This window comes from Acomys minous, assembly GCF_964271855.1.
Source record: "Acomys minous genome assembly, chromosome: 13".
NCBI lineage: Eukaryota > Metazoa > Chordata > Mammalia > Rodentia > Muridae > Acomys > Acomys minous.
This window is the reverse complement of record NC_140495.1, coordinates 89,634,882-89,899,881: the sequence shown is the minus strand read 5'-3', so window position 1 is coordinate 89,899,881 and position 265,000 is coordinate 89,634,882. Positions and strand designations below refer to the sequence as shown.

The window sequence follows — 265,000 nt, the reverse complement described above, 5'->3', positions numbered from 1 at the left end:
TGTTAGCTGGCAGGGGATTTTCACTGTGTTACTCTCTTTCCACGGCCCCACCCCCCACCCCACCACTGCCGACACCCAGGATCTTCATTCCTCCACCCTTTGCAGATGGCCTAGTCTCCACCGGGACTTTATGGGCATGAGAAATTTTGAACAATAAATAATGCCATGGCTATCTTTTTCCCAGGTGCCCTAGAGCACAATTCTAGAGCAGTGACTGTCAACCTATGGGCCATGACCCCTAGGGAGTCAGATGACCCTTTCACAGGGGTCACCTAACCATCAGAAACATCAGATATTTACATTACAATTCATAAAAGCAGCAAAATTACAGTTATGAAGTAGTAATAAAAATAATTTTATGGTGGGGGGGGGTCACCGCAACATGAGGAGTTATATTAAAAGGTCTCAGCATTAGGAAGGTTGAGAACCACTGGTCTGGAGTCTGGAGAGAGGACCAAATTTTGCATGATCCAAGACTGAGGGCTTCCTTGACTCTTTCATCTTCCGATAGTGCGTGCAGATGGCTCATCCATTTCCCACTGGAAACCATACTTGGCTCTGAGACACCCTGCATAGGACTTGATCAAATGCAAGGACTGCATTTTGCAGACACACATGTATAGAAAAAGCAAGGTTTTTTTTTTTGTTTTGTTTTGTTTTTGTTTTTTGCAGAGCTTTCCAGGCTGCAAAGGAAGCTACAAAGCTAGTCTTGTCAAAGCCCAGGCATCAAGGCAATCTACCCAAGGCAAGACTGGTTACATGTCTCCTCTGTCCCATACATGTTTTTGAAAGGCCGTTATGAGAAGGTGGTGGCCAGCTCTTCCCCAAGGTTCCATAGATTAGATTAAGGAAAATGACTTGGGTTGGAAAGAGCAGGGGTTGAGGCTCTTGGCAACCATGCCATTCCCAACAGACAAAGATGCTAAGAGTCCTTTGCACAAAGCCTCTGCAACGGCACAGCAGTTCCCTGGCTTGAAATGACTGTGTGAGCTCCTTAGCGGAAGGGAAGGGATAAACCTCAGAGGTCCTATCCCCTTCCATGACTTCATGAGCACATAGTTAGGATAGCTATTTGGTTATACAGTCTACACACTGAGAAAGCCATCTTCTAAATGAGAGGGGCACAGGTAAGGGACACCCACTTACTGTTATAATCCTTTGAGGTCTGGAAAAAAATCTCTCAGTGGTTGCATACAAACAGCAAGTGTGAAGACCACTTACTAGATCACCAGAACATAGTTTTGATGGAGATGGTGGCTTGCTTATAATCCCAGTCCCTGGTGGGCAGTGACAAGGGAATCCCTAGAGCAAAATGGCTAGCCAGGCTAGCTATATTGCAAGCTCCAGGATCAATTAAGAGACTCTGTCTCGATATATAAGGAGAAAAGCAACTGAGAAAGACTCCTGACAAGAGCCTTGGGTCTATGTGTACATGCTCACACACACACACACACACACATTTGTGCACACACACACACACACACTATCACACAATATCTATCTCTGTCGGTATCATGTATATGTGTATAAAGCATTCCAGGTCATAGGTGGAGGTTACTGCAGTCCTTAGCCTGAGAAAGCTGTAGCCTATACCAGCCCTATCCGGATAGCTTATTTCCAGCCCAATGGCACATGCCTGCGACCCACCAAGTGTCATGAAAAGTGCCAAGAACCCAACACTGACCCTTACGTTCATTCCCCATTTCCCCCCTGTGTAACATGGCACTTCCCACGGGGCACTTAATCACTAGGTATTTTTACTTCTCTCTCATGGCTTTCACCACTGAGTAGGATGTCAACTGTGGTTCTCATAGTAGGACTTCATCCTTAGAGAAAGTTCTTTTGATTTTTACTTCACTGATAGGGTTTTTAAGTGTGTGTGTGTGTGTGTGTGTGTGTGTGTGTGTGTGTGTGTGTGTGTGTGTACATGTGTATGCAGTTACCAACAGTGACCAGATGGGACCCTTGGAGCTGGAGTTAGAGGCATTGGTGAGATGTCTGATGTCAGCCCTGGGATCTGAGTTGGGACCCTCTGATAGGACACTATATGCTCTTAACTGCTGAGCCATCTCCAGCCCCATGTAGAGTTTGGATCACGTATGAACAGTGGATGCTTTCTACACATCCACCTGCCTCTGCCTCCCTAGTGCTAGGATTAAAGAAGTGCGCCACCATGTATTTACATTTTTAAATATTTATTTATTGAGCATGCCATAGGGCATGCGTGTAGGTCAGAGGGCAGGTTTGGAGGTGGTTCTCTCCTTCCACCATGTGGTACCCAGGGATGAAACTCAGGTTATCAGGGGCACAAGCAAGTACCTTGGCTCTCTGGGCCATCTTACCAGCCTGATTTAGCAATCCTTTAATACTTCACCTGTAGCCTGGTGAAGTGACACACACTTAATCCCAGCACTAGGGAAGGAGAGACAAAAGAAGCTCTGTGAGTTCAAGGCCAGCCTGGTCTATATAGTTCCAGGGTATCCAGGGCTACATAGTGAAACCCTGTCTCAAAAACAACAACAACAACAAATTTTGAATGTGATATAAGATGATGATGCACACTTTTTGGAGAGAATAGCACTGTGGTCATTTCCTCCTTTTTTTTTTTTTTTTTTTTTTTTGACAATTTCATACAGGTATAGAATGTAATGTGATCATATGCACTGCCCTCTACAACTCCCCCCTTATACCATGTCTCCATGTGTGTATGTGTGTGTGTGTGTGTGTGTGTGTGTTCATATCTTGTACAGTAGCCACAGCTGCTCTGTGTTTGTGATTTCAATAGCCATGCCCAGAGGACAGCATTCCGCACCACTCCGAGTCTCCGTTCTTCAGCACTAATAATCTTTCCACTTCCTCCCCCATGAGGTTCTGCTGGCCTCAGAAGTAGTGACATTTGTGTCCGGTGAGGCTACTGTCAGAGACAGACTTCCCACGGGAGCACCCACATCCTTGAAGCACGGTTCTTCTTCTTCTCTGGGTGCCAGCCCTTACAGTGGGAGCCACTGCCATTCACTTGGGAAATGTAAAAGATATAACTAAATCACAGAGTCCCAGGGACCCAGTGGCAGCACTCAGTTGGTCAATGGAGCAGAGGGCAAAGCGAGGATCGGAAATGGCCTGACTCCAATGACACTGGCTAATTAATCATGGTGTCCCCAGAAGAGAATTGGAAGTCTACAAAATTCTCATCTCACCTGTACAGGCAGAAACACTCCAATGCTAATGCACAGAAACTACCTTCACGCACAGCAACAGAGAGCCATGGCCCCTCGGCAGCTCCAGGACTTGGCCTGGTTTCCAGACACAGAGCTTCTTCAGTGAAAAGAGGGCCAAGCCTTGCCGAGGAAGGACCACGTTGGTACATTACCAACACGTTTTGCTGTTAATCATTCTCCCATCCTTCCCCAAGGGGACCTCAGCCTTGAACACTGCAGGGGAAATCCCGGCACAATAATCAGACCTTTGGGGGCCTTACTGGCTGCTGGCTGCTTTGCATTGGTGTTGATCCTGTGTGATTCCAAACAACATTGTGTCCCTTCAGCTAAAGTAGAAGCTTTTGAGGGGTCAGGTGTATTAGCCAAGGGCTGACACTGACGGGTCCTGGATTTGTCTTGTGGTTATTTCCCCAGTTCAGAATGTATATATGTGCTCCAGTGTTAACAAGACTCCTGTGGAGCAAAATTTCTTGCAGGGAGTTGGAGGAGGTATAGGCTAAACCATCCATCCCAGCTCCCTCCACCCGGGAAACAGTGAGCCGAGAACAACAGCTTGCCCCTTAGAGAGGCCGCAGAGATGAGTGTACCATCAAGGACTTGAAAGATGCACCACATCTTCTTTAACTCTCACCTTTGACCTGTGTAGGAGGTGGACAGTTGGTTATTGCAGGCACAACCAAGCGGTGACTCCAGTTACATCTGCTGTACCAGATGAGGCACAGCATCTGCTTGAGGCTAATACACTCCTGACATTTGATGTGCAGCTGTTCCATCTGGCAAGCGGCGCTTCCTGCAAATGTGTTGGTAAGAACCATGGGAAGCAATTTGCTTCCATCTGGCAGCTCCAGCAACACACCTTTACAGCAGCTCCCCCTCCCTCGGGGCTATATTAACTCTCCAGCCCTGAGCCATAACTGAGGTCATGGGGATCTTGATCACCCATCTCTTCCACAAGGTATCAATCACACTGGTCCAGTCCACTGATGCTATTGTGCCAACTGGACCATGAACAGGTGGTAGCAGCCATTTTCAACTTGGTAAAGTATTGGCATGTCAGAGGATGGTGGAATAAAATACAACTAAGATACCCTATTAGGTATCCCAAGAGTCCAGTGGTACAGGACATGGAGAGACAGCCAGCCCTTCTGAGGTTGCACCTGTCTCCCCATACCCCAACTGCTAAGAAAGAAGTGCAATGCTTCATTGGCCTGTAGACTGTGGAGGCTGTGCTATTCCAGCCGTATTCCAAGGACTTGGAAAGCCACTGGGTTTGAGTGAGGCCTAGAACCGGTCCGGGATGCTGCGCACACTGGCCTGCTCCTTGCCTTATAGGATCCAGGAAGCCTGGGAGACTCAGGTTCTTCGTGGCAGGTAGGGATGCTGTTTGGAGTCTTTGCAGGCACCTAGAGGTCAATCAGCAGAGACCCATGGGTTTTGGAGTATCTGCAGATGACAGTCTCCTTTGGGAGAGACCTGTTGACCCACTTCTGGTCCTCAGCACTTGCTCATTAGCCATCGAGTTACCATGTATGCCAGCTAGTTTTTGCTAAGTTGACACAAACTAGGGGCATCTGGGAAGAAGAGACCTTGACCGAGAAAAGGATTCGATCAGATTGACTGATAGGCAAGTCTGTGGGGTATTTTCTTTTTCTTTTTCTTTTCTCTTCTTCTTCTTCTTCTTCTTCTTCTTCTCCTCCTCCTCCTCCTCCTCCTCCTCCTTCTCCTCCTCCTCCTCCTTCTCCTTCTCCTTCTCTTTCTCCTCTTTCTCCTCTTCCTCCTCCTCCTCATCCTTCTTCTGATTAATGACTTATCTGGAAGGGTAGGTACATCATCACCATCTTTAGGTGCTACCATTCCTGAGTAGGTTCTTGCAGGGAGTTTAGGGCTGGATGGTCCAACAAGATAAGTACACCATGAGGGAGCCAGTAAGCCATGTTCCTTCATGGCCTCTGTATCAGTTCCTGCCTCTAGGTTCCTGCCTTCAGTTCCTTCCCTGGCTCTTCTCAATGATGGGCTGTGGCATGGAAGTATAAGCCAAATGAATCTTTAGTCATCGAAGTTGCTTTTGGTCAGAATGTTTTATCACAGAAATAGAAAGCGAACTGGAGCACCGTGTAACCTGAATGGCCCACTGTGAGCTAGGTATTATCCGACCCATCAAGACAGTAAGTGGGGCATACACACCAGTAATCCATGAGCAAACGCGAGTGGCAAGAACCTAACTGGGCCTGAGCAGATCCTTAAGGCACAAGGAAGTTACGTGAAGAAGTGGCTCAGATAGCCCTGGTCCTGCTACAATGCCACCAGGACACTAGCATGCACCTGTGGCCTCATGGCAACCAGTTGACAGAAGGAGAAGACCATGTCTGTCTTAAAGATGGTTCTGAGTGTTGTGCAAACACAGTTGGGAAGTGGACACTTGTAGCATTAGAGCCCCCTTCCCCCCCCCCCGACCTCAGGGGACATCTCAAAAGAGATCAGTGAAGGTAAATTTTCACAGTGGGCAGCACTTGAGGCAGCTTGCCGGGTTCTACATTCTGCTTGGAAGGAGAATGCCCAGGTGTGAGTGACTCTATGTTGGCAACATGGGCTGCAGCGTGACTGATTTTCCTCCACGGTCAGGGACTTGGAAGGAACACAGTTGGAAAGCTGATGGCAAAGAATGGGGCTAGAACTCTCCCAGTGGGCGAGTGTCCTGAGTAAAGACAGAGATGCCCCCAGGATGGCTTGCTCCATCCCAAGTCTGCCAGAACATCGTGGGCCAGTTCCTCTCACTTTGGATTGGTCCATTCTTTCTAGACTTCTGGTCTCATCTCTCAAGAGGATTTGAGAACTAACTGCAGGTGATCATGTAGGGACTTAAGCACAAAAAAAAAAAAATCTTTAACTTGCCAAATGTATAAAAGAAACCTTGCAACAACAAAGCCTTTTTTTCTCTCTCTCCCCGCCCGTGTGTGTGTGTGTGTGTGTGTGTGTGTGTGTGTGTGTGTGTGTGTGTGTGTGTGTGTGTATCTAGGAGAGGAGGTGACACTTGCACAGAAAAACCTTTGTAACTGAGTGGGTAGGATGGCCTACTCAACTTCCCCTCCTCATGGGCTGCTCAGCGGCCCTATGAACAATGTATTCCCAGTGAAAGGATGGAGGGGGCCCCACCCTATCGGCAACATGACTTCCGCTCACCAAAGCTGACCGGGCTACAGCTGCTGCTGAGCACCAGCCACAGAGATCAACACCAAGTCTCACCATCCCCTGGGAGGACCGACCAGTGGCCTGGTGGCAGGTTGACTACATTGAGCCACTTCTTCATGGAAGGGGCAACACCGTGACCTCCCTGGAGTTGACAGTTACTCTGGTTATGGGTTCGCCTTTCATGCAGGTAGTGTTTCGCCTAAAGTGCCATCCGTGGACCAGCGGAATGCCTTTTGCACAGTCGTGGGAGACCACACAACACAGCTTCTGACCGAGGAACTCACTTCATGCACAGAGAGGTAAGAGAGTGGGTCCGTGCTCTGGGTCCACCGGTCTCCGCTTCAAGCCTGAAGCATCTGGTTTGATAGAACAACGGAACGGACTTTAAAAGACACAGATACAATTAGGTGGCAACAACCTGGAAGGCTGGAAGGCTGGGCTAGGGTCCTCCAGAAAGTAATTATGCTCTCAACTAGAGTCTGATATGTGGTACCCTCTCTCCCACAACCAGGAATGGCAGAACGCACATCTTTCCTGTTGACCTAAGTTTTCACAACCCATTTCTGCACTTTCTTTCTCTGCTGGCTCAGAACTCTTGTTTCTGAAGTCAGGAGGTTGCGGGGGGGGGGGGGGGAGTGCTTCTGCCAGGAGACACAGCACCAGCACCCTTCACACTTCAAGGGTCACGTGCCCGACGTCTCTGTGGTCTCTTCAAATGCCTTCAATGGGCCATCTAACCATTCAGACGGCTCCCACTCATAGTGGTGGCTATCTCGGGAACTGTTTTCTCACCCTCATCTGCATGGCACACAGTTAGCAACTGAGCCCATTGACGGTCACACTGCCGGCTTTGGGCACAGGCATGTGCCCTCACGAGTGACTTGTTTCTTACCTGCTCCGGTAGAAGGTGAGACACAGGGCTGGGGATGTTTTTGAGCCTTGTATAGGTTAGGGCGGTGTATTCCTTCCCACTTCCCCCTCCCCTGGTAGGCCATAGGGCCGAGCACCATTGAAATTCCGGTCCCAAACCTCAGCCAGGCCCTGAACATATGTTTCATCCTCAAAGGAACAATGGAGCCTCTGAGCTTAATTAAGACCCCACAAAAAGCCATTGGCCGGGCAAGCCTCATTCTCTGCCATCAGTTGCTTTCTCGCCCACCCCACCCCCACCCTTCTGTCTCTGCCTAGTCCTCTGAGGGAGGACTGGATGAAAGGCTGCCTCTGCCACCTCCCGGCCCTTCTTTCCCCACAGCCTGATTTCCAGTGGACGCACGCACGCAAAACACAGCTCTTTCTTAAAGAATGTGAACTTCATCCTCGAGCCACTTACGACCGGCCACAGCTTGGGAACACCGATTCGGGCTGCCCCGAAGAACATGTTTCAAGTTTTTACAGTTATAGAGCAACAACAACAACAACAACACAGTTATAGATCAAGGAATTTTCTAAATAGATTGGTGGAAACATCAGGGGGTTAACAATGAGGTGAGGCGATCTCTGTTACAGATTTCAATGTTGAGGCCGGGTGTGGTGGCACACGTCTTTAATCCCAGCACTCGGCAGGCAGAGGCAGGCTGATCGCTGTGAGTTCGAGGCCAGCCTGGTCTACAAAGCAAATCCAGGACAGCCAGGGCTACATAGACAAACCCTGTCTCGAAAAAACAAAAACAACAAACAAACAAACAAACAAATGGATTTCCAGGCTGCTTTATGACATTCCTAGATTTTGGGTGGGGGGGAGCTAGTAGCTTGGAAATATCTTCCTGAAAGTTCTACCTGACATCTGCAAGGATATTGGGGGCAGACACAGAGATGGACCACGAGTGTGAGCTTGCCCAAGATAATTTGGATCTGTGTCTGTAACGTTCCAACTCCATACAGTCACTAAAGTTGAATGACACAGTCAGACCTGTGGAGTCTTTAATATAGATCTGATGTGACTCTCCCCTGTTCCCCTCCCCCCACTGTTCACATCTCTGTCCATTCTTTTTAGTCCTGGAGTAGGAAAGGGGGCCATTGTAGTTCCAGGGGCCAGTCAGGCCTAAGCTCCTGGCCTAGCTACAGAAGCAAGCATCCAAGGAGGGCCTGGGATCTTCCTGGCCCTCAGTCATAATGGCTCTGAAACTCCAGCGAGGTTGGAGGGTGAGGGTTCATCCAAGCCCTAACATAACCTGGACTCGGGTGATAAAGTGTGATAAAAAGGGGGCTGCACTGACTCTAGGGTGCTCTTCCAATGGTCCTGAGTTCAATTCCCAGCAACCATGTGGTGGCTCATAACTATCTATAATGAAATCTGGTGCCCTCTTCTGGCCTGTAGGCAGAACACTGTATGCATAATAAATAAATAAATGAATAAAAGAAAGATTTTGTGTGGAAGAAATGCACAAACTTGAACTTATTTAACAAAACTCCTGTCCTGCTTATAGCATGCTGGGAGCTACCAATCCTCACACGAGGTCACATTGTGCCAGTTTTATAGAGCGCTAACCAGACAAAGAGTAAGGAAACCATACAAGGTCAAACATCAAATTGGTAGATCGGGGTACAGTGGGGTGGAGGGGATGTACATGCAAATCTAAGCTCCCTGGCCCCAGAAGCACTTCCCATAAACTGACTCCTTCCCTTCTCCTGCGTCTTCCTCCTTGCCTACTCGGGTTAATTACAATAACACAGGTTGTTACGGAGGGAATGCCCATGGACTACTAAGTGGGCCAAGAGATTGAACCCTGCCAGCCCCATGTGGCCCTGCCTGCCAGTCACATGTAAGTTTCTTGCTAGTGCCATCCCGCCTTCTTGCCTAGAGCTCGCCACTACATATTTTTTGTAAAAATTTCTTTGGTTTAAAAACAAAACAAAACAAAGCCAGGCACAGTGGTGCACACCTGTAATCCCAGAACTCAGGGAGATAAAGGCAGGTGGATCTCTGTAAGTTTGAGGCCAGCCTGGTCTACAAAGTGAGCCCAGGACAGCCAAGGCTACACAGAAAAACTGTCTGGAAAAACCAAAACCAAAACCAAACCAAACCAAACCAAAAACCACAAAAGCTTTTATTAGACTTGGGCAGCTGGCTCAGTGGTTAAGAACACGTGCTGCTCTTGTAGAGGACCAGAGTTCAGTTCTCAGCACCCTCATTGGGCAATTCACAAATGCCTGGAGCTCTAGCTCTGGGGAATCTGGTGCCCTCTTCTGGCCTTTAAAAGCAACTGCACACACACACACGCGCACACACACACACTTATGAATAGATAAAACAAATCTTTTAAAAAGATGTTTTAAGTATATGCTGCATTTTGAATATAGGATGTCCCACAGGTGCATGCTGTGAAAACTTGGTCCCAGGTGGTGCTCCCTTGGGAAACAAGAGCCAATTAGAGAAAGTTGGTCTCTGCACGCATTCCTTTGATGGCTGTATCGATTTCCCAGTCACCTCTTTGCCTCTCAGCTTCCTGTCTGCTTATGAGGTGAAAACAGCTCCCCTACCCCACACACTTCCGTCACCACGGTCTTCTTGCCAAGTGGGTACGTTTAACTATAGCCCCAACTCTCCAGTCTTCGTTACTGATCAATATTCCACCCCGTTACTGCAGTACAATTTCCTTACCTGTTTTACTTTGATGGGCATTTAAATTGCTTTCCAGTCCCCAGTATGGAAAAAAAAAACCTGTATACAGTGGCACACATGGCCTTCACTCCTGAGTTCTGTGTCACAAAGAACGCAGGTACTCACTGTCGTGGTTTGAGTGTGACACGTCCCCCAAAGGCTCAAGAATTCAAACCCTGGTCCCCAGCTGGCCTTGCTGTTTTGAGAGGTTATGCACCCTTTAAGAGATGGGACCTAGTTAGAGGAAGTGGGTAACTTGGGGGTGGGATTTAAGGGTTTTACCCCAGCCCCACTTCCTGTCCCTGATTCTTTGTTTTCTGGTTGGAGCCTTATAAGAAACAGCAGCTGCATGCTCTGGTCACAAAGATGGAGTCCCAGCCACCATGAGGCAGAAATAAGACCTTTCTCTCTGAATTTGCCTCCTTCCATTATATTACCACAGGGGTGCAAGAAGGAACAAATCCACTCACAATTTCTATGCAGTTCCTATCGGTTTTCCAGAGTGGTGTGGATTGACTCACACAGCCACCAGCAGCATATAGGGACACTCTTTCCTGCCCAGCATCACCAGGATGTGGTACTGTCACACTTTCTACTCTTAGTCTGTCTGATGACTCGTAATGTCCCAATTTGTTACATTGAGCACAGTTTTAAATTATACCACTAACTTAGATTTCTTTTATAATATACCCGATGAAACATTTTGCCTATTTTTTAACTTGGTTGCTTATATCATCTATTGGCAGGTCAAGTGTACGCTTTCTATTTTCCAGATATCAAATCTGTTTTTGTTGGCTATCTGTTGTATTTTCATTTCTGTGATAAAATACTCTGGCTAAAAAATATGCTGGTCTGTGGTGTCGCACACCATTAATCCCAGCACATGGGTGGCAGAGGCAGGGGGATCTCTGTGAGTTCAAGGCTAGCCGGATCCACACAGAGAGAGTTCTGGGACTTTCAGGGCTACATGGAGAAACTTTGTCTCAGGAAAACAAACAAACTTAGGGTTATAGGAAAGGATTTATTTGGCTTACAGTTCCAGATTGCAGTCCAGGAGAAGTCAGTGCAGGAATGTAAGCAGTAATCACACCACATCCAATCTAGAGCAGACAGAAACCAATGCACCCAGTGCTGCCTGCTTACTTCCTCAGCTTACTCTTACACAGCTCAGAGTCCAGCCTAGGGATTGATGCTGCCCACAGTGGGCTTGGCAGACATATACCCAGGCCAACTAGATCTAAATAATTCCTTGGTGAGACTCACTTTCTGCATGATTCTAGGTTGTGGTAAGATGACAGTTAAAGGTAATCATTCCAATCAGGCAGTGGTGGCACAGGGTCTTAATCCCAGCATTCAGAAGACAGCTCTCCATGAGTTCAAGCCTTGTCTGGGACAGCCAGGGCTGCACAAAGAGAAAACCTGTCTCTAACTACCACCTCCCCTTCCAAAAACAAAACAAAACAAAACAAAACACCCTAACTAACTACCACACTATCTATATTGCAAAACTTTTCTTTGTACAATGTTTGCTTCTTGCTTCTTTCTTTTTTTTTTTTTTTTTTTTTTTTAGTTTTTCGAGACAGGGTCCCTCTGTATTAGCCTTGGCAGTCCTGGACTCACTTTGTAGACCAGGCTGGCCTCAAACTCACAGCAAGCCACCTGCCTCTGCCTCCCAAGTGCTGGGATGAAAGGCATGCACCACCACGCCTGGCTGCTTCTTTCTTTTATTTTTCCTCCTCCTCTTCCTCCTCCTCTTCCTCCTCCTCTTCCTCCTCCTCCTCCTCCTCCTCCTCCTCCTCCTCCTTCTTCTTCTTCTTCTTCTTCTTCTTCTTCTTCTTCACAGGGTTTCTCTGTGTTAGCCTTGGGTGTCCTGGACTCACTTTGTAGACCAGGCTGGCCTCGAACTCACAGAGATCCACCTGCCTCTGCCTCCTGAGTGCTGGGATTAAAGGCATGCACCACCACGCCTGGCTGTTCCGATGCTATTTACCATTGCCATGTGAAGGGTGCCTCAACCACAGTGTCTTAGGTTCTGTAAGTCAAAGCTTGAAAACCAGCATCCTGCAAGATAGGGTGGGTGCACTTTCCCCTGTACTTCTATTAAATACAACAAACATCCCTGGACATCAAGTGTAAAATGAAAACATGACTTTGAAAATTGGAATGGAGCAGGAAGACTAGGGCCCTTGGGTCCTGGGGAACGACAGCCCTTGGCTAAGAGAACACTCTGGTTTCTCTTTACAGTCTGATCTCAGATTAAGATCTGATGATTGTCATGACCTTGAAGCAGGCAATCTTTCAGAGAGTAAAAGCCACCAGGAAGTCTTCTCCTCTCTCAGCTAGAATGCAGGGAAAAGCTACTTAGCAAGACCGAACTCTTAGATGAAGGTGTCTAAGCCAGACACCATGGGATGAGTCCGTGGTGCCTGTGACGGCGAGGTGCTCAGCCTAGATTTCCACCCTACAAGGCTGCAATGCTCAGCATTAAAAAAAAAATTATTTACTTATTTGTATGTATACAGTTTTCTGCCTGCGTGTACACCTGCAGGCCAGAAGAGGGCGTCACAGATGTCTGTGAGCCACCATGTGGTTGCTGGGAATTGAACTCAGGACCTCTGGAAGAGCAGCAAGCCACCTCTCCAGCCCAATACTCAGCATTCTTATCAGAACAGTGTTAGAGGGTTGTAAAGGGGTGAGTTCTTCCCTTCCTCCACGTGGACTCCAGGGACCCAGCTCAAATAATCAGACACTTAGTCATCTCCCCGTCCTGTCCATCTCTTCCCTTCCCTCCCCTCCCCTCTCTTGCCTTTCTCTGCCTTCCCAGACTGTCGACCCTTCCTTTCTCCCCACGTCCAGACTCACTATGAAGCCAACCAACAATTAATCTTATTACTCTGCCTCAAACACCCCGCTGAGGAAAGCCCGCTGCAAATTGATTAAGCCTGCCCTGTGATTCATGCCTCTTAGTCCCCAAGGAGCTTGTTGCTCCTGAAGGGCAGGGCTGGGCCCTCCTCAAGGGCAGAGTCACCTGGGCAGATTTGTACCTGTGGGCTCAGCTTGTGCCTACATCTCTTCTCCAACGAGATATCCCGGGGCTTCCCCATCACGTATTCTTCCACACTCCCAGGCTACTCCCCATTCCACTCCTTCTCAGCCCCTTCATCTCTTCCTCTCTTTTTCCTTCTCCTCCTTACATCCTCCTTCCCTCCCCCCTCCACTACCCCACCCGCCACCATTCCTCAGCTGCAGTTCCCCCGGCAGCCGGCAGAGGGGGCCCTCGTGTCGGGCCTCGCCCCTGCGGCGCGCGCTTCCTGTAAGGTCAGGTGGGAGGAAGCAGCCACCCGTGGACGCCGAGGCCAGCGAACCATACGCTCAGGTGGGTGTTCGCGCGCGTCCCGGGTCCACGTCCCTCCCCACCGCTGCGGGGACCGGAGCCACGCCTGGCCGAGATGCTGAGGCGGCAGCGCGGGAGGACAAAGCACGGGACGCCGCGCGGAACCGCGACTCTGCGGGTCCACGCCGCGTTCCTCTCCGGGCCCAGCCTGCCTCGGGGTCCCGGCGCTTGGAGCGTTCAGATGAGCACGGAGGCGCCCCTCGGGTGACAGTGCCTGGGCCACTGTCACACTTGGGGGCTGCAGAGCTGGGGTCCCTCGGAGCCGCAGCTGCAGCTCCCACCCCTGTGGCAGAAGCATTGGGCCTCGTCCTTTAGCATTGGTGCTCCCTGGAGCTCCAGTGGGGAGGTGTGCCCACTGCTGCGGAGGTCCGCCCTTCCCAGCTTGGTGGCCCCTGGTTCTGCCACCCAGGACTTAAAGGAGGGGGTGGGGGGTAGGGAGTCCTGGATATATCCTTAGCGCTTGCACTTTTGCCAGTGCTTGAGAACCGCACCCCAAGCCCCTCGATTTTTATGTTTCTTTCTTTTTTTCTTAGTTAGCATACAAAATACTGCCCTTCCTCTTGTTTGTTTTGTTGAGGCATGGTTTCACGAACCAGAGGCTGGCTCTAAACTTCAGACTGCCCTTTAACCTCTGACTCTCCAGCCTCTGCCTCCTGGTATGCTGGTGGTTGATTACAGGTGTACACCACTTGGCCAGGAGGCCCTTTGGGACTCTCCTTCCTTCCTTCCCTCCCTCTCCCTCCCCTCCCTCTTACCTCCCTTGCATTACTTTTTACCTCTTTTATGTTAATTAGATAAGCACCTGCTAAGGGTGGGTCACAGTGTGACCACCAGTGAAAAAAAAATGCCCCCTCTCACTTATCTGAAGCAGGTTCTTTGAGGTCAGGGGAAAGATTGGTCCTCAGACAGAGATCAGTAAGGACTACTGGTGAGACACCGACCTGAGCAAACACTTGTACATTCATTGCAGGTCCCCCCCCCCCCAAAGGAATCGCAGCTCCCAGGAGGATGGTGAGGATCTTGGCCAATGGGGAAATCGTTCAGGACGATGACCCCCGAGTGAGAACCACCACCCAACAGAGGAGTAGCACCCCTCGGCAGGTAGGCGTTTCCTCACGCTGGCTTCCTACCCTCTAGAGCAGTGGCTCCCAACAGTCCTGACACCGCCACCACCCTGTGCTGCGATCCTCATGTCCTGGTGACCCCCAACCATAAAATTATTTTCCTTGCTACTCCATAACTGTAATTCTGCAACTGTTACGAATCACAGGCGACCCCATGTGAAAGGGTCATTTGATCCCCCGAAGAGGTCACTAGAGAACCGTGAGAGTCTAGGAGAGTGAGAAAGGACTTACTGTCTGGCTCCTGCCTTCTGGAGAGACGCCTCCCTTAGACCTCAAACCTATGGGGCTCGCTCTCTCTTGGTGAGGTTTGCAGATGCTACTGGAGCCAGCATCTCAAGAATTTGGGATGGAGACGAGCCCATACATAATAGAGGAGATGAGTGGTTGGCTTCAGACTGTTTTATGGAGAGGATGCCAGACCTAAGGGTACCCACTGTGCCTGCATCACCCCTCTCCTCTCTATCCTGGCCACTTTCCCAGGCATGGTGAGGGGAACACATGCATCCTTAAGGAAACATGGAGGAGGGGCTTGTGGGGGGGCGGGGGGCGCAGCCTGGAGTCTCCTGGGTGGTGCCTTAAGGAAGCTACCTCTGGACTCACTTGTCTGTCTTCACCTTCCAGGGCTTTCTCAACAGAGGTCATGGTGCACCTCCCGGGGGCCCTGGACCCCGGCAGCAGCAGCAGGCAGGTGCCGGGCTGGGTGCCGCCCAGTCCCCCTTCAGTGACCTGAACCGGCAGTTGGTGAACATGGGCTTTCCCCAGTGGCGTCTTGGGAACCACGTGGTGGAGCCTGTGACCTCCATCCTCCTGCTTTTCCTGCTCATGATGCTCGGGGTCCGGGGCCTCCTGCTAGTGGGCCTGGTCTACCTGGTGTCCCACCTGAGCCAGCGGTGACCTCTGGCGGGGAGGGGTAACTCATGAGGGTGGGAGTTTTCAGTAGGATTGGCTGCACAAGGGGGGAGGGAGCCTGGGTGTGCTTGGAAGGTGTGATTGGGCAGGAGACCCTGAGTGTGGATTTCTCTGGGCCGCCACTGTGGAGAAATAGAGTGCTGTGGTTTTCTTGGAGTGGTTTCAGGGGCATGGGGCCTCCACCAAAGAGCACAAGGCAGGGTAAGAAAGGCTTAGTATGGTGTACTCTCCCAGAACACAAGTCCCTACCAGGAGCCAGCCTGGGGCTCGGAGCAGCTGGGAGTTGCCCAGTGATTTATAGCATTCCTTTGTTTGTAATGGTGTCTTATTTATGTTTCTTGGTGACATTTTGTTTCCTTCTTCTTCTTCTTTTTTTTCTTTCTTTCTTTCTTTTTTTTTTTTCCTCCCGAGACAGGGTCTCACTGTGTAGCCTTAGCTGGCCACTATGTAGACCAGGCTGGCCTTGAACTCACAGAGATCCGCCTGCCTCTGCCTCCCCGAGTGCTGGGACTGAAGGTGCATGCCACCACGCCCAGCTATTGTGATATTTTCAATGAATAAATTCGAGTTCCTTTTAAGGCACCGTCTGGAAGACTAAGGACTCTGGTGGGGACGGTTGGTTTGGGGGAGGACGTGGCGGGGGGGGGGGCTTTGATCTTGGTGAGTTTTAGGGTTTTCTCAGTAGGATGGTGGGCTGGAAGGTGAGGTGTAGGCCTGGACTCCTTGGCCTAGCACTGAGAATAAAGCCTGAAGACCTGGCCTGCCTTGCTACCAGGTCCTTGGGGGTGGCTGTGGTGGAGGACAGGCCAGAGATGCTTCCCCTCCCTTCCCTTGGCTGTACTCTCGTGCAGAGGGTGGCCTCCACCCACAGCAGATTCCCCTGGGGCCTCCTGTCAGGGCAGCCCTCCTTTACCAAAGGTTTCCCGATTCTTCATTTCTGACCTGATGGGAGGGGACACAGGGACATTCTTGGTGGAGGAGACAGACCTGTCAGCTGCTTGGGATCTCAGCTGTTCACAGTGATGGCTGGAGCCACGGTGGGTCTGCCCTCTCACCTCTCCATCCACAGCACACTCCCTGCCCTGCATCCCGCATCCCGCATCCCGCCCCCCCCCCCAGCCTCCTTGTCCATTCCCCTGGGGCTTCGTGTCCACTTTCAGATCTGTGGGACTTGCTTCACACATGAAATGCCTTGAGGGATGTGACTCAGAGTCCTTGTTCAGCTCAGCGGAGCTTTACAGGTGAAAGGGGCTTTGTGGGAATGTACCCTCCCTTGCTAAAATTCAGTTCCCTTTCCGAGAGTCCACACCCTGTGAGGAGAACCCAGCGCCCCACCTCATCAAAGGCAAGCAAGCAGGCTTTCAGGTCCAGATGAGGGGGAACCCAGACTGTCACTTTCTGCAGGATGCTGGAGGCCCGAGGAGCTGGCAGCAGCAGCAGACTGACTGCAATTGAGGACACAAGGCAGAGGGTATTGGGGATGGAGGTGTCCTGGGCTCACTGACGTGGCCCTGCTTGCTTCTCCAGCGACCGGTCTGAAAGTGCTAAGACAGTGTGACCCAACCCAGGCACCCTGTCTCTGGAAGGGTGTGTTGTGTGACCTGCTGCCATAGAGCCCAGGCTGGTCTTGAGTTTGCAGGGCTCTTTTTTGAGCCTCCCGAGTAGCAGGGATTAAAGGCATGTGATGCCATACAGTGATGATGATGATGGTGAGGATGATGACGACGGTGATGTTTGGTATTTTTGGTGGTACTGGGGATTGAACCCAGGGCCTTACACTTGCTAGGCACACCCTCTGCTGCCGAGCCACATCCACAGTCTTCTTGAGTTTCTATTTCATTCACTTTTCATAAGCTGTCCACTCTGGCTTTGAACTCAGTAGTGCAGGCAGGCCTTGAACTTGTGAGCCACCTGCCTCAGCCTCTCCAGGAACTAGGATCACAAGTTCATACCACAAGGCCCACTTTCTTATAATTTACAATATGAGCAAGCATGGGTATTTGAATTTTTAGTTTTTATATATCACAGTAAGTGAAACACATTTCACGTCTCTAGTTCTTTTCTTGGACACCTGTCCCGGGCACATTTTATAGTAAGGAACTTCATTCCATAGGATTTGGGGATGGGCTGAGTTGTGGCCACCTTTAGCCTCAAGTAGTGCTGTGGGGTACTATCTACTTAGACCTCAAAAAGAGCCCTAGCCCGGAGGTGGGCGTAGGTCACCATGGAAATGCCTACTTCCAGGCCTGTAACTCAGTGGAGGGTTTAAACTTGATGCTGGGCTCTGAGCTTCACAAATGTTCTGGAAACTTCTGCATGTGAGCAAAAGCTGAGGGACACCTTCAGGACCGTACTCTGCGTGATTTGACCAGCTCTTAGCACAGTGGTTCTCAATCTGTGGGTTGCGACCCTTTTAGGGGTCAAACAACTATTTCATATGGGTCATGATGTAGCAGGCATCCTGCACATCAGATACTTAAAATTCATAACAGCAAAATCACTGTTATGAAGTAGCAATTAAAATAACTTTATGATGGATGGAGGCGGTCACCACAACATGGGGAACTATATTAAAGGGTCACACACAGCCTTATTGGCTGAGAGGCTGCAGTCTCACCTTCACCAGTAGGGATCTTTACCTGAAGGTCTCCCGTTGCTCCCTGTGGACCCCTCCACCACTAATTAATGTGACAGGGAGGGACATAGATTTTTTGCAAAAGCCCATTTCAATTGTGAAGCTCAAATGTGTTGGCCTGGCCTGTTTTTGCCAACAATAGAGCTTAGTAGATGGTCGTTACCCAGTTTGGCACAGCCAGTGCCTATGCCCCCTTCCTCTGCCACCGTGTTTTGATGAGCATCAGGGTTGAAATGAAGGGAAGTCATGAGGTGTAAAACAACAACAACAACAAAGCAGAACAACAACAACAACAAAACCTAAAAAACAAAACAGCGTTTAGGTCTGAGCCCACCTGGGAGAGCCACAGGCTTGGCCTGTAGACCTCTGTTTTGAAAAATTGTGTCATAGCGCCACCTGGTGGAAGTCTGGACAGAAGCATGGGCCCCCTTCCAGGGAGATTCCTGGTGACAAGCACCCACAGTTTTATTCTAATCCACATTTACTGCGGCTTCCCCTGCTCTGAGTCCTGTGCCAGGGAGAGTTTAAAACCTCCGTCATTTCCTTTTTCACAAGCGGGATGCAGGCTCAGAAGAGGAAGTGTGACCAGACACCAAGAAGCTGTCGTTCTGGGAGGTGACAGGTGTACGGTCACCTCTCTAGCTGTCAGTACACTGAAGCAAGGAGCCAGAAGGTGGGGTGCCTGGGGTCCACTAGAGGAGGGTGCATCATGGCCTCTCTTTGTGGCATTTCACGACCTTGGTTATTTCTAGCCCATGTTTCTGCTGTCACATGAGGTGACCCAGTGGGGGTAAGAGGTACTTGGTCCCTTTCTAGAACTGTGTGCTGCGTAGTGGGGTTGGCTAAATCCAGCCCAGAACATCCAGGAATTTCCTGCCAGCCCCTCTCGCACCCTTCCAGCTTTGCTTAGGGAAAGGTAACCTGGGGTTCCTTTTAGTCAATGTGACATGCGTGACGTGACTGTCATTTTTCACATGGCACCAGTGGCTTAGTGCTTATCTTTTTCATGAGGCTAGTCAAAAAGATCTCCTGATTGCTAGTTTTGCACCTTTGGCAAGCTGTGTCTTGCTTGCCCTGTCTGAACGGAGGAAAATGAATCTCCCATAGCTGTTGCTGGGCCCAGTGAGAAGTATGTAAGTAGACGTGTGGCATGGTGGCACAGACTAGTGGTTTAAATCTGACCACTGCCTAGGTACACCTGGTGTGAAAGCTGTTGACTGTGTCAAGAATATGTAGAGTGCAAATTGCTCTTGAAATTTTAAAAAAAGATTTATTTATTTGTTATGTTTATAATGTTTTGCCTGTGTGTACACCTCCACACCAGAAGATCTCAGTATAGGTGGTTGTGAGCCACCATGTGGTTGCTGGGAATTGAACTCAGGACCTTTGGAAGAGCAGCCAGTGCTCTTAGCCTCTGTTGCTCTTGAAATTTTGATAGGAAAAAAAAAAGTCTGATTCTGGTTACTACCTGTCAATGTATTGCTGTTAAATTATTGCCCTGGGGCTGGAGAGATGCCTTAGGCAGGCAGTTGCTTTAAAAGCATGAGGTGCTGGGTGTGACTCCCAGAACCTTTCCTCTCCAGCGTGCACACAAAGCCAGACATGGTGGTACATGTTTGTAATCCTGTGCTGGGAGGCAGAGACAGGCAAGACCCCCCCCCCCCCCCGGGGCACACTGGCTAGCCAACTTAGCCTCCTTGACAAGTTCCAGACGTGTGAGAACCTGACTCAAAAACCAAATGTGGATGGCATGTTGAGGAAGGTCATTTGAGGTTGTTCTCTGCCTCACTGTGCGCGCGCGCGCACACACACACACACACACACACACACACACACACACACACACACACATCACAGCGTACTCACAAACACGCACAAAGACATTTGCCTGTGTTAAAAAAGAGGCCTCTTGCAGCCTGGAGCTGATGGTTTTTCTTATGAACCATCTTGTTCTGAGAAAGTGGCTAAAATCTAGAAACTGTCATCAAGGGACCCGGAGGAGCATAGGGGAGCTCGGAGGACTGCTGGCCTTGAGGGGTTCTGGTGAGGAGGCTGGGTCTGCTGCCCTTGAACCCTTCTCCTAGGCCTGCCCTTCACTGCTGATACATCTGCTGTCTCTCCTACAGCTGTGTCTGCAGACAGCCCTCAGGATCCTTCCCAGCTGCTCACCCCACATTCATCTCTAACTTGACTTATTCAGCAATTCTTCTGACTCAAGGGAATACAACCCAAACCTGCCGAGGACTCCTCCCACCCAAGTTCCTCCTGGCTGGTGAGGAGCTGGCGTGCTCCTTACTAACTCTAGGCATGTGGCTCAGAGCCCAGGACAAAGAAGCAACTGAATGACTAGAGTTCTTAAAACAGGATAAACGTCCCCTCGGTTTCATAAAAGCCGAGTGGACCATGCAGTTATCAGGGGTGATGGGCCTTCTCACCCATCAGCTTTGCCTTATAGTCCAGAATAGCCGCAAGACCACCAGCCATCATGCCCCTATTACCAGGAGGAAGGCAGAAAGGCACAGATAACCTCCAACCACTCGGATCCATTCTTTCCTGGTCACATGCTCCTTCGGCAGCGTTGCTGTGAGTCTGTGAGTTTGATGTCCGTCTGTCTCCTGACTCCCTTTTAGACCAGAAGCTCCACAGGGTATAGCATCTAAGCCCCCTTCTCCTTCATTCTAGCCCCACTGTCTACTACAGTGTTCTGTATATGCTCAGTGCGCCATGGAATAACGGGTGGAGGGAACACCCAGGGTTGCGCTGCACACATGCTCCTGACAGGGCAAGAAGTCAGAGACTCTTCTAGGCTGAGTCCGTGGTGCTGGGTGTGTTGCTATGGACCAGGCTGATAGGATGGATTGCCAGCGGAGGTGGGGGAGTGCCTTTGGCAGGCCCATTTCAAGGTGTGCCCATGAGAAATTACGTCATGCAGCAGATCTAGTGTAAGGCGTATTGGTGGAGGAGAGAGTGAAAGGTGTCTAGGAGAGAGAGGGAACAGGAGAGAGAGAGAGAGAGAGAGAGAGAGAGAGAGAGAGAGAGAGAGAGAGAGAGAGAGAAAAGAAGAAGAAGAAGAAGAAGAAAGGAGGAGGAGGAAAAAGAGGAGGAGGAGAAGCCAGAGATGGGGGAGAGAGAGATTCGGGAGATGGCAGAGAGACACAAGGACAGAAAGATGCCTGGAGTGGCAGGAGGCCCTCTTATCCGAAGAGCATCTGGTGCACTGGGCAGAAGTAGCTGCTAGTCCCTGGTAGCAGGCCAGTGGGGGCAACTGTTTGCTTACAGAGGCTTCATCCCAAAAAGATGGGAGTCTGTGGCCCTGTTTAATGTCCAAAAGACTGAGAAGCAAACCTGGCTGTGCTTAGTAAGTGGCATGGTGGGGCAGTGAGGTTGTCATGCCAAGTGGGGAAGCTGGGCCCTGAACTTGCCTGTCCAGACTAAGATCTACCATCCCCTCTGGCCTTCCTGTGTCAAGCACTGGTTCCCTGGATAGCTAGCCTCAGAAAGGGCCAGCATCCCTGCATTCTGAGTCTCTGATCGCTGTGGAGACCTCCCTGTGTCAAGAGGTGATGAGGCCAGTACCCAACAGGATGAGCTCTGGTCCCCAGCTTTCCTCCTCTGATGTATGTCTAGGAGCCTTGATCCCTGAGCAGAGAAGGGCAGGCTGGATGCAGTGGACTGTGGCCAGGACTCAGATTGCAGAGGCTCCTGCCTCTTGGCTATTGGAAGGTGGTGGGGCTCTCCTGCACCAGGTTGCCTTAAGTCACACACATGCTGAGGGATGCTGTGTTTCCAGATGCTCTCTCTCTGGACAAGCTGTGTTCTGTGTCTCATTTTATCACAGAGCTAGCTCATTTGGTCCCCAGGATGCCAGAGGGTGATGGGAGACTGGTCCTAGTCTCATACCTGCTTGAAGATTTGTCTGAAACAGCTGGGACTGATCAATTCAGCCGCCTTGCTTCCATGGGCCACCAGCAGGTGGTGCTAAACATCCAATTACTATTTAACTCCCAGAAAAAAGGACCAGCCAACCTGTGTAATTTGGGCCAGAGGCAGGCTTTGGGGGATGAGCTTATACCTTGTGTGTTAGTATCCAGGTTCAAAGGGGGACCTGAGGGTCCCAGATACGGCTGTTTTGATTCCAAATCCTTCTGACTTTACCATTAGGGCATCAGGGGGCAGCACTAGAGTATTTGTCATGTTTAGTGGCCTAGAGAGATGGAATACAGCAATAGGGACAATATGGCGGCACCTGGCTATAATTGCCCATCCTTCTTCTGGGCTCCAGGCCGGCCTTTTCATCTCTTTCATCCCAGCTTCTGGCACATTCCCTCACTCCTCACACAGCTTCAGAGAGATTGCCTAGGGCTTGGACCTTCCTCTCCTCCCTCCTCTTTCCTCCCCTTTCTCCCATCTCTTCCTGCCCTTTCCCTCACTCTCTTCCCTTTCCTCCTTTTCCCACACCTTTCTTTACTCTAGTCCCCAGCCCATATCTCTAGGGACCCTGTAGGTCTAGCTCTACTCCACCCCCCCCCCCAATACCTCATCTGCAGTGTGGCAAACCAATACCAATGGGTTTCTAGGATGTGGTTTCCATAGCGACCGTGCATCTCCTGCCTCCTGGTGTTTGGCCCTGGGCAGGTTGCCGTGGAGACTCTCACCTCATTGAGGAATGATTTGTGACACTGACTTTTTTTTTCTCCCTCTCTTCTTCTATATTTCAACACCTTCTTAGGGACCCTGGAGCCCAGATGGCTCTTTCTCAATCACAGTAAACCTGGACACCTCTCCCAAAGGAATTCCCCAGCCATGATGTCCCCAATGTGGTTCGTTAACACAAGGCTCCCCTGGTAATGTCTCCCCTTTTACAGTGTTACTGTAGTTTTAGGCTCAGAGCTTGCACATTGGCAGCCCTAACAAGCTAGGCATAGCCACCCATCCTCCATAGACCGATTACAGAGAGAGGCACAAATGAAAAAGCGAGGAAAGAGATGTACGCAATATAGCCATGCTGAAAGGAAACAGATAAAGAGGCCCTATGACCCCTGCCCCAAGTCCACACTTGGAGTAATAACATGATGTTTCAGTTTAAACAGAGCACTAGAAAGAAGTGTGTATAGCTGAGTGGTCCTGGCCTGGGTGTGTGGTCCTCCCCATCACTGGCCCACGTTCATTCTTGCTCCGGCCTCTTCTGCAGGATGGGCTGACAAGACTGCTTCTGGGAGTTTCTCCTCTGGCTACACCATGCTTCATCCTTTTCCTTCTGCTGGCATGAAGCTCCCGGGGAAGGTCTTATTTCTTGGTTCAGTGGTTTGAATAATCCACTAGCCAAGGGAAGAGCACCATCTCTCTTCACAGTATCTGTTCTGCCAGGGTTTGTGCAACACTGTGCATGAAGCACCTTTAATGGCTGCCCAGGTGGGTGGCCACAGAGCAAGTGGGTCAAAGCGAACCCTCTGCCTTCCTCTCTACCCATGATGTTCTTAGACTCAGTGCACGAAGCCCTCAGATGCAGCCATCTGGAGAGTGTCTGTCCGCAGCCATTTTCTTGGGGAGCCAGGGTGGCTTTGGAGAGAAAGTGGGCATAGGGAAGAGAGGGACGCAACCCCAGCCGAAGGAGAGGTACTAGGAAAGGGGACCCTGTGAGCTGGAGGGACTAGGGGAGCCCAAAGGGAGAGGTGGGGGTGCAAGAAGGCTAAGTCCTGGCCGGTGGGCCCTCAAGGCTAGTGTCTTTTATAAATCACCCCTCAGTGCAAACCTAAACCAGACCTCCTCTCTCCCTGCCAAGCGGGGGAATGTGTTTGTGGACATGAAAACGTATTAAGCGCATGGCAGCCCCCTGTCCCCCAAGTTGAAGCCATTACTATAATGAATGAAGGCAGGAGACTCATTAAAGATTCCTTTCTCCCTCGCCTGCCAGATAGATCAGCCAAGGGGAGAGGGAGCATGTGCCACTGCAGACAGAAGGAGGGGGCTCAGAGAGAGGTGAGGGCGCCCCCTCCCAGAGGCATTGGCTGAACAGCTAAACACAAAGGGCTTTAGTAGGAGGGGCTGGAGGGGAGGGCTGGTAGGGAGGGCCAGGAGGGATTGCCGGACTCCCAGAGACCTGTGGTCCATTTCCCTTCCTGCTTTATATAGCGCGAGGGTCTCCGTCACCATGGAAACAGGCCTGCAGGCTAGGAAGGGATATTAGCGCTGGCTCTTGAGTTCGTAGTGAACATGTGACACACTGGGGTCCTGTCCCCTCTCCCCTCAGATTTCCAGGTGTGCCAGGTCAATGTAGACCACCTAAAGTCTACACAGGGCGGACGCTGCAGGGTGAGGACTTCTGGCTGTCCACTCCAGGATTCCAGCCTGAAGCCAGTTCACAGAGAGCCACCCCCAGCCTGAGGACCAGCCAGAAAGGGTGCTCATCAGCCGAGCCACACGGAGGGAGGCTGGGGACTCAGTGAAGGCAGAGAAATGGTTTAGCCTTCAAGCAACTTCCATCTTGCTTTGCTTTGATACATGGGTGATTGCTCCTCCCTCCCTCCCTCCCTCCCTCCCTCCCTTCCTCCCCTCTTCCTTTCTCCTTCCTCATTTTCTTTCTCATTCCTTCAGCCAACCCACTTCACTTTATATTTGTAAGAGTCATTTGTGTACTGTGCTGTGTTTCCTGAGCGATATTTCCCAGGCCTCCCCACTGCTTGGCACACGTGTCACTCATCTCTCTATGTGTTTGACTGAGGAAAACCACCTGACAAGGAGGACATGTTAACTTAGCTTATGGTATCAGCCATGGCTACTTGCCTTGTTGATTTGGGCCTGTGGCAGGAAAAGAACAAGCTGTGATCAGGAGCCAGGCCTCATGGTGGCTGGTAAGTAGGAAGACAGTCAGGGAGGGGGAGCGTCCCGATATCCCCTTCAAGGGCGTGTCCCCATTGACCCAACTTCCTTCCAGTAGGCCCCAACTCCTGAAGGTTTTCTAGGTGGATGACTAAAACCCTTAGCACTTGGGCCTTTGGGGGACACTCCATGCCCCAGCTTTGGATGGAGTGTGATATGCCCACTTTTTCATTAACACTTTTTCCCACCCTCCTGCCCTTAGAAAAAAGAAGCCCACCACCAGGTTCCCCTGAAGTTCAAATCCTAAGGGCGTGGCTCCTGCTGCCCTACGTCAGCTTTCTCAGTGACCAGACTGGCCAGACAGTACGCGGGGCCCAGAGCAGCCTCAAAGGAGCCACTCTGCTCAGCGCCGCAGTTTTTACCAGCCACCTGAGTTAGGGCAGGATTACGCAGCTGGCTTGTGCGACAGAGGTCTGTGGTGTGGCCCCATTACAGATCCTGTGCACATGGGACTTAGGACTCACTCTGTTGTGCGTATCTTCAGGTCCTGCTCGATGGGTCAGTAGAAGCTGGGGAGCCTTGCATACTCAGGAATCCTGGGACAGGCGTGGTGAGGGGGTACAGCTCGGGGAAGGGGCTACAGACCTCCTTGGAACTCCAGGTACCCCAGACATCAGATAAAGACGGCAACAGAAGAAATAATGAGGTTTGGCCAAACAACTAGCTGCCTCTGGGGTCTGGAGACCCCAAGGCCTCCTGGAACAGAGTGTGATGGGCTCCTGGCTTCCCTGGGACTCTTCCAGCAGGAAGAACCTTACACACACACACACACACACACACACACACACACACACACTCACTCACTCACTCACACTGGCCAAGGCTACTTTTAGCTCCAGCGTTGAATGCTATGACATAACAGTGACAACTCTATGAGGTGCAAGGTTTCCTGTGGTCGTTCCGTATCTCAGGGATGTGGGTGCAGTGAACTGAGAGAGACGCCATATATGTCTCCCTGGCCGGAGGGGAGTGGGGGCATCTGGAGGATGTTGTCCACGTCTGTTCTTGGCTCCCGCAGGAAGTGAAGCAGCAAGGCGCCTAGAACCCATTTCCTGGAGTCCGGTCTCTTGCCCTGAGTCTGTAGGGAGAGTTAATGTGCCAAGCTTCCCAAATTAGAATTCACGGGAGGACAAGAATACATGTATATTTCAGAACTAGCCGGAAGTTGTTAAGGCCTCTTTGGGTAGAAGGACATCCGTTTTCTGATCTTTGTCCAAAATCTCTCTCTTGCCCAGCAGATACAGATCGAAGGCCTCTTAAGGCCAGGCTCTGAGGAAAACCCAAAGACTCTGAGAACTTGGGGGACCCAGGGGACCCAAGATGTGATCCAACTTTCCATCAAATTCACCCTCTAGTTGGCAGACAAACATATCAACTCCCACTAGACCATAGTTCAGATGGTATAGGGACAGGTCTCCCGGGAACTCCAGCCCACCCTGGGACAGAGTGTCAGGGACCACAAGGCACGCTTCTTAGCAGAACCCTGTTGTTTACTGTCCAGCTTTCACACTGGTGACATGGTGGCCTTGACCCCACCTTCAGGTAGTCATGGACACTTCCACTTAAGCCACCTGCATAATCCGTCCCTTATCCACAGCCAGTGGACATGCTGTCCAGGTAGAGTGACCTGAGCCTTCTCTGCTTTGATTGGGAGAATCTCTTTCTCTTCCCTCTCTCTCTTCCTCCTCCTCTCTTCCCTTCCCTTCCCACTCCTCCTCTCTTCCTTTTTCTCTCGCCCCTTCTATCTTTCTCCCTCTGTCCCTTTCTCTTTCTCTTCTCCTCCCTTCCTTTCTGAGAAGTATAGAGTCAGGGGAGATTCTAGAAGCCACCTTGGGACATCGTTGTAAATAAGCTACAGATAATGAAAGGCAGAGAGAGAGAGAGAGAGAGAGAGAGAGAGAGAGAGAGAGAGAGAGGGAATCCTTGGTGACATTTTGACTGGGTCAGACCAATCCTGATGGGAATTGTATGGTCCTTTCTGTTCATCCCATCTTGTTTCTTTTTTTCTTTAATGTTCTGCTTGCGTTATCACTGTTACTATTTCTAACACACAGCCATAACCCAAGCAGGCTCTCTCTTTCCTCGAGCTAGGTCACAAGTCCACATTTGAAACAGTCTTCAAATAAATTTTGGGAGGGGGGGGTCTCATGTAGTGAAGGCTGGCCTTGAATTTTCTAGGTAACTGAGAACAACCTTGAACTTCTGACCCTGCTGTCTCCCCATCTCAGGTACCGGAATTACAGGCATGACTCACCATGCCTGCCTTATGCTGTCCCCAACCCGGGATGTCCTGCGTGCTAGGCAAGTACTCTACTTGCTTGCTGTCTCTCATGATGACACTGCCCCGAGAAAGACACAAGGGCTAGGGAGCTGGCTCTGTGGGTAAAAGTACTTGCCTACTCAAGTGTAAGGGCCTGTGCTAAAAATCCCTGGAGCCCACCTAAAAGCTAGGTTTGTAGCACATGCATTTGTCATCCCAGAGCTCCTGCAGGGAGTTGAGAGGCAGAGGGAGGTGAACACCAGTAAGAAGACCCTTCACACAAGTTGGAAGGTGAGGACCAACATTGAAGGTACTGATTTCATACGCAGATGCACTGACATGCCGCATTCTCATCCATGAACACACACACACACACACACACACACACACACACACACACACACACACACACACACACCAACTCAGGGCTCAGGAGATCCAGTGGACACGCAGGCAGAGGGCTTCACAACCCGGTGAGCAAAAAGTAGCAAGTGGAAGCTATAGCTGCCTCTCCAGAGTGACATAGTAGTCACATACATGGACATGGCTCCCGATGAACTGTGAGAGTGACCAAAGGCCCCTGATTATTCAGAGCTGCCAGATGGTGACTACATCACACCTAGGAAGCTGGCCATACTGGCTCCAGGGCAGCACGACAGAAGCTTAAATGCACAGCAGGGGATGATGGAGTCCCGAGAGCCCAGGCTCCTTTGTCCAATGGGGGTGTGTGTTAGTCACTTTGTTGTTGTTGTTGCTGCTGACTGAAAGCAACTTACAGAAAGAAAGGGCTATTTTGGCTCACGGTTGGAGGGGACATTCCACCATGGTGGCAAGACCACTGTGGCTGTGACAGAAGGAGAGACAGATACTGGTCACATTGTATCCAGGCAAATAGGTGTCTCCTCAACACTCTCTCAGCTCACTTCCTTCCTGTTTCTTTTTTCTTCCTGCCTGCTTTCCTTCTTTGTTTTGTTTTGTTTTGTTTTCTTTTCTTTCTTTCTTTCTTTCTTTCTTCTCTTTTTTTTTTTTTTTTGAGACAGGGTTTCTCTCTGTAACATCCCTGGCCACCCTGCGACTTGCTTTGTGTATCAGGCTGACCACGAATCCACAGTGATCCACCTGCCTCCGCCTCCTGAGTACAGGGACTACAGGTGTGCTCCACCACACCCAGTTCTCCTTGCTTCTTTTGATTGCACCTGGGACCTCCCTCCCCAGCTCAGGAGGTGGTACCACCTGTGTTCAGGGAAGCTCTTCCCACCTCAATTTATCCTTTCTGGAAAAGGCCTCATAGACACACCCAGAGATGTGTTTCCATGGTGATTCTAAGTCCCCCGTCAAGTCTAATGAAGACCAGTCGCCTCAATATAAGTGGCTGAGTACAGTGCTAGGCCTGCCAGGGAGTTAGGGGGTCTCTTTATACTGCCCCTCCAATGTCCAACTGCCCTAGTGCCACCAGGAAGACAACTGTTGGAAAAGCAGGCTGACTCCTGGTCCCCTCCCACACCCAGCATCCTTACCCTACCCGCCCCGCAGGATACACAGCTGGAGCAGTCAAGCTGACAACAGGCTCCAAGAACACACAGCTTTGGTGGCCAAAGGCTCAGCCTTGTCAACACCGTGGCCTAACCAGGGGACCACACTCCCTGGAGTGCTGGCAGGAAAGACTACCAGAGTGGTGACAGGAACTGGGGGACACACATGCACGAGTGAGCCTGGAGGTGTGTGTGAGAAAGAGCCTTTGCTCCCCAATATTCCCCCAGGCAGAGCCAGGAAGGGGTGGAGAAGGGAAAAAGGTGGGGGAGGGCCCAGTGTGTGGTCCCTCAGTTTTTTCAGGCATCCCTCTACAGTGGGGGAGATGGGGCTTTCAAGCCACTGGTGAGATCTAAGCTGTGGATCCTTGGGACTTATTTTGTCCCAGTTATCACTCTGGGCAAAGATACCATTTTAATGGGGGGGGGCAGAATGTGGAAGGAAGAAGGAGGAGAGAAGATATGTCCATCTTACTCCTTTGCACTGGACCCAGAGCTTGGCTGGCAGCCAGAGAGAGAGAGGGGGAGAGTTATAGTCTTTGCCCCCACAATGTGGAGATTACAAACACCAGACCCAGTTTTTCTGCAAGAGCTCTGGGAATCTGAACTCAGGTCCTCATGCTTGCAAGCCCCTTACCTATTGGCCCACGTCTCTCTGCACACTGGCTTAGTGCCAGGCACATCCAGAGGACACATCCAATGGACACACACATTGGCCTGTGCGTCTCCCTCGGTGATTGTGAGCTACCCACAGCAGGAGTGGCTGAATGTCCTACTGGGTCTGTCTCAGCCTTCTTCCTAGGGACTGACTCTTAGCTGATCCTTTCCTTTGAGGCCCTCGTACTCAGCCACATTGAAGAACGGCAAACAAGTCTGGTTCCAAGAGGCTCCCAGCCAATGTATGACCTTGGAGTGCTTGCTTTTTTTTTTTTTTTTAAACACAAAAATATACAATTTGAGTTTTCATCATGGAAACAATTGTGCTGCTAGGACTTCCAGGCGGGCCCCGTCTTGGCTAGTTCCTAGTTTCAACTGCCTCTCAAGAGGCAAAACACAATTACTCCAGGAAACAATGGCCCGCGTTATATTTAAGACCCATGTGCCCCTTACCTTCCCACCTGAGCCCTCACCTTCCTGTCTCTGGGTCTGGGGCTCTCAGGGTCATCCATCTGCCAGGCCCTTACCAGGACCTCACTGTCTCCAGTGGCCGGCAGCATCAAGGGCCCCAGGAAGCCAGACAAACCCCTTCTAAGCTAGAAACAGTTTCCCTTCTCCACCCTCCCTGGGTCTGCTGAGCATCTGCTGGCCCCCGTGAGTCAAGTATTTTTGAGTGAGCGATGGAAAGTCAGAGTCACTTAGTGGGACCAGGGTCTCTGGATTGGAGGTGTCCAAAGGAAAGCTGTCAGAGGCTTTCAGGCCCTCTCCCCACTCCCGGTTCTGTCAGCTCACCAGCGACAGCCATCGTCCTGTGTAGCTGAGCTTCCTAGCAATTGACTAGGGCAGAACTCCTTCTTGCCAGGCTTGGTACCAAAATAGGTGACTGAGGTCCTTTCTGTTGTGAGCTAGACATTGGGCTGCCTCTTCGCCCCAGCTCAGGTCCCTGTAGGAGTCACCACTGACTAGAAGAGACAGAGAACAGCCACATCGAGACAAGTCATATGTGGGGACAGAGAAGAGAGGGCATATGGCCAGTGGCCGAAACTTGTCATCAGGGGATACCCAAGGATGACAGAGCCTCCCTTTCTGCCGTTCACAGAACCACTGTCTTGTCCTTTTTTTGCCCTTTTCTAGGCCCAACTTTACCCTCTTTTCCAAGATACTGTGAGCCTCAGAGAAAGGGGTGACACCCTTATGCAGACACCATGAGACATCCCACAGCACTTCCTCTTGGAAGACAAAAGGCCACGGTGAATCTGGAAACACTGGGGTGGAGTCCTTTATGAACCAGTCTGGACTTTGGCCATTCCTCTGCCCTCCAGTATCTTGTACGTAACTCTCAAGTCCTTGGTAGCCTCCTGCTGAAAGGCTATCATCCTGTCTGCTTGCTTTTGGCTTTTGGTTGTTTTGGTTGTTTGAGGCAGGGCCTCACTATGCTGCTCTGGCTGGCTTGGAACTCACCAGGACCGCCTCGCATGCCTCTCTAGTACTGCATGTACCGCCATCCAGACTGCCATCCTGATTTTAATGGCTATGTTAACAGATTATCGGACAACGGATTCTGTCCGTTTGTTTTTGCTTTTGAAATAGGGTCTCTCTCTGTAGCCCAGGCTGGCATCCAACTCACCATCTTCCCCTTCAGGTCTTCTGAGAGCTGAGATTACAAGTGTGTGCTGCCACGCCGAGCTAAAGGGGGGGACTTCCTTTGCATCTTAAGTTTTATTTCAGGGTAGGGGGCCCTGGGACACAGTTTCAGATTGTGAGTCTGGACTGTGTTTGTGGTCATGTGACTGAATGTGTGTGTGTGTGTGGGGGGGTGTCATGATAAATTTGGCAAAGGTACAAGCTTTCTGAACATGTTCACCACAGTTAATTAATCTAAAATCAATGCAAAACGAACTCACGGTGCTTCTGGCAGGGCCCACCCACGCTGCATCCTGCAGCTTCACGGAAGCCTTGGCTCTGAGTGCACAGCATGCGCCTTTGCACCGCACATGGAGTACACTACACAACACTAATGGACGGTGCCTTGAAACACCCTGGCTCGGACTCTAGGCTATTGTATGTTACAAAGAGCAGTGCTTTTTTTTTTTTTTAAACTATGGCTGACGAGGTGGCTCAGTGGGGAATGCACCTGATGGACAAGCTTGATGACCTGAGTCTCACCCCTGGAATCCATGTGAAGGTGGTGAAGAGAACCAAATCCATACAGTTGTCTTCTACCTTCCCAAACACACTGCACATGCCCTCTTATGATAATAATAATAATAATAATAATAATAATAATAATAATAATAATAATAAATCAAAATTTAGATATGGAAAACAAAGACTCAATGTTTTTCCGGCCATCATTCCTCAGGACGCCTCAAGTCAGTGTGTTTTTGGATTGCAGTGTGTTAAAATGTTTGTGTGTGTGTGTTTGTTTGTTTGTTTTTTCAAGACAGGTTTTCTCTGGGTAGACTTGGCTGTCCCAAACTCACTTCGAAGACCAGGCTGGCCTTGAACTCACAGTGATCTGCCTGCCTCTGCCTCCCGAGTGCTGGGATTAAAGGCATTATCAGCAGATGTTTGGATGATTTGTATTATATACTTCTTACCGTGCCCCGGCTGTGTTAAAATGTTTTATTTTACAAATTGCTGTTTGAGTTGCTGACAAGTTTCATTTTAAAAAAATCATTATGGGCTTGGAGAGTTGACTCAGCGGTTAAGAGCTCTTATTGCTCTTGGAGAAGCCCAGGGTTCAATTCCTAGCACCCACGTGGTAGCTCATCTGTAACTCCATTCCCAGGGGGATCTAATGCCCTCCTCTGACCTCCGCACACTCCAGGCACACATGTTGTGCCCATCCATGCAGGCAAAACACAGATTGCCATACAATATTAAACTTAATTAAATGAATTTTGGCTTGAGATAAAAGCAGATTTTCAATCATTTCTGAAGGTACTCTAAAAATACTTCTGTCATTTTATACATTGCAGTCATACGATCTGTCAGAGTCAGTATTGAGAGCTACTAGAGTCAAAATATCAATCAAGTCTGAGAAACAGTGAGGGTCCCCTGTGGTCCTGCAAAATCAAATATTTAGCCAGGAATTAATTCTTGACGTGAAAACCAACAAGCACATCTCTATGTGAATTTTCTTTAATCTTCAATAAATATTAAAATCATATGAATATTGAAGAATCATTTAAAAACATTTTTTGTAATTAATTATCAGCAAATGTTTGATTGATTTGTATTATATATTTCTTACCTACATGTTTTATTTGCATTCTATACTAGATGCCCAGGATCCTGGAAAAGTCTTGGATGATAGGAATCATGAGTGGAAAAAGTTTAAGATGCCCTGGTGTGTGTGGAGGTCGGCGGACCGGACCCACCAGGTTAGGCGAGGGTCTACAGATGGCATCTCTCAGCCTGGTGTTCCCCTGAAGTTTAGCCACCATTGGGATCCTCTGGCCTTTGTACCCCAGGTCAGGAAATAGATGGAGGGGAGGGAAAAGCCACAACTATTGGCATGGGGAAGAGAAGGACCAGACTCAAAGGAGGGAAGGAGACCCAGAGATACCAGCAGCTCAGCTGAGAGCTCTGACTCCAGCTGACTGCGCCCCATAGCTCTGAGCACCAGGAGACTCCCTGAGCCCTTCAGGAAGCATTAACCATGTCTCATGGTTCACACGTGTAATCCTAAGCCTGGGAGGGTGGGGCGGGAGGATCACAAGTCAAGACCAGCCTGGGCAGAAAGTTCTAGATCAGCCTGAGCTACTTAGGGAGACTGTGTTCAGGGCTTGGAGCCCTGGAATGGCTCCAAGCAAACACACCAGGCCAGAGATCCAAACCTCTAAAGAGCCCACCCTCAGGCAGCACCGCGATCCATGGTTACTCCTGCTTCTAGGGAGGAGCAGAGCCTCCACGTCTGTGTGATACCATCTGGGCAGCGAGAGACTCAGTTGGGCTCAGCTGGTGCCAAGCTCCCACGGGCTCCTCGTTGCTTCCCACCTGCTTTAACAGTTCACCCTGGGGCTTCTGGGCGCCCTTGAATCATGGGGCTTTGCAGACATAATCCAGGAGAGCAAAGTGTGGTGTTTTGTTTGTTTTTGTTTTTTTGTTTTGGTGGGGGGAAGAATCTTCTTCTTTTTTAACCAGAAGAGAGGGTTAAGAATTTAAGAAGGCCAAATCATGTGACCCACTGGGAGCTCAGAACCATGCCATCGGGGAGGATGCTTCACTGGGGCCTTGGCATGCCCAGCCTGCCTCAGGAGCCCTGCCGAGGAACCTTGGAGTATCACTCGAGCGGCTCAGGGACACTTGTAGATGCCAGGTGGACAGGCTTGGGTGGAAGCGTGCACTTGGGTTCTGCCCGTCCTCTCTCAGCAGTCCCCGCTGCACAGGCCCTGGATAGCACTCCACTGTCACTCTGACCTTTACTCCTCTCAAGCTGCCCCTGTGTCTGGTACCTAAGCCATTTCTCTCCCGTGTACATTTCCAGCTTCCACAAGGGGTGGCCTTCCTGGCTTTCCTTGTCACTCTGTGAGCCTGCAGCAGGTGGCCAAGGCCTTCCTGAGCTCCACCACAGGCCATGGGGGCCAGGAGGAGCTGATGTTTGCTTCAGATCACTGGGAGCCAGGAGAACAGGGACTCTTCTAATAAGATGCCAGGAGGCAGGAGAGGATCCGACCAGCATGGTAAGAGAAGATTCTTGATGTTAGACAAAGCATTGCTGGGGCTGAGCACATAGCTAAGTCTGGTAGAGTGCTTGCCTAGCGTGCACAGAGCCCTGGGTCCCATCTCCAGTAGGGCATAAACTGGATATAATGGTGCATGCCTGCAATCCCAGAGCTTGAGAAGTGGAGGCAGGAGTTCAATTTAGTTCAAAGTCATCCTCTGCTACCTGTTGAGTTTGAGGCTAGCCTGGGCTACATGAGATCCTGTCTCAAACAAATAAAAGAACAAACAAACAAACAAACAAAAAAACCTAAACCAAACCAACAGCAACAACCCCCAAAACAACAACAACAACAACAACAACAACAACAACACATACACAGGGCTATTAAGTGCACAGTCCCAGGAGAATGTTTCCGGCTGGTCTTCACAGCTTCGTTTTGTATATCAAAGGCCCAGAGTGATGGAGCTACTGACAGTTTCTTTACCTACTTTCTGTACGTGGAGCACCTGCCAGCCATTTTCCAACTCACTCACATTATGGATACTAAAAAGGATGACCCAGAAAGGACAGGTGACTCCTCCAGGGTCACAGCTAAAAGATACTGACTCATTTGAAGGTGCTTCGGACGAGGAGAGGACCCACTGGGAAGTCTCCACCCCAGAGCAGTTAGTTACAGTCCTGCACACTTGGAGATTAAAGGTAACCGGGTCTGGAAGGGTGGGTGGACAACCAACAACACAGGACCACCAGACTAGGTAGATGGTGCAAGGGAGAGAGGCGAGAGAGCATGAGGGGTTGTAGGGAGGCTTTGGGGGTGTGTGTGGGATGTCAAGATGGTAACTCCGGCTGGTGGTTGGTACTGCTGGTCAGTTCAGACCAGAAGGCAAGAAGGAGCTATTGTGAGCTCTGAAGTGAGGGCAGACGAGAGCTGTGTTGGATACTGGATCAAGCAACAAGGATTCAAGAGAAAGAAAGAGACTATAGAGAGCCAGGCGTGGTGGCACATACCTTTAATCCCAGCACTTGGGAGACAGAGGCAGGCAGATCGCTGTGAGTTCGAGGCCAGCCTGGTCTACAAAGTGACTCCAGGACAGCCAAGGCTACACAGAGAAACCCTGTCTCCAAAAACCTAAAGAGTGAGGGGTTGGGGGTGGGGGGAGACTGACTATAGAGAAAAAGAGGCCAAGAAGAGGTTAGGCCAGAAAAAAAATAAACTAGGAAGAAACAGGACAGTGAGGAGGCTCAGGGAGCAGACACTCCGATAAGTGGTCATTGCTACCATCCACGCACACTGATTTTCACCAACCTGCTGTGCACACATTCTCTCATTCCGTTTAATCCTATGAAGTGATTGATCATGGCCAGTCCTGATGGCCAAGCCCTTTTCAGTGCCAGATACTCCATACATGTCTCTCACAGCCCTGTCAACAACCACAGAGGGTAGGTTTTTAGCATCCTTTCCTGTCTGCCATCATGCTGGAGACTCAGAGAAGTTTAGGAACACACCCAAGATGGCAGAACAGATCCACCACATGGGCTTGACACATGGCTCTCAGATGAGGCCCACTGAGCATCTTAGGGACCTCCATTCCATTCCGGCACCACACTCTGCTCCTTGCCTTGCCTCACATGAGCCTGGACCATTGGATGCCATTGAATGTTCTCACTCTACCTCAGACTCTGAGCTGGTCCCTGTGTCCTGTGGACCCCTCTTGGAGGCAACTGTTCCAGATGCCTGAAGTGGGTTGGAGGGCAGGCAGGCCTGAGAGGAGACACACTTCTGATCAGCATCAGCGCTCCTAATGTGAGGGACAGGGACACTGTCCAAGGTTTCAGGCTTATATGGGAAAAAAGGCCCAAGGATATAAGACATGTGATAGGCAAGGCAGAGGCCGCACAGCACAGCTGGTCAAAGGAGGAGTGGGTGGAAGCGACAGCCTGGGCCTCATCCAGGACGAGTCAGGGTCGTATTGTTACCTGGAATATGTGTGCTCGAGGTATTGGCCCACATGGCCAGGTAGGCTCCAGAAAGGAGGTACTCTCTGGCCTTTCCATAGACTCTTCTGGCTTTAGGATGGGGAGTCTGGAAATGCCAGGGACCAGCAGCAGGTAGGTAGACCCCAGACGTCTTCTCAGCTCTTAGGGTGCTGGCCAAGTAGACAAGGCACACCTAGCCAGATGTAGGTCCCCACAAACATCTGCTAACTCTCTGCTAGCACAACAGAGGCAGACTGAACCCAAGGAGGAAACTCAGAGAGAAAAATGCCTTGAGTGGCAAACTTCAGGAGACATAAGAAGCCATTCAGGAACCTGTCCTAAGGAATATGTAGCTCTTATTAGCATCTCCAAAATGTCCCAGAGGTCAAACCGAGACTCTTTAGAAAGCCAGAGTGATTGGAGTCAGCCTTTGTTATCCTTCCTCTTTACACAAGATCTGGCTTTGAACCTGCTGGGTTTTTTGTTTTGTTTTGTTTTGTTTTATGTACATTATATATACATATATATGTATACATGAAATCTTAGGTAGTTCAGACTGGTTTCAAACTCTGTATGTAGCTGAGGATGACCTTGAACTCTTGATTTTCTTACCTCTGCCTCTGTGATTACAGTCATGCACCACCATGCCCGGTTTATACTATGCTTTAGTTAGCAATTGGTATTTCAATTTGAGAATCTACGTAAAAACTCAGTTTGCTATCTCACCCCCTCCTCGTCCCCAGCTGGAAGGCCTGACAACACAAGGCTAGTGCTCAGTGTCAGATGCCACTCTGAACTCCGCTGTCCCTCAGAGTCCCTTCTCTCCCCTGGCCCTATCACCCGAGAGTCTGTGACTGGAACTAGAGTTTGACAGGGAGGAGTGTCTCCTGAGGAACATGGACTTGCAGAGGGGAAGGGATAAGGGGGTGTGTGCACACCTGAGACAGACACAGGGACAGAGACAGAGACACAGAAAGATGACTGGGGGGTGAGACAGAGGGATCTGTACTTCTGTGGGCCCTAGGGACCTCACCTTCTGAGAATGAGTCTCCTGTCACCTGTTCTAGGACAGGAATGGTGTGGCCTGGGAAGGACAAGGACAAAGCCTTTTTATCGGAGTAACAACTGTCCCCAATGCACTGAATAAGTAACTCTAGTCAAGGAGGGGAGGGCAGATCTTCCTCAGCTGTCCGCTGGCAGATGGCAGCTTCAGTCTCCAGGTCCAGGGTAAGAGGGGAACCCTATCAGGAGCAAAGGGAAAGTTTCCTGAGACCCCCACCCCCAACCCCCCATAGAGAAGAAGACTAAATGGCAACCCCAGCTTCCCACGCTGGTCCCCTTGTTGCCATGTGCTGGCCCCCTGGCAAAGCCAGCACCACTGAGTTTCCTACAGCCGTGGGAAGCTAAGCCTGAGTTTGACTATGAAAAGTGAGCTTGGGGCTGGAGAGATGGCTCAGAGGTTAAGAGCACTGACTGTTCTTCCAGAGGTCCTGAGTTCAGTTCCCAGCAACCACAAGGTGGTTCAAAGTCATCTGTAATGTGATCTAATACCCTCTTCTGGCCTGTAGGTGTACTTGCAGGTAGAGCATTGTATACATAATAAATAATTTTTTAAAATCAAAAAGAAAAAAAGAAAAAGAAATAAAGAAAAGAGAGCTCCCCTGAGGTTGACAGGGACCTGTCCTCTGAGATCAGCAGCCCAGTGGTTTCTGAGAGCTGCAGAGAAGCTCTTGGTGGCTGTGGTAGAGATGTTTGTATCGTCCCATGTGTCAGGAGCAGCTCTGTGGCCTTGAGTCAGGAAGGACATTCGTGACAGGCTCCATGCTGGCAGCTGCGATGGAGGACCCCCTGATACTACCCAGTCTAGTGCATGAACGCAGGAAAGTTCATGCAACCCCAGAACAGTCTCTCCCTGGGCTGCGTGGCCAGTTTCAGAGGAGATTACCACCCGGGGAAGCCAATATTTGCTTTATTGATCACTGGCCCTGAACCAGGCAGGAAGTCTCTGTCAATCCAACACCTGCACCTTAAGAAAAACAGCACACTGGTACCTGTAGGCTGAGCCCTGAGGCAGGAGAGACTCTGGGGCCTTCAGAGGACTGAGACCTGAGCATCTGAAGGGGTCCGCAGGCTTTGGCTCTGAGGCCCACACATTGCCTGGATGGATCCTAAAAGAGACAGAAACAATGTGGAGCATCTAGTTAGGGTGCTTCTAGGCAAGGCATCACGGGAATGCTTATGTTGCCGCACAGCTCCGTGAGATGCCATCTGTTCCTTGCAATTTGGAGAAGCATCTGACATTGTCTCGCTCTGTGGTCCCTTCCTGTCCCGATCCTTCAAACAGCCAAGCTCCTTGGTGCTTGTGCCCCAGGGAGAGAATATGGCTGAAAGAGGACATAGAAGGAGCCTATTCCTCACTCTTTGTTTACCATAGGGGAAGCGATGCATATTGAAAAGAAGGAAATAACAAACAGTCAACAACAACGAACCATCCTAAGTCAGGGGAGCGCATCCTCCAGCCAGCTAGAAAACCCCTTAGCTGTGGAAGGGAAGGGGGAAGGGCCAGGAGCCCACATGTGGTCTGTTCTGGGAGAGGAGGGCACTGTGCCTCCCTTCCCAGGATGCAGCAAGGCGGGGGGGGGGGGGGAGGGCAGGGGGGGCAGGCTTATTCATGCTAACAAGGCCAAGGCTTAAAGAGCCCAGTAGTGGTCAAATGAGAATGGCCCTCATAGGCTCACATATGTGAACGCTAGGTCCTCCCCAGCTGGTGAACTGTTTGGGAAGGATTAGGAGGTGTGGCCTTGATGGAGGAGGTGTGTCACGGGGGGAGGGCTTTAAGGTGTCCAGAGAATCATGCCTTTCTCGATGTGCTCTCTATGCCAACTGCTTGTGTATCAAGAATGTGAAAATTAAATTCAGAAGTGTAATTTCTTTAAAATACACTACTTTTACTTTTGTCCATGTTTTTACATTTATGTATATCCTGTCCAGTGTCTGTAGTCCCTGAGAGGCGTGCCATGAGAGCTGTCAAAGTGGTGGCCCCTCTTTCCCGTGCCCAACCTGCTGACACCAGATACCACCACAGGAGCTGTCAAAATGGCAACATCTCTCAAGATGGCAGCAACAATATCTCCTCAGCCTGCTGCCATCATGAAATACTGCCACAGAAGCTGTCCATGGTGGCTGCACCTTCTTTCCTGCCTCAGCCTGCAGCAATCATGAGTTGCCACTGCAGTAGCTGTCCACAGTGGTGGCATCTCCTCTCCAGCCTCCCTAAGCAGTTCTGTGGTGATGATACCTCAGCCCAAATCACCTGTGGCTGGGAAGGTCTTCCCATCCTAACCCAGGAGCCCTATGCAGGGAAAAGGGGGTGGAAAAAACCACCAATCCATGAACAAGAAAACCCACCAATCCCTGCACACCCCAAGCTCAGGACTTGAAATCCCACCAATCCTCACTCCGGAAATCTCTGCCCTGAAAAGCTCCGCCCCCTAAGAAATCCTATATAAACCCTGCCTCCTGTTCAGTTCCCTGCTGTCCTGTCATGGGAGCAGGGACAGCCAACTCTGGATTTCTCCCTCCATACCCTGGACCCTCCCAATAAATCTCTTTTATGAGATTTGCTGCCTGGTGTACTCTCTCTTCAGAAAGAAGCCAAGAAGCAATGAAGGGAAGAAAGGAAGAAACCAAGAAGTGGATCAAGGCGGAGGCTCCTGAGCTCCTCAGCTCAGCTGGGGACACCCTCCCTCCCCTGGGAGCTGCAGTGCCTCTGCTGAGGAGGCCTCCCTCTCAGAGCTGTGTGGTTCCTGGGCTCCAGAGTCCCAGGATGGATACCCTTCCATCTGAGCAGGAGCGCCAACAGCTCCCACCTTGTAGATGTGCAAACTGTGGTTTATGGTCATTGTGGTGACATCCCATAGCTTGTAAACTGTAGCTCTCAGCCTTGAGCCCAGGTAGTCTGTTCCCAAACCTGCTCTCAGAGAACCTTTTCGTGAATTTCTTCAGCATGTCTGTCCCTCCATTGTCTCCCATTACTAAATTCCCTTACCTTAGTAGCACTGAGAACGGGCCTGGATAGAGGGGCTGAGTAAACACGCTGGTAGGCTAATACTGAAGCAAAGCCTCCCCACCCCCATGACTGTTCAGAGCTCCTCCTTTTCTGTGAGCCTGCAGGCTATGGGAAAACCTTTGTAGCCAGGCCTCCTCTCCAGAAAGCAGGTATATCACCCACCAGCCCCGGGCAGCCTCCAAGTCTACCAGACTCAGGCGCTGGCTGCATTTCCAGCCACCCCAAGACTCCCAGGCCTGACAAGGCCCTTGGCTTCCTGGCAGGGAGCATATGCAGAAAGCCCTCCAATCCGAGAGATGGGGCCTCTAAAGTCCAGTTATGAGGTGTCACCATATCTCAAACAACTGCTTCTTTATTGCGTAATCACACACCAGAACTCTGTCTGTTTTTGGGCAGCGGCTGATGGAAAAACGGGGGATTTTCCGTGTATTTATTATGTGAAAGATAACATATGGGGGACATACACAGTGGTATGTAATTAGACATAAAACAAGCCAGACTAGAGGAACTGCCAAAAACCTACGACATGATAATGACAGTGCTTTGAGTGGTGTCGTTTATTTTACAATCTATCATTGCAGCGGACTGCCCCGGTCACCTGCTGAACAAGAACAGGCCATGTAAACATAGAGCTGGAAGCTCATTTGGAGATGGCTGGCCAGGCACCGTCTTTGATTAGTTCCTGTAGCTTTTCCAAGGTAAAGAAAGCTTCGCCCCGAAGCCTTGGCTGCAGAGGAACTGGACAGAATGTGGTGGGGACAATGTCTATCTAGGCATGGAGAGATTGTCAGCATGTCCCCTGGCCTCCCTGCTGGATTTGTCTTTCCTATCTTTCCAGATGCGGAGCAATGGGGTGGCTTCCACATGTGGCAAAGTTGCTTTGCCATCTTCCCAGCCCGCTGGGATGCTCTGTGTCTCGTGTCCCCACAGCCCAGAATAAGGAAGACCCACATGGCAAGTCTAGGTGGGTAGCTGGTGACTCTGATGAAGAGATGGTCCTGCTGTCCTGGCCCTTCCATGATGACCCTGTGACAAATGGGAGCTGTATAGCAAACGCGGGCCGGGGAGATGGCTTGGTGGGCAAAGCACCTGCTGTGTTAACATGAAGATCTGAGTTCGGATCCCCAGAACCTGTGTTAAAGCCTGGCCTAGTGCACATGTCTGTAATGTCAACACTAGGGGTCAGAGGAGACAGATGAATGCTTGGTGATCACTGGCAAGTCAGTCCAGCCAATCACTGAGTTCCAAATTCAGTGAGAGACCTTGTCTCAAACAATAAGATGGAGGGGGCTGAAGCGATGGCTACTCTTCCAGAGAATCCTGGTTCAATTCCCAGCACCCACATGGCAGATCACAGCTGTCTGTAACTCCAGTTCAAGGAGATCTGATGCCCTCATAGAGACATATGTGCAGGCAAAACACCAACGCATGTGAAGTACAAATAAATGTTTTTAAAAAGTAAGATGGAGTGCCGGGCATGGTGGTGCATGCTTTTAATCCCAGCACTTGGGAGGCAGAGGCAGATGGATCACTGTGAGCTCAAGGCCAGCCTGGTCCTTGCAAGTCCAGGACAGGACAGCCAAGTCTACACAGAGAAACCCTGTCTTGAAAAACCAAACAAAAAACAAAGTAAGATGGAGACAAAGAAAGGAAGACACTGTACATTGACTACTGAAAGCCAACCCCCCACATCTCTGGTATGTGTGTGTACTTGTATGGGTGAACTTGTATACACACACACACACACACACACACACACACACACACACACACACACCCCACAAATGGAAATCTCCAAAGAGGAATCTAGTTACCTAGGAAAGGCAGAGAGCGGCAACAGAAAGACACATGCATAGTAAGCTACATACATTTTGTAAGGGGTCAAGGCAAGGGAAATCCTTTCAGGGTGAAACAAGGAAGGTGATCTGGGCTATGTCAATCAATCGTCCCTGGCTGCAAGGACCAATAAAGCAGGTGGCATTCTTGCCAAGCTTGGACAGGCAGCTACTGATCAGATGTCCTGGCAGAAGTTTTAGCGGCAGCTCTCGGTAGCCTTTGTTCATGGCTGTGATCCTGACAATCTTGGGGAACGTATCTTGTCACCAGGTATCTGTGCATGTGATACCCCCTCCCAACAGCCTTGCAGCTTTATTCTTTTGTAAGGCCTTGACACCGGCGACTCTGAGCTCATGCCGATAATTGTCCCACCTGCTCTGCTTGTCACTCATCAGCATGCCGTATTTCAAGCCTCCAGATTAAAAACATGCGAAGCCAATCACTACGCTAGTTCATTTTTAGATGAACTTTGAAGGTCCGCCACGTGCACGCCAAGCATTTAGTAGGCTCCAAAGGCCCCCCTCCCTCCCACACATACCCCGTGCCCTTCCTAAATGATGGTTGCCCACAATTTGTCAGTCTTTCCCCAACTACGTTCCCAACATTTGTCCCGAGCTCCCCCCTTTTCCTCGGCCACTGCCATGATTCAGGCTCAGTGTACCACATTACCCTTCTAGTCTGGGCTGGGCAGTTGGTGCTGCTCGTCTCCCTACCCCACCTTCCTCTGCACTTCCTCAGACTCTAGTGTCTCACCGTGGATACAGTTAGTCAGTTCTGGCATCACAATGGCTAGGAGGGAAAATCGAGGGTCTTCTGGGTCATGTTTATGGCAGCCGTTGTACTCCCAAGATCTCCAGCTCCTGGGAGGTGGGGTGTCTTCCTCTCTCGCTGGCTACTGTGATGGGAGTAGGATTCTGACCCTTCTTCATTGTTGTGAGTCTCTTGGGGGTACTTTCTACCACTCAATGGGTCCTTTCTCCTCTCCATAACCATGAGGTTTATTTGTCCATCGATTGAGCCTCAGGTCAAACTCTTTCCTGCTGGAACTCTGCGTTACTCCCCAGGGCACACCCCACCCTGTGTTTCTCCGGGGACACTCGCCTCCCACCATCTCTTGGGTTTTTGAGACAGGGTCTCACTTTGTAGCCCAGGCTGACCTGGAATTCACTACGTAGCCCCAGCTGGCCTCAAACGTGTCAAATCTCCTGCCTCAGCTTTTCCAAGTGCTAGACAACAGGCGTGAGCACCTCGCCTCACAGGCATGGAAGTCCCACCATCTTCCTTCAGAGTGATGAGAGCTGTCGTAGCTAAGGTTCCTAGTGCTGTGATAAACCACCCAGACCAAAAGCAACTTGGGGAGGAAAGAATTTATTTAGTTTACACTTACATATCACAGCCCATCACTGAAAGAAGTCAGGGCAAGAACTGACACAGAGGCCACAGAGGGGCGCTGCCTACTGACTTGCTCAGCCTGCTTTTTTTTTTTTTAAACTCAGGACCATCAGCCCAGGTGTGGCACCACCCACACTGAATTGGGCCCTCCTACAACACTCATTAATCAATAAAACACACTACAAACTTGCCTGAAGGTAGATCTTATGGGGGGAGGTAGATCTTGGGGGGGGGACGTAGGGGAGAGGAGGCATTTTCACAATTGAGGATCGCTGCTGTCAAGTTGACATCAAACTAGCCAGCACAGGGGCATTTCAGCTCTTGCCTACTTCCCTCAGATTTTTCTTACCTCCTTTTCTCTTCTCCCTCAAAACTACCTCTGTTGTTCCCTCTTCCCAAGCCTTCTACCCCCTCCTTTGAAGGCTTTGCTGAGATATCACCTCGTGCATAAAGCTCCCTTCTTCTCTTTCCAGCTGGACACCGGAGCCCTTGGGGGATGTTCCGTTTCTCTGTGGGTCACTGACAGATCCCCCAGCCTGCATCAGGATAGCTCATAAACAAGCGCGTCCTCCCTCTAGACTGTAAATTCTGACGCTGTGTCTTTCATCTTGCTGTGGATTGTTCAGAGGGTCATTAAACGTTCGTGCTCCGAGGACAGCCTGCCTGGCTTCAGGACCTGGATCTGCTGCTTTCTGATCCCTTGCACTTGGTCCATCCCCTTAGCTCTGTGAGCCACCCTGCTCATCTGTAAGGTGAGGGGGAGGGTGGACATGAACATCTGTCTGGTAGGATTGTCGGAGGATGACATGAGTTAACACATTGGAAACACCCAGAAGGGGAGCGGCAGGCAGATGTGAAGCCATTGTAAATGTCTCATCGTCCCTCCTCCTTCTGCTCCGCCTCCTCCTTATGCCCTGCCTCCTCCTTATGCCCCGCCTTCTCCTTATGCCCCGCCTCCTCTTTATGCCCCGCCTCCTTTATCTTACTCTTTTAAAGACAGGTCTCGTGGATCCCAAGCTGGCCTCAAACTCACTATATAGCCGAAGGTGACCTTGATCTGATCCTCCTGCCTCCACCTTCCCATTGCTGAAATTGCAGACATACGCCAGCTTATGCTGTGCCAGGGACAGAACCTGAACCCCTTTGAAGTGGAAGACTCGGTTGTGTCCTGTCTGGAAGCTGCCTAGTTAGAGGGCATGTGATGTTTTGCTGGGAGCAGACACATGGGAGGGCGCTTGATGGTGGCAAGGAGTATAAAAAGAGCCATGGACAGTGGGGCGAGGCTTTTGGCATTTCTACGCTGTGCAACACTTCACTGGTCTTTGCTGGTCTTCACTTTGCAGAGAGAAACGGTCCAGACAACATCTCATGGTACTCGGCTGATTCTGGCCTCTTCCTCAAACTTGTGCCAGTTCGGCAGAGTCTTGCAGCTTCTGCTGGATTGTGCCATCTCTACGGATTTGTGTGGCTGCTTGGTGTTGGCTATTGGACTACACTGCTGATATCCTGACAACACAGAGTGGAATTGGCCCAAGGAACTATGTCTAAACAGCTTCACAACCCCTTTTTCCTATTAATATTCTTTCTCTCTTTCTCAGGTTGGTGGGGTAGAAGTGAGGTTGAAATGTTTAAGAACCCTAAATAAAGTAGGTTCTGAAAAATCTAAGCTTACACTCTTTTCTCTTATTATTCTAAGAATTTATTCTATCGCGTGCCAGCAGAGATCAGGGAAAGCAGATAGAAAGACAAGTCAGTGCCTTCAGGATGGGAAAGGTCATTGGAACGGCTTTCCTAGATGGCCATGGCCATTTCAAGGACACAGCTTTTTCATAAAATAACATAGGTAAACTGAGGCCTAGTGCCACACCTGCGGGTGGCTGGAACTGGGCTCAAACTCCGCTTTTAAATTGTAACTGTTTTTCAGAATAATGTTTCCAGACTTCTATTCTCCAAGAAGAGGTGGCATCCCTGAGTCAGACCTGGAAGCCAGGATCCTGAACAAGGGCAGACCCACGCACGTCTGGGACCTGACCAACCATCTCCATCCTTTTTTTTTTTTTTTGAGTCAGGGATTCTCTGTGTAGCCTTGGCTGTCCTAGACTCGCTTTGTAGACCAGGTTGGCGTCGAACTTGCATCAATCCACCTGTCTCTGCTGGGATTAAAGACGTGCACCACCACACCCACCTAACAGTCTCCATCCTTTAGGAGAACCTTAGGTCTGTGTTTAGATATTTGACAGTCAGAACACCAGGGTCTCTTGGTACCTGCCTGGCCATGAGAGGGGCATTGGTACAAGCCCTCTTCCCTTTCGCTTCAGAAGTTCCAACATCTGAGTGCTGGAAGGCCTTGCCACTCTTATCCACATGGAGATAAGAGAGGTCAGAATGAAGCAAATACGGTTAAAAAAAATAACTACTGCATCAACTCCCCCAACCTCCGATACCCTCAGGGGCTAGGGAAGACAATGAGTGTTTCTAAAAGAATGTAAAGTGACACTGTTAGTACTAAAACATGACCCCCCCCCCAAAGCAGCTTACTTCTCCCATGGAGCACATTGAACAACTGTGGTGATAATACTAGCCATACTGACTGGCCCATCAGTCGGGGGTGGGGGGCACACTGCAGGTCTTTGGGACAGGACTACAGCTGCTCAGCTATGGTGGGATCTCCTGTCCTGCCACCTGCCAGCCTTCTGAGCATTTGCAAGGATCCAGCGAGGCCCCAGAACACTTCTGGTTCAGAGCAGTTCCTCAGGAATCTTTTGTATCTGTGCCCAGAACAAGAAAACCAGCCCAACAGGCACGTGGAGGAATGAAGCCCGGGTTGGAGGGAAGAAGAAGAAGAAGAAGAAGAAGAAGAAGAAGAAGAAGAAGAAGAAGAAGAAGAAGAAGAAGAAGAAGAAGAAGAAGAAGAAGAAGAAGAAGGTTGAGGTTTATGAAAGTCTGTAGGCTTGTCCCGGCATCCCTGAGCTGAGCTGAGCTCTGAGCCTTGGTGGGCTAGCCTGGGACCCTTTCACTGTGCAGCTCTGTGCCCCCATGACTTCCTACTCATTCCTCAAAGCAAATGACTCAAGAGCGTGGGTCCCAAGTGTCCCTGGCGTGCAGACACAAGCGCTAGGGTAGTTTGGGAAGAAAGAAGAGAATGATGGGTAGAGATAGCAATGATTAAAAAGGTGCTAGGGTGCAAGAAGTTTCCAGAAGGTTAGTAGGGCACCAGTGGAGCCTCTTATGCCATCCCCTCTGCAGGTAAGATCGACTGGCTCTGGATAAAATGCAAGCACACAGGTGGGGACTGCATCCTGTGCCTGTGCCCATCATCCAAGCCTCGCACAGGACTGACTTCCTGTTACAGACTTCCCACCATCCAAGCCTCGCACAGGACTGACTGACTGACTTCCTGTTACAGACTTCCCACCATCCAAGCCTCGGAGTGGCTTCCTGTTATGGAGTTTGGGTTTAGGGAAACACCTCATCACTTGGCCAGCTCAGGGCAGAAGGGTCCAGAAAGTTCAGTCAAATATTCAAGATGTTTGGTTTTTTTTTTTCTTAAAACAACACCCAGAAAAGTATGAAAGAACTTCCCTGTTTAACTAGTGAGACATCCAAGCAAGGAGGGTGGAGAGCCTTGGGAAAGTTAGACCCTGTTACATTCAGTTAGATTTCATGAAAACGTCTGCAAAATCAATCAGAAACACAGTCAGTCGGTTCGTTTCAAGGCCCTGGGTGTCTAGACAGAGGTTAAAGCTTCACGTGGATTGAGGTGGGTAGTTGGAAGTTTGGCGGATCCAAACCCCGGCAGCATTTCAGTCTGAAGTCAGGACCAATCCGGAGTTCAGCGGGGTGAGTCCAGGAGGTAGAGTCAACTCATGGGAGTCATCGTCATGTCAACCTGACTGGTTGGCGTAAATAGGAACAACACCACCCAGGTGTGGGCCTGAAGTTGTGAAAGGCAGGTAAAGGCAGAAGATTGCCTGGCTCTGTGCTATGCCCTGGGGAGCCAAGGTAGAAACTGAATGGTACTTGCCTGAAAGCTTTTGGTTGAATCAACAGTGAAAATGACAAAGCCAGATAGAGTGATATTCCCAGACAAGACCCTGCTATTGCCTCAAGGAGACCCCCAAATGCCACTTTATTGACCCTCTATGGCCCCCCCAGGCATGGCTGAGTCATCAGACCTCATAAAAGCTACCCCCAACCCCAAGCCCAGCCAATGGGCACCAAGCTAATATGTCCTCACTTAAGAAAACAGTGGCAGGGTGCACACACGTAGCACACGCTTGTCCCCGTACGGCCTGCCTGTCTGTTCTCCCACGCTCCTTCCCCTCTTTGGCCAGAGCCAAATAGGTAAAGCCAAGAGCTGGCTGGCGCCCCGGCTCATGGAGGCGTAGCTGGGCTCTGACCCAGTGCCTCAAACAGGTTCCATATGGCTCTCCCGGCTGCCCTTCACTGCCTTTCCCACCTGGGCTGTTTCTGAGATTAACTTCTTTTCCTGATTGTCAGCAAACAGCCATAGGGAGGGGTTGCTGACTGCCTTGGGGCCTGAGTTGTGTGGAATTCTCATCACTAGGCTGGCCAAAGAGGGACCCATTTCCTGGGTAGTTGAGAGAGGGGACACATGGTCTGAACATAAGAGAGATGCTACCTGCTCCTCCAGCACCATTACAACACTGTCTGGTGTGAGCATCAGGCCCCGAGACTCCAGGTGGGAAAGGGCAGTGAACTGGGGCTCCCTGATTCTCACTGACACCCAGATTTCCTTCTGTAGCTAAGATAGGTGTGTACTGGGAAAATAGCAGCCTCAATCCATGAGTGGGACCCTAAGGCAGCCACCCTGCTGAGCCTGGCGCCCACCCTTTGAGGGCCAGGATGCTTAGCTAGATGGAGCATTGGGGACATTGGGTCTGCAGTCCTGGTGGCCATGACTGGACTTTGACCTTGGCTGAAGCATCCTCTTCCTGGCCTTGCCTCTCCCCTCTGAGGTTCTGACTTAAAGGTCTGATTGTGACCCAGGAGTCAGTGTTGGGTAAACACATCAGCCATCCAAAGATGCGTTTGGGAAGTAAAGACTCTTTGGGTCTGCGCCAGTTCTTCTCATCCTTAGCAGGGGCCCTGGCTGGGCCTGGACCCTTAGCTTCTTTGCCTATAAACCAGGCACAGAACCTGTCCTGGGTGCACAGGACACCCTCCATCACGTGCCCTTCCATCTCTGAACTTTTCAGCCCTCCCCCTTTCCCACCCCTCCAAGTCTACTTCACAGACTGGTCCAGAGGCAGCTGATCCTTCCTGAGCTCTTGGCTGAGCCACGTCCTGGTCTTAATTCTCATCCCTTCTCCATCCTGTCACCCACCCTTGCCCAGGAGCTGTCCCCCCCCCCCCCAAGGCTGGGGCCCTGAGCATCTGAACAGCCTCCCCTGGCCTCTCCTCCTGCCCAACTTACCACATTGCTGGCCCTGCTTCGGGAAGCTATGCTCTCGCCTGGGAAGATCAAAGCAGAAACCCCCCGCTTTGTTTGCAGTGATGGTATCTGACTGCGGCAGGTGGTGGCTTAGAATCTCAGCCCTGGATGGCCCTCCCTCCGGGATCTCTCTGGCCATCTCATTTTCCTCAGGGAGAACGCAATCCAGATCTCCCCGGGCCCCCATCATCCCATCTGCAGTGTCCCCATGGGCAAAGGGAGAAGGAGGACGGCTAAGCCATGCCAGCCTTCCTTCTCCTCCCAAGCTGTGGGCAGAGAAAGGGAAAGTGCCCTTGCAGATAGAGGGCCAAGGGCTCACAGAGCTTTGCTTGCATGTCTGTAGCTTTGCAGTCAGAACTTTGGGGGCCCCTCCTTCCCACCGCTGAGAGGCTGTAGTTTCATGGGCACCAGGAAGCAAGATTTGTTTGGGGAGATGGCTTGGTAGGTAAAAGGTACTTGCCACCAAGGCTGTTGAGTTGAGTTTGAACCCCCAGAACCCATATAGGAGAAAGAGAGAACTGGTTTCCGAAGGTTAGTTATCCTCTGATCTCCCTCTCCACATGCACGCATGCACATGCGCATGAATAGACTAGCCACAAACAGAATATACTAGACTACTAGTAAGGAGGTGTTGGTATTTCACGTAGGGTGACTACTTTCAGAGTAGGGTGTGATGAGCAGGTCTGTGTTAGAAACTCAGACCACCCCACAGCCAGGCTTTCAGCCTGCCCTCCTACAGACATCAGTGGAGGAGCAGCTGCTGGCATTTCCTTGATTTCTCAAGTCCTCTGGGATCTACTCAAGGGTCAGTTCCTGGAAATACCACACAGTTTCCCAGATTGGCCCTCCAGGCTCAGCTGACTCACAGTGGCATGGCAGCCGTTTCCTGCCAGAGCTCAGCTGAGTCACCCTCTTCTTGTCGCAGGGGCAGGATGAGGGGAAGGAAGGGGGGGACGTCAGGGTAAACTTGTCTGCATCCAGGTGAAACCCGTCAGAAGGGGACACGGTACAAATTGACCTCCCTGAGACGAGGTCTCCGGCCCCTCTGTGGCTCTGCGCTGTCCGATTCGACCCAAGCTGCACACCAGCCTTGACTGGTGATGGGCTGTATGCTGCAACCTCAGCTACGGAACACTGTTTTGTGTTCCTGCCTCAGGACCTTTGAACAAGCTCCATGTAACTGTTCTTCCCTAACTTTACTAATTAAGACTCTTCTCAAACTTAAAAGCCCAGTCTTCTGTTACTCTCTCTGAGAAGGCTTCCGGGCCTTGCCCACCCCCTTTAAACTAGGTTGGGATATGTGCCCGGGTTCCTCTCTCTCTCTCTCTCTCTCTCTCTCTCTCTCTCTCTCTCTCTCTCTCTCTCTCTCATGAGCATGCAGGCACACATCTCCTTCAGGGACCTTAGCACAGTTACAACCAATATTTCTATCATTTAGTGTCCATCAATTCTCCTGGAATATGGTGTTAGCCGTGTCTGCAACCGCTGCCCGATGACGGGTCCTAGCAGGTAATCCTAGATATTTGTTCACTGATGCACGGACTGTGTGGTCCAGTCACTGGTGAAGCTCCAGGGTAGCAGAATGTCATTTCCTGTGTGGAAGCCTTTCTAGCAGAATTAGCCAGGGCTAAATGAAGGAGCCTCTGGGAGCAGAGAACCTCCTGTCCCTGGAGGAATCCAAGCTGAGGCTAACTGGCTAGGTGATGGGAAAATACTGAAAGAGGAAGGGTGGGGACCGGGACAAACTGGAGCACACAGGGCAGGTTAAGCAGGGCCAGCCTGGGCCTTAGAGGAAAGAGAGCCCCAGCCCATCTTCATCTTTTGATCTTTCAGAACAGCTGGAAATGTGGGGATCATATGAACTATGATGTCAAGTGTGATCCACCTAAGAGCCACACCCAGAGCCTGCACGTCACCACCTGGCCTGGTTCTTAAGATTCTGGGGGGGGGGGTAGCCACTTCCCCTCATCTCAAGGCTCTTTCAGCCTGCCTTTCCCTCTCAGGTTCTACCTGGGTCCCGATGTCTAAGACTTAGACTTAGTGTCCTTGGGGAGTCCCACACACCCACCCCCTGCCAAGGGTACTATTGGTCACTGGTGACCCATCCAGCCATCTCTTGATAAGGGCACCACTGGCTGCTGGTGGCACATGCATCCATCCCCTACAGGGGACACTTGGGCTGCCAGTGGTTGCATCTGAGGATTTGAGGGTTTCTGGCTTGCTTATGGATCAGGAACCACACCGTGCCTATAGCTCAGAATATTGTCCAGCCCCATGACTATTGGCTAGTGAGGCTGGTGCTTCTAAGAGCCATGGACTTCCACCATGCTGGGATCTTTGTTTTTGTTGTTGTTTTGTTGTTATTGTTTTGTTTTTTTGTTTTTGTTTTTGAGACAGAGTTTCTTTGTGTAACAGCCCTGGCTCTCCTGAACTCATTTTGGAGACCAGGCTGGCCTCGAATTCACAGAGATTCTCCTGCCTCTGCCTCCAGAGTGCTAGGATTAAAGGCTTAAGCCACCATGCCTGGCTCCCTACTGGGATTCTTAAACCAAGTATTGAGATGTGGCCAACTGACCCTGGCCAGCTGCATGATACCCCCCCCCCCCTTTGGAGTTACAAACTTCCACTGGTTGTCTATGAAATCCCCTATAGAAATCCCCTATAGGATCATATGCATATATAAACTCAATGATGCTGTGTTGATGCCAAAGGGCTGGCTGTTTGTGACAGAAATGTTTGCGACATCTTTCTGCCCCAGTGATGTTTTTTGTTAACTTAGTGTGGGTGTCTGTTCTAACTTTGCAGCCATCCACAGAAAGTGAATACACACACATTGAAGGGATAATATTTATATCTCATTTTTACACAACCACAGTTTTTTTTTTTTTAAACTAAAGGGGTATACGTTAGGCACCACAAGGCTTTGAAAACCTTGGCCTCATACTGGACATCATCACCTCATCTCCTGTACTACGATGGTTTGCACATGGTGTTTATTTTTGTTACTCTCCAAACTCAAGCGCCACAAAGCTGTGACGATGAAGGAAATAATATTGCGTGTCCCGTGCTCAAAGGCAGTGCTGCCTAGATCTAGCAGTTCCCTGAGATCTGACAGTGTCCAAAGGTCCCATAAAATTTATTCCTGTAGCTCAAAGGCTAAGGGCACTGGCTGCTCTTGCAATGGACCCAGGTTTGGTTCCCAGACTCTCAGAATGTACGTGGTGACTCACCCCCACCTGCAACTCCAGTTCCAGGGGGTTCAACACCCTCTTCTGGCCTCTACTGGCATTGCAGGCACATGGCGCACATGCTTGCATGCATGCATACATGCAAGCATGAACCCATACATGGAAGACAGAAATAAATAAGCCTTTGAAATTTCCAACCTTTGCAGTTGTTGGGATGACGGGGCCACAGAGCCGAACTACGAACATTTGCACTGAGTCTAGCTTATTGAACTTATTTACGGAAGCCTGGGTACGATGTTATTTACAGGAACATGGATGACTCTAGGGCAGTGATATCACCCCAGCATGGGTGACAACTTATTTAATCACATCCTGGGAGCTCCTCGCCTGACTTGTAGGCAGCCCCCCAGCAAACAGCATCCTCCCACCTACCAATCGTTTATCACATCTAAACCCTTGACTTGTGAATGTGTCCTCCTGGCCAAGCAACTGCCATCTTGGGGAGTTCAGTGGGGGCACCTGTGCAAAAGAATTAAACCAGATGGGCTCGTTGACTGTTTGCACATCCTCACAGAGGGGTCAGGGGGAGCATGAGACCCTCACCTGAGTATCCAGCTGCTCCCCACCATCTGCTACATGCCTTAGTTGCATTGGCCTCGCCCCACTGTCTAAAGGCTTTCCGGGTGTGGCCTGTTGGAGGAGCAGTGCCCACATGTGTAGTGGATGTACACATGTACACATGTACACATGCTTTTTTTTCCCATCCCAAGTGTGGGATATGTAATGGATGTAAACATGGCTTTGTTTTGATCCCAGGTGTGGGATGGAGAACAGACTTGTGAGAGAACAGGTGATATTTATCCAGCAGTAGACAAACCACCTCATGCGAGGGCTTTGATTTTGCCAGCTGAAACACAACTTAGTACAGACTCTGAAAGGAGATAGATTTATGAGCCCAAAGCAGGAGGTGGAAGCTCTTTGGGTCTGGTGTTGTTTGGCTGTTCATCGCGCCGCTTTGAGATGCTCCGAGAGAGAGAACCGCTCCAGAGAACGCTTCGGGGCTCCGGGCTCCAGCTGCTGTTCCAGGTTCCAGCAGCAACTTTGGTTGAATTGCTGGTCTACTGAGATCCTGCCGACTATGCCAGAGGAATCGCTCCCAGGAACTGAGTCCAAAAAGGTCCACTTCTCCTGTTCGCATTAACCTCTTTTCTCTCCTATCTAAGGTAGGTGGGTTGGAAGGGAAGTGTAAGCATTAAAGAACCTCAAAGTAGGTTTGGAAAAGGTCAAAGCCTACACACATGCCTCTTAGTAGCCCCTCACCTATGCTCTATAAGGAAGCCCAATAAACTCACTGGCTTTCCAGGGTGAATTTTAGCAACGGTTTGGGAAGAGGCCTCTTGATTCTTATAACTTCCTGGGTGTCCTGGTCTGGGAAACCCCCCTTTCTCAGAGTTTCAGTCAGAAGGAAAAAGAGTCACACAAGAGAGGTTCTTAGGGACTGAGCCATGACTTCTAGCTTTGTGTGTTGGGCATTCAAAAACTGTCTTTACGTTTATCTATTTATTATGTGCATTTGGGGTGTGGCAGGGGAGGTGCCTGCATGCTACCGTGTATGTGTAGGGGATCCGAGGACAATTCACAGAAGCCATTTTCATCCTGCCATGTGGGTCCAGGGACAGAACTCAGGTCATCAGCCTTAGCAGCAAGTCCCTTTACCTGCTGAGCTATCTCACCAGTCCCAGTGTGCCGGGTCATTTTTGCCGTGAGTTCACAGTCTTGGCTCTGGGCATCCCAGGAGCCCCTCCTGGGAAGGCTGCCTCCAGGGATGCAGTGTACTGATATGGGAGTCAGGGCAGAACCCCTGCCCCAGACTTAATCCATTTTTAATCTCAGTTTCCCTAAAGTACCTGTGGGCTCCTTTGGTGTTGTCCATACAGGTGTTTCCCCTTGGGCCAGCGACATCTTTGGATTTCAGCTCCTACTTGCCCTTTCCTTTGAAACGTTGCCATGAAGTTAGGCAAACGCAGAAGTGTGTCTTCAAGCCTACTTATAACTCATCCTGGATCTAGATTTTTTTTTGTGTGTGTGTGTGTGTGTGTGTGTGTGTGTGTGTGTGTGTGTGTGTGTTGGTGCTAAGAACAGAACCTGAGACCCCATACATGCCAGTCACAGGTTCTGACCCTAAGCCACACCCTCTGGGTTGGTATCTCCTTCCTTAGCAGGGTAACTGCAGATACCTACTTGGTTGCAATGTTGGAGACAGAAGTCCTAGGGGCTGATCTGAGTATCTGTCTCCTTTCCCCTAGCCTCACATGGACCCGTCCTTTACTTCTCTCACATTCTTTTTGTTCAATCACACCTGTAATCCCAACGGCAGGGAGGCAGAGGCAGGAGGATCGAAGTTAAAGGTTATTGCCAGCCGCATGGCAAGGTTTGAGGTTAACCAGAGAAACATGAGAGAGAAACACTGGAGAGAGATGGATGGATGGACGGAGGGATGGATGGATGGACAGACAGACAAATGGATGGATGGAGAAGAGAAGGAAAGAGAGAGAGGAAGAAAAATGCAGCAACATCAAACAAATACAGCATCTTTTAAACCGCTGGCCTTCTTTAAAAGCCCCTTTCTCTACCTTCTGCCCTCCCTCCCTGCTTGCACCTGCTGGCTCAGTTCCTGGCATTTAGGACCGCTGTTGTAGGCAGCCCTTGGTAAAGGAAATCTCCCCCTCCCCGACACCAGTTTACCTTACAATGTGGATCTCTATGGGCCCAATGACACTGTGGGCCTGACACAGATGGGACTGTGGAAAAGGGTGGCAAAGACAGGGGTGGGGGCCGTTGGCACCGAATGAGCAGGTGCAGCCAGGGCCAGCCACCCTGATGACAGTCCTGCTCTCAATCCCCGGAACAAGCCTCACTTGTTATAAAAAACAAAACAAAACAACCCATCTCTTTTAGTGCCCAGTTAATACATCTTGAAAGTCATGTGACTCCAGGAGGGTCCAGGCGGCCACTGACTGCTCCGTGTGTTTGGTCAGGCTGCTTGCCAGACTGTGCCTGTCAGACATGAGCCCCTATCCCTGTGTCTGTTGCAGTAAATCACTCACGTGTTCGCCATGAGAGGGCGAAGAGGTCGGATGTCAGGCAAAGGGCTGCCTAGTGGACAACATCCCATTCTTCTTCCTTCACAGACAGGCAGCCTGTGAGGATGAACAGTATTTTGGGGGGAGGGGCGGGAGGAGGTCAGTTTTCATGTCTCTGTCCCCTCAACATGGTTTGGAGGTACAAAGATCCTGGAAGGTTACTCCCCTCCTACCCCCCACCTCCCCACACAAATCCTCACATTGGGGAATCTGAGACCCACTAATTTGCACTCTGCGGAGCTGCTTGCATGTGGCTTTGCATCTCACTTTTTCTCCAAGCTCTCCCTTTCCACGGGGGTTGGGGTGGGCGTGGGGGGCGTGTTTGGGGTTGTGTTTTGCCGCAAAGGAGCGACAGGGGCAGAACTCCAAGCCGGGAAATGAGGGTCGTACTTCTTCCACACGGCAACGCTTTGTGATCTTGTTCCAGCAATTTCGGGCCTCGGGCCTCTGTGTTTTGGCCAGGAGCTGAAGTACTCCTGTGTTGGGCTGTCTGCTCAGCCCAGATTTCCCAGAGGGCTCGGAGTTTCCACTGGCCTGGAAGGTTTTCTTCCTCTCATCTCATCTGAGTGGAAGAGGCAGTTGGGAGTCCCTACTCCAGCCCTCTTTGGGACCCCTGAGCCAGAGCCGAGGATGGTGGGAATGAGGTGCTAAGGCAGGGCCTTGACTAGATGTTTCCCCAAGGCCAGCACATCTGGTCTCCATTTCCCTCTGTGGCAGGCGTGGCTGAGCAGAGCCTTTCTCTATGGTTCTTGAGTGAACAGTCCAAAGGCCAGGTTCAGGCCTCTCTTGTCCTTGGTCAACCGTGGCTTTCTCCCAAGACCCTCACCCACCCTTCTTCGGGGTGGGGGGTGGGGTATCCCTAGTTGGCAGGTGAGTCTTGCATCAGAGCAAGCAAGGGAACGTAGGATACGGCTGGGGAAGGAAGAGGGGTCCTCAGGAGTTGGGAAAGTTAAATCCCTGTAGAAAAAGAATCAGACAGCACCAGGGAGCCAAGGTTGTTGCCTTCCTGGGCTGTGGGGATGCTGAAGGGCCACAGGAAGAGGTGCTCAGAGGTCTCAGGGTCCCCTTCATCTCCAGGGCGGACCGGAGTGGAAGCTCCTCATCCTGGTCCTGTTTTCTTACTGCCACTCTGACCCTTTCGCAGAGTAGAGTCCTGTGGGGGTTGGGTGAGACTTCTGGGGTCACAGGCTACTTTAAGAGACAAACTTGTACTTGGTGACTGGGGGATCCCCTAGGACCTCCTGCTAGGGGCAGCACACTATGGTAGGTAACACTGGCTCTGGGGTCTCCCAGGCCTGGGTTGAATGACGGCCCTATAAACTCATGGGTCACGGAACTGCTCTGAGCCAGTTTATTGTGCAGCGTGGAGGTGGGATAAGAACACAGACCTGGATAAACACAGGCCAAACACTCAGCCTGGCATACAGGAAGCCATTAGTAAATGCTGCGGACAGCTATTACCCATTTATTAACCCCTTTAAGTCCCCCACTTCCACTCGTCTTTGTATCCATTTATTCACTCATCCATTCTTCCTCTCATTCATTCTTTCATCTTTTTATCCTCCCATCTATCCACTCATTTTTCTACCCTCTTCCTTCCTTCCTTCCTTCCTTCCTTTCTTTTTTTTTTTGAGACAGGGTTTCTCTGTGTAGCCCTGGCTGTCCCAAACTCACTTTGTAGACCAGGCTGGCCTCGAACTCATCAATCTGCCTGCCTCTGCCTCCCGAGTGCTGGGATTAAAGGCATGTGCCACCACGCCCAGCTCCTCCCTTTCTTCTTTAACCACTCCTTCCTCCCATCTATCCATCCTTCCTTCCCCCCTTCCTTCCATTTATCCCCCACCCTCCCTCGTTCCATCCCTCCACCCTTCCTTCTCTTCAATCCTTTCTTCCATCTTTCTTTCCTTCCTTGCGTCCATTTATCCCCTCCTCCTCCATCCCTCCATCCCTCAGGGCGTTATCCTCCATCCCTCCATCCCTCAGGGCGTTATCCTCCATCCCTCCATCCCTCAGGGCGTTATCCTCCATCCCTCCATCCCTCCATCCCTCAGGGCGTTATCCTCCATCCCTCCATCCCTCAGGGCGTTATCCTCCATCCCTCCATCCCTCAGGGCGTTATCCTCCATCCCTCCATCCCTCCATCCCTCAGGGCGTTATCCTCCATCCCTCCATCCCTCCATCCCTCAGGGCGTTATCCTCCATCCCTCCATCCCTCCATCCCTCAGGGCATTGTCCTCCATCCCGCTCTTCCTTCCTTCCCCACAGCCTGTGTGCTGGAGGGATCACGGAGTTTGTCCAACTGGCTCCGTAGCTCTCCTAGGTGGGAAGCTCGTCAGTTGTGCTGACCCTGTGCCGTCCCTCAGATGTCCGTCCTGCTTCCTGGTCACACTGATCAGGTGGCCCTTAGACCGCCCCCCCTCTCCAGAAACATTCGCTAAGTATCTCGTTGCAGAGAAACCTGAGGCTGAAAGAGCGACTTCCTTAGTTCAGTGACCTTTGATAGAATAAAGACTAGAGCCCCTCCCCCTCCCCTCCCTCCGCCTCCATGAGTGTGATATTTGGGATGAGTGTATGACCAGGGCGGTAGATGGCTACTGACAGCCCTTCCTCCCCCTCCCCTGCCAGCTCCCGCACGAGCCTGTCAGGACCTGGATTTATTCCTCTCCACCAGCTTTCTACCCTTTATTTCTTGTTTTATTTATGTCCCTTGCCTTTTATCCCCTGCCTGGTGGGCCTACAGGGACCATTATGTAGCTATGGCTGTGTCCACATCTATCTCTGGCCCAGGGGACTGAGCCCCAGCCGGCTCTCATTACTTATTCTCTGGGTCTCCAGGGGCCCAGTGCAGCTGTCCCTGTGCATGGCCAGCCTGGGCGACATTCTCTTCAGACAAGACTATTGTGAGGGGGACATGGAGGATCGGGTCAGATAGGCCATTGGTGGCTTGTTTGGGGACCAGGATGAAGGTGACCTTTCAGGAATTAGTTGGGAGAGAAGAGGCAGCAGGCTGTCAAGACCTCACAGTCCTGGTCTGGACTGGGCCAGCGACCCTGGACTTGTTGCTCTTCACCCATAAGACAAGGCAGAGTGGCCCACAGTTGCTTCCAGGACTCTTGGGAGTATAACAAGTGCTTCCCCAATTAGTCTCTGTCTCTGTCTCTGTCTCTGTCTGTCTGTCTGTCTGTCTGTCTGTCTGTATCTCTCTCTCTCTCTCTCTCTCTCTCTCTCTCTCTCTCTCTCTCTCTCTCCCCTCTCTCTCTCCCTCCCTCCCTGTCTATGTGTCTCTGTTTTTCTCTGTCTCTCTCATGTTTTGTGTGTGTGTGTGTGTGTGTGTGTGTGTGTGTGTGTGTGTGTATGCACACTCATGTGCGCATGCATGCACCCACATGTGCATGTGGAAGTTCTTCCTCTGCCTTCCTCCACCTTGATTTTCAAGACAACGTATCTCACTTTTACCTGGAGGCCAGCAGCGCAGCTAGACTGCCTGGCCAGAGCACCCTAGAGATCCTCCTGTCTGCTTTCCCAGCCATGGGCTTATGGGAGCACATTGCCATACCTTTACGTGGGGTCTGGGTGGGGGTTGGCGGGGTGTGTTTCTAAACTCAGGTCCTCATGCTTATGCAGCAAGCTGCGACTGAACACTCCTCCTTCCCTTCACTCCCATCAAATTGCCTTCTTTATAAACTAATGGTGTGGGGGCTGGAGAGATGGCTCAGAGGTTAAGAACACTGACTGCTCTTCCAGAGGTCCTGAGTTCAATTCCCAGCAACCACATGGTGCCTCACAACCATCTATAATGTAACCTACTACCCTCTTCTGGCCTGCAAGCATACATGGCAGGGCACTGCATACATAATAAATAAATATTTAAAAAAAAAAAACAACTAATGGTGCTCCTAAGAAAGGCAGGGCATAGCTCCATGGCTGAAGCATGAGACATTTTGAAAGAGCAGAGGGGAATGGTAGTGCATTAACTGGCAGTCCCTAAAAGACGCATCCACATCCAGACTCCCAGAGCTGTGTCCGTGACCTCATTAGGAACAAGGACCTTGGCATATAGAGCTGAGTTAGGGAATCTAAGATGAAGTGAGGTCATCCTGAGTTTAGGGAGGGTCCCCAGACTCCCATGACAAGTAAAAGACACGCTACTGGGGACAGGGAAGGCGGACTGGGTCACACAGTCCCACATCAGATGCTGTTGCCCCGAGGCCTTTGGAGGTAGCTCGTTCCTGCTGGATCCTGATTTCAGCCCCTTGGTTTGCTTTGAGCCTCAGCAAGCAAGCTCTTTGTTCTGGTCCCTGGAGGACAACTCGGAGAGCAGCTATGTATGTTTCTCTGCTATAGGACCTGTCAGCGCCATTGGTAGCTACTAAGCTGAGGCAGCCCTGGGGTGCAGGGGGAGGGGGGGGAGCACAGAGCCAGGGATCGCCTCTTAGGACCTGTGCCTTGAAAAGTATATTAGCATATGGGGGGGCTGAGTCATGACTTGTGGGGAAAGTAGGGGGGCGGTTAGGGGTGCCCAGTCTGGCCTTTCTAGCAATAGGGTGGTAGAGTTGAGTCACGGGGCCTGCCCTGTCAGCTGTGGCCAAGAGACTGGCCCATAGGCAGGGAAGTTATCAGGCAGCACGGCCGCTTCCAGTGGGATTTGGAAGCTAGAATACTGCAGGGAGGGGACTTCTGGAGGGACCCGTCCCCAAGCCCAGCCCACCTTTCCATTCTGCAAGAAGGACTTTTCCCCCAAATCTTCCCCGTATTCACTAGCCTCTCCATTCTCAAGGCCAGGCCGTGCTGGTGTCCTCTGAGCCAGGAATTTACTACCATTACGGCAGTGACTGTAACCACCGTTTGTTGAGGTGTTGTCATTGCATTGATGGTGTTTCCCAAGTGCTTTATACTCATTAACTTTTTTTGTTTGTTTGTTTGTTTGTTTTGGTTTTTTGAGACAGGGTTTCTCTGTGTAGCCTTTACTGTCCTGGACTCACTTTGTAGACCAGGCTGGCCTCAAACTCACAGCGATCCACCTGCCTCTGCCTCCTGAGTGCTGGGATTAAAGGCATGCGCCACCAAGCCCGGCATTAATTAACTTTTTCTCACATTCCTGCCAACCCATTTTGCAGACCAGGAAAGAGAGGTCAAGTTGCTTCTCCAAAGTCACTCAGCTAGAAAGTGGGAGATGCAGGACTCGAACCTGGGATGCCTGCGTTCTCAACCATGGTGTTACGCCATCTTCCCCCACTTGCAGAGACTCTGAGGACGTTCCACACCAGATGTGGAAAAGTAACTCTGGCGGTGGAGCATCCATTCGTCTGTCCTCTTCCTCCTTACACTCTTTCCTACACATATTTTTTTTCCTCTACATACATTGTTTCAGAGCTCGTAGTTAGGACGTTTTGTTGCTTAGGAATCTTCAGTGGGGGACTTGGCTCCCTGGAAACCCACAGCTCTGGGCTGGAGGTGTGATTAGGTTGGTAGAGCGCTTGCTTAGCAGGCAGAAGACACTGGGTTCCAGTGTAACCCAGCTGTGATGCTAGCACCTGATGGCTGAAGGCAGGATGATCAGAGGTTTAAGATCATCCTCAGCTACACAGAGGTTAGAGGTCAGTCTTGGCTAGATGAGACACTCACTCCAGAAAATAAACAGTGCTAGCTAAAGAGCAAATGCTGTTCTTTCAGAGGGCCCAAGTTCAATTCCCAGCACCCACACTGGGCAGTTTCCAGCCACCTATAACTCATTCTTCCTAATGCTGCGACCCTTTAATACACTTCCTCATGTGGTTCTCAATCTTTTTAATGCTTTGACCCTTTAATAAAGTTCCTCATGTTGTAGTGACCCCCGACCATAAAATTATTTTCATTGCTACTTCATAACTGTAATTTTGCTGCCGTTAGAATCATAATGTAAGTATCTGTGTTTTCCGGTGGTTTTGGTGACCCCTGAAAAAGGGTTTTTTGAGCCCCAAAGGGGTTGAGATCCACTGGCCCAATGTCTGACTTCTGAGGCAACCTGCGCATACACATAACTAAAAAGAGTTTTAAAAAATCTTTAAAATGAGGAAATAAATAAGCAAAAAACAAAAAAGAAACCAAAAAAAACAAAACAAAACAAAACAAGCCAGAAAGTAAGCCTGGTCTGTCTGAGGTTCCCAGCTCCCTAAGAGGTCCTCCCTCTACCTCTGCAAGAGGGTCTCCTGCTTATGGCTCCTTTTGAAGTGTCTTCCTCTTGCTGCCCTCAGCACCCACCTGCCTCCCTGCCTTGGGCCTTCCCCTCCCCAAAAAGCTGCCTCATCCCCTTTATACTCCTATCCCCAAGGCTACTAAAGCCCTACTTCCCCCAATAGGCCTGCAGAGCCCAGCACCCCTCAGCTACCTCTCTTCCATGGCCTCAGAGCAATCCTTGTGGTGTTCTGCAATACTTGGCTATTGTGTAGCGGCTGGTTTGGACCCGCCTCCCAGCAGCCAAGTTAAAAACCAAACTCCACACTTGATCTTAGCAGATAATCCATGCTACATACCTGTCAGCGTTCAAGGCAAGCATTTTACAGAAGTCGGGGGGGGGGGTGCTGTGAATCACATAGATACCTTGTTTGAGTGCAGCTCCAGACTCTAGCGGCCTGGAGTGGAACCGAGGTCACATTTATAGCCCGGTCCCAGAGGTTTCGGGTATTTCTGTTACGTGATCACACCTGGGTACCAAGGCCAATCACGTGGCAGAGCTTCGAGGGCCTGAGTGCAACAGCAGGCCTAGGCCACAGCGTCTCATTTCACTGAAATCGGGCTTACAAAATTGCCCGCCATTCCCTCTCACCTCCCCGCCCCTAACGCCGACCCCCCCCCTCCCCCGCCCCGCAACAGATGGGCCGTCAAGACAGAGCACCAGGCAGGCTTCCCTTACCTGAACAGGTGAGCCCTTATGTGACTGAAGATACTTAGTATAGTTAGTCCTCATAGGGCAGGCTCCTGGTTCCAGATGCAAGAGTACAGCTATATTCGAATACCAAAGCGTTATGGCCTTTATAAGTGGGTGTCCATCCTCTGTCAGGCACTTTGAGGCTATCGAGGAAGGGTACCCAGCCTGCAAAGCCCCCAGCCCAAGACCTCTGTAAGCCCACTAACACCACCCACTCCGGGGGCACAAGGCAGCTCACAGCTTAGGAAAGTCCAGGAGCGATTCTGCTATGGGCCCCTGCCTCTCACCACCAGCCCAGCTGGGTGCTAGCTGGCAAGGACTTCCAACTCGAGCACCCAGGAAATGCTGTGGTTAGAAGGCCCAGGGCGCCCTCTGCTGGACCCTGGAGCTATATCACCGCTGAGTCCCCAGAGAGAAGGGGGTCAGGGAGGAGAGCAAGTGTATTCCCTGCTTCTAAACGTGCTGGGAATGGAGGATACGGAGGAAGGCTAAGCCAGGGAAGCCCGACCCACATCTCCTTTCTGTTTCCAGATTCCACAGTCCATAGATCTGAAATCCAGGTCGGACGAGAGGTCACAGGTTGAGGGTTTACAGGTGAACTGCGCTACGGGGAAGCTCTTCCTCACTCCTTCCCTCCCTCTCCCTCCCCTCCGCTACCTCCTTCTTTTCTCTTGTCTCTCAGCATCAGCACCAGCATTGACCCACAGTGGCTCATGCTTGGAGGTTGGCAGCCTGAAGCCTGGCTTTTGCTGTGTCCCCAAGAGGCTCCTGCTTTGAGCAGTACAGCTCCATACTCTGAATTTCCGTGTCATGCATAACGAACCCAGGTCCCCCGTGGGTCTAGTTTAGCCTCTGTGGTCGTGGGACTTAAAGAATAGAGTCTGGACCACGACCAGGGCCATTTTTAAAAGGCATTCACTTTACATCCCAACTGTAGCCCCTCCCTTGTCTCCCCCCGTTCTCATCCACCCTTTCTCTTCCCCCCTTCCCCCACCCCTGTACCCTAGTCCTCAGAAAGGGAAGCCCTCCTCCCCTGCCATCTGACCCCAGCCTATCAAGTCTCATCAGGACTGCCTGCATCCTCTTCCTCTGTGGCCTGGCAAGGCTGCCCCACCAGTGGGGAAGTGATCAATGACAGAGACAGCCTCTGTGCCCCATGTTAGGGTACCCACATGGAGACTGAGCTGCCTATCGACTACATCTGAGCAGGGGGTCTAAGTCCTCTCCATGCAGGCATCAGTCTCTGTAGCGTCCCCCCACCCCCTCACACCCCTGTCCAGTTTTGTTGGCTCCGTTGGTCTCCTTGTGGCGCTCCTGTCCCCTCCAGGTCCTTCTGTCCCCCAACTCTCCTGAACAGGATCATTATTACAGAGGCAGGAGTCAGCTTGTGTCTAGGGCCAGTCACCAGGTAAGCACCAGGGACAGGTACCGCTCAGTCAAGATCACAACCATGCAATTCAGCAAGCACAGGAGGCCTGTGGTAGGAGAGGAAGACAGGGGGAAAAAAGAGCCTGTCCCCCATCCATCCATCCATCCATCCATCCATCCACCCACCCATCCATCCATCCATCCATCCATCCACCCACCCACCCATCCATCCCTCTCAAGTCCAGCAAGATGGCTGCCCTATGCCTTTGGGACACCTACAAGGTCAAGGTCAGTTGTCAGGGCATCCAAACCAGTGCCATGGGTTTGCCTTGTTATGGTCATTCTAGGGTACAGAACCCCAATGTATGAGTATTGATTTCTTAGTTTAAAAAAAAAAAGACCAGATCAAGATTGGTAGAGTGCTTGGGAGGTGTGCCTGGTACTCTGGGTTTGACCCCAGCCAAGGGTGGTAAGACATGTATCTACTCCCAGCATTCGCAGGTAGATACAGGAAGAGCAAGAGTTTGAGGCCAGCCTGGGCTACATGAGACTGCATGGAAAGAGGAGGAGGAAGAAGAGGAAGCCAATGACTTGAGAGTACCTAGGAGGAGGGACTCAGCAGTTCCCAGGGTGGGGGGAGGGGAGGGGGTTAGCATGTAAGCAGCTGATTCTACCGTAGACAGGTGTGAAAGAAACCTGAAGTCAGAGGGTAGGTTTCTCGGGCCTCTGGGAGGTGGCTGGCAAACCCATCTAGAATTGCATGGGGTTGGTGCAACTCTGATTTTCTGTGCTTCCCATCAGGGCCACAGCCAAACCAAATCAACCAAATGAACACAAATCACCCCAAGACATGACTAGGGAACATGAACCCCACGTGTCTAAAATGTCCCTGCTGAACCCAATTTGGCATCAATATTATGAAATGTGAATACAAGACAATGGACCTCTCTGTCACCCTCAAACGCCGACTTGCTTTCTGCCAGCTAAGCTTACACTTTCTAGAATGTTCTATGAATAGAACACTGCAGTATGTACTTTGACTGTGTGTGTGTATGTGTGATTTTTTTCAGCTTAATGACCCCTTTAAAAAGTGTGTGCACGCACATGTGTGTAAAGATGCGCATGCCCATGTATATGCATTTGGAAGCTGGAGGCCAAGGTCAAGGGTCTTCCTCGGCCACTCTCCACTTTAGTAGTTTAGGCAGTCTCCTACTGAATTCTGGGCTCCATGTTTCAGCTAGACTGGCCAAATCTCTTTGAGTCCCTAGGATCTTTCCATTTCCAGAGCTGAAGTCACACTCTTTGCAGCCACATGGATCTCTCACATGGATACTGAGGATCCAAGCTCAGGTTCCGTGCCTGCAAAGACAGCACTTTACCCACAGAGTCACCTCCCCAGGCCTGGCCTAATGATCCTGATAATCTTCATGCATTGTTGGCATCCATGGTTAGTCAGTTCTTATTGGTAAGTGGGGGTCCCATTTACATACCCAGGGCGTTTGCTGCTATGACTGCTCAGGAGGATCTACTTTTGGGGACAGAAGCTTTCACTTTTCCAGAATAAATGTCTAGGTGTAAAATGAAAACTATACACTGTTCTCAGAAGTGGCCTACAGTCTAGCCTCTCACAAGAGCTCCAGAAGCTGTAGCTAGCCTTCTTGAGCCAGCTTTAGTTGACACAGGGGTTGTGCTTTGATTTGCATTTTCCTGATGACAAATGATGCTGAGCATCTTCTCATGGCCTTGTTTGTTTATGCTTAGCCTTGGTCAGGTGCCTGCTCAGTTTTATTCTTACCTATTTGAAAACTTGGACTGTTTTCTTCTTATTTTGACTTAAAAGTTTCCCTCCCCCCTCCTGTATTTTGTGTTTTTATTTTTAATTATGTGTGTGTCGGGGAAGGGGGGGGAGGTGTTGTACATATCAATTCAATGCCCACAGAAGCCAGAAGAGAGAGGTAAGTTCCTCTGCAGCTGGTGTTGCCAGCAATTGTGATTCGCGTGATGACAGCTCAGGGCAGGGAACTCAGGTCCTCTGCAAGGGCAGCATTTGCTCTGGACTCATTTGCTATGGGGTCTTTTGTTGACTGCTGTGTAAAAAGCTAGCTGATCTTTCACCTTCTGTGGGATTCTCCCACCTCTGCCTCCCATGGTGCAGTGAGAGTGTGGGATTATAGATGCAAGGGGCCAATATCCAACTTTACCTGGGTGCTGGGGATTCGAACTCAGGCTCTTATGCTTGTGTGGCAGATGCCTTACCCACTGAGCCTCACCCCCCAGCCTGAGATCCCTTGTGTAGAATTGACCCAAAGCCTTTGATGGATAAATACACATTGCAAACACTCTTTTGTACATAGTTTACATTTCTGTTTTTATTCCCTGTCTCTGTCTGTTGAAGAAGAACAAACTTTACATTTGTATTTGTTTATTTCTTTTTGTTTTTTTTTTTTTTCAAGACAGGGTTTCTCTCTGTAGCCCTTACAGTCCTAAGACTCACTCTGTAGACTAGGCTGGCCTTGAACTCCTCAGACATCCGCTTGCCTCTGCCTCCAGAGGGCTGGGATTAAAGGTGTGCTGGCTCAAACTTTTAAAATTTTGATGAAGTCTGATATAATTATTTTTTATATGTGTGTGATTTCTTTTGCTCTATATTTACCCCCCCCCCCACAAACCCAAGATCACTAAGATTTCTCCTGTCAGTTTTGTAAACTGAATGCTTATCTTTAAGCCCATGAGCCTTAGAGAAATTCCGTATAAGATCCAGGTTAAGCAGTCAGGTTGTCTTCTTGTTTCCCCCCTCCTCCCTTCCTCCCTTCTCACCTCCTTCCTTGCCCCCTTGCTTGCATATGGGCATCTAATTGCTTCAGTAGCCATTTGCTGAACAGATCATCCCTAGCTCATTGTCTGGCATGCCTCTCGAGAATCAATTGAGCATGCACGTGTGGAGCTGCGTTTGGAAGCCTTATTGCTTTCCACTGAACTACTTGCCTTGATTACAATTCCATACTGGTTTATTATAGCTTTATAGTAAGTTGTGAAGTCAGTTGGAAAGGCCTTTCTATTTCAAAAATTAGCCTGGCTATTCTAGTCTTTTGTGATTTTATAAAATGTTAGAATCCATTTTTAATTATTTTTAAAATTTAAAAAAATTAATTATTATTACTCTGATTCTGTGAAACACACACACACACACACACACACACACACACACACACACACACACACACACACACACCCCAATGTGCATGTGGAGTTCAGAGGACAACTTTGTGGAGTCAGGGCTCTCCCTCCACCTGTACATGGGTTCTAAGCATCAGGCCACCAGACTTGGGTAGTGAGCACCATGGCTCACTGAGCCATTTCTCTGGCTCCATTTGTAATTTTCTAACCAAAACACCAGATGAGATTTTGCTTGGACTTTCATAGACTTTCTATTTCAGCTGAGACCTGGCATGTTCAGGTAGTACAACAATTGGTGAATCCATACTCCAGTCTTGGGGAAGACCCTGTTCTCATGATGTTGAGTTTTCCAATCCAGGCAGGAGCATGGAAAAATCTCTCTGTTATTTTAATCCTTTATTCTCTTTGATCAATGTTCTGTTATTCTCTTCTCTTCTTCTTCTTCTTCTTCTTCTTCTTCTTCTTCTTCTTCTTCTTCTTCTTTCTCTCTCTCTCTCTCTCTTTTGGGTTTTCGAGACAGAGTTTCTGTGTAGCCTTGGCTGTCCTGGACTTGCATGTAGACCAGGCTGGCCTCGAACTCACAGGTAGATCCACCTGTCTCTACCTCCTGAGTGCTGGGATTAAAGGCATGCACCACCACGCCCAGCTGTTCTGTGTTTTTCTGTGGAGAAGCCTGACCGATCTTTTTGTCAGACTTATCCCAGATGCTTTCTGTTTCTCACATTTTTGCAAATGGCAGTGTTTTTGTTTCAGTTTTTGAAATGACTGCCTGGATGAAGATCCCACTTATTTCTGCATCCTAATGTCGAATTCTATAATCTCCTAGCTCAGGAATTCTAGGGGCTTCTCGGTGATTCTACAGGATCTTGTGTTATCCACAAATAAAGTGTTGCCCCTCCCTTACCACTCGGGATCCATTCAATTTCATTTTCTTGTCTTATTACTCTGTCTTCAATGCCAGAGACTGCCAATAGGAATAGGAAGGGAGGAATTTCTTGTTTCCTCCCTGTCACAGGAAGAAGGCTGTCAATCTCTCTGTCTTTGGCTTGTATTTACCTAGGTGAGTCAGGACAGAGTGTCCATGGAAGAAGGGGGCAGTATATCCTGTAGGCGTAGGCTTCCTCCTTCTAGTACTTTCAGGGGAGCCTCAGGAAGGCTTCTAACTGTCTTGAGGGAAGCAAAGGTCAGTTCCCACTGTGCTGGGTACAGCACTCAGCTCGCCAGGCCATTGACTTGTTCTGAGAGAATCCCTGTGGTCCCTCTGCTCCTCTCGGCCACCAGAGGCAGCTTTCTCCCCTCCTTCCCTTCTGTCCCCCTGCAGAAACCTGAATGGAAGGAGACAGGAAAGAAGAGGGCTCACGTTGCTCATAGCTCAGGTTACTTCACCACAGCGTCCTCATTCAAAAATAAACCTGAGAGGGATGAGGAGAGGGGTGACAGGGACAGGAGGGAGCTGGACTCTGCCCTGCTTCCAGGCTGTATTTTTAGAGCTGGTATTTGGGCTTGGCTAGGGGACAAGGGGCTGGAAAATGTGAGGCATTTCCTCTTCCTGTCAACTGAGACACCGTGTGTGTGTGTGTGTGTGTGTGTGTGTGTGTGTGTGTGTGTGTAGCGCCCTGCCACCTTCCCATTTAGCACCTCCAGAATAACAAACAACACACATTTCCTCTATGCCTGCTCCACCCCCACACCTCTGCATGAACCATGCACCCTGGTCAGGCCTATCTCAACTCAGGACACTCTCCGCTCCTTCCCCAGGCTGTCAACTCTCTGGTTCTGCCAGAAGGAGGAGTCCCTGGCTTCCTTGTACTGACTTGATGCCATCCTAGGGCTAGGCAGGTCAGCAGACACGGGTAGGACTGGCCTCCACAGCCTCTGGGTGGGTGGGACATTTTAGGATTCAGAGTAGACCCAACAGGCCAATTTGTTCGCTCATGTATCCATGGCCAGCTAGCTAGCTGTGTGTGGTGTGGGAAATGCTTAACCCCTCTGTGCCCCAGCATCCCCAAGACCTCATGATAATAAAGACATGATAATGGCACCTGCTCCCTGAATGGGTTTGGGGGGGCGGAGATTTCCATTATTTCCTGTAGACACACTCCTACTTAACAGAGTACTCAGCAGGAAGAAGGTGCCACACAAGCCAACCGTTTCTGTTTGTGAGTGAGCTCCGGGCCAACCCTGGCGGGCTAAGATGGTGAAGTTAGACTGACTCCAGCTGCTTGCTCATTTGGAGACCTTTATTCTACCCTTGAGAGCTGTCAGTTCTCCACCCGTGCCTTGGGAGCAGGGCTGAAGAATCCCCTTTACTTGCGGTAAGGCGAGGACGTGAACTACTTTTGTGTAGCTGTGGCCAAAATACTTGCAAAAAAAAAAACAAGTAGAGGAAAGAACCATGTTAGCCTACGATTTCAGAGTTGTTGCTCCGTCAGGCTGGGGAGGGCATGGTGGAGCAGAGTGGCTTCTCACATGGTCACAGCATGATGGACAGGAAACAGGACCCAGGAAGAAGGACCATGGCATACTATAGCTCCCAGTAATCAACTTCTTCCACTGAGGCCCCACCTCCTGCCCTTCGCCACATCACAATAATGCCATCAGATAAGGCTCCATCAAGGAATAAACACACTGGTCAGGTCAGAGCCCTCAGGATTGGCACACACACAAGCAGAAGTACACCAACGCTCAGACAATTCTTGTTTGTTTGTTTTGAGATGAAGTCTCTCTATTACATAGCTCTGACTGTCCAGAGACTTGCTATGTAGATCAGGATGGCCTTGAACTCACAGAAATCCACTTGCCTCTATCTCTCAAGTGCTGAGATTAAAGGCAAGTGCCACCCTGCTCACCCAAGACAAGTCTTAATACTGTCAGACTGACAATGGAAGTTAACTGTTGGTATGAGTAAGCGAAGACCAGAGATCACTGATGTCATGGGTAATTTGTAGGCCTCTGGCTGTTTTGGTTTCTTCTTTGTAAAGTGACTTCACTCCTCAGGGTCTTGGTTTCTTGATTTGTGAAATGAGAGGAAGGGCTCACGTAATGAAATAGTATCCTTCCTTAGATGGAAAGATGTTCTGACCCATGTTACCACATGGAGTGACCTCGGGGACATTGTGCTAACTGAAATAAGCCAGGGACAGAAAGAGCAGAGTCATCCAGGATGCTGTACCATCCCACTTACCAACAACTAAAGTTTAGAAAGAACATGAGTGGAGCAAGGGGGAAGCCATTGGCTGGGGAGGAGCCTGAGAAGTTATCTAACCACACCAGAGATGTGCTTTCACAAGATGGGAAAATGGTAGAGGTAGTTGGTGGCAAGAGATGCTATGAGGGTTAGCTTTAACTGTCCCCTTGGTGCAAGAATTGCCCAGAAAGAAAGTCTCAGTGAGGGATTCTCTATGGTGGGTTGCCTGGGGGGATACGTATGTATGTAGAATTATCTTAATTAGGTTAGCTGATGTGGGAAGACCCAGCCCACTGGGGGTGGCACCATTCCCTAGGCAGGGGTCCTGAACTGGATAAGAGTGGAGAAATCAAGGCGAGCTTAAGCAAGCATGTGAGCAAGCATGCACGTGAGCAAGCATGCACGTGAGCGAGCAAGCATGCATTGTCCTCTGCTCGTGACTCATGCTTAAGCCCTTGCCCTGATTTCTCCAACGGTGATGAAGTGTCATTTGGAATTGTACGCTGAAATAAACTCCCTTCTCCTCTAAATTGCTTTTTGTCACGGCAACAGAATTGAAACTAGAACACATGCATGCTATGAATATACAAGGCACACACTTAAAAAAAACAGTGAGGCTGGTAGACTGGTGAAATGTGGAGCATTTCGCCACAATGAAAAGATAGGGGGAGGGGCATGGGGGAGGGGGCATGAGGGAGGGGGCTGCAGAGATGGTTCAGTGGGTAAGAGTGCTTGCTGTATAAGCACAAGGCCCTAAACTCAGACCTCATCACGTGTGTGTGTGTGTGTGTGTGTGTGTGTGTGTATGGCATAGCCACAGCCACCCCTGTAACCTCATCACTATAGGGAAGGGGGAGGCAGGAAGGTCACTGGGGCATGCTCACCACCAGCCTAGCTCCAGGCTCAGTGAGAGACCCTGCCTCAAAAGAATACAATGGAGAGCGATAGTCCAAGATCCCTGATGTCCTCCTTTGGCCTCTGCGTGCGCATGTGCATCACACACATACACCACATACATTTTCTCTCCTACATACATGCAAAACATATTGGGGTGGTGCGAGGGGGGCAATTAAAGTAGATAACGACTTATTTCTGCACCAGTATCCCTTCCGAAGGCTGGACTGTCTGTCTCTCCCTTCTTCCTGCTTTCTCTCTCAATACAGTTATCACAGCTCCCTCTTCTCCCCTCCCCTCCCTCTTCCGATCCTCCCCCTCCTCCCTCTTCTCCTTCCCTCCTCCCTCTTCTCCTTCCCTCCTCCCTCTTCTCCTTCCCTCCTCCCTTTCTCTCCATCCTCCCTATCCTCTTCTCTGTTCCCTCCCTCTCTTCCTCCCCTCTTCTCTCTTCTCCTTACCTTCTTCTTTTGCAAAATGTTGAGGATGGAGCCCAGGGCCCTGCTCACGCCAGGCAAGTGCTCCACCTCTGAACTACATACACTGGCCCTTGCCATGTCTTCTGAAAGAACTATTGGCTGTTGGGTTTAAGTGTATTTAGTTGTTATTGATAATGTGGGTGATATGTGTGGATGGTACAGGGTGCACGGCATGTGACAATGAAAGGACAATTACAGTTGCTTCTTTCTTTTCATCTTCACTTGGAATCCAGAGATTAAATTCAGATCACCAGGCTTTCTGGACAACTTTACCTGCTGAGCCACCTTGCCAGCCCTATTTATGTGTTTGGGGATGTGCATGCAGTAACACACATGTGATGTCAGAGACAATTTGCAAGAGTCGGTACTCTCGACCCTCGTGTGTGTCAAACTCGGGCGTCGGGCTTGGAAGCAAGCACCTCCACCTAGCACAGGGAGCCATCTCACACAGCTGCCCCTCCCCCCTTTGAGACAGGGTTTTTCATAGCTCAGGCTAGTTTCAAACTTTCTCGGTGTGGTGTAGCCAAGGATGGCTTTGAACTCCTGATCCTCCTGCAGAAGCAACAGCTCTGTATCGTTGGTGTTCTGGTATGGTCCCACACACCCGCAACCCCAGCTACTCAGGAGGGGTTTCAAGTCTGAGGCCAGGCTTGGCAATTTAGGAAGACCTTGTCTCAAAAAAAAAAATAAATAAATAAAGGACGTAGTCCAGAGGTACACCAGTCCCATCATAAAAGATCAATGCTAAGCAGACCCAGTTCCCAGTGGAGAGCCGGGGAATGGGTACTTGGTGGTGGTGAGCAGGTGGGGGCTCTTCCCTGCTCACCAGTTTAGGGGGTCCCTGCTAGCCTGGTCCATGTCTGCATGAATGCAGGATCCAGGACCGAGACAGAAAAACATGACCTTCCCAAGAACACACAGGGGCATGCCAGGACCAGACCTCAAGCCTCCTCAGCCCCTGTCCCCGGGGGGGGGGGGGGCTCAGGTCCACAGATTCCCCATGCATCCTGTTGCCTTACCACTGCCCATGCAGGCTTTCCTCACCGCTGACTTCTTACAAGGTAGCTAGCTGATTCTCCGTTTTGCATGGCCCCGGGGCCAGCCCACAAGAGACAGTACCTTCCACAGAAGCCAAGGCCTCCTCCTCTTTCCCATGTGGGGAACCCCAGGCAGGATGCCTGCCTCAGAGAAGGTGGGGCCACGCTTGAGGCAATCGCAGATGTTCACAGTCTAAGCCCCTACCCTGCTCCTGGGGAGGCCGGAAAGGGGTGTTCACAAACTGCCCAAACATCTGGACAGGGAAGAAAGCCAATAGGCACCATGCAGATGTTTTCAAAGCTCAGTGCTGGGTTTCGGGCCGAGATCAAACAGCTGGGTGAAGGGGCAATGCTCATGTTAAAGTCTGTTATGCAGACTGGCATTGGCTCAAAACAAAGTGAGGTGTAGCCCCCACCTGGCTGGCCTACCTTGTTTCAAACAGTCCCCCCTTATGCCAGGTGCTTGTTTGCTTTTCCTCATAGTATCTCATTTAACTCAGACAATAACCCTACAGGGGTAGATTCCATTGCTGTCCTCATGCTGAGGCTTGGGGGAGGAAGGGGCACGCCTTTGGCCCAGCCTCACCCAAAGAGCTACAGTATCAAGCTTAGATGGAAGCTCATGTAGGCTGTCCTTATACAGAGCTTCCCTGTCCCATTAGTAACCGCCCCCCCCAGAAGGTGTTTAGGGAACCCCAGAACCTCTTCACCCAACATCCTATACCCATGATAGCCATTGCATAGAGAGGACAATGGGTTCCTGGGGATAGGCTATTTCCTGGGTTGGGCTTAAGGAGGGGACACAGTGGGGAGCTAAGTCAGGCCCCATCCAGGCTGGTGGGTAGCTGGCCACATACCAGTACTCCGAAGGCTTCCGAGTTCCCCATGGCTGGCTGGCTGTGGCCAGCAGGGCTATTTATTTTTCTGTCCCTAAGCCTTTAAGTCATTTGTTGACACAGAGAAGACAAGAAGCTGGGTCTGGAGTTCTTGGCCAGACCTTCCTCCCCTAGCCCGGGCCTCAAAGGCAGAGACACAGACCCTGACAAATGCTCATGGTAGGAAACAGGGGACAGCTCTGGGGTCTAGAATCACAGAGCATTGTGTGTGAGTGAGTGTGTGTGTGTGAGTGAGTGTGTGTGTGTGTGTGTGTGTGTGTGTGTGTGTGTGTGCGCGACAGAGAGAGAGAGAGAGAGAGAGAGACAGAGAGAGACAGAGAGAGAGACAGAGAGCGAGAGAGAGAGAGAGAGAGAGAGAGAGAGAGAGAGAGAGAGAGAGAGAGAGAGAGAGAGAGATGCTGGCTGTGTCTAGTTCACTGTCTCCCTTACTTCAGGGAAATCTTCAGACCTGCAGGCCTGGGTGAAATGGGGGCATCCCCAGAGCTGCACATAAGCATCCAGCTTCCTTCCTAGGGCCCCTTTCTCCAGTGTGTTCCAGTGGCATCTTCTCTCTCCCTCTTCGCCCCAACTAAAGCATACCTCCCCACAACCACCACCACTACCACCGTTGAGATGGCAACCATTTATATCATATGGCGAATGCTCTGCAGCCAGCTTCTAGCCCTGCCAGGAAAGAGGCCCAGCCTCTTCTCAGAGACCACAACGGGAAGGTGATGCAGGCCACATGAGGGCCAGCAATGGGAGTGGGCATGCTCCCTGGCCTCTGAGCATCCCAGGGTACACATTTTGCTTGCCTTACTTAGCCCCAAAAAATGTGTGCCAGGCAGGAGATAGGAATTTGCTGGGTATAGGCCGCAAAGCTGAAGAGCACAGTCCACTCTGTAGCTGCAGTAGCTGGGGGCAAGGAGAGATCTCAGGCTGTGTACCGAGTCATTTCCAGAGCCTGCAGCCTCCCAACCAGCAACATGTCAAGAGACAGTGACTCTGTTTCCAGAGGGAAACTGAGGTACCCTTAGCCACTATCCTACTTCTGTAAAGAGATACCATGGCCACGGCAACTCTTAGGAAAGCATTTAACTGGGGCTGGCTCACAGTTTCGGAGGTTTAGTCCATTGCTGGCATGGCGGGAAGCGTGGTGGCTAAGAGTTCTACATCCGGATCCGGATCCGCAGGTAGCAGGAAGAGAGAGACACTAGGCCTGGCTTGGGCCATTGAAACCTCGAAGCCCACCCCCAGTGGCACATTTCCTCCAATAAGACCACACCTATTTCAGCAGGCCACACCTCCTAATCCTTAGAAATAGTGTCTGCCATTCCCTGCTGACCAAGCATTCAAAACTATGTGCCTATGAGGGCTGTTTTTTTTTTTTTTTTTTTTTTTTTTTTTTTTTTTTTTTTTGAGACAGGGTTCTCTGTGTAGCCTTGGCTGTGCTAGACTTGCTTTGTAGACCAGGCTGGCCTCAAAATCAGGGCGATCCACCTGCCTCTGCCTCCCGAGTGCTGGGGTGCTGGGATTAAAGGTGTGCGCCACCATGCCCCGCCCCGGCAAGGGGCTGCTCTTATTCAAACCACCACAGGTATCAAGCATGAGGGAGAAATGTTCCACCCAGGCTTGGAGTACCCCCTCCCCTGCTGTGAATACAGTTCTTGGTGGGACATCAGAAAGGGCTCCTGACTGAGGGTTGGGGGTGGGTCTCCCAGCCTTTCTACCACCTGGGATGGGACCTCAGCAGTGCTCTTTCTTACCTCTGGGTTGTTCTGTATCAAGTGAGGTAAGACTGACAGGTTGCCATGGAGGGCCTTCTGCAAGGCTCCACATAGCGGGTTCGCTTAAGGTTGTGCCTTCTCTGACCTCCCCTGAGCCCCTGGGTGGGTTGTACCTCAGACTAGTGATGTGTCATAGTTGCCCCCACACTTCTGGTGGCAGAGGATGAAAAGTATCTCCCTGAACAGTGCTTCTAGACCCTCATTTTAGAGGAATCTTGTCACCCTGTCTTTGTTGCCACAGCCATGGTGGGTCAGTATGCATCTATAGCCCTGGGTCCCAGAGGAGGCATAGGCATTCGGGGCCCAGGTTCTGTCCTTCAAAGAATATTGAGCATTAGTGTGTGTGTGTGTGTGTGTGTGTGTGTGTGTGTGTGTGTGTGTGTGTGTGCACGCGCCTGTGCCTGTATATGTATGTGTATGTGTCTCTATGTATGTGTGTATGTATCTGTATGTATGCATTTATGTGTATGTGTTATACATGTGTATACATGTATGATAAAATGTATCTATGTATATGTATGAATGTATGTATGTATGCATATATGCATGTGTATGTGCTCCTGTGCCTGTATATGTGTATATGTGTGTCTATGCATGTGTGTATATATCTGTATGTATGCATGTATGCATGTGTGTATGCATGTGTGTGTATGATAAAATGTGTCCATGTATATGTGTGTATGTATGTATGTATGTGTGTGTGTGAGATTGGGTATGTGTGTGTGTGTGTATGCCTAATTTCTAGGGATAACAGCTGTGTTGTGTCTTCTCCCCACAGCCCTGACCAGTCAGGCTCAGTCCAGCTTGCTCCACAGGGTCCTGGAGGGCAGGCTTATTACAGAGCTGCTGGCTGATGCCCATTTGGATAGGGCCTGAAGGAGCAAGTGGGGAGACCAGACCCTAGATGGCCCTAGATCGTGGAGGGCGCTGCATGAAGGCAGCCTGACTGCATCCTTGAGCAGCGCCCTGATGGGAATTTCCCAGGAAACCCTGCAGACAGGTGGCCTCTGAGACCCAGGGCTGCGTCTGTTCTGCTTGGTGCCCCTAGGCAGGATATGTTCTCTTTGCATATGAGTTTCTTCTTGAGAAAGTTTTAAAAATCATTTTTTTACGAAGTTTGTTATGTAGCTTAAGCTCGTGTTCAACTCACAATCCCCCTGCCTCAGCCTCTTTTTGAATGCTGAGATTGCAGGTGTGTACCACCATGCCAGGGTGAAAAAAAAAATTCTTGTTTTCCTCATCTTCCATCCTCCCACTTCAAAAAAAAAGGGGAGGGAGGGATTGAGAGAGCAGGCCCCCTCTCCCTGTTCTCCAACTTTGCCAGGAGCAAGCAGTTGAGTGTCACAGATGCTGCTGGATAAATGGAGAGTCTCCAACCCCAGTCACACACCATGCATGACCTCCAGACTTGTATACACACACACACACACACACACACACACACACACACACACACACACGTTCACACACACACACATGTTCACACATGCGTACACACTGGTCAGCTTCTGCTCATACCTATTTAGTTCCAAGAAGTCAATCAGAATTTCTAATCTTTGAGATCAGAGAAGAGGCACTGATATCATGTACCACATGCTAGGGAACCCTCAGGAGGGTGCAGTTATCTGCACCAGGTGGCTGAGCTCATGGTAACTCAGATACAATAGAAGTTGTAGTCCTTGGGGATGGAGAGATGGCTCAGTGGTTAAGTGGACCCCAGTTCCAGGGGTCCAGCGCCCTCTTCTGGCCCCTCGGGCACTGCATGCACATGGCACACATACATACACACATTCACATATTCATAAAATAAAACTAATCTTTTTCAAAGCTGTGGCCTTGTGGCTCTACTAATCAGCACATTTGTAAAACCCTAATTTATTCTTATTGTTTTGGATATTGAGACAGAGTCTCATGGGGCCCAGATGGTCTCATCAAACTTTTCTTTTTGCCTTCCTCACCCTAAATGCTGGGCTTACAGGTGTGTACCATTACACTCAGCCCTGAGTTCACTCTGTTTGCTTGCTTGTTTGCTTGCTTGTTTGCTGTGGAATCGATCTCACCAGGCTCAAAATCACAGAGATTCACCTGCCTCTGCTTCCTGAGGGCTGGGATTAAATGTGTGTGCCAACACTCCCAGCCTCTAAGTACACATTTTAAGGATGTTGCCAGCATCGTGTCCCAACTCACCCCTGCTTGACAGAAGTTCCTTCCCCTCCCCCAGTGCAGTCATAGCTAAAGTGTGGAAGGAGTGGGAGGGAAACCGCACTGTAGCTGGTTTGGGGGAGGGGATTACGCCCCTGGTGCCTCTCCCAGTTTTCCCTGTCACTGAGTGTTTCTCCCGAGAAAGCAGAGACCAAGCTGGGGACAAGCGAGGGGCTGAGACTGAGGAGGTGTCTGTAAGTAGCAGGACCTTCCGAGTGAACAGCCTGGCTCTAGCTGGAGTGACTGTGCATTCAACAGCCCTTGGGGACAAGCCAGCAGAACAGCTGTGGCATTAGAGCTGGGCTGAACCCCTGCCCTGGACCTCAGGCGGGCTGGCATGCTTTGGGCTTCCTCTCTGGCCACCAGCCCCTGCCATGGAAGCCACTCTTAGTAGGACAGCTGATGCCAGGCCTTCAGGGTGAGAGGGCTGGTCAGGAGGCCAGCCAACTGCCCCTCAGCTCCCTCTGCGGTTGTCCTATAGCATCTGTGATGCTCACACCTGTCCCAGGCACGCCTTGGGGACAGTGGTTGGTGGGAGCCGCCTCTCTTCCACAGAACAACGTGATTTGAAGTGGTTACTAGGGCTAGAGGGACTGTCCCTGATGTAAAGAAAGGGCCCAGCCCTGCCAGGACGATCTGAGATCTCCGGGAGTAAGATCCAACCCCAACAAAACTACTCTGGCCACTCTTGGGGGCCCCTTGTTAGCGAGAATGTGACTAAGTCTGGGGACAAGTGAAGGTAGGCAGCTGGCATGTGGGAAGGCTTGCCAAGTCCATCTTCTTACTAACTCTGGACTCGCAACAATCACAGCTAATTCTTAGGCCACTCGCCATCAGCCAGCCACTCGGTACGGTAATCCTCAGAGTCCTGTGTGATGGTGGCAGCGTACTAGCTCCACTTCACAGAAAAGGTAGACAAGGCCCAGAGACGTCAAGGACCTTGCCTGATAGCACACAGCCTGGGGTCCTGCCGAGTTCTTCAGACTTGCTATGAAGCATTTCTGCAAACCGCTCTGTGTGTGCTCCTATGGTGGCTCTGTTATCTGCTTAGGACCCCCCTGAGTCTCAACTGGGCTCCGCAAATTCTTCCTGGGTGGAACAGAAGCCCATGCCAGCCTCCTGCCCCTCGGCTCCTTCTGCGGTTATTTTATAGAATCTGAGATGCCCACCCCTGTCCCCAAGCACGCCTTGGGGCAGAGACAGGTGGGAGGGAGCCTTTGCTCTTCCGCAGAACAACTTGGTTTGGGGTGGCTGCTGGGAATAGAGAGGGACTGTCTCTGATGCAAGGAAGGGCCTTATCTCCGCCAGAACTATTTAAGATCTCTGGGAGGTTAGCATCCAGACCCCTGCATTTGTGTGCTCAGGCACATGTGTGTGCAGACACCCATGCGCATGGAAGTCACAGGACAACCTTGAGAGTCATTCATTAGGAGCCAGTGAGCCACAGGGATCTGCCTGTCCCTATGTCTTCAGAGCACGAGTTTAAGTGTGGATGTCACCACACCCAGTTTATTCTGTTTATTTCTACTTAGGTTCTAGGGATTAAACTCAGAGACTGACTGAGCCATCCACCCGGCCCCAGGCTATTTGGAACAGTCTGACAACGAACATACTCCTTTCTGCCCCCACCCCAACCTTAGGTCATAGCTCTTAAAGCCAATGTGTCTCTGGGGACCACAGCAATACCCTTCCTACGAAAGGCTGCCTGCTGCTGCCTCCAGAGTTAATCGTTGGACCCAAACAGCTGAGTCCGTGCAATGTGAGAGGGGTAGATGCTTGCCAGAGGTTTACAGAAAGAGCCAGAGGTCACTCTGGGTTGGCTTGTGTCGGCCTCGATGGCCATCACTCTGAATAGCTACTGTGCTGTCCCAGGTTGACACCCTCACAGTCCGAGGAGATTAATTGGTGGCTGGAAGCTTCAGAGGCTAGGACCGGTTTGCCATGCAAGGAGGGGGTGCAGGAAAAGCCAGCATGCCACTCTAAGGACTGGCTAGCACTGGAGGCCAAGAAACGTGGCTACTCTCAACTAAAGGAGATGTTAGGCCTGGGTGAACCCCACTTCCATTGATGTGTGGGGTGGATCTATGTAGGAGCGGAGACAAAGGAGCTCCTGAAGTTATCCCCAGAAGTGTGTGTTACATTGCATGGCTGTAGTTTGCAGAGTGGACAGGGTGCTTCTCTCTAGCCTACACTCCCTTTCTTAGAAGTGACATGCCACTCTGCTCCCCTAATCCACCTTGACCCCCACTTCTTCTGGGGGAAAAAGGAATAGAAAGCAGAGGCTCTCAAGTGCCACCTGCTCTTCCTACTCCGGCCCATTAAACAATGGGGTCAGAGAGAGAAGGGGAGGGCAGGAAGAAAGACCCATTTCCCAAAAAATGCGGACCTTAGGCCTTGAACCTTAGCAGCTGGCTGGAGCTGGAGGCCTCTTTCCCAGATTGTTTATGTAGATTTCCTTGTAAACACAAAGGATGAAAAAACAAATCCCAAAATATTTAAAAAATAAATGAATGAAGAGAGAAGCAGCAGTGGGTGGTATGGATGTGGCCTGGTGCAGATGGACAGCTGGAGGCCCTACCCCAGGGATGAAGAGCAGAAGAGAGAGGCTGAGGTGTGACCCCTCCCACCTCCCAGAAGACTCTCTTCAGCCCTCTCCTCCTCCTTGTTACAGTCCTCAGTTGTTCCCGGGATGACTTCTATAGTCCAGTAACCTCCAACTGTTGTGAAAAAAGCCAAGGCATTGTTCGGGAATTGGTTCAGCTCTGCTTCTCTTTCTTTACCATTGCCTACTACAGACATCACTAATCAATCATAGAGATTTCCTTCTCTGGATTCAGCTTCTTAACATGCTAAGGTCCTTGGCATTTTAATCTGTCTTTCCTGCTCAGAGAATGGTACCGATTGCTAAGAAGAATAGAAGTCCTGTGGAGAAATGCCCTTGAACTTGGTGTGTCCAGATTGAGGCTGGCTCCGCCCCATTGACTGCTGGGAAGTGTTCTCTAAAAACATCTTGAACTTTCTGTTTCAGGATTGTTTGGGCCAGAATGGGCCCTGAAGTTGGTTTCTTTAGGGGTGGGGGTGGGGTAAGGAGAGATGGGTCGTGATCTATGCAAAGAAGAAAGGATCTGCTTCCCTCCTGCCCAGGGCCAGGTGGTGTGCCACAATATTGTCCCTTCTCCACATTAGGAGAAGGGCCTGCCATCTTGTAGCCTTTATGGATGCCACCCTCAAGGTTTGGGAAAGCATCTCTGTGAGGGGGTCCAGTGTACAACCTTGGCTTCCTCACCCTGATGCTGGAGAACATTGGTGACCAGTTTCTCCCTAAGCCCAGGCTGCCTGAGGCTTTGGCCTTCAGAATCATGTTTAGAATGGGGAGGAAGGCAGATCAACACTACGTACACTGGGCATGATAATCCCTGCATTCAGGAATTCGAGGCAGAGAGGTCAGAAGTGCAAGGTCATTCTTGGCTCAAACGTAGCAAGTCTGAGGTCAGCTTGGCTGTCTCTAATAAATAAATAAGTAATCCTTGGACCAGTGAGAATGGGGGAGGACAGGAGGGTGTGTGTGTGTGGGGGGGAATAAATAGGAACCAAGGCACAATGGTATATGTATTTAAAAATTGAAGGCTGGGCGTGGTGGCACATGCCTTTAATCCCAGTATTCGGGAGGCAGAGGTAGGCAGATCACTGTGAATTTGAGGCCAGCTTGGTCTACAAAGCAAGTCCAGGACAGCCAAGGCTACATAGAGAAACTCTGTCTTGAAAAACAACAACAACAAAAATAAATAAATAAAATAAAAATATGAAATAAAAGAAAGGTCATGGCTGCTCCTAGGTATGGTGGAGGAAAAGGTTTATTGTAGATATGAGGGAAAGCATGGAACAGGGCAGAGATGGAGACATCTAGGAGAGTCCAGAGTGAACATCACCCTGAGCCTGGCGTGTGAGGAGACGGAGAGGGAGAGGAAAGACCAAGAGACCAAGAGGCCAAAAGGGTTAAAGGGTAAAAGGATTGGTGTAGCCAAAATGTCTGGATTATATAGGGAGGAGCAGCTGGGGGAAGGGCAGCCCAGTCGTGGGCTGGAGATTCAAGGGAGAGGGCAGGGTATTCCAGCAAGAAGGATGCTGTAACGGGTAGGAGCTGAGGGTTGCTGGGAGAACCTGGTAGCCAGGGTTCACTTTGATAAGTTAAATAGGCACCTCAGCCATTTGCTCTGGGTTTGATGGAGGGCTCTACAATTCCACATCTGCTCATTCTCCTGTGGAGATTAGCTAGCACTAGTTAGTGGGCACCCACAACTTGATGTGTGCAAGAGAGGCTGCCCTTCTTGACGTGTCTCTCCCCAACTCCTTCCTTCCCCTTTGCTGCTAGGACTCAACACCTTTACTGTTCTTTGCTCTTTCCTATCTCATGCAGAATTACTGAGCACCCACCTGGTACCAGGTGTCATGCCAGGCACTACAAGAGCATTAGGGAAAAAGACGTGCTGTGCCCCAGAACAGGGATAAACCCTCCATGGCACCTGTACTCTCTCTCCCTACTCCTACACCCACTGCAGACATCATCAATCCATCACTGCACTTTTAACACTGAGCCCACATTTCCAGTCACCTGCTACTGGGAGGGACTCCCCCTGTTCCCCATAGGCGTGAAAGACGCATATCATATAGCATGTTGACGTGGAGTGTCTTCTTCCTAAGCAGGCGAAGCAAGCGGAGCTTCAAATAGGCGATCAGATCATGAAACTGTGGGGAAAGTTACATGCAGGGACTGGGCCCGTCCCTCCCGGTAGGACACACAGCCTGGCACATGAGCCGTAAGTACTTGCTGGATCAGTGAACAACTGGTCTCAGTCTCAGCTACACAGTCATCAGCTGGGGCAGGAGGCCAGGAGTACGTCAGTGCAGGCTTGCAGGCCTGGGAGGCTGAGCTCAGACAGACAACAAGCTCTTCCTTCCTCAGCCAGAGCCTCCTGGGGTCAAGTTCATTAGTGCAAGTGGGCGGGGCCCACCTGATGCCTTCTTCCCATGCACTGGAGGCTCAGTGGACCCCCGACAGTGGGAAGCCTGGGACATTGAGGGACCTGAGGCTGCTCCCAGAATGTGACAACACCTATTGGTGACAGAAGAAAAGAGGCCAGAGAGGCGGCGGCCCGCCAGCCCTATCTGGCTGTATTCCTGGGGCTGAGTGTTTCCGCTTCCAAGGCAGACAGGTGAGGATCAGGGAGGTGACTTCCCTTGAGGGGAAACAGAGTCTGGACTTGGCGGACTCGCTCTGTGTGTTTATGAATTAGAATCCCACCTGGGAGTCTGGGTGAGCAGAATTGTCATCACCCTCTTCCAGCCTGGAGCTGATGTGAACCACATATGACTCCGGGGGAAAACGCTGGCCCAGAGAGGTTAAGTGACTCACCTTAGGTCACACAGCTTTTGAAGACTTTGCACATTCATTCTTTTATGGAGAGAAGCTTAGGGTGACATAGGTCTGAAGTCCCCCAGATGGCTGCCCCTGGGGAACTCTGGGTAAATGTCTAGGCCTTGGGAATCAGGCTGTCCCATTCCCTGTTAAGATACTGACTTTAGTCACCTGACTTCACCTTCTGGAGCCTCCCCTCATTTGAAAGTGGGGTATACTATGCCCTTCAAGAGCCTCTGTCACTAATATGTTGATATTCACTCTGTGCCACTGAGGCACAGAAGTGAAAACCTTACCCCATCATTCAGGTGAGTAAATAATAAAAAACAATGTATCTATAGAAGAAACTAACTCTGGGGTAGGTTGAAAACTAGGGTATTGAGGGATGAGTCAGTGTTTGCTGGGGAGACACAGTGCACTGGAGGAGCATCTGGAGGGGACAGCCTTGGGGTGACTCCCTGCAGGGGTGTGTGCACATACACATGTGCCTGAAACCTCTGTCAACTGCTGCTCCCTCTAGGGCAGTGGTTCCCAACCTTCCTAATGCTGCAACCCTTTAATATAGTTCCCTGTGTTGTGGTGACCCCCCCTCACCCCCCCACCAGCCATAACATTATTTCATAGCTACTTCAAAACACTAATTTTGCTACTGTTTTGAGTTGTACTGTAAATATCTAGTATGCAGGAGATCTGATACATGACCCTTGTGCAGTGTCATTCAGAAAACCCCCAACGGGGTCACAACCCACAGGTTGAGAACTGCTGCTCGAAGCATGCGTGGTAGAGCCACGCTAACTCTCTCTCTCTCTCCTCTCCATCCAGTCCAGGGCCTGGCCTTTGAAATGGCGCTGGCCACATTCTGAGTGGGTCTTCCCACCTCAGGTCGCCCAAATAAAAATATCCCTCACAGGTCAGCCAGATGCTCCCAAATCCTCCTTGTAACTTTGTTCCAGGTGATTCTAGATGGCATCACATTTGTACTCTAGGCAGAGAAAGGAGGGAACAGGCTTTCCCTTCACAGAGCACTCACTTCTTCGCCAAAGAAGGCCCCGCCCACAGAAACCCTCTCAGCCCATTAGTGACAGCTGGGCCTTCTGACAGCATCAGAACACTCTGCTGTAGAAGTGGTCCTTTAGACAATCAAGATTTGTTCTGTGGGGAGAGGGGAGGGGTACTGTGGGGGGGGTCTTCTCTCCCCATTCCTTGAGTATCGGTTTCTATTGACAGGAAAGAAAGGGGGTACACCTGGCTATGTCAGGGCGAGTCAAGAGTGACAGCTTCTGCTGCACACTCAGTTTAAATGGCAGAGGAAACACACTCATTTGTACAATATCTGTTAGGGTAGAAACCACAGGTAGAGGTCGCTGTGGAGGGGACAGGTGGCATAAGGGATGAGGTAGGGACATACTTGGGTGAGGAACACAAAAGCCTTTGGCTTTGACTTGTGATTTCTTTATTTCTCAAGTAGTCCAGGTTGGCCTCAAACCACCCTCAAACTGTGTAACTGGGGGTGACCTTGAACTATTTATTTTCCTGCCTCCACCTTCTGAGTGTGTGCTATGCAGACACTGTATCTACTTAGCCACAACCCCAGTGTTAATTCCTTCATATTTTAAAACAGACCGGGTGCCCCTGTGTCACTTGTATAATGAAAGGTTGTGTTTCAAAGATTGTCGTGGTCTGAATAAGAACGGTCCCTATAGGCTGATATATTTAAATGCTTAGTCGCCAGGGAGTGGAACTGTTTGAAAGGATTAGAAGGATTAGGAGGTGTGGCCTTGTTGGAGGAAGTGTGTCACTGTGGGAGGGCTTTGAGGTTTCAAAAGCCTGTGCCAGGCCCAGGCTTGCTCTCTCTGCCTACAGAACATGATGCAGCTCTTAGCTACTGTTTCACTGACTGGCTGCGTGCTGCCAGGCTCCTGGCCATGAAGATAATGGCCAAATAAACCTCTAAAACTCTAAGCAAGAAAACACATTTTTTAAAAAAAGGAAAAAGAAAGAAACTCTAAGCAAGCCCCATTTGAATATTTTCTTTCTTAAGAGTTGCCTTGATCTTGGTGTCTCTTCACAGCAATAGAACAGTAAGACAAAAGCCATTTTGGTGATCAGCTCTCTCATGCCCACATTGGGTCCAGGCCAATACTACAGCGACTAAGACCCTGGTGGCAGGGCGGGGTGGGGGTTGGAGAGAAAGGAGGACAGTTCCCAAGGGACTCCAAGGAAGAAGTCATGAAGCCTGATTGCCAGCCATAAACCATCATCAGCCTTGGCAGACAGGAAGTCAACCCACTGGTCTGCCAAGGTTTCCATGCATGTTTTTCAGGCCCCCCCGCCCCTTGCTCTTTAGACAGGAACTGCAGGCCTCCATTAAAAGTGAAAGCATCCAGAGATGCTGCTGGAGCCGTCCAAGTTCCATGATGCTCTGGGGCACAGGGTGGCTGGATCTGGAGAGACTAGCTTCCAAGGCTCAGCGGGCAGTAGGGCTGATGATGCGCATGACTACCAGGAAGAGTGTAGCAGACCCATGCTAGGAGGGTGGAGTGAAGAGTCCACTCACTGAGCCACACAACCACACAAAATATGCTATTGCCTGTCACAAGTCAAGACATGGAAGCCCAGGGGTGAGACTTGCCCAGGCAACTGAGCTACATACAGCCCCTAGCCCTACCTGGTTGAATATGAGTTATAAATAGTGCCATTTTTTGTTGTTGTTGTTGGTGGTGGTGGTGGTTGTTCGAGACAGGGTTTCTCTGTGTAGCCTTGGCTGTCCTGAACTCACTTTGTAGACCAGGCCGGCCTCGAACTCACAGCGATCTGCCTGCTTCTGCCTCCTAAATGCTGGGATTAAAGGTCCTAGCCTGGGTAACTTAATGAGATCCTGTGAGAAGGTAAAGTGGATAAGGGGTGGGATGGCTCGGAGATAGAGTGCTTGCCTAGCAGGAGAAAGACTCTATGCTCAATTCCTAGAACTGAAAAAATAAATAAATTATAATTATATACATAAAAAAAAGTGCCTTGAATCCTTAAGGCCTCCCAGGCCATTTTTTCTCTCCGGAGGTAAGCTTGGGATTTCACGGTTGTCTGTTAGAGTTCCAGAAAACAACTGGCAGTGGCCCTAAGTGCCAAAGGGCCTGGAGAATGGTCGAGGGAGAAGAGGGAGGGGGAGGGGAGGGGAGTAAGGGGGAGGTTACAACAGATGTGAGCTGGGAGGGAAGTCAACTTTCATAATTTGTGCATATTGAATTCAAATTTCTCATTGACTTTAATAGTTCTATTAGCAATGGATGCCTCTGGAAGGAAGCTCGCCGTTCCAAGATGTCATGAAATGACTTTTCTTTTTTTTCCTTCCCCCCCACCCCCCAGAGCTAAGTTGTATATTTAAAGGGAAGATATTTTCCAGCATCGTAATAGCAATAGTCAAAATAAGTCTGCGGGCGTAAACAGTTAGTACAAGTGAGTTCCCAACTTTGGCCCCGTGTGGTTTCAAAACACCCGGAGGCTGCTTGCTTGCTTGGTTGAGCAGAATATGGAAGTCCTAACCCGCTTTCCTCAACTGTCTACACGGCAGAGGGGGCTGCCTGCCCCGGTGGCGTGAGTGACATCCGAGAGCACACTGGTAGCTCTCTAAGCATAGTTGTCAGTTAGACACAGTTAGAACAGGTAGGCTGTGTTCGGGGAGGGAGGAATATGGAGAGGGAGCAACAGGGCTGGGAGACAGACAGACGGACACGGACACTGGAAATGAGCACCCATGGAAGCTGTTTTTGCTGGGAGGATTCAGCGAGAGGGATCCCGTGGGATATTCTAGAAGACGTCTTGCTTAGATGGTTTTATTTGGAACCTGAATCAAGGGGGAACAGTAAAATTCAAACACAGCCCGATTCGTTGTGTTTCTATTTTGGCAGTGCGGGTGCGTGCACGTCTATAAACAAGAGGACTGGATAAGGAAGCTGGCGTTGTTGGGAAAGAATCTTCTGGCCCCTAGTAGACTCAGCTCAGAGGAAGTCCCTCCGAGACTCAGGATGCCAGGAAGGGGGTTGGGGGGCACACGCCACACCTGTATACCAGAACCACCTACCCAGGAGTGCAGAAAGGTGCAGAAGAGAGATGGGAGCCCTGGCTATGGCCGTTGTTATTCCAAGGCTTAGACCCACCACACCTCTCTCTCTCTGTTTCTTTTGTACCCCACCCCACCTGGCTCTGTCACCCTCAATTTCCCTCACCTTCTCTCCTTCACTCTCCTCTGCTTCCAGCAGGCAGAGGCGGGGGTGTATCCGGACCCGGCTGTCTCCTTGGCTCTTGTTTCTGTGCTCTGGTGGGTGCTCAGGCCTGGGGTAGCAGGCTATGGAGGAAGTGTGAAGATGGAAAATGTTTTTTTTTTCCCCTACACTTCAGAATATTGGCCTCCTCTGCAGGCAGCTAAGATTTTCCCCCTCAGACGATGTACTCTGAGTTGCTCTGGGGTCTCCACTTAATGCGAGAGTGGGGCTCAGGTGAGGCATTGGAGGTGAAGAGTAGACCTGTCTCCCCATAAAGCCAGGGTGTAGGATCAAGGGATACCCCAGAAGGAAGAGAAAGAGTTGTTTTGCGTTTGGAGTAACTGAGCACAGAATTAATTAATAAATGAGTCAATTTTGAGGAATTCTTAGGAAGCTCTGGCAGAGCAGGAAGCTGCTGGAGGAAGGAGTGAAGGGGAGACTCTGGGGGACAGGGGAAAGGGCAAGACTGGTCCAGAGATGGGGAGAGATGAGGACGACTCCAGGAGGAAGTTGTGTGGGGGCATATGGACATCCAGGTTTTAGGAAACCCATAGCACCCTAGAAGTAACCCAGAAGATCCTGGATTTAAATTTCAATGGCTTTTTTTGGGGGGGGGGCAGGATCTCATGTAGCCCAGGAGGTCCTCTACTTAATAATAGCTAAAGATGACTTTAAGTTGCTGGTGTCCTCCTGCCTGCACCTCCCCAGTGCTGGAATCACCCATGTGCATCATGTCTGACTCTAAAGCAATGGTTCTCAACCTGTGGGTCTCGACCCCTCTGGGGTAGCATATTGTACATATCTGATATTTACGTTATAGTTCAGAGCAGTAAGAAAACAGTGATGAAGTAGTGACTAAATAATTTTACATTTGGGGGGTGGGTCACCACAAATTAAAAGGTCACAGCATTATGAGGGTTGAGAAGCACTGCTCTCCAGGGTCAGGGTTAAAGGGAAGATGCAAGGACCCCTCCTCGGGGTCTCTGTCTGCTGTGGATGCTGAGCAGTCTCTGTCACCTGTGCTTGCCTCCACTTCCGGCATTTCTTGTGAGCTTTATGCTTCCTGCCTTCCAGATGCTCTAGGTTGGTCGGAGCCTCCCGTATCATGAAGAAGGGCACCCTATATGAAACCACCAAGGCAGGGCTCTTGGAGAACTGATGGGTTGCTTGGCCTTTCCTGTGACCCTCTCCTGGGTTCAAAGTAGCTAGCCTGGGCTCTCCTGAATGAAAGTAGTGGTCCCCAGCCACTGTGCCATTGAGAGGGTCAGTGAGAGGCCATCAGGTGCTGGGAGACATGCCCTTGAAGAGGATGGTTAGACCCTAGCTCCCTCTCTTCCACCATGGGATAAGTGGCTCTGCCACATGCCCCTTCCATGGTGAGCTACCTTAGCATAGGCCTAAGAGCGAAAGGCCGGCTGTTCTCCACAACCAGAAACCAAAGGAACCGTTTTCTCTTCTAAAGTTCATCAACTCCAGCTATGTGTTATAGTGACAGAGAATTAACTGACCCCCACCTGCCTACCTGTCTACAGGCTGTCTCCCTATCCACTCATTGGTCTATTTACCTATCAATATAGTTATCATCCATCTACCTGCCTCTATCACTTAGCTACCCACCTATTCCCGTCAATCCATCCATCCATTTATCATCTACTTGCCCGTCACCTACCTATCCATTTATCTATTCAACCTCGGTCTATCATCTATCTACCCAACTCTGTACCCACCATCTCTCTACCTTGCCATCCATTTGTCTGTCTTACAAAGCTGGCATAGAGAGGACGAAGGGCTTTTGCTTAACAAAAGAACGTAAACTGAACCTCAGGTCTTCATTCTCTGTGGAACTTGGTTCTTCCATCTCTACCTCCCAAGTGCTAGAATTACAGGCATGCGCAGCCATGCCTGGTTCGTGGAGTCCTGGGACTTTGTGCACGCCAGGCGAGCATTCTACTGACAAAGCCACATCTCCAAGCTTTGACTTCCCACTTTGTGTGGGCAGACTTTCCCAGAGTAGCTCATCTGTTTCCTTGCTTTTATTTAGTGGTTGGTCACCAGAGCTTGGAAGGCTCTCTGGGGGGAAGCAAGCCTGTGATGGATTGACAGAATCCAGGGATGAGCAGAGGGAACGCAGGCAGACTAGTGGAGAAAAGATGGCCTTGGGCCTGCTTTTCACCTTAAGTTCTTCCTCCCTTGTCTGGTCTTTGGAGACATCACAACAAGATGGAGGGGGGGTGGTGTCCTGTTGACTTCAGAGGCTCTCCTACTTAGGTCTTCTGTGGTAGTAGCCATGGCTTGTAGAGAGCTTGCTGTCAAACAGCTGTTTAACACAGGTTTGCATGCGGGGCACCACTATCACTCATTTGAATCTCAGGTCCAGGGAATTGGGTGAGTTCAAAGGTCACTCAGCAGCATGTGACTCGGGTCTGTATGGTGGAACAGTACACACCTGTCACCTTACCATCTGCTGCCGACTGTCAGGATTCATGTTGGTGTCCCCTGAGAGGACGTTGGGCCAGGACTACCCACCTGTACTATAAAGCAAGACAGAGCAGGGCTTAGTGAGGAAACTGAGGACCTGTGGTAGTTCCTTGTGCAAGCAAAGGGCACAGACAGGACACAGGTTCATCTGTCCCACATGCCAAGTCTGAGCCATTTAGCATAGACTCCCAATTTCCTGGGATTGCCTAGAGGAAGTGAAAATTAGCCTAGCCAGCTGCCCAGTCCCCAGAGAGACCCCCCCCAACCCAATTTCAGCCCAGTGACTCCCTCAAGTAGAAGTCATTCATTCCAGAGCTTATTTGGTTGATCTAGGAGGCTCCGGGCCAGGACCCAGCCGCCTCTATTGCCAGTCGCCTGACTCCAGGATATGGCCCCACACAGACCACCAGGGCCTGCCCAGCTTCCACCATGACTATGGACACGGCTGCCACCCCAGTTATCCACTTTATCTGGCTGGCCTGGCGCCCGACCGGCTTCCTCCTGGTCTTGGATGCACTGACCGGAAAGGGATAGGGCATGTCATAGCTTGGGGCATATCTGAGGCAGGGCTAGGAAGCCCAGCCTTCGCTTTCTGTCCCCTTTCTCCCCTCCACCACTGCCAGCACCCCCGTCCGCCTGCAATTGGACCCAGATGCCAGAAACTATCATGCTTGAATGGCTGACAGGAGCACACATGGGCAGAGTGAAAAACTCACCCATTACAGCTTCATTACCGTCACCCTCAGAGACTGGCAGGCTGACAGGAAGACTTGGGGGCCGGGTGTCTGGTGCTGTGTGTGTAGTGAATTGTTTGCATGGAGCAGCCTTGAGCGGCATACTCGTGCCTGATGGCTGCTGGGCTTGGGCCAAGGGGTTTACGAGAGCTGCTGAGGTGGGGGACACGGGACGGGAGGGGGGGCGGGGAGCAGTAAAAGACAGGAGTTCCTCTGCTTCCCCAGCCTTGCTTCCTTCATGATAAACTTCGGATCCCAGGTCTCGGTCTAGACAGTAATACTGCCAGCTGTGTGACTTCAGGCAAGGCATAGAGCATCTCTGAGCATCTTTTCCTGCATGCAGAAAGAAGGTTGACAAGAAAAAGAATGCCGCCTTTTCAGAGTTTTGGTGCAGCTAAGGGTATTTTGGGGAGGGGTGTGGGAAATAACCTAAGTGTCTGAGGGATTCACAAGGCAGACCCACAGTCTCAAACTCACTTTTGTACAATACTCCAAAGCCCAGAAAAGTGAAACAGTGTCGTTCATTTGTCAGAATCAACACGAGACCCTATTGTATTAATTTAGCCTTGTCATCGCCGTGACAATTCCTGTACTTCCTGAAGATATCTCAGCACTCAGGGGACTGCACGGTGCTGCCCAGATCGTGCTAGGGGACAGTGTATTTCTGAATACGGCACGACACAAGCTCACACTTCAGGAAGAGCCAGCTGTAAGGAGGCAAGAGAGGGAGCCGGGCTCTGACCCTGGGGGTGAAGGGATTGTTCTAGAAGGTGAAGAAGAAACATGTCTGGGGCTATGGGAGACTTGAGGCTGTTCTCAAACGTCTCCTCACTTTGCTTCTGGTTGGGACCCAGCCATCCCTTGGCTGACAGGCTCTGAGCTCAGTGCCTCTAGGAGACCATGGAGTGTGGAAAGGGCTGGCCTGGCCAAGGCGCTCTCCTCAGCGCAGACTGGAAGTGGATGACCCTTCCACCCCACTCCACCCCACTCCCCACTCCCGGTGTATTTGCATGGTGATTGTCACCTTCTCAATTTCCTACCTCCCTAGCTGACTGAGCCTTGTTTTGTCTCTCTGAGATTCTGTCCTCCCAGATCGGTGCAGCCCTGCCCTGTTGCTCCCTGTGACTGACTCTGCGTTGCCTTACCTGTCAGATGGGCCTTGGCTCTTGGAAGCGACTCATTGAGACAAGCCAAATTGAGGTCAGGGAGATCTACGGCAGTTGGGCTGGAGGACCCTGTGGAAATATCAGGCAGCCATTCTGGGTCACAGCATCTGGTCTGGGGAGGGCTCGGGATGATGCTGGCTCATCTCTTCAGATCCCACCTACCCACACACTGCCCTCAAAACCTGAAAGATGCAAGTTCTCAGCTTTCTGCCTAGGGGATATGCAAACACAGTCTCAACAAAAAGAAAGGGCAAGCCATGTCATGGTGGCATAGCTGGTAAGAGACCCTGCTGCCAAGGCTGAGAGCCTGACTCAGGCTTAAAAAAAAAAAAAAGCCGAATGCCATGGTGTACCTCTAAGACCTGAAAGGAGGCCTGGAGCCTGGAGCCTGCAGCTCAGCAGAGAGGCGGGACGGCTCAAGGGTTAAAGGCACTTACCGCTAGGCCTGCTGACCTGAGTTCAATTCCTGGATCCAAAAAGTGAAAAAAGAAAACTGACTCCTGAAAGTTGTCCTCTGACCCCTACACGTCTCCATCTCCACTAAAATTAATTAATTAATTAATAAACACCCCTCCTCCTTACACACACATACACAAAGCACACACGTACAGTGTGACCAGGGAAGAGTCCACTCCACATCCTGTGCTCCGAACCCTCGTCTCTCCTTGGGGTTAACCACGTTTACAGCGGGCATGCAGCTTAGGGGCCTATGTTTCTTGCCGTTTATTTACACACTTGTGTCATCGGCTCTGTTTCAGGCAGTCTGTGGACATACCTCACAGAGTGTTCTACAGCTTGCCTTTTTTTTTTCCCCCCTTGCTTACCATATGTCCTGGAGACTTTCCCATCTCAGTTCTCAGAAGTGTGTCTCCTTCACTCTGGCTGCACCTCCAGCCACCCGTGCATCCAGGGGCTTACCAGGGCTTACCGAGCCACGCCCCCCGGGAACATATGTGTGAGCCATCATCCTGTGGCTGTGAACGGTCTGTACGCTTGTAAGTCGTAAGCTGTGCCTGCGAGGGACTGAGAAGTGGGTGCAGCTGTGTCCAGGGCGATGAGATTTAAAAATGTTTTCCGGCTTTGGCCAAGTCAATCTCTGAAATCGACTGAAACCTCAAAAGACCAGAGTCTGATCAACAGTCAGGTGCCCCAGGGATTTCCTGGTGGGGAATCCCAAGTTGACAGAGACCCAGCCTCCCAGACAGGTTTGTTTAGCTGTTGGAATGAGCTGTGTGGGGAACACGAGCTGGTTGTGTATAGGTCAGAGATGGCTTTGGTAGAGTTTGACCATGGTGGCACAAAGCAGAGAGTGTGAGTTTGAGCCGTGGTTCCACAAGCCCATGAACTATATGAGCTCTTTCGATGTATGTTTTGTTGTTGTTGTTGTTGTTGTTTTTTGAGACAGGGTTTCTCTGTGTAGCCTCAGCTGTCCTGGACTCACTTTGTAAACTCAGGCTGGCCTCGAACTCACAGCGATCCGCCTGCCTCTGCTTTTTTTTCAGTCTGGGAAACGGGCATGACAATGATCGCTCAGACACAGAGGGATCTCAGGGCTTCAGCCTTTCATCCGGTCCCTGCAGTGAGCGAGAGGGATATGGACCCTGACTCTTTAAAAAGTAAACAATTGTTTTAAGCTGGGAGTAGTGGTGCGAGCCTTTAATCTGAATTTGAGGCTAGCCTGGTCTACAGAGTGAGTTCCAGGGCAGGTAGAGATACATAGTGAGAGTCCCTGCCCTACCCCCACCCCCACCCCAACACACAGACAATGTTTTGCCATGAGACATAAGCAGAGGTCAGAGGTCAACTTTGTGGACTTGGTTCTTCCACCTTTATACCAGTTCTTAGAGGCAGCCTGAGGCCAAGCACTCAAAGGGCCGTCTCTCCCGCCTGGAACGGACTCTCTTGTCACAATCCCAGATGTGACCATCCGGAATATGGAGCTAGTGACAGTGAATGCTTCAGTTGTGTCTCCAGAGGATCCCTTTTCCTCGCAGCCCTTCCCTGTGCCAGCCATCAGCCCTGCAGGCTCAGGCACCATGGAGGCTGCCTGGGGCCTCACAGTAGTCATGGAGGTGGGTGCTAGAGGATGGGGGATGGCGCGACGAGGCAGGACCTGCATGTCCAGCTTTGCTGCTGGAAACATGGATGGACATAGATGGATAAACACCAGTAAACAGAGGTAGGGAGTCTGACAAACAGGGGGCCCTGCCAACACAGCTTCCCTGAGACAAACACAGCAGAGCCTAAGAGACCAGGCGGGGAGGGGGGCAGGCGGGGCTGACCAATATGGGTGGGGTGGAGGCAACAAAACCAGGCAGAGCCGAGGACTAAAAGAGGGTGTTTAGAAGGTATTTCTTGTACAGGAATTGGAGGCATTCTGGACAGACTGGCTGCAGGAGCCTCAAACATGACCCTGATCTGTCAACTGTGAAAAGAAAATCTTCCTTTTTTTTTTCCCCCCAGGCTTTGGTTTGAGCATCTACTAAACAGGTCTTCTGTGGGGATTGGGCTAGAGGGTTCTGTGTAAAATGCCTCCCATGCCGACCCCTCTGGGAACGCCTGTGATACTGAAATCGCTGCTGGGCTCTCATCTTGAACCCGAAGCTCCACAGCCGCCATCCTTAATCTCTCCAAAGTGCTGACACTTAACAGTTTATAAACTATATTTCCTGTCAGCTTCCTTGTCCGTTTCTGCCCTAGAGCCTAAGGGACTGGTGGAGCTGACATCTGAATCTCACTTTACATGAAGACCCTGAGGCTTATTTAGAGAGCACGTGAGTCCCTGGCCTGAGGAGTGGCACCACGCCTGGGGACAGGAGGAGACTAATCCCCACAACCCCTGAACTGAAGGCCATACTGTTGTCACATGACTCAGACTGGATCACTTAGGATCTGCACACTCACCAGGCAGCCACTGTGGAGCCCTGCCGGAACCCTGCGGGTCAGGCCTTTGGCCCACGGGGTCTCCTTGTGCCCTCAGAGGCAGGCACTTCTGTGATGCTCACTGTACAGATAGGAGGTAAGGCTTAGAAAGGCTGTGTTACTGAGCAGTGTCACACAGCCTTTGAGCAGCACAGTTGGGCCTCCTCAGACCCCATAAGCATCCCTTTCCTGCCCTTTGCTCCTGCCTGGAAAGAGGCCCTCATGTCTCACGGATACCTGTGAGCGTCACCTACCGTATTCATCTCATTTCAGCGCATCCTTGAGGCTTGCTCCCCGGCCATCGCCGTCAAAAAGACCTCTCTGGCTCCTGCTGGCCTCTCCCAGGCAGCCATTCTTCTCTTTAGCTCCCATTGCCTAGGACCTGCCCATCTGAGGATGATGAGTTACACTTGGAAGAGAGGGTGTGCATGGGTGTTTCTCCTTTAGGCCTTGCCTTTCCAGTGCCTTTTCCTAAATATGCCCACATAATTTCTACCTAGGCTTTCTTTTTCTTTGCTTCCCTTGTTTTTCTTTTTCTTCGTGTAGCCCAGGCTAGCCCCCAACTCATTGTCTAACTCAAAGATGACCTTGAACTCCCCCACCCTGCTTGCCACCATGCTTGGCTTATGCAAAAATGCTAAGGATTAAACCAGAGTCTCCACATGCATGCTACTCAAGGTCTCTACGGATTGGGCCACATCTTCTGGCACCTGTGTAAGTTCCTTCAGGAACAGTGATTGGTAGATGTGGGGAAGCAGAAGGTCCCTGGGCAAAGTGTGTTTGCTGCAGGTGAGCGCTGCGAACAGTAGACTCAATCTACCTGGGGAAAACCAGACTCTCTCTATTGTGTATGTGCTATGGAGGGAGGGAGGGAGGGATGGGAGAGAGAGAGAGAGAGAGAGAGAGAGAGAGAGAGAGAGAGAGAGAGAGAGAGAGAGAGAAAGAGAGAAGGAGGGAGGTGCGTACTGTGAGCAGTAAACTCAAATCTAATTGAGGAACACCAGAGTCCATATATTGAGTGTGTGGAGGGAGGGAGGGACAGAGAGAGGAAAAAAAGGAGCTGGCTTCTGGCCCCCTCTGCTCACATAGCCCTGTTCTCTACTCATCTGGCAGAGGGGAAAGGATGCTGCCATCCCCTGACCCCCAGTGGCCTGGGGCTGTAGTCACTGGGGTCCCTGGTGGCCGGGCTTGCTGCCTGTAGGCAGCCCACACAGCTGCTGTGCATAGCAGTCAGACTGCCCAGGAGCTCCCCAGGGTAGAGAGAACGGTCCAGAACAGCTTGGAGTCATTAGACGCTCTACGCTGAGTGCTTTTGGTGACAGCTGAGTTTCAGACCCAGAGGCTCTTCCCCTGCCTTAGCTTCTTCTCTCCTCCCCTCCCTATTTCTCTGGTGACTTCCCCCATCCCTGTGAAAGGGACAGGAATGAATGTCCTTTAGGCCCCTGGCATGGCTCCCTCGCAGCCACAATGTGAAGCCAGGCACTTGGAAGACAATGAAAGGGAAGCTGAATTCCGCTGTTGCAACTGCTGGGCAACTTCAGACAAACCACATAACCTCTCTGGGTGTCTGTCTGTTTTGCTTGTCAGCAGGGGCTCCAGGGCCTCCTGCTCTTTTGCTTTTGAGCGCATATTGCACTGAGCATGGCTGAGAGACACGGGTGTGGGAAAGCAGACGCTAAGCAAAGCTGCAGCACATGTAGTGGGAGTGGGCAGCCCCCACGGGTCAGCCTGGAGGATGCTGGAACACAGGACTAAGTCATTCTGCAGCAGGCAGAGAACATGCTCACCCCTTCACTGGTGGGGAAACTGAGGCCTGGAGACTAACCAAGGAAGCTGGAGTTAGAAGCCGCTCTTTCTCTGGCCCCAACTTGCCCTTTGAATCTAGTCACAGAAGCACTGACTTTAAACCTGTCCCCACAGCCTTAGGAGGGGAGCCTTGTGGGCTATAGGCTACAGTGAGATGCGAACGGCGGCTGAAGATACCAGAGTCTGCTTTAACAGCAGAAACAGTAAGAGGCAATCTATGCCTTGAAGACATAGATGAAGTGAGACACTTTTAGGAACCTCTGTCATTCCTGTAGCCAGAAACAAGGCTGGAGAGTTTAATCTCAGCTCACAGTTTCCGGGAGATTTCAGCTCACCGCAGAGAGACCATGTAGAGCGCTGGAAGTGTGTGGTGGTGGCTTCTCCTATGGTGGTGCACTGGGAGCAGAGTCTGTAGTCAGAACCAAGAACAGATTAACCTTCAAAAGCCCGCCCAGATGGACCTCTTCCATCATCCAAGCCTCACAGCAGGCAAAAGAGGGCCACACTGGGAAGCAAAGGCGCCTCAGATTCTAGTGGAGTCCCTTGCAGTGAGGCTGCAGGACAGCCCAGAAAAGGATGTTTCAAGCCTCGTGGCAGTGTGAACTGGTGTGACTGGAAAAGGGGACAGGCCAGGGGGTTACTTCCCCCATGCTCTCCTTTCGTAAGCCTTGCTGGGAAGGCACTGGAACAGGCAGTGAAGTCCCTGTCTGCGCCAAGTGCAAACCTCTCCAGGAGGAGACATTCCCACACAGGAAGGAAAAGGGACCAGCTTGAGTTCGAATCCCAGCTGGAACATTCTTTGCATTTCCACAGGATATTACACTATACAACATCCTTAAGCCTTGGTTTTCCTACTGTAGATCAACACCTGTTAGCCAGCCCTATGGGCGTGACTCGAAACAGTTCACGGGATGCTCTGGAGCCAGTGAACGCAGATGTGTGCATGTGTGTGTGTGTATGTGTGTGTGTGTGTGTGTGTGTGTGTGTATGCATGCACGCACATGTGCATGTGCACACGAGTAAATGCATGAAAGCCCATGTTTATCCATATATGTGATATGGCTGGCTCAGCCGGAGGAAGGAAATAACCTTGACAGAGGCAGCTGGAAAGGGAAGGCAGCAGGTAGCAAGGTGTCTGCAGTCTCCCTCACTCCTGTGGCAGAGCTGGCCACCACTCAACACTTCTTGGCTAGAGGCTCCTGGGGGTCCCGACTTGGCCCAGCTCAGCCAGACAGGCTTTGGCAAAGACTCGGCTTGTTCCTCTGAGCAATGCCTTTCTCCTAGCCAAGGTTGGCAAGAAGTGGCCAGAGGAGCTGAGTGAGTGGAGAAACTTCTTGGCTGTGCCACTGGCTGCCCTCTGTGCTTAGGTCTCTCCCTCTTGGCCTGTGGGTACCTTATGTCACTCCCTCAGCTCTGTTTAGCTGGGCTCTTGGGGATAGGACAGGGCGGGGGGGGGGGGTGTTGGGGATGGTGCAGCGGGGCAGGCTAGTCCCAGCTGCTCTGTACTTTCCTGAGCTGAAGGTCCATAGTGAGAGCAAGTATGTCATCTGTTCTTCACGCAAAGGCCTGAGTTGCGGGAGGGGCGTCAGTGGTCTAGCCCCAGCACCATGACCAGGGAGGCTTCCCCTCTAAGGATGGGTTAGACTGCACCATCACCATGCTGGATAGGATTCCTTCCAGGCATCCTAAGTTGGTCCAGCCTGCAGCCTGGAGATGCCTGACCATGGAAACTTACAGGAAGCCAAGTTTGGGGCCGGGGATGAGGGAACCAGAGGACAACTTCCATTTCTCCTTGGGGCATAGTAGAGAAGTTATAAGAGCTAGCTCTGGGGCCAGATAATCCTACTTCAAACCACAGCTCCACCCTGACAAGCTGTGTGTCTGTAGGCAGGTTACTGAGCCTTGCTGGGACCCAGCTCCCTTATTTATAAAATGGTCAGCATCCACCCCAGATATTGCTTCAAGGCTGCACCAAGCTGACACGTGCAGGAAACTGAGAGTTCATCCTTACGCCGAGGGGCTGGGTCGATAGCAACTGTTATTCTTGTCCTATATGAAGAAGGAGCCACCCCAGTCCCAGCCTCATTATCAGACTTGGAGGTGCATCTAAAACTGGTCTTTCAATGGGACCACTCATCAGAATAGAAAAGTGAAGCCCAGAAGATGGGAAGGTCACGTGGGTTGCTATGAACTACAAGGTCAATGTCTCCAGCTGGTTTCTGACCCCTCTTTCTACCAGGTTTCCTGATGTGGTGGCCTCAGAGAAGCATCTTCATCCTTAGGCTCCTGGTGCAGCTGGGAGACTGATGGGCAGCTCCTAGCAAGCATAGGCAGCTGCTTCCACCGAAATCCTAGGGAGGGTAGCAGCTTGGCCATGTCTTCCCCAGCCCCAGAGGCAGGAGCAGCCCCTCCACCTCTCCTTTCTCAGCCTCCCTCTGCCTGTCTCCATGGTGTCCACATGTCACATCTGAGACTCTGGAGACAGCCACAATCCTCCAGGACCTGAAAGTGAGTTCTCTTTCTGAGGCCAGTTTCTGTAGCTTGGGGCTCAAGGCTTGCGTAGGGTGGGAGCGTTCACCACTAAATATTTGGCACAGAGGGAGACACCGGGACAGACAGAACATCCCTGCTGTGCCTGGAGCCTTGCCTTCTTGTTGCTGCCTCTCCCCGGCTATGGTTTCAGCCCCAGGAGATGACACAGAAGCAGCACGTGCAATGGAGAAGGAAGCAGATGGAACAACTAGCCTCAGTTTGACGTGGAGTGGGAAAGTCCGCGGGAGAGAGGTAAGAAGCCGGCCAGCTCTGAGTACCAAAATAACCCAGGTCAGAGTCCTCGCTTTTGCCATCTGTCTGGCCCAGGCTGGCCTTGAACTCTCTGTGTATCCGATGATCTTGAACTTATGATCCTCTTGCCTTCCAAGTGCTGGGATTGTTGGCATGTACCACCAAGCCTGGTTTATGTGGCGCCTCGTGCATGTTGGGTAAACATTGAGCTCCATCCCAGCCCTGTCACAGATTCCTATGTGGCTCTTGGTAACCTGCAGCCGCATTCTGGCACGGTTTTCCCCTGTCATGCCTCCCAGGGCTCTTACTATTTGTACTGGCTGGTTTTGTGTATCAACTTGACACTCATCAGAGAGGAAGCAGCCTCAGTTGAGGAAATGCCTCCATGAGATCCAGCCGTTAGGGCATTTTCTCAATCAGTAATCAAAGGGGGATGGCTCAGTGCATTGTGGGTGGCACCACCCCTAGGCTGGTGGTCCTGGGTTCTATAAGAAAGCAGGCTGAGCAAGCTATGAGGAGCAAGCCAGTAAGCAGCACCCCTCCATGGCCTCTGCATCAGTTCCTGCCTCCAAGATCTTGCCCTGTTTGAGTTACTGACCTGATTTCCTTCAATAATGAACAGCAATATGAAAGTGTGAGCCAAAGAAACCCTTTTCTCCCCAAACTTGCTTTTTGGCCATAGTGTTTCATTGCAGCAATAGAAGCCCTAAGCAAAGCATTGTTCTGGCAGCCTAGTATTCATGTAGGACGTCTACCAAGAAGACTCAACTGACTCAGCTAAGTACTCCACAGGTACCACACTCTACTCAGTACTGGTTTTCAGGCAGGATGGATGTGTCAGTTGCCACATACTGCTGCATAAATAACCCTGATCCCAGTGGCCTAACACAGCAAAGAAGTTGCCTGAAGCTCAGCTGGGCGATTTTGCTTTTAGCCTGCTCACTACATGGGATGCACTGTCCCCAGAGCCATCATGTCATTCACTATCCCAGGACCAGGGCTAACTGGGACACGCTCCTTTCATGGCATACAGCAAGCCCTGTAGCAGCACACGAAGCTCCGCCGTAAACCATTGGCCAAGCAAATCGTGCAAGCAGGCAGAAAAACACCACCCTTGGTGGCGGGTGGGGGTGGGGGTGGGGGCGGGGGCGGGGCATGGCAGGACTAAGAGTCAGAGGGCAGCATCCTTGCACTGTTAGCTTGGCTGATAACAGGTCCACAGGAGGGCTGGAGAGATGGTCAAGTGCTGGGTGTGCCAAAGTGAGGATCTGAGTTGGGCTCTCTAGGGAACACATATAACCCTGGCACTTGGAAGCAGAGACAGAGGAGTCCCAGGGCTTTCTGGCTAATTAGCCTAGCCCAATCAGAGAGCTCCGTGTTCAGTGAGAGTCTCTGAGGAAGATGTCCAATGTCAACTCTACTCACATATGCACCCAACACTTATGTCCACACATGTACATGAACACACACACACACACCAAGATTAGAAACGCTCCACGGCAAAGAGAAATGGTCAGTTAAAAGAGCGACTCTTTAATGATGGACTCTTTAAAGAGTGGTACCTGGGCAGGGACCATATACCAAGATACCCTTATCCATCCTCCCCGTTTCATGGCTGCCATGACCCATCCTGATTCTTGTGGTCTGGGAAGGCTTTTCCAGCAGCATCTTGGAGGCAGGTTGTGTTCTTGTCACCCATTCTGTCTTCCTAAGCACAACTCCTTGCTTCTGGAAACACGATAGGCCTTCCGAGAAAGCGCTATGGAAACCTCCCCACAAACACTCAGCCTTCCCCCATCCTGCTAATTAAAGCCACAGCTGCCAGACCCAAACCAAAAAAGAAAAATTAAAGAAATGAGATCTTATTATTTTTAAGTTAATCCACTTACTGTGAAGGGCTAGCCACTGAGCACGTCACATCGGCAGTCTGTAGGGGATGTGTTGACTACTATTCAGGTAGTAGTTCACCATGGAGAAGGAGACAGGTCAGTCTCCATGTCTGCCTTTGGAGAGCTGCAGACAGACACAGGCCATGGCCGGAAAGCAGAGGAGAGGAAGATGGAGTGTGATGGAGAAGCAGGTAGCCATCGCGGAGCACAGGGATGGGAACTGAAGAGGAGCAGGGACCTTTGAGGAGCTCAGATCCTGAAGGAGTAACTAAGCTGGGCCTGGGAGAGAGCCGCGGGGGAGGCACTCTGGCAGCAGGCGAGGCCATGCCTCAGACTCAAAGAGACAGCAGGAAGGACAGAGATCCAAAGTCCATGTGGTAGGGGCAGACCCAACAGATGGGAAAGAGCAAGAGTGGATGTGGGATCAGGGAGCAAGGGTGAGCCCAGGTGACCTGTGTGAACTTTGATGGGGATTTGCGCCTTTCCCATGAATGATGGAAATGCCGGAAGGTTCTATGCAGCTGAGTGGGCTTCGATGATGTCATCACTTATGAAGGCTGCCTGTAGAGTCTGGGATTGACAAGCAGAATTCGGGGGAGGGCATGTGGGATCTGCTCCGAAGCTCTGATTAGCGACTGGGATGCCCACATGCACTGGATAGCTGTTGAGATTGGATAGAATGCATTCCAGAACTACAGCTTAGGCTTACAAGATGATGGTGTCCCTTACCTACTAAGACTGAGAATTTTGGAGCCGGCAACTCCGGCAGGAAATGTTTGAGTTGGAGGGATGTATGGGCCTGGGGACCAGTGGGACTAACTTTTCAGTGGCCAACAGGCAGGCGGCCTGGAACACGTCTAGGTAAAGTGGTTCTCAACCTGTGGGTCCCAGCCTCTCTTCAGGGGCTCAACTACCCTTTCACAGGGGTCCCCTAAGACCCTCAGGAAATACAGATACGTACATTATGATTCGGAACAGTAGCAAAGTTACAGTTATGAAGTAGCAATGAAATAATGTTATGGTTGGGGTCACCACGGAATGAGGAACTGTGTTAAAGGGTCACAGCATCAGGAAGGTTGAGGACCACTGAGCTAGGTTGGAGATGAAGGTCGGAGATAGCAGCTTTAGAAGCCACACTTGTAATCCCAGCATTCAGGAGATGGAGTCAAGAGAATGAGGAGTTCAAGGTCATCCTTGGCTGTGTATTGAGTTTGAGGACAGCCTGGGCTATCTGAGACCCCATTTAAAAAAAAAAAAAGAAAGAAAGAAAGAAAGAAAGAAAGAAAAGAAAAGAAAAAAAAAGAAAAAAATGATGCTAACAAGAATGGCATTGACCTTTTTCACTTATCATATTGGAGGTGGTTGTTAAACTTTGTTGCCGTGTCAATGTCATCCAAGACCCGGATCTGGGCTGTTTTTTATTTGTTAGGAACTGTAAGGGAATTGTGGGCAACTAAACCAACAGCCTTGCACATTGCATGTGCCAGGCAGTGCTCTACCGCTGAGCTGGTAGCCACAGCCCGGCATATATCTTCTGCACTGCCACCTCCACTCCTCTGTGTGCATGTGCTCTGCAAGATGGGGGAAGGCAGGCTAAGTACCTGGAGGATGTGAACTCCGGGGGAGGAAGTTAGAAAACAATTCGTTAATAGATGTAATGCCTCCTTTGGCTATGTTTGGCAAGACATACAAAAAGGGATTAGACTCATAAAAGAATTGGCTGGTTAACAAGGGGGAGTGGGAGGAAATTAAATACCCACTAATTAGTACTTGTGGGGTTGGATGAGGCAGGGAACTCTTAACCCTGAAGGGAACAAGGCAAAATTGAGAAACGTCTGCAGGAAGAAAGGCTGGTTGACATCTGCCCAGTGTGGACCTTCTGCTTCAGGTCCTGATGGCGTCACAGATACTGGACCAGCCTCCAACCCCCACAAATGAGCAGAAAGCAGGATTGTACATATGAAACATCTGTTTCCAGACACCGGGTGACCGGAATCAGGCAGTGTTCCCTCAGAAAATGAAAACAGTAAGATAAACTCTGTGAGACTATTGGGGCTCTCTGAGATGAAGTGCACGCTGTGCTCCAGGGTGGAAAGCCACAAAGGATTTCAAGGTGCTAGGAGGCCAAGATCCGGGCTCAGAGAAGTGACGTGGCTGGGATTTGAATAGCACAAATTCCCAAATAGCACAAACCTGGGCGACTGGAGCCATGCAGAGAAAGAGCTTCAACAACAACCCAGGATTCCTTCTGAGTCACCGACTCAATGAGGTTGGCATGTGTGGGATGAGGGTTCCTGTCTATAGGGATCAAAGAACTAGTCATGATCAAGGAGTTGCAAACTGAACAATGTTCTGATATGTATGCTCAAGTTAGGACAGCCAGAGTAGAGAGAGGCCTTGGAAAACATGGGAGACGTTCAGGGGAAATTGGCTGGCTGATGGGAGCCACATGGCACCTGACAACTGTCTGCAACTCCAAGATCTGACACCCTCACACAGACACATATGCAGGAAAACCACCAATGCATGTAAAAATAAATGAATTATTTTTTCAAAAACTAATTATTCACTGTATTTATTTTATTTTATTTTTTGGACACAGGATCTCTTTACACAACCCTGGGTGTTCAGGAGCTCACTATGTAGACTAGACTGGTCTTGAACTCACAGATATCAGCCTGCCTCCGCCTCCCCAGAGCTGGGATCATCTCTATCTGAGTGGAAACTTTCGACAGGCCAGGCTTCAGCAGAGTTAGTCCTGGAATCCCTAGAACGAAGGCTACCCTAGGCCCATCCTAACAAGGTGTAAAGCAAGCCTTGGGAGGACCAGGCTGACCTCCGAGGGAACTGCTACAGTAAAACTCAATACTCAGCCGGGCGTGGTGGCGCACGCCTTTAACCCCAGCGCTCAGGAGGCAGAGGCAGGTGGAGCGCTGTGAGATCGAGGCCAGCCTGGTCTACAAAGTGAGTCCAGGACAGGCAAGACTAACATAGAAAAAATGAAAGAAAGAAAGAAAGAGAAAAAGAGAAATAGAAAGAAACCTCAATACTCTTTCATATAATAAAACAAATAATTTGTTTTTTAAAAAACCCTTAGCACTCAATAGCATAATATTCTGACTATGAGAAAATGTACCCAGGTTCTGAAGAGATGGCTTTGCAGTTGAGAACACTGACTGTACTTCCAGAGGACCAGGGTTCAATTCCCAGTACCCACACGACACATAAAATAAAATTTAAAAGACAGAAACTGGCGGGGCATGGTAGTGCGTGCCTTTAATCCCAACATTCAGGAGGCAGAGGCAGGTGGATGGATCTCTGTGAGTTGGAGGCCAGCCTGGTCTACAAAATGAGTCCAGCCAGGGCTGTTACACAGAGAAACTCTGTCTCAAAAGAATAACAACAAAACAGAAACTGTACCCAATACCCACAACCCAAGAGAAAAGCTAGAAACAGACCCTAAGGTGACAGACAGATGGCATGATGGTTAGTTTTAAGCTGTCAGCTTGACACAATGTAGAATCACCAGAGAAGGGAGTCTTAAGGAGGAATCATCTGGTGTGGGTTGGCCTCTGAGCCTGACTGTGAGGATTTTCTTGTCTAAGGGGGGGGAGGCCCACCTGAATATGGACAGATCATTTGGGTCCTGGACTGTATAAATCGGGAAAAGTCGAGTTGGGCACTGACAGGCATGGATTCTTTGCTCTCTGTCCCTGATTGTGGATGTGATGTGACCAAGTCCCCCAGGTTTCTGCTGTGACTTCCTTGTAAATGGACTGTAATGTGCGACTGTGAGCCAAAGACATACCCTTTCTCTCCTCCTTTCTTTCTTTCTGTCGGGGTGTTTTATCACAACAGAAATGCCACCAGAACATATGCAATGTGTAGGTAAGGTCCCTCAAACAGAAAATAGGTCCAAGAGTTTAAAAAAAAAACCACAAGGTGCGAGTGGTGGAACACATCTACAACCTCAGCACTGGAGAGGCAGAGGCAGGAGGATAGCCGAAAGTTCAAGGCCAAGGCCAAGGCTGGGGGCTACACAGCAAGGCTCTATCTCCAAAAACAAGTAAAGATCATAAAATAGGACAATGGTAAAGAACTAAATGAAATGTACTAAAAACAAAATCAGAGAGAACAAAGAAATATAGTAGCTGAAATAAAGATTTCCCATGTGGGCTAAACAGCCAGTTTGATGGGCAGGAAAGGATTGGTGAGTGTTCAAGCAAACTGAAGGGCTGAAAAACTAGTTCGAGAAAGACTAACAAAAGACTCAGTGAACACTGGGCAAACGGACTGCGATACACACAGAGTCCAGAGAAGAGAGTGGGGAGGGGTGGGTGGGAGGCAAATATTTGAAAATCAATGGCCAATCATTTTCCAAATGTATTTCAATTTTTAAAAACATACAAAGAAAATCACTAGGAGGCACATTGTAATCAAGTTTCTAAAGACCCATGATGATAGGAAAAACATTGTTTTAATTAAATGCAACAGGAGAAAGCTCTGAACCCTGTGGTCAGGATCAAATTGATGGTGTGGCTGTCATGTACGTTGCTAGAGACTCTAGGTGAACTGACTGAGCGACATTTTCTCTCCTGCTTTGCTTTTTGTAATAGGGTCTTGCACCTGTATCCCAGGCTGGCCCTCAGTGTAGAGCTTTCCCTGCCTCTGCCTCCCAAGAGCGCTCTTTACAGCCAGCACACGTGGCTCATGGTGGATCTCGTTCCAGTGTCTATTGTATATTATGTTTCCAGCTAGCATCTGAGCCAGTGGCCCTCACATACCAATCTGACAGGCATAACCCACCTGCATGAACTCCTGCTGCAGCTTAAAGGGCATGGGACCTACAGGAGGCAAGAGAGCCACCAGAAACTTTGTGTGTGCCCAAAAGCCTGTAGATAAGATCACCTTGTCTGTACGTGCTTTAAAAAGTTAGGCTTTCTAGCTGGGTGTGGCAGTGCTTTATCGGCTGAGCTGTCTCCAAGTCCTCGCCCTTTCCAAAGTCTACAGGCTAAGACGAACACTTAGCACCTGTGAAGGCCAAGGTTGTCAAACATGACAGGATTTACTATCACCTGTGATCTCATTTACCTACCTTTCTGGGTGGGTATGTGAGGGGGTTTCTCAGTTGGTGTTACTGAGAAAGGAAGACCCAGCTTAGATGTGGCAGCAGCATCACTCCAGTTGGGACCCCAGCTGAGTGAGAAAGAGAAAATGAGCTGCAGGCCAGCATTCATCTGATTCCTGACTGGATACAATGTGGCCTGCGCCTTACACTGTGGTTGCGGTGTAAGACTGTAACCTCCAACTGTGGGAGAAAAATAAACCCTTCCTTCATTAAGAAGCCTTTATCAGGTGTTTTTGTCACAACAATGAGAAAAGTAACTAATACAGTGTTCAAGGAGGGTGTGTTTTCCCATGCTCCCCTGTGATGGGGACAAAGAGGACCACAGAGGAAAAAGTTTGGGCTACCTAAAATGGCCAATGTTACATGGTGTAGTTTGTTTTCTATTGCTGTGACAAACATCACAGCCAAAAGCAACTTGGGGAGGAAAGAGTCACAGTCTGTCACTGGGGGACGTCAGAATAGGAACTCAAGGTAGGAACTGAAAGAGAAGCCATGGAGGAACTCTGCTTGCTGGCTTGATCTCTGCTCTCTTCCTTATACAGCCAGGACCACTTGCCTAGTGAGGGTGCCAAGCTTTCCCATATCCACCACCAATGAAAATAATCTCCCACAGGCCAATCTGATCAAGGAAATTCTTCAACTGAGGTCCCCTCTTTGTAGGTGACTCTCAAGTTGGCAAAGGAAACTAACCGTTTCTCTGAGTATTATGCTTTTCAGGATGACATTTAAGAACTGGAAGGCAAAGGGGGGGAGTTTATTCCTGGTTTCTTCTTTTTTGTTTTGTTTTGGGGGGGTGTTTTAATTTTTCTTTCTTTCTTTTTTTCTTCTGAGACAGGGTTTCTCTGTGTAGCCTTAGCTGTCCTGGACTCACTTTGTAGCCCAGGCTGGCCTCAAACTCACAGCGATCCACCTGCCTCTGCCTCTCGAGTGCTGGGATTAAAGGCGTGAGCCACCACTGCCCAGCTCTTTTTCTTTAATTAGGGAGAAAACTCTTTCCCCTAACACCTATCAGCCGATTGTTGGCTCTATCAGGTGAGAACCTAGCTGCAAGGAAAGCTAGTCAAGAATCATGTAGCTGGTATTTTTATCATCAGTTATGGGAATTCGATTTTTCCCAGCGAGAGAAAGGAGAGATTGGGATGATGACTTTTGACTAGGCACCCCACAGTGCTTAATTTACCCCATAAACACCACATGTGAGAAATGAGGTGATCTAGAGAGTAATCCTGGGGTATCATTTCATGAAGCCTTATGTATGGGTCCAAGAAAAGGGAGTCTAATCTGTCTCTCAGCACCAAGTGGCACCAAACTTGGCAGTTTCAGGGAACAAACATTTCTTCTCTCACAATTTCTGAGGGTCAGAACATTGGGAACAGTTTGTCCAGATGATCTTATTTCAAGATGTCAGTCAACTGGCCTCCAGTCATCTCAGGAAATCTCACTAGTGCGGATATTGACTGGGCTTCTTGGCTCTTCCCTGACTGGTGGCTAGATCCTCAATTCTTTACTGGCTGGTGACTGTAGTCCTCAGTTCTCCCATTGGCCATTGGCTGAGGGCCTCAGTTCTTCACTGGCTATTGCCTGGGGACCTTGAGTCTTCATTGACTCACTGGCTAATGGCTAGTGTCCTCAAGTCCTCACTGGATAGTGGGTGGTGGACTCTGTTCCTTGTCAAGTGAATCTCCTCACGGGCAGCATGCACATCCATGGTATATAGCTGTAGGTTTCCCCTAGAATGAGCGACTGGGAGGGAGAACGAAAGAACGACCAAGATGAAGACTTCTCCATCTTCTATCATCCGATCTTGGAGGTGACATGCCATCACACACACACACCCCATATTTGTTATTCACATTCTCTCACCCTGGGCACAGCACGGAAGATGACCATGTAACCTGAGCCCCCACGAGGTGGGCATCTTTGAGGGCCATTGTTGAAACAAGACCTCATAGAAGTCAGAAAGGTAAATGAAGTCCCATGTGAACCTAGAGAGCCTGATATCAGGGGACAGACGGAGAGCATCTCAGAAGAAGTTCATTAAGTACCTTTCAATACAGCAGTGAGACGAGCAGCTAAGGATTGGGAAAAAAAATGCTCACTAATTTGTCCACTAGGGTCATTGGAATTGTTAAGAGAAACTCCCACTGACCAGTTTACAGTGGACAGAGGTGAGAGTGGCTTAGAAGCCAGGTGACCAGAACCAGTGTGGACCACCTTCTAGAAAGAATAGCTTGGTGGGGAGAAAGGAGAGCTGCACAGCACTAGAGGAGCTTCAGTTTGGGGAGGAAGAGGGCTGAAGATATTTTTAGATGGAGGAGAAGCAGCCAGTGAGGCTGGAAGAGGTGAAGATGCAGGAAAGAGGGATGACGGATGAGTTCATCTCTAGAAGGAGACAGGAGGACTGAAGGTTAAGGGCACAGGTGGGCTGCTTGGCTCTGAGCAGAGAGACACCTCATCCTCTGAGGCTGCTGTGGGGGAGTCAGGCTGAGTCTAGCTGGGGCGAGGCCCAAGGGTGAGGATGCCTGGGATCTGGGAACTCACATCTGATGGCCTCAATTTTCTTTGAAAGTTGGGGAGTCGGAGCTGCAGGGAGCTCTGCGCACGATGATGCTGATTACCGTGGTGATTGCTCACAGGTGAAGGGAGGCATAGCAACAGCCTGTTCCCATGAGCCGGGGTGAGCCCTCCCCTTGTGATCTCATGTGCTCTCATATCTCAGCAAACTCATTTTTCATCATTGGTGGTGTCTCCAGACAGCCCCTGTCTGAGGTGCCACAAGGTGTGAGTTACTGGTATTGAAATGAATGAGGTGGAGGGTACCACAGCTTAGTGGGTGCGAAGAAGCTTGATGCAGATACATCCAAGGTCCATGTCACCGAGACTTCATCCACACTCTGCTACACCTCTGATGGGACACTCATGCACCCCAAGGGGGCCTTCTTTTTCAGGCAAGGCCTTAAGATGTTCCCCTCAGGAGGGCAGAAGTCTGGTTCCCCAGTCCCTTATGCCCTACAGGAAGTCCCAGAACAAGACCCCCACACAAGCTCTTCCTCCGTGAGTCTCCCCTAGAAAGGACCTTATGTTTCTTCCATCTCCTAGTAGAGGAGCTCAGCTCCCCTCGGCTCCCCTCTCAGACTCTCTATCAGGCAACAGAGCCCAAAATGCCTTGGCATGGTGGCATGTGGTGGTGGGCAGGGCGGTGTCTGTGTTCCCAGCACTCAAGAGGTAGAGACAGGAGCATCAGGAGTTCAAGGCCTTAGCCACATAGTGAATTTCAGGTCATGATGGGCTGTCTAAAACAAAAAACAAAAAACAAAACAAAACAACAACAACAAAAAAACCCAGGAGAGAGGAGAGGGGAGGGAGGGGTCCATTTGGAGACCAGGTGTGCCTTCTGTGTTTGGTGATAACCAAGTAGAAAGGCTCTAAAGGTGCTTGAAGCACTGCGCTTGCAGACATTGGTCACCTTCCCCTATAGTCAGACATAAAGTGTGAACCTTCTACCAAGTACAGTCTACAAGATGACAATCTTGTGCCACCTTGCCCTGGCTCCTTACACTCCACCATCTTCAGCAGAGTTCTCACGGGTGCACCTCAGAGCCTTGTCCACACACAAGTCTTCCGTGAACGGCAAGACTCTTTACACAGTGCTGGCCACCATACTAGGGAAGGATTTGGGACATAGGAAGGGTGAATATTATCTCCACACCATCAGGAGCTGGGAAGTGCTGGAGAGGTAGCTTCCAAGAGGGTGCCCATGGCCCCATGGCCTAAGATGCATGTCTTTAGGGGTCCCTCCCACATGAAATCAAGATTGACCTGTCATCGGTGGACCACAGCAAAAGATGGAGTGCACTTGCCAAAGGCTGATTCTGGAATGTACCAGAGTTCTCCACCATGGTATACCTGGATCCTTCGCATCAGGGAACGCTGGAGGCCATGTCATAAGGATGCTTAAGCAGTCGCGTGGAGACACCCAAATGCAGTGGTGCTGTGTCCTGCCACTGAGGTCACTGAGCTGCCTTGGAAGTGGATCTTCGAAGCAACCTGTCGAATGTTCAGAAGAGGGCAGTCCCCATTGATACCCACCCGCCACTTCCCAAGAGGCTTCCTGCTACCAACCACCATCTTGATGTACAGAAATGGGGGAAAAAAATGAATGTGATATAATATAATTAAGACCAACAGGCTCTTGTCAAGTCATGATAACGTATGTGCTCACTGAAGGACCCTCCCTACTCCCAAAGGTTTCAGTGCTTGTATTTCCCCCTCAAGGAAGCACAGAATGTTTGAGCACACAGCTCAAGTCACACAGCAAAGCTACTAAGCGCTAGTACAATCCCTAGCCTCGTGTAGAGCTCCTGAAGCTATGTCATCACTCCATGAGCCTCTCTCCTTCCTAAGCCACATCTTCATTTGGCTCCTCCTTCCTTTATCCTCTCATGTCTCAACATCATCTCTTTGTATGTGGTGTGGATACATTCCCTCCCCTCCTCTCTCCCGTGTGTGTGTGTGTGTGTGTGTGTGTGTGTGTGTGTGTGTGTGTACGTGTGGGTGCACATGCATGTATCAGTACTTAAGCCTGGTGTGTAGGTCAGACGTCAACACTGGGTATCATCTTTGATCACTCTCCACCTTATTATTATTATTTTTTTTTAGGCAGACTCTCTCACCAATCTTGAGTTGGTTGATTTAGCTACACTGGTTGGTCTGAGCATCTCAGGAATGCGCCTGTCTCTACCTCCCCAGTGCTGGGCTTTCACTTCCCAATGCCACTAGAGGATACCCCCAGCTTCTATGTGGGTTCTGAGGTTCCAAACTCAGGTGCTCACATTTGCGTGGCGGGCACTTTACTGACTGAGCCCCCTGCCTCCAACCCCATCTCTTACAAACAGGTTGACTTCTTCCTTCTCAAATCCTTAGTGTTCAGCCCCAGGTGAACATGTTAACATGGCTGCTTATGATTAATGTCACCTGGACTGGCTGATGGAGGCAAATGAAGGCTGTCACTACATTGTCTACTCTCAGATGCTTGTGTGGTGGGCTGTTCTAGAAACCGTGACGCTGTAGACACAGTTTCTGGCTCTGCTGTGACCTTGTCAGAATGGCTCAAAGAAAGAACATAAAAACAGGAACACAACTGAGCTAAAGGCTGTAATGTGCCCACAGAGGCCATTTCCTTGGCCAACCATGGAGTCTGATGCTTTCAAAGCAACCTATTGAGTTTCAGAGATAAAAACAACCATGGAAACATAGTCCAAGGAGGGAGGTGGGAGAGAGGGAGGGAGGGAGACAGAAAGACACACAGAGAGACACGGAGAGACAGACAGAGAGAACAAGAATGAATGTGTGTCCTTGTGCCTTCTGCTCTCCACTCCTCCAATAATCCCAAGCCCTCTCAGTTCCCTTGGCTCAGGGAATCCTCCAGACCCTTCCAGAAGCACACCTCTCAGCACTGGAAGGTGAGTCCCAAGATGGACCTCCCACAGATGCTGCCAAAGCTGCCTCCACCTCAGGATCCTTACACACAAGCTGTCAACTCCTTCTCTTCGCCTACAGTAGCTGTTTGTCTGCTTTGCCTCTGCCTAATGGGCATAAGTCACCACAGAGTACCCAGGCGGACCCAGGCGGACCCAGACAGATCCAGGCAGACCCAGGCGGACCCAGGCGGACCCAGGAGGACCCAGGCCCAGCTGGAGAAGAAGCTGAAGACAGGCCCAGAGAGGTGGTTCAGCTTATGACCTGAGTTCCACCCCCTGATGCCACGGAAGGAGAGAACCAATACCCCCCCACACACACACACACACACGCTGTCCTCTGGCCTCCACCTGTGAGCGTAGCATTTTGCACACCCTCCCTCCTGCAATTAACTAAATAATAAAAAGTTTAATAACTTTTTTTTTAAGCTGGTAGACACCTGCTGACCAGATATCATCGGCGCTACCGTCATGCAGTTGCCACGTCCCTTGAGTGACGGAATTCCGTTCACTTGAATTCCAGCAGAAGAATGTCTCTGGAGTGTTGAACTTGGCTGTCTGGGACAGGCGGGCCAAGCAAACGGCATGTGGAATGAAAAATATGGAACGAGGCCCTTCAGATGATTTGGCCATTTGAGGAAGGGCTTGGGTGGGAAGGAGCAGCCAGACCGTGCGTGTTCTCCTGGGAAACACTCCCAGAATTCAGGCTGCTTCTCCCCAGGGAGAGAGCCACGCAGCACTCCACCCTCACTGTGATGCCCATGTAAGGGGGTGGCTCTGCCTTTCTTTTCTTCCACTCTTTATACCTCTTGCCCCTGTGCACTGCGCTGCCCTGGCTAGGGAGAGGGAGGCTTACCTGACGGACCCACTCACCTAGACAACTGCTCTCCTTCTTCATAGGCTTCAGTGGAAGCATTTGCCAGAGGATGGCTTTTCTCCCTGGATGCTGGATCTCTGCACAAGATCAAACAGGAGGCTTAGGTCCAGGCCACTCCCGGATGGGAGAAGTTGGATGCTCAGTGTCTTAGTTGAGACTTGGAGTTGCTGAAAGTTGCTAAGCAAACTCCTTAGGCTTGAGGGGAAAAAAAAGGAATTAATTGGAATATATTCCTAAAATGTCCAGGACACCTCTGCCTTCAGATGCAGCTTGTTCCAGGTGTCATGGTTGCTAGGGAACAGTTGCAGCCGATGTCTTGGCCAGCTGGGTTCTCTTTGCACATCTTCATTCTGAGTATCCAGGCCACCCCCAAATGTAGGTTCAAATCCCACAGAAATGAAGTGTGGTTCTGGGGAGTGGGGAGATGACCCAGTCGATAAAGTACCATGTGAGTGTGAGGTTCTCAGTTTGGATCCCCAACATCCTTATAAAGGCTGGGTGCTAGCCTGTGCCTGTAACCCCAATACAGTGTGGGAGGGGCAGTGAATTTCTAGAGCTACTGGCTAGTCAACCTTGCCTAATCAATGCACTCCAGACTCATGATTTGTTTGTTTATTTGGTTGGTTTTTTTGTTTTGTTTTGTTTTTTAAAGACAGGGTTTCTCTGTGTAGCCTTGGCTGTCCTATACTCACTTTGTAGACCAGGCTGGCCTCGAACTCACAGAGATCCACCTGCCACTTCCTCCTGAGGGCTGGGAGTAAAGGCATGCGCCACCACGCCTGGCTCCAGTTGATTTTTCAATTAAGTAAATGTTTCACAGTATTCTTCCAGCCAGATGGGCTTAGGCTTTCTATAACCAATAACCTAAGTGTCCAATCAATGACTAGTTCACACCAACACATTTGGGCTATTTCCAAGTCTGAGCAGCCTGAGGAAGTGCTACATACAGAGATGTCTAGTTCAGATGTCCCAACAGACCAAAGGTGTAGTAGGGTGGCCCCTCAGGGTTGGGGAGGGGTTACACGTGTGAGAGAGGTGGGGACCTCAGGCATCTGAGCATTTGAGGGATGACCAGCAAAAAGATCTCCTTTAGGGTTTTGTGGCCTGGTGTGTATGTGTGTGTGTGGGGGGGGTAGATTGCTCCCCCAGGCAGCCTTGTACCTACACCTCCTGTGTCCTGTGAATGCAACAGCTGGCACAGACGAGGAAAGTGAGTCCTGGAACACAGCTGGTGTGGTGCCTTATCCCTGAGTGGCCATGGCTGAGTGACCACACAGGTGGCTGCAAGGAGCCAGGTAGGTGTAGCTAGATCTGACAGCACGAGGGACTGGAGCAGGGCATGGTGGGAGTGGCAGAATGGAGAGATCGGGCAGCCAGAGCCTGTGTCTTCTGAGTCTTCACTGTGTCCCCAGCCAGCAGGTTGATGTCAGAGTTTCCAAGCACATGCTTTGATGTGCGGAGGGTGTGGATATAAAGAAAGGCTCCTGGGCCAGGAAACCCAACCCTTCCCTAGTCTTGGCTCTGCGGTTCACTTGCTGACTGGCTGTACACCAGTATTTTCACCTGGTGGGGTCCCTGCCAACATCAGGAAAACAGACAAAACTCAAGGATTAAGAAGTGCAGTGCCTGTTGCTGCCTGCAGAGGGCACTACTAAGGCATTTTATTTAAAACAAAACAAAACTTATAAGTAGGGAGGTGGGACACCCCTTCCCCAGCAAAGGACTGTATCCTTACAGTAACACTAGTTCTTGAGGAGGCATGAGTGCAGGGGAGAAGGCTCCTGGGGCCATAAGAAGTCTCCAACAAAGCTGGGGCAGTGGCAGGGTGGGGTCCAGGCTGGAGTAGGGTAAGGCTGACCAAAAGGCTTGACTTTCTTTCTCAGTTCTTTTTGTCCAGGGTAGACAAGGAGAAGGCCTGTCTGTCTTCCCTTCCTCCCTCCCTCTCCCCTCCCCTGCCCTCTGCTCCCCTCTTCCTCCTCCTCCTCCTCCTCCTCCTCCTCCTCCTTCTTCTTCTTCTTCTTCTCTCTCTCTCTCTCTCTCTCTCTCTCTCTCTCTCTCTCTCTCTCTCTCTGAAAAATTTCCATTGTGGAAATGGCACGTGTTTGTTCTTAAAGATCCAGCCACTGAGCTATATAACTTCTGGGAGTAGGAGAAAGCTCAGGGGCCCATAGTAACCCTCCTGTTAAAGTAGGATCTGTGGGTTAGTTGGCCTTTGATCCGTCCCCACTGGGCCTCTCCCCTAGCAGAGGTTTCTCCTGTCATACAGGAGAAGGATGGAACAGGAAAGGCCTGTGGTCCAGAGAGTTAAAACATTACAACAACTATGGCGGACGTTTATTGAGTGCTTGCTGTGTACTACACACTGGGCTGGGTGTTTCACATGTCATTCTAGATAACCCTAGGAAATACATATAAGTCAATACAACTATTGTTATGTTATTATCTCTACACATGCAAGAATCCAGTCAAAGAGAATTAGTTACTAAGCTAGAATGGTAAATCAAGAATTACACAGGTTTGATTGACCCCAGAGTCATAGATTTGTCATAGGTCAAGACAAAGCTTTGGAGCTTTGGGCTGAAGCCTTGTGTATGGGAGGAGAGACTGAGCTCCAAGGCAAGCTGGCAAAGGAGGCATGTGAGGAAAAGGCTGGGTCAGGAGCATGGCTCTGGGAGATTTGTTCTGAAACGTGATGAGTTGAGGTGAGATGCTGAGCCCATGGCCACATGGCTTCCCTCCCCCTCTTCTGGCGGTGGGACCCTGGCAGGTTACATAACCTCTGTACCTAGATTTCCTCATCTGTCAAATGGGAGAGTAAAAAAACCTGTTAGGATTTCATCTCATTCTATGGCACATATAACAACATGCCCAGAACAGTGCCTGCGTGTAATCAGCATCTCACAAAAACCAGCTATTATTATTTTCCAGGGCAACTCATTCCCACCATTTAGAATTCACTGAGCAAAACTTCACAGATCTGTGCTCTTTTAATAACACGGTCAGACGCTGTGATTTCAGCCCTTGCTCCTAATGTTTGAACCTGGTTACTCCAGCCTCTTGGCTGGAGGCTCTTGGGATCCTCAAAAGGACCCAGGAACTTTATTCGGAATACCATTACACACACACACACACACACACACACACACACACACCTTCTCCTGGTCAGGTTCAAGTAGGATTTACCATGCTATGAAAGGGGACAGCACCAGACCTTCTGGAAGAGCCCCTTTCTCTGCCAAAGACCCTTTTCTAATGATCCTTGCTTGGGTGTGTGGGGCACATGCTTCTAAGAGACCTGTCCCAATTAGACTGTTGATCTATCACATAATCAATGCCACCATCACCAACACCGTCCTGGTCAAGTGTGTTCATCTAATGTGAACTCCGAACCATGTGACCCACGTAAGCAGCAGTGCCATACCTTCCGACACTCTCCTCCATCATCGGTGTGGCCTTTGTCATTTTTCTCCTTCCTCTCTGCCATCTTGAGAACAGCTGTTCCTGGTCAGAACCCTTTCCTAGTGAGAGACAGAAACTCATGTCAACTAACTCAAGAAAAAAAAGTCATTGAGGTTTTATGGCCCACTGCCCCAAAATAGAAAGAGATTGCATCCTAAAGATAAGTGACCAACTGGGTCGAACACCCAAACCCAAGGGGAGGCTTACTCTGCTCTGTCTCCCATCTCTCCTCACTGCTGTTCACTCCATCCTGTTCTGCAGACAGAACTTGTCCACATGGGCTTCATAAGTCCCTACTCTCGCTGCACAGTGACTCCCAGGCTCCAAGTGAAAACCCCTAAAGGCAGTCACTGCTGATAGTGGTCCAGTCATAGTGAACAGAGTGTGTGGCATTGCGACTGAACTGACTTGATTGTATGCCTAGCAGGCACATGGCAACTGGGAAAACTTTGTGACTAAGCAATCACCCTCTTCACCATCTTCCACCACAAGCTTTAACACTACCCACTGCCATAACACATAGTCAGAATTTTGGTTTCTTTAAAAACCCAGTTATGCTATGCGAATATGTTTCTGCTTTAATTCCAGGTGTGAGTTATGGGGCTGCTTCAGGTTGTCCATAGCTGCTAACTATGATTGTCTCATGCTCTAGGAGGGGTGTGATTTTGGTCAGCTGCAGATAGTTTAATTCTAGGGTCTCTGGGGAGGGTATAAATAGAAGAGCCCTGAGAGGGCGCATGGTGACTGCTGCTGCCCCACTGTTGCTGGTCCCTGCTGCTGCATTTGCTATTCGTGGGTTGCTGGGTTACTGGGTTACTGTTTGGAGATATTCTGGCAGCTTGGACTTGGCCCTAGGAACCCAACACCCCTAATCAGCAGGAAGTAGTCTAAAGAGGTCTATGCTCACTCTTCCCTCTAACCTTCTTCCCCTAGTCTTGGGGGGTTGGAAAGGTGGTTGTTATAAGAACCCAAAAAAGTATGTCTACAATCACATCTCCATCATCTTTTTTTTTAATTTATTTATTTTTATTTTATGTGCATTGGTGTTATGCCTGCATGTATGTCTGTATGAGGGTGTCAGATCTTGGAATTGCAGTCAGTTGTGAGCTGCCAGGTGGGTGCTGGGATTGAACCTGGGTCCTTTGGAAGAGCAGTCGGTGCTCTTAACCGCTAAGCCATCTCTCCAGCCCCATCTCCATCGTCTTTACCATCATCATATCACCACTGCCGCCTTCACCACTGCCACCTTCACCACCACCATCACTACCACCACCATCACTACCACCACCCTTTCCAGCTTTACAGCATGCCCAACTCTGAGCATCAAACTTGGAGCTGCAACAGATTTCAGTTTGATGAGGCTTCCAGTCCTGCAGGAATTTACTGTCTCCGGGAAGCCAGAGCAACCAAGTCAAAAGGATGAGCTCCATTCCTTGCTGTCCGATAGAAACAAAAAGTGAATCTATGGGCACACCTCTGCCCTGGGAAGGCTGGCATACTTAAAAACCATCAGGATTGTGTTCCGATGGGCCAGACCATTTGACAAACAGCCATTGTGCCAAAGCCCAGAGTGGGAGTTGGTCCTCCATATGTGCCGGCCTCCCACCCTATTCCAATGCCCCGGGCCTCACCAGAGCCTTCACCACACCTGCCCCCCCCCCTTCAGGAGACTGTGGCTTTATTTCTTTGGCTTTGTGCCTCCTATTCCTGCTCCATCTCTGAGCAAACATCTGTTTCCAGATGTTGTCCCAGAACCCTCTAAAGTGGAGGCAGCACTTGAGCTCATCCATCTCCAGCAGACCTGCCTGTCGACAGTGAGCTAGCATCAGACAAGGGCCAGGCTTCAGAAAGCAAGACCCTGATTTTTGGGGGGGAGGGGGGCACAAGAAAAATAAACATGACCTCCCTCCTCACTTCAGAAATGACCTCCACAAGAAAAAGCCTCTGGATAGATGCTTCTGGACACTTCAAAGGCGAGCCGCCCTGAGATGAGATTCGAAGACTGGGTTCGCGTTCAAGACAAAGGGTTCCAGGGTAGCGGGGTGGGTAAAGGACAAGAGCTGCCTGATGCTGGCCAGCGTACATCTGCTCCGGCACACGAATCGGACTCTTTGTGATCTGTCTGTCATCAGGCAGAAACATCTGTGTCTTGAACGCCAGTTGCCTGTCCCTCCCACAGCTCTCCCGCCTGTCAGGAAGTACTCAGTTCTGGGCTGCTTTTCAGAGCCCATTTGGGGTGCCTAGATTCGGAGCCCTTCCCAAAAGCTGACAGACGGCTCTGAAGACCTGGGCTCTTGCACTCCAGTGATGATTGTTCTTCAAAAAAGCAGCAAACAGCCCAGCGGATGCACTTGCTCGCGGTTCCCATGAGACCATTCATTGCCATAGTCTCTCCTGGGTTTTCTGCTTTGGTAGGGCTTTGCATACAACTAATCATTTTAATATGTCAGCACCACTCCCCACGAGGCAATTAATATCCTCCCTGCCCCTGCCAGCCAGGAGGGCTGTGTTCTCAGGTCAGACTTGCTGGAGAAGTACATGGTCTGAAGAGACAGAGGCCAGGACCCAGAGACATGGGGGCCATGTCTCAAACTCAATCTGAATCAGCAAAATGCTTTTTATCTTCAGTAGCAATCGTAATCGATTGATAAAGCCCTCCTATTCGGGAAAGCCCAAGGGTGGTGTGTGTGTGCGTGTGCGTGCGTCCGTGCATGCATGCATTTGTGTGTGTGTATGTGTGCACTTGCATGTGTGTGTATGCACCCACGTGTGCCTGCATGTGCATGATGAGAGTGCTACTCTGTAGTTGATTGGTGATTTTTGTCACTGGTATAAGAATAGGGTGTCAGCATTTGTGCCAAACATATCCAGGTCATCCCACCTGAGGAAGGAACGGTGGGGAAGACACTAACGACTGAGGTCCCTGGTATCAGGAGGCCATGTGATGCACCCTGGCCAGAGGAACCACTGACCTCTTCTTCCAGTCTTTTCATGCGACTCTTGCCATGCTCCAAGCCCAGCTCAGGACCTCCTCTTCTAAAAGCCTTTCTGAACTTTCACCTCCCCCACTCCACATCTCCACTTGTCCTCTTCTTCCAGTCCCAAGGCGCTCACCATCTGCCTGCTTGTTTGGCTTTCCACTTGTGTTGCTGGCACCAGCTCACACAGTTCCCTGTGGGAACTTGGCTCTGGGTTTTACCTCGCCAGGAACTCAGTAACACTGGAGGATGGTCAGAGGGCTAGACCTACAAAACGGTACACAGTGGCCCTTCCTCTCAGCTTCAAGACCCCAGGACATGACACGAGGAGGCACGAGCCTTTGCTGGACCACCATCTTGTGTGAGCTTTGTGTTCCATTCCCAGTCTCTGTGGTAACTCTCACAGTGATGACAGGTTGCTCTGAGTCCTCCATGCTGACTCCACACTGTGTGTGTGTGTGTGTGTGTGTGTGTGTGTGTGTGTGTGTGTGTGTGTATGTCAGCATGTAATTCTTTTTGTTGTTGTTGTTGTTGTTGTTTGAGACAGGGTTTCTCTGTGTAGCCTTGGTTGTCCTAGACTCACTTTGTAAACCAGGCTGGCCTCAAACTAACAGCGATCCACCTGCCTCTGCCTCCCGAGTGCTGCTTTGGTTGTCCAGGTGCTCCTGGAAGAAGCCAGAAGCGAGATCTGGCTCGAGAAGGCTGTGTGTGGGGTGGCCCTAGCTCTGACAGATGGGTGTGGCCTTCCCTAATCACAACCTTCCCCAAATCCTACATTCAGGGTCATGTGATCCTCCAGTGAGACCCACTAGCCCACCCTGGGGCACATACATCTGTGGCCTCCAAAGGACTACATATTCTGGCATCCACAGGCTGAGCTAGTTCTTATCTGGACTATGACTTGTTTTGGCCATTAGCAAGTGTCTTAGTTAGGATTGTATTGCTGTGAAGAGACACCATGACCAAGGCAACTCTTTCGTTTGTTTGTTTGTTTTTGTTTTTTGTTTTTTGAGACAGGGTTTCTCTATGTTATCTTGGCTGTCCTGGACTCGCTTTGTAGACCAGGCTGGCCTCAAAGTCACAGCAATTCACCTGCCTCTGGCTCCTAAGTGCTGGGATTACAGGCGTGTGCCACCACGCCCGGCCCAAGGCAACTCTTATAGGGAAAATATTTCATTGGGGCTGGCTTACAGTTCAGAGGTTTAGTCCATTACCATCATGGCAGGAAGCATGGCAGCGTGCAGGCCGACCTGGTGCTGGAGAAGGAGCTGAGAGTTCTACATCTTGATCCCCAGGCAGCAGAAGGGGACTGTGTGCCACACTGGACATAACTTGAGCATATGTGACCTCAAAGCCCAGCCCCACAGTGGCACACTTCCTTCAACAAGACCACACCTCCTAATAGTGTCACTCTTTAAGGGCCAAGCATTCAAACACATGAGTCTATGGGGGCCACTCCTATTTTAACCACCACAGCAAGTATCTCACATGTGGAGGCCTGATAAACACTCTGGGAACCCTACCTTTGGAAGTCAGTTGTCAGCCGGGTGGTAGTGGCACACGCCTTTAATCCTAGCACTCAGGAGGCAGGCAGATCGCTGTGAGTTCGAGGCCAGCCTGGTCTAAAAAAAAAAAAAAGAAAAAAGAAAAAGAAAAAAAAGGAAGGAAGGAAGGAAGGAGGAAAGAAAAGAAAGTCAGTTAGTCAGTTGTCACGCTATAGGGAAAACCAGGAGGGACTGCAGAATGTTTAGAGGTCATCTCAACTGTACCCCAAAGATGAGAGGCACCCCACCAAGCTTCCACAGTGCATCCCCACAAGAAACCCCAGCCACCTAACTGAGAGCTGAAGAAGCACTCAAAGAAACCATAAATCACTCTTGAAGCCTTGAAGCCTTAGAGCCGTTTGCTGTGCACGTGGAGAAGACTGAGGCACTGGCCCGCTTTCCTGCCACTATCACTACACAACACAGTTGAGTTCTGACCACTGAGAGGCAAGTGCCTGTTCTCACACACGCATCTACACCACCACACGGTATGCACAGAGGTCAGCACACACTCCTTTCTGGATACATGTATGAGCATACCCCAACACACACACACACACACACACACACACACACACACACACACACAGAGAGAGAGAGAGAGAGAGAGAGAGAGAGAGAGAGAGAGAGAGAGATCCTGTGTACTTGCTGAGACAAGCCTGCTCACTCTGCACATGTCTGCTTGTATGTGCATGCAGAAGTACATATCCTGTGTCCTTATATCCTGGTTGCTTCTCTATTGCTGTGAAATGAAACCATGACCATGGCAACTATTAAAAGAAAGCATTTAACTTGAGTTCACGGCCCCAGAGGATGAATAGATGAGGACATGGCAGCAGGCAGGCATGGTGCTGGAGCAGCAGCTGAGAGCTACATTGGATCATGGGCGTGAGGGGGAGAGAGAGAGAGAGAGAGAGAGAGAGAGAGAGAGAGAGAGAGAGAGAGAGAGAGAGGTGCTGGGAAATGGTGCTGGCTTTTGAAACCTCAAAGCCCAGCCCCAGGGACCCACTTCCTCTAACAAGGCCACACCTCCTCATCTTTCCCAAACAGTCCCACCAACCAGACTGTGCCCCTTCAACTCCTTCTGCTTACTCCGTAGCTCTTACACCAAAAGTCTTATAGGGACCCCTTTTCTGCAGTTCGCCCTCCCACACCCACTGTGTCTTATCCATATTCAGTGATGTCAACCATCCATGAACCCATTTTGTCCACAGATGTGTCCCCAACACTATTGCAGAGCTCTGCTCCAAAAAGGGCTCTATGCATATTTGGTGGAGTTTTGGCTCCTCTCCTTTGCACTGTCTTTCCCTTCCATGCCCACCAGTCTATCCCATAAGTAGAAATGGAGGTACCAGCTAAGAGGCACTAAGAGAGAGCTTGGGGGCTGGAGAAATGGCTCAGAGGTTAAGAGCACCATCTGCTCTTCCAAAGGTCCCGAGTTCAATTCCCAGCAACCACATGGTGGCTCACAACCATCTATAATGAGATCTGGTGTCTTCTTGTGGTGGGCAGGCACACGTGTAGACAGAATACTGTATAAATAATAAATAAATCTTTAGAGAGAGAGAGAGAGAGAGAGAGAGAGAGAGAGAGAGAGAGAGAGAGAGAGAGGCTTGGACTTAAATGTATCCACCTCTTCACTTGATGCCTCCTTGTTCAAGCCCACCACCCTTTCTAGGGTAAGCCTTAAGGACCACCTGCTTGCCTCTGGGAGCTCCTAACTTGAGAGAGGCCAAACACGGACGGGGCTAGGAGAGCTAAAATAGGATTTAAGCCACGGGCAGTGGCTCCCGCGTGCTAGGTGAAAGTTTCATCTTGTTGGGGAACAGGACTCCACAAAGCAAACAGGGCCCGAACCCCTTCTCCTCTGTTGCTCACTTCACACAGGTCTCAGAAAGGGGGCTGCAAAGCTGGGCTTCCCTGCCATGGACCACAAGGCTGGGAAATACACATGGCCCAGGAGGCTGAGCAGGTTCTCAGTCTGGGCCTGCTTAGCTTAGCTTTCTAGCTATCGGCACTACAAGAGAAACTGCTGGCTGGCCCTGGAGGAGGAGTGGGCTTGGGCCAAATCAGGTGATGTTAGTCCCGGCAGGGCTACCTGGGCCGAAGTCATTATGAGAGAGCTCAGGCATCCAGCAGGAGCCACAGGGTTCCACGGATGGCTCCAGCTATGGGAGCAGAAAGCCAAAAGAAATGAAGAGGCTTAATAGAGGAGAGAAAAGGGAGCTCTCAGAGACTCAGGGGTGCAGCTGGATGAGAGAAATAAGTAGTGTATGAGCTGGGGGTTGTGTGAGACGGAAACCAGCTCAGGAGTATGTAAGAACTAACACCCACCCCTACCACAGTGAGGTGTACACAGGGCAGTGACTCCGCCCTAGAGGCCACTCCAATTCCTGAATGAGTCCGGCCTTCTAGGAGCACGATGGGATTTTGTGGGGGTCTGCCACGAAGTTTCCTAGGCAGAATCGGGTAGATAGGTCTGTGTGCTCCAACTCAAATAGGCTTGAACAGAACTGACCCACAGTTGGGAAAATGCAGGCGTGGATAGATAGCCTTCCTGTTAGCAGAGGCCAAGGGTCCAAAGAGTGTCTCAGGACTGAGACTCCCACCCCTGGCTGCTCCCCCAGCCCCCACACCAGGCTTTATCTTACCTAGCAACCGTGCCACAGTGCCCTGAAATTCTGCCGGCTGCCTCTTTAGAAGCACCTTCCTGAAGAAACTCTGCCCCACCCACCACACCCACCTCTTCCTCAACTTGGCCAGTCCTTGACTCCATCCCTGTAGCCAGGAAGGAAGGTGACTTCGTGTATCAGTTGCTTTTCTTGTCGCTGTGGACAAACACCCTGACGATGGGTTACTAAAGGAAGGGAAGGTTTGGTTTGGGCTCAGACTTTGCGAGTATAGTCCATCACTACCTTGGAAATGGTAGTTGCAGAGCATGAAGCACCCAGTCATCCTTGTGTCCAGGCAAGAAGCCAAGAAAGAGGAGGGCAGGGGCTCAGCTTGCTTTCTCCTTTGTATTCATCCCAGGACCCCAGCCCTTGAGACGGTACTGTCTTCATTTAGGGCGTGTCTTCCCACCTCAATCTAGAAACTTCCTCACAGCCGCCCCTACAGTCTGTCCTCAGTGATCTAGATTCTGTGGAGTTGATAATATTAGTCATCATGCGTCACACAGAGCCTGGCATGGGGTTCACTCTTCCAGTGGTGCAAGGACTGAGAGGGAAGGAAACCCTGTCCCAGCTGCTGGAAGAGCGGGGAACAGACTGAAGCTGAAACAACAGGTCCAGATCCCCTGTGGCCTCCACCTGTGGCTCTGATGACAGCCGTGCTCAGAATGGCCTAGAAGATGTGCTGTAGTAGACCTAAAAAGCCTGATTACCATCTTTAACGTGGGACAGCAGGGTTCTGGGAGAACCAGGCAGCAGTAAGAGAGATGGGGAGGCGATGGCCACTCATGAGCGTCAGGAGTATAGTGGTGGCGGTGGTGGTGCTATCAGGAAGGAGAGAGGTGCTGTCAAGGACACAGGGAAAGAAAAATGGGGATCATATAAAACTGGTCATCCCCCCCTACACACACACACACACACACACACACACACACACACACACATACACACACTGAGGTGTGGGGCTGAGTGCAAAAAGGCAAGGTCCAAAGTTCCAGAGAGCAGGGCAAATGCACAAAGCAGAAAACCATAGAACATTCCTAAAGAAGAGCCCAGACTGCATGCGTAGGGGCACAGCTTTCCTAGACTCTCCACTCCCCAATCCAGGGTTTCCTATGTCTATTGCTATGTTGTGTGTGCAAAACCTGGGGAGCCACGACACACATTTATTGGCCCATGACAGACCAAAGTACAGATGCCACCAAAGTCCAACTTGTCGACCCAATGAGTTTTACTGGGGTTACTTACAAGAGCAGAAATGACAAGAGCAGAGACGCCTCCAGTGAATGGTCCAGATGAGAAACTCATCAGCGCCCCTTAGTGGTCCTTAATGTGTTCCCAGGCGTTCGTACTAGGCTGGAGACCCAGCTGGACTAGGCTGGAGACCCAGCGAGGCATGCTTGCTAATAAGACACATCAAGGAAATGCTGACACTGGGACTTCCTGGCCACCAGCTAGCTCTCCGCTTTCTAGCTCTCTAGTTCTCCGTGGTAGCTGAGTACCTAGGAATTAGCCTTACATTAATTCTGTGTGATTACCCTATTATTCAAGGGCCAGCCTCCCTACCTCTTCCTGACTCTCCAGGAAGCGCAGCCCCACCACCTGATTTGCAGGGATGTCTAGAGGCATAAGGTAATGAGAGCTCTAGTGACAGAAGTCACTCATGGGGGGGTGGAGGGGGGAGGAGAGGAAAATACCAAATGCAGAATGCCCAAAACCCACTAGCTCTTCTACAGCCAATGAAAATACTCAGACTGGTTGGAATTAGATCTGAGGGATATGGGGGGCGGAGGGGGGAGAGGGAGTGTGTGAGAATTGCTAGCCTTTGATGGCTTGGACCCCTAGGTCATCTGGTCTGCTATGGGTCTCAGATCAACACAAGGAAGAAAGAGAGGCCCCTTGCCTGTCAGACATCCTAGAATAAACCTGGGCAGTGGGCGTGGCCCCTGATAAATTTCTGTTCTATAGTTCTTAAGGTCTGGTCCTGAAAGAGAAAAAGGACGCCAATGCCGCTGCCTCTCGGAACACTTTTTTTTTTTCTCCTGCTCGCGAGTGAATCTGTGCCTGGTGGCATGGTCCCACTAGAGACACCTGCAAAGAGCGGGGCGTGGGGGAGGGGACGACAACCCTGGCTAGAAATGGGTGAAGGAGAGATTGTCTGACGTAATCATCGCAGATTTCCCAGCTCAGGGCATGCAGGGCCATACAGGCACCCTGACAGTGACTCAACCGGTTGCCATGAGGGTCCTCGAGGCCCTGGGCGGTGCCTTGGGTGACAGGAGGGTCCCAGATGTTCTGGGAAAGCGAGTTGCTGTGATGCCGAGTCCCTATGCCTTTGAGGTCTTGAGTGTGAATCTAGGGAAAAGAGGAGCGCAGCTCCCGCCTCACTCCATACCCCTTCCCCGCCTATAAATAACCCTAAGTGTCACTTCAAAGGGCACCAGGAGTCCGGGACGGGAGCTACCGGGGTCGATGGGCCCCGCACACCACAGCCCCCACCCCAGGCAATTTTGCATAAATAAACAAACCCCAGCCGCGGCCCCGCAGGAGGCGGAGGAGGAGCGGGAGGAGGGCGAGGGAGGGGCGCGGGAGATTAGTTTGGGAAGTAGCGCCCGGCGCTCATCCGATCCCCGCGGCCGCGCCGGCTGTGTCAAGTTACAGAGGCGCCGGAATCGGCCCCAGAGCGGCTCACTGCGGCCACGACCCACCTCTGCCCATGGGGCCCTGCTTGCGCGCCCCTTCGCCTGGGGACTGACACCCGCTCTCCCCGGAGACACAAAACACTCAGAAGGACCCCGAGCATCGCACCAGCCGGAGGACTCTGCAAAACAGAGAAGGGAAAGAGCGGGGAGCGGGGCCAGATCCCCGAACTTGGAACATTTTTCGAAATAACTTTTTTCCTACTTTGGTGTACCCCGTTCGCGCCTTTTGGTGATTCTTGGCTGTCCCCGACTTCGACTGCTCGTTTTCTGTCCTCTTTGGAGAGGGACGTCCTCCAGCCACGCTAGACCCCTTTCTCCCTGCCTAACAGTTTGGATCACTCCTCTTGGATCTCGTTTTTATTTATTCTATTTATTTATTTATTGGCTCTCAAGACGCAAGGGGATGGTGGCGGAGCGCGCCCGCAAAGCGGCAGCCTCCGGCACCCGCGGCCCTGGGGAGCTGGGTGCGTCCGGGCCCGGGACGGTGGCGCTGGCGGAGCAGTGCGCAAGGCTGCCGAGCCCCGGGTGCTGTGGACTGCTGGCGCTGGCGCTGTGCTCGCTGGCGCTCAGCCTGCTCGCCCACTTTCGGACCGCCGAGTTGCAGGCCCGGGTGCTGCGCCTGGAAGCGGAGCGCGGGGAGCAGCAGATGGAGAAAGCTATTTTGGGACGAGTCAACCAACTGCTGGACGAGGTTTGTGCCCTTTGTTGCTGGCTTTTATCCCCTTCCCAAGGCGCCCCCTCGCGCAGTCCCGGGACTCCGTGAGCCCGTGCGGACCGGCACTCACTTGGACTGTCGCTTAGGTTGCCTGCACTAGGACTGCGGGCAGCTGAGCTGCCAGAGATCCAGAGCACTAGGCTGGCATGCGTGGGACCTCCCAACTCCTGGAGACCCCAGGGTCTTGCGCTGGGGGCGCCTTGCGAGCCCGGCGGTCAGGTGGAAGAAGGCAGGGTGCGCGAAAGGTGCTCAGAGGCAACGTGGGCTGGTAGGAGAAATAGGCTGGGGGAGGCTTGCCGGGATGTTATGGTCCTCTCCACTTTACGAGGGTGGGTGCTGTCTGGTTTTTATGATCACATTTGGAAACAGCGTTAAGAGAATGAGCCATTTAAGGACCTAAAGGGACAGTGTCTAAAATGGATTGCTCTTTGCTGGCCCTTATTTGCTGTTCCTGGCCTCTAAGGCCTAAGTGTGAGTAGCCTGGCTCTGTCCTCCTTGGGGTCCCGTTTACCTATGACTCTTCCTAGCTATGGCTTCTGGGATGGTCCTAATCCCTCCTCCTTCTGCATCTCAGAAAAGGATGCAGTTCTTTCTCTCTCCTTGTCCCCCAGAATGCTCCATGCCAGGGTGTCCAAAAATTACTACTGTGTCACTTCACTGGGGCAATCCTGAGTGGCATCCTCCTTGGGGAGGCGGGGAAATACAGACTCTGGTGGGGGCGGGGTGGGGCGGGACGGGGCGGGGAGTGGGTAGTAAGGAAGGGAAGCTGGTCCTTAAGATGGAGAGGGCTGGTGGCCTAAGGAAATCTGAACAGCACCGTGGGAGGTATGGGATAGTAACCAACAGGGTGCTAAAGGCCAGCAGCAGCCCTGGGCTTTACTTGCATGCTGTGCAACCTGAGACACATACTGTAACCTCTCCAAGCTGACGGAATGATGGCAAGTTCTAGCCAGGTCTGACAAGATTGGGTCTCCTGCAGTTAGGTTTCTCTGGGGTGTCACCCCCCCCCCCGCCAGGTGTCCCCATGGGGGAAGTCGCAGGCCACAGCATTGAGAGTGGCCTGGGGACAAGTCCCTGCTGTGTGAGTGGTGATCCACTCCTGCTAGTACAAGCTAGTTGTCCTGACTGACCAGAACTAAGAAGGTGCTCAGCCTGGTTACCCACAGTTCCCTGGGCCTGGGGGCCAGTCTCTGGGCTTTCTGGCTGGTTGGCTGAGTGTGGAGGGCACTGGCTGGACGGTGAAGAAGGTGGCAGACACCTTCTCATGTGCACCCCAGGCCCTTCCCAAGCCCCTCCCAGTGCCACATCTCCAGGTGTCCACTTTGTCCTTCATGTCATGTAGAGCGCCCTGCTCCAAGCTGACTTCTAGACCCTAGCCTCTAGAACTGAGAAGGACCCCCCAAAAAAATGATCTGAATGACCCCCATTTTACAGACAGGAAGAAGTGAGGTCTTGAGAAGGGAGGTCCGTTTCTCAAGGCCATATGGTGAAATCCAGTGTTAGGGCTAAGCCTCCCTAACCTGCAACCCTCACCCCATTCCTCTTACCACTGTGTCCTCAGAGCTAGCTGCAGAAGGGGGTGGCGGGGGGGGGGGACCACTGCCCAGGCAACACCTCAATCTTCCTGAACTTGAGCGTGACACAGAAAGACAGTAAATAAGCACCAAGTACGGGAAACAGTACAGTAACGGAGGGAAAGTGGCCAGGAAATGCATTATAAACATCATGATGTGACAGTGTTGGCAACCAAGGTGGGCTTCCTGAAGGAGTGATTTTTAGGGCAAGACAAAGAGTAGTTAGGAGTTTGCCTGGCACAAGAGGGGTGAGCATAAGGCTTTGTGCTAAGACACCCTGCCACCGCCGCCACCTCCCCCTACCCCAGGGAACAGCTTCTGATTGGAGGAGCCAAAGGTTGGGGGCCCCCCCCAGCTGCTTTGGGGCTGTGAATAGAGTGGTGTGACTGAAGGTGAGCTTGGATGTGATGAGCAACCTAGGTTAAAAGGGGCCTTAGAGGTAGTTAGATGAGAAAAGGGGAAATGGGAAGCTAGCTACCAACGGGCTGACTGGGAGATGTTTACGTCAGGCTGACAGGAGGCTGTTTGGGGACTATAGCCTGGAATGATGTTGGGGACAGGGCTGAGAAGACATGGTGGCTGAAGGGAAGAATGGAACCTGGCAAATATGGGGCCTGCGGTCTGGGGCTGCTGGAGGGACACTCAAAGGCCACGGTCTCATACAGTAATCAGTAGCATATGTGACTTAGTCTATTGGAAGGAAATAATTGAACTGGAGTCCCTCAAGGGCTTTGGTCTCACGGAAAGCGCTTGGCAGACAAGGCAGCAGCTGGGTGGCTGGCTGGGCAGGCATCAGATACAGTGACAATCTCACAAGAAGTCCTTATGGGGAAGCTCCAAGGAGGCTGTGTCGGCCGTCATTTTTGTAGCAATGACAAAAATAACCTGCCTGAAACAACACAAAGGAGAAAGGGCTTATGCTGGCTCACGGTTTGGAGGTTTCAGTCCCTCTGGTGGGAGGGGGCAGAACAATGCTGTTCGTGTGTGTGTGTGTGTGTGTGTGTGTGTGTGTGTGTGTGTGTGTGTATGCACGGGCCCCTCCAGTTCCCTGAAGACCTCCAGTTACAGGTGCTTGGCTCCGTCAGTCTTTTCTGCCCTGCCTTTAAGCCTCTCTGTAGTTGACCTCTCGGGACACACCCAGGGGTGTGCTTGGATCTGCCAGACTATTTTTTTTTTTCTGAGACAGGGTTTCTCTGTGTAGCCTTAGCTGTCCTGGACTGGCTTTGTAGACCAGGCTAGCCTCAAATTCACAGAGACCCACCTGCCTGTGTCTCCCAAGTGCCGGGATTAATGGCATGCGCCACCACACCCAGCTTCCGCCAGACTTTTCTTGATTCAGTCAAGTTGATAAAACTAACCACTACAGTGGGCAACTACGGGGCCTGTGAAAGTGTCCCCAGAGAAACTGGAGGGGACCCACGCTTTGCCCCCACATCCCCCAGGGGTGTTCTCCCAAGTATATGCAAAGAACAAGAGAGGGAGGGGTCAACGTTGACAAGATGGCTCAGTAGGTAAAAGAGCTTGCTGAGTAAACCTGATGACCTGAGTTCAATCCCTGGAACCCACAGACTTCCAGCGTCCACAGGAGTGCACACTCATACACACTCAAGCACACACATACACACAATAAATAATTTTGAAATTAAAAAAAAAAGTAAGGAATGGGTGAGGCTAGACCAGGACGAGAAAGAGAGGGCCATGTCGCTTTGTTTCAAAACAGTTTTGTGAAATGGTCGTGAAGTGAGTCCCTGCCCTTATGTCGACACAGGGAGCTAGAGGGTTTAGGGGCTAAGATTAAATTCCAGCTGCTATGTGAAATACTAGAGTGAGCCACACCCCCCCTGCTGTTAGGTTGTTTTTTTTGTTTTGTTTTGTTTTTTGTTTTTGTTTTTTTTCTCTCTGCTAGATCTAGTCTCTTAACTCCATCCTGGGCCTGCTGTGAGACCCTTAGGAGGTGGCAGGCAGCAAACTGCATGAAGGAATGGGCCCACCACCAGGAAGTGACAATGTGATGCAAAGGGAAGGCTCCAGGGTCCTGGGGTAGCAATTCCTGGGGTAGATGAGCTCGATCAAGCCCCCTCCTTAAAACGAGGAGAGAGGGGCTTCAGAGGGGCCTGTATGGTGGTCTGCTGGGTCCCTGAAATCCAGGGAGGCACCAAGAGAAGTGTGCAGAGTTCGGAGACTGGGGATTTTCTTTTGTTTTTGAGACAGGGTTTCTCTGTGTTGCCTTGGTATCCTGGAACTCCCTCTGTAGACCAGGCTGGCCTCGAACTCACAGAGATCCGCCTGCCTCTGCCTCCCTGAGTTCTGGGATTACAGGTGTGCGCCACCACGCCCCAGAGGTGGAGTTTGTAGATCTGAGAAAGAGGGAGCTGGGAGGGCAGGCCAAGCAGAAGGACACAGTAGGGAAGGACACTTGGGAAGAAGTGAGCAAGGGCAGCTCCGAGGGGCCCAGCCGCTGCAGGATGGGTCATCCAGGGAGAAGACCAGGGGATTGGGAGTGTGGTTTGACTTCCCGCCAGGGCCTCTCTGTGGTCTGGGACCCTTAATGAGCACCCCAGCTGCTTGACAGTTGATTTCCTTGCTGTGAATAAAGAAACTGGAATGTCCCAAATGGAGAAAATCAGATGACACCTAGGCTGGGACTGGGCAGAAGGTGGGGGAGAGGAGGGGAGGGAGGGGGCAGGATTGAGGTTGAAAACTGCCAAATTCATGTTAGAGGCCCAGGCCTGGGGATCCCGGAGGCGTCTTGCAGCCCCTGGACGGGGACTCAGAGGGAGGCCAGACAGATTCCCACTCCAGTTACAGTACTGTTCCCAGTACCCTTGCTGTCCTTGTCCCTTGGAGTGGATCCTAGGGTGCACCAAGGCGCATACACACACACACACACACACACACACACACACACACACACACACACACACACATATATATATATAACCAGGATGGCGCCTTCCTTTCCCCCCACCCCCCACTGGCTGGCACTGTCCTACCCCACTTTATAGATAGGAACCCAATGCTGCTGAGCCTCCCTCCTACTCCCCTTGACTCATTTTTTCCACCTTGGGGAATCCCTGGGAAAGGAAACGGTAGAAACTTCCGGACCAAGATGTTGATGGAGTGCAGGCAGACCCCCACACCCCTAAAAAAGACCGGTTTGTGAGAATGTCTCACATCTATAGAGTATGCGTATGGGGACTTTTTATTAGCTTTTAAGAGGAGAGATCAAAGCAGCCACAAAGAGAGTAAAACACTGGGCTGTGGACAGAGGTGGGCTCTGAGGGGAGGAGGCTGTGTAACAGGGTAGGTTGCCTGTGCAGTGGTGTCCTGGGTACGTGACAGCTGCCTGAGCCTCGCGAAGTAGACAGGCAGGCCTTAGGCACCTTCAAGCAAAGCCCAGCATGCCGCTGAGTCCATTCCAAAATTGCTGTCTCCTTCTGTGCAGGGAGTTTAGTCCAGGGCCATTACTCTGTGATGGGAAGACAGGTCCCAAAGATTTTCCTCATACTAGCATCAAAGGACCAGGCCACGGATCCTGCTGGAGAGATGTAGGTAGCATGACTCGCCACGGATCCTGCTGGAGAGATGTAGGTAGCATGACTCCACCCTGGCACCCTTTCTGTTCTCCAGTTAACTACTAGCTCATTGGTACTCAATCCATGATGCCTGTGTGCCTAGCTCCCTGTTCCAGGGTCCTCAGCAGACATGGCGCATCGGATACAGGATGCTTTCCCATCGAGCTTAGCAGGGTCTTGAGTCTTGCAGCAATGTTCCAGGAAGCTTTGAAGAGCTAGCAGCAAGAGTTGATGCTCAAAGCAAAGAGTTTTGTTTTTGTTTTAAATACCAAGTTTACTTAGGGTGGACTAAGTCACGGAGAGCTGTCGTGGCCTCCGTGCTTGTCAGATAACTCCAAGCAAGATGAAGGCTCACTGGGTAGCCAGCCCTCCAGGGAGGTGGTGGGAAGTGAAAGTGTCAAAACAAAGACCTAGCTGCTGGAAACCAGTTTCAAAGTTTGAAAGATATCCCAGAAAGATGTCTTTTCCCCTTACCCCAAATCCTTCTAGATTCTTCTCAGTGTCCTCTAGAGAGATCGCTGGAGCCATGAGAACTCCCTCCCTGCTCTGGCTTGCCTGTGGCACTTCCTGGATATGCCTGAAGTGACATTTAGCTCAGAGAAAGGAAATACAGACATAGCACACAGTGCTGGCTTCCCTGGCCAATGGTGGCAGGCATTACTCAATGAATAAACTTCCCTGAGTCCTTCTCCATCTGGGACTCAAGGCTATACTCTCAGCCCCTTGGAGCCAATACACAAGGCAAAGTCTACTGGCCACCTGTGACTTAGCCCCAGCCACCTGGGCAAGGTGTCCTCTGGATAGCCTTTAAATGTCCCATCTCTTTGTTGTTGTTGTTGTTGTTTTTGGTTGGTTGGTTGGTTTTTTGAGACAGGGTTTCCCTATGTAGCCTTGGCTGTCCTAGACTCCGTTTGTAGACCAGGCTGGCCTGGAACTCACAGGGATCCACCTGCTTCTGCCTCAGCCTCTGCCTCTGCCTCTGCCTCCCAAGGGCTAGGATTAAAGGTGAGGGCCACCACGCCCAGCAAATGTCCCATCTCTTCATTTGTCCACACTACTTGATAACAGAGGCAGAGGCTCATTAGTGTCCGGGCTTGTTATTGAGCGTGGCCTGGGACTTTGCAAGGGGCAGACAGATTTCACCGCTCATCTGATTGAAGATCATAGGTGTATGTACATGTGCATGCAGATGTATGAACGTGTGGAGACAAGAGAACAGAGGTGTGTGTGTGTGCGTGTGCATGCATGCGCACGCACGCGCGCACATGTGACAGAATCTCTCACTGGCTTGGAACTTGCCAGTGCAGGGATTACAAGCACCTATACCCACACCTGGCCCCTGTTTCTGATTTTAACATGGGTTCTAGGAATTGAACTCAGGTCCTCATGTTTGCACAGCACTTTTTTAGCAACTGAGCTCTCGCTTCTCAGCCTCTGATTTGGGATCTTGCTGGAGGCTAGGGAAGGCATCCCAGCCAATGGAGCCTCACACACTTCAAACCCCAGCTGTGGCTCAGCGTCTGCTCCCACAATGTCCTTGGGACAGGGTCTTCATAGCAGCCAGCCGAGGGTACAGTATTCTGACAGCATGCCTGGCCCTGGCTGGAGAGTGGGGACGGCTACATGTGATCAGTTCTGCATGGACGAAGCAGCTGGGCATCTTCCCCTTTGACCCCTACACCTCCCCCAAGGGCGAGCGTTCCGTTTTCTCTTCTTCCCAGGATGCTTGGCAACATTTTGCAGGGGCGGGGAGTTGGGGGGAGGGGGAGGCGGGAGGAATTGCAAAATAATGCCACCAGAGCTTATGACAGTAGATCAGGTGAAAATCACCCGGGTATGATGAACCACTGCCATCACCCCCACCGAGGGTGACAAGGCAGGCGTGCAGCCATCCTCAGCTTAGTGTGGACCCGGTGCTCACTTTTGAGAGCTTTGCATCTACCAATCCACTGACACCGTGCAACAGTCCTATGCATGCTTTCTGTGTCCTCCACTCCTTTTTGACAGAAGAGCCAAGCCAAAGCTCAGAGAGGGCAAGTGACTTGCCCAAAGAGCGAGGATGCGTTCTTACTGCTTATACCAGGAAATGCCTCACTCATCACAGGCCTGGGTTCACCCAGTGGGCAGAAACATAGTCCTGGTTCATTCTCATTCCTTCCTTCCTTCCTTCCTTCCTTCCTTCCTTCCTTCCTTCATATTCTTTGTGTGTGTGTGTGTGTGTGTGTGTGTGTGTGTGTGTGTGTGTGTGTGTCCGTCCGTCTGTCTGTCTGTCTCTCATTCTCTCTGTCTCTCTCTGTCTCTATGTCTTTGTCTCTCTTTGTCTGTCTATGTCTCTGTCTCTCTCTGTGGGGTGTGTGTGTGTGTGTGTGTGTGTGTGTGTGTGTGTGTGTGTGTACGTACCCCGAACAGCTGGTGTTTCCTCAGTCAGTGAGGGGAAACTGAGGCCCAGGGCTGGGCTGGGCTGAGCCAGCCTAGGGACACTCAGGAGGAGCTGCTGGCAGCTGGGCTCTCCTGGCCCTGCAGCTGGGCACAAAAGGGGTGGAACTGCCTGGGAGAGGCAGGCCCAGCTTCCCCGGGAACACTGGACTCCTGTCTCTCCTCTGGAGGCTATTGTGGGGTTCTGGGAAACCCCACATGGCTGGAGTCCACTCCGGATGGGCCTCTTGAGCCCTTTCCTTTCCTGACCCAGCCCGAGGCTCACTGGCCTCTGAGGGAGGCAGCCTGTCTGTCTGTCTGTCTGTCAACCTGTCTGTCAGCCTCCCCAGGAACCTCATGTTTACCTGGTGTGTAAGCTGCCACAGGGAGGCCTGGCTGGCCTAGCTGCTGTCCTGGACCCCAGACACCCAAGAGAATCCAATCTCAGTTATTAGCTGCACTCGGACTGTTCTTCCGGGTCCTCTGCAGAGAGTCGGGCTCTGATTACAGGGCTTGTAGGGCAGGCCAGGAGCAGACATGGGAGACAAGGATGCTGAAGAGAACATGGTGAACAGGCACTCACTGGGACCTCCCTTCCCCTGCCCTCCGCACCAGCGATAAGATTCCTGGGCCTGGAAGGCGTGGATACCTGGGAAGGCCTGAGGGTGGTCACTGTGCTCCAGTCCACCCCACACCCAAGCCTCACAGGGAAAGGAAAGAAGCCATGGGCTAGATGAGGAGTCCTCACAGCAGTCTTGGGTCTCACGTTTACACTCCCCCTTGTGATGGGGAGCTCACTACCGTATATGACTATGACTTAAGACTATTCCAGGCTTAGTCAAATCTCACTTGTAATGAATGCACTTGCCACCACCGAGTCCCAGCATGAATGAAAGGCACCTGAAGTTAAGTCAGAGGGGGAGGGGTCTGCCTTCCTGTACACAGTGGTGGTCATCTGTGATTCCCCTGAGCTCCGGCCTCCCACAGACCTGTCTTGTTTTCTTTCCCCACCGCTGCACTGCCCAGCCGTCTTCCTAAGCCACCTGCTCACTCCACACCAAGTAACCTTACAGGCACACCATGTCACAGTTGAAATTCTTCAGTCCCCTTGCCCTCAGCCCAGAGATGCCTCACCTACCTTTGCTTCTGGAGCTGTGTTGCACTGTGCCACCCAGGCTCTGGATCCAGATGGTTGGGCTCAAGTGTGAGCTCAAGCAAGTTGATAGACCTCTCTGTGCCCTGAGCTGCACCTGCATACCACAGGGGTGATGATCATAAGTGGGGGTGATGATCTCCCACTATGAGGGCTTTTTCTAGACTTAAGAAATTAGGAGCCTGGGAGACAGGCTCAGTCAGTGAAGTGCTTGCCAAGAAAGCATGGATCCATAGCACCCATGTCTATCTGTTTGTTTTTTGTTTGTTTGTTTGTTTTTTAAGCCAGACATGATGACATGTGTCTATAACACTAGCCCTGGGTGAACAGAAATAGGCAAATCCCTAGAGCCCTCTGGGTAGCCAGCGTAGCCGAGTAAGCCATCCACAGGTCCAAAGAGAGACCCTGCCTCATAAAATCAGTTAGAAAGCAACTGAGGGTGCCACTGTGTCAACTTCTGGTCTTTTATACTTATTCACATGCACTCATGCCTACACATACATACACATACTCACACATACATGCATATTCACACACACATATATACAAACGCACACATACATACATACATACACACACACACAGTCACACGCATGAGGTTAACGTGTTTTCAGATGTTTCTGGTTATCTGGATAGCGGATGTTTTTATCTCCATCTATTACAGACATGGCATGAAGGGCGTGGGCTCCAAGCCAGGCTTCCTGGGTTCTAGTCAGACCCTCTCACTGAAGCCCCTGTGCCTCAGTCCCCTGCTTGTGAAACAGGCTGTGATGTGGGCACAGAACAATGACCAGACAAGAAGTTTGCCTGGTTTCCGAGAAGCATGTCACTGTGCTGGCTTTGAGTCATCCTCAGCACTGGTCGCTCACCCAGTGTTTGCCTCAGCTCAGCTGTCACCTGTCACCTCCCTGTGATGATGAGCCAGGCCAGTCTAGTGACTAGCGCTTGGCCACTTGCTCCTCTTTGCTATGTCCACACTAACAGTGGCATTGCAGAGTCTTGTGTCACACCATACAGGCTCCCCAGAGCCAGCCCCTGGGTCCACTTGAGTCTGACTGTTCTCTAGTCCCTTCTTGGGTGGAGAAGGGAGGAAAGGGTGTGTGTGTGAGTGGGTGTGTGGGTGTGCGCGTGCGTGCGTGCGTGCGTGCATGCATGCGAGTGTGTGTGTGTGGTTGTGATTGTGTGCATGAAAAGCAGCCTCAGCTCTCCCTACCAGAGACTCTTGTCCCTGGACCAGCCTCCTCAATGGCCCAGCTTCATCTCCCCAGGGCCCTGAGGTGCTGTACCCTGTGCCAAGCTACTCCCATCCACAGCCAGTTGCGGGACCTACCTAACTCCTTGACTCCCCAGAGGCAGCAGGCAGACCTTAGGTTAGCTGGAAGGATGGACATCCCTATACAGAGTCTGGAATGGTTCTGCACAGGTACAGGCAGCTCTCTTCCCTGAGCTTAGGGAGAGGCTGTGCAGGGCACCCAGAGACTCCTGCCCTGGTGTCTGTGATGAGGCGCCAAGCACTCACACAAAGACTGGAGGAAAGAAGACAGTTCCTTAGGCTCCTTGTGGCCCCCAGCCCTGGAGTGGTCTGGGCGAGGCTATTTGGGTGTGGGTGGGTGTGTGGGTGTCTGCATTTCCTCTGCTTTGATTTCACTCAACCAGCAGATCTGCTGTAGCCCCAGGGCCTGCAGCCACACATGGGCCTGCCCCTTTCCCAGTACCTCTTCTGTGCCCCTCCCCCCAAGTTCTCTTCTGTGCCCCACTCCCCTCCCCCAGTCACTCCTAAGCCCTCCAACCCCCCAACATTCTGGGTTTGGGCCACACAGCTAGCCTTGGGCTGCCCCATTGTGGGTATTGCCCAGGCCCTGCCCAAGCCCAGCCCAAAGCCACAGGGAGCAGGTCCCAGGGGCAGACCAGAGAGATGCCTGACTAGACAAGAATGACGATATCCACAGCCATTTTCTCTTCTGGCAGCTTCAGACCCCCAAGGTTAACAGGAGGGCCACAGGCAGGGTATCCCCCCCCCCCAGGGAAAGGGCATGGCAAGCACAGGACAGTTAGTACTCATCCCCTTGGTATCCGTGGGTGGCTTGGGCACACCAGTCCCTCTGTGGCAGGTAGGAGATGCAAACCCACATCAGCTCAGGACAGAGGCGGCCCACACCACACGTCAAGGCCAGAGTCTCTTCTTGCTGTCCCATCTTTCTAGCATTTCATCTGTCCTGTTGGAGCAGCAGATAACTGAAGCCACCCCCATTTTACGGCCCGCATGTTTTATCTGTTGCTTAGAAGCATTACTGGGGAAGTTGGGATGGGACCCACAAGTCTGGCCCCACCCTCAGCGCAAGCTCCTACCCATACTGCAAAGCCCCACAGAGCATAGATGATTCATTAGAGTCCGCCAGCTCCTGATAGTCCCAAGGGCACGTACAAGTCATATGATCATTTATCAAAACTAATTATTATGTGACATTTCCCCCTAAAATGTGTATGAGTAGTGTGGAGTGCTTAGTGTGAGTCATTAAGGTGGTGGCAGTGAATGCCTTTAATCCCAGCACTTAGGAGGCAGATCTCTATGAGTTTGAGGCCAGCCTGGTTTACAGAACAAGTTCCAGGACAGTCAGGGCTACAGAAAGAAACTCTATCTAAAAACAAAACAAAACAAAACAAAACAGAAACTAAATGAATAAATAATTCTTTTTGAGGGATGACCTGGAACTTTCTTTGTAGACCAGGTTAGCCTTTAAATCACAGAGACCAGCCTGCCTCTGGCTCTGCCTCCTGCCTGCTGGGATTAAAGGCATGCGGCACCAAGCCTGACCTAAAATAATCTTGAGACAGTTTCCTGTAGCTCAGGTTAGCTTCAAAGTTGGTATGTATCTGAGAGTGACTGTGAACTTCTCTGATCCTTTTGCCTCTGCCTTCTGAGTATTTGGGTTAGAGGCACCCAGTTTACTGTCTACCAGAGATTTAACACAGGTACATACCTGCTCTGTGGACATGTAACACATACCAGTATACATGTTGGCACTGTGCCAACAGAGCTGCATTCCCCCCCACCCACTTGTTTTGTTATTTTGGTGGCATCTTGTGGGGAACAGTCTTGCTGTGTAACCCAGGCTAGGCTTCACGTTGTAATGATCCCCCTGCCTCTACCTCCTGCCTTTTTACTCCCTCACCCCCACCCCTACCTCCCATCTCCTGTATAGGGCTTTAAGCTACAACCTTAGGCATACCCCAGGCTAACACAGCCCAACCCCATGGAGTGTGTTACTCCCAACTACTGGCAATTACACCTGATACTTGCTGTTCTACTGCACTGTCACTACCTCAGCACCTGGATGGTTGTCAGGAGGTGGCATCTTATTTTGCAGCCTCTGCTTGAGAGCAGACCCTGGAGTGGCAGTCACACTGGGCCTCTGCTCTCACTGCCCTCTACTGCCATCAGGATCCACTTTAACAGCCGCCAGGGTTGGGCAGGCACCTGGTCCCTTTAAGAGTCCTGAGCTAGGACATGGGGAGTGACTGGCCCCTAAGCCTGAGCCGGGATGGAACTGTGTCCTCTGGGGAAGCGAGTGACTGCCTGGCATCTTCCCTTTGATACTGACACCGGCATTTTAATAGCTGCGACCCATCAGGCCGGTGGTGTTTCAGCTCTGGCCACACAGGGCATTCCAGGAGGTTCTGGCTGCCAGCCAAGAGAGCAGAAGGCTCTCTCTGCATAGAGGGGCTGGGGTCCATCCCCCAACCAGGACTGCCGAAAGGGCCTCACCCATCTCTAGCCTTCTTGGGGTGGGGGTTTCTCTCACTAGGGCCTCCAACTCTGATACCTAAGGGGCCAGAGCTAGTTGGGGGTGTCTTGGTGACCTGGGTCACTCATTCCCATCTGAGAGGGGTTGGCCCACACACAGCACCTGACTGAGTGAGTCAGAGCCCATGGCCTCCAGGTGTCCCCCCACTGCAACAGGGGTTGAGTCGAGCTTACTGTGACGTCTGATTTGTAAACAGCTGGGGTTTACTGAATGCCTGCTGTGTGTCAGACTCTGTCATAGGCACTGGGCATGCTGTGACGAAAAACATGGGATATATGGTTCATCTTCCTGTGGAGTTTACCTTCTGTTGTCAAAGGGGAGGCAATAAATGAGAGAGAGAAATGTAAAGGAGAAAATTACGTAGGCAAGGGGACAAGGAGTATGTAGGACTGAGGACAGGAAGCAAGGAAGTTCTCATTAGGAGCATGCTAGGTGGACAGCTAGGAAAAGAACGTCCTAGAAAGAGAGCGATCACTAGTGCAAAGGCCCTGGGGTAGGAGGAAGCCTGGATAGATGTGGCTCCGGCAACTGTTGAGAATGGGGCTGTTGGGTCCAGGTTGTATGTGGAGTGGGGACATTGGGTTATCAAGGTCATTGGGCTCCAGTTGTGTCTGGAGCAGATGGTAGCGCCGGGGTTGGGGAAAGGGACCGACATTCTGTGTGTGTCTCCAAGGCAGAGGGTGGAGGTGTTTGCTGGCTGGGTTTGGTGGGGAGAGAGTCCTCAGGGCAGAGTTGGAGAGTGGGCGAAACTGAATTGGCTCTGATGGTACAGGTATCAGATAGGGCGGCAGGCTGGGGGGCTCCGTCCCGGGACCCTGTTCTAAGATGGCAGAGAGTGACTTGTCAGAAGAGCAGCTGGTCATATGCCCCAGACAAGGCTAGAGGGGGGGGATATGGGGCCGTCCGTAATCACTCACATATTTGAATGCTTAGTCACCAGGGAGTGGAACTGTTTGAAAGGATTAGAAGGATTAGGAGGCGTGGCCCTGTTGGAGGAAGTGTGCCACTGGGGGTGGGGCTGTGAGGTTTCAAAAGCCCATGCCAGGCCCAGATGTGTGCTTGTCTCCCTCTCTCTCTCCTTCTCCTTCTCCCTCTCCTCCTCCTCCTCCCTCTCCCCCCCCCCCCCACTCTCTCACTCTCTCTATTTGAGGATCAGGTTGTAGCTCTCAGCTACTCCTCCAGCACCAGGCCTGCTTGCCACCATGCTCCCTGCATGATCATAATGGACTAAGCCTCTGAAACTATAAGCAAGCCCCCCCGCCCCACCCCCCACCCCCCACCCCCCACCTCCGCCGCCATGAAATGTTCTCTTTTATAAGAGCTGCCTTGGCCATAGTGTCTCTTCACAGCGATAGAACACTGACTAAGACACTAATAAGACAAGATTGAAGACCTTAGAGACGGCAAGGCCTCGGAGAGCCAGTGTCTAGAGGACAGAGGTCAGGCCCTGAACCATGGCCTTGTGACCTGGAATGTTCATGCAGTGGGTAGACAAGACAGAGCCAGCAGAAGAGAAAGGGAGGGAATGGCCAGGGTGGAAGCAGCAGCATGCAGACATCATGGCTTCCTGGGAGCCACGGGTAGAAATGGTCACACAGAGGAGGGGGAGGAGAAGGGTGTAAATACTGCCACAGGTCAGGGAGGCCGAGGATTTGACTCAGTGTCTCAGAGAGGTGATCAGATCAGCCACTGGAAGGAAGAAAGCAGTCTCTGTCGGGTTGGGGTGGAGGGTGGGTGGTCAGGGGAGTGAAAGTAACCAGCCATATTGGCTGGTTTTGTGTGTTGACTTGACTCAAGCTAGAGACATCAGAGAGGAAGGAGCCTCAGCTGAGGAAACGCCTCCAGGAGATGCAGCTGTAAGGCATTTTCTCAATTAGTGACCACTAGGGGAGGGCCCAGCCTTGGTGGATGGTAATGTCTCTGGGCTGCTGGTCCTGTAGGCCGAGCAAGCCAGTAAGCAGCACCCCTCCATGGCCTCCGCATCACCTGCCTCTGGGTTCTGCCTTGAGAGTCTGACCTGCCATCCCCTCATGGTGAACTAAGATGTGTAAACACTTTCCTCCTCAAGTTGCCGTGGGTTAGCGATTGAAAACAAGGGAGGACAGCCAGCCATTGGTACCAGGTTCACAGGGGTATGCTGTTTTGGGGAGAGTTGTGGAAGGAGGTTGAAACTTTGAGCTGGCGAAGCTGTTGAATATTTGAGCTTAACGAGCTGAGCTGTTCTGGGGGTGGGGGAGGGGGAGCTTAGAAGGGACCAGGGAAGGCAGTGCGGACAGTAGGGGCCAGCTTGAGAAGTTTCAGAGGGAAGTTTGTGAGTTCTTCAAAGAGCCCTATCATGTGATAGTTGGAACTGAGAATTCTGGTGTCTGGTCAGCTGTGATGAACAAGAGGCCAGCACTACTGAAGTGCAACCTTTATACTCCTGGGGCAGTTGAAGGTCTCCAACTAGAGCTAAGAAAGCAGCAGGAATTAAGAAGATCCCCACATTACGGAGGTAAAGTCTTCAGGGATTATACAGGGGCGGGGGGCAAGGCTGCACCCCGTGCTGGCAGCCAAACTCGGTAAACGTGTTAGTGTCATCCACATTTTACTGGTCTTGGCAACATGAGAGCTTCTGGATTCACAGGGCCAAGGACGGCAGCTAAGACCTGGTACCAGCAGAGGCCAGAAGAGGTAAAGGTGCAACCTCAGTTGTAGTGGAGACCTTAGGAATGAAGGGGTCTTGGGGAAAAAGATGTGGTCAGAAACCCAGGCTGTTGGTAAAGGTGCAGGCTGTGGAGATGCCAGGGTCATAGGATGACCACCAAGGGCAACTGCGGGGTGGAGCTTGGCCTAAGCCTATGAAAAACACAGTGTGTGTTGTTGATGACCAAGATGGAGAAGTGGAGTCTCTAGAGGGGTCTTGGGCAACCCCTGTGCTACTCAGGCTGACCTCCTAGCAAGATGTTGTGGTTAGAATAGGAACGGCCCCCATAGACTCCTGTGTTTGGATGCTTGGCCCATAGGGAGGGCCACTATTAGAGGGTGTGGCCTTGTTGGAGGAGGTGTGGCCTTGTTAGAGGAGGTGTGGCCTTGTTAGAGGAAGTGTGTCACTGTGTAGGTAGGCTTTGAGGTTTCACACACACACACACACACACACACACAGACAGACACACTCATGTGCACATGCACACACACATATATGTGCTGAAGCTTTGCTCAGTGTGACACACAGTTCCCTTCTGCTGCCTTCGGATCAAGAGGTAGAACTCTCAGCTGCCTCTCCAGCACTATGTTAGCCTGTGTGATACCATGCTTCCCACCTTGACAGTAATGGAGTAAACCTTTGAAACAGTAAACCAGCCCCCAATTAAATGTTATCCTTTGTAAGAGTTGCCTTGGGCATGGTGTCTCTTCATAGCATTGGAAACTATAACTAAGATACAAGGCTCACTTAAGAGTGCCATGTAAGTGGATCTCTGTGAGTTCAAGGCCACCCTGGTCTACAGAGTAAGTTCCAGGACAGCCATGACTCCCACACAGAGAAACCCTGTCTTCAAACATTGCCCCCCCCCCCACACACAAAAGTCCCATGCAAGACACACAACACACTGCCCTCCACAGAGAGTGCACATAGATACTGGCCTCCATAAACAGCCTGCCAGGTGCGGCCATTTTGCACAGCTGGGTTTGCTTGTTGCCATGGACATACAACTTCTTGGAATCTGAAGTATCCCTCCCACTCTTTTGGGGCCTTCCAGATTGGCTCTGTGACTTCAAAGTGTGAAGGGGAGGAGGTTTGGTGGAGAGGGGGTGTCTAGGGCCTCCTCAGTACCCCCAGCCCCTCATCACCCACCCCTGTCCACCTTTCTATGCTGGCTTTGGGGGGAGGGGGGGAGTAGAATAGAAGCCTCTGTCCCTGCCCAGGTATCCAGCTGGAGAAGGAAAACAAGAGCAAAGAATTAAGACATATGTGCCATCAAGTCATCATGGGTAGCCATTGTTTCTAGGGCCCTGGGCAGGGCCTGCTGAAGCTATCAGAAGCTTTATCCTGTTTCTTATCACCCACATGAGGAGTGGTTGAGAGTTTTAAAGACTATCAGGGCAGTTCATGTGGCCAGTGCTGCCACATGAACTGCTCGCAGGCTTTGATCCCAGAACAGTCCCTTTCTCCCATCCCCCATCCCATTGCTGTCCCCGCCCCTCACCCCCCCCACCCCCCTTCCCACCCGCATACACTCCCCTTCATCCCCCATGCTGACCTTCCAAGGCTGGAGCTTTATGAGAGCTCCTGGTGATTTCTCTTGTCTTCTTGTGCAGAAATGGAAGTTCTACTCGCGCAGGCGCCGGGAGGCCCCGAAGACGTCTCCAGGATGTAACTGCCCTCCAGGTAAGGAGCCCTGGGAATGGGTATGGTCAGACCGATGTCTCTTGGTCGGCCACGGCATCCCAGAAGTCCTTGTCTTCCTGTCCTGCTTGGCCACCACCTCTCATTTGATTATCTTCCCGTAGATGTGTCTGCCTGTCTTCTATCCTCCCTCCGTCCCTCCCTTCTTCCATTCCCCTCCCTCCCTCACTCCATCCATTCATGTACCCATCCACCATTCATTAATCTAAACACACGCACACGTTCATTAATTCCTCTGCATGCCTGGTACTCCCCGAAGTAGACTGAGTGAAAGCATATCACTTGGTAGATGTGGCCGTGTTGTGACATTCATGATGGGCTATGCAGAGTCCAAGGGAAAATCAGCCCAGCAAATGTGAGACATCTTCTCATGCTGCTGCTGGTGTACCTTCAGTTTCTGAAGGCGTAGTAGGTACACAAGAATTCCTATCATCTGGATGAATAGGTGGCCCTGTGGTGCTGAAAATATAAACTCCATGCAAATTCTGCATTACCTCTTTTCTGGCCTTGCATGAGTGGATCCAGGAAGCCACGGGCTTTGGCTCACACAGTCTGCTCCTCGGTTGCCTCTTTTGATAGTCAAAACTATGTGCAGAGTGGCTGCTCGGTGCAGGCATCATGTTTGGTGTTGGTTCAAGTGCACTGTCACCATTTAACACCATCAGTATGTGAGCATGCGTGAGGACCCCTCCAGGCTTCCAACCATGGCCATTAAACTAATGATTGGTGGGGAATTGACACTGTTTGCTTGAGTAACTACACTGGACTATAAGCCTTTGAAGGAACAGAAAGAAAAAAAAAAACATTAGGGAGACATGCTTAAATAATCGCTAGAGACTTTGACCTGCTCAAGATCTCCTAGTGAGCCAGGCTGTGGTGGCGCACGCTTTTAATCCCAGCACTCGGGAGGCAGAGGCAGGTGGATTGCTGTGTGAGTTCGAGGCCAGCCTGGTCTACAAAGTGAGTCCAGGACAGCCAAGGCTATACAGAGAAACCTTGTCTTGAAAAAAAAAAAACTCTGGTGAACACTGGAGCTCCCTGGGTAACTCTGGATAGCAAATGGCCCTGGAACGGCTCCCTCTGAGCTCCCACAAAGATCTTCTCCTGGTTTTAGAACCCTCCAGAAATCCTCCACAGCATCCCTGAGCCAGGGAAGAGGACCGACAGATGTTAGGTGTATTATTCACTTTTTCCCTTGCTCTGATCAAATACTTGACAAGAAGCACCTTAAAGGAGGCAGGGCTAACAAGAAGACCATCAGGGCTGGTGGATCTGGACCCAGGGGGTACTGTACCAACCAAGGACGATGCATGCAGTAAACCTAGACCCCCTATCAAGATCTAGCCTATGGACAACACTTTCTCTACAGTTGTGTAGAGAGCAGGGACTGCCTCTGACATGAACTCTGGTGCCCCCTATTTGACCAATTCCCCTTGGTGGGGAGGCCTGGTGGCACCGTGAGGAAGGGGAAGCAGGCTACCCGGATGAGACCTGATAGGCTGTGATCAGATAATAGAGGAGGAGGTCCTCTTCTGTCATGGGCCTAGGGGAGGGGAATAGGGTGAAAGAGAGGGAGGGGGAATGAAGGGACAACAGTTGAGATGTAACCTGAATAAATTATTTAAATAAAAAAATCTGAGAGAGTCTTGGGGTAAAAAAAAAAAAAAAAAAAAAAAAAAAAAAAAAAAAGCAGCGCTTGCTTTGGCTCACAGTTGGAGGAAGTACAGTCCATCCTGATGAGCAAGGCGCAACAACAGAATCAGCTACTGTCTGTGGCAGCGGGAGGCTGCTTGGTCATGTCTCAGCAGATCAGGGGAGGGAGAGGGGGGGGAGCTTGCTTTTTCCTTTTTATTCATTCTGGAATCTTAGCCTGTGGGGGTGATGCCCAGAGTGTGTCTACTCACATCAGTTGAGCCTCTCTGGAAATGTCTTCACAGGCACACCCAGAGATGTGTTTCTATGGTGATTTTAAACCCACTCGACAGTAATGATTAGCCAGCATACTAAGCATACAAGCAATGAAGGTTTGTGGTAGCCAGGTGTGACTGGGCTGGTGCACTATCCAGATGTGAGGCTGTGATAAGGGTCACTGGTCCCATCACAGGCTGCTTGCCTGGATTAATTTAAAGAGTGTCCAGAGCCCCCAGAAGCCAGCCCTTCTCTCTGAGCTCGGGGAGAGTAGGCCCTGGAATCTGAAAAAGCTTTCTGCTAGATCCAGGAGATGCCAAGACTAATAAGCTGAGATGTAAGTGATGACGGGGTGACAGGGCCTGGACAGGTTTCTGGGACTACCTGAGTTCTGTGTGGTTGTGTCTGTTGTCTTAGACAAGAGTGGTACTATGGAGGACAGGTTTGAAATCTCTCTCTGATACTTACCAGCTAGCTGCTGTGCCTCATTGCTTTGTTTGAAGCAAGGATAAAGTCCATCTGGTAAACACGTGGGAGAGATGAATGGGCTAGTTATCTGACTTGTTAATGCCTTGCTTGATATTAAGCAGCAATGTTACTGTTATTATCATCATCATCATCATCATCATCATCATTATTATTATTATTATTATTATTATTAAATTTCCTCAGCTGTCTCTTGTCCCAACCACCATATCCTGGCATTGGGGACAGTGTTGGCTATATGTTCAAGGCCATGGTAGTTGCCCACACCTGCTGACTAAGGAAAGCATCTCACCCATAGTGAAAGAATTCCCTTAACAAGAATCTCACCTACTTTACCTAACATCCATTCTTGTCACTATCCCCAGGTGAACACCTACTGTGTGCAGGTAGTAAGTACCTCATATTTGTGGGTAAGCTCCCTCAAGATGCTAAAGAAAGGCTGGGAATGTAACTCAGCTGGTAGAGTGTGGCATGTGAAATCCTGGGTTCTATTCTCAGCATGCGTGTGTGTGTGTGTGTGTGTGTGTGTACACACACATACCAGGTGTGGTGGCTCATGCATATAATTCTAACACTCAGGAGGTGGAGGCAGGGAGATCAGGAGTTCAAGGTCATCTTCTGCTTCATAGTGCATCAGAGGCTAGCCTGAGACTCATGAGATGAGACCCTCTTGTGAAAAACAAAACAAAAACTCATGGTCAAAAGAAGTGAGGGGAAATTGAGCATTCCAGATGCTTGCAAGTTCTCAAAAGGATCAGGAAACCCCTTCCCAACCTTTCCCTGTACCCGGATCCTTCAGTTTAGGTCATCGTCTTGGGGTCAGAGTTCATAAATCTCTCTGTGAGCCAGGTGCAGTGGCACACGCCTGTAATCCCAGCACTCAGGGAAGCAGAGGCAGGCAGATGTGAGTTCGAGGCCAGCCTGGTCTACAAAGTGAGTCCAGGACAACCAGAGCTACACAGAGAAACCCTGTCTCGGACAAACAAACAAAACAAAACAAAACAAAAAAACAAATCTCTCTGTGGCTACTGATGCTATTATAAAACACACAAACACAAAATATTACACACCTTTGTCTTGCTAACATTTAATATTGCCCCTGTATACAGTAGGTACTCAATGAATGCTAATAAAATGACAGCCAGATTCTTCCTCATAGTTTCTACCTACCATCAATACACTTCACACGTGTTGCCCTGCACTGTACCTCAAGTCTTTCCTGCCCTTAAATTCCCTGTCTTGGTCACAGTAAATAAATACTCTCTGCCTACAGTGGCTGATGGGTCAGATCCTACAGCTCCAAACCCACTCCTGCCCACTTTGGCTTCCGTGGTCAAGAGAGGCCAAAGCTGGAGTCCTGTGGTGGGTGTGCTCTCCCTCATGGCAGCCCTAGGTCCCTGGGCAGCTCACGATGCACAATCAAGGGCAGAAAACCTGCCTGCTTCCCTTTCTACCCTGACCTCGCCGACATCCTCCTGAGACCCTCCCTACTCAAAATAGCTCTCTCCCAGCATCCTGCCACATACACTGTTTGCCAGGGCAGTGATGGGCTCACAGGCTTGGGGCAGGATGCCAGAGTTCAAGCCTCAGGGAGGAGGGCCACAGCAGCCAGAAGTTGAGAAATGGGTGTGGGCCATTTGCAAAGCACTCAGGGCAGGGGGGGTGGGGTGGGTCCTGAGAAAAGATATACATACCGTGGGATTTCCTAGACCACTCGAGGCCAATACAAAGATCGGGGAAGTTTGCCTATTTTTTGTCCCTGTTCTAACCCACAAACGTGCTGGACAATATAGGCTCCAGCTGGCAAGGAAACAGCTCCTTCAGGCCTGTCGTCAAGCTGGGGCTGGGTGGGGCTGGTGATAGGAGTGCTGCTGTGGGACCCATCCCTTCTGCCTCGGACTAGTCTCTTAGTGGACTGGAAAGCTGGGGCCTCGAATATCAGTCTGGAGGGTTTGGGTAGCAACAGTGGGAATGCAGGGAGATGTAGCCCACCAGTGTGTCAGCCCCAGTACAGGCGCATGGCCAGAAGATGGATGAAGGCAGAGAGGAAGAGTTGCTTTGGCCAGGCCAGTGGATAGATGCCACAAGCCACTGTGTGGTTCAGACATTCTGTGTGGATAACTATGAAGGATCGAAGAGCCCCCAAGAAGCCTGGGGACACTAAGCAACTGTCACCTAGGAGTCGGCACTGGAGGTTGGCCGTACAGAACAAGCTAGGGCCGTTACACAGTAAGGGTACAGGCTCATCTGCCACCATGACTGCAGTGTGAGTAAAGGGCCTTCAGAGGGTGAATATTTTTGACTGCGTGTGTCACGGGAGCCTGGTGCAAGGGAGGGAGGTGGTGCCGCTATCTGTGTCCGTTAGATTTCTTTTCTGAAGCCCGGCAGCTGCTTATGCTTTCACCAGCATGAAAGGAGCTGGGGACGAGCGGGGAGTAGACGGTCAGAAGTTGAGGGTGAGTCCTTCGTTTCAGTCCTGTTCTCCCACCTCTGGCAAGACCTTAGGATGGTCCAGGGAAAGACAGACAGACATGTGCTGGGTGGTTCATGTACAGATAGAACCTTTGAAACATCATGGTACATGCCTGTAATCTCAGCACTGGCATGGTGGAAGCAGGAAGATCAGGAGTTCAAGGTAGGCCTCAGCTATGTGGTAAGTTCTAGGCCAGCCTCATCTCAAAAAGCCAACAGTAAGACTTTGTTTCCATGGTAATGGGAGAAACAACACTCAAGAACAGTCAGATGGAAGGTCCTTCTAGAACGCCCAGAACAAAAGCTTTGAGGAAAGAGGAGACTGCTGCATCTGGAGTTGACCAGCAGTGTAAAGAACTTAGAGTCCAGAGTGGTGACAGGAAACAGATGAGCAGGGATTAGGGTAGAAAGAGATGTCAAAGCTGCAAAGAGCCAGGCTCTGTTCAGATCCTGTTTGTGTTGAGGGTGACTGACAGCTTGTCACTTACTTTCCTCCTCTTTGAGGGAATACCTGACAGAAGCAGCTCAATAGTGGAGAGGTTTGTTTTGGCTCACAGTTCGGGATGACACAGTCCATCGTGGTGGGGAAAGTATGGCGGCTGAAGAGCTTTGGCGGCAGCAGGAATGTGAGTGGCTGCTTATTCCCACGGTGCTGGCGAGGAAACAGACAGCTTGGGTCAGAAGTATAAAAGTGGGCTGTAATCACCAAGGCCCACCTCCTAAAGATTCCACAACCTCCCCAAACATCGTCGTTTGTTTTGCTGTGAACCCAGTGTTCAAACACCTGGGATGGTTCACATCCAAACCAGAGCAATTGGTCATGACTGCCTAGATAGAGGCCAGTGCTGAGTCATCTTGCCCTCCATATCAGCAGAAGGTGTGGTAGTCGATTAATAATGTCTGCTGTGGGTGCAGGAAGGGTGAGCAGCTGCATCTCACACCCAGGCTGTGCTTCCCCACAGAACATAAATGTAGCATATCAAGGAAGGTTTGGGGAGGAAGGATGTGGTCCAGTCCAATGTGTACTTCAGAACAGTGGGTAGTTGTGTTGTGGGTGATGCCTCCTAGGCAGGATCTGCCCCTTCCAGCACCAAAACTTGTGATCCTAGAAATAGGGCTCTGTTTTCTCATGACCCCTTATTTATGCCTGGCTTGGAACAGCCCCACCAGCCTTGGTTACTTTCCATGGGTGGTGACAGCTGCTGCCACATACCCGAAGCCTTTTCTTTGGCCAGCCCTGCCCTGTTTTTCCTGGCTCCAGATTTTTGCCCGCAACAGCCAAATGGGTAGAGCCTGTGGCCAGGACTTTGGTCTCAACTAGGTTCCTGTCACCACCTCTGAGTGGCAGCAGACCGAATCCACAGCCAGGGTCCATCTCTTTGTGGCCCTTACTTCGGTTTTAGCTGACCAAGAAACTGGAGACTAGGGACCAGAGGGTTCCTTGGCACCATTGCCAAAGAGGATTTTAGAATGGATGGTTATTGCAGGGAGATAATTCAAACTAGAGAGATGCTTGTCTTCCGGAGCTCCAAAACTCGGCTGAACCCTGCAAATAATTGCCAGGTTACTTCTGAGTCATCTAGTCCTTGAAGCATTATCCATGCTTAGCTAGTAAGAAACAGTACATCGCACACTTGCTGACGTCATCCACGTTCAAACGCTGCTTTCTGCTGCAGCATGAAGGCTGTGGCTTCACCAGCAATGCCAGCCTCGCTCCTCCCACTCCTGAACTCCCTTAAGAGCAAGGTTCAGTCCTCACAGAAGGAGCAGCTTCAATGGCTCCTTACCCTTGCCTTCTGCACACTCCTGTTCTGCTCCAACACCAAGGATGGCTTCCCTGTACTCACAACCCAGTGCCACACCTACTTTCTCTCTCTGGCCTGATCTCTGGCAACTTCTGCTCTTCCCCTCTTCTATCAGTAAACCTGGGCTGAAGCTGCTGGATCCCACATCACCCTGCCTGTCCCCCTTCTGCTTCTGTCCTCAGCTTCTTCCTGCTGAGCCCTTCCGTCCTTCCGTATCACCCCTGCAGCACCTTCCATCCATCACCTCCCACCTTAGCCATGCCCCATCCATTCTGCTATGGGATCATGTTGGGAGAGCGCCTGGTGCATGCTCATTGCGTAAGGTAATCCTGGCCAAACCTCTTAGTTCCATGTCTCAGATATGACGTGCATAAAGACCTATATGCATAGCAGTGGTCAGAGGCTCACACCTGCTGAGCCTAGGCTGCAGTCATTAGCCCATTAGCTATCTGATGTGGGCTCTGTAGATGCTTAAGGATAATATAATTATGAGATAAAATAGGAGCCCCTTTGGTAGGTTCCTAGCCAGGGTCTCTGTCCACAAGCCATGCTGGTAGCCTCCTCAGCACCTTACAGGCATGTTTCATAGGCCATCCTTCCACGGGGGTGCACGATTACAGCCAGCATCTTCTTTCACACCAGCTCTCCCCCAAATTCTGCAAGGTACCTAATACCTAAGCAGTTTTAAAATGGGGAGGGGGCGCACATGCACATGTGTGCATGAATGTGCACGCCGTGATTCGTGTGTGGAGGTCAGAGGACAATTTGCAAAAGTCAGTTCTCTCCTTCCACCATGTAGGTCTGGAGGATCCAAACTTGGGTCATCAGGGTTGATGAGTGCCTTAACCTACTGAGCTATCTTGTTGGCCCTACATCAGGGTTCTTTGATACCATCTTTCCCCTCACATCCTATCAGTCACATCTGCCACTGAAGGCTGGCTATCACCCTATACGCCTGGAGCTCGAAGCAGGAGGGTTGCTACAAGCTGGAGACCAGCTAGGGTTGATAGTAAGTTCTAAGCTAGCCTGGGCTACAAAGAGAGACACTACCTCAGGGAAAAAGAGAGCCATGGATCCCATTGCTGATCTTCCCTTATCCACAAGAATCACTTTACTCAGGCTAACACCATGGGTCGTCTCATGTGCTACAGAAGCCTAGCCCCTGGCCACCTCCAACTGTCATACAGAAGCCAGATGCCATTTTGAACATTAATGAATGGCCATGGTTAACCAGCACTTCAGTGTTGCCACCCTGCCCCCCACCCAGGTTCTTAGGATAGAGACAGAAACCCTTAGCACCGGCGCCCTCCAGTACTCCCAGCAGGCTCCTGGGGATATCTGTTTTGCTGGTGACATGACCACCCTGCGAGTGGCAAGGCTGTGCAGCCCTGGCCACCTGGAACAGGGATCCAGGGCCTTAGTGACGAACAGCTCAGAAAGCAGGTGCAAAGCTGTGTCCTTGTCAGTTCCAGCCCTCAGGTGGGCCCTAAGCTCTCACTAGAAGGATTTTCGTGTGGAATGGGCTCTGTGTGGCAGAAGGCCTTGAGCAGCCGCGCCTGCCCTGCTCATGGAAAGGATGGTCAGGTGACCAGTGTGGGAGAGCCCCAGCAGCCCACAGCTGTTGAGCGGCCAGGTGTTGTCTGCCTAGCTGCAAGAGTGCTGTGTCTGCTCCTGGAAATGCGTCTTCTCTCCCGCCCTTGGCCTGTGTTTTAGGGCCCCTGGGGGAATACTCTTGAGGTTCATTTCTTACCATTTCCCCCTGAAAACATTTCCAGATCCCTAAACGACGCTGATAATGTGTTTCTCCTAGATCAGCTCTGATAACGTCCACCCGGGTGGTCACGGAGCTTTGTGAGGAAATAAAAATAAGGAAATAGAAAGTTCTTGTGTGTGTGTGTGTGTGTGTGTGTGTGTGTGTGTGTGTGTGTGTGTGTAGGGGGGAGGACAGAAAGCTTGCTCCAGACCCTGAGGGACTCATGTGGCTTTCTGTCCCTGGACCTTGGTATCCTTATATAAAGAGTGAGTGATAGTGAACCCCAACTTGGCAGCATTTAGTGAAGGGAAGGCTTGTCTGGCAGAGTGGCCCCCACTCCTAGACATGGCCTGGAGAAGTGCGCATGTGCATGACAGCTGCTTTCCACCAAGGCACCACAGAGAAAAGTGCGCATGTGTGTGAGATGAAAGGGTGGATAGGCTGTACCGTGCCTACCTCAAGGTAAAGGACAGAGAGAGAGACAGAGAGACAGACAGAGACAGAGAGACAGAGAGCAAGCAATTCCATAGCTGCATCTTAGCTGTGGAGAGAAAGCAATGACAGGAGGGGGCTTACAATACTAGTATTTATATAAACTCAGAAACGGCATGCTGTTCACAGGCATAAGTCATAAATGTGTAGAAACTTGCATGGCAACCCACTGCTGTGACTTAATCCTATAATCCTAGCATGTGGAAGGCAGAGGCAGGAAGATTACAAAGTCAAGGCCTTTCGGGGCCACAGAGTGATTTTAAAACCAACCTATACAACTGTATAGCATGATAAGCCTTGGACTCAGTGGGGAGGGGGGGACACGGTGGAGAGGGAGGACCCCAGGGTGCTTACTGTTTAGATGCCGATTTGGCGGGATGCTGAATGTGCCAGAGCTGTTACCTAAGTTTGTAGCAACTTGCCTGAAATATAACCCACATGGTATTTCCTCCGTTTCAATTGTACAATGTGACAGTTTTTAGTGCTGTCGCAGAGTCCTGTCATTGTCCTTGCAGCCAACTTTAGGACATTATCATCACCTCAAAAAGAGACCTGGCATCTTTTCCAGTCCTCCATCATTTGCCTCCCTTCCCCAGCCCTAGGTCCCCCAAGCTCCCTTTCTACCACCGTGGCTTTGATGTAACATTTTTAAGGTTTCTCCATGCAATGCATCACTGACATGATTCTTAAGCCTCTTTGACTAGCTCAAGTATTTCAAGATGAAACATTGATTAACCACGGGGCTGACTAAGGATGACTGCATGGGTGGATGTCAGTAATAAATACTCCCTTGGGATCCCCCAACAAGCATGGCATGTCAGTCTTGGTGCCTGAGTTCTGCCTCCGCCTCTGGGCTGGTGACAATGATGCCAGGGGACAAACCCTGCCTGCAGGGCCACAACATGGACTCCCTTCTGCCCCTGCCCCTCTTCTCCTGTTCAGGATCACTGCTTCTGAGGTATCTTCCATCAGTCTTCCTGACTTTGCTTATAGTGCCTTTCAGCAGTGGTTTGATCCCACGGGAGGGAATAGCCAGCCAATCTTCCAGCACAGTGTGGTCCTTGATGTCTGTGAGCATCAGTCTCCATCATTGTGATATGAAGATGCTGAAACCTATCTGTAGCCCAGGATGCAGTAGTCATTGAGTGTGAGGCCTGACTGAATGTCTGTACAGGAGGATGGTCCTGCGAGTGATGTACTGTCTGTAGGATGACGCTTGCCTGGCAGTGGCAATGGGTAGCAGTTGGCATGCCCAGAGGCAGACAGGCTAACCCAGTGGTTGCCAAGTGTGGCTTACAGCTCCAACTCCCCACATTTCAATCTTAGGAACCCCAATTCTGCTCCCACCTGGTCCTGGGGCTGTAAGTCATCTCCAGGCCTCATGAAAATGGGAAATAATGATAGCACAGAACTTTGGGGTTGCTAAAGTCAACATGGAGCCTGATACATATTGGACTCTGGATGATTGTTGGTTTCAACCATGGTAGCAGCAGTGATGATAATGATGAAGGTGGCAGTGATGAAGATTATCGTGACAGTTGATAACAATGCATAGAAGCTTCTGGCGACATGGAGCCACAAGGAGAGGATATGACCTTGGTCCAGTTGCATCTAGCCACATAGAGCCACAAGGTCACCTTTACCACAGAATTAAGTGGAAAAATAGGGCCTAGGCTGCTCAGGGGGCTGCCATCTCTCTCCTCTCTCCCTCTATGCACCTTTGAAGGCCAGATCATTTAGAAGACATCATCAGAGAGCAGCTAAAGCATGTGAGATGCCTTGTACTCTATAGGATGGGATGGTGGTGTTTGCTGTGGGGTGAGGAGCCGTTGTTGGGAGTCTCAGCTTCAATCCTGGAAAATCTCCTCTAGTTTCTGCATTTCCACTGGCCATCTTTTACATATTAATACACTCTTACAGTTCCTGGCCAGCTGTGCTATGCCAGTGGGCAGTATCAGGGAGGGGAAGAGACTCAGCTACAACCCAGCTAGTAGTAGAAGACAGACTGTAGGTTGCTATGGGAAACGAAGAAAGGCATCATGAGCTGACATTAGTAAGGGTGCCAATTGGCCCCTCCTACGGAGTTCACTGGGCTATCTATCTAGGCTCAAGGCTTGGGAGTCCTGGCTTATAAAGAAAGACTTCCCCTTCCTTTACCCTCCAGCTACAATGTGACCTATGAGCCTCTGGATGACAGGGTTTCCTCAGAGGCCATGCCCCTGCCCTTCTGCCTGAAGCCTCACTGTGCACTCAGGCCATAGGCTAAGTTCCTAACAGCCATCTGTTAGGATGGGTGTGATGGTATTTTTGTAGAAACTCCATAGTCTTGGAATTTCTGAGAGAATCACAAGGCACAGCTGGATAACTAACTGGCTAGTGCTTAGACTCACAGGTGATGTCTCTTTGTCAGCTGAGCTCCTTACCTGGAGAGGTCTGTGGGGGAAACATTTGGAGAACAGAAGGCCTTTTTGCCCCACAACTGAGGAGGGTCCTACATCCATCGGGATTACGCATGTGTGTATCACACCTGTCAGAAGCCTTCTTCGACCCTGCAGTGTGAGGGCAGAAATTACAGCCACAGCAGCATGAATTCCATCCTGCTACCTGCTCACCCCGACCTATCAGGACGCTACAGGAGTGCATGGCTGGACTCCTGGACTGGCTATGTAGTCTTGGGGCTCTAAGCTGCCTATGAGCAATGCTGGCAAATTACCTAAGCCTGCCTGTGGGTAGAGAGTGAATCCAGGACATGCTCAGTGCTGTGGGGTACCAGACACTCAGAGACAGTCCTTTTTGTGTTCAACAGGTGGAAAATGCTGGAGGGGTCCTGGAAGGCTCCTGTGGTCATGGGAGGGGTCAGAGGTCAGTCCTGATCCCATGGCCTTAGCAAATGAAAAGGCCTCCCACAAGCCACCAGCTGGACAGCTCCCAGCTTCGCTGCTCAGCTGGGGAGACACACAGGGTGCTTCTTGTGGGGGACCTGGCTGGAGACCTTCTGTTCCAGGAGAGAAACAGGGTCCGAAACAGAGGTTCCTGACAGCCCAAGACCCGCAGCCTGACTCCCTGTCAGCTCCCTAACTGTTCACGAGTAGGGGTCATGGCCTCAGGAGCTGAGGCACTCCCACCACGTTGTAGAGGCGAGCAGCCACCTGCTCTGACTCAGTGGAGAGCACCTTGCTGGTCATGAACAGCTCCACCCTGAAGGGTCCCTAACATCCCACACCTAATAATCACCCCACTCCTAGTCATCACCCCGACTCATCCGTCAAAGCCCTCACCAACCTCTCACCTCAGTTGCTCCCACCTCCTTCAGCCATCAGGGCATCCTCCTGGCCTCTGCTGGTGGCCAGTGGGATCAGCTGTGTACCTTGCCAGCTCATCGCACCCTCTCATCATCTTTCTGAGGTCAGCGCTCACAGCAGAATCTCGTCCCTCTGAGGACCACTTTAAACCCCAATAGGGAGGAAGAGAATGCAATGCTTCGGCCCAGACATAGCATGCCCAGGGGATATAAGCGGATACCAGCTCCCTACATAGTTGTGTGTGCTGTCACAAGGTGGCCTGGCTCGCTGTGACAGGCCAGAAGGCAGGGCAGGGCCTGAGTGTCCTGGAGGCAGCATGTGCAGGCACACTGCCTGCACACATTCCAGAGTCATGTCCTGATGTGGAGGAGGCCCTTGTAGCTGCACATCCTGGTGGTGGTCCAGGGAACTGTGTCTTTTCTGGTTAATTGAGGCTTCCCCATTTGGTACCCAGCACACCTCCTTTCTTATTTCATTTCCCACCCCATCCTTTTGTTTCTCCTTCATAAAACCAGAATAAAATAGCAAGAGAACTGATGTTGAGCGATCCACCAAACTCCTGAATAGTGGTTCTCAATCTTCCTAATGCTGCGGCCCTTTAACACAGTTCCTCATGGTGTGGTGACCGCCCCCCTACACACACACAAAATTATTTTTGTTACTAGTCGTAACCATAATGTCACTACTCTTATGAGTTGGAATGTAAATATCTGCATTTTCTGATGGTTAGGTGACCCCATAATCATTTAACCTTCTCCAAGGGGGTCGTGACCCACAGGTTGAGAACTACTGATCTAGAAGATTCTAGCTCCAAGCCTTGTCCAGCTTAGTGGCACATGCCAGTTCCTCCCCCAGCTTTGTGGGGGGGAATCAGAGGCTTCCCCAAACTGCACATTAGGAGAGGGAGGACTGTGGGCCTTTGATCACAAGACAGTGCCGCCTTCAATCTGGCTCCGGACAGCCCCTCTGGCCAGTATGGGGGGAGGGAGTGTCCACCCCCACCCCTACCCCAGGCCTACAGGGGCCCACAGAACACAAGCCTCATCACAGGTGTGGGATTGTGACTGTGAACACCAGGTGAGCATCAAAGGTCATCGCAGGCAGGACAGGACTGTGACAAGGCCTTTCTTCAGAGGACATTTTATAACCCCCAAAGTATGTCAGGAACAAGTAAGAGCAGAGCCCCGTGGGTAGGGTGGGGCTTGTACTTCAGCAGGAAGGGTGGCCATTTGAGAAAGGGACTCTATTCTGCTCCATGGCCAGACAAGAAATAGAAGCGTGTGCTAATCTGACCAGACTTTCCACCGTGTCTTAGCCCATAAATGGCCACCACAGTGGCACTGTGAGAGTCTCAATGGAAGCAGGAATTGGATGGACACTGAGACCTGGTAAAAACATGCAGACAGCTCAGAGGCCAGGGTCAGCCAGCACCACCGGCCCCTGATGGTTCCTAGTGCCGAACCAGGTTAATGGTCCCAGGTTCCTCTATTCCTTAGATGCCGGTCTTTCCTGACAGGCAACACCTTGGGTAAAGTATAAGCAAAGATGCTACCACATCTCCGAAGCCGACTGGCTTCAAAGCTACCACCTACCCAGCAACTACATCGAGGGGTGAAGTTATAGCTAGCTCATTTACGACATCTGTCCCATCTGCTTTACGACATCTGCCCTCTGTGCCATCTGCTGAGGTCCAGGGAGCCGCACCCTGCATGGACACCATTTGGCCTTGACTCTGATCCTTTCCTCCCTCCAATCCCACCCCTATGGGTGGGCCTGAGATGCTAGGAGCTTGTGTCAATAGAAAGACTCAGAGAGTGAACGGAGTAACAGACACCTGGGAAAAGATACAGGGGTGTGGTTTTTGTTTTTGTTTTTTGAGACAGGCTCTCTCACTCCCTGAGACCTGAGACTCACTGACTATGCTAGGCACACCGTCGAGTCACCAAACCCAGCTTCTTTTCATGGGTTCTGGTGTTCAAACTCAAGACCTCTTGCTTGTATTGGCTGTAGTAAAGGCAACTACACATGGAGCCCACTGACCTCAGAACAGGGTGTGCGCTTGGATCTGCCCGGGCACTGGTAAAGGCTTCAGGTCCACACAGTGAGCCATGGCTAAGCCTGGCTGGCATCAGCACTCTGTGACCTCCCCTTCCTTGTACCCGGCTCCTACATTTGTAAAGCGGGGGTGGGGGGTGGTGGGGGTGGGGGGGGGGGCCTCGGTCGGCCTCAGCCGGTAGCCTCGAGTGGCCAGTGAGTTCATAAAGGTTAAACACCTTTGAAAGATCTAAAACAGACTGCAGCGGGTGGGCCAGCTGCTACTCACAGGGTGACAGACAAGACCTGACCCATGCCTTCTAGAAACCCCTCCCAAGTGGGCCTCTGAGCAATGTCCACCGGAAATGTCTCACCAGTTATATCCTGTAGTCTATGCGTGGCAGCTGTGGTGTTTTGAGAGCTCTGGCCACAGCCACGTCCCTGAAGCCAGCCACTCTGATTCAGTCACTCACCAAGTATCTATCAGCACCTGCCATGGAGAGACCTCGCTCGGGCTCTAGGGTCCCATGGACTTACTTGATGAGCACGTCTTTCTCTGTTGGAGCTGCCAAATCTTGCAGGAGAGACAGACAAAAATAAACACAAAATAAAAGAAAGGGGATGCTGGGAATACAGCCCCATTTGTCAGACTGCTTGCCGTCCATACACGGAGTCTGGGTTTCAGTCCCAACACCCTGATGGACTGAGGGTGGTGGCACATGCTTAGAATTCCAGCCCTTGGGAGGCAGAGGCAAGAGGATCAGAAATCCAAGGCCATCCTCAGCCATGTAATAATTTTGAGGTCAGCCTAGGCTACATGAGATCCTTTTGGGGGTGGGGGAAACAAAATGAGGGGGAGGGGGAGGGTGGGAGGAAGGAGGAAAATACTGCTGCCTGGGAAAAATATTATCCAAGGGGGGGGGGTTTCCTTTTAAGATGTTCACCCCTTTCTCCATCTTTGTTGGACTCCGATTGGCCAGGACACATTGTATATATTTAAGCTGGCAACTGGATCAAGGAGGAAACTCCAGCAGGAAAGCAGTGTTCAAGGGAATCTATAAGAAGGGGGCATTTGAACTGACAAGTGAGTTGATCACCCCAAGAGTTAACAGATGTCCTTAGACTGTGAGAAGTTCCTGGGCAGAACGTGGCATGGAATAAGCCACCGTAATGGCATCTACCAAATATGTCAGATAACTAAATCTAGGAGTGGGATCTGAGCGTGGGTCAGCAGAAACAGCTTGGTGTGTCTGAAGGAAAAAAGGTCTGAGTGAGCTGGGGGGGATGAATGGTGGGGTTCGGGGTTCGGGGTTCGGGAGGGCTCACAGAGGTGGTGGGGCCAGCCCCGCCATGGTCAATGGGGCTCTCTGGTCTGTGGAGCTTGGAAATTTCTCCTTCTGTGGACCAGGAAGGCCCTGGAAAGTCTCAAGGGGAGGGGTCGGATGGGAACACCCGCAGGCTCTGCTTCTGTTTCTTGTTCCTTTAGCATGGGCAGCGTGGACAGTGGACAGAGTGGAGAGAAAGTCTACTGTGGGTGGGAGATGAGATGAGGGAGAAGATGCAAGAAGCACGGTGAACCCTTTGGGGTGGTTTCAGGTGGTGGCACTGGCAGGCCTTGTGGATAGCTACCTGTGGAGCGAAACACAGGACAACAGACAGATCGCAGCGTTTCGCCTTGTTCCCTTGAGTGGGTAGAGTTTAGATGAGGATAGGGGGGTCTAGGAGCGTGGATCAAGAAGGGGGTGGCTGAGGAATTATTTCACCCGTGGGAGCAGGTTTCCAAGCGGGGATGATAAAGGTGGAGGCTGGATAAAGGAAGGAAAAGGACCAGCCGACAGTATGGAAGGGACCGGGGACTTCAGGGTGTGGCAGGCCGCATCCCCTGCTGTGGAATCCTTTGCTAGAGGAAAAAGTCCTCGGAGGCTGAACATTTGGGTTTACTTCCAGGTCATCAGCACATGCTGGCTTAGGTGCACAAGATCAGGCCAGGGAGAAAGCAGCCAGCTGCCCAGCTTCAATCCCAGTGGGATGTGTTATCTGGGGGGCTGGCGGGGCTGCTGGAGCCGCCTGGCCTGAGATCCCCTTCCCACCCTGGCAGCCAGTGCGGGCTGCCCTTCCTCCTCCACCCAACCCCTAGATACTAGCACGAGGCCCCTCTTGAAACTTGAGTGAGGTGAGTTTAGGACAAACTGGAGGACGCTTTCCTTCTCATGGTGTCTCTGGACCTCAAGAGACTCCCGAGGTGGTCATGGCTGGGAGTGCCATGGAATGCCTGCAAGACCCTGGTGAGGGAACAGATTGAGGGGCTCCAAAGGGCCCCTGAGAGGAAAGCTGGGATTTCTGTGACCTTTCTGTTGACGTCAAGGAGGAAAATCAGTCTCCTGGGGCCTCTGTTGGCAGTGATGAGGGAACCTTCATATCCTAGCCCAGCCTGGGCTCCCAGACCCCAGGCGCCAGAGCTGGAAGGGGCCCAGACTGCTCCAGGAAGCCTTCTCCTCCATGGCTCCTCTGCTGAAACCCCAGTGGCACCAGGGCTTTTAAATCCCGTCCACAGCAGCTCCATGTGGCCCTACCTGTTACAAAAACTTCCAGAGTTCCTCTGAGTACAGCCTTACCCGGCAGCATCGAGGTGATGTGTTTACACTATGCTTCCTTCTGGACAGTGACAGATGGTACCCAGTCTTTGTTGGACCTGGCCTAGTGTAGGCCTCTCCAAATTCAAGGTCATCAGGCCCAGAGAATGGCTTACCCTTCACCCAATCCCAGTGGTATCTTTCCTTTCATTCATTTGTGTGAGCATTCAACAACACGTACCACCGAGCACAACTTGGGGAGCAAAGGATAATGTTTTCCCTCTTGGGACTTAGCTTAGCAATGGAGGGTCCTCCATTGATGGCACCAGTGAACGTACAATCACAGTGGTGACTAGCACCATGACAGAACACATGCTAAGAAGAAAAAAACCAACCAACCAATCAAAATAACACAACGAATTAACAACAAAAACCCAACCTCAAATCCAAGAAGGCTTCGCTGAAGAAGTGGCCCTTAACCAGAGATCTTGGGATAGAAATAGGAGTTGGCCTGGCAAAGGGAAGAGGGACCAGAGTAGTCAAAGTCCTTGAGGCTGAAGAGAGAGTAGGGAAATGAGGAACAGGAAGAGGGTAGTGGCTGGAACGAGGACTTAGGAACAGAGTGGCGTTTGGAAAGTCGGCAACAGCTGGGACATGTGGCACTTTATCCTAAGAACAAAGGGGACCCACTGAGGGATCTGAGCGGGGCCATGGCCTGACTACATTGGTGTGAAAGAAAGTTGAGATTAGTTTCTGTTCAGTGCAGGGACAAGACCCTTAGCCCTTCCCCATAGGACACTGGCACCCTGTATCTCTTACACCGGATCTCTGTCCCTCAAGGATCTATCCAACCCCAAGTACTGATCTGCCCATGCTCATGGGGCACCCTGACCCAGACACCCCCTCCCCCTTCCCCTCCCCCACTGAAGGTAGAGGCAGAATTTGAATGCTACTTTGCTCTGCTCTATGGGTTGGTGGCTTCTGTCTACTCAGGGAAGGATGTGGGTATCCAAATGAGCCCCAGAACTCACTGGATTAAGACCTCCAAATTCAGGGACCACCCCTTTGGAAGCAAAGAGCTGGCCTCCCCACCATGCTTGCCAGTCCTTGCCACATGGGGTAAGATGGGGTTCAGATGAGCCTTGCTGGGACTTCATGGCAGAACCGATGGCAGAGCAGTGACCTTCATGGGCCTCAGATCCATGTGTATGGAACCTGGTGCCAAGACCCAGCCACATTAAATCCTTGTAGCAGGGCAGGGAGTGAACTGTTTAAGTTCTCTCACAGCGAAGCCTAGGATCAAAGGGTTGTAGGATGCCTCCGTTGGAGGGTGTTGATTGTCTCGTCCAGCCCTGAGTGTCACAGCAGTAGGATCCAGAGAGGTCCAGAGGACCAGCATCTTCACACTGATCATATGGTGAGAGCTTTCGACTGCCTGCCCACACTGTATGTAGCTGGTTATGACACTGAATCCCCTCCCTGCTCCACATATAATCTCTAGGCGAGAAACAGAAATGGGGCTTGAAGGATAGAGACCCAAAGCAGACAACCTTAGATTTGCCGCTTTCTAGATTCTCTACTTGTTGAGTCTTTGTCTGTGCTGAAAAATCCCCTAGCCTATGATTGCCAGGAACTGTAGCCAGGAAGTGGCTGTCTTGATCCTCCCGGCCCATCCATCCTCCCTAGTTCTGAAAGCATGGGTACATCCCACCGGCAGCCTCACTCCAGGCTGGTCAGAAAGGCTTGCCAACACACCGTATGTGCTCAGAGCCTAAACGTAACTTTGTGGTGAGTCTCTGCCCCCAGTCTTGCTATGCAGCATGAGGTTATCCAGTAGGAGGTTCTCACCCAGGGGTGCCCCCAGAGTTCCTGGGGCTCCTTCCTTAGAGAATGCCATGTGAGCAGCCCTGTCTGCAGGCCCCCTAACTTCTGTAGCTTGTGGCCCACAGGGACAGACATCCTCAGAGGATGGGGAAGTCACGAATGGCCCTCAGGTCCAGGTTGGAAGGAATTGCTATTTACAGAAGAGGCTGCTGCCCGGGTCTTTGGGTTCCCCTGAGCCTCTGACACATCACATAGCTCATGTCTCCTCACACCCCTAGCATTGGAACCTCGGATAACACCCCTAGTTCCCACTGCTTCCCGGGGGGCCCACTCAATCACCAGACCGCCAATCCCTGAAGACCATGTCCTAGGCTCCTGACACAGTGTCCCAACTGTGACAATAATCTCTGTTTTTCAGAACTAATGCATCCCCAATTTAGGAGTGCTGCCTCTGCTCCCCCATCCTCTGCCTTGTAGACCTAACTCACAGTAGGTCTTCAGTGTGTGTGTGGTATACAACTCTGCTGAGGCTATGGGCTCTTAATTAAGCCTTGGTGTGTATCCTATTCAAAGGCAGGCAACCTGACCACGAGAAAAGAACACACCTCCATCCCATGACCACCAGAGATTTGACCTGTAAGATGGGGCAGGTCCTCACAGGCCAGGCGAGAAGTAGACATGGCTCACACTTCCGTCGGACTTGGTTCCCTTTGGGTTACGCGTCCCCAGGGACTTTTGAAGCCTGTGCTCATGCTGATCTTACTGGGTTGAGAGTTCTGGGTGTCTGTGGCAGCCAGGCCACACCCCACTGGCTTCCAGGTCCTCTGCAGGACACCCCACAGTTGCCCATCTTTCCTTCTAAAGCATTCTGCTCACTGGAGATCATCGCTATAGGGCTTTCTCTTGCCTCCCTTCTCAGGTATCTTCAAGGCCTCTATCTCTCACCAGTGCCTTAAGTGTTGGAGTTCCCAGGGCCCCATCTGCCTTTTACCACCCTCTTCTTAGTGAACTCCTTGCTCCTACCCCCCCAGGGACTCTCATTTCCATGGAAATCAGTATTTTTCAGTTTGGGGTCATAACCTACTGGCTTGTGAAATCAATTTGATGACTTGTGATCAGCATTTTAAAAGAATTAATTCGATGAAGAAAGATGAAGTCTCGAATCACGGATGGGTTGTGAGTAGGAAGGCCACTGCCGCCCCTCCCTGGGGACGTGCCCCATTTGGATGTTCTTACACTGATAGCCTAACTCTGGAAAGTCATACACTTAAGAGTCACAAGTTCCCCAATGTGCACTTGGGCCTGGTTTTTCTTCCTTGCACTCTGGATCTATGGGTCTAGTTGTCCACCCCACCCCCACCCCACCCCCATCAGGGTGGCCATAGAGGCTACAATTACTAGGTTGCAGAGAAAGTACATTGTGTTCCTTTTGAACCAGCCCCTTGTATGTCCCCAGTCTTGGGACAGCCAGGCATCACCTGCTGTCTATCTAGCACAGCATTTCCAGAGACATCCTGAGACCTTGCTTTCTCGGCCTCCACCCCTGCCAGGCTATCTTCCCTCCACATTCTGCCTTCCTCTTTACGGGTCTCCAAGTTTGTCCTCTACTTCCACTGCAGCCACTGCCTCTACCCACCTCCCTCCTGACCTCCCTCCACCCCCAGCCCCCACCCTCGTCATCCCTATCCACCCCCTCCACCTTGTCACTGCCCTTCCAGCATCCCCATTGGACAAGCTTTCCATACTGAAAAGCCAGTCAAGCAAGCCCTCCTCCTCCCAGCGTTGGCCTCTGAGAAACACCGAAACACTCCCAAGAGCCCTTGCCCAGCCTGCCACCTGCCCCCTCCAACGAAGCAGGTGTTGGTCCCTGCCACCACATTTGGTCTTAAACCACTGCCCACCTGCTGTTCTTACAGCTATAGGTGTGTAGTTCCCCCCACCTCCAGGTTGGCCCTACAACACTCTAAGCCTGGGCCTGGAACTCTGCATTTAGCCAACCATTGGGAGCATTTTTGCCCACTGGGCTCCACCCGCCGCTGCTGTATGTGTACGTTGTTTGAGTGTGTCTCTTCTCACCTCACTTTAGACAGAGGATTTGAGGACAGAGACTTCGTACCCACAAGGACAGGGCCTGCTGTTTCCCCAAGGCCCAGGGTAGGATGAATGAACTGTTCCTGGGCCTGATATGGCCCCCACATCCCCCCCCCCGCCTCCCCGCCTCCCCACATCACCCCCTCCTTGCAGCCCTTGACGGAAATAACCTTGCAGGAAGGCTCTTGGCATGATCTGTGGTCCCTCTAGGTAGCTGTGCAGGTCTCTATGGATTACAGAGAGACCTACATGAAGGACTTGCCCAGGCCTGGGGGACAAGGAGCCAAGGGGCTCCAGGACAGGAGCCTGAATGAGGAGGGGTCTGATGGGACTGGAGGGGGCTCGGGGACAGCGTCCCAGTCCCTAATCAACAGGAAGGGCCTCTTCCTCCAGGATCACTTTTCAGCCAGCTGCCTGGACAGAACCTGAGCTGGGGATGGGGCATTGGAGAGGTGGGGAAGAGTGGCAGCCAGTGCTGGGACCTACAGCCGCTGGCCAGCCACACTTATATACCCTACTTGTTACACCCCCCCCCCCAATGCCTGGGGAAGGCTTGCCCAGGGAGGGAGCCTGGCTGGTTTGGTGGCACCCTCCCTCCTGCTGCCCTCCCCCAGTTCTCTCTCCCCTTCTGCCCTCTCCACACTCAGGGACATTCAATCCTTCCTTTGATGGACAGCCAAGAAAAGACTTCTTCCACATCCTAAATTTGTTAGCACCAGCTAATCGTCTTAACCTTCCTCCCTTCTGCACTCCCAACTGGCGCCTCCTTAAAGACACAGGGCACTTTTCTAATTCTCAGGAGGAGTCCCTGGAGAGGCCTAAGTACCCCACCCCCTACTCCCAGGGTGGGTGGGTGAAGACTAAGAATTTTTTTTCCCCCAGGAGGCTCCTCTGTGCAGTGTCCCGGTGAACCCCAATGTGAGTGTATTGGGGGGGAGGAGAGGGGTAGAAGCAGCTTGGCTGTTCAGAGCTCCTGGCTTCTCCCTCAAGTGGAGCCACCCCAGGATGCTTGGAGGATGCTGAAGGTGGCCTGAGCCAGGGGGACCATGCAGAGAAATTCTCCATCTCCTATGCTCCTTCTAACCCTTATCATGTTCCCGTCTTCTCCAGAGCCTTGTCAACAGGATCTGTGCCCTCCTCCTCCTTGTCCAACTCCTTTCTCCTACCCTCTCTGTCATCCCCACCCTCTTCTCCTTCCTCCCCAATCCTCCCTATCTTCCTCCCTCCTCCCTCCTCCCCTCCCTTCCTCTTCCTTCCGGCCACCATCTGCTGACCACCTTGCAGCATTCAAGGCACATGCTTAGACTTAGGCAGGACCCTAGTTCCCCCAAAAACCCTAAGAAAAAGGAATTCTTGGCCCCTTTGCACTAAGGAGAAAAACCAAGGCCCAAACGGGTGGAGGACATGTCTATGTATACAAGTTCAGCTCTAAGAGCCAGACTGGCTGCTGAGCGCCTTCACCATCCATCCTCTCCAAAACTGCCCACACGGCTCACAATTCTGTCACTAACTGTGGTCCTGTTAAATGGTGTTTCCCCAAAAGCATCTTGTTTGCTGGGACGTATACACGGCAGGCCCCAACACAGTGATTGTGCATGGGGCTCCTTCTTTCAGATGCCCCACCCCCTCACCCCTGCCCTCCCTCATTCTGCCCTTTCTGTCTTCCCTCCTCACAGGCAAGGATGCTCTGTGGTCTCCAGCCCTTGTCCTGGCCCTAAGCCTCCCAATAAATAACAGATTTCTGTCGAGGCCTGGGCTCTGCAGGATCTCAGCTTGGGAGACAGGCGCTTGCTGGCTCAAGCTTCTGGAGCCCTGAGAGGCGGGGACCAGCCTCGCCCCCAGGGCAGCGGGACTGGAGGCTTTAATCACTCTCTCTTTCCTCTTTCCATCTGTGACTGATAAAAGCCCAGCAGGGAAGAAACCTGAAGAAAGTTCAAGAGCATCTCAACACCAAAAGGTTGAGGGGGGGGTTGGAACTGGTCTAGAGGGAGGAAGTAGAGAGTTGCTGGCTGGGGTCACTCTCTCTGAGAGCGCTGGACGCTGGCCCAGAGGAGCTTGGGACCCTGTGTGCTTGGAATCCCCACCCCCACTTCTGTCTGCAGTGCCTGGGCATCTCTGGTGGGGCTGTGTAACTAGAGGGTCTCTTGGTCATCTGCTCAAGTACCAAGTCAGCAAACCAGCTAACACTGGAAGGTTCTGGGGAAGAAAGTGGGGGGGTAGAGTCAGAGACTTCCTGAAGATGGAGGGTCACAAGATAGCACCTCTGAGGTGCTGATGAATAAATAAAGCTGAAGGCTTGAAACAAATCACAGTCCCTCTGCTTCAGGAAGCCTGGACCCATGTAGGCTGGTGGGGGCTTAGAGGTTGGGGCCCAATAGGAAGCAAAGCTCAGAGCTCATTGGGAAACCACTCTGAGGGGGGACATGGGGAGCAGACAGTGTGCCTGTGGCTGACATCCCATCCCCTCAGCTGTCATCTAATGGGGGTCTTCCCCCTCCACAGCTCAGGCAAATGTGTTCGGAGGTTTCAGTGGATGGAAAAAGGACAGTCCCACACCCATCCCCCTACGAGACTAAAGCAAAACCCCAGAGAGACAACCCTTACTAAGGGTGGCAGCCTAGGGACAGTGGGGACCACAACATCGCCCCTCCTCCATCACAGTAACTTCTCCATCACAGTACCTTTTTCATCACAGTACCTCCTCCATCACAGTATCTTCTCCATCACAGTACTTCCTCCATCACAGTACCTCTTTCATCATAGTACCTCCTCCATCACAGTATCTTCTCCATCACAGTACCTCTTCCATCACAGTATCTCTTCTATCACAGTACCTCCTCCATCACAGTACCTCCTCCATCACAGTATCTCCTCCATCACAGTACTTCCTCTATCACAGTACCTCTTTCATCATAGTACCTCCTCCATCACAGTATCTTCTCCATCACAGTACCTCCTCCATCACAGTATCTTCTCCATCACAGTACCTCTTCCATCACAGTATCTCTTCTATCACAGTACCTCCTCCATCACAGTACCTCCTCCATCACAGTATCTCCTCCATCACAGTACCTCCTCCATCACAGTATCTTCTCCATCACAGTACTTCCTCTATCACAGTGCCTCTTTCATCATAGTACCTCCTCCATCACAGTATCTCCTCCATCACAGTACTTCCTCTATCACAGTACCTCCTCCATCACAGTACCTCCTCCATCACAGTACCTCTTCCATCACAGTATCTCCTCCATCACAGTACTTCCTCCATCACAGTATCTCCTCCATCACAGTACCTCCTCCATCACAGTATCTTCTCCATCACAGTACCTCTTCCATCACAGTACCTTCTCCACCACAGTAGCTCCTCCATCACAGTACCTCCTCCATCAGAGTATCTCCTCCATCAGAGTATCTTCTCCATCACAGTATCTTCTCCACCATCTGCTCCACCAAAGTACCTCCTCCACCACAGTACCTCCTCCATCACAGTACCTCTACACCAGGTACTGTGGACATTTGTGTGGCCCTCCAGCCAGCTTTCACTCCTGTATCTGTGTCTCCAGTGGGCTTCTGGAGTGGCCACTGTATCTAGCCAGCCAGGGTACCTGAATCGCTGCCTTGACTTCACCTCATCTTCATATCTCAGGTGGAGTGGAAATCTCTCAATCACGTTACCAGAACCAAAGGGAAACATTATGATTGGACTTAGGGGGTTTTGGGGGCCCACGAAATGACTCCATGGATAAAGGTGCTTACTGCCAGTGTGATGACCTGAATCTGATCTCTGGGACCCACATACATGGGGAAGGAGAAAACTGACTCCCAAAAGTTGTCTGCTAACCACCCCACTCATGCACCCATACACACATAAATACCCAAGTAATCAGCAATTTTTAAAAAATGGCTTGAATTCTCAGCAGTATTATACCATAGCACTCACAGAGGACAGTTTTCCTGACCGCAAACTGATAGAAGTCCTGCGAAGGGCTAGTTCCTCTCTTGTCCCATTAGAGATGAACTAAGTGCCCTCCCCTGGAATCAATTCCCTTCCCACTTCTCCCAAGATGCCCCAGTCTTTAGGAAGCCTCTGGCTGTAGTTCCCTGTCACTTCACATCCTCCCATCACAGAGGCCTGCCTGAGTGCCACCTCTGTGACTCCATGTCACCCCATCCACCATGGAGGCCTGTGTTTGGGGCCTAGCTCAGTACTCTCCTGCCCTGTCTTTGGGGGAGGGCTGAGGTTTTCTTCTCTCTCAACAGCAAGGTTCCATTTTTATTTATTTTTATTACATAAAAAGGATATTATTTCTCTCTCTTTTTTTTCTTTTTTTACATCTTTTGATCTTGGCCCAGTCCCTGCCCCAACTTCTGTTCAACTTTCTGAAGTTAGTAGCCAAGAAGCCTTCTTTCTTCAGAAGCCAACTGTATAGTCTTCTATTGTGACAAAGATGACATCACCTGCAGTCTTCCCAGGATGCCTCACCTGTCACCAGGGAGGTTGGCTGCAGCAATCCCTGAGGAACTCCATCTGCTGAAGTAGCAATGCTCCAGACAGACTTCTAGGCGTCTTGCCTGCTGGGACAGCAGTGGTCCCACAACCAGGTCCTGGGTGAGGTCAGAGGTCAGGAGAATAGGTAGATTGGCTCTTTGTGATCATATATTAGCTAGTCTCCACAGCAGCTGCAGAGGTGGTAACGATGACACAGATTAGCATCAGCTGGTAGCCAGGACCTGGACTACAACTGGAACAGGCTCAGAGGTATGAGGCGGAGGAGGCTGTTCCACTGGACTTTGGCAATCTGAAAGGCTGTCTACCTTCCCTAGAGTGTTTGCCCATTTATAATGCACTAGATTTGCTCCCTAGCACTACATAAGCTGGGCGTGGTGTACATTAATCCCAGCACTCAGGAAGTGAGGCTGGACAATGAGCAAGTTCAAGGTCATCCTTATAGACACATAGCAAGTTTGAGACCAGCCTGGGCTGTATGATACCCTGGCTCAAGAACAACAAAAAGATGCCAACCTTCCTTAAACCAAATCTGCGCTAATCCATGAACTCTATGCCTGGAGCTCTATGGGAGCCCTGACTATATAGTCTAAGGTTAGTACCTGCTACAGTGTCCGAGCCAGCAGGACCTGAGTTCGAATCCCAGTTGTGGCATATGAGAGATTCAAGAAGTGTGGCTTTCAGTCTTGCTCTGTCTCTAGCAGGACAGGTAGAAACATGGCTACATCTCCTAAGGACCGCATGAAACATCTGGGCATGCATGTGCAAACTGCCCAGGATGGGAGTGCCACCCCCCACGAACATGTTCTTTAATCCTTGGAGCAGATCCCACATGGGGTCTTTGGAATCTCTCTAGTAGTGACCCCCATTGGGAAGAAGCTGTCTTTGGAGAACCCTGCCTGTCTAGCCAGGGCAGGACCTGACTTAATGTGACTCGTGTTTGCTGACTCCTGATCTGCTACCTACTGTTAGAGGCCTGGGCTCCGATCCTCCTGACGCTGGGAGCTACCTGCTGTCTGCAATGCTGTTTTGAAGGTGGGGAGGAAAGTGGGTAGGCCTAGGCAATTAGAGAGGCTAAGTGGCCTCAGTAGGTGTTGTGCGACGCCAACTTTTCCCTGAGGAGATAGACCGAACACACGCATGCACACACACACACACACACACACACACACACACACACACACACACAATCTGCTCACCTAAGATAGGGAACCCATAATGGACCAAAGTACAGATACCACTAAAGTCCAACGTGGTGAACCAGTGAGTTGTATTGGCGTTGCTTACAGGAGCAGAAATGACTCAAAGATCGCTGGGAAACCTGGAGCACACTGCACAGCCTGCAGGCAGCTCCTCAGGCTGGAGAGTGTCCTTTCCAGATACCCTGGTTGGTCTAAACCTCTTCCAGGCAGCTCAGCTGGTTTCTGCTTCTTCCAGGCAACTGGTCTGGTTCATAGTCTATGCAGCTTTGATTGAGCTTCTTGGCAGCTCAGCTTCCTTCTGAGAGGGACCTCAGCTTTTACTGTTTACTCTGGCAGGGAGGGGCCTAGTGAATCTGGTCCATTTCATGGACTTCCTGAAGCCCATTTGAGCTGTTGAACTTCCTGCTTAAGGAGCTTCCCCTGCAGGGTGGAATGTTTCCATCTTGGAGGAAACTGTTCCACAACAGGTGGCCCAGACAGCTCGGCTTAGAGTACAGCCTCCTCTGACCCACCTCATTCTAGAAACATCAGGATAGGGAGGGAAAGCAACCTGGGTACCCAAACCTGTTAGGCCTTAGCTCCTAGACAGTGAGAGCCGCTAGGCCTAAGGGAAAACATGGGCAGCTGTCACCATTTCCAACCTGGTGCTGTGTCGGGGTTGCCGCTGCTCAGCCTGTGTTTATTGTGCTTTCAGAGAGCCTAGGGCAGACCGTGCAGAGACCACCCAGCCTCTTCCTGGTCACCCAAGCTCCCATGCCTCTGTCCTCCAGAGCTGACCAGCTGCAAAACTGGACGGGGGTAGGGGGGTGGGGGTGCCTGCGCAGAGCAGAGGGTAAGGGGTGGGAGCCCCCTTCGTGGGAACTGACATCTGATGCCACAGCCTATCATCCTCCTGTACCCGGTCCCTCCCCCAAGCAGCGTCTTCTCTTAATCTCCTACTCATGAAGTCAGTTTGACAGGAGGGGAAGCCACCAGAATGGCTTTGTTCTCCTGGATGCTGGGACACCATGGTCCTCATGTCCTGTGGATAATCTAGGTCCTTGTCATCCAGGCCTCCTAAGTAATGAGAGCATCTGAGGGACAGGAGAAAATGGAAACAGTTTAGTGGCAGCAGGGCAAGAGACCAGGATGATACTATTTTAATGTCTTTAAAGGGCCATTTTAACAATGAATGTCAGAAAACAAACAATTGGAAGGAAGGATGGATGGATGGAAGGAAGGAAGAAAGGAAGGAAGGAAGGACGGACCTAATGAAAGATCCAAATAATTGTTGCTTTTCTAAGCTTAGATGGACCTAGTTTCTTGGCTCCTCAGTTATTCTGCACCCAACATGCTATTGGTAAGTCACACAGCTAGCCATGTCACCAGTGTCTACCTTGCCTACCTTGGTCAGTGTGCCACTTCATCTATTCATTCCCCCTGTCTGTTCTCCCGCAGTCATAAACACCTCTCAGTTCAAAGACAGTCACCTGTACTGGCCACCAGACCCTGGGCAGAGCTTCTGCCCCTTCAGATATGAACATCTGTGTTAAGACCTGGTCAAGTGTGGCAGCTCTGATTGATTAGTTATGGCTGCCCAAAGTATAAGTAACAGCACTGAAATCGATTAGTTATGTCTGCATGGGACCCATTTTTGGTTCTAGTGGATTGTGCTCAGGATTTGCTATTCCAGAGTAGACTGGCATGAAAAGCAGGGCTTCTCTCGATGGCTACTGCACAGTTGTCCTGGCTATGTGGAAGGAAAGGCTCTTGTTTTCCTGAGCAATGTGGTGGCATAGAGTGAGGATGATCTTTGCACTCACCTGGGCTTAGGCAAAAATCTCAGGCCCAGCATCCATTTCTTAATTGACCCTGGATGAGCTACTTCTCCTAGGATGTCTGGGCATCTCATTTGTAAAAGTTAAAATACTTGCTTATGTTGACACCTGAAGATCAGAAATGGGTAACAGAAAGAGCCCTGCCTCCTGGAGCACACAAAGCAGCTAGCATCCCTGTCACCTGCAAGACTCAGAAGGTTTGCTGGGGCCAGGCTCCAGTTTTGGAGGCTGTTTCCTTTAGGTCTCCCTGACTACAGTTCCATATACATACCTTGCCCGTGGCCTCGTGGGCACATTACACAGCTGCTTGAAATGTAGGTAATCGAGGGGCAAAGTCAAGAATAGTATTTTTCTCTTGTGACGTAGCTCAAGTTGGTGGAATTCTTGCCTACTATGAGTAAGGCCCTGGGTTTGAACCCGAGCACCACAAATAACTGGCATGGGGGCACACACCTATAATTCAGCATTTGGGAGGTGAAGGCAGTTCAAGGTCATCTTACGCTGTATAGAGAATTCAAAGCCCATCTAGGCTATGAGGGGATCAGGGAATCGGAAAGAGAAGAAATGAAACAAAACAATAGGAAGTTCACAAGTTCAAAACCAGCCTGAGGTCAAAGCCATCTTGGCCAACTTAGTGAGATCCTGGCCCAACACAAAAAGTAAAAAGAAAAGATGGGGGCAGGGGGACAGGGGTATAACGCAGAGGTAGAGTGCTAGCCTCGCATGCAGGCAAACCCCCGAGTTCAATCCCCAATACTGGAAAGATAACAAAGGTGCAACCCACAGGCAGCTAAGAGCCTCACTAAGCACTGACCACTGTTCCTTGTCTCCATCCCGCACAGCCCTGCTGTACTCTAGGCCTCTGGGCCAAGTGGAAGCAGGGAGGCCTGGTGGTGCGGCACTCAGGCACAACACCAACATTGCTTTCAGGCGCATGCAACCCACAAACATCCTTATCACCTCGGACTTCACAGATACGTAGTTGAGGTGGAAGCCGGGAACCCTGGACCCTGTCCTTCCCTCTATTTCTCCTTCACATATGCAGCATGCGCCTGCTGAGCACACTCACTCCAGGCCAGCAATTCTGCTCCCTGGGCTTGAAACTAATGGATCTGAGAGGACCACAGAGAAGGCGTGGTGGGAATTAGCACCCCACACACCAGATGGGTCTTGCAAAAGGGCTTTCAGATGCTGCTGAATCAGCACCAACATCTAGCAATCAGAACTTTGTGCATAGATCTAACTTGGCTCTTCCAGCTGCAAACAGCTGCAGCTAAGAGGTGATCAGTCCCAATCTACCTTGGACAGACAGACAGACAGACAAGCCCTTGGCGCCTTGCTGCAGGCTTCTCCATCCCCATTTGCACTACACCTAGTCCACTGTGTTCCTGTCTGCTACCTGCTTGGCTGCTCGCTCGCAGCCCCACAATCCTCCATCTTCAACTCTTCTGGAGCGATGAGCAAAGCCTGTGCCCATCACAGATCTGACAGCCTAGTAGAGAGTTCTAGATAGAAAAGAACGGGATTGGCATCTGCATGGAGATGAGAGAGTAACGAAAGAAAAACCTTTTGATATCATGGGATTGTGGTTTAGTCAGCATCCACAGCCTGGAGAAGGACATGTGGTCTGCTGGGTGCACTCCGCGGTTGCCAGAGAACTGGCTGTCCCTGTGGGTCATGGAAAGGGGACCCTGGCTTGCATAACTGCTGACTTCCTGGGAAGGACCCGAGGTGAGGTGGGGGGATGGGACAGGAAGTCACCCTCCTTGGGAAGACCTCTGCAGGTCATTATGGGAGGATCCCGATGCTCCTGGGAGATTCAGCCAAGAGTGACAGGTTCAAGTTGAGAGACCCTGGGACTTCCAGATTCTTATCAAAATAAAGCTGACTTGAGCCGCCTGAGTCCACCCTGCAAGCTCCAGCCCTGATTAACTTTCCTCTTTGTCACACAGCCCATCCCCCTACCAGACCCGATGTCCCCCATCTGTGTGTGGCCATCAGCCCCTCTGCCCTGTGCTGGGGCCATGAGGTGGGGTGGGGCTGTGCCCGGAAACTGTTCAGTCTGAGAACAATGCCTGCCCTTGGACTGAGTCTGCAGAACTCAGCCATAATCTCTCCAACCCGTGAGACCCGCACAAGATTCCATCACTCAGGACTTTTCATTCTTGACCCCAGCCTGGAAGCGGGGAGGGGGAAGAGGGAGGGCAAGGAAGCAAGAACATACACAGCCTGTCCCGCTGTCCAGAGCTGGGACTGATCAGTCGTGTCTGTTTTCAGCTGGGCTCACCCAGCCTGGTCCATCCTGTCTGCTTATCGCCTAAGTCCTGCCTGCTGTGTTTGCATTTCCAGAGCTGAGCATCATCTCCTCGGAGAGGTTCACAGGGTGGTCAGCAGCTAGACCAGCCTACCCCTCCCTAGCTTGTGGCCCCAGCAGGAAACATCTCTCTCTGGGCTGCAGAGCCCCTGTGTGTAAAATGAGCCGCCACTGGCATCCAGCGGATACCAGACTCTTATGGGCTTGCCTATGACAACGTCCTTAAAACATCACGGATGGTGGCCCGCATGTGAGAAGAGCTTTCTAAGTGTGCCACATGCTTCTGGAATTTGATATCACTTTGTCATGCCTCCTATAACCATTGCAGCTGCTGGAGCACCGTTTATTACACACTTAACTTGAAACCGGGCACAGTGAAGGCACTTTGCTTTCAGTCTCTTGTTTGCTCCTCCAAACGCAATAGGGTGGATGCGAACACTCAAACTCAGAGAGGTTAAGCAATTTGCCTAAGTTCACATCTCTAGTAAGTAACAAGGTCAAGGTTTTTCGTGTGTTTTGACCCTTGTGCTGTGGCTCCTGGTGAGAAGCTCACACTCACGGTCTCAGTGTGTCCTCTTCTCTCCTAGGACCTCTCTGTCTCTTTTCCTCTATGTTCAAAGCCCGTATTAAAAATCTCCTCAACAAAGTGTTCAGGTGTGGCAGATCAGTGGGTGAAGGTGTTTGCCAAAAAGGACTGGAGACTTCAGTTTGATCCCCAGAACCCACAAACAGGTGGGAGGAGAGAACTGATCACAGAGATGTTCTCTGACCACCACACACATTGCAGGACCAGTCCCCCGCCCCACACACACACACAAATATACGCACGCACGCACATGCACGCGATAATGATAAATTTAAAAAGCAACACCCCTTCCCCAACTCTCCTTTACTATAGTGGTTAGTCCTGAAAGTCTTTTCAGCAATGAAGCCAGGAACCCTGGTCTGGCCAGCGAACTCCTAGAAAACCTTGGGAAGTCTCTGGGCCCCTGAGGATGGCGTGTGGAGCAGTCTGGTTCCTTCGCTGCTGACAGAACAATGAGAGGCCGCATGTGCTCTTGGGGTGGCTGCTCTTCTTCCGGGATGGGTCAAATTTGGATGGGGCTAGCCCTCCCACCTCAGTAGGGGAGCCAGTGTTAGGACAAAGATGACAGTGATTGGAAGATGGCCCAGAGATAATGCTATAGGACCTTCAAAGGGACTTGAGGGGACAACGGCAGGCTCCCCCTTAGCCCCCGTCTAAACCTCTCTTTGCTGACTCTGTCTTGATTCCTAGTTTGCTTTGACAGCTGAAGCAATACGTATAAGGGTCATGAGGGCAAACTGGGCTGCCGGCTCTGCCACTTTCCAGCTGTGTGACTCTGAATGAATTACTTAACATCTCTGTGCTGAAAAAGAAAAAAGGCTCCTTTTCCAAATGGGGCAATAGAACACCTATCTGGCCACAGGGCTGCAAGGTCATGCACTCTTCTACAGCTCTGGCATGCCTGTGGGCTGGAGACACAAGCCCTGTGGCCTCAGTGGCCCGCTCTGCCCTGTGTGGATTGTAGTGACATTACCTTAGAGTGATGCTGTGAGCGGTGAGAGAGAACAATGCAGAGATGATAAGACAAAAGATTCAGAGGGTACCACCCCATGGTGGGCTGTCCCTGTGATGCAATTTTGGAGACAGCTGAGGTGGACTAGCCAGTTAGAGTCAGTGTCTGTCTGTCTGACTGTCTGTCTGTCTGTCTGTCTGTCTGTCTGTCTGTCTCTCTCTCTCTCTCTCTCTCTCTCTCTCTCTCTCTCTCTCTCTCTCTCCTCCCCCCTCTGTCTCCCCCTCCCTCTCCCTCTCCCCCTCCCCCTCTCTCTCCCTCTCTCACCAAACTGGCCCCTTTGAATCCTGCCAGGGTCTAGACATAAGTCCCTGCAACCATTTCCCAGAGCCTCGAGCATCATTTTTCTAGGGTACAAGCAAACAAACAAACAAACAAAAAACTGCATAGGTCCCCTACTTCTGCTATGGGCTCCAGCGCATGGCCTCAGTGCCGTCTTCACAAGGAGGCCTGGCCCCAGGCATTCACCATAGCTGTTTCCTAGCTGGGTCTGGAGTTGTACTGGGAGCAGTATGGCTCTGTGGGCAGCGGGGAAAGGCTGGCTGGAATAAAGCTGAAGTTCTCCTCAGAAGGAGGGAGGGAAGGCAGCTACAGGGGAGGCCGAGGCAGGAGTCTGCAGTCCTGGCACACCCTACGCCTCCTCCCAGCCACCTACCTCAGCCCCTCCCCAAGCATCTCACAAAACAAGGTGGGGAAGCTGGTGGGGACGCAAGGGACAGTTTCTGCACTGAAGAACAGCACAGCCAAGAGCAGAGTAGTCCGAGCATCCTGCCAGGGAAGGACTTCACTTGCATGGGCGGCACAGGAAAGTGGTCACTGAAATTGCCCTCAGGGAACTATGCGTGGCTGCAGTTCAGCTGTGGTTTTGGGGGCAAAGCTGTTGACTGGGGACTTCTGGGGCAGGACTTGGTCGGAGGGTTCTCTCTGGCCCTCCCACTTTCATCGTTCATATCCCCAGTCTGCCTTTTTTTTTTTTTTTTTTTTAAAGGTGGGCTCTCTCCCATCCCAGGTTGGCTTTGAACTTCCTATGAAGCTGAGAATGACCTTGGGCTTTTGTTCCTCCTGAGCACTGAGATGGGCCATGATGAGTTTGTGCGATGTTGGGGATAAGACCTAGGGCCTTCTGCATGCCAGGTGAGCGCTGTACCAACCGAGCTCTACCCTGGCCACCTCTCTGCCGATCGAAACAGCTGGGTGGGAAAGGGAGGACAGGCTAATACAAAATTATATGCTGGCACAAGGCATGCTGGGGAGCCTTTCTGCTGCCCAACAGGGCTAGAGCCAGGCCTCCCCGGAGAAGTCAGAAAAGATCTTTCATCCCTGTGTCTCAACCCAGGTGGCTGTAGCTCTAGACCTTGTCTCACATGCCAGGGTTAGGCTGATTGGCAGTAGGAAGACTTGGCAAGCCTTGTCTAGCTAAGCTTATGGGGGGGGGGGAGCAACAATGACTGATGTTTTAGTCTGTGTTCTGTTGCTGTGAAGAGACACTGTGACCATGGCAACTCTCTTTTATTTATTTTTTGTTTGTTTATTTATTTATTTTTGGTTTTTTGAGACAGGATTTCTTTGTGTAGCCTTGGCTGTCTTGGACTCATCTTGTAGACCAGGCTGGCCTGGAACTCACAGCGATCCACTTGCCTCTGGGATTAAAAGTGTGCACCACCATGCCTGGCCAGACCATGGCAACTTTTAAAAAGGAAAGCACTTAATTGGGGCTGGCTTACAGTTTCAGAACTTTAGCCCATTACCCTCATGGCAGGGAGCATGGCAGTACACAGGCAAACAAGGTAGCTGAGAGTTCTACATCAGGATCCACAGACAGCAGGAACAGAGAGCGTCTGGGCCTGGCTTGGGCTTTTGAAGCATTAAAGCCCACCCCCTGGTGACTCACTTCCTCCAACAAGGCCACACCCACCCCAACAAGGCCATACCTCCTAATTCTTCTAAGTAGAGCCGCTCAATATATGAAGATATGAGTGAGCCGATGGGGGCCATCCTTATTCAAACCACCACAACTAATTAATAACATCTACTGTGAGTCCAGGAGTGTGCGTTTCAAGACTTCTCTTCTCTGGGGAGACATAAACAATATCTCCCGTTCCCTCATAAGGGATATTGAGATAAGTATGATTCCATCAGAGACCTTTCCCGGCAACCAATGAGCTTATTGGCATTGGACATACAGAGTATAGTAAGGTGTTACTGGTGGGAACTTGAATGACCCCAAAGCAGCCATGTGGAAAAGCCTCTACCCAGCAGGACAGGCAGCTTCGCTAGCTACTCAGATGGGACAGCCCTTCCCTTAGCCTTCGCCAGCCTATACATTCTAGCAGCCACGGCTGTGTGCAAGCAGAGCTAACCTGCACACAGATGACGAAAGGGAGCAGCTGCATCTGAGGTGAGGGCCAGTGACTCTCCTCGTCCTCCTTCTAGGAGGGGGACATTGACAGTCAGGACACTTGGCTGTGAGGAGCATTTGCAATAGCCAATCTGAGGAGGATGGTGGCTGGCCATTTTGCTCTGAGAACTGTGTTCTGTCATAGAGGGAGAGAGAGAGAGAGAAAGAGGGAGGGGGGAAGGGCAAACAGACACTGTACCTGCTGCCCATCTCGCTCAGCCCCTGGCTCTCACCTTCACCTGAAATGTCTGGGAATGTTTGTGACTGACGAAAGCACGGCAGATGTTGAACAGCTGGTCCGTGGGATGGAAAGATGCTGCTTTGTTGCATTTACCAATTTCTATAGTGCGAACTCCTACTATGGCCAGTTTCAGCTGTCGACGCATGTGGCTACGAAGCACCAAGCTGAGGAGAGCTGAGCACACTGGCTCACGGAGACCGAATGATCTGGGTTTGAATAGTTTCTAAAGCCGCCTGCCAATCCCCTAGAGCTCTACCAGTTCTCAGCTGTTCTGAGCTGGAGTTCAGGATCCTTCACCAGCTGTGAACCTCTGGCAAACTACATCCAGAGGTTTCTTCGTCCACACACTGGGGTTCATTGTGTCAGTCACAAAGCACGATTTGCCCAGTGTGTTCCCGGGACAGCTGATCCGTAGTCTCTACCCAGAAAGCGGCCTCAGCCCTCCCTATCATGGTCCCCATGTCGGAGGTCTCTAGACATGGCCAACTGTCCCTGGAAAGTAAACGACACCCCAAGTTGAGATGTTCCCACTCGGCAGGCAGAGTATGACTGGGATTGTGAATCATTCAAGGACCTTGGAGAGACCAGGGCACCCGCTGTCTGTCCTCATAGAGATGGGCAGGCAATAGGAGTGTGAAACAGGATTCAGATTCCAGCTCCTGGGAGCCCAGCTGTCAGGCAGTGTCAGAACATGGCTCAGGTGACCTTACAGAGCACACTGTGAGTCTGAGGCTACCCTGGTCTACATAGCTCCAGGACAAGACTACATGCAAAGACCCTGTCTTAAAACAAGGACAAACAATTTTTTTTTTTAAGCTCAGGGGTTTTCTAAGGTGATGAGTCATCTTAGACAACTCGTTTAACCTCCAGTAGATGCTATGAATGCAGCCCAACTTTCTCCAGACATCATAAGGTCTTTATTTTAACTGTCTGTCTCTGTCTCTCTCCGTGTCTCTGTCTCTGTCTCTCTCTGTGCGTGCATGTGTGCGTGCATGCATGCGTGTGTAACTTGATTGCTCGATGGTCCAGCGAGAACTCTTCTAATGACAGCAGTGTGATACTCTGTCAGGAGAGTGAGTAAACGGTTTGGAAGGTCAGTTTCCAAGTCAGTGAGAAGGGATGAGCCTGCCAATCTCGCCGCAAGCTTAAGAGAGGATATGATGTCCTAAGGGTCTTATCAGCGCTCTGCCTTATGTACCCCGAGTAACACTGATTTGTAAAATGATGTGATTTGCTGAATGAACGAAGGGCCCTGAGCACTTGGTAAATGTTGACTGAAGAAGTGAATGAACGAATGAATGAATGACTCCTCCTACCACAGGCATTTTCCTAGAGTCTTCACAATCCACCAGGGACCTTTGGATAGTCTCCAGCTCTCTCACATAGGATACTCTTAACCTCTCAGCAGGAGGAAATGAGCTATTTATCTCTATGACACCAGAGATTAGCATCAGGCCTCTAATAACACGTGGGCTTACTTTTTGTTGTTATTGTTGTTTAATGCAGTTTTCCTTCCTCAAAGGTCATCTTTTAAGATGCTCTTCACCTTTATATAGCCGTAGCCTGGTAAGAACATATTGAAGAGAGGCCGCACAGAATTCTGACCGCCCCAGGTTTCTTCACAGGGTCTGTTCCTGATTGTCTATTTAGAAAAGGCAAGACTTCCTTATTCAAAGAGACCCGGGTGGCAGTTATGCAAGGAAAAGTTTCTACTCTGGGTATCTACTGTGAACCACTCCTGGACACTCTGTTGCAGTCCGCTCCCTCCTTCCCAGGTGGCCTGGAACAATCTCCATCACTCTCCAATCAATCTTCTGTCACTGTGGCCTGCAGCAGGCACAGGTGGCTTCTTCCTTTTCTGCATGGGGTGATGTGGACAGTCGCTCACAGGGCCCCCTCCCTAGGTCAGTGGTGAGAGCTGGTGCATTTTTTAGGAGGGTCCAAATGAGGAATCAGAGGCTGGACCCCATTCCCATCCTCGTCCAACCTCCCGGGCCTCTCTATCCCTAGTCTGTCTGGAGTGGAGTTGATGATGCTTTGGAGTGGCTGTCCTTTGCCTGGACAGAAGGATAGGCCCGTCAGGAGTCACATGACTGACTGAGCACAGACAGGTGACATGACCAGCCCTAGTACACTTTGCAGACGTGTCAGCTGCGCACCCACTGTTTACGGAACATAGCACCGGGCGAGGGTTACGATGTGAAATCCAGGGGTCCCCACTGCAGGCCCCTGAGACGTGAGGTAGGAGGGCAGCAGGTGGATTCTCTCTTGATCTTCCACAAGTATCCATGGGGATGATGGCAATCTTCCCCACTGATAGAAAAGTGTTGTGGACAAAGCCTAGTCCACTCGGTTCTCCCCATCCACCATATGCGTCCTAGAAATCAAACTCAAGTCATGAGCGTTGGCAGCACCTCTAGCCGCTGAGCCATCTCATCCTCCCATTCAGTCCTAGTTTCTTGTTGCTAAGGCAGAATACCTGACCAAAGCAACTGGAGGAAGGAAAAGTTTATTTTGGCTCATGGTTCGAAGTCCTCATCCATCACTGTAGGGAGGCCAGGGCAGCAGGAGCTTCCTGATGGTGGTAACATTGTGTCTACAGTCCGGAAAGGGAGGTGGAGATGGAGGGTGAATCCTGAAACTTCCTCACAGACAAGCTTGGAGGTCTCCTAGGAGACTCTTCTTTCTCCTCACTGAAGTCCCTGTGAGTGACAGGCCAGGGTGGTGACAGCTTGGCAAAGCTGAGTCCCATGGGAGCTGTAGGGATGCCCTACAGAGAGCTACAGATGGCCCTGCAGGATGTTAATCTCATTCTGAGTGAGGGGCACGGGCGTGTGGCGATAGGTCTGAAGCACCCCTGGATATCCGCTCCACGGCACAGGCAGACCCACCACCAGAGCTCCACCCTGAATCATCAGGGGGTGTCCCCAATCTTGTGAACTGGGAGCCAGGGTTCTGTCAGACCTGAAAGGCTTCTGAGAATTCCCAGAGCTCAGTTTTGTCGTTGTTGAACACATGTCCACCAACCAGGAGGCACAGGCTTACCGGGGCAGCCTCTGCTTCTGAGATAGTTTTGCGGGCTCTGGATGACATTGCCCTGTCCCTCAGCCTAATAGGTCCCAGATGCTCTCCCTCCCTGACCCATGCTGTCCCCAGCCTGTTCTGGAATCCTGCCATCTGGCCCAGAGCTTCCCAGGCAGCAGCTACACCTTCCTGCCCCACCCCCCTGCCTCTCCCCTGCCCCACCCCCCTCGTTGTCTTTTTTTTTTTTTTAATTGAAACATTTTGTTCACCCGAACATGATGGCTAGACAGAGGCCAGCATGAGATGGGCTGTTTCTTTCTGGACGGGGACCAGAACACAGAATGATACTGGCAGATAAGAGAGGGGGAGAAGAAAATGGCTTTTTGGGGGGCGGGGGTCATAGGAGCCTGGTGGGGGAGGAGGGGGGATAAGGCGGCCATGTTGGCAGAACATGAAAGACCACAGGAGTAGCCTAGTAGATGTGATCGGGTCAGCAGGGGCTGGGGTGGGGGGGGACACACAGCCGGGACTCCTCCCCTAGGGGCCATGGGGGCTCCATAGCTCCATTCTACCGAAATGCCTTTGAGGCTTCCTCCTGTCACGCCCCTCTTTTCCTGCCCTCTTGGCTCCCACCCTCACAATGCTTGAACTTGTTAGTAATGAGACTGGGCTGCTGCTGTCCGGTGCGGAGGGAGGGAAAGCGGGCAGGGGGAGGGACGGAAGAAGGGAGCTGCCGGTGGAGAGAGAGGGCTGGGCCAAAGACTACGAAGTGGGTGTCAGGAAAGCAGCAGTGGGCGGCAGACCCAGGAGGGCAAGACCAGCTGACTCAATAATGCCTAACAGAAACCAGGCCAGGCCGATAGACATCAGGCTGGGAGGGGAGGGCTGGAGAGGGTCCCCCACCCCCACTGCACTCCCGTTGCCAGTTTTCCATTGCATGTCCTGGAAAAGCCTGCAGGACTGGTGCACATGCTTAGCAGCATTGATCTCTCCCGCACCTTCTGTGACCTCCCTGAGTATGGGTTGGAAGCCACCGTGGGGCAGTCTGGAGCACAAAAATGCTGTCAGGTCCCCCAGAATGCAGTTTGACAGACAGGAAGGTGAGGGATGGGGACTGCTAGCCCCCTCTCAAGGCCTGAGCCTGGGGTCCAGAGCCCTGCATTTCTCATCCAATAATAAAAACATGGAGAGAAAATGGATTACACTGGCAAGAGTGAGCCAGGAAAAGAGGAACTTTGAAGACCAGATGGAAACCCCTTTGCCAGAGAATTCTTGGATGTTGTTTCTAAGGTGACCGCCCCACCCCCTCCCTCTGGCAGCAGTGACACTGACCAGCCCTTTTCTCTCTCTTTCAGGACCTCCTGTAAGTACGGGCTGCAGCTGGTCCCCGTGTGTGATTCTCAAAGGCCTGTGTCATCTATGGTAACAGGGCCCTGGGTGGGGCGCTGACAGCCAGGCCTCTGCTGTCCTCCAGGAGGGTCCCTCCACATGTCCCACAAAGATCAAGGATCCTGCATCCCCTCAGGGATGCATCACCCTGGTCTTCTGGGCTTCATTTCATTCTAGAAGTCTAGCTTAGCCCTTATTGGCCTGGCTATTTTGTGTGTCTCCTTCCCCCACCCCCACCCCCTCAATCCAAACACACATACATCAACAGTCAAAAACGTGGCCGATGTCAGAAAGAGGAAAGATCACCTGCTAGATTCTACTTCCCTCCCCCAGTGTCTTTGTCTCAAGTAGAAAGCAGGTCAGGGCACTGCTCCAAGCTGGGGAGACGCAACAGTGCCATCCACACCCCTGCGTGGGCAGCTCCATTCTGGCCAGGCCCCCGAGGGGCAGCTGAGGCTGGTGGTGGCGATGGCAGTAGAGGTAACATGTCCCGCTTTCTGGGCCTTAGTGCCAGGGTGGGCAGGGAGCTGGACCTTTTCCAATTCCAGAGAAGAACCCCAGGAAGCACGTCCTGAAGGTAAAGGACCCAAAACCAGAATCACCTGCTCCTTGAGGGACAACATTTGATAGCCCTACAATAGACACAAGGGTACTGGGGGGACTTGGGGACTGGCTCCGAAAGGGGCCAGCCGCTTCACATCAGATCTTTCTCAAGGTTACTGAAATCTACCCCACCTTCTCCCTCCTGGGTTGCTAGGAGGTGGTTTGGGGACTGTGGGGAACCAATGGAAGCCAGAGGAAGAGAGTACCTTACTTGTGAAACCAGTGTACCCGATCCTTAAAGAGACAGTCATGCAATACACTGTGTGGGTACCCTGGGAATCCCAGCCCCTACCCCCAAGAATCCTGCCACCACCTTGTCTGGTAGGACTCAGAGAGCAGAGCCAAGGAGGAAGGTGCCTTATCAGGGTGGGTTTAGGGGCCTCAGGTGGTCATTCCTGTCACCCATCTTCCAGACTAAATGGCAGCAGCTGGGGATGTGGCAGAGTTGATAAAGGACTCGCTCACCTGCTCACCTGGCTTGTGTGGAGCTCTGGGTTCAATCCCCAAATAAATCCCAGCACTTGGGAGGCGGAGACAGGAAGATCCAAACTTCAGGGTCATCCTCAGCTACACAGGGAGTTCAAGGCCAACCTGGGAATCTTAGACTTCATCTATTTTTTTTTTAAAGGAACTATGACAGGCCACCTGCAGGGGTGGGGCCATGTATCCTCCTTGTTTTTGGAAGGCAAGAATTCACACCTGCTCCATCCTAAGGACACTGCAGAGGTGTCATTGACTGTGTCCCTTAACAGAACTCTGGTATCCTAAGAGTGGTGCCAGCTTCTCTGGCATGTTGTTCCCAGCCAGAGTCTTCTGGATTCTGGGGACTGGCAAGGGAAGTGGGGTATGAGTCCCTACTTACAGTCTCTACCTGCCTGAGCTGTGGTGCAAGAGAGGCAAGGCCCGGTTAGCTCCTTGCACTCCCAAGCTAGTTGCAGAGGAGAGGCCCCAGAGCTGTGCCTAGGTCTGGACACTAAAAACAAAAAACTGAGAAGCAGGAGGAATAGGGATGGCACACATCCAAAGAGAGCCCTGTTCTCTCTGCTTCCTGGGAAGTAAGGATGTTGGTGGCCAGGGGACAGGTGGCCATCTGCTGCCCTGTGGGCAGTCTCTCAGGGGCCGGCTCGGTACTCTGGTGGGAATCTCCAGGTTCCTGTGGGCACAAGGTTGGCTCACCATGGAGGGCACACCGATGTGGTAGCTGGGATGAGCAAAGGGTAGCAAACTGTCCTTCTCCACTGTCCCCACCCCAGTGTCCAAAGCAGAAGCTTGTCCCCCACTTCCCCACTTGAGTTTTAGGAGCATACAGCATCTCCTAATATTTTTTCTATAATTCCTGTTGATTAGTTTATTTCATTTATTTTTATCCCACCTCACTTGGGGGGGGGAGAGATTTGAAACCATGTACTTGTTAGGTTTTTGTCAATTTGACACAAATTGTGTATGTGGGAAGAGATACTCTGTTGGAAAAAAAAATTTCCTCCAACAGATTGACCTGTAAGCAAGTTCGTTTCTTGCTTAGAGCCCACTGTGGGCAATGCTGCCCTTGGACAGGTGGTCCTTGCATGGGTAAGAAAACAAACTGAGCAAGCCATGGGAAGCAAGCCAGTCCACAGTGCCCTTCTATGACCCCTGCCTCGGTTCCTGCCTTGAGTTCCTGCCCTGACTCCGTGATGAACTGAGATCTGAATGTGTAAGCCAAACAAACCTCCCCCAACCCTCGGCCTGGCCGTGGTGTTTATTACAGCGAGAGAAAGCAAACCAGGACAAACTAGGTAAGGAAGTAGGGGTGGGGAATTAAACAGAAGAGACAGAAAAACTGGGCTTCATGCTCCCCGTTGGTCTGAGCAAAAGGGAAATTGGTTTTTGTAAAACTCAAGTCTGCAGTTAGGTAGGAATGCTCCAGACACTCAATGAAGCATGGCTTGTCCTGGGCCCTGTGCCTCCCCAGCTGGTTCCCTTCCAGTAATGGCCCATGTCGGCAATTGCTTAGCATTTGCAGTACGCAAGGCCCCGAGTTCAGTGTTTGGAGTAGCTAGTCTATTCTCATCACAAAAGACAGACAATTACTCAGTGACTGCTCTCCCATTTTCAAGGTGAGGAAACAAAGGCACAAGGAAACCAAGACACTTAAGGGCACCCTCATCACTCATGTAGTAAGTGTAGAGCCAAGACTGCACAGATTGGGCTGGCTACACAGCGCTTGCTCTGAGTCCAGAAGAGTCCGTCTCTGCTGCAGAAACACCTCCACCTGTGTTGGGCCACACCCCATACGCCAGGGCTCAGGCTCAGCTTTTGAATTTTTTTTTTTTGTATGCTATTTCTTGACCATGTTTCCCCTTCTTTAATTCTTCCCAGATCTTCCCTCCCTCCCTAACTTGATGCTCTTCTCTCTCTCTCTCTCACTCACTTGCTTTTAAAAACAAACAAGAACCAAAACCAAAAACAATCAAGAAACACATACAAAAAAAAAAAAAAAAACCCACAAAAGCACAAAAGCAAAAAGCAAAACAAACAAGCAAAAGACCCACAAGACAAAACAAAGCAAAATGAAACAAAAAGGTCCACAAAATTACCATTGAGTTTGTTTTGTGTGGGCCAAACTGCTCCTGCTCCCCGAGCCTGTGCTGCAGTGTGGTTGATATACTCAAATGATACAACACTGGGGAGAAACTGGTTATCCCTTTGCCATTTGGTATCAATTGAGGATGATAGCTTTTTGGTTAGGGGTGGGACCCTGTGTCTACCTTCCCCCCTCCCCACTTCCCCCCCACACCCCTCAGTTCTAGGACCCCACCTGGCTTGAGCCTATACAGGTTTTGTGACTGCTGCCACAGTCTCCTTGAGTTCCTAGGCATCAATCCCGTTTTATCTAGGAGACAGTGTTTCCTTGGAGTCCTGTAGTCACCTCTTGCTCTGAGACTCTTTCTGCCTCCCCTTGTATAGATTGCCGAGCCTTGTGGGGAGGGGCTTGATGATGACCACATCCCCATTTAGGACAGAGTGCTGCAGAGTATCTCGCTCTATGCATATTGTCCAGTTGTGTGACGCTGTGTGAGTTACCAACTCCTGTAAGAAGCAGCTTCTCTGACGTGGGCTACGGCACCAATCTATGGGTCTACAGTGTGTCGTTTTATTGCTATATTCCTTTATCAGAATAATAGCAGTAGGTTTTGCATTAGGCCCGCGATCTATGGCATCTCTCGTTTGGCCACCTGAGCAGTGTCAGATGTTCCATCTCGTGGAATGGGTCTTAAATCCAATTAAAAAAAAAAAGTGATTGGTTACTCCCTTGGCATTTGTGCCACTGTGGCACAATCCTATCTTTGATGGGTTTATGGCTGGGTTGGTGTTTACTTTTCTCCTCTGTAATGTGCAGAGTGCCTCCCAGTGCCGTGAGCACTAGTCAGTAGGGTCAAGATTCTAACTAGGCGTCGGCTTGACTTCTGTGTTTCCAGTGGCGTAAGAAAGTGCTATCTTCAGCAGCAGGTCGTCACCACGAGATTGGGGAGAACAACTGACAACCTTGGGTGTTCCTGCGGGGCCCCTTTGCCAACAATCCAACAATGTATAACTTAGTCCTGATATTGGGGTGTTTACTTCTCCCTTACTTGGTGACTCCATTTAGACTCATTTCATGAATGTTTATATTTTAAACAGTACTAGGTTTCCATATGGTTTTTCAACTGTCCTTCAGCATTAGTTATTACTCCTCATAGTCCCTCCCTTACCCTGCCCTCCCAGGCCCCTCCCTATTTAATCTTCCTATTTTAGTTTCCCCTTTGCCATCCCCCCCCCCCATTACACTATATTCTATTTCTCCTTTCTTGAGAAATCTACTCCTTTCCACTGGCTCCTTAGTAGGTACCTACCCTCTGTGGTTGTTCAGATTAAAACACACATATTGAAAACTTAAAAGCTAACCTTCACACATACCCATTTACCTTTGAATCTGATAATTTTATTTTTCTTAACAGCTGAGTAATGTTCCAGTATAAATATACCATATTGCATTATTCATTCATTAGTTGATGAATGTCTAGGCTGTTTCCAATCTCTGGCTATTATGAACAGAACAGCAGTGAACTTGGATGAACAAGCGTCTCTGTAGTAGGATGCAGAGTCCTTTGGGAATATGCCCAAGAGTGGTACAGCTGGATCTTAAAGTAGATCAATTCCCATCTCCCCGAGGAACTGCCACACTGGTTTCCATAGTGACTGTAAGTCTGCACTCCCACCAGCAATGGATGAGTGTTCTCCTTACCCCACATCTTCACCAGCATGAGCCATCATTTCTTTTCATTTGCGTTTCCCTGATGGCTAAGGATGTTAGACATTTCTTTAAGTGTTGCTTGGCCATTTGTGATTCACCCTTTGAAAACTTTCTGCTTAGATATGTACCTCATTTTTAAAGTTGGGTTATTTGTTTCCTGGTGTTCAGAGTGTTTGGTTTTTGTTTTTGTTTGCTTTTGTTTTGTTTTGTTTTGTTTTGGTTTGGTTTGGTTTTGGTTTTTTTTCAGTTTTTTGTTTGTTTGTTTGTTTGTTCTATATATTTTAGATTTTAACCTTCTATCAGATGTGCAATTGGTAAAGACCTTTTACCACTCTAGGCTGACACTTTGCCTGAGTGAGTGTCCTTTGCCATACAGAAACTTATCCGCTTTACAGGCTCCCATCCGTTATTCTGTCGTATTCAGGGTGTCTGGTCATGTGTTGAGGTCCTTGATGCATTTGGAGTTGAGTTTTGTGAAGGTGGTAGATAGGGATTCTTCTATGTGACAGAAGGACCCAGAGACAGGGCCGAGCTAATGAGAGCCCAAGCCCTAGTGACCTTTAAGTCATGGGAAAGGACATATCATCTTTCTGTTTCCTGTTCCTGTTCCTGGGCCTGGCATATAGGAGTTCTTGGTTACTTGGTTTTATGCATGGATGGATGACAGAAAGGAGCCCACCCCCATCCTTGTTTAGTTAGTAAAATAACAAGCTCCTACAGCACAGAGGAATTCCCTGAGGTCACAGCTGATTGGGGCCATGCCCCGCATTAACTGTTCATAACTCTGACCTGTGTCAAGTTCACTCTCCACCTCTTTATTTCAGGGTCCCACTGGAAGGCCTGGACTCCCAGTAAGTAACCCATCTCTTCTCTGCCTGCCTCCCTTTCATGTGGATGCTGGGGATAGAGCCCAGGGCCCATGCCCCCCTCCAAGGGCTCTCCCGCCGTGCCACACCTTAGCCCCCAGCACTCACTCTTTCGACTGTCTAGGTTGGGTGGCCAGTTCTTCTGACAGTTTTCTGAGTATAGCCTCCCTCTGGAGTCTCTAATCTGTGGCTGAGGGTGAAACCACTCCCATCCCTTCTACCTCAGAACACTAGAGAACATCTGAGGTCTATGGATGCAGCTCTCTTGGGATCTCTCCTAGGGCATTACGCATGTAGACTCAGCAGCAGATCCTTCCAACACAGGAGCCGTTGTCTAGATTGATCGTTCTGTCATGGGAACTGGAGCAAGTGGCCAGCCCTTGGGTCATTCCCATCCTTCTTCATGGCAGATGACATCCAGACAATTGTTCTAGTCTAGTCTAGTCTTCCTTTGCCCTCTGGTGAAAGGTGGACTCGAACCCTTTGTTCCTCCTCGGTTGCCATAAGAAGGCCGTGCCGAGTAACCACAGGGACTTTGGGCAAATGTATGTAGATGCCATGTGTATAGTTGACTCTTCCTGAAGGTTTCATTGGTGTCGGGCATTCTGAGCATCCCCAGACTTGATTGCCCAATAACTCAGAGAACAAAAGGAAGAGCTCAGAGAAGTAGGAATTCCCAACTCCATTTCTGGTGATAGGAAAACAAGGGCTCAGGCACAGAAAGGTAAAATGCATTGTCCAACCTGTTCAAGTTTCAGTAGTGAATTGTTAGCGGGTTACCCCGCACCACTGAGCACAGCAGTTTCCTGTGACCCATGCCTGACGCTTAGTTGAGCGCCAACTTTAAAACCTTCTAAGACATTGTTCTGTGGTGTCCTGCTTAGATAAACAAGATGAGGGCTGGATATAAACACTGTGGGCTTTGAAGCAGGGTGTGGCTCAGGCAAGATGCTGTAGCCATTCAGAGGGTTTAGAGGGAGGGCATAGATTGGGGCTTTGTAGTGGGGCCTGGAGGAGACATTTAGGCGGGGTCTGGAAGGGATTCGGGGAAGGGGCTCTCACCGGAGATACCTGTTGACACCTGTCTTCCCTGTCTTCCTTTGCTGAAGGCCACTTCTGCTGGATTCTAGACCCTTCTACGGCCTTTTGACTAAGTCACCAGCTTCTAGAATCAATGGCCAGTGACTAGTTTAGTCAAGTACACATGGAAATCTCTGCTCGGCCTTGAAAGCAGCGATTTTCCCAGGGCTGCAGCTCAGAAGGACAGCGACTCAGTCCCGTGAAATCTAAGCAGGGGTATAGTCAGATGACCCAGAGGAATGTGGGCAGGCTTTTCTTTTTTCCTTACAGCATCCACCTTTAAAAGGCATTTAGGGGGCGATTCACAGAGCGGAGAATGCTGCCGAGTTTCCAGCCTCTGGCCTTTCCACACTTGTCCTTAACCTGAGCATTTTATGACCAGGGCTGCAAAAAACATTATTTTCCAAACGAAAAGGAAAAATAATCACACACACACACATACACACACCCTGCAATATCATTCAAAAGCCCAAGAGTGAGCGGACTGTGAGGTTGGCAGAGCCAGACCTGACAACAAGCACGGGCCTGGCGTGTCTGCGGTGGGAGGGGCAGATCCGCTGCCGGAGGGTCTAAGCTTCCGCGTGAAGGACCATGAGGCAACCCACAGGCAGGTGCATGTGTGCTGCCTCTTTGTTAGGATACAGAGGATGAGAAGGGTAAACATGCATAAAGAACCGTGGTACGGAGGGTTTCAGCTTCAGTCAATATGGTTTTGCCCAAAGTTTACCAAATGCCAGGTTCTTGGCATGAGGCAGAGGCAGCGGCATCTCAAGGGGACCTCGGCAACCTCAAAACTCTCATCCCCCATCTCCCACACAGTAAGGCTGGTGCTCAGGGAGGATGGGGAAACACTTGGTGCTTATGGCCAACCCTGTGCCATTCTTAGCAAAGGCGCAATGCTTTGCTCAAAGATGCCCTTGATCTCGACAGTGGAAGCCTAACAGGAACTGACAGCATTTCTTGTGTGTCCCACATATGTCTTGGGATGCCTCTTGTCCCTTGGGGCATTTTGCCTCTGTGGTTGCCTCTTTGGAGTCAGCAGATCCACAATCACCCCCAGAACCGCTCCCCCCCCACCCCCCACATCCCAGGGGGGTTTTCAGTGTAGTCTTCCCCTGCCTGGCAGGCCGGACATCATCTCACCTTCTACACCCTGTTGCTCCCCATCCTTTGAGGGCCCCGCCCCAGATTTTTATGGTGTCAGCATGCCTATGATTAGAAAACAATATTTTCTCCTGAAAGGGGGGGGGGGCGGCGCAGGAACCTTTGTAAGCAGATCTCCAGAGCAAGGAGGATGTAACCCTGGCTACAAAACAAAGCATCTGAATTCACATGCTGAAGTAGCCTGTGAGGAGAGAGGGGAGGGCAGGACAGGACAGCAGAGGCAGAGCAGGGGGGGGGCAGGTATTGCTTCCGTGGCTCTGGCTCACAGACCCAGGGAAGTCATTCGCCCTTCTGTCTTGCTCTGTGCCTTAGAGCAGGGATGATGATGACTGCTAGGCCCCTTCTTGCTGCCACTGATGGGCTGCAAGAACACAAACCTAAGGGAGAAAGGGCATTGGAGACAAGTAAAGGAAAAATCCAGGTCCAGGCTGACAACCGCCGCCTCCTGCTGTAACCTTTATTCTCGAGCACCATGCCTGAGTGCGGAAAACCATACGTGATGGCAAGTCTGGTTCAGGCATTGAGGTCCCCGCACTAGTTAGTGAGGTCACCCCGGGAAGTGCATCCATGACATCCACGTGACACTTGGTACCACCCCCGGATGTTGTCCCAGCTGCTCCAACAAAGCCGGCTAGCTGTGTCCCCTAGCCAGGTGTGCAGTGAGAGCGTGGGACGCTTTGGCAGGTGGCAGCCACACTGACTGTTTCCATCTCCTTCATCAGGGGGACAAGGGTGCCATCGGGATGCCTGGACGGATGGTGAGTTGGCCCACGTGTCCCTGCTTGGGGGGTGGGGCTTGCATTGCTTGCTTCTCCATCCTGGCTTGTCCTCCCTATGGGCATGGTGAGGTGCCGCTCAGGGCAACTTGGGGAGGTCCAAGCAAGGAGAAGGGAAGGGAAGACATTTTGTTTTGGTCTCCAGACTTACAGGAAGAGCGAACGGTATTCAGTCACCTCCAGTCAGATATTTCAAAAGAGACCACATCTGCTCAACCTCTTAGGAAACGCTGTTAAACTTGTTCTCTTTCATTGCAAGTTATTGTGTTTTGTTTTTTTTTTCCCCCGGGCCTAATTTACAAACTAAAGTTTATCATAGGTACACATATCTAGGAAAGACACAGCGTACATAGGGTCCCCATACAAACCAGTGTTTCCGGCACCTGCCGGAAGCCTGGGGTGTGTTCTCCTTGGAGACACGGGGACTAACTCCCCTGCAGAACACCAGGCAGCAGAGGGAAAACTACTAGGATGTCACCCAATGTGCCAGGGGGTGGGGATGGATGGGGGCAGAGGGTGGAGTAAGGCCTGAGTACCCCCAAGGCACCAGCTGCCTCTGCAGCCATTCCCTGACCAGTCACAATCTCCCGTGGGTGTCCTCGATGGATGGACACTACACTCAGAGGAAGTGAAAGCAGGGGGCTTGGTTCCAGGAGGTTCCTCCAGGTCCTCATAAGGATGAATACAGTTAATATTTCCATTTGTGAAAAACGACGAAAGGGTTCAAGTGTGGTTGGCCAGAAACTATGAGAAGGCTCGCTAGAGGAACTGAGTCCCCGGCCCTTGGGATGTCCTGTCAGCTTCACAGTGGACGTCTCTAGGGTCCAGATCAGTGATTCTCAACCTGTAGGTCGCAACCCCTTTGGTCAAACAGGGTCACCTAAGACCATCCTGTATATCAGATACTTATATGATAATCCATAACAGTAGCAAAATCGCAATCCTGAAGTAGCCTTGGAAGTGATTTTATGGTTGGGCGTCACCACAACCTGAACTGTATTAAAGGTTTGAAGCATTGGGAAGGTAGAGAGCCACTAGTCTAGACAGAAGCCTGAGGTGGCCAAGGGCGTTCCTGAATTAAGATGTAGGCAGGGCACAGGCATAGTCAGGCTGCCCCCTCCTCCTGCTGCCGACTTCCCACCAGCGTCTGCCCTCACCTCCAGCACGCTCCTAGCCGCCATCATCATCGCTGGCTTTGACGATGATTCTCTCATCTCTGTGCTGGCGTTGTCCTTAAGCCTGGCTGTGACATTTGTGTGTGAATTTGCATGGCTGGAGCAAGCATGGAGTTGGGGTACCCAGAGCTTAGGCAACCCTTGGCCACTGCTGACATCATGCTGGGCATTGAACCAAAGAGCCCTTACAAATCAGCTCGCGAGTACTGCATGCAAAGACATGATTTCCACCCCGCTCCCAGTACTCCAGATGAGAAAGCCAAGGCTCAGGAGGTAAATGTCTTATGCACTAGGACGTAAGTGCGCGGATACTTGAGGCAGGCAACCAGGCTCTAAACTTGACGCTGGAAAACCACCCATAACATCACAGCTGAAAAGAGGGGTTGTCCCTAAATGGATGTTCCCTACCCCCTACCCCCTACCCCCAACCCTGAGGCCTGGAACATTCTAGAGTTCAGAACAGGTGCTCCATGCAAAGTATGAGCTGTGAGGCCACCCCCGTGGTGCTTGGGGGTCCTCACATTAGTCGATACCATTTTGCCCGACATCTACCGGGTTCTTGGCCCTGGCATTCCCCCTCAGCAACCTCAAAACTCTCGTCCACCGCTCTACTCCCTCGCCTGCCCCTCTATATACACACTCAGCAAGGCTTCGTACCCAGGGCGAGTGGAAAAACAGTCAGTGCGTACATCCAGAGCTGTGCCATTCTTCAGTGTCATAAGGCTGCCGAGACCTGTCGGGTTGTGGGGATCCTGGCCCCCTTCATGGAGTCCTCACACTGATTCCATACCAGGGCACTGAGCACTTTGCCTGCTCCAGCAGTATCCCCATTTAGACACTAGGCCCTGCGCAGAGAGGAGACGTTACCCTGCCGTTCTTCCATAAGAGGAACATAGGCCTCTGCTGCAGCCTTAATTCCCTTTTTTTTTTTAAATGGGTAAAATCTGCCTGGGGAAGAAGAGAGTAGAGTTGATTTTTGTACCCAAGCAACCTGGCCTACAGCTTGCTCCTGTTAGCTTAAAGTGTTGGGAGCCCCCACCTCCACCCAACACCCCCCCCCCCCCCCCGCTGGGCACAGCAGCTGGCCTGTAGGAAATTTCTGCTAAGTGCAAACTGTGCTTCCGGCTCCTCCTTCCTGCCCTCCCCAATCAGGGCTTCCTGTGTGGTGGCAATGGGGAGAGTTGGGGGAGCCACCTCCTCCCTCCCCCCCACAACCCGCACCCCACCCCCCACCCCCGGAAGCTTCCCACCTCCAGGGCAGAGCTCCTTTCCAGCCACTTTGGAACTTCTCACTGCTGGTGCTGTTTTAAATGTGGAATGGCCCATTTGGCTTCTCACTAGGGATCCTGGCCTAAGCCACTTGATAAGGACTGGAGTGTCCAACGACCAGTAGGTGTGAAATTCCAGGGTCATTCCCAGACTTCACCAGAGGTGGCGCCACTGGCCTGTGGTGAGGCTGCCTATCTGCTGGCCACCATAGTAATAATGGACCAAGGGACCACTGGCTGGGTATCCAGCTTTCTTCTCATCTGCCCTCCTTGTAGAATTTGTGTCTCCTTCCTTCTATCTCTGGCTACCCTTTTTGTAGGATTGGTGACTGAATGTAGGGCTTTGAGCATATGAGGCAAGCATCCTACCACTGAGTTCGATCCTCAACCCTCTTTAGACTTTGAGACAGGATCTCACAGAGCTGCCCCTAGCTGGCCTTGAACTCAGTCTCTAGCTAAGGCAGGCTTTGAATTTGTATTCTTCTTGCTTCAGTCTCCTTAGTAGTTGAGATGACAGGCCTGAACCACCCAGGTCCAGTAGCCACCTTCTGCCCACCACCATGCATGCCTCTAGCTTTCCCTCCTCTGAGCATTGCCAGCTCTAGTGGTTCCAGTTTTACCACATTTAACAAGGCTTTGTACTGTGTGCACAGAGGGACCCTCACAGCTGGCGGTCATGCTCGTGGGAACTCCTTCCCCATGGCCCATGGACTTGGTTCTTGCTCACCTCTCTCTCTCTCTCTCTCTCTCTCTCTCTCTCTCTCTCTCTCTCTCTCTCTCTCTCTCTCTGTCTCTGTCTCCCTCCCTCCCTCTCTCTCCTCTCCCCCCCCAGCCCTCTCTCTCTCTCTCTCTCTCTCTCATGCATGCAGCACTTGGACAGGGTCCCCTCTTTCTCTCCTACTGATGTAGAGCAGCTGGTCATGCTTGCTGGCTGAGATGGCCGTCGCGTGTCCGCATCTGTGTTCTGTTGTGCTGTGTTTCTTATTTCACGGCGATTTCTTTTGTTCAGTTGCTGTGCCATTAACACAGATTCTTGTGTCCATGTCTGTCTCTCATGCTCTTTTTTTCTCCCTCTCCCCCACCCCACCCCCATCTCTCTTCCCCGTGTCCTGTGTTTCGTGGGGCTGCCTGCCCAGGGTGTCAAAGGTCTACCAGGCGAGAAGGTGAGTCCTTGCTGCACACTTCCCACCTTTATCCCAGCCTTCTCCCTCACTAGGAGGCTTTTAGGCTAACATATTCCACACCCTGGTGTGGAACCTGGGATTCCTGGGCAAGACCCCAGCTGTCCCAGATCAGTGAGTCTGCCCTTCCCTGCCTTAACCACATGCGAAGGGCCCCACTGCTCTGATTCCTAGCTGTGGGCTGTCACCCACCTCCAAGGAAAAGAGACTGGCTTAACACTGCTGGGTAGCTGGGACTGCCCAAGGAGAACCCCAGAGTCACAGAGAGGACCCTCCACTCTGTCTGAGAAGCCAGAAGCTGGGGTGAGGGAAGGACATTCTGAAAGAGCAGCCTGATAGGTTCTGGAGACTTCAGAGCATGCCTTATCCAATCAGAGGAGAAAGTAGGAGCCAGGAAAGACAGGTTTGTTGGAAGTCCCTGGAAGTAACACGAGCAGCCACTAGAAGCTAAGATTCTAGGGCCTCAGCTTTGCTTCCCTCCTTGCATACACTGGGCATATTAATATTGTGGGGGGGGGATTGTTGTTGTTCTGGGGTTTTTGTTTTTGTTGAGTTTTTTTTGTGTTTGCTTGTTTTGTTTTGGACAGGGTTTTGATTTGTAGCCTAGGCTAGCCTAGAGGTCACTTGGCTGACCTGAAACTTATAACGATCTTCCTGCCTCCTGCCTCCTCTGCCTGCTGAGAGCTGGGGTTACAGGCAGGAGATGCCCCCAACACACATACAGGCACACACAGACATAGTCATATACAGACACACGGAGACAGGCACACAGACAGACAGACAGACAGACAGACAGACAGACAGACAGACAGACACACACACACACACACACACACACACACACACACAGTTACTGCCATAAAGTAGCCCACCTCCAAAGTAGCAAGTGCTAGCAACATTAGTGTCTCCCCATCGGCAGGCATGTTGTGGGTGCTCTTGCGTCCATTGGCTCAGTTAATGCTCACAGCCCTTCCCGGAAGCTTTACTCTTCCTCTGTGCACTAGGCCCAGAGAAGGAAAGTTGCGTGTCCATAACCACACAGCTAGAAGGCGGCAGAGCTGGAGAGGAGCTCTGTGGGCTGTGACTCCAAGGCTGAGGTTCTTGATCGTAGGGCCCAGCAGTCTTCCAAATGGAACAAGACTATTGGTCCCATCTTGGAGGTTTGGCGGGGGTGGGGGGTGGGGGGGGTGGAGTAAAACTGCTTACTTGAGACATGCCACCTTCCCCAGACCACATAGCACTTTAAAGCACTTTCCATATGGCAGGCACTGCTTTCCCTGTCTCAGTTGAAGGAATGAACAGAGAAATTAGTTGGTCCCAAGTCAGAGCTGCAGAGGTGCCGGGTTTCCCTTCAAAGCATGCATTTTGCTCTCAGCAACTTCCCGGTGCTACTATTTGAAAGCACTGCTGCCTGTGCGCTAGGTAGGACATTTTGCAAAATACACTTCAATCCCTTCCCGAAGGCTGCAGAACGTTCCAAGCTCCTGGCTCTCGGGGTTGTGTGAGCTCAGAAAGCTGCCATGACTTTAACTGGGGGGGGGGGGGGGGCGCCTGGGTATTTGCATTCCCCTCCTGCCTCTGCTACGGATTCCTGGTGGGGACCCCTACACATGCACCCCCTATATTTATCCATCTGGCTCAGCCACCTGTGATAGCACCCCAAGGGCAGCCAGCCAGCCAGCTCCAGGACATGCTGTAGGGGCTCAGCCTGGGCTCAAGCCTTCATCCTTCGGTGGCTTTCTCTGGGACATCCGAGACTATCAGCCTTTGGGCTCAAGGCTGCTGGGCCCATATAGCCAGGGTACTGTACGTCCTGACCATCTGCTCTCTTAACTCCTGTTTAGCCATCGTAGGGTGCGCTGCCACGTGAAATGGGTGGAATATCACCGCCAAACCGCACCTTTCTTGATGTCTCCCTCTTGTACCACCATGTCATGAATCCCTCTCTCCACTTCCGGAACCCAGTGGGGGGGAGGGGGGCCATGGGGGGGGCCATGGGGGGGTGGCCCACCCTAATCTCTTCATGTCTGCTGCTTCCCCGCTGCCCCTCAGCCCCTCTGAAATGTTCCAATCTCCGTCATTGGGCTCCCCATTTTGAACTGATCTCTGGACAGTCTATGGTGTCTATGGCGTTGGCATCCCCTCTCCCGACTGCCAGCTCCCCCGATCCCTTTGGGATCATCCCCCCTCCCCTTACACACACCATTCTCCCTCTGTCTACCCTTCTATACACCCTCTGTCTCCCCCACAGGGTGCCCCTGGAGATGCGGGGATGTCTATCATCGGGCCTCGAGGCCCCCCTGTAAGTTGTTGCTGTTCTTTGGGGGATATGGAGGTTGGGAGAGTTAATGAAAAGATCTTTGCGAGGGTGGGGTGGGGTGGGGGAATAAGGGTGAGCCTTGGCACAGGCCTCTGGGTGTGACCATCCCATGTGGTTCTCAGCACTGCTGTTGATGTTAAAGAAAGTGGGCTGACCTAAATATACCTAAATTACTGCCTCCCGGGAGGGCTCCAGAGCCTCGCTTCTAGCCACAAAACTCCAGCAGCTGGGAGGCAGGAGAGGCGGTTGCCACTGTTTACACGGTGGAAAAGGGCTGCCTGCCCTGAGTGGGTGCCCCGGTTTTCTTTGGAACTCATCTCGGCCTCCTGAAGCCAGGAGCAGATGATGAAGTACAGGTTCACTGACCCCTGCACCCACTCCTCGCCTGGTTCTGGTGAAGCCCCCACCCGCCCTCCAAGCCTCCTTCTGACTGTCAGTACCAGGCCCTCAGAGTTAACTAGCATCTCCTGACCTCCCCCTGGCATGCTTCCTTAGGGACTGCCTGGGATGAGGATGATGGGTCTAGCCAGACAGCACAGCTATGGGTAGGAGTGTGAGTGGGCAGCCCCCCCCACCCCAGGCACCTATTTGAGACAGCTTTAAAGAAACCTGTGTTGCTGGGCGGTGGTGGCGCACGCCTTTAATCCCAGCACTCGGGAAGCAGAGACAGGCGATCGCTGTGAGTTCGAGGCCAGGCTGGTCTACAAAGCGAGTCCAGGACAGCCAAGGCTACACAGAGAAAGCTTGTCTTGAAAAACAAAAACAAAACAAAAACAAAACAAAACAAAAAAAGAAAAGAAAAGGAAAGAAAGAAACCTGTGTCAGGGAGGGAGCAGGAAGTCACATAGTCTAGCACAGCCTCTCTGAAGAGGAAACAGGCCCACAGAGGAGAAGGGGTTTGGTCAGGGTCCTGTGTGGCCGTGGACCTCCATTTCACAGATGAGGAATGTGCCAAGTGATGAGGGGATGGGGGTGATGGGGGGGCAGCAGGAATGACAGGCACAGTGAGAGAGTGGAATGGTGGGGAAGTGCAGTGAGGGAATAGAGTGGTTCTCAACCTTCCTAATGCTGCTCCCTATTAATTCAGTTCCTCACACTGAGGTGAGCGCCCCTGCCCCCAGCCATAAAATTATTCCGTTGCTGCCTCATAATTGTAATGTTGCTAGTGTTATGAACCGCAATATAAGTATATGATATGTAAGATGCCTGATACGCACGACCCACAGAGGGGTTGTGACCCACAGGTTGAGAATTGCTGGAGTAAAGGAATAAGATGATGTCACAGTGACGGGCAGGAGGTGTTCTTCCCTGCCCCTCCTCCACTCCCCCACCTCCACCCCGCCCCTCCACCCCCGGCTCTCCAACACATGTTGTGCTGGTCACCAGGCTGCTAAGTGATAAGTCAACGGCCCCTTCCAGCTTGAAATATCATGGTATATAAAGGGTCTTCACCTTCAGGGGAAGATGATGGTCCTTGTTGGTGCCGCCATTGGCGTTAGCAACATTTCTGACGCTTGGTGTCCTGGCCATGCCCTGAGACCTCTGATAGTGGCCACTGATCATCAGCCGGATGGTCAAGAGTGGTACCAAACTACCCCTCAGTTGTCCCTGATGAGCCAGCAGGGCAGAAGCAGAAAATAAGCAGACAAAAGGTCTGTTTGACTTTAAGAGTTGAGGTCAAGTAGGCAAGCCCTAGGTGGCAGCTGGAGACATGGGAACATCTGGCCTGGCCAAGAATAAGCACAGCTCATCAGAACTAGCCTTGACATTCCTCAGGGCCACCCGCCCACTCTTCTAGATCCTGATCAGTAGTCCAAACTAAAGGGACCATCCAGGCATTTGGAGAAGGATGACTCCCATGTCAGTGACACAAGGGGTTGGAACCGAGTGTCTGGGTGTCCTCATGGGAGTCCCATGAAACAGAGTGGGGATGAGGAGGGCCGGATCCTAGGGCGGACTAGGCAGGTCATGGCCAAGCTAGGGATGACTGCATGTCAAGGGCCCTCTCCTCTCTATACGCTCCCCAGCTGTTGTTTTTCAGGGACCAGTAGGAAGGACCTGAGCTCCCATCCTCACTCACAACAGGTAGACACACCTGCTGAGTGTCTGTCAGGTGCAGGGTGGGTGATAGGAACCTAACTGCGAGCCCTCCAGGCCCATGATGGCCACCTCGTTTGCTGTGGGTGCTGCAACAGGGAGGAGTAGGGACCAGGGGGAAGGGAATCCCTAAGCTGTAGGAGGAAGGGCTAACTGGACTACATTCAAGGTCCTACAGAGCCCGCCCAGGGAAGGAGGGTCAGGAGAGGTGCCGAGCTCCTAAACTGGGAGAAGCACCTGGAAAGGACTGGACAGGAAAGCAAGGGTGAGTCTGGAGAGGCCTTCGAGGGCTTTGCCGGAAGGACTCAGCAGCATGTTCAGGAACTGTATCCCAAGTCATAGGGGGTGGGGCCTTGGGTTGTGTTTAGTGGATGAGGGACACAGTAGTACGTGGCTTACAGAGATAGCCTGCTCCCTGTGCTCAGCAGGAGCGCAGAGAACAGAAGGGGCAGGTGAGTGCTGTTGAAATGCCCTGGTCAAGATATGTGTTTCATAGTGTGTGGTGTGTGTATGTGTGCGCCTGTTTGTGTGTTGATGTGCACACATGCAATTTGGAGATGACCATGGTTTTGGTGATGATAGAAATGAGTTTTAGAAAGGAGAAAATGTCTTGGACACTCCACAACTTCTGAGTCCCACAGTCCATGGCGCTGTCCTCCCCAGTGCAGGGCTGTACCCTCCCCAGGAGGAGGAGCAGATGCTGCCAGGAGAGGGACGTGCCTTAGAGCAAGATGAATTTCAGAGATAGGTGAATATAGCTTATTTTCCCCTTTCATACATAGATCCCTTATTCATAAATGTAATGTGTGTCTCATACTTGTGAGTACTTCCGGGCCCGGTTGTCCAACCAAATGCTGAATTTCAGTCAGAAAAAAAAAAAAAAGTTCATGGCTATGTTTGGAAAAAGAGCAGGGTAATTGAAACAAATGGCTAGATTGGAAGAGAAAGACCAGAAACAAAACCAAAAGCCCATGGGAATTTGGTTTGTGTTAAAAGCTTCATTTAAGAGTAGAAAGAGAAAGGTGGATTGTTCTGGAATGGATGATAAGGCATGTGTCAGGTCAAGAAAGTTTGATTCTACGGAGTATGCGCATGTGTGTGTGTGTGTGTGCGCGCGCGCTGCTGTGGCACATACCATGTGGAGATCAGAGGACAGCTTCATGGAGCCCTCTCACTCCTTCCACATTTACATGGGTTCCAAGGATGAAATTCAGGCCAGCAGTTGTATGCAGCAAGGACTTTTCCTGCTGCGCCACCTCCCAGCCCCTGACTCGTTCTTGATAGTAAAACTCTGTCCACCAGTTCTATCAAGACAGACTGTCCGTGAATAAGATACACAGATGTAATCTGGGCATGGTGGTGTACACCTAAATGTCAGCACTTGGGAGAGGGAGGCAAGAAGACCAGGAGGAGTTCAACGCCAGCCTCGTCTGGTTGGTTCCAGGCAGCCTGAGCTACATGAGATCCTGTCACAGAAAGCTAAGCCAAACCCAAAAGGAAAGATTAACAGCAAAAAGACTAAGATGTCAAACGTGAAACCATAAACTATATGAGCATGATATGAACTAAGGTTTACTAACTCCCGCTCAGAAGGCTGCTCTGAACATGGCAGAAAGCCCAAAAGCCACGGGGAAAGTTTGTTTATATAAACAGGACAATCCTAGATTATCAAAAACATACTACAAGCAATTCAAGGACAAAAGGTCAGTTAGATGGCCTTAAATAGTTAGATAGGCTTTGCAAGGAGCTGCTGTCCGTAGCAAACAGCTTTAATCAGCCCAGATCAGAAAAGACAACCAACCTAACAGAAAGGAATAGAATAATCCAGGCGTTGCCATGCCTACCATCCCAGCGGCTCAGGAGTTCAGGGCCAGCCTGGATAACGTAGGTCCTGCCTCAAATATATTTGCTCACTTGTACTCTTTATATAATATGTGTTACATAAATAATACATAATACTAGTATAACATATTAAATATACACCATAATAATATGTTGCCTCAAACAGCCAGCTCCCTAGCCTGAAATCAGCAGGGCCCAGTAAAGACTAGAAGAGGCCCTAAGCTCAGCAGAAAAGGAGATGTAAATTACAGTCGGGTTGCAAGACTCCCCAACTGCCTTCTCCATGCCCAGCCTCTCCAGGAAGCAGAATCCCATTTCCATGTGGTCGATGACAGCATTCCTTGAAAAGGCCCTGGTTAGTCCCGGACTTGGCCCTGGCCTGGAAGGATGCACCCTGCTTACCGGAGCAGGCTCTGTAATTACCAGACCATGTGATTATCCCAACCACATAAATATTCAGCTGAGATGGTTATGAAGGTGCACGCTTCTTGGAACCCTTCCCTCCTGACCTCTTCCTAGGGCCTCTCCGTGTCCAGAGCAGTTACAGAACGTTTACGTTTGGGAGGTTTCAGAGATTACATTGCAATGGTTTCCGGGTTTCTCCTTAGGCCTATTCTTAGCATCACTTATCCTTGAGAGGAGAGAGGCCAGGGCTCTCTGACATATGAGCGGTGTCTCTGCTCGCTTGCCTTTGGACGCCTGCCCCAAGTCTGCCCTAAGCCTGCAGCTAACTTAGTTTCCCTGTGGACCAGCACCCTACCCTGACATGGCAAGGGGTCTTCTGCCACCTGACCAGAAGGGTGCCATGGTTTCTGTGCCAGGGAGCCTGGAAATGTTTCAGCGTCACAGCATGTGAGCCCAGAGAAATTGTCCCTTGGATAAGATCTTGTTCAGGAACTGCTTCTTGATTAAGACCCCCAAGACACCGGGGAAATGGCTTGCCTTGTGAGCAGTGAGAACCTGGGTTCAGGTCTCTAGTGCGCACATGTAAAGCCAGGTCCTGTGGTGAGTGTCTGTAAGCACAGCACCGGAGATGGAGATGGGAAAGATCCCGGAACTCACTGACCAGCTAAGTTAGCCAAATCGGTGAGCTCAGGGTTCAACAAAGAGACACGCTTTCCTTAAAACTCATAGGGAGTACAAAATAGAGCAAGATACTTGACACTGCACTCTGGCCTCTAGGCTCATACCTGTATATACATGCCCCCCCCCCACCCATGCATACAATAGACACAAGCAGTCTGGCTGGTTTCTGGCATCCCTCTGGTCAGCTTAATTCAACAAATGCCAATGGTGCAGCTTCTATTACAAACATAATTGGTGAATGGGAGGATACAAGGGATGGGATAACAATTGAGATATAATATGAATAAATTATATATATATATATATATATATATATATCAGATATATATATATATCAGATATATATATATCAGAAAAAACAAACATAATTGGTGATAGTTCCAGAACATGATGATATTGCATGGTGGGTCTCATTCCAGGGATGGGGAAACTGAGGCTTGGGGAGGTTAGATGGTGGCTTGGTGTCACACAGTTGTAGATGGAGGCAGGATTAGAATTCAGCCTGCCAGACCCAATAGTCAATACTTGTACAGCGTCTCCGCTATGTAGCCTGAGGGTAGCCCAAGATGAAAGCTGGCATGTCTTTCACGAATTGTTCTGGGGCAGGGTAGCAGAGGCATAGGGGAGGCAGGATGGGAGGTAACCAGGTCACAGCGATGCAATAGAGGATGACTTTGACTCTAAAAACAATTATGAAGGTGTAGTGGTGTACACCTTTAATTCCAGGACTCAGGAGGTAGAGGCAAGTGGATCTCTGTGAGTTTGAGGCCAGCCTGGTCTACAGAGTGAGTTCCAGGGTACCCAGAGCTACATAGAGAGACCCTGTCTCAAAAAACAAACAAACAAACAAACAAACAAAAAAGACCCCACACATTTTTTATTATATGCATTTGTGTTTGTGCGCACGCATGCGAGTGCAGTCAGATGACAATTTGCAGGGGTCAGTTTTCTTCTTCCACTCTGTGGATCCCAGGGATCAAACTAAAGTCATCAGGCTTGATGGCAAGTGTTTTTACCTGCCGAGCCAGCTTGCCAGAGCCTTGAATCATGAGTGGCAGAGAACACTTGCTGGATCCCGGGTAGGGGAGTGACCAGGCTTTAGGTTTCTCGGCTCTGTTACCCTTGACCTTTGGGCGAGCCTCTCAGACTGGCAACCAGGGTTCTGTGTTACTTGGACATCCTGACCAGTAGCCACTGGGCTGTGACCAGGAAACTTACTTCCAATCTCCAGCTGCCTCTGTGGCATTTGGCACCTCTAAGGAAATGAACCTCCTTGTCTCCTCCCCCGAGAGACAGGGGGGATCCAGAGATCGCTCAGCTGTTGGGAGAAGCCTGTGAAGCCGATCTGACCCATGCTAGCCTGAAAACATAGACGGTGAAGGTCGAGTTCTGCAGGCTTTGAAGCCATCCTTAGATCTGGGACCATGAACGGTGCCTGTAAATCAAGAAAATGGACCCAATCTTGGTCTGGGTCTTCTGTGTAATTCAGAGTAAGCCCCTCATGGTTCTGGCTGTCCTGTTGGTCTATTGTCAACTTACATGTCAAGGCTCAAAGTGCCCAAGCAGTGAGGAACATCCCAGGCCACTTCTAGAAGTAGGCCCAAGGGATGCTGGCTGCTTGCATCCCTCTCCCCAGTCTGGTTCCTCCCTGCAGAAGCTCTACTGTGATGGCCCCTTTCTGTCCTCTGCATCCTCCCCACGCCAGATCACAGGTGATAACACAGAGTCAGGGATAAGCTCAGAGATGTACCCAAAGGATGGGCTTGGCTCCATCCCTCCTCATTCACCCTCCCTGCTCTGTTCTTCTCAGGGCCAGCCGGGCACTCGAGGCTTCCCTGGATTTCCGGTAAGTGCAGAGGGCTCAGGTTAGCAGAGATTGGTGGGTCCTAGGACTGGTTGGGTTAAAGTGTATCCACCAAGATGATTTCTGAGGCCACATTTTCCCTCCTGATTCCTAACCAATAAAGGACCCTTTGTATAACCTTTCTCAGGCCAGTAGCTCAGGGTGCGGCTCCCGCTACAAGAAAGGTCAGAGACATCCATATAAATAGTGGTGGCCAGGCAGGAGTTAAATGAGTGAACTTGGGGCTGATACATCCTGTTTGAGACCAGGATGTGGGCAGATGGTGGGCCAAGGAGATGAACTCACTGACCTCTGGTCAGGCACTGAACAGAGGCCTTCTAGGAAAGTGGCAGTAAGGTGGCTACTCCTTTAACCCTTGCCAATGGAGCCTAGATAGGTTCTAAGGGCCAGGACCTGGGGAGCAGCTGCCTTGGAGCTGATCAACATTAGCTCTCAATGCACATATGATGTCCAGGCTGCCTCCTGAGCAGGACTCTTGGGAAGCTTGACCTTTGAATCTAGCCTTTCTATTTGCAGGGTCCCATTGGTCTTGATGGCAAGCCGGTAAGTGGACTCTTAGGGTAAGTAAACCCGTGACTTGGGCTCTGTCCTGTCTCTGTCCAGCTTACTCACCTGGGGCTCCTGGTCCACCTACACCCCAGATCATTGGGAGGTATTTTCCACAGAAAGAAAACTGGCCAGAACGGGATTGCTCACAGGAAGAGGAGGAGGAATGATTTGAATAAGTCACCCCTGACCCCAGTGGGCTATCACAGGGCAAAGTCTCTGATGGTCAAGCTAGGTTCTCAGTGTCCAAAGCGAAAATCATCCATAGACTTTGGTGACTTTGAACGGCTCCCTGTAGGACCTGGGATCAGGGGTCAGGGAGGGCAAGGAGGTAGCAGGAACAGCAGAGAGGCAGGATGATGGGACAGGCTGCCCCACATCACCAAAATGCCTCCTATTCTCCTCAAAATTGGGATCCCCTCTACCACTGAGGCTACACACACACACACACACACACACACACACACACACACACAAACACACACTCAGGTCCAGCTCTAGTCACTTTAACCTATTGGCCTTGGTCTCCTGGTCCAAGTATTCATAGGAATTGGAAGATGGCCGCCCCTCCAAAGCTCTTGGAGTCTCCCCAAAAGTGCAGGCACTGGGGATACCATGTACACCTCTCAGCTATTCCTCAGATAGCTGGTGTCATCTCAAGTGGGGACCTGGTCACCTCAGCAAGCCACACATAGCCCAGAGGCTACAGTGGTCATGTCTGCTTACCACAAGGCCAGGTATCCCCTCCCCCTCTCCTTTGAAGAGCAGGTGACTACTAGTGTGACCGGGAAAGTGGATGGGGAAATGGCCCCTGCCCCTGGCCCAGTCAACCTGCAGGTTAGGGTCTGGGCAGGTGAGGGAGCAAGGAAAGAAGTCAAATACATTGTGTAGGGGGGAACATGTTGGATCATGCAGAGTGAGAGCTTCTGTGTTTAAACAATGTCCATGAACCCCTTTTCCTTCCAGGGCCACCCCGGACCTAAAGGGGAGACGGTAAGCCCTCTACTTTCTTTGCTTTAGAAGACAGGTAGGGGACCAGCCTGGTCTTACTCCTACAAAGAGACAGAGCCTGCTTGTCACACGCGCACGCGCGCGCGCACACACGCGCGCACACGCGCGCGCGCACACACACACACACACACACACACACACACACTGGCTGGGTACAAACCCTAGGCTCTAGATCCTCACACCACACAGGGAGAAGTGGCAAGCCTTTCTTCTCCTACATAGGAGACATCCGGGGTCTCACCCTTGACCTGTATCACATGACGTCATGGGTCACCTAGTAACTAGCTCACACTCCCAGAACCTTTTCTGACATGATGACATCAGCACCCTGGCAGGGGTAGTGTGGTCCTTAGGAGACGGCAGCCTTTTATTTTCCCACAGCAGCTTCCCCTGACCTGTCCCACCACCACTCTCAAGCCCCGCCACTGTGAACCTGCTAGGAGTTTTCTAGTTTCTAGGTAGGATCCAGTTATGAGTCTGAGGCAGAAAAGGGCCCGACTCCACACATCTTGTCATACTGAGGCCACTCACCCAGATGCCCAGGGGCCCAGAGACTGGTACTCAGGTGGTTCCCCACAGGACAGCATAGGGCTAACAGCAACCTCAGATGTTCAGGCAAAGGTTCAAATTCAAAGCATGTTGGACTGGAAATGGCTAGCCTGCCAGGTCACTCCCTGAGCCGTGTGTGAACACTGCCATTCTCCTGGCACTGGCAGGCAGAGGTGATGCCAGCCCCTTCTTCTCTGGCCCTGTGAAGGGCCCCAGAGGGGTCAACCCTCTTACTTGTTCATCAGCTTGGGTCCCCTCAACCAGGGCTTCAGTGTTATCACCTGAAAGCCTGCCACACACTGAGCCCCGCTCCTCCTCTGAACCAAACGATAAGACAACCTTGACAGAAGTGCCAAGTCCCCTTGTGCCTCCAAGAAGCTTAGAACATAGAGTAGGGCATCCATCCTAGCTTCCTGTCTGTCCCTACGGGCCTTTCAAAATGTGTCTGCAGCACTGGCTTGCTCCGGCCATGCCCTCAAGCCTTTCTGGAACAGTGGCCAGGAGAAGCAGGAGGCAGGCTGTGCTGGGGTCTCCTGAGGACCCAGGTGCAGGATGCAGGGTCTTTCAGAGCAAAACAACCAACACCACCCAAGCCTCTCGTGAGATGTCAGTGGCTGGTGGGAATGAGTTGGAGGGGACAGGGAGCATCTGGCCACACCCACTGAGGCTTGGCATAGAAGGTCATACGATCTTAGACTTATAGGCAGTCCTGACCTGTAGGACTTTGGGACAATCTGAGAAGCCTCTAGAAGCAGGCATGTGTCTGTGATCTACCCACCTACTGACACGTGTGTTTTCTTCCACAGGGCCTGGTGGGTCCCCGAGGACAACCGGTTGGTAGTTCTTTGTACTTTTCCCCTGGCAGGGAGGTTGGGGACCATGTGGCCTGTGATTTGAGCCCTGACACTGTCATTTCCTTCTCTTTGTAGGGACCTCAAGGACAAAAGGGAGAAAAGGTCAGTGTAATTGATGCTTCCTAGATCTGCACCCTGGGCTAAGCTTTCGACTAGGCAGAAAAGGTCACAATGGCCCTTGCAGACATGAATTTAAAACAAAACAAAAACAAAAAACACCAAAAAACAACCCAACCCAACCCTGAGATACCCATAGTGTAAGAGAAAAGTGATAACATTCTCCTACGAGTCAGTACTGAATCTGAAGACTTGCATGTGGTTTGGCCCTTTCTACCTGCATCCCACCGGGTTCCTTCACTCTGCCATATGAACTTTTAGGGGCATGGGTTCAAAACAGAGTTTCTCTGTGCAATCACCCTGGCTGCCCTGGAACTCTTATAGACCAGGCTGGTCTCAAACTCTCAGAGATCCACCTGCCTCTGCCTCTCGAGTGCCGGGATTGAAGGTGTGCGCCACCATACCTGGCAGGAATGGATTTATAACCCCACTGGCCTCTTTCCTAGCTTCCTACAGTCTCTGCCTTGTTTAACTTCTTGCCAAGATTGGTAGCTTTACCCCTGGGCAGTGTGGTGCAGGAGCCCAGTACTCTTGGTTTGGGGGGGGGAGGGGGAATAGTCCTAGAGCCCTTCTAGCCACAAGCCATCACAGAACCTGAACTCCATGTCAGGAGCTGTTGGGTACCAACCCAGGAGATGAGCTGCCAATGAAGCTGGACATGATTCCTAATCCTACCATCGTAGCATATGGCATATGGTGAGGTCCTATCCATGTCCCTTACGGAGCCTCCTCTAGGCAGGCCCTAGGGAGTTCCTCCTGTTGCCTTCTAGAAGCGAGGCGAGGCACCTTAATCTGCCTCAGAGGGCTCAAAGCAGAGCAGTGTCATCAGTGGGCGATATATGGTGTGTTGTGGGGGTGCAGATCCCCCTAAAATGCCTAATTCCCCTCTCTCTCTCTCTCCTCCCTAGGGTCAATGTGGCGAGTACCCACACCGGGTAAGTGATGCTTCGAGCTGAGGGTGCTCTGTGGCCTACCCTGAAGCCCAGCTGCTAGCCCAGGGGGGAGGAGGAACCCGCAACTGTGTGCAGTGTGCAATGTGCACTGTGCACTGTGTTCCTCCCTACAGCTAGCCATGATTTCCTTACAGCGCTGTGTCCGAGGTTGCTGTGTCCATTTTCATGGAACTGGCCTCAAATGACCTTGTCTGTCTGCTGAGCAGGTGTCCGAGAGTCTCTTGAATGTGTGTGTCACTTTGCCCTCTGTTGGCCAGGAGGCGTGCATGGGTCTGTATGTTGCCTCTCTGTCGTGCATGAGTGTGTGTGTGTGTGTGTGTGTGTGTGTGTGTGTGTGTGTATGCAGACACATAACAATGTCTGCATGTCTAGCAGTCCTGGACAAATATGAGGGACTTTTGAGTTAGTCATGGTTTCAGTTGACCCAAATCTCCAGGCGAGGAGATCCTCTGCCACCGCATCCTTTGGGGCAGTGTGCATCTTACTGGTTAAGAACACAGGAAGTCCTTCTCAGCAGGAACAGTATGGTGAGGGTGGGGTGTTTCTGGACTGAGATGGCTCCTCCCTGACCCCTTGTCCTGGCTTCATCTAAGCATAGGGAACCCAAGATTCACTTGGACACTGACAGCAGAGCTTCTGATGGGGACAGAGGAGGGCATAGCCCCCCCCCCATGCTTCTCTGAAGCCTCAGTGGGACACAGTGAACCGACCTGTAGACCACCCCTATGGTGCTCAGTCTGGGCAGCAAGTATGAAGGATATCATCTTAGGTGACCTATATCATCTTAGGTGACCTTCCATCTATAGATACGGCAGGGTACCCAGAAACATACAATCTGTTGCCTTGGCTTTTATATAGTCAGGCAGGGTGGGACTTAGCCTGTAGAGCCCATTGCAGACCCTCACCCCACCCCTACCCCTATACAAACCAGACTCAGAGTATACATGACTCTTTAGGGTCTCTGGGAAGGTGCAGCTAGTATGACAGCCTCTCAGAGCAAAGAAAACTATGTGAGTCCTTGACATCTGGGTCATTGGACGAGACATCTGGAACCAGATGTTGGACCAGAGATAGGCTGTGCTAGGTTTAATGTATAGGAGGTAGGAATAAGTTTGAAGCCCAGGCCGGCAACCACACAGGCAGAGCTGGCCTGTCAATGACATGTGCTTCAGGGATGCAGAGCCCTGCTGTTCCAGCCAGCCTGATCCTGATATAACAATAAAAGGCCAGCTGTGTTTATTTGAAATGATGGTCTTGAAGATGGTTTTATTATCCAAAAGAAATACAGCATCCCCCAGCACAGAGACAGCACAACTGCAAGGCTTCTGCAGTGTGTCATTGAGCCTATAGGGGTGCTCAGGCTGGGGAGGGTAGGCTCTCTGCCCTCAACCCTGCACAAGAACAGAGAAGGGGACAGTGATAGAAAGTTCCAGAAGCACAGACTGAGTTCTGCAATCAGGCAAGGATAAGAGATTTGAAGATATAATGGGCGGGCAAGTTGATTTAGAAGAAAGTATGAGACCAGGGAACCTAGTAGGTCCCTGGCTTTCCAAGGGGTGGGAATGTTGACAGATCTTCAAGACAGCCTGCTGGTCCTTACCTCTTGTGTAGCAGAAAAAAAGGCAGTGAGTAGGAAGTCCCCTGGTATCAGGCAGGGTTGCTAGGAGGTGCGTGGGTTCTCTCTTGCTTCCTGTGACACCCCGCCCCCAATCTCTGCTGCCCTCCTTTGCCTCCCAAACCAGGAGTACCCAAGTGGCATACTAGCAGCTCTGCACTCCAACCCGATAATTTCCTTAAAGGTTTGTCGGTTCTAGGTGGGCTCCAGCCCCTCTTGGCTGAGATGCTTCCTGGACACAAAGCTCAACACTGCACATCCCTGGGCCGCCAGCATGGAAGGATGGGGCTACTGCATGGCTCACTGTGTGGAAGCTTCCCCCTACGTGCAGCAGGAATAACCTAGAAGTGGCCCCGAGGTGGGCTCCTAATTCCATAGCTTGGTCTTCTCAGCCCAGATGCATCATGAGACACCTTAAGCACACTCGGTTGATCCACCAAGGTCTTTGTCTTCATATAGGTTCCATCCTTCTAGCATTTTCTCCAGTTTGGCCTAGCTGAGCAGGGAAACAAGAAGCAACAGAAATTACCCGAAATGAGAATTATGTTAGATAATGTGACTGCAAGCTGCCTGTCCCCCGAGAGTGGTTGACCATTCCCAAGGCATCTTTCCTAAGTGTGCCAGCCGCAGAGTGAGGCCTCAGCTGCACTTAGTGTGTGCCACGCAAACCACACCCACAGCCAGCTCAGCCCTGGGAGCCAGGCTTAGCTTCACTTGACCATGGTCCTCAGATTAGCTGACATCAGCCTTTCTTGTCCCACCAAAAAGGAACCCACAGGGGAGCATACGCCAGCCTGGCTCCTCGAACCAATTTAGCTCGTTCTGTGGCTCCCGACACTGTCCACCCAGCAGGCCTGGGTGGGGCTGTGCAATGTCGGGTGGTGTGTCACATGGCCCGAGTGGCCTGACATGGCTTCAGAGGTGGGTTTAGCCAGGGAGAACCCTCTTCCTGAACTCAAGGGGGCTGCTAGCCAGTGTCCAGTGCTGTGACAAAGTGCTGGTGAAGTCCTTCTGCAGAAGGACCCCTGAGGACAGCCAAAGGCAAGATCAGAGTTGTGCTGTCTGTCCCTTGAGCTGAGCCTCAGGGGTGCCTTTCCCCTGCCCCCCCCCCAGTCTATCTGGACGCTATGTTCACACTGATCTCTCTTCTCTCTTTTCCTTTTCTCCACTTGGCCTTCTTGGCGACTTCCTGCATCGTTCTGAACACCTGCGACCTCTGGCCTTTGCCCTCTGGCCTTCCAACTCATGCCTCTCCTCAGCTGTTGCCTCTCCTCAATTCAGTGCGGCTGGCTCCACCCCCAGTCATTAAAAGGCGGACCTTTCAGGTAGATACCAGGTGGGGCTTCTCCAGGGGCTTGGCATGTCTTGGGGTCCTGACAGGGCAGCTGGATTTTCTACTACGCCAGAATCTGCTTCTAACAGTTACAGTCAATTAGACAGACATTGGCCGGAGGTGCCATAAATGTGGAAATAGCCAGTACACAGGCCCCATCACACCATGACAGGCGCCAACAACAGGCATTCAGACATCCATTTTGCGGGCCTGATTTTAAGTGCTCCAACGGGTCATGAGTCAAGCACCACCGTCTTTATTTCGCAGATGCAGAAGTGAAGGCTCAGAAAGGTTCAGTAAGTTGCCTGAGGTCACAGCCCGTGAGCCACAGAGCAAGGATATACACCCAGGTTCTCTCTGCCTGCTCCCAATGTGCCTCAACTCCCTCCTCTGAACATAAGAGCAGGCGCAGTGACTGTGATAGGGCAAGGAAAGTGAGGCTCAGAGAATGAGTCGATTCACCCAACGCACCAGGAAGAGCAAGAGGGAAACGTGCACCTGAGAGCCAGGTCTCTGGTGCCTGTGCTCGCACTATCTGGGGGGAGCCACATCGTTTATGCTAGAGACACACAGCCTGCTAAGTCTGACCACTTGGACCCCAGGTGCGAGGAACGAGGGACGCCAACACTTCTTTCATATCTTCATGTCCAAGGAGGGTTGGCCAGGGACAGGTCCCTAGGGACAAAACAGCACTGCCCTCTGCAGTCTGAGGTCCCGTGAGGCCAGGGGCTACCCATCTTACCCTTCATCTGCCCTTCTATGGCCCGGGTGTCCCCAGGGCCCAGGAAGCTGGGAGACAGGCAGGGCCTTGAGCTTATCTGGTGAGTCCCACGCCTCAGGAGCATGGATACCCAAATACCTGGCTGACCAAGGCTGAAAACCGAAGGTGACGATCAGCTAAAAATACAGAGTCACATGGTACACGTGCAGCTGGTTAAGCATTCGGCCCTATTCCTGTAGGCTGTAGATCACATTACCCACCAAGTCCTCGAGAGCCTCCGAGGGCTCCGATAGCTGCTCAGGAGGCAGCCCAGAGCAGTACTGGGCCCACTCATGGCCACTCATCCTGCTGTAGATAAGCCTTGCCTTAGGGAAGCTGAGGTAGTTCTTCTAAACACCCTCCATCTCCCTGACAGGAGAATCCCTGGGGCTCTCTGGCCAAGCCACCTTAGCCTAACTAGTGATCTCCAGGCCAGAGAGAGGGCAGCAGGGGACCCTATGATGGCCAAGATTGATGGCTATCCTTCCCAGCCAACTGTACACATTGACACACACAAGAACCAGCTTCCCATGGGCCATCTTCTTCATCTCCAGTTGAGAGAGGAAGACCCTCGGGCAGTGGTTCTCAACCTTCCTGATGGATGCTGCAACCCTTCCATAGAGTTCCTCGTGTTGCAGTGAACCCCAGCCATACATTTTTTTTTTCACTGTTACTTCATAGCTAATTTTGCTATTGTTAGGATTTGTGATATAAATATCTGGTGTGTAGATGGTCTTAGACAACCCCTGTGAAAGGTTCATTCAGCCCCAAAGGGATTGTGACCTACAGGTTGAGACCCACTGCCCTAGAGCCTCCAGGAGTAGATCCAGCCACCACCTTTTGCCGCGTACATGTCAAAGACACAAAGATGGCCAAGCCAGAATTTTCTGTACTGCCCTGACCTGGTTTCCAAAGCAGAGCCAGCAGGAGTTGTCCTCATGGCTGTTGCAGAGTCTGGGGCCAGCCATCAGGGGAAGAAGACTGATCTGTTACCTATTGATAAGTCTATATTGATTGTATGTCTTATGCAAGACGGTCTCAGGTTAGCAGAAACGGGGGTGGGGGGGGGGAGCAGTAGCTTTTGCAAGAGCTGATTAGCTTAGCAGATGGTGCTGGGGCCACTTCCAAAATGCAAGGAGTTGGCTGACGAGCCAGATGAAACCCCATGGCCTCTGACCTAGAGGTCTCATTTGATCCCCCTAGAACAGATAATCAAAACCAGCAAACGCTGAGACAGGAAGCAAGGACCCTGTGCTCCCATCCTGTGGCCGGGGAGGCTGGCGCTGAGGCACTCTTGCTACATTAAGAGCATAGAGGCAGGCAGAAGACCACCTCGGCTGAGCTCTGGCATCAGGCCAGGCCAGAAGCAGGGCTTGGGCGCAAGCCTGCACTCATCTCTCATTCACTCTCTGTCTCTGCCACTGCTGCCAGGCCCTCTGCCCTGAAGGCCATGTCCTCTACAACAGCTGCCCCCCACCCCACCCCACCCCTGCTCCCTCCCCCGCCTTCTCAACTCAGTAACTCCATGTCTTGGTCCTCTTTTTGCTGCCATTAGCCCCTGCATGCAGTCACTGTCACTGCCACCATAGCACCGTTACCCTCACCATCCACCCACTGCCCCCACCGCCTTCCCAGCAGGGTCCACAGAGGCCTCAGCAGATGCATGGCACTCGGGGAGTCTGAATGACGCTCTGAGGCCTTCTCTCTAATGCGTGTTTTCTCTAACTCCAGGGAGAACAAAGCCAGGCTGGCATCCAAGGCCCTCCAGGGCCACCGGGCCCTCCAGGACCAAGTGGCCCCCTGGGACACCCAGGACTGCCAGGGCCTATAGGGCCACCTGTAAGTATCTCTCCCTCTCCAAGATTTGCTCCCTAGAAATCGCCAGAACCCGCTAAGCCTTGAGTAGTGGCCGAATGACGGAAACATTCTGTCAAGGGCCTGAGCGCAGGCAGCCTATGCAAAAAGCCATCAGTGTCTGAGACTGCTCAACCTGTTTGCCCTCTCAATTCGACAAGCACACCTGCAGGGCTCTGTCCAGCGTGGCCTCCAGGGGGCGCTCTAGTAAGCTATCACCTTATGTTACTGCAGAGTAATTGGGAGAAATCTCAAGAGCCTTTGGCAGCTGCCCCTGAGCCCTTGGTTTAGTAAAACCAAGATCAGTGCAGTAGATTCTGGGAAAGTACAAGGAGATGGCCTTTGATGACTATGCCTTTCAAGGTAAATGCAAGATCCATGCTGCTGGGCCACCTTCCAGGCAAGCCACCCAGTCAGTGGGGTGCTGCATCCCAAGGCCTTGAGGACAGGCCTTGCCACCACTGGGGAAGGGTGCCATAGACACCCCCTTCAAATGACAGGGCAACCCCCAACTCACTCATTCTCAAACTCTGCCCAAGGCCACGCCCTCCGCAGCCACAGCACCACAGAAATACCCATGCACATCTCCGATAAAGTTTTCCAAGTAGCTTAGAAGAAGTGACATCAAAATCACTCGTTCACACCCTCGCCCCTCGGCAGCTCTGAAATCCAGCCATTTTGAGACGTCTCTGAAGGCCGCTCTGCCCACTGTAATCTCTCGTTTGGCTAGGAGGACTGCACCGTGGTGATAGCCTGTGTTGTTCAGGGCTGCTTAAACTTAGTGCCCAAAAGACATATTTACAGAATTCCCCACCCTCAAAGACTCCTGGGGCAGAGTTTAGTCTTGTCTCTAATCAGTCTGTAGATGGGACAGTAGAAAAAGTGAAAGGAAACAGGTCTAGAAAATTGAGCAAGGCCAAGCTTCCAAAGTGTCCCCCCAAATTCACTGATTTCCCATCTACTACCCTCCGACCCAGTACTGGGCACTCATTCTCCGGGTAGGAGTTAGACGTGTGTTTGCTATTGGTTTCTTTGTTCTTATATTTATAAGAGAATAAGCCCTGCCGGGCGTGGTGGCGCACACCTATAATCCCAACACTTGGGGGGCAGAGGCAGGTGGATCGCTGTGAGTTCAAGGCCAGCCTAGTCTACACAGCGAGTCCAGGACAGCCAAGACTAAATGGAGAAACCCTGTCTCAAAAAACAAACAAAGAGAATAAATAAGCCCTGAGTATCTTTTATACCAGTTGAAAACAGACTAGCCCTAAGCTTCCTGGTTTTTCTCCAACCCACGTTGATTGTCCGGACCTCCACCCAAGACCAGAGTATTCAACCATCATGGCCTCTCCCTTGGTACCCACAGACTCCTGGACCAACACCGGCTCACCACGGCGAGTTGCTGTGGTTACCTCCAGGTGGGAGGGGCCTAGTGGGCTCTTCTCTAGGGGTTCAGGGCCGTGTTGGGAAGGTCAGCTTCCCAGCAAGGGTCTTCAATTAGGAGGTACATGAGTAAAGGATCCTTCCTAAGCCACATTGCCAATTTAGCCCCAGGCCACTGACCTACTTTCCAGCGGGCGAGCACAGTAGAGTTGCCCACAGTGCCCACATGGCTCCAATCAGAGATGTTAGCCTGTTGTCCCCATGTGCCCTCCTCAGGACACCCTGGAGCTGTCTGGAAGCCCCTCTGCTCCAGCCCCCACTATGAACACGGCTGAGCTCACCCACTCACCTTCTTCTTACTTTTCAGGGCTTACCTGGGCCTCCTGGACCAAAGGTAAGCATTCCCCTGGGTGATGGTGCTTTTAGGGGGAGCAGTCCCTGTAGGGGGTGTCAGCTGTGGAAGGAGATGAGGGGGGCTGAGCAGAGTGATGGATTAAAACGTGGTCTGTTTCCAGAACATCACCTCCTCTTACCGAACTGTTTGCTCCTAACATGTAACTTTCTTGGGCTCTCAGGCAGGCTGAACAAATGCTAGGTTGACATGTGGTGTGGTGGTTGAGTGTTTGCCTAGGGTGCATGAGGTCCTGGGTTTGAATCCTACACCCACCTCCTAAACAAAGTGTGACGGCTTATGCCCCACATCCAGAAAGTGAAGGCAAGAGGGACAGAAGTTCAAGTTAATGGCAAGCCCGGACTACATGAGATCCTGTCTTTAGGGGGGAAAAACATTTTAAGAGAACCAGCTGTGGTGGTGCCTGTGATCCCAGCACTCAGGGAGGCAGAGGCAGGTGGATCTCTGTGAGTTCGAAACCAGCCTGGTCTACAAAGCAAGTCCATGACAGCCAAGGCTACACAGAGAAACCCTATCTCAAAAAACCAAAAATAAAATAATAATTATTATTATTTTAAAATTTTAAGAAAGAAAATGAAAAGAAGAAAGCACAATCCTGGCTGGAGTTTGTGTTCTAGCTGGAAACCCAAGGCAGACAGATGCCATAACATGGTCACAGTATCCCAAAGCTGTCAAATATGGAAAAACCTTCAGAGTGATCTGATCTCTTGTGAAATTTTGCCTGGAAGCCCATGATGACAGACACTCTCACTTTGAAGTCAGAAACCCTGGGGACCAAAGGCCATGAAACACCAACAGTGGCCACCGCTTTGTAGACATGGAAGCAGAGAGCCGGGGAGAGGCTGGGGAGAAGACTCAAGCTGGTAGAACACATACTGAATGCCCCCAGTCCACAAAAAACTGGCCCATCCCAGCACCCCTCAGCCATCAGAACAGTGTCTGGGGACCTTGGAGGGCACTGAGGGTTGCTGCTCAAGGAATAGCTGGGTCTAGGGGACCTCCAGAGAACAGGGGTGTCGTGGGGAGGCAGATAGTGACATTGTAGTAAAGATCATCAGCTGGTCTGGTATGGGGGGGAAAACCCATTTGGCTTTTCTTTCCTCCCCAGGGAGACCCAGGGATCCAGGGTTACCATGGCCGCAAGGTAAGCAGGATGGGGAGGGGGAAGACGCTACCTCTTCCGTGGGGAAACCAAGGGGCTCCTCAAAACATGGATGCACAACAGGCCAGGGCTGGGTGGGGAACGGCGTATGTTCATACCTGTGCCAGTCATGTGAGCTTCAGACAGGAAGGCTGTCTGAACACTCAGGAAAGGATGGGAACAGATGGGACAGGGCCTTGGCAGGCTGGTGGCCCAACCCAATCTCAAGTAAGGGAGTGTCTGTCTTATTGATCTGAGTGGCTATGTCTGGTATCTGGACTGGGTAAGCCAGAATACTCGACCTTTCTGAGACAAGCCCCCATGCTGAGCCTAGAGGAAGATGTAGACAATGCAGCCCTGCTCTCGGGCAGTTCTTGGGCCAGACAGACAAGCACCCCTGCACAGATTGACTTACTGGCAGCAAACTGTTGAGAGCTTGCTGAGAGCAGGGTGGAAAGGTAGACCCCAAGTGGGAAGAGTTAAGGGAACCTCCTGGGAGAAAGCAGCCAAGAGTTCAACGGTGTGAGTAGGTGTATCAGCTAGCTAGTGCTGTGTAACAAAGTATCCCAAATTGGCTGGCTTAAAAATCACGAATATTTCTTATGTTTCTGTGAATTGGTGGCCTGTGGTTTTGCAGTTCTACCTGGGTTTGTAGGAATAGAGGCTTAACATATAATAGCTAGGAGGGCAGAGGTAGCTTATTCATTCCTGTGAGTAGTGCTGGCTGGTAGCTTCTACCTCTCCAGGTGCCTTTCATCTTCCAGGAGGATGGATGAGCTTCCCCACAGCAAGGTAGGCCCAGGAAAGCCTCCAAGGTGGGCAGGTTCAAATACATGGACACTCTTCCAGCATCATCTCAAATCACATTTCCTAAGGACCTTCTGCTCAAATGGGTCACACAGCCAAGTTACCTACAACAGCATAGGAAAGACATAGTTCTAACTGCTTGATCAGAGGCGTAGAAAATCTCTGTGGCCCCCCTTTCAGTCAACCTCTGTGATCCTTCAGCAAATCTGAAAGGAAATAGTATTTTAGACCCAGGAAATCATTTGAGCCAAGGCTGGGAAGCAGTCGCTACAATCGCCATAAATACTTTCAATTGTAGCCGGCGCTTACTGAATGCTGGCTGTGGGCCAGGCATTGTCCTGAAACACAACCGGTACCATTCCCAATCCTGTACCCGCTGGAGTTGCTATAACTATCTCCTACCCAGCAAGTGGGAAAATGAGTCTCACCCAAGTCTCAGCTAGGAGAAGTCAAAACCAGAATTCAAGCCAGGTCTGGGTCCTTCTCGTGGTACCAGAAGCTACAGCTGGGAAACTCGGGAATCCTCCAGAACCTTCTAGAAGGGAGAATGCTGAAAGAAGGAAAGGTATGGGAAAGAGAAGGAATCTTGGAAAGAGACTCACTCGGCCAGGAGTACACGCCTTGCACTCTGGCTTCTGGTGGCTGGCTGGTGTTTTATGGGTACCTGGCGGGGGAAATGGTGAGACACAAGAGATCTTTAATTAGTTCTGCATAAACTGAGAAGCTTGCATTGTGTCAGGAAGTGGAAATTATAGCCCCCACGGCTGCTTCCATCCACTCACTCAGACTCACAAAATTTATTGCCTCCTGGTGTAGCACGGGTCGCTTTTCCCATTAGTAGTCAGATCGGCTCTTTCAAGCTGTGAAGGGGTGGAGGCCCTGGCAGAGGGGTCCCCAGGGTCATGGCGATGCCCCGTGGCTGGGACTGTGTTGTGATTGGTGGTGTCTGCCTCTGTTGTAAACCAGGAGTCTGGTACCTCAAAAACAGCCTGGGGATTGTTGTCTTGAAGCCGGTGAGGGCCCAGCTGTGCACTGAGGTGTCCCGACACTGAAAGGCCTGGGTCCATAAGTATGGTCATCCTCCATATGGGGCGGTGACAACAAGGTCCCTTCAAATCCAGGCATCCCTGCATTTGCAGAGGATGGGGGAAGCAGTACCGCTGACGGAGGGCCAGCTCCTGGGGAGAAAGAGGCTGCCTCAGACACTGAGTACTCTAGCCTGACTGGAGAATTCGACTGTGCTACCCTCCCAGGACTAGAAGTGAGCAAATATGGTGTGGCCCTCCAGAAAGAACAGTTCTAGCGCCATCAGAGACACTTCTTAAGGCCAGGTGACAGGGAGAGAGCCAGAGGGCTACAACCACTGTCCTGGACTGTTGTCAGCTGAGGCTGCAGCAGCTGAGGTTACAATCCCTTCTTGCACGGGGAAGCCATGGCTTCCTGAGCACAGACTGACCACATGTGTCTCTCTCCTGGAGGCTTTGAGAACTTTGTGAGCTGTAGGCTCTGGCACCTCAGTCCTCATCTTTTCGTCCTTCATCTGGGGCAGTCAGGGCCCACCCTCTCCTGCTGAGTTCCTTAGCCTGGCTTTCTTTCCTAGGCCACGCCCCTCTGCTCCTCTATAGAACTCTCTTTTCATGGTTTCTAGTAGCCGTAGCTGCCCCGTCTACCTCTCCGGGCCTTCACCCCTCCCAGCCACCTCCCAGTTAGCCTCAGCATCCCACACCTGTGCCTCTTCCGCCTCCTGCTGCCCTTGTCCCATCACTAATTGCTCGGTGCCTCCTAGTCTACTAACAGAGAGGTCCCCTGCAAGGGGTCAGGCACACTGAGATTGGTGGCATCTTGCCTCCACACCCCAAAAAGGCACTTATTTCCCTCACAATCCTGACGTGAAGCGGATGTCACTCACACCCGAAGCCAATTCCAGCCGTGCCTCACACCTTTAGTTTAGCCAAAGCGCCGTGGCACCTGTCTCACTCCGTCCTTACCACACGCAGGGCGGCGAGGCCGTTACGCCCTAGGTGTTAACACTTGGCCTAAAGTGGTGCAGTTGGTGAGCAGCCATGCTGGAAGCAGAAGCGGGGTCTCGCCAGCCTGTCTGAGAGCACCTTCTTCTCCTCCTGTGGTTGGTTTTTTTGGGAGAAGAAGGCTGAATGAGGCCTCACCGCACAGCCAGCTTTTCCCCAGTACTCTTTCCTTTCTCTCTTTCCTCCCTCTTTCATTTTCCTCCCACTCCGTGCTCTGTTAAGGTGCAAAGAGGGGAAATTAACGAGGAGGAGGAAGAATGGCCACGGCCACCCATGATGGTTTCCCTGAGCTGAGGCCGCTATGCGGCTGCCCCATCGTGGGAGCCCTCAGTGTAGCATGCAGGCCTGCCACATGAGCTCCACTGCTCTGTCTGCCAGGCTTGGCACACAAGGGGGCATTTAATTTCTTAACCTATGAAGTATGAGGATGAGATGCTCCCTCCATCACTCCCACTGGCTAGACCAGGCCTGGCTGGTCCAGGACTCTCAGCAAGCTTACTTCTCTACTAGCTCCTTGTAATCAGAGCCCAGGGTGGCTAGCACCCTTGTGCAGCCCCTACACTTGCCCAGGGGCCAACCCTCCTCCCTAGACAGTGCATGCACTGTTGTTTGCCCACGTGGTACCTGCTCGACCCAAATTTATGGCAGCCGTCAACCTTACTTAACTATACCACATAACGCAAGGCGTGTTTCAAGGATCATGCATCACAACCGAGGGTCTCCTTCAGACTACCGTGGGTCACAAGCCTGATGGGAGCACATCTCCTAGTACATCAGGGTTAGTACTGGGTCTGATGCACCCCATATCATCTGCATGTCTTTTGTAGAGGTCCATAAGCTAGGACACATGTTCTGGATGAGGCAGCGTTCTGTGCAGTGATGACCAGCATTGGTATGAATGCTGGGACAGGGTACCAGATACTTCACAGGCATCGCTTTAATGCCCTGCCCCCTGTTTTTGAGTCCTGAGCCCAGGCATATGTTAAACCCATTTGGTACCTGAGGATGTCTTTGAACATCTGATTCTTATGCCATCCCAAGTGCTGGGATTACAGCTGTGCACCCCCACACCCAGTTTATATGCAACCACGCTTTGAACCTAGGGTTTTGTTCATGGTAGGCAAGCACTGTGCCAACTGAGCCTTGCCCCAGACCCATGCACTGTCCAACTGTCTCCCTTTCAAATCGCCCTCAGAAAGTTGGGGTTTTTTGTTTTGTTTTTTGGTTTTGGTGGTTGTTGTTGTTTCTAGCAAAGCGTGGATCATAGAGTCTGTCTACCCTTAGTCCACAGCTGGGAGGTGGTGACACCTGCACTGTCGTGATACCAAAGCTGTAGTCTGACTTGGCTACCGGCATGTTGGTGTTGCCAGGAGAATTTAGTGTCCTGAAAGGCTTCCTCTCTCTTCTTCCCTGGAAGGAGTTAAGGTGGAAGAGAAGATGTTCTCGTGGGTAGGTTCAGACCTTGCAGGGCAGAGGGTGCAGGCTCATGAGTACCTCATTTGGTTGAAAGAAGAACGTGCTTTGCCCAGTGGGGTGACACTGGACAGCTGAGCTGCTGCTTGCTTCTAAAACGTCTTAGACCTCGGCAGCTCCTGAGAGATCCCGGTGGCCCTCCGGCTCACAGAGGGTCCAAGGGACCCCGAGCTCCTTGTAGCATTTCCAAGCAGCAGAGGGCACAAAGCAATTTTCTGTCCACTTTGGGAAGTCCCAGTGAGAACATTTAAATGCCTGAAACAGATGCAGATAAGGCCCAGACCTGCAGCCCCGAGGGGACTGTGGCTGGACCCCAGCCCCCAGCCCCCCTCTCCATGACCTCTGGGGCTCTGCTCTGCCCTCCAAAGACCACAGATTAATGAGAACTGACTTCTCCTTTGGGACGGAATACACAATCAACAGATCTCAAATTGCGATTACAAGCCAGCCGTCCTTCCAAAAGCCCCAAGCCTTCGATGGGGCACCCGACCCAGGAATTCCCTAGATCACTTCCTGCCCGCCCTAATTACCGGACGACCTGGGATTTCCATGGTTCCGGCCTTTGCTTCTGGGCAGAGAGAAGCAGGAACTCGGTCACCTTTTTCCAGGAACTCTGGCCTGGGACAAAGTGTTACATCTCCTACCCGAATCTCTCCAGCTCTTCCACCTTCCCAGGGTGGTACTCCTCAGCCCTTTCAGCCCACTCAGCCAGGCAATCCCCCGCCCCTCGTCCCCTTCAAAGGACAAAGATGCTATTTCCATGAACCCCTTGTGGGAGAGTTAAGGAAACCCCTTCACCTCCCCAGCTTGCCGACCCACCCTTTGCTTGGCTGGGGAGCTGACTTCGACACCCCACCCCTACTCCCTCCAGACAGACTTCTTGCCAAGTCCCTGTGCAGCTTGTTCAACAAACAGTAAATCACCAATTAGGCCACGCCCACCGGCCATGCTTGTGCCGCTCACTCATCTTTAGAAAGGATGGGTCCTCCCACTTAGAAACTTCAAAGGATACAGAACCTGTTGCTACTGGGGGTGGGGGACTGATGAGGGGGGCTCTAGGAGCTGGATTAGACCTCCAAGGTCATTTAGTGCAGCCATCACCGTCCATTTGTCTCCTGAGCCACAGTGACTGGAGATTACTGCAGATTCTCCCCTCCCCACCTGTGCTTCCATTCATTGTTTCTTGGCACCCTGTTAAGCGGCCAGCATCCCCCAAAGGTGGCTGGCAGCCTGGGAGTCAGTCTGTGCCATCATACGCTGGGAAGAGGGGCCAAGACCCTTCGGGAGACTTGGAGCACATTCTTGTCCAGCCACCCCACCCCACCGCACCCCCAGCCTTTGGGATTGCCCCCTGGGAAGGCAGTAGCTGAGAGGAATCTGAGCCATAGGCTCGGGTAGCTGTGAGATCCACGCCGCAAAGGCAAGCACAGCACCGAACCAGCGGGGCCAAGCCAAGCGCAGTTCCACCTGCGCCTCAGGAACTGGACAACTCGAGAGGGCACTAGAAAAGGAGGCCCTAGATCTCACAGAGGCATGTCACAGCTTCCGTTGTGTTGTCCCTCAGCCATGTCCACGCCAGCCTCTGCTCCACCCTCTGAGACAGCCGGGCCTTGGTTCCTGAAGGGTGCCTCACCCCCATCCAGGAAGCAATGCTGTCTGGCCTAGCCAGAGGTCAGACAGGGCAAGCCCCTTGGCTGGAGCTGGGCAGTGAGGCTAATGAGAGTGGAGAGAGCCCTGCGGTGGGGTCAGCCAGGCGCCCCTGCTTCCTGCCCAGCAAAAGAGGCGGGAGGGAGGGAAGTCCTGAGGCCCCTGGAGACCAAGATCAGCCAGGGGGGGATGGGGGTAGGAAGAGGGGAGATCAACCACCCTAAAGAGGACTGCTCCCTAGAAGGACGACTGGCTCTTTTGTGTGCACAGGCCCGTGAATTCACAAGGTCAAACCAACATGACCTGAAGACAGTTTAGGTTAGCCTGGGGCCCTCACTGTGTGCGTGGCTTCTTGGGCTGCCCTCCACCTGCAGGCTGCATTTCCTCAGTAGGAGCATCCTTGGCTATCCTGGAGGTACAGAAGGGGAGCATCAGAACCCCACCGAGAGCACACACACCCCAGACTTGTATTTTTACCTAAAGCTAAAACTCCTTCCAGAAAGTCCTTTTTCTGGAACTGGGGGGTCTGAGCATCTCCTTGCCAGCTCTGGCTGTATCTGCTTCCCAAGAACCATGCAGGCAGCCAGAGCGGGGCAGGGCTGGGTAGAAGGAGAATGGATCTAGGCTGAGCCCACTGGGCAGAGAAGGGCGGAGTCAGAGAGGAAAACACCTAGCAGACATCTAGTCTAGCTCCACACACGGGAGATAGGAGGGATCTCAGAGACCTTGCAGAAGGCTAGGGAAAACACAAGGGTCTTTTTTTTTTAACACAGGGGTCTTAAAGGAGATAGCAGGGGCCTCTGAGCAGCCAGGGCCTCCCTCCATCTAGGGACTCCTGGCTGTTGTGCAGTCCATTGGAATGTTATGGGGACCTGGTCCTCTAGAGATGAGTGCCACCTAGGGTCCTTAGGGGCCTTTAAGACCACTGAGGCCAAGATGGCCAAGTTCAGAGTAGGTCCTCCTGCACCCTCTGCTGGCCACAGAGCAGACATGCCTGTGCTGGCTGGACCCCTCTTGGCACCCTGAGCAGGCGGGAGTGGAATAGGATTCCCTTGGACATAAAGATCAGAGCCTTCTGTAGAACTCGGGCACGTGGCTCAAAGAGGATGAATGTGATGCAGTGTCTGTCACAAATAGGCACGAGCGTGTGCACAGATGCCAAGTGCAAAGTGGCTGAGGCAGGAGGATCCCAGTCCTGCCTGGGCTACAGAGTGGCTAAAGAGAGGCCAGCCTGCACAGCTTGGTGAGACCCTGTCTCAAAACTAAAAGGAAGGGCATCCCGTGAGGATAGAGTTCAAGACTAGAACAGCTGCCTCGTGTGCATGGAGCTCTGGGGTAGGAGATACGAAATGGTCCCTGCTATGTTGAGGACCCAGAACTGAGACATGGGCACAGTAAAGGATCTCGCAGAGGTATAAATATAGCTTTGAACGGAGGGCGTAGCAGGGAGTCATGGGGCTATGGAAGTGGGTGGCTCTTTTAGAAACACGGTGGTTTATCTGCAAACAGGAAACTAGGATGGAGGCAGACTTCCAGAGCCCAGGATCCCCACTTTTTTTTTTAATCTATGGGTGGTGGGAGAGCCTCATTATTTACCCTGTGTGCTGGGAGACTCTGAGATACCAATGGGGAGGAGGGTGGGAGTCGCTGGAGCCTTTGTCTGCAGAAGGGAGGGCAGAGTTGTCCTGTGAGATAGCAGGCAAGACCCTACAGCAGGAGTCGCAGTGTGTCTGGGCTTTGGATTTCCCATCCTGTAGCATCGTCTTCAGCACCACTGAGGCAAGCAACAGCAGGCTGGTGTGGCACTGCTGCATCCTCATACTGGGGTACCATGTGGGGTTCAGTGCATGAAGCAAGAGCTACCCCTCCCCCCCCCAGACAATTGGATTAGAGTCCTGACTCACTTCTCCTTGCTGCTCCTCCCCCCCCCAACCCCTGCTTTGTCACTGGCTGTTATCTCCTGACCCATCACTTGATGGTACCACTGCCTCCTGTAGATCTGGGATCACGGGGAAGAAGAAGAAGAAGACATTGAAAGTGAAGGACGGAGCTGCGATGGCACAGCCCTGCCCACAAATCCCAGAAAAGCTGCAACATTGCTGCTGGGTCTGGCCAGGCAGGAACCAAAAAGTGGGGGATAAAAGAGAGACCAGCCACTAGGCACCATGCTAACAAATATTCCGGGGACAAACCTGGGGCATAGGTAGAAGGAAAGGCCTGTGGTAGGTAAACAGCCACATCACTGCTCTTGTCATAGCCATGACTCCAGGCCCAGCGTGGTGGAGGCAGGAGGATTAGTTCAAGGTCATCCTCAACTGTATATCCAGCTTAAGGCCACCTCCCTACCTGAGTTCTAATTCCCGTGTGTGTGTGTGTGTGTGTGTGTGTGTGTGTGTGTGTGTGTGGTTATTTTCAGCCCCCTAACCCCCTCTCTCTTTTTGTGACATCTTCCTTCAAGATGGCATCACAGAACTGAGGGGAGTGGCCCATGTGGCCTCAGAACTCACACGGGCCTGGATGCTCTAGATTCCTGGTCCTTTTCTTACGGTTTCTCTTGTTTCGCTTCCCAGGGAGAGCGGGGCATGCCGGGGATGCCAGGCAAGCATGGAGCCAAGGTATCCATCTTTCCCCTGTGCCTGTTCCTTCCCTCAAACTCTGGGACTCTTGGTTCCTTCTTGGGTCCCCCACCCCAAGTCCTTCTCACAACCTGTTGGGAACATGAGGCCACACTTCCTCCCTCAACCCTCCCCCTTCCCATATCTGTCTGTCCTTCCTGACATAAGGCAAGCAGGGAGAGTGAATGTGATGTGGCTCCAGTCACCTCCCAAGTCTTCTGGACCATAAAATTCTTCTGTGCTATCAGCTCTAGTATCGTCCTGAAACCCAAAGAAAACACAAGAACCCCAACAGCCTCCACTTGGGCTTTTCTAAGTGGCCCTTTGAACAACACTTTCACCTCAAAGTATGTGGTCTTGGGGGAAAAAATGAAAGTGAATTTCATAAACCAGGTGTGGGGCTGCACACACCTAACCCCAGCCCCTGGGAGGTGGAGGTAGAAGGATCAGGAGCTTAAGGCCATCCTGGAATATATAGCCAGTTCAAGGCCAGCCTGTGCTACGTGAGATCTTATCTTTTAAAATAAAAAAGGGGGTGGGTGGGGAGACGGCTCAGCAAAGAGCTTAACTGTGCAAGTATAAGGACCTGAGTTCGGATCCCCAGCATCCACTTAGTGGGATGGTCCATGTCTCTAATCCCAGCACTAGGAATAAGAAACAGGAGGGCCCTGTGGGCTTGCTGACCAGCCAGTCTAGACAATTAGTGAGTGCCAGGATCGGCGAGAGACCCTGTCTCAAAAAAATAAGGTAGAGGAAAATGAGGATGAGCCTGACATTGACCTCTGGCCTCCACATGTGTATACGTGGGTATATACCCCTACAAATACATGCACATACACACTCATATACTGCACACACAAAGGAAGGTATGGGGTTTATTCCCAGTTCATGAGGCCAGATGTCTAGAGAGCCATGGGTTGGGGTAACCCACTTATACACAGGGGTACACTATGCTTTGGTGAAACCAACACCTTCCTATGGGGTTGCCTGCTAGTCCCCAGCCTTTGACCACAGAGACCTAGCCCAAATCTCACTGTCCCCACTATACATCCCACTGAGGTCTCTTGGGGTACCCAGCTGAACATGTCACATTCTCTCACACTCTGGGAAGATACTGGCTATCAGTCAGCAGAAACGAGTGGACCTTGAGGCCAGGCACAGCTACCTCTGACCTCAGAGACCTTCATGCCCTTTCTCTCTCTCTACCAGGGGGCTCCTGGGACAGCCATGGCTGGGATGAAGGTAAGTAAACACTGTCACTCTGTTAGGGGCAGGATGAGAGGGTGTGATGAGAGCACAGAGCTGTGACCCAGGGGCTCAGCAGCACAGCAGCTGGACGAAGGAGAGGACAGAGGGTTCAGCCAGGTCTCCAGCCTCCACTCAGGGCCTCCCTACTCTTGCCTCCCCAGAACTAGCTGCCATGGGCTTCCAAAGCCTCAGAGGAGAGCCAGCATCTCCTCCCTGAACCCCTAATCAAGCCAGTGGGTACCATGGGAGTACCCTGGCAGGACAAGTGCGCAGTATTGAGCTTTGCAACAGCTCTGCTCACAAGGGTACCCCCCCCCCCACTTCCTTCTGAGATGCCCTTAACCTACCCATCCTTCTAGGCATCCTTCTGGGTCACGACCTCTTTGGGTCAGGGATCAAATGACTTTTTCGTAGGAGTCACCTAAGACCACCAGAAAACACAGAGATTTGCATCAAGATTCATAAGAGTGGCAAAATGACAGTTATGAAGTAGCAACAAAAATAATTTTATGGTGTGGGTGGGGGAGGTCACCCCAACATAAGGAGCTGAGCATTAGGAAGGCTGAGAACCATTGTTCTGGGGCAGGGGATGAGACCCTCTGGAGCAGCTTCCCAGAAGACCTTTGTCCTGAGGTTTCCCCTGAACAGAGGAAGTAGCTCTCCTCCAAAGCAGAGGGCTCTCGCTTTATCTCTCTTTCTTCACTGGTGTCCTCTTTCCCATACAGGGTGAGCCCGGGACTCCAGGAGCCAAGGTACAGATGGGAAGGGAATCCTGTGGGACATAGAGAAATGTGATTGGCTGTGGGGTGAAGCTGACAGTGGACTACCATTTTGCTTCTGCCCCACCCCACCCCCACCCCAGGCCGCTGGATGTGTATGTGTGTTGCCGGGGGGGGGGGGGGGGGGGCGCATGGGGGTGGAGCACTGGGCCTTTTCATCAGGAGCACACTGTAAGGACCTTTCTCATTCCTGGTCTTGCCTACATGCATGGAAGCTGCTGGTGGGGGAGGGGGCGGAGGGAGGCGGGGAGAAGATACACTGTCCCCTACATTTACAAGTGTCTCTCCTTATCTAGAACAGTAATGGATGTAGCACAACAGAAATGTCAGGCAGCCTTGAAAATTACTTGCACAGAGCCAGGCCAGGTGGCACAGACCTAGACTCTTTCCTTTTGGGGGGAGACGGAGGCAAGGAACATCCCAAACTCAAGTCAAGCCGGTTGAACTTAGCAAGGCTTTTTCTCAGAGGGAATGATAAAAGAGGGCCATGGGTATAGCTCAGTGGTAGTGTACTTACCTGACAGGTGTGTGTGTGTGTGTGTGTGTGTGTGTGTGTGTGTACATGCATTTGGGGTGTTGGATATGCTAACTTGCACTGGGAAAGCCTTAAAAGCCAATATAGCATGAAGCACCCATATATTTACTGAACACCTCTTGTCTGGGAACTCTGGTTCCTGATTACACCTCATCTTCCCCTCCATGCCCTGTCTATTTTCTCCTCTTTTTGTTTTGTTTTGTTGTTTGCTTGTTTGTTTTTGAGACAGGGTATCTCTGTGTAGCCTTGGCTGTCCTGGACTCACTTTGTAGACCAGCCTGGCCTCGAACTCACAGCGATCCGCCTGCCTCTGCCTCCCAAGTGCTGGGATTAAAGGTGTGCGCCACCACGCCCGGCTGACTTTCTCCTCTTATCTCCAAGAGAGATGCAGGGAAGCTGGGGTTCCAGGTGTGCTGGGAAAGGAGGGCAGAGGATAGGCAGAACACCTCAGGGGACACCGGCCCCAGGGCTCTCATTGTAATTCCTATGCTGGGTAGACATGTTGTGGACGAAGAGAATGTGGCCTGGAGCAGTAAACTTGGCGGGGGGGGGGGGGGGTCAGGGGATGGGGACTGGACACAAAGCTTTCCAGAAGTCCTTGGCTTCCAGTGAAAGGCCAGGGGACAAGGAGCCTACCTCATCATCTTTGTTGCCAAGCGTGCCCATGCCTGTAGGTAGGACCTGTACAGTTTGCTCCTGCTATTGGGGTGCTGAGGCGAAAGCCCACTCCAGGGGCACTCAGACAAGCCTGGAGGGAGGAGAGCTTCCTTCTCTCCATTTTCCCCACCCCGACTCGTACTTACCAGGCTCCTGCCTTGCTCTCTCTCTGCCTCCTTTACCTGTCCTCATGCCGTGCTACCAGAAAGCCTATCCCCAAGGGCAAGTGGCAGGAACGTGACACCTAGCCACTCAGTGTGGTATCTTTCGTGGCTTCAGATGGAAAGGCCATTGGCATTGTGATCCGAGAACCCCCAGATCATATTCTTGTGTGTAGGGATGGCATCCGTACACTCTTCACTAGGGATGCAAGGGTTCTGATGCCAACTTGAATCTAGCTCCTTGCTGCTGTGGGCTCAACTATACCCTTCCACATTCATATGCAGAAGCCCAGATCAGATCCCCAAGGTGAAGACTAGAGGGGTAGGGCTTTTAGGAGATAAATAGGGCTAAATAAGGTCACAAGGGTGCGGCCCTAATCTGATGGCATTGGTGGCCTCATCAGCAGAAGAGGGATAGTCTTTTGCTTTGCTAAGTGAGAGCCCAGACGGAAGGCAGCCATCTACAAGCCAGAAGAGCCTTTCTTTCTCCCTTGCATAGGCACCCAATGACAGACTCCCATTATCAGAGATGGGACCTCTGCTATCTCAGCCACCCAGGCATGGCATTTTGTTATGGCTGCCGTGATGACTCATGCAGACACTGTGGAGGCAAGTCGGATGACTGTACCCTAAAATGTGGAGATCGGCACTGCCGTTAGCTCAGTAAGGGGCTGTCCACAGCCACCCAGCTTATGGGGCAGGCTGCCTCCACCTGTGAAGAGAGGCTTGGGTTCAGGTAACCCTACAGAACTCAGTGATTCATGCCATGGGACAGAGAGCCGAATTCCTTTGCACTGCACTAAGCTGGGTCAGGAAGTATTGCACCTGCAAGTCCACAGACCAAGTGTATTGAACAGCAAAACCAGCATCTTCTCACAGCCCTAGAGGCCAGAGACCCAAAGGCAGGGGGTGGGAAGGGAGTGCATTCTGAGGGTTTATGGCAGTCTTCTTGCTCCCTTGGCTTGCAGAAGCCTCAGCTTACCTGCTGCCTCCTTCACATAGCATCTGTGTGTCTGTGCCCATGTGTCTGCCGGTCTCCAGACTTCCCTGTCCTATAATGTCCTGGGAACATTGGGTTCTGTCTACTCTAGCAGGGTCCCCTTCACATTTGATACTGACCTTCAGTGACCCTGTTTCCAAAAAAAAAAAGGGAGGTAGTTTTCTGAAGTACTTGAGGTTAGGACTTCAACGCTGAGCTTGCCTGGAACACAGTTTGGCCCATGAGGCAAACTTCTCAAAAAAGATGTTCTGGTGTATGGGTTCTGTCTAGAGGCAGGAGAGGGTGGACAGAAAAGACAGAGGGCGAGTGCAGGGGACAGACAGAAAAGGCATGAAGAACAGAATGGATACACAGAGTTCCCGAGCTCTGGCTTTCCACATTACTCACCTCCACCTCCCAGAGGCTCCCAGAAGAGCAGGACCCAGCTGTGGACTGTGGCCAGTGTTTCTTCTTTATCCCAAGAGTTCTAAGAGCCGGATTCACATGGAGAGAGAGCAGGGACATCACCCATCTGACCCATGTAAAGTGCCTTAGCAAAGCCCCCATCAGGATGGAGGTCCAGGAGGAAGCAGAGGCCCAAGGAGGGGCTGATAGATGAGGGGCCAGCGGAGCAACGTGTTAAGAGGGTAGGGGTGCTGCCACCCAGATACCTAGAGCCTGTATTAAACCCCGCTTCCTCTCTCTGCAGGGTGAGAAGGGGGCTATAGGCTCTCCTGGGCTCTCTGGCCTCCTGGGGCAGAAGGTAGGTGGATATCCATCTTCAAGGGTGGAGTGGGCTCTCTGCAAGCCTTGATGTCCTGTCCTCTTGGCCCTGCACATTCTAGACTAGGGGAACACAGCTGGAGCACAGCCAGATTGAGGCGTGTGTCCCCCACAATAGGCCCAGATGGCCCCAAAATGCAGGAATTTTGTAGAAGTCAGGGGCTATGACCTGGCTTGGATTTCTTCATGCAGGTTCTGAGAATCAGCTCATTTACAGCCATTTAAATTATTTATCTGTGCATTTGTAAGCATGTGTGTGTTCCTATAGGTGCTCCTGTGCATGGTACACATGTGTGCATGAATATTGAGGCCGGAAGTTAAACTTGGTTATCACTCTTCAAGGGATGTCTACCATGTTTTTTTGAGACAGTGTTTCTCTATGGGTTGACAATTGAGCTAGGCTGGCTGGCTGGTGAGCCTCAGGGATCTGCCTGCCTCTGCCTCCCAGGCCCTGGCATTATAAACACCTGGTGCCATATCCTGATTTTCACTGTAGGGGGGGGGAGCAGAGGGTAGGGAGCTGGGGATCCAAACTCTTGTCCTTGAGCTTGTAAGGCAAGCCCATTACTAACTAAGTTATAACTGTGGAGGTTCCTTAAAGTTGTTTTTAAAAAGTTAAGTCATTATAAAGAGGTCCAATATGTCTGGGGAGAGCTATATAAGCTATATAAGAGAGGCCCCCAGGAGAGCCAAGGCCAGAGGCTCTGAGCCTGCAGGATTAAAGGGACAGGCAAAGCTTCCTGTAGCACTACATATCCTTAACCATACCCACTGCTTAAGAGACTCTAGAGGAATTTGCAGCCCCACCCTCAATCCCCAATATTATGCTGGTCCCACAGTAAGGTTGACCCAGGAATCCCAAAGCACTTTAGTGTTCTTTTTTGCAGTTGGCCTCAGGACTGTGTCCTGCCTGCCACTCTTCTCCCTTGGACAGGAGTCAGTCAACCACCTCCTCTGGCTTAGGAAGCCAGTGACGTAACTCTGCTTTCCATCCCCAGGGAGAAAAAGGTGACTCTGGCAATGCCATTGGAGGAGGCAGGGGGGAGCCTGGCCCCCCAGGGCTCCCTGGGCCCCCTGGGCCAAAGGTGAGTCTTTGTTGGTACCAGCATCATGAGAGATGTGGAGCCCCCAAAGAGGGGCAGAGAGACCGCACCAATAGGGCAAAGTGCTGTTGGTTGTCCCCTTCCCAGCATCCTAGAAAATCAGCTCCAACCTAACCTAGCAAGAGCTGTGGCTTTGTCAGAGAGCCACAGAGGCACCACTGCCCCATGCTCCCTCCTGGGGCTGGGGTCATAGGTCACGAGGTTGCCACAGCTTGGGGACTTGGGGATGCCTGGCCACCATTGGAAGGGAGTTAGAAGGCTGTGTTCCTAAACTCTGGTCCACTTTCCAGGACTACTAAGAGAAGCACCAGACTGGCCTCTGCCTTCACTATTCTCCTCACACAGCCAGCCCATCCTGGAGTTCTGGTGATCTCTTTCCCAGATTCCCAGGGCCTTTGTGCCTGCTTCTGTTGCCCAGGTGGCAGGATCTGGTACAGGTGTCTTGCCAATTGACTGCTGGCTCTGTAGCAGCTGGCCCAGCTGCTCTGCTTGCAGTTGAGCATCTCCTATCTCACCCCCACCCCCACCCTGCTCCCTCTCTCCTTCCCAGGGAGAAGCTGGTATCGATGGCCAGGCTGGGCCCCCAGGACAGCAAGGAGACAAGGTAGAGCCCCCCACACACAGTCAGGAGCTACGGGGTGAAGGGATCTTGGGTGTTCAAACACAGCTCAGAAAGCCAACCGTCCCTAGCCTGACTGGACCCCTGTGCTGACCCCAAGCTAGCCAGCTCTGACTCCTGGGGTCCATCTTTTCTGATTGATTTGTACCTCGGAGATCCAGGTGCTCAAACAATGGGCATGAAAAGCCTGCCTGGAGAATGTGACACTTCATTTGAGAAATGAGTCTGAACTCTGGCTTCCAGTAGCTTCCCACACCACAGACCTAGACGGAGAACTCCCTTCTGCCCAGCTTGCCCCTGCCTCCTTTACAGGCACATGATAACCAAAATACTGGGGCAGGGGGAGGGACACAGGGGGGCAGATCCTCAGAGGGCCAGTGGCAGGGTCATCTGAGTTGAGTTGACAAGGCGTTCATTTTCCCTTATCTTTGACTTCACGTTTTTTTTTTCTTCAAAATTCACATTAATCCCAGAAAAACTAGATGGGTGGTTTGTTCTTTGCTTGATACCCCTATCCCATCTATCCCACGTCACTTGGTCCTATTTCCAGTCCCCAGCCCCTGTTCCACTCTAGGACATCAGTATCCCTCTTAACTGTTCCCTCCTGACACCCCTGGCCTCTGGGTTTCATCCTGTGGTCCCCTCTGCCCCAGGGAAAGTGGTCCCTAAAAGCACCACAGGAACGTCAGGCAGTGATCCCTGCTCCCAGTGCAGAATGGAAATCAGAAGCAAAGGCCTAGATCCCTGTTACCAAGGATGTGACTGGTGTAGGGAACTGGGGAGATATGGCCAAAGGGACAAACAAGGAACAGAAGAGAAGGAACATCATTACATGCAAAAGGAGTAGGCCCCACCGCCCCTGCCCCAGGATCCCACTCAATGGAAGAAGAGTGAGGCGGGTGTTAGTGGCAGTTCTGGAAGGGGGCGGGGCTTGCACTGAAACTAACAGGGAGATGTGTGTCCTGTTGCCTTGGGCTTCTTGGCCCCTCCATGGCCCTTAAACTGCAGCTCACCTAGGACATCAGCTGTTCTTACATCCAGCCTTATCAATCCATTTCACTCGTCTCTCATGCAACAGGGACAGCCAGGAGCAGCTGGGGAGCAGGGACCAGCTGGCCCCAAGGTACGTTCATCTGTCACCTGGAGTTGTAGTATGAAGGGACTTGACCCTGAGCTCTCTCTTAAGAGGGATGGGGAGGGAAGCATGTGCTGGCCCAAGGAGGGAGGTCTGCATAGCCATGGTGATCGGACTCAGCCATCTCAGGGCTACGCGTTGGTCCTGCAGAGCCTTGAGCATCTTGACAGACAGCCCTGGATGCTCTATGCCAGCCTGTGTCCAGGCACGTCCAGGCGCCACCACAATGGGCCACAAGCCCTCAGACCCCCCTCCTGGCCGAGACTCTGGCTGAGAACTCCTCTGCCTTTCAGGGCTCCAAGGGTGAACCTGGCAAGGGAGAGATGGTGGATTACAATGGAAACATCAACGAGGCGCTTCAGGTACGTGGGCTCTAGAGACGTCCCAGTGGGCCTCAGCCTTTACCTGCGCCGGTGCCATCTCTAGCTAAGCTTCCCCTGCTTTCTCTGAGCCTCTGTGGAGCCTCCAGGCAAACGGCCCCATTATTTGGCATCAGGCCTAGCTAGTTAATACTTGGCTCTGGCTAAACAACCAACCATCGGAAATATACTGGTTCCCATAAAGTGTCACCTGTCAGGGCTCAGGCGACCCATGACTCCTGGACATACCCCTATCACCTGGTAGGAGCTGGCTCCCCGAAACACGGCAGTTCTCTGTCAGTTTCATTCTGTTTCAAGTTCTTGAGCCCTCATCCTTTTAGATAGGTGTCTCTACCTTGGCACGATTATTTGTTGTTGGATCATGGAGGTGGTAAGCGGAGAAGCCGCCCCATGTGCTGAAGGATCCTTTAGCACGTCTCAACCCACTAGACTGGCAGCACTCCATCCTTAGTCAGGACCAGACAGTTCCAGAGTTCCCCTTGGGGGCAAAACTACACTGGTTGGGAATTGCTCCTTCCAACTGCCGAGGCCTCTGAAGCTACGTGGAGGTGTGTGGGAGTCTTTGTGAGAGGCAAGGGGTCATCTTCCCCCTGAGCTTTGAGGAAGTATTTTTCTAGCATCCAATCTGGGTTCTGGGAGAAAGAGAAAGAACAGGGTAGGAAGAAACGGGGCTCTGTGTCCTTTCTCACCTTTGGTTAAGAAGTCACATCCCACAGTAAGCGGGTCTGGTCTACCTGGAAAGGCCTGGGACAGCACCAGGCATTTCAGAGGCCCTGTCTAGATGTTCACCATCCATGTGCCAAACCTTGGGGTAACGTAAGGTGGCAAAGGTCTGGGAACCGCAGAGCCCATCTTTGAGGGTCTTCCTCCACTCCATCCTCTCAGAGGGCCAAGACCATGAAGGAGACTGTTGCTCACTGGCTAATTATACTGTTTTGTTTCTTTTTCTTTTCCTTTTTTTTTTTTTTTTCCCTCAGGAGATCAGGACACTGGCCTTGATGGTGAGTTACCCTCCTCCCTGGTTTCCCTCGGGCACTGGGCTGGGCACGGAGAGCACAGCCTAGAGTTCTGACCTCTGGAAAATGTGTGCTGAGCTTCCGGACCATACCAGGCAGAGGGGGCACCAACCCTGGGCAGGGGCAAGAGCTGTCCCAGGGCTCTCAGTGGTGACAGCTCCTCATCTACGCAGCAGCTGACACGGGCATAATATGGACTTTGGGCTTTATTTCTAGCACTTTCAGGGGCACGTTTTATGCCCCTCCCCCTTCTGAGAAATGCGTAGCAGCCATCTATGCAATCTCAGTATCTGTGTCTGGGAAAAACCCTGGAATTCAATGCTGGGTTCTACACATGTGCCAAGCAGTGACAGGCTTGAAGGAAACGGATATAGTTATACAACTGTCACTAACTTCAACCTCCACAGTGGATGGGGAAGGGGCCCCAAAGTTCTGCATCTGAGTGACTCGCACTCCCTCTAATGTTGGGGTTCTGTATACAGCAGCATGACACACAAGGTGGCTCGCACCTGTAGTTTCAGCACTCAGGAGGCAGAGATAGGAGGGTCACCCCAAGTTCAAGGCCAGCCTGGTCTATGTAGTGAGTTCTGGCCCAGCTGGAGCCACCTACAAGACCTTGTCTCTAACAAACTCTATTTCCAGGAACATCTCATCCCTGCATGCTGGTACAAGCTAGAAAGTTCTGGAACCAATGAACTTCATTTGGGAACATTAAAAAATATATGATCTTTAAAAGACTGTTAGTGGTAGGGATATGGCTCAGTCAGTCATATGATTGCTGGACTGTTGAATGTAAGAACCCAAGTTTGATGCCCAGAACCCAGATGAAAAGTCAAGTGAAAGGTGTTTACTGCGCAAGCCTAGTGACCTGCATTTCACCCATGGAACCATAGGGGGTGAAATTTCCACAAAGTTCTCTCCTAACCTCTACATTCATGCTGAACTTGTGTGTGCATCCATGAGTGTGCGCGCGCACACACACACACACACACACACACACACACACACACACACACACACCTTTTTTTTTTAAAGCCAGACATGGTGGAATGATCTTATGACCTCATATTCCCCAGCTCTGGGGAGGAGGAGGCAAATGCATCCCTGAGACTTTCTGGCCAGCTAGCGTAACCTATTCAGTGAACTCCAGGCCCATGAGGACCCTGTGTCAAAATAACAAGTTGGAGGATGGAGAGAGGGTTAAGAGCACTGGTCGCTCTTTAAGAGTACCCTGGTTCAATCCCAGCAACCACGTGGTAGCTCACAACTGATTCCAGTTCCAGAAGATCTGATACCTTCACACAGACAGACATACAGGCAAAACATCTATGTACATAAAAATAAATAAAACTAAAAAAAAAGTTAGAGAGTGATCAAGGAAGAAAGCCAGGTTACTCCTCTGCCGCCATGCACACTTGCACTTCTACCTTCACAGACACTCACACTCCCCTATCACACCTGTGTACAATAGCTGTTAGAAAAAGTTGCCTGGAAGTAGCATATTTTACAAGATAGCTTACAGAAAAATGTAGTGATTACAATGCACATGACATCTAGACACCACCTGGGAGCCACAAGAGGTTCCCTGTGAGCTGTGAGAGCCATCTCACACCCCCTCCAGCCCCAGAGCGTCATGAATGGCTTTCCGACAGTGTAGGTTAGGCTTGTTTTTCCTACAATCTCACATGATGAGATCATAGTATAGGTACATAACTCTGGCTCCTTTTCACAACATAATGTGCCTGACAGTCACTCCTGCTATTTCCTGGGTCAAGGTTAGTTCCTTTCCCTACTGAGTAACATGCCACCACGAGGACAATTTCACTTGTACAATTGCCTCTTCCCCTGTCAGGAAGTCAAATTCTCTCTCTGAACTCCTAGAGAGAAAGGCTGTTTGTCATGGATCTCTGCAACGCCCATCTCCAACACAAACACACCAGTGCTCATCTGCTTACGTTTTAGGGCTCCCGTGTTATTTGCTTTGAAAAAAACCGAAAGGCTTTGGGGATGTAGTTCAGTTGGTTGAAGTCTCACCTAGCATGCACAGAGTCCTAGACTTGGTCTCTAGCACCCATAAACCCAGGCACGGTGGTGCACATATGGAGCCCTAGTACTCAGGGAAGCAGGGGAGAGGCAGTAGGATCAGAAGTTCAAGACCAACCTCAACTGCACAATGAGTTTAATGAGACCCTATCATTCATACGTACACAGACACACATTCATACGTACATAATTCATACATACACACACTTACACACACACACAGGGTGGGGGTGTGTGAGGAAATACTGTTTGAAAGTGGCTGACCCCTGTAAACCAGCCCCACAGCTCTGGTGACAGCCACCACTCCTGCCTGAATGGTATTTCTTTCCTTCCTAGGGGCCTCCTGGTCTTCCTGGACAAACAGGCCCACCTGGACCTCCAGGGACTCCAGGCCAAAGGGTAAAACTTGCTCCGATGGACGGTGGGGACTGGGGAGGTGAGGGGTTGAGGGCAATGGGACAGGGCGAAGTGCTTAAGACGCAGAAAGGACGCTGCATTCTGAGCACATGACCACAGGGCCTTCCCGCGTTCTGTGACCCCTTCATCTTCTCGGGACCACATTTCTCTGTCATTCTTCTCTGTCCCTTGGCCCTACCACCCACTCCAGTCCCCTCACTTCTATCCTCAAGCTCTGCCATTCTTCCCTGGTGGTTAGTGTTGGGTCTTGCTTTTCAGAAAACCCTTCAGATACAGTGGGGTCTGGAACATAGCCCTGGTCATAGCCATCAGACCAGGTCATCCCTTTCTCGCTCTCAGCTGCCTCACCCAGTGCCTTTGCCATTATCCTAATCCTCCACCTACTCTTTCCTCTGCTGTTCTTAGAGGAAGCCTTGTGTTTCCCCCCTCTGCCTCTGAGAGCCTACCCTCCCCCAGATATACATCTCCAGGAAATCATTCCAGACCCATCCAACAGAATTGGCACCCTTGCTCCTCTCCTCCCTGCCACGTCATGTCGCCACACCCTTTCCTACCCCACCCCCGGTCTAAATGAAGAAGGGTCTAAGGTTGCTGTGAAGTGGACAGGAGAGTTGGGCTAAGGTGACCAGGAGCCATAGGGATGCTCAGGGATCTCAGAAATAGCCATGTGAGACTGTGGCTAAATCGTGGGTCACAGAGTGCTCAGCTCCACTCACCACATTGCTTTGGGATCCTGATCTGTGGTGCCAAGGCAACCAAAAGTGTGCCTTCCAGAAGCTCTTGGGGAAGGGTACCAAGGAGGTGGGCATTGATGTCGCTGCTCTAAACTGTTTCTGTTGCCCTTGCTGCAGGGGGAGATTGGACTACCAGGCCCTCCAGGACATGATGGGGACAAGGTAAGCAACAGTGTCTTCAGCAAGGACTCTGCAAGTGGTTCTTACCCTGGGAGTGTGGGCAGGAGGGCTCAGGAGCATGCCCAGCTAGGGAAAGTAAGAAGGGCCAGAAAGAGGGGTTCCGGCTATATCCTGGCAGTGCCAACCTGGGGATATCATTATCAGCTCCTATCCAGTGCCAGTCCTCTGACCACCAAGGCTGTTCTGATCTCTCTCCCTCCCTCCTCTTTTTTCCATTAATATCCCTAAAAAGTACCATTGGTGTTTCTGTAGGGCCCTCGAGGAAAACCAGGAGATATGGGGCCTGCTGGCCCCCAAGGGCCCCCAGGAAAGGATGGGCCTCCAGGAATGAAGGGAGAGGTCGGACCTCCAGGGAGTCCAGGGGAGAAAGGAGAAACAGGACCAGCAGGCCCCCCGGTAAGTGTCTGGGCAGCTGGCACCCTGCATGTACCACCTCCATCCTGACCTGGGCTCTGCATGCTGCCAGCTGCTCCCAAGTTCAGAGACCCAAGAGTCACTTGCTGCTACCTGCCACACCACTTGCTTTATGAAGGCTGGTATCCTGTAGTGTCCCCACTCAGGAGACCTGAGTCCTGTGTTGACCTCATCTGTGTCCTTGGGAAAGTCACTGAGCCTTGCCTCGGTTTCTCATCTCTTAAGATGGGAGCAGCAATGCCTTTCCTTAATCCCTCATGGACTGTTGAGGGCTGTGAGCCTGCCTCTCCTGAAGCATGTGAGAGGCCTGTGTCAGAAGAGTTTGCATGAGTGGACAAGACCCCTTGCCCAGTCCAGCCAGGTTGCTGACTTAGCTGAGGAGCTCTCTCTGAGCCTCAGTAGTGCCATCTGTGAAGTGGCACCCCCCTTGAACACCCACCCTTGGAGGAAAGGAATCACGCATGTATGCATGCCAGAGATGGGCACAATTGCTCAGTGGGATGACTCTGAACATCACTGACAGAGATCTTTGTTGATCTATAGGGTCTAGATGGCCCAACTGGGGAGAAAGGAGAACCAGGTGATGAAGGGAGGCCCGGAGCGACAGGATTGCCTGGGCCCATCGGGCTCCCGGGATTCACAGTAAGGCGAGAGGACCGGGTGTCAAGGGTGACCACAGGCAGCTGCAGATGAGGGTACAGGAGCAAGGGGCTCCTCACTGGGGCCAACAGCCTGAGAGGGCCTAGCACCATGCTAGGCTATACTAGCCTGGGCCTGTACGCTGGCCTGGACTCCTGATTGGGTCCAAAGAGACTTCTAACCTCCATGTGGTAGCTTCTGTCTCTAGAGGCTTCTTAGCCCAAGACTGCTGCACTTGGAACTCCCCTCTCAGAACTTGAAAGAAATAGGCAGGTCTCCAGGGGCAGTCCAGCCAACCTAGCTTAATCAGTGAACCCCAGGTGTACCCATAAAGAAGAAATGGAAAGTGAGCAACCTCAAAGTGAGGTTGAGGTTGATAATCTGCCTCTACCCACACATACCAACAGAAACACACACACACACACACACACATACATACATACACCCTCAGAGATCAGATGTGTGACTTAAAGTGACTGTCTACCCTGCAGGGTCAGACGAGTAGGTGGCTTACAGCCTCGCAATGTGCTCACTTCCTAGGTGGAAGCTAAGCCACTGGGCTTGGTGTGGTGTCTTTCTTATCTGCTTACCCTGCTAGCCTCCCTCTTCCTCGTGGGATCTGAGCTACATTCACTTCCTGTCAATGTACCATGAACCATCATAACAACTGCCTAAGATGGCCTATTTTTATCATTACGTATATACTCTGTGGCTCCCAGAACCAAGGCCCTGTTATAGTTGAGGTCCCCAAACAGGGTCTCAAAGGTCACAGTCAAATCATTGGCCTTCTGTGTTCCTACCTGGAGACTGTGGCCCTCTTCCAAGCCTCTAGGTGTTGACAAGATTTGGTCCCTGGGACTGAGTCCCCTAGATTCTTGATGCCACCTACAATCCCCTGCCGCATGCCCTTTCCCCGTGCTGGACAGTTCACCTCACAATAGCTTACTTCTTGAAGGTCTGCAAGAGGATCTTTCTAGAGTCTGGAACCAGCAAGACAGAACCGTGTGCACACTTGGGTCTTAGTGTATATAACTATAACATGTCTTAGCATGTGTTATGTTTTCCCATGTATAACACATGCATGTAACGAGGTATAAAATAGTCACATGAATGAAAGGCCACATTCCCTCTTCCAGGACTGGGAAACAAGTTATGGTTCCAGCCTGCAGGCGGTCTGCTGCAGGAACCAGACACAGCAAGCCCTCCCCGCCTTCTCCCACCACTAGACTCTCAGGTTCTTGAAGATGGCTGTCATGGGGCCATCTTGGTCCACTGTCCTGCAGGCTGGCTACCTATTCAGCCTCTGCAGGAGCACCCTAGTCTTCGTAGCTTGTCACAGATGTGAGGGTGGACCTGTGGCCAACCTCCTAGCTCCCAGCTCTCACACTGGGATGTTTTTGCACCCACAGGGAGAGAAAGGAGAAGCTGGGGAGAAAGGTGACCCAGGAGTAGAGGTAAGTCAACTCTGGTCTTCCTTCTGTGTGATTATTTGACCAGGGCCTCAATAGAAATATCAGTTGTTTTCCAAGTCACCTAGCGTCTCTGACTTGGGAAGGCTGGAAACTGGGCCTCTGTCAGAGGTACTGAGCCTCAAAGCTGCCCTGCAGTCACACAGCTTCTGCGGTCCTCAGACAACATCCTAGGCTGCAGTAGACGAAGAGAGATAAGTACAAGGAGCCAGTCTGTGCCATGGAGGTTGAGCCATGTGGGCAGGTTCTGAATGACCAAATAGGACTTTTTCCCAGAGCTTCAGGGGAATGCTCTCCAGAGAGGAGAGACTCTCTGAGAGGTGTAACAGAAGAGGAGGAGAAGAGTGAGGAACAAGCAAACCAGTGTGAGAATGGGCTGTGCAAAAGATGGAGAGCGCAAGCCAGGCCTTGGTGTAGTCCCAGCACTCAGGGAGGCAGAGGCAGGCATGTCTCTGTGAGTTCGAGGCCAGCCTGGTCTACAGAGTTCCAGGACAGCCAGGGCTACAGAAAGAAACCCTGTCTCAAAAAACCAAACATAAAAAAGAAATAAAAATAAAAAGATGAAGAGCACTGTATGTGTTTGTACAGGATAAGCAACAGAGACCCAGAGAAGGGAGCGAGAAGATACTTGGCAGGAAAGCCCGGGCAGCCCAGTAGCCACCCGAGAGCAGAGCTTCCTAGTCTCCCACACGCTCCCCTGGCCATCCCCAGCCCCATCTGAGCCAAGTGAAATGGGCCTAATTGTGTGCTGCCACTGTTCCTTATTTAAGAATGGATTGATTGCACCCTGAAGAAGCGCTCCTAAAGTCTGGAAAAGCATCATACACACAAATTTCCTTTCAGAAGTATTTCATGTCAAAATTGGAAACAGACAGTGTTCCTAGAAAGAAGGAGGGTACTAAATCCTTAGGCTAATAAGCTGGTAGTGATGTTCTGTCGCTGGATGAGGACCTTCCTCATGCCAAGCGTGACTCTCAGCCCTATCCCGGTGGGCCCTTGCCCTCCTGTTCAAGAGCCAGTGTGTCATCAAGGAAGATGGCTCATAGGGGGGCACACCCCAAAATAGAAAAATCAGCTTTGCAACAACTATAAAAGACTAGAAAAATCAAATTACATGTATGTATCCTTTAAGTACATAAATGTATTCAGCTATAGCTGACACATCTGAAATGCTAGGGAGGAAATCAGGCAAAATATTAGAATCCCCTCTCAATTAAATATGAAAGAAATATATTATTTTTCTCCTTTAATTCCCTTTCATTTATAAACCATTTAATAAGTCTGTTACTTTTAAACATTGTTAAGTTGCAATGAAGATAAAATGGGCTATAGAAGAGTATGAAGAAGTTTAAAACGCATTAAAATGAAAGTAGTTTCCCTTTTGGGGGGTGCACAGTCTCACTATGTGGCCCAGGCTGGTCTTGAACTCACAGAGATCTACCTGCCTCTGCCTCCAAGTCCATCACCACGCTCCATGTGTATGGATTTCTACAAGCACTTTTACAAGCGGATCCTTACACTATTTATTTATAACAAGAATAGCATGTGTGGGGGGGGGGACATATGTGCATGCATGTTTGCTGAAGATAAAATCTAGAGCCGTCATGCATGTTAGCCCAGTGCTTTATCACTAAGCTACAGCCCTAGTCCAAGCACCCTAATTTCATTTCTGTTGCTGTCTGTGATTTAAAACAAAACGAAACAAAAAACCCTTGGGGGGAGAAAGGGTTTATTAGTTTAGCCAAGATGGTAGGAACTTGAATCAGCTAGTCGTGTCACATCCACAGTCAAGAACGGAGAGCAATAAACACATGGATGTCTACTCACTTTCCCAGCTTCATTTCTCTACTCCCTAGGTATCCCCTGCCTAGGGAATGGTGCTGCCCACAGTGGGCTGGCTCTTCCCACATCAGTTAACTTATTAACCTTCCACGGGTATGACCACAGGCCAACCCAAAGTGAACAATCCCTCACTGAGAACAAAGACTGTGCTCTCTACAAGGAGATCACATGGAGGGAAAAAAAAAAGCCACAGTCCAAGGGACATTGGTGTTCTCCTCTCTTGCTGCACCTGCCCTCAAAGGAAATACAACCGTCCCTGGCCTGTCCATTACCGACCTGGGGCAGAGCTAATCTTGAAGAATAGTCTTCAAGGACACCTCAGCCTTCCCTGGCTTCAGATAACCAGTCCCAGCTCCCTTAAGCAGAGGATCTCAAACGCACATGTCTACCAGGTCCAGGCAACAGATGAATGCCAAGAGGTCAGAGTTCAAGACAGCAGAGGGTGGAGTCTGGGCAGACTAGAGACCATGCCCTACCTAGAGGGTGGGGCTCTTAGTCCTTTCGTGGGTAGTACTTGCTATGTGCAACATGGCACGAATCCACTGCTAGCTAGACGGTGTTTCACAGCAACCTGAAGGAGAAGGTGTTCTGGAAATGTTTCCTGTGTGAGGCCTGAGTTCCTGTCCTAAGTCTCCTTCAGGGTGTGTATTGGCCTGACCTTCAGTGGCAATCCTACCTTCTGTGACCTTAGCTGGACTAGGACTATAACAAAGTCTAACAGAGCATCTCTTTGACTTCTAGGTTCCTGGGCCACCAGGGCCAGAGGGTCCTCCAGGACCTCCGGTAAGTGTCAAGGACCTGGGTAGCATTTCCGCCACTGTGGTTGAGCCTGTCGTGTCCCCTCCCTTGGCAGCCACGGAGCTCAACCTCAGCCTTATCCTCCCCCTCCTCCTTGATCACCAGGGAGAGATTTTCACTTCCACAAACTCTCCTCACCCCTCTCCCCCTCCCATCTTCCCCCTCCCCCTCTTTATAACTCCCATTTTCTTTATTTTTATGTTTTATCTATATAATTTAGTCACATTACATCCTGATTATTATCCCCTCACTCGGGTCTTCCTGTTCCTATTCTCCCTTCCTCTCCTGTCCTATTCCTCTCCTCTAGACCTCTGATGGGGGGGGGGGGGAAGAGACGGGCGGGGGGGAGAGGGCTCTTTCCCCAGCGGCTGACCACAGCCTCTCAGGTCTCATCCTGCTAGCCTGCATCCCTTTTCCTCTGTGTGCCCCCAAGATCTTCCCGCCAAGGCCCATCTTAAACACATCATCCCAGTGACACGGACCAGGGAGCCCTGGCATGGAAGCCACATGCTTGCTCTGTCATGTGCTCTGTTCAACATCTATTTAACCCTTTCTGTCAGATGTTTGTCCTTTCGCTCTCCTCCTTCGCTTACAAGAAGATGATTTTTTTAAAAAAGAAAATGACCCATTAAAACCAGTTCAATTGGATGCAAATAGATAGCCCCCAAACACCTCAAACGAGTAGCCGCTGGTCTGTGCCTCTTCATGGTCCAGGATGGCCCTCTCATTAAGGGTATCCACTGTACCAGCAACAGTACCATTTAAGGAAAGATCCCGCGTCCTGCATACTAGGTGCTTTGTATATGTCGATTCACTCCGTTTTCCCTGGTGCCCCCCCTCTTCCTTCATGAGACTCTAAGTCAGCCACACAGAGATTTTTGTATTGGCCCCCAGGCTGGGTAGATGGTTCTGACTCCACTGCAGGAAGCCCCACATTCCCTTCTACCTCTCAAGAGCTGACACCTGAGGCTATGCATCCCCAAACCTTGCTTTTCCGAGGTCACCTACCTATGCGGTTCTAATGCTCCTTGTTCTGATCCAAAACGCAGGGCCTCCAAGGTGTTCCTGGACCAAAGGTAAGGAAAGGTCATGTGACAGATGCTGAGGGCAGAGGGAGGGCACATACTTCTGAGACCCAGTCTCCCTCAGTGGCATCACCCAATAGGCCCAGCCAGCCAGGCCATCAGGGCAGAATGAGGTCCTATAGTCGCTCTGACATCACCACTGACGCCAGGCCTGCTTTGGGGTGTGAAGGTCCCCATTCAACTCTTGAACTCCATGGAGTGACTTGCTTAGCGCTTAGCAAATGGCCTCATCTCTCCAGGCCCTTCCCTCGTCCTAAAGTATGGCAAGACTGCCACGCTTAGCCCCCAAGACCCCAGGGCCAAAGCCTGGGACATCTGTGGCAGACCCCGTCACTGTCCCCTCCCATCTCCTTTTCCTGCAGGGGGAAGCAGGCCTAGATGGCACCAAAGGAGAGAAGGGTTCCCAGGGAGAAAAAGGAGACCGAGGGCCTCTGGGATTGCCTGTAAGTACCTTGGAGGCATGAGTCCTCTGGGAGGAGCTGCGCCGGGTAGCCCATCCCCAGGCTTCGTTGCTAGCCAGGGACCAGGAAGGACAAACTCTGCATCTTAAGCTCTGAATGTTGTAGTGTGCTAGGGTCTTCCTTTCAAAGCATCTTTCCCAGGCCTAGTCTTAGTGCTGCAACGATGTGAAGCTAACTGAGGTAGGGTCCACACCTGAGGACCAACCTGAGGGAGAACCAGGAAGGCCTGAAGTCAAGTCAGCCTTAAGGCCTGCTGGGGGCCTGACATAAAGCCACCAAGGTGTGCCCTGAGGTGGTAAGCATGGAAGACTCGAGCCAGTAGGGCGATGGCTATTGTCCCTCTCTCCCCTACCTTCCCCCGATTAACCCCAAGGGAGACCCCAGCTCTCTTCTCTTAGACACTAGTCACAGCACCCAGGTATGTACAACATTAGCTCTGTGGTCTCAGCAGGCCGAGGCTGCCCCCACAGCCCGTGCTTTCAGACTTCCAAAGCTAGAAAGCCACCCGCCTCATCAGCCTCTGAGGCCTGTGTCCAGTGTCCTGGTTGTCTAGAGGTGTTGACCAGGCTGAGCGAGTCTCTGTCCCATCCTCCCAGTGGCCTGGTGACTCTTTCTGCATCCCTCTCAGAATCTGCTTTTCAAGAGCTAGAAAAGACCTCAGCAAATGAACCATCCTGTCATTTTACTGATGGTCGTTTGAGGTCACAGTCAGTGGCTAGACTGAGTCACCGAAGCCACGGGGGGGGGGGGCATCCTGTTCCCAGCTCCGAGCCAGTCCCTAACCTCAGGTAGCTGTATATAGCAGAGGAACCATGGGGAACCAGTGCAGTCACAGCAGACACATGGGCAGGCGGAGGTCAAAGGGACCGTTTCCCCTCTCACTGGTGCGGCAAGTGTAGCAGGAGCTGGGAAGCTGATTCACTTGACAGACCACAGAAAAGCGATGGCTTTAGCAGACGGGTTCCCACGTCAGAAGCCGTGTCTGGAATGACTTAAACACACACAGAAACGCCCTCCTGACCCCTTCAACCACAGATGGCCTATTGTTGTCCACCTTCACTACACCAACAACCCCAGTGACCGTGAGAGGCTTCGGTTAGGGGTACCCATGCCAACAGCCCAGTAAGCTGCCCAACAGGTGACAAAAACAAAGGCAGTGCCAGATGAGTGACGGAGAAGCTCTTCCCTGTTTGCATCGCCAACATTTTCTGCTGGAGGCATGTGTTCAGAGAAATCCTTTCCTTAGCTTGAAAACTGCAGCAGGAGGCCGGGGGCGATGATGACTCAGTCAAGTGCTTGCCTCGCAAGGGTGATGCCTGTATTCAGATGCCTAGGAAGCCATGTTAAAAGCTGGGTAGCAGCGGTGTGTACCTGTAATCCCACACACACACACAACGGCAAGACCACAGACCCCCGGGTGTTCACAGACCAGCTAGCCTGGGCTAGGTAGAGAAGTTCCAGGCCAATGAGAAACTCTGTCTCACATAAGAAAAGGAAGGTGCCTAACCGGGATGGTCTTCTGTCCTAGAGACACATGCACGCGCATGCCCTCGCCCATATGAGTGCATGTATGTCTCCGCGCTCACACCTATGAAAAGAAACAGCAAGCCTGTTTCTAGACGGCCGTGTACGAGGACTTTGGGGGAGGCAGTAGGGAGTGTCAGCGATGGTGGTGTCCTGGAGAGCGTATGGCCATTCCTAGAGAGAGCAGTCTCTTAGCTCAGGTGACCTTGGCCTTGGAGGGAGGAAAGCCCAGCAAGTTTGAATCTTTAGCTGGATGCCTGGCACTGTATAAGCAGTTACTTCATCTTACGAGTATTAGATTAAAAGCATTAATAGCCCTGGGCGGGCGATGCCAGTGGCTCACCAAGGGTTGAAAGCTTTGGTCCATGCCCTGACTCAAACCCCTCAAGTGCACTTGGCAGCGATGTGGCATCTGCAGAGCCCCTGGATACTCAGCTCCAGGCTGCCTAGAGGCTGCACCCAGATGTCAGCATCCCTGTAGTGATAGGAGGCAGCCTCATCTCCAAGGCAGTCCCTGCAGGCTTCCCCACTTCCATGTAGCCCTCAGTGCCGCCAGTACACTGTGGAGCCCACTGGGAGCTTTCCAAACATGCCTTGACCCAGGGCCACCGCTCTTAGAGAGCTTCGCATGTGGACCAGCATGAAACCTGGGTATCTGTATTGTGAGCAGAACCCCAGGAGTGATACTACATGTGCAGCCAGAGTTGGGCCCCTCAGCTCTGGCTTGGGGAGGGTCATAGTCAGTCTCGGAATCAGTTAAGTCTTAACACTGAGGACAAAGCCTTGCAGGCTCATCTTACTCAGTACCCTCTCCCAGGACGAGCTCTGTGCACCTCATCTTGTAGTCTCTCCCCCCGCCTCATAGACCCCAACCCTGAAACTGAGGCTAATTTCTTAGTCTCAGGCTGAAAGCAGTTTTAGAGAATTCCATGCTTGCTGACTAGGTGTCCCCTGCTGCCAACCCCTGAGACCACGTCAGAGCCTGGCACTAGCGTAAGGGCCCCATTCCACCAAGTTCTTCACTGATCAACAGGGAGTGGTGAGGCCACGGGCCGCAGGGGCTGCTCAGTTTGCCACAGATTTGCAGCTTTAGACGTATGATCCTGCTGGCTGCCTCCAAAACCTTTGTCTGTGAAAGGATGCTTGTTCGCAAGCATGAAGATGGGCCGAGTTTGCGCCTAACTGTAAAGTGCCAGAGAAATGTCAGCCGTTGTTCGGTATGGGCATTCAAGGGCTGCCTCAGCCTGCCCAGACGGAGCAGAACTAAGTCTGCTGCTACGCAGAATTAAAAGCCAGTGCTGGGGCCAGCGAGAGGGTTAAGTGGGTAAAAAGCACTTTGCTGCTGAGCCTACAAGCCTGAGTGCAGTTTCTGGAACCCACATGGTAGAAGGAAAGAACCAACCCCTATAAGCTGTAACATACACACACACACACAAATGCATAGAGTTAAAAACAATAAAAGCAATTCTAAAATTGCTCCTGGGAGCTATAGGGTGCCAAATGGCCTATCTCTAAAGGGTTACAAAAGAAGCTGGGATAACAGGCCCCCAACATACCCTCCGTGTAGCCTGCCCTGGGGAGGAAGCATAGCTCTGGGTCCACATGTTCCTCCAGGAATTCCTTTCTGTGTCCCCTTCCTGGGGCACGAAAGCACCCTGGGAAGAGGGGTTCCTGTGTGGGGGAAGGAAAGAAGGGGACCAGAGCTGTGGAGGGTCAGAGCACCTGTCCTCATGGTTCACGCCCGCTCAGCAGCCAGCCACAGCCCTCAGTGTCTTCGTGTTCTTGTCAGTTTCCGTGTAAACACACCCCCTGTCCTCCCGAGCTTACTCTCCCCCGTTGTGTTTATGGCATTCGTGTCTGTCCAGAGTCACCGCTTTACTCACCTGTCCCCTCCCCATTGTCTCCTTTTTCTCCCCCCACCCCACCCCCACTCCTCCCGTCCCTCTCTTTTGGTCAAACTGTGCCCTTTCGTCCAGGGAGCTTCAGGTTTGGACGGCAGGCCTGGGCCACCGGTGAGTGTCAGCACCCCTCCCCTGCCCCACCCCTGTCTGGCCTAGATCCCTCTTGTCTATCCAGCTGTGGCCTTGTTTGCTCCCCTCCCCCCACCCACAAAGTGACAGTGACCATGCTTTGTCCTGCCATAAGACACCAGGAAGCCCTGTCTATGCCCATTTCAGAAGTGTCCTTTCAGCCCTCTTAGCCACAGTGAGTGAGCACTCAGGGACACCCCCTCCCCCCGACATGCCAAGCATGGGGCAGTAGAAGTCACTCTGACAACAGTGACCCTGATGCTGAGTCCAGCCTGGGAGCTCTACCCTGGGGCTTGAGCCAAGGTGTCCCTGGCAAACGCAAGTGTCTGTGTGTGACCTTCACGCCATGTTGTTGTCATACTGTGAACTCTGTCCATCTCCTGTCTGCCAGTGAGGGCCTTCCAGTCACGTGCAGTCAGGCCTCCCAGAGTTTTGGGGTGAGAGCATAGGTGGGTCAGGATGGGAGTTGTTTGTAGGAGGCCAGCCTCAGCTCACTGCCCTGTAGGTATGTGTTAACCACATCTTTCGCTGTGCATTGCGCCCAAGCTACCCTGCAGGCACAACAAAGCATCTATAATAGAGCTGGTGACCGACACCTGGGCCCTCTATTACTCTGTTCCTCCCAAGTCCAGACAAGCGTTCTCACTATGTCATCAGCAAACACAACGTCCTGACGGACCATAGGAAACACCCCTCCATTTTACACGCACAGAGTACACCCTGTGGAGTTGCCAGCATTGCTTCTGGCATCAGGGCACAGGACTTCCAGGCGTGGAAGCCATGCCAGGGCTGTGTGCCCAGCCACTTGTACCCAATGAGCTATGCCTTGATGGCTGTTTCTAAGGGCTGTCACCCCATTGTCAAAGCTATTGTTGTCTGACTGGAGTGCCATGTGGGAGAAGAAGAAAACCAGGCAGGTTTGTGGGACCAAACCTAGTTTCAGAGGTAGGGTGATGTCCAGGGGACCCGCCAGAGCCGCATCCTACTGAATGCCAATTCTGTGTCCTCGGATGAAAGAGCCTCGGAGTGTCCTGTCCTGCCGGTAGTTGGCGGAGCGGGGTGGGGGTGGGGGTCAGGCCAGCATTTGCACAGTTATCCCCAGAGGCCTTGGGACAGACTCTCTAGTTGACCACTAGATTTACAGGAGGGGGCCTGAAGCCTGGGTTAGTTTGTGGAGCCCTTACGTATTGAGGAGTATTCAGGGCTCGGGGGCTCAGAGGTGAGCCCACCCCCAGTCCCACGCTGCATGAGCCACTACTATAATCTGCACTCTACTCTCTTCCTCCTCACACACAGAGGGCACCAAGAACTCCCTCTGGCTCCCACATGCTCATATGCTGCCTTCCCAGCCACACTCAGATACCAGACAGCATCCTCCTAGGCCCAGCCCCACCGTCTCATCTAAGTAGGGACACATAAAGACTGAGAGGCCAATAAACAGGAGGCAGTGAAATGGCGAGTTGGTCTAGTTGGGATGCAGATGGGAATCTAGGAGAAATGCTTGCTGATTCTGTAGCAGGTCCAGCTCTGTCTCCAAGCAACCCCTAGCTTACTGCAGTGGCTACCCCTCCCCCAAGCTCCCTGAGACCCCCAAGTTAGGAGACAACCTGCCCTTATCCCCCCTGAAGGCCAGTGAGGCTCTGACATTGGAGGGTACTAACTCATTTCGCCTGTTCCTCAGGCCTGGGACTCTGGGGTCTGCAGTGGGTTCGGGGAGGGGCGCTGGATGGCCCTCTCACCACGCCTGCCTCTAAGTGTGTCTCCGCATCGGTTTCTGTGGCATGAAGACCCTCCCGCTGCATGTGGAGCTGTGACAGCAAGGGGGCGCCAGCCCTAAGCCCCCACTCCTGGGATGGGGTCACCTCCCTCTCCAGTGCTTGTTGGTGGCAAACCAAGCAGCCGTTCTACTGTTTTCCGCCTTGGCAAGCTTGGCTGTGACGTGAGAGATTTTCTTTCCATGAATCTGACTCCGAGGAGGGGGAAGGAACTCTCGTTCAAGGCCCCTGAATCCAAAATGGATCATGGCCCAGTCAAACGGCCTCCCTGAACAAGCCTGGCTTTGCCAATCCTGAAAACCGGGGCTCAAGGCTTCGCACATCTTCAGGGCCTGGGTGGGATCCTCGGGGCTTCCCCAAGCAACTGGCCCTTGACCTCTGCTTTCTTTCACCTCCCCAGGGTACTCCAGGACCAATCGGAGTTCCAGGCCCAGCCGGACCAAAGGGCGAGAGGGTGAGTGCCCAGTGAACTACGGAGCTTGGGAAGTCAGGAATGAGGGTTACCGTAGGCTTGTGCATCCCCTGTGCCTGGGACCCAGCCCCAGGGTTCCAGTCTCTTGTTCATCACTCCTGGTTACCCCTCATAGCAGTCTGGAGGAGGGAAAAAAAAAACCCATTGTATGGCTATGAGTAGACGGACACTTAGCTGAGATGGGAAAGCTCCCTCTCCCTGCTGGTGCCTCAGCACATGTCACAGTCCAGTGTCTCAGGGAGACAGGTCTGTTGGACTCATTTAAAGAAGCAGTATGAGACAGAAGGCCAGGTGATGGGGATTTAAAAAGCCCCCAGAGGACATCAGTAAGTCAGATGTCCAGGGGCACTGCGGGGCAGGGTTGCCACAGTTAGGGCTGAGTGGCCGTCGCCAAGTCACACAGTATTGGAAGTCCAACCACACCCCTCACCGGATGGGTGTGTGAGAGGATGGAGGTGGAGCCCAGTGTGGGAGGATCCCAAATCCTCTCAGTCACCCCTAGTGGACAGGCTCCATGCTGGCCCACCACCAAGGAGCATCTGTGGAGGTCTCAGTCCATACCTTCTCCCTCTGCCCTTTGCTGTCCCTGGAGAGGCTTGTGGTGGGGAAGTGGGTGGCATCTACGGAGATCAAGAGCCCCTCTGAGGTCACTGGGGGAACCAGGACAGCCACTCCAAGTGATGACAAGGCTTCAGAAAGAAATCAAAGCTTTTCTCTTGCTTTCTCTCGTTCCACTGTCTGGCCTCCCTCTCCCGTTGCCGGGTCCTTTCAGGAAGTGGGCTGTCCCAGAGAAACAACAGAAGGGCTCTTGGAACACACCTTGTCTCATACACACAGGAGTTCCCACAAAGGTCCAAGGAGATTTTCCTGTGGGGAGTTAGAAAATGGTCATGGAAGGGAGTCATCACAGCAGGGAAGGTTCATGAGCATCTCTCTCTCTCTCTCTCTCTTTCAGGGCAGCAAAGGAGACCCAGGGATGACAGGACCAACGGGAGCAGCTGGGCTGCCTGTAAGTCTCCCGGAACTAGAGGTCCCCCCCTCTGTCCATATCTCTGCCCCCCCACAACTATAAAAGCAAGACCAAAGCACACATCCCAGAGCCTGGAGCCCATCCCTGCGGCTGATGGAGAAGATGCCCAGGGTCAACTAGGAAATGAGCTAGAGGTCCCAGTGAGGCATTGCAGGGGACAGGTGCTCATCACAGGGACCATCTGTGCTGTGCAGTAGGGTCCCAAGGCTACTGAGCCTCCACCTCCGCTTCCCGGGGCGTGAGTGGGGTCTCAGATCCCGATCCCCACAACCCAGAGAGGAGGTGCTGGCCTTGAGGGCTGAGCTTGGCTTCCTGTCCGCAACACTTTTGCCTGTAGCTTTGTTACAAAAGCCAAGTGGCCGCCTCAAGGAGTCTGGATTTTGTTTCCCGGTCACCCGAGGTTCGTGTGCATATTGACTAAACAAGCGTGTCTGCGCTGCTCGATGCTCACCACTCACTCCCTTAGGGTGTTCTGCACCTTAAAAGATGGTCTAAGAAGCTGTGGAGGAAGGGCCTGGCAGGGGAGCCATGGGAATATTCAGCCCATGCCTGCCCCCCGCCCCCCGCCCCAGGAATGATTCCCAGAAGAACACAACTACCAACAAGAAAACCCAGAACCCCTGTCCGTGGATTTGCTCATAAATCCATGTGCCTCTTGGTCAAGTCCCTCGGTGCATTTGTCTCTCTGTTCCCCTTCTGCAAATTGGGAGTAACGAAGCCCGTCTCCATGGAACTGAATACGCGTCAGTGACGTTTTCAGAGCCCCAAGGAAGGACCTCATGGCTGTTTTCATGTTTTCTCATTAACATGTCTTCATTTCTCTGATTTAACGCAGGGTTTACATGGACCACCCGGGGACAAAGGAAACCGGGTAAGTCTGAGCCCTCACACTCTGGATCTGGTTACTAATGTCTTCATGATGGGATGGAATGATCAAGTAGAGACTCCTGACCTAACAGGACAAATAGTCATTCCTTATAAATCAGCCTACATTGAAAGGCTTTCTAGTGAGGGGCCCATGCCGTACGTGCAGGGAACCTGGAGCCTAGGCCTGCGGTTGAGGCCAGCATTTCTCCTCATTTCCAGAGAAGGCCGAATGAACCCCACAGCAACCGTCAGATTAGCGTGGCCATCCAGTAACAGGAGCCTGTCATCCGGCCCTCTTTATGCTGCCCTGATAACTGGCCCCTTAGTGATATTTTTAGATCCATCGTCACCTCATCGTTGCCTCCTGAAACTAAGATTTGTCAGGCATTCCAGTCCACTGGTGACTGAGAAAATAAGTTCCAGCTCCAAGAACAGACAGCCAAGCCCTTAAAAGTATCCCGGCTGCTGTTTTCTCTTGGAGACTTGGCAGGGAACGGAATGGAGTGCACCCTCCAGATCCTCCCCCTCCTCCCCTTGACTCCTGCGGTCTGCAGCAGGACGCGTTACGTGTCCCCAGCACCATAGGCATATGCTGGTCATGGCCTTGGGCGTTTGGGCCCAACAGCAATAATTTAACCACATCTGGTCAAGAGGTAACCCTCTCCATCACATCCTCCAGTGCCCACCTGTGCGCAGGGCATAACCCCCTAGAGCAGCGGTTCTCAACCTGTGGGTCACAACCCTTTTGGGGGTCAGATGACCTTTTCAGAGGTCTAAGACATCAGAAGACACAGATATTTACATTCCGTTGTTGTTGTTTTTGAGACAGGGTTTCTCTGTGTAGCCCTGGCTTTTTAAGATTTATTTATTATATCTACAATGTTCTGCCTGCCCTCAAGAAGAGGGCCCCAGATCTCATTACAGATGGTTGTGAGCCACCATGTGGTTGTTGGGAATTGAACTAAGGATCTCAGGAAGAACAGACAGTGCTCTTAGCCTCTGAGCCATCTCTCCGGCCCTACATTACGATTTGAAATAGTAGCAAAATTACAGTTATGAGGTAGCAATGAAAATAATTTTATGGTGGGGGGGGTCACCACAACATGAGGAACTATATTACGAGGTTGCAGCTTTAGGAAGGTTGAGAGCCACTGCCCTAGAGGACCACGCATTCTCCAGCAGCAAGTAAGGCTCGGGGGACCTTACGTGGCAAGGAATGGGAGGAACAGGCAAAGAGCCACTGTCCGGAACAAGGAGGTGCACTGGACTGAGTTCCCCTAGTGAGACAGAGGCAGGGCACACATGGATTCCAAACGTGGCTGATCCGTGGCCACTGACAGTATCTGCATGAATAGGACCGTGTCAGAATCTGAGTTTCTATCCGGCCCCAGTTAAATCCACTCTCCTCAATTTAAGACGTATTTACCTGGGCACTTCTAAACCCCTAAAGTGTCCTTACTGGCAGCCACACAAAAGCAACTCAACTTATTCCCTAAAACTTATGGACACATGAGAGGAAGGAGGCAGAGCTGTCCCACCCCACCCCCACCCCCGCCAAGCTGTCTACGGCAAGACTGAGTATGGGATCCACTACAGCAGACTGACCCACTTTCCGTTGTATGGCTGGTCTCCGAGTCTCTACAGAACCTGATTGTTCCATTTCTTCATTGGCATACAAACCTTCCTAACTCATTTCTAATGTGTTCTGGCTTTCTTTATTACACTCAATTAACATTTTTCAAGCCTGTTTCTTCAGACCTTTTCCATTGGCCGGAGGCGCTGGGTCTTTTGAAATAAACCGGAGAAAGGAGGCTGGGCCAGTGAGGTACCTTTGTCACAGATCGGGGAGGGTGGGAAAATGGACCAGGCTGGTGTCTCCAATGCTAGATCATCATAGGTGGAGGCCCTAGGAATCGGGGGGGGGGGGGGCAGATCTTTCTCCTCCACTTCCCCTTCCTGCACTTTGATAGGTTTCCCCCATCCTATATATAAATTAGAATATATATCTTCATCAGAATCAAATTCAGAGCCTGAGGGTGTAGGCTCGGCAGGTGGCACAGGCCTTCGATCTCAGTTCTCAGGAGGTACAAGGCAGGAGGAGCCAAGAAATCCAAGAAAAAAGAAAGTCAAGTTCAGAAAGCAGTGAGGCACACCATGAAGGGCAAGATGACTTGTTCTAAACAGCCAGGTGTCCAATCAAGGAGCAACTTATTTTTCTCACCCAAGAGAGGCAGCTCTCAGGACGCTGAATGTGCTGGGAAAGACACTCGGAATCTCGCCACCTCACTCAGGCCTCTGAGCCACCAGCCATAACGGGGCCTAGAGAAGGTGATGTACAATATTGACACTTTGATCCAGGTGACGTGTCAGAGGCTAAGGTAATGTTCAAGTGCCATTGTTGCCAGCTGGGAAGGTGACACTGGAGATAGCCAGTGCCCCATACCCGTTCGCCTGAGTTTTGTTAGACGGGCAGCTCTCAAATTTTTCCCTCATTAAACTTTGCCTTTATCATGCCTGAGGAGGAATCAGTTGGAAAACTGTCCCACCTTACCTGAACCAAGACACAACCTTAAAATTATATTGTTGGGGTGGCATCATGGCTCCACAGGCAAAGGTGCTTGCCACCAAGCCGACAATCTGCAGTCAGTTCCCATGTGGTAAAAACTGATGAACTGACTCCCATTAGCTGTCTTCTGACACACACAGGCACAGAGAGAGAGAGAGAGGAGAGAGAGAGAGAGAGAGAGAGAGAGAGAGAGAGAGAGAGAGAGAGAGAGAGAGAGAGAGAGAGAGAGAGAGAGAGAATGAATTATACTGTTGTATGTCATGCCTCAAAATGGACCTACACCTCCTGCTAGTTCAGGGAATGAGGGAAGTCCTTGTTGTGGGCAAAGACTCCGAATCTAAAACAGGAAGCTTGCTCAGTACACACAAGACCACTGCTCTTGTCCTCCAGGGTACACGTGTCTCACCTATGCCCCTACCTTGTTTCAAAGTATCTCAGCAAACTTGGCCCAGGAGCTATGTTTCAAGCCAGACATGGCGCCTCAGGCCTGTAACCCCAGCTTTTGGGAGGTAGAGGCGGAAGGATCAGGAGTTCACAGTCGTCCTCAACTACCTCAGGTGTGAGGCTGGTTATAGGAGAAGACTCAGTTGAAACAAACAGTGTCAAGGGTAAGGGTACCATTACTGTGGCAGTGTAACTGTCAGGGCACTGCTGGATTGGCTGCTACCATAGAGCTGCCTGCAAGCTGGCCAGCGGAAAAGGTCCAAGCATGCTGAGACTGCTTCCACTCTCTGCCATGCCTGGGGATGGGGCTGTGTGTAGGGGTGTGCATGTCTCAGTACCTGAGTCCTTTGTCCCCTCCTTTCCCTCCTCCTCAAGACTCTCTAGCCTGGGCCTGCCTCTTCCTTCTTTTATTCCTTCTACCTTCCCCTCAACATATGTACCCACTAAACCCCTGCACCCCCTCATCCTCCCCCCTTCTGGTTTATGTCTCCTGAAGCCAGTTTTCCACATTCATCAGGGATGTTTAAGGGACTTCTGTGGGTCCCTGTCTGCCCCCCCCTTACCAGCTGGAGCTGACAGTAGGGGCACTCTAGGGGTGAGCAGTAGGAGATACATAGGTAAAGCAATAGCTCTAGAATCTTCCAGAACAGCTGATGTGGCTGGGGTGGGGGGGTAATGTACTATAGTGTGGGTGACCTATACCCTGTGACCTGCCAGCAAATCTTTTAAGACCAAGCCTTCAGCATATTCCTCATTGGGAAACTGCACTCATGACACAAAAGATGATGGCCACACTCCTAAGGACACTTACCTCTAAGGACACTTGCCTGGGTCTTTCCAGCCTGAAAAGCTGGTTGACTCAGTTTGTCCACGCTAAGGGAATCCTCTTGCCTGGACCTTTTTGTTGGTGGGTGTGGCTTTGGCCGCAGGGATCTCACCACATATACACGCATTGCCTCTTCAACACCCATCATTCTGAAAAGCTGTTCAGAGTAAATGTGTGGACAAAGTACAGACAACCTCTGGAATCAAAACAGTTGGGGTCCTGTTCTAAGATCTGGGGAACATCAGAACTCTTATTAACCCCTCCTGTCTAAGGAACTCCCACACAGCTGCCTACAATTTCAGGGACACTACAGACAGGACAAGACCCTCTCGGGGAGTGCGTGTCCTCACACTAGATAGTAGGAGACAATAATCACCCCAGTTGACAGAAGCCACCCGCCCTTACTGAGTGACCTGGCAGCTCATCCGTGAGCATTTCTTGTACACGAGGTCACACAATAATTTTGGAAGCAAATATAAGGCACTCATTTTACAGGTGGAAAAAGCTGAAGCTCAGAGGGGTTAAAAGTTAGTAACTGGCAGAACTAGCTGAGCCTTTGGCCTTGCCACGATAGAGCGGCCATATAACAAAAGTCCCCAGGCATGAGGTAGCCCACCTTCCACAGAGGAGAGTGGCCGGGGGACCCTGAGGAACACACATGGTCCATTTTAAAGGACTGGAGAGATGGCTCGGCGGTTAAGAATGTGCGTGTGCATCTTAACCAAGTTTTGCTCCCAGCATCCACACAGGACAGACCGCAAGCATCTGTGACTCTAGTTCCAGGAGACTGACACCTCTGGCCTCTGTGGATACCTGCTCTCACATGCACACATGCACGTACACACACACACACACACACACACACACACACACATACACACACACACACACACACACACACACACACACACACACACATATACACACACACGCCATCACTGGCCTCAGGTCAGCAAAACTGTCCACTGTCTTTGGGGCACTTTTGCTTCTTCCACTTCAGCTCAAGAGAGGCCCTTGCTCCCGCCTCCCTCTCCTCCCCTTACCCTTCTCCTTTGCCAGCATCTGAGGTGTTTAGAGTGGGGAGAGGTGGGTGTGTCCCATAATTCCCATAATTCCACGAGAATGCCAACTTCACTAAGAAAGTCTACTTTTTCCTCTGTCCGCTCGGGTATCGTTTTCTACCTCTAATCTTAACGTGAATGATCCTAACGCTTTGATGATGTGTCTTTTTTTTTTCCCCCTCTTACCTCGGACTAAACCATTGCTCCCAGGGGGAAAGGGGGAAGAAAGGCTCTAGGGGACCTAAAGGGGATAAGGGGGACCAAGGAGCTCCTGGACTGGACGCCCCCTGCCCGCTGGTATGTCTCCGTTTCTCGTTGGCATTGTTCTGAGTGTTTTCCCCCACAGGGTTGCAGGTTGGAAACAAACAGAGGCAGATGCTCTGAGGCTAGAACAGAGCTCCACAGATGCCACCAAGCTTGCCTGGGCCTTGGCAGTCCTGCCTGCCGCGGGTGGGCCTCAGCGCCCCAGCTGCAAGCCATTCTGCTAAACCCCTCAGCCTTTGAGTCCCTGCCCTTTGAAGATTCAGAACAATGGACGGGTGGAAGGAGAGGGCCCCTGCGGGGTTTGGGTAGAAGGTCTCGGGCTCTGGCCCCAGCATGCTTTGCAAACCCACGTAGTGTCTATGGCACACAGGTTTGCGACCTTTGGGGCCTGCAGCTCTGGCTGTCTTGAGTCCTCACTTGGTCAGGATGCGAGACCCCAGAGTCAGTCTCCTGAAGGCCACTGAGAGTCAAGACTGGGCAGAACCAGGTCAGACAAGGGGCTTTTCATGCCCTGCCCCATAGCCCAGCTAAGACCCCCCCCCAAAAGAGCCTTCCCAATAAGCCTTGCTTCTCAAGGGACACCATACACACAAAGCACTGGGAGGTTCTGAAAGCCATGTTGCCCTCAAGCCAGGGTTGTCTGTGGTTATGTCAGGTAGGGGTGTCAGTGCAGAAGGGGCTGGCCGTGTCCCACCCCTGCACGTTCCCTTCTATGTTAGTGACTCTGGGGCTGCATCCTGGCCAGGGTAGGACTGAGCCTGTCCGCTCCACGGTTGGAAATGGCTGACTTTGACCTCAGTAATCATCATGGTTGGTTTTATGAACAGGGCCACCGAGGTTTTAAAGGAGAGAAAGGGGAGCCGGGGCTACCAGGCTTGGATGGACTGGATGCCCCATGCCCACTGGTATGGCATTTCCCTCCCTTGCCTGCGTGGCCAAAGTGGGCTACCCCACGTGTGTGGCGTGTACCAGTGTGCCTCCTGATCCTCTTGCTCCACGCTCCCAGCTCCTGCTTACTGCTCCTTCGCGCTGCAGACGCCAAGACCCGCCTTGCCTAGAGCTTTAGTGGCTCCCAGGCATGTCACCCTCTTGCATGTGTAGTGGCCAGGTGATTTTTGTTTTGGGGTTTTTTTTTTAGCTTCCTCCTGCAACTGCTTTTGAGGTATCCCCCTTTAACATCAGCCGGCCCACCCCAAAGCCAGTCTTGGCTATATCTCATCCTTATTACCTGATTGCTTCTAGACCATTCTGGAAGCTGTGGAAGGAAGCACATGAGCTGGGCAGGGTTTTAGAACCAATTGCTTTGCCTCCGCACAGTGTGCTCAGCTCTGAACACACATGCTAAGCTAACAAACAAAACACAGGAGTGAGCTGCCAGTCACCCCACCTCTCCGGACACAAACCAACCCTCCCCTCCACAGTGTGGCAGGGGAAGTGGGACAATACTCCTAGATGGAGAAGTTCTATAAGGTGACAGGAGGGTCCATTCTTCTAGACTGGGTCCTGGGTCATGGCCCAGGTGACACCATCAGAACTAGACTGTGGCCCAGAATTAGGTGTTAGATGCTTAAGACCCAGAAGGCTCTCCTTGGGGGTCTCTGTCCTTCATCGGAAGGTAGCTCACTATAAAGAGAGAGGTAGAAAGGTCTAGAATGCAGTCAGAAGGAGGGAGGGGGTGTTGGCCAAGTATCCCTGAGATGTCAGGAGCTGAAACTTAGGAGCAGGTTTCCCTCAGGCCCAGTCCAGCTCCAGATGGCCACTTCTAAGTATCTGCGTGACCGTCTCAGCTGACCGTAAAGGAAACAGAAGGCAACGTTTGACCCGACAGGCACTGATCTGGGCATTCCTGCTTGCCTTCCATGTCCCCTGCTGTCGCCACAGAGTTCCCGGCCTCAAATTTCCGCCCTGTTACTCAGGAATTCTGTTCGGATGAAAAATGGCATTAGAAAGTATGGATGTGTATACAGTTCCTTAAAGGGCAGCAGAGATGTCTTAGAACACGTGCCACGGAGCCAGCGCAGGTCAAGCACACAGAGTAGGAAGCCTGTTGACACGGCTGGCCCGCCCCTTCATCCTCAGCATGCAGCATGCATCCGTGCCTTTCTCAGCCATGACTTCCAGAGCACTTCCATTAATTAAAACTGGGTCCTTCCTGGACCACGGTTGACCCCACCCCCACCCTGTCTGAGCACTCTCAGCTCTGCAAAGGCACCTTGACCTTTCCGCGCTCTGCCTACTTCCCCCTGCTGTCATCCACGTCCCGATGGAAATGCCACCGTGGCCCGTGGCCCTCAAGGTCCCTCTCCTTCCCAGAGTTTGTGTGCAGTGTGCCGCACTATGGCAGTGGGGTGACTTGGCATGGCACGATGGACTGCGAAGGGGACAGAGGGTCACCATGAAAGTGAAACGCACCGCCACAGCACCCCCCCCCCAGTCCTTTCCCAAGCCCAGGGGGAAAGTATATTATTTGACTATTGAAAATGTTATCTTTTCCAGTAGTGATGTGTTCTTTGTCTTAGACTGGCAAGAGTGGGGTAAAGAAAATATCAACATGACTTTAGCACATGCTACGCTTTGGGCGGGGGTTGGGGCGGTGGGGGGGGGTTGGCGGCAGGGGTTGGGGCAATACCTGTTGCATGCTGAGTGATTGGGAGGTTCCCTGTTGGGGTGTGTGGAGGAAACCCTAGAGACTGCCGTTCTAGGATGGGGCTGCCCTTCTGCTAGACCCAGACTGAGACCCAGAATTCTGCTCCTGGTTCCACCTGGCCCTCCCCCAAAAGCCTGGCCTCTGGAACATTCCTGGATTGCCTCAAGGCGTACCAAAGAGGCCAGAATGTTAGGCCCAAGAAGCCTTGTGAAGATTCCTTGATATGGGCCCAGCATCTTGAGGCCGTTGCCTTGCCTCAGACAACGCACAGTTGCTTCCCACCTGGTGCTCCATATTGCAATCCTGAGGCTGTCTGTCCCTTGCCACCCTTGTCCCCACACACTACTGACCATTATCTGGGACTGTTTGGATGACACCTACTGACCATTATCTGGGACTGTCTGGATGACACCTCCCATTGCTTAGGAAGGGAACACGCTCAGGCAGGATGGGGGGCCATGCCATGCCATCCCCACCAGGCTTGCAGAGGAAGCCCAGGAGGCCCAAGTGCCAGTGACCTGAGTGAGTTCTTAGCATTCCTCTGAGCCAGAGCAAAGATGGTCCCAGGGTGCTGATCCTGGGCATCTGTGCTGGCTGCTGCAGGCAGCTGTGCTAGGCATTAGCCAAAAGGAAAACAGTAGCTTCTGATTGCCCCCCCCTCCCTACGATTCTGACCCAGAGCAAAAAAGGAAACAGACAACAGTGGGTAGGCCACGTCCCAAGAAAGCTATGAAAATGTTGGTGTCTTTGTCACCTATCTGCTCAGCCAACCATCTCAAGCGTCTAAGCGTTCTTTGCCCCTTTCAGGGAGAAGATGGCTTACCAGTCCAAGGCTGCTGGAACAAGGTAAGACTCCCAGAAGGCCTTGCAGCTCGGGGTCAAAGGTGCAGCTCTTCCCCAATAGTGCCGTAAAGCTGGCAGTTTCCGGCTTGCTTTTCTGCAGATGATACAGAGAGATGTGGGTCAAGAAAGGTGCTACCTCACTAGGTGGTTGGCAGGGCGGGGGCGGGTATCTATTAAACATCTCAGTGCACACACCTGCAGAACACTTAGAGACATTTTAAGGGACTGGGGCTGTAGATCACTTGATAGAATGCATTGTTTGCTTAGCATGCACAACGCCTTAAGTCTGATCCTCAGCACTGTGTAAATCCTGCGTGGTGGAACATGTATGTGATCTCAGCACGGACCACAGCAGACGGGCAGCCCCATGCATGTGGCGTCTCCTGCACCTCCCCTCCCCCCTCAGCATTCTCTCAGCCCGCCCCCACCCCCATCATCTAAGGGTCGAGACCCTCACACTCGCAAGAGTTTGTGCTTAGCCAGTCCAGCCTTGTGCTTATAACTCAGAATTGCACAGTGAGCTCAGACTCAGATGATGCCCAGGACTGGACAAGGAGCGAGACAAACGATCCGTCAGACATAGAGTGAACACAAGCCAAAGAAAGGCTAAGTTCAGCACTGAAGGGGTGACGGCTCCCCGTGAATCTGCACCTCACGCAGAGCCTCACCCAGGAGCTGTGGGAGAACCATGAAATAAAATCCTCCCCTGTCCCCCAAGAAAGATTCAGCGTCAAGGTTGTTGCTGGAGGGCAGGCCATGCAACATGTTGAGCTTAGCAGGGGAGCCACAGCTGCACTCCAGAGCTGCAGCATGTGGGAGGAGCAACTAAAGACGCCCCCAGGTCTACAGATTCAGACCAAAAATGAGGTCTGGGCAGAGGTAGTTAGTAAATAGCGAAGGGTTCCGAGACAACATAGAGAGGCTGCCCTCTAGTGGCTGCAGGACGGAGTAGCCTCAAAGTGAAAGGCTGGTTTTCCGCGCTGGGGGTGGGCGTGTCTTAAAGTCCGTAAGAGGGTGGGTCTTGCCTCTAGCGGGTTTAATGGTCCGCACTTCCCTATCGGAAGTTCTCAGGAACCAAAGACAAATCCACTTCCTTTCCTCCAAGGAAGTCAGCACTCAGGTTCCATGAAACTAACTGTCCGTTGTTCTGGTTTTGTTTTGCAGTGACGCCTCTAACCTCGGATTGGCCTGTGTGTGTTTGTACATAGGATATTTATTTTTTTATACAGTTTTCACCTTTTGAAAATGCCCAAAGTATGATGCATCTTACAGATCATTAAAAGAGAAAGAGAGGAAAGCCTGCATATTTTGTACAGAAAATAACCCTTTCCCTTTTGTTTACAAGACATTTTTGTATAAATCTGTTTCTAATACACTTTCTGTCTGTGAGTCTGCTCCTGATGTTGCATGATATTTGTGCACACTTATTAAATATCACAGCTTGATGATTACTGTGTTCCCGTGCCAAAGGAGGCCCGCCAGCACGGAGGTGCTGCGAGCTCACCAGTGAATTCACAAAAATGTGGAGGCCCGTGATGTTTTCCAGACTGGATGTGTCTGACAATATTTTAAGCTTTAACTGACTTTCGTTATTTAAAAAAAAAAAAAAGAAAGAAAAGAAAAGAACAGAAAAAGAAAGGAAGGAAGAAAAAAGAAAAAGAACCATGACAATTCATGATCCCTATTAATCACTAAATTAAATCCACTCTGTCTTGTGCAAGCAGGAAATCTCAGAAGCTGGAGCCCTGAGAAGAGTGCAGCAATATTGGGAAATGTTAGTCTCAACAAAAGGAAGGTGGCGACTCACTTAGATGTTCCTTAAGTCACAGCCCAAAGGGTTTAGCACCCCGGGGGGGGGGGGGGAAGGGCGGGGGGGGGGGCTGAAAAGGGACTTTTGTAGGGCTTTTGTTCATCTGTTTTAGTTTCTCTGCCCTCTGTATCAGTTACCATTTCTGTTGCTGTGATTTAAAAACAACAACAACAACAACAACAACAACAACAACAAACAGCATAACCAGAAACCACCTAGAGCATCAAAGGGTTGATTTTGGCTCACAGTTCCAGAGGGACAGAGTCCTGTCAAGTCAGGGGTGGAACAGGAGCAGGAAGCTGGCTGTTCACGTTCAACACCCCCCCCCCCCCCCCGCACAGGAAACAGAAGAACAGGAAGTAGGGCCCCGCTTTAAAACCTCAGAGCCTGCTCCAGCGAGGGACTTCCCTCAGCGTGGTTCCACCTCCTAAAGGTTCCGTAACCTCTCAGAACAGCGCCACCAACTGGAAACTAAGGGTTCTGGCCTACAGAAGACATCTCCCACTCAAGCTTCTGTCCCCTCTTCATGGCTACTGCAGAGCGCAGTGTTGACTTTGTGCCTGCAGATCCAAGCACAGCTGGCTGAAGGAGGGGGCTTTGCCTCCCGTGCTGCCCCACTCCAGCAAAGAAGAATCACCCCGTCCCCACCCCACCCCCAACCCCGCTAGATCTCAGCCACAAACAACACACCTCAAGTTGTTTAATTTTGTAGGAAATACAGTTGGGCGGTTGAGGGGGAGCAAAGATGGCTCAGGGGCTTAGAGCATTTGGCACTCTTGCAGAGGACCAGGGTTTGATTCCCAGCAGCCACAAGGCATGCAACCATCTTAACTTAAGTTCCAAGAGATCTGATGGCCCCTTCTGACCACTGTGGGACCCAAACACATCTGTAGTCCCCATATGTACAAGCAGGCAAGGCATTAGTACACATAAAGTGAGTGTATTTAAATCCTTTTAAAGAAATGGAGTTGTTGGGCTGGAAAGATGAATCAGTCAGTAACGTTCCTGCCGCACAAGCCTGAGGATCTGAGTTCGGTCCTCTGGACCCGTGTGAAAAGCTAAGTGTCGGGGTGCATGCTTGGAGTCCTAGTGCTGAGAGGGTAGAGCCCCATGCCTTGCCAGGCAGCTAGCTAGCTTATCCTAATCACAAAGCATCAGGCTAGTGAGGAACCCTGGCCCATGGTGCAGCACATGTGTCCATACGTATGCACACACACATATATATATACACAAACATACATACTTAAACAGGTACACACACATAGAAAGCATGCACATATACATACACGTGCACATATACATATACACATAAAATATAAAGCTGTCAAGAGGCTGAAGCAGAAGCATTTCTAATTTGAGGCCAATTTGGGCTGTACAGTAAAACCCTGTTTCAAAAAAGAGAAAGAAAGAAAGTTGTATTGTTTTCCAGTCACAGTACCTGCTTGGTAAAGGTCTCAGGGAGACCTTTTCTATTTTTCTTTTTCCATTTTCATGTCTGTGTATATCGTGTGTGTACATGCATGTTTGCATGCGTGTGGGTGCATATGTGGGTGCCTGTGCACATAGGTGTGTGGGCATGTGGAGACTCCAGTTTGATGTCGAGAATCCTCCTCGGTCCCTCCTCCCTCTTATTCAAAAGGCAGGGTCTCTCAGTCTTCATCTGGGCTCTGGAGCCCTGAATGCAGGTCCTCATGCTTCCTCAGCAAATGCTTTACCCACTAAGCTGTCTCCCCAGCCCTCAGGAAACGTCAATGGGTGAATACGTCACTATTACTAGGATGTAGCAAGCTGGTCTATAGTTAGCTGTTTAGGGTGTCCTTGGGTCTTCTAATGGGACCTGTAAACAACATAGGATTCTAGAAATTTCCTCCCTCTCCAGACCTGTTTTCATTTTACATTTCCTCTATTCAGCCCCTGTTAACGGGCCCTGCCCTGCTCCCCCCGCTCCCCTGCCCCCATCTCTTTCTCTGGCCTTCACGTTCCTAAGAGCCTTCCAGGTGTGAGGATGTGCTCACACTCATTAACTATTAATTGAATCACACTGCACAGACTCTGGTTCTGGTTCTATACAGGCATCGACCCAGGTCTCCCTTGCAACATCCAATAGACTATTCTGGAAGGCAGACCAGTGACTGCCTCCTGGGTACTGGCTTCCTCATCTGAAAACTGAAGCTGCTTAGCCAGAGTAAGCCCCAGTGGACACGATAGCATTTGTCTGTCCCCTCCCCATGGGAAAGAAACATGCTGCCACCCAGGCCCAAGCCTCCAGCTGGTCCCCATGAGCCCTCTCCGGGGGTGGCCACACCACCTCACCCTAGCATCTTCCCCATCTAGCCCAGTGGCATGGGCTCCAGACACAATTTAATTTCACTGTCTTTACACTCAGAAGCGAAATGTAACAAGAACTCTGGCCAGCCACATATCTTTCTACTAGTAGCCACAAAACAATGTTCTATATTTTTTTTTATGGAGAAAGGAATTCACATAGGCAAAAGTGC

The 265,000-nt window shown here is 51.3% G+C and overlaps 2 protein-coding genes and 1 long non-coding RNA gene across 15 annotated transcripts; 2 read left to right on the top strand and 1 right to left on the bottom strand.

The window, feature by feature from the left end:
* The first annotated feature begins 13,304 nt into the window (after positions 1-13,304).
* FAM241B (family with sequence similarity 241 member B) lies at positions 13,305-16,018 on the top strand. 2 transcript variants are annotated; one of them, XM_084752121.1, is made up of 3 exons: positions 13,305-13,384; positions 14,373-14,503; positions 15,148-16,018. In XM_084752121.1, the coding sequence occupies exons 2-3, from the start codon at positions 14,411-14,413 to the stop codon at positions 15,418-15,420; spliced, it is 366 nt and encodes a 121-aa protein (XP_084608247.1). In that variant the 5' UTR covers positions 13,305-13,384; positions 14,373-14,410; the 3' UTR covers positions 15,421-16,018. The 2 variants fall into 2 exon arrangements, with proteins under 2 accessions (XP_084608247.1, XP_084608246.1); XM_084752120.1 differs by having other exon boundaries at positions 13,310-13,388.
* A 109,216-nt stretch (positions 16,019-125,234) lies between these two features.
* COL13A1 (collagen type XIII alpha 1 chain) lies at positions 125,235-262,067 on the top strand. 11 transcript variants are annotated; one of them, XM_084751953.1, is made up of 40 exons: positions 125,235-126,016; positions 142,863-142,940; positions 187,878-187,904; positions 190,886-190,921; positions 194,519-194,545; positions 196,815-196,865; positions 203,719-203,754; positions 204,289-204,315; positions 205,285-205,311; positions 206,685-206,711; positions 206,808-206,834; positions 207,758-207,784; positions 209,545-209,601; positions 210,677-210,742; positions 213,242-213,349; positions 215,112-215,138; positions 216,265-216,300; positions 224,822-224,866; positions 226,076-226,108; positions 226,840-226,866; positions 229,935-229,988; positions 231,007-231,093; positions 231,662-231,715; positions 232,809-232,853; positions 233,159-233,227; positions 234,223-234,246; positions 236,641-236,703; positions 237,573-237,617; positions 237,888-238,031; positions 238,593-238,691; positions 240,098-240,142; positions 242,741-242,782; positions 243,847-243,873; positions 244,245-244,325; positions 250,073-250,126; positions 251,100-251,153; positions 252,010-252,045; positions 257,149-257,235; positions 260,657-260,695; positions 261,857-262,067. In XM_084751953.1, the coding sequence occupies exons 1-40, from the start codon at positions 125,729-125,731 to the stop codon at positions 261,857-261,859; spliced, it is 2,229 nt and encodes a 742-aa protein (XP_084608079.1). In that variant the 5' UTR covers positions 125,235-125,728; the 3' UTR covers positions 261,860-262,067. The 11 variants fall into 11 exon arrangements, with proteins under 11 accessions (XP_084608079.1, XP_084608086.1, XP_084608077.1 ...); XM_084751960.1 differs by lacking the exons at positions 125,235-126,016; positions 142,863-142,940; positions 209,545-209,601 and adding exons at positions 182,147-182,151; positions 247,844-247,879; XM_084751951.1 differs by lacking the exons at positions 125,235-126,016; positions 142,863-142,940; positions 209,545-209,601; positions 260,657-260,695; positions 261,857-262,067 and adding exons at positions 182,147-182,151; positions 247,844-247,879; positions 258,030-258,107; positions 259,084-259,756.
* LOC311580413 lies at positions 229,679-261,578 on the bottom strand. 2 transcript variants are annotated; one of them, XR_014773455.1, is made up of 5 exons: positions 261,361-261,578; positions 260,673-260,786; positions 255,026-256,034; positions 250,706-251,011; positions 229,679-229,712 (listed from the first exon to the last, which is right to left on the bottom strand). It is a non-coding gene; the product is annotated as an uncharacterized lncRNA (long non-coding RNA). The 2 variants fall into 2 exon arrangements; XR_014773456.1 differs by lacking the exon at positions 229,679-229,712 and having other exon boundaries at positions 250,413-251,011.
* Positions 262,068-265,000: the final 2,933 nt, after the last annotated feature.

Coding starts and splice junctions, on each gene's coding strand:
- FAM241B (XM_084752121.1), top strand. CDS start 14,411: ATGGTGAGGATCTTGGCCAATGGGGAAATCGTTCAGGACGATGACCCC. Junction 14,504..15,147: donor GGAGTAGCACCCCTCGGCAG/GTAGGCGTTTCC, acceptor TTCACCTTCCAG/GGCTTTCTCAACAGAGGTCA.
- COL13A1 (XM_084751953.1), top strand. CDS start 125,729: ATGGTGGCGGAGCGCGCCCGCAAAGCGGCAGCCTCCGGCACCCGCGGC. Junction 142,941..187,877: donor ACTGCCCTCCAGGTAAGGAG/CCCTGGGAATGG, acceptor TCTTTATTTCAG/GGTCCCACTGGAAGGCCTGG. Junction 210,743..213,241: donor TTAAAAGGCGGACCTTTCAG/GTAGATACCAGG, acceptor CTCTAACTCCAG/GGAGAACAAAGCCAGGCTGG.